Source organism: Mesoplodon bidens, assembly GCF_964165515.1.
Source record: "Mesoplodon bidens genome assembly, chromosome: 2".
Classification (NCBI taxonomy): domain Eukaryota; kingdom Metazoa; phylum Chordata; class Mammalia; order Artiodactyla; family Ziphiidae; genus Mesoplodon; species Mesoplodon bidens.
This window is the reverse complement of record NC_138177.1, coordinates 22,499,674-22,788,031: the sequence shown is the minus strand read 5'-3', so window position 1 is coordinate 22,788,031 and position 288,358 is coordinate 22,499,674. Positions and strand designations below refer to the sequence as shown.

General features: G+C 41.4%; 2 protein-coding genes across 11 annotated transcripts; one reads left to right on the top strand and one right to left on the bottom strand.

Moving 5' to 3' along the window:
• Positions 1–4,064: 4,064 nt before the first annotated feature.
• SRP9 (signal recognition particle 9) lies at positions 4,065–14,271 on the bottom strand. The gene is made up of 3 exons (XM_081224017.1): positions 14,063–14,271; positions 9,267–9,335; positions 4,065–5,280 (listed from the first exon to the last, which is right to left on the bottom strand). Exons 1-3 carry the CDS (start codon positions 14,132–14,134, stop codon positions 5,161–5,163), a joined length of 261 nt encoding a protein of 86 aa, XP_081080143.1. The 5' UTR covers positions 14,135–14,271; the 3' UTR covers positions 4,065–5,160.
• Positions 14,272–111,444: 97,173 nt separating this feature from the next.
• ENAH (ENAH actin regulator) lies at positions 111,445–266,209 on the top strand. Of its 10 annotated transcripts, none has more exons than XM_081221271.1 (16): positions 111,445–111,545; positions 189,570–189,735; positions 198,791–198,968; positions 219,355–219,411; positions 224,265–224,349; positions 239,983–240,287; positions 241,490–242,272; positions 244,460–244,764; positions 245,709–245,854; positions 246,001–246,058; positions 247,327–247,375; positions 250,941–251,007; positions 253,682–253,744; positions 256,952–257,030; positions 260,379–260,436; positions 261,237–266,209. In XM_081221271.1, exons 1-16 carry the CDS (start codon positions 111,541–111,543, stop codon positions 261,272–261,274), a joined length of 2,442 nt encoding a protein of 813 aa, XP_081077397.1. In that variant the 5' UTR covers positions 111,445–111,540; the 3' UTR covers positions 261,275–266,209. The 10 variants fall into 10 exon arrangements, with proteins under 10 accessions (XP_081077397.1, XP_081077402.1, XP_081077399.1 ...); XM_081221276.1 differs by having other exon boundaries at positions 242,162–242,272; positions 261,237–264,249; XM_081221273.1 differs by lacking the exon at positions 219,355–219,411.
• The last annotated feature ends 22,149 nt before the right edge of the window (positions 266,210–288,358 follow it).

Here is a 288,358-nt window from a genome sequence, read left to right as displayed (position 1 = left end):
TTCTTTTTTACACCAAGTCTGCTGGCAATGGATTCTCTTCCTTTTCCTTCATCCAAGAATGGCTTTTTATCACTTTTATTCCTGAAGGATATTTTCTGTGGATATAGAATTCTGGTTGACCATTCTTTCCTTTCAGCAATTTAGAAATTGCCACTTCCTGCTGGCCTCCATAATTTCTGATGAGAAATCCAGTCATTCAAATAATTGTTTCCCTATAGATAATGCTTTTCACTGGCTGCTTTCAAGATCATTGTCCAGTTTCGTTGATTGTGATTGGATTTCCATTATGATATGGATTTTTTTGGCCTTCTTGAATCTATAGGTTTTAAGTTTTTCACCAAATTTGGAGAGTTTTCTATGCCAGGAAATTTTTGATGTATCCTTGACATTTTGAATATTGTTACCAACTCTGGGCCTTGTTTAAATCCTATGGAGAATACAGAGTTTTTGTTTGTTTCAGCAGGTAGTAAACCTGGTAAGGTTTCAGGCAAAGGCTTTTTGTTTTTGTTTCTTTGGGTTACTTTCAGGTGTTCAACACCAGGTAGTTTCTGAAAGGTGAACTGACACTGGAATCATAGCCTACAGAAGACAGGTGCAGCTTTCACAATTTTTGCAGTGCTTTTTGGACCTACTGCGTGTGAATGCCTCCCAACTGCTGGTCTGGGATTTGGGTGGTGGTCTACCTGTTCAGTTTCTAAGTCTTTAACATGCTGAAAAGAATCAGATCCATACACATTAGCAGATTGGGGGCAGACTCAGAACTACACAAACAGCTTTATAAGGTCACTTTTTTGAGTTCCTTCCTTTCTATGATCTCCCTGGTACTTTCTTTTTTTTTTTTTTTTTTTTTTTTTCTTTTTGCGGTATGCGGGCCTCTCACTGTTGTGGCCTCTCCCGTTGCGGAGCACAGGCTCCGGACGCGCAGGCCCATCGGCCATGGCTCACGGGCCCAGCCGCTCCGCGGCATATGGGATCCTCCCAGACCGGGGCACGAACCCGTATCCCCTGCATCGGCAGGCGGACTCTCAACCACTGCGCCACCAGGGAGGCCCTCCCTGGTACTTTCTGATTCCTTCTATTGGTTCTCGGGCCGAAAGAAATCTGGCTTTAGTTACCCTGCGTACTTCTGCCACCATCTTTTGCATCCAGGGCCAAGCAGACAGAGAACGAAGAGAAAAAAAATGAAGGTTGGTGCCACCCTCTTGGAAACACAGCCGTAATGGAAAGGCAGGGCTATCTCCCTGAGTTTTGGCTCCTGGAGGCTCCCACTGCCAGTAGCTGACACTGTCACCACCATGGGATTGCTTGGGGGTGGGCTGTAAGAGAACACAGAAAACGGGGCGGGGAGTAGAAAAAGAAAAAGGATTTCTGCACTCTCTCCAAATATTAGAAGTTACCCTTCTACTTCTTGGGTCAGACCCAAAGGCTTCTGGCACTCCTGGTCTGCACCCCAGTACTCACTTCTAGGTTTCCAATGTGTTGAATTCAGGCTGGGGGATACCAGAGGGAGGAAAATGATAAGACTTATTCATCACTGGTTCAGTGGTACTTCAAATTCTAGTCTTCTTGCCCAACCCACCTGCTATTTTCTTTTCAGAGTCCTCAAACAGCTGCTCTGTGTACTCATAGCTGTATTCAGTGCAAGCGCCATGGTAGGGTGTGCTTCTTCATCTTTATCTGGAACCAGCCCAATCACTACTTTTAATGTAAGAAAGAAGAATGAAATATTTTGACTTTCTTCTCATGCTATCATAAATTTTAACTGTAGAACTAGAAGAATATTTTCTGTTTTAAAAAGAAATAATACTAAATACTATGATATTGCCATTAGCACAACAAGGTATTTTTTACTAAAAAGGGAACAATAAATATTAACTAGGGATTTGGTTTTGTTTCATCTTTAGTAGGCAGAAAGGAGTACCTCTTATCGTCCTTGGGCAATTAATTTCACATTTCACTCATTTTGAATTAGTTTTAGAATACAGCTTACCCTTGAACAATGCAGGGGTTAGGAGTGCTGATGCTCTATGCAGTAGAAAATCCGCATTTAACTTTACAGCCGGCCCTCCATAACTGTAATTCCAACCAATTGCAGATTGTGTATTACTGTATTATGCATTTTTTTAAAAAAATGGCATATAAGTGGATCTGTGCAGCTCAAACCCGTGTTGTTCAAGGGTCAACAGTACTTTCAAGACTATTACCATCATACTGTTGTTAGATTTTTCTAAGGGTAACAGAAGATATCAACTATAAAATGCTGCCAACACTGCCTCTAATCACTGACTTAGAGCTGTGACTAAGAAATTTTATATTTTTAAGACACAAAGTTGGCAGGCTAGGGAGAAAGGAGAAGCCAGCCCTTTCAACAGAGAACATATGTAGCCAACAACGCTTAATGGGCTCTGTGCTCCAAGGAGAGTGGGTCTTTCCAAGAGAAGAACAAAACCGCTAACTGTATGTAGAATCTTAATTACTATGATGACTTCATTTGGATTACCTTAGGGTCAGCAGCATTCGATCAAATACATCACAAAACAGTTTGCTAAAAATTAGTTCATGGGGAATTCCGTGGCGGTCCAGTGGTTCGGACTTGGGGCTCTCACTGCCGGGGCCCGGGGTTCGATCCCTGGTTGGGGCACTAAGATCTCGCAAGCTACACATGCAGCCCCCCCACCAAAAAAAGTCCATGAAAGTGTGATTATAGTATCCAGAAATACTTCCTAATAAAAGAAAAAAATCAAGAGTATACAGCATTGCGATTTTCAGAATACATAATTTGGTGTTTTATTATTTATATGGTCTTTAAGAGATTCAATACTTTCACCACCAATTAGTTCTCTTAGTAATTTAATTTTGTGTAGGTACAAATAAACATGTTTTAGATTTAAGGATTTCAGTTTCCCCCACCACATAAGAACACTCCCCATGGGGACAATCTTGTTTCACTTCACCTGCCAAAAATGGCATTTGATAATAGACATAGCTCGGTAGAAAAGGCAAACGTTACTTATAAGTAACTATTCAATTACAATTATGAGAAAACTTAAGAGCTGGCTACTTATACCCAGTCCCCTGAAAAATAACAATCGTAACAATAATAGTAATAATAGCTACCATTTATTGAGCTTTACTGTGTTCCAGGTACTGTGCTAAGGGCTTAAAGGGGATTTTGCCATTTAATCCTCAAAGCCCTATGAACACTACTGTCAACCCAATTTCCAGAGAAGAAAATGGAGGCTTCGAGAAGTACTGTCTCAAAAGCCACAGAATCGGGGAACACCAGAGCCAAGATTGCAACGCAGGCAGTCTGCCTTGGAACCCCTGCTCTTAATCACTGCTGCAAGTTACAAGGACTCAAAGTACTCAAATAGAAGTCTCCCCCATTCCCGGTTATCTTCATAAAGTAGTGTTAAAAAGTGAAAGATGTAAATGAAAAAGAAAAAGGCCAAAAAAACCTCTGGTTATCCTACTATAGGTGGAAAACACCAAAACCCAAAAAACCCTATACTATTTGATGTTACTTTTCTTAATCAAGAAAACAAAATGCGGGGCTTCCCTGGTGGCGCAGTGGTTGAGAATCTGCCTGCTAATGCAGGGGACACGGGTTCGAGCCCTGGTCCGGGAAGATCCCACATGCCGCGGAGCAACTAAGCCCGTGCGCCACAACTACTGAGCCTGCGCTCTAGAGCCCATGAGCCACAACTACTGAGCGTGCGCGTCTGGAGCCTGTGCTCCGCAACAAGAGAGGCCACGATAGTGAGAGGCCCGTGCACCGCGATGAAGAGTGGTCCCCACTCGCCGCAACTGGAGAAAGCCCTCGCACAGAAACGAAGACCCAACACAGCAAAAATAAATATAAAATAAATTAAAAAAAAAAAAAAAAAGAAAACAAAATGCCATAGCGTACAGCTCAGAGAAAGTCATATAATAAAAGTACCAAGAAGCAAAATAAATAAAAATGTATATATAGCATCATTAGGCTCACTTTAGTCTAAATATAGAATATCCCAGGCAAGAAATAAGTAATTCTTGAGAAGTTAAAAACTTAAAGAGAAACAATATATATTCATGTAATATTTTATTTACTGATCTCTCTGAAACATGCCAAAATTCATATGGCTAATGGAACTTTCCATGTTAAAACGCTGATCAACGCAACAAATTCCTAACAAAAAATATTTTAATGTAAGAATCAACATGTAAGAATCAACATTATATTTAGGTGGTAAAACTCAGGTTACAAATATAAGATAAATATCAAATAATATACTTCTGATTTAATGGAGAACAGTTGTGAGAGTCATGCTTAACACCTTGATTAAGTAATGAGAGAAATGGTTGAGGTGTCATAGAGGTATGCAAAAATTTAACAGTTCAAATAATCCTTAGCCCTTCTGAGAAAATATAGATGGCAAATATGTGGCAAATATTTCTGTAATATGGTGGTTTCGATCCATTAGTGAGCATTCTGTTCATGCATTTAAAGTAACAGCAGATGTTTCTGAGCACTGAAAATTAGATTCAAAGTTAGTCTTTGCTCAACAAGTTAATGATACTATGAATCCCTTATATTTAAAAATATAGTTTAAATTTGTAAAGTTTAAGGTAAAGCATACTTGTTTTCATAGTTATTTTTAGATATAATTGAGACTACACTACCATATATAATCAGCTATACTGCTGTGCACAGTTAATTCTCGTTACCGTATTTTATATTTGCTGGTCATCAACAGCACAAAATTTATGCTCCAAAAGAAATATATGAATCCAGCAAAATGGTTCCATTTAATTTTTCTTTTAAAGACAGATTAACTAAATTTAAGGAAGAACTGGCTTTTCTGATATCTCATTTTCAAATTACCGATACAAACTTACCAGAGAGTAATTATTTATTTTGCCTAACATCAAACAATCTGCAAAAAGTTTCCAAGATAGAGCCATTCCTTGTTCCATTTCCAAAAATAAATAAAGGCTTTCTAACTGAAAGCATTTACAGTCCTAGCTCTCTAAAGTAAACATTAAAAAACAAAGTACAAAAAATGATCTCTTGGCTTCTGAATAGCCCACTTAGTTAAAGTATTTCTTGTCCCAACACTTTCTCAAATTCAAAAGATATTTTTACTTCCTAAGAACATGACAGTCTTCATGTCAAACCATTCAGTCTGTTTCCATGGCAACACTGCGGGATTCCTTGGCCACCATAAGCCGCATTAGTTGACTGTGGAATTTCTCAATCTTCTTTACATCTTGAGCTTGGTCTGTTCTATACACCAGACACTGTCAGAAATTTTAAAAGCACACATTAACTATGTAAAACTGGATTATCAATGACGTAGCAAACACAGGCTTGGATAAAATTTTGAGTCTTTTCCTACCACTGTTTCGCTCTACTTCCTCTGGAGGTCATACTAAAGGAATTACATGCAAGTTTCCAAGTCCCCAACAATTACATTCCTTAAGTTTAGTATTTTATAATATTTCAAATGCCACTGCTGTGGTTAAAAAAACAAACTGAACTCAATTAGAAGCTTCTCAAAAATGACCAGTTGAACAATGTATTCAAATTCTGCCATGGTCTGATGAGAAGACTTCAAGATTGGAATTAGATATTTTCTCCCTGGGATCTGGTCATAAATGATTGAGTTACAGTGGGAAAAGCATATAAATCCTAGGATCCCTTTCTCTATTTGTGAAGTGGGAGGGGGGAGGGTTAATGATAATTTTTTAAAAATCTGGAATCCCTTGCTTACTGCTGGTCACTACCTAAATCAAACAAGATAAATCTATTCAACCTTGATTTTCTGACATTACTTATAATTTTTAAACCAAACCAAATTCTTCCTTGCTATAAATTCAATTCTTCATTAGACAGATACTTAAGATCTGTTTATCATTGGCCATAAAACCATTTGTTCTAGAATCTTCAAAATTATCAAATTTAAGCTGGCAGTCTTTTTTTCATCTTGTAACACTGATCCATTTTTCTTTAGCCCATCTTAGATTCATGTGAGTTTTAAACAATGGGAACTTCATGATCCTACAGTAATATTCATCAGCTTAAGTACTTTGGAGTTCAACCCCATCATGCCCAACTGATCTGAATTCATACAGCCTTTAAATCACTTACTTAAAAAAATTTTACCTACGCATTGTACAAATTTGTCTAACAATTTTGTAAAGCGGCCATAATCATCTCCACCGTTTCAATTTTAGTATATGTTCTGTAGAAGAACAAATACCTTCTCACTACAGTTTAGTGAGAAGAACAAACACCTTCTCACTAAAATACACGGAAAGATTTTAGGTCCACAGAAGACAATATTATAAATCAGTCATGGCGTTGGAAAAAAATGATGCATAAATGCAACTATAAAAAAGACAAAGCTCCATGATGATAATAATGAAGTCTAAGACGAGTTTTGTGAAGGAATTATTAGCCATTAAAATGAATTACTGAAGTATACAAACTTTTCTTTAAGAGTCATTAGAAAACAAATTTTTATGTTGGAGTTGATTCATATATTTACTGTTTAGGAGGATGGGCTTGATTGTATCTTTGGTCCCTTCTAGACATGGACTAGTTCTCAGCAGTTTTAAGAAAGGGAACAAAAAGTATTTTTCATATTTAGGTCTTGCCACAGGAATCATCAATTTTAAATAAAGTTCTTTCCAATAGTGCTTACCATGAATCCTTAACTATATTTAATCATTACCAGAGGCAAAAAGTTATCATCTGGAGATAAAGCCTCCTGTACTGAATTCAATTCTGCATTTTCCTCTATTTTTAAAGCAGGATATACCAATTTCTCTTCAGTAGATATATCTATTCACTCTGCGACAATCATAAGTAAAATTTTTCTCAATGTGAATGCTCGAGATTCAAGTATACATTTACTGAATCTACTAAGTGCAGGCACTAGTGCTAGGCACTTCCACATATTTCATTTACACTCCACAACAACCCAACTGGGTAAGCAGACTATCACCGTGGCACTTCATAGACAAGAAAATTAAGGCCCCAAAAGCCAAAATTTTTGGCCTGAACTTTCCCCAGGATGAAATGCTGGTAGATGGCTAAGCTAGGATTCAGATCTCTTGAATCTAGGTTTAGCACAATGCAGCTCAATTTATTCTTCCTTTTTCACATTTTCACAGTTACTTCACCAAACTCAACTGGTTCTTGCAAGACATGGTAATCATTAAAAGATCTGACTTCACACAACCTCACAATGGAACCCTGAACACAAATATAGTAAAATATATGACCAAACAGTCATTTTTAAAGTCACTATTAAATTTTTAAAAGAATTAATCCATTAAAAAAAAAAGTGTTGGGCTTCCCTGGTGGCGCAGCGGTTCAGAGTCCGCCTGCCGATGCAGGGGACATAGGTTCGTGCCCCGGTCCGGGAAGATCCCACATGCCGCGGAACGGCTGGGCCCGTGAGCCATGGCCACTGAGCCATGGCCACTGAGCCTGTGCGTCCGGAGCCTGTGCTCCGCAACGGGAGAGGCCACAACAGTGAGAGGCTCGCGTACCGCAAAAAAATAAAATAAAATAAAATAAAAATAAAAATAAAGTGTTTGCTAAGTACCCTCTGGGTCAGGACACCATGCTAGTCACTACAAATACTGGTAAGAATATTACTGATCTATCTTTATTTTGAAGCTCACAATCTATTAAAAGTCGAATGTGATAAGACAATTGTGAAACAGCACAAAAAGAGGCAGAAATAAAAGTAAGAGATGAAGCAATCCTTTTGAGCTGGGTTTTGAAAGATAAGCAGCAGGCTTGTCACACTGGGGCAGGGGTGGGATTCAATATTGCAGAGATGGAAACAGACTGTTCAAAAGCTCAGAGGCCTAAGACAGCATGGCATATAAAAGGAGCCCTTAAGTAACATTGAAAAGACGAAGATTAGACAGGATATGAGGGTGGAATTTACATTATGAGTGATAAGAAGCCACTAAAGTTTTTTTTTTGGTCACTAAAGATTTTTAAGCAGGGTAGTGACAACCAAATTTGCATTTTTAGAAATCACTCCGGCAGGGCACCACAGGACGACTAAAGGATGAACTGGAAGCAGGGACACAGTTAGAGCCTATTCTACTAGTCCAGGTGAGTGACGTTGAGCCCTTAAAGTTAAGAGGTTAGCAGTCAAGATGGAGAGTTCATGGCAGAAAATGAGACGAGGGAGCTTGAATCAATAATTCACAAATGCCCAGCAAAATGTATGGAACTTATCGGAGGATCAAAATACAAGTTTTTCAAATGAAGGAATAGTTAACGTGAGAATGAGGGAAAGGAAGGGACCAAAGATGATCCCCAGGTTTCTGAGCAGGTAGACAGACGACAGTGCAACTAACAGAGAAAAAACAGGAAGAGCCAGTTTGATAAGAGATGATGAATTCCATTCTAGACAGGCTAATGTTAACGAGTAGAGGAGGCAGGATGCTCAACTTAGAGCTAGTCAGGAAGCCGAAAGAAAAATATGAGCTAAAGGTACAAAACTGGAAACAGACAGATACAGGCCGTACTGGACTTAATGGGTTGGTCCAGAAGTGGTATGAAAAGATCAAGAACAGAATCCTGGAGAAACCAATATTTATGGGGGCACATCAGTGAAATAATTAGCAAAGAAGAATGAAACAGAAAATGAAAAACAAGATAAAATGGAGCACAGATGCCAAAATAATAATTTCTAAAAGAAGTGGTTTTCTCAGAAGCAGCCAGGAGGTCACATAAAATATGAACTGCTGAGACTACTGGGTTTGACATAAAGGAGCTGCTGCTGAGCTCTCACCAAGAGCAGTCTGAGTGGGAGACTTCATGCAGAAACCAGATGGCAGGGGGGTAAGGAATGAATGGGGTGTGAGGAACAGACAAGAGTGAGCAGACAGGGAAGGTCAGAAATATAATTATAGAGCCTATAACTTGTGTTCAAATACCATTATTTACTTCTCACACACGTATAAAGAAACCTTTACCCCTCATAGCCACTTTTGGTCTCGACGTTCCTCTTGCTTAGGGTCCGAAGAGAGCAGTTATTAAAGTACACTTAACATACTGCATTAATGAAGCAAGTTGAATTACCTTTCCAAGTGCCTATAAAAATAGCTTCCAGACCAAGGTTCTTGACTTGGGAATGAAATGTGAAATAAGCATCCTAATGGGTGACCTGCATAAATTCTATGTAAATAACTTCAAACAAATGATTAACTCAAACAAATCTGAAAGTATGCAACAAATAAAAATGTATACTTACAACTAAATCATCTGTTACTTTAATACACAAACTCCCATCAGAATGCCTATATTTGAGAACCACACGTGCCTGAAATAAAAATACATATTTAGAAACAGTGAAGTCAGAAGACATTTCTCATAAATAATTTAGTCTTCAGGTGGGTTAAAATGGATCCTTTTAGAATTAATAGCCAAAACATCTAAAGGCACCTTTACTGTAAACTTATTATTGAAATGCAGGAAAACAGCATTTTGTTCATTTCTATTGCTGCAATTTTTTTAAGACTTAAAATAGTCAGGTAGGGCTTCCCTGGTGGCGCAGTGGTTGGGAGTCCGCCTGCCGATGCAGGGGACGCGAGTTCGTGCCCCGGTCCGGAAGGATCCCACGTGCCGCGGAGCGGCTGGGCCCGTGAGCCATGGCCGCTGAGCCTGCGCGTGCGGAGACTGTGCTCCGCAACAGGAGAGGCCACAGCAGTGAGAGGCCCACGTACCAAAAAAAAAAAAAAGTCAGGTATTTTATTTTCAGCCACTTTGAAGAGATGTACTGAAAATTCCCAAGACACATCCACATTCAGAGAGCCTGTGAGACTCTTAAGGTGGTTTGGCATATCTTGCCAGTAAGAATAACATACTGAGGGGTATTCACAGCTTGCCACCTCAAAGTATACCACTTAGGCATAAGGAATGTTTTGAGCTGAAGGCGATTAGCTCTCTGCCCTTTCTGGCCAAAAGCAGGACATAAATTAACCTTTGTAAAGGTGACATAAGTTTCCAATTGTAAAGGTGTTTCCCTCTCCCTGGGAAAAGAGAACAAGGTTTGTTCCCTAACAAACCTTACTAAACGACTCTTATTTCCCATACATTTCCTAGTCACCTTCTCACAACTTACCCCCTCCCAGAAGCCCCAAACCTCTTTTCCTTTGTCCAGCCTCTTTCCCACCCTTTGTTAAGATGGCATATAGGTCCCAAATGCCTCAGGTCACATTTCTTTGTGAACTTCTGTGCGATGTATGTTTCTACCTGTTAATTTGCAGAGCCCCAGTCATAACACCTAAGAGTAAAGGAGAAAGTTTTTTGTCCCCTACAATACCAACACACCTAGCCACAGAGGAATGACAGGAAAAGAAGGGGGAAAAAATAGCAGAAATGGCTAGTTCAGTTCAAATCCATTCCCCAGGAAAAGAGCCCTGCAGTCGCAGTTCATACTTTCCATGTTCCCATGGCTCTCAGGAGGTGGACTCAGGCTAAGTTACTCAGCAAAATCACATCTTTATCATGATGGCACAACATGATGTCTCCATCAACAACCTTCTAAATCCAGAATAACTCCTATATTGAGTGCCATGCTACACAGCACTTTTTGTTGTTTGGTATTCTACAGTTAGGAAGTCAAGAAAATGATTTAGGTATTACGATATCCCAATAAAAGAAGACATCTCCCAATAGAGTTTACAACTTCCATGAACATTATTTTTACTACTTAAATGATGGATTCACAAGTGTACTGCAGCAGAGTCAAGTTTCTTGTTAACCAAGATAAATAACTCTTGTTTAATTTTAGCTAGCTGTTTTAAAAAGTGCTAAGTATCTATAAGCCAAAACAGGAACATAATTTTAAAATGGTTACAATGTAGCACAGGACCCTCAAGACAATTCTGGAAACTAGATAAAAAGGGCTATTAGAGCTTTTCCTACAGCTTTTCCCATTATGCTCTCTGCTCTCCTGGGATTGCAAAAAGAAAAGTCATACCACCCTGAGATTTGTCTTGGTGAGGGAGGAAAGGGAACGCACTAAGCACTTGAGTAGGTATAAATAATGACAACTAGGTTAGGTACCTTTAGACTAACTGATTCTATTTATTGAGCTATTAAATTCAGTTTTACGTATTTAAAAAAATTCAGTCCTCCAGAAACAAAAGGAAACTGAACCTAAAAAATATTCTAAGCATGACAACTACGTAAAGTTTTAGCTCTCACTTAAAAGAATTCTCACTGGGGCTTCCCTGGTGGCGCAGTGGTTGAGAGTCCGCCTGCCGATGCAGGGGACACAGGTTCGTGCCCCGGTCCAGGAAGATCCCACATGCCGCGGAGCGGCTGGGCCCGTGAGCCATGGCCGCTGAGCCTGCGTGTCCGGAGCCTGTGCTCTGCAAGGGGAGAGGCCACAAAGTGAGAGGCCCACGTACCGCAAAAAAAAAAAAAAAAAAAAAAAAAAAATACTCACTGGCGGGTAGGAGAAATGAGAGTTAAAAGGTCTGTGGTACTATAAGAGAGTCCATTTTGTAACTTAGGGAGCACCTAAGTTACCATGTCAGATGCCACTAAGAGAGAAAAAGAAATCAAGGTTCTTGCTTTCTTAGGAACTCTGAATTCAACCAAGCAAAATAATCAAAACATAAGACAACATAAATTAAGCCCTACAAAGGCATATACAGGTAAAATGTTAAAAGAGAACACAAGTAATTTAGATTGGGAGAAGGGGAAGTGTAAAAAGGTTTTATGAAGATGGCTTCAGAAATGCTTTTTTTTTTTCTTTTAGGGAAGAAGTTAGGAGAAAAGCTGAAGTGGCAGTCTGAAGATATGATGCATTATGTAGCTTCATGAGACTAGGGCTGAGGATAGTGGAAATGGTGGAAGACAAAGCCACCAAGATTGGAGAGAGGGTCAGAATGGGGACTGGGAGTCCAGATGTCTACCAGCAGTCAATGAAGAACCAGTTTTAAAGCAGGAAACTGAGAATTCAATTTTTGTGTTTTAGAGAGCTGTGGTATGAGAGTGAAGAAGGGATTTTAAAAACAGGCAGACTGTGCATTACATGGTCCAGAAATAATGCCATCTTCAGTTAGAGCGGATGCAACAGAGAATGGTAAAAGGTGATGGATGTAATCAACAGGGAGAGAAGACAGAATTCCGTAAAACAGATCCCAAAGAGTTCTGACAAAATTTCTTTTCTTTTTTAGTCCCAGCAGTATGGACCGGTAGAAATAGCATGAACATGGGGTTTAGAGATGTGGCTTCAAATTTTAGCTTCATTTCTTAGAGACTAAGCAAATCATTTAACGTAACTAAGATTGTTTATTCATCTACCTCAAGGGGCTGTCTTAACTGTCCACATAAATTACACAAATAAATATATATATAAAATGTCTGTCACATACAAGGTACTCAATATAACTGTCAGTCTCTCCCCACTCATCCCCTCACCTTCCAATCAAAAAAATCACTTTTTAACTAGTGCAAGGCTATCATAAGAAGGCACAAGTTTTTAGGCCACTGGAATTTTCTGATTGGGCTCAAAGATTCTCGCTCTCTTGCCTATACTAGACATGTCTTGTTCACAGCAATGCTCTATAATTACCATTTTATTTTCATTTTCCCTATGACCACATTCTTAAAATATGATTACTTTATTTTATTTTATTTTATTTTTTGCTTTATAACAAATTTAATCAGTTATACATATACATATGTTCCCATATCCCCTCCCTTTTGCGTCTCCCTCCCACCGTCCCTATCCCACCCAATATGATTACTCTTGATGTGAATTTGTATATTCTTTACTATCTTTTCAAATATTTTTAGTTTACACTGTGGGTACTTCTGGACAAAAATCCTGTATTGTCCGCATGGTGTACTACTTAAAGAAACAGATGGCCCTACAAACAAAATCTACCAAATGGAGGAGCCAGAAATTGTGTCATAAACAAAGTACTCAATTTCAAAAATATCTAACTCATTTCATAATTTGTTATTATTACATCTTTGTATTGCAAAGAATGAAACTAAGAATGTTTTACAGCTTCTTGTTACTTATCTAGGTCTAAAAAGCTAGCAGGATTTTTTCTTTTTCTGGCTGCATTGGGTCTTCATTGCGGTGTGTGGGCTTCTCATTGCGGTGGCTTCTCATGTTGCGAAGCAGGGCTCTGGGCACGCGGGCTTCAGTAGTTGCAGTACGTGGGCTCAGTAGTTGGGGCTCAGGGGCTTAGTTGCTCCTCGGCATGTGGGATCTTCCCGGACCAGGGATGGAACCCGTGTCCCCTTCATTGGCAGGCAAATTCTTAATCACTGTGCCACCGGGGAAGTCCCACTAGCAAAATTTCTAATTAACAGGGAGCTGCTTCAAATATTATTTAGATGACAATAAAATAAATAAAAACCGGAAAGGAAGAAAAGTCAAGACCCAAATGCTATATCCTCATCCTTGCGACTTCTTTGTTTTTATTATAATTTTTGTGGGGGCCATGAATGAATTACAGGGATCCATGGGCCCTCTAAAATTGTTTACAAACTTCTACGTACAAATGGATTTTTCTGAGAAAAGGGTGCAAGCATCTCACGTTCTCAAAAAGGCACTGACCTCCAAAAGATTAAGAACCACTACGCTAATGGCTGTAGATGCCTCCAAACTGGGGTCTTTCCAAAATTTCTCTGCGGTGGCAGAAAAACATAACCGTTTTATCTTACACGAGGTAGTACGGGACAAGGGCACCAAAACAGCTGAGGGACAGAACGCCGAAACTGCAGCGGGAGGAGCCCTGCCCTTAGAGACACGTAAACCAACGACAGCCATAAGGGATGTTCAGGGATTGGGGGCGGGGGAAGGCTACCTAAGGGCCCTGAAATGACCCCGATCTTGCCCGTTTCAGGGCTTCACTGCGCCGTTAATAAGGGAGGAACAAGCGGACTTGGCGGGGTCCGTCTCTTCTCACTCACAGAACCTACTAGGATGCTGGAGAAGCTTCGGAGGCCGAGCGGACGGCAGAGAAGTTATCCTGACCGGGGGCTGGGACAGAGGAACTGGCCCCTCCAGTGATTTACCTTCATAGGGTCTGCGAGGTAGAGCTTCTCCGCTGCGCGACTGAACTCCTCCCAGGTCTGGTACTGCGGCATCGTGGGCCCGCTGCAGAACAGGAGGGAGGCAAAGCTACGGACCTGAGGCGACGCGACGCAGCCCACCTACTTCTCGCAGCCACCTCCTGCTGCAGAGACCCAGCCGCTCAACGATGGTGGCGCCTCTTCGCACCAACGCCTCGCTCCATTGGACGGCCCGGACCGCCCTCGCCCAATGGGAAGGAGGGATGTTGCCAAGTAGGAGGTGGAGCCCCGAGCGTGTGGCTCTGGGAGCTGGTCCAGAGAAGTGGAGAGCGGGGAAACGATAGAGGTTGCCACAGCGCCCCCTGTAGGACTGGAGGAGGATCTGTCCCTCTGTTCTTTGGGCTGGACTCCAATGGTAAAGCCCAGGTTTCTTCAGCAAACATTGAGCTGCTTAGTGGTAAGTGCTGGAGCTACAAGAATGGAGACATTAGGGTCCAGCTGTTACACCTACAGTTTAGTAAAAGAGAGAGGAGACATAAACACAAGAATGCAACCGAGGGCTTCCCTGGTGGCGCAATGGTTGAGAGTCCACCTGCCGATGCAGGGGACGTGGGTTCATGCCCCGGTCCGGGAGGATCCCACGTGCCGCGGAGTGGCTGGGCCCGTGAGCCATGGCCGCTGGGCCTGCGTGTCCAGAGCCTGTGCTCCGCAGCGGGAGAGGCCCGCGTACCGAAAAAAAAAAAAAAAAAAAGATTTCAGGGGAAACGTGAAGGGGAGGACTAAAGGCACAGATGTATGAAAACAGGAGAAGATTCACCATTGCCTTTGAGGTGGTGGGGAAGGAGGGTAAGGTGGGTAAGGATATAGGTGAATATGTAGATACGAGGACAAGAAGGTAAACTTTCTTTGCCACCTGAGAGGCAAGGCCATCTTCTAAGATAGGAGGGCAAGAGTGGGTTTGGAGCCTTGAGAAGATTTAGAAAAGCCCTTGTGCGAAATGAGTAAGGAAGCACACCAGAAACTTTAAAAGAAATATGTCAAACAGAGTTGAAGGCCCAGCTGAAACTGTAGATCATACCCTGGGAATTGCCCCAATCTGCACATCTGCCCCAGTCTGGATGGTCTCCAGCACCATCCAGAAGCTTGGGTCTTAGAATGGAAAAGGCAGATAGTAGGGACTTGCAGGGTATGCAAGCCAGAAGGACAAGGGGACAAAAATGTTGAAGGCACAGGCAAGAGAGCAGTTGAAGTGATAAATCATGGGATAATTAACTGGGTCAAAAGAGAGCGTTTAAGGGACCAGGTCTCTAGGAAATCTGCAGGTAATATAATAGGAAAGAGGAACTGAAGTTATGGTCAGATGAGATATTGGGGTTTAACATTTTGGAGGAGAATGGCTCCTGGGTTGTCCATACTAGGATCAAAGTCACACATGAGTGAGAAAGGGGATAGGATGAAGGAGAAGGCTGTGAGCCAGCAGCCCAAATCCTCAATTAATGAGAACGGGGTTGGGGGAGCCATATAGAACGAGGCAGAGAGGGCAGAGTCAGAAATAATGACCCTCTGGGAGGAGGGGTTTTTGCCTGAAGGTGAAAACAAGGGGAGTGAAGACAATGCCAACTTTGCCTTCATCACAATGAGGAACATAAGAGATCAATTCAATTCAGCAAAACATATATCAAGTGCCCAGCCTGGGCAAGCACCAGGAGCTGTGCTAGGCACTGGAGACCCGGCAGTGAACAAGAAAGACCTCGTCCCTGTCTCATCGAGATCACAGCTTAGAAGGCAGGGTGACAGTAAAGAAGTGATTTCCATTGTCAGGGTTCCCATGATGACTTGCAGTACCCCCCGAGCTTAGCCCAGCCCAGCCCCTAAAGAGAGAGAGAAATCAAGATGAGGAAGAAGGTAGAGGCCCTTCTTCATTCAAATGTTCCCACAGCCACACTTGGGTGCGTTCTTTAAAGGAGGTTATTCCTTCCAGCTGTGGAGAAATAGCTTCCGAAGGGCTATCAAAGGGTGTCCTTTATAAATTGCTCACCCTTGCACGTCAGAAAAGAAAAATTCCTTTCATTCCCACTCAGGAAGAGCAGGGCCTCTGCACCCTTTGTGGTTATCCTTTTGGCTTCATCTTCACACACGTATCTCATTTGAGCACTGAAACAACCCTGTGAGGGTGGTCCACGAGCCCTTAACATAATTCTGAAAATCGGAAAAGCTCTGAAACACAGAAGTATCTTGATATCTTGGTGGAAAACTTGACCTGACCTCTCATAAGGCTATTTGCAGTCTTTATTTGTCCAAGTTGGTGTATTTGATTATAGGGTGGAGCCTAGGCTCTGCTGTAGGTGTTATGTAATATATGGCACGTGTACCATAGTACCTTTCTAGAATCCAGCAAGCTGTGAATTCCGAAAGATACGTGGCTCCAAGGATTTTAGATAAGGGATTATGGACCTATGCGACGCTCCTTTACAAGTGATGAAGAAACCAAGTCTGAGAAATAAATTATACTAAACAGATTGGCACTGGACTTTGCTCTCCGTTGTTCAGCAGCTGGCAAGCTAGCAGATGTTAATAACAACGGGAAGCGGTATGATTAATTTTGAGTTTTAGAACATGTCACTAGCAAGAGTAGGGAAGCTCGATGGGTGGAGCCCAGCCTGGGTGCAAGGTCAAAACCAAAAGCCTTTGTTCTTTTGCCTGCGTTGGTTGCCTCCTGTGATTGTTTTCTTGTCCTTGCCTCCCATTCAATTCCATTCCCACTACAGTGTCTTCCACTCTGTCCCCACCACACCCCTCAACCGAAGTTGCTTTCACGAGGTCACCAACTGCTCTCAGGGTCACTAGTGACCTTCATATTTCCCAATCCAGCAGACAGCTCTCAATCTTTTCTTTTTTTTTTTCTTTTTTTGCAGTACGCGGGCCTCTCACTGCTGTGGCCTTTCCCGTTGTGGAGCACAGGCTCCAGACGCACAGGCTCAGCGGCCATGGCTCACGGGCCCAGCCGCTCCGTGGCATGTGGGATCTTCCCGGACCGGGGCACGAACCCGTGTCCCCTGCGTCGGCAGGCGGACTCTCAACCACTGCGCCACCAGGGAAGCCCCTGCTTGGCCTTTTTGACTCCATCCTTCCTTGCTCCTCCTTCGACCTTTCTGGCTTTTCCCACTCTGGCTCTGTCTTAGCCTCCTGTGCCCTTTTGGCCCTTCAGCACTTCAGCACTGGGCCCCAAGATACCAGACTTTGATTGCACTCTCTGTAGTTCTTTCTGTAGTTCTTTGGGTTTTCACTTCCACCTCCATGCTGCTCAGTCCAGACTTCTTCCCTGAGCTTCAGATTCATATATCTAAAAGCCTGCCAGACCCCAGGGCTAACCCCGGAGTTTAATTTTGGGAGATGAAAACAATTTTTCAGCAAATTGAAGCAATTTATAAGCCATAAATGTGATGCCTCCTTTTAAACTTATTTTACTATTGCCATTTGGCAAATTATTAGCCATTCATATACTATATTTGACTGCCAGGAATTCAATACCTATGTATTGCAGAACTTTCAAGGGCCAGTGATTGTGTTGGGCAAAATATTTATAAGCTAGTGAGGTCAGGGGCAGAGATAATAAGGCAAATTCACAAATACCTACAATTAAAGACAGAAAATGTGTCACGGTACAGCAGAGAGCAGTCCATTCCACAAGATTTGGCGATACTTGTGTTTACTCTCCTGTTCCTCTCTCTTTCCCCTAAGGAGGAAGATCTGTTGTTGTTTTTAAGTTAGAAATGACTGATTGTTTTCAAATTCTGTCCTTGGAGCTTTTTGTTCTCCTCGGTTGTCTTCTAAAAACTGTCAGCACGGGCCTCCCTGGTGGCGCAGTGGTGGAGAGTCCGCCTGCCGATGCAGGGGATACGGGTTCGTGCCCCGGTCTGGGAGGATCCCATATGCCGCGGAGCGGCTGGGCCCGTGAGCCATGGCCGCTGGGCCTGCGCGTCCGGAGCCTGTGCTCCGCAACGGGAGAGGCCACAACAGTGAGAGGCCCGCATACCGCAAAAAAAAAAAAAAAAAAAAAAAAAAAAACTGTCAGCACCATAGTGGTTGTAGACTACGAATAGAAGTAGGGTCTTAAGTGGCTTCTTATTTAACAATCATAATGACAGTCCACAGTGCTGCTGGCATGCCAGGAACTGCGCGTTACTATGTTGATTTTCATGCAATAAGCATTTTTGGAACCCACGATACACCAGAGCCAAAGAAGCCGCTGTTCCTCTTGTGCCTTCCCAGGTCTCATGGATTCAAGGCAGAGCAGTCAGAGTGTAACAAACCTGGTAAGAGAAGGCAACTGAGAAACCGGTTTGCCCAGGAGTTGCATCCAGAATGGGGAGGGAAGGAAACCTGAGGACATCCTGACGCAGCTGCAGGTCGGGGGCAGCTTCGGCCCAGTGTCCGGCGGAGGGCAGTGGTGTGCAGGCGGTCACGCGGAGACGGGTCCCTGACTGCTGACTTCAGCCTTTTCATGGTCCCCATGCAGCACATACCCCTAGTTGAGCTGAGGAGGTTATTGGTGCGCTTTGTTACCTTTTGCTCAATCTCAACTTTTCCTTTCAAGAGAAAGCCTCAGCTCTTACTTAATTGCCAGGAACTTGCAACCCAGTTTAATTCATTCATTACTTATTGAGCACCTCTTCCCTGTCAGTCACCCTACCAGGTGTTCTACACTGAAAACAAAGATGTGCGTGAACAGCTTGAACGCGAATGAGAGCAGAGCGGGCTGCAGGGATAAGGCAAGTTTATAAATAATCAAAACCGGAGGCAGAAACAAATACTGATGGGGATTCAAGCAGGTCTAAGCATCCCCTGCCCTCCCAGGTGTTTGGCGGGGAGGGGTGGTCAGGAGGTAAAGACAAGAGAGTGACTGTGTGAAGCCCAGAGCTGACCTCCAGGACCCACATCCAGCACTCCCAGATTCTGTGATCAGAAGCCCCCCGGAGCTGCATAGGAACAGTAAGCATCACCTTGAGGCTGGGAGCTCGGGGTGGGAAAGGGAGGGATGGAGGGAGGGACACAGGCCGAGATAGAAGTCACCCTAAGAAACAAAGCCCCTTCCCAGAGCCATGCTCAAAGGGGCTTAGAGACCAAAGGTTGTGCTAACACCCTCATGCCACCCTCACCGACAAAGCCATCCCCCGGGCATGTGGCAGAGTTCCTGGAGGCTGTCTCTAGCTGCCCCAGTTGAACCCCATGCCAAGGATGCTAACATTGCCATACTTTGGGTAGGTAATTCTCCCTTTAAGGTGAAACAGATTTCAAGCAGAATGAACACACCTCAAAAAACAAGGGGGGAAAAGCCTTGTTTTGTCCAAGGGTGTTGAGAGAGAACAGGCTCCCATTGAGCCTTGGGGACCAGAAAGGCCACCCTCAGTGTTGCCTCCTCTGGGGGAAGGTGGGTCAGGCCAGGTCAGATGCTGCCCAACCCTGGCCGCTGTGCTCTGGAGACCGGAGGCCAATGGCAGGGGGCACTGAGATTCCCGAGGCTCCTGCCTTGTCAGTTTCCTCTGAAACTGATTAAAATGAAATGCAAACCCAAGTCGCTGGGGGAGAAAGGTCAGAATTTTACCCCCGCCTGCTCCCCTCCCTCCTCAGCACACTGCGCTCTGGCCTGGGTCCCATCACTGCTCAGATTTCCCCTTCACCCGGGCAGCCCCGCACTGCCCAGAAACCCCAGAGAATGGCCCCATTGTAGATGAGACAAACCAAAATAGCAGCATCTTCTGTTCTCGGCCTTAGGGAGATTCACTTAAAACCCCAAAGTCCCAGATGTGGACGACAATGGAAGTCATTGTTGCAAATTAGTGATCCTGGAACAGATGAGAGGCAGGTAGTCAGCAGCCAGTGTGGTGGGCTGGGCTGCAGGGAGAGGACAATTACGCAGTCACTGCATTAACCCAATTAGCCATCACTGGCAGGAATTCTGTTCATCACCAAAGAAGCACGGTGGGGAAGGTGGGAAAAGGGGACAACCAACTGGTAGGGGGTTATGGGGGCTGCGGTTGGGGAGGGCGGGGATCACTGCTGGAACAAAAGGTCGAGAAATAAAACTTCAGTTATTCCTAGGCTGGTAAATGTTATTTTTATCATGTTTTAAAAATGTTCTGGATTTCTTTTTAGACTGTGCCCTAGAGCATTTGGATGAACAGTGTTTGTGTTAATTAATAACTCAACATATAATTAATAATAAATTGACATATATACACTAATATGTATAAAATGGGTAACTAATAAGAAAAAAAGAAAACCCCTTTGGATTTGAAAGATAATAAGAAAATTAGAGAATAGTCTTAAGTATATAAACTCAGTAAAATTATGACGTGGAAAACAAATCTCAGGACACTAACATACATATTACTTAAGAAATTTTGCAATAAAATAAATCCAAGACAGTTAGGTGATCAAAGTTTTGTTTTGTTTTGTTCTTAAGATAGAGAATTGTGCCTTTTTAAAAACATTTTTATTGGAGTATAGTTGCTTTACAATGGTGTGTTAGTTTCTGCTTTATAACAAAGTGAATCAGTTATACATATACATATATCCCCATATCTTTTCCCTCTTGCGTCTCCCTCCCTCCCACCCTCCCTATGTGCCTTCTTAAGGAAGAGGAAAATAAGTCAGTTTGGCAGAGGGAAGGGAGGTGCAGCTGCCAAAGAAAGCAGAATACTTGATCAAGGATGCTCTGTGAAATGACAAGAAAAGAATATCGATAATACTAACAATAAAATTAACACTAATAACTGCATAAATAAATAAATCAATCGGAGGACATCTCCACTCAGCAGCAGGCTCTGCTGTGGAAACTGTCCGGGTGGCCTGGGAAATGGTGACTGTGGACTCTTGATTGATCACAGCTGTCATGTCCTCAGTCATTCAGTCCAACAAGTCAATCAACATGTCCTTAAATGTCTACCTGGCACTCGCTGGAGTTTTGTGAGGGAGGATGGACACGGCATGAAGAAGGCTACAGCTATAAGGCTAAGCTGTAAGTGTTTACATTCAAGTCACACAATTCTGAGCAGAGAAGGGACAGGTTACTTGGGAATGGGAATCAGGAAAAGCTGCACAGAGGAGCTGGATTTTAAAAATAAAGGTCAGATTACGACAGATGGAATGGGCAGGCTTCAGGATACAGAGAAGGTGTAAGCGAAGGCACAGAGACACACTTTTAAGGAGCGGGTGCAGCGCTTCTCCAGGGGGAGGCTGGGGTACTCAGAATATGGTGTCCTTAGTGGCAGAGGTGACCAGTTGGGAAAGAGGGCATTGGAGTGGCCACTGATGACTGGAAACGCGGTGAGGAAGGTCTTCCCACCCCTTCTGCCTGGATTTTATCTTTTTTAGAGGCCACAGGGTGAGGGACTGACCTGGGATTTTCGTGTGGCCGCCTGGGGCTGCAGGAACCAGGACATTGATAACTACAGCCTTCATCACAGTAAGTAAAGGGAGAAAGGGAAACCTACCAAGTCCGGAGCACTGGCTGACTGTGGGAGGACAGATGGAGAAGATAAGCCCAGCCCCAGGGGAAACAATGACTGATTAGGTGTCTGCCTGTCTCCTTCCCCACTCAGACCTGGGAGCCGCCCTCCCACAGCTCCCTCCCCGAGGCCCACTACCTCTCACTCTATTATCACTCTCTCCACACGCCATTGTGCTCTCACCCAATTTCTCTCCTGCTCTTATTCCCTTCTCACCTTTCCCAGCCTTCCAGCCACTGTGAAAGAGAAAAATGGTAAAACATGCAAAGCTTTGACTTCAGCACAGAGATGAGGTGTTCTGTGTCTCCTGCGTTTGACCCGTTGCAAGCCAGTTGTGTCTGGTTGCTCAAGATCCAGCTAAGCTTTGCTGCCCTTTACAGCCTGTCTTCAGGATGCAGGGGCTGGGAGGGCCCGACTGACCTTTGACCACACAGACAGGAATTATTTGCTGATGGCCAGCATGATGACATGTGGAGAAACTAATCCCCACCAAAGGATTTTAGGAAAACATTCTTTGATCACTGACCGATGGAATTGCTGTATCCGCAGAGGTGTCTCAGGCACAGGTTCTGAGATCTATGGAATTGTTGTGTGCATTGGGGTGACGGCTGGGAAGCATGTCCGTTTTGGCGTCTGGGCCTGCTTTCTTCTGGGTGTGGGTCACCACTCTCCTCATGGACACAGCCTTCCTTCTTCCATTCTGGTTGGGGATCACGCAGGCTCCTGGAAGGCCCTTGCTCCCTCCCCGCTCAAGGCCGGGATGGTGTTTGTATGTGAACTGATGGGTATTCTATACCCGCTCTGTACCCAACCACACAATACCTGCCTGTTCTCAAAGCACCAGCCCAAAGGCACTCCAGCTTCTTCTCAGGTTTCGTGAACTGCACCTGGTCCTTCTTCCCCTGAGGCTGCAGTGTTGGAGGCTGAGTAGATGGCCTCCTGGTGGCTCCCACAAGGCCAGGCCCCCCGAGACGACTGGGGTTTTAGAGGCTGGCTCACTATGGCAAGAGTCAAAGAGAGCCTCGAAGCTCGGGGCATCCTTCAGGAGTGAGCTACCTCTGGCTCCAAGCAGGAGGAGACTAACAGGTCTCAGGCTTGGCAGACACAGGACAGCTACTTTGGAAGTGCAAGGAGGTGCGCACAGGCACTGGTGTGGTGCCTGGAGGGCTTCCCAGTGTCCCCTTGAGAGCCCCTGGCCCACCTCCCAGCTAAGCTCAGCTGGGGGGCTCGGGCTCAGCTCTAAGCAAGCCTGGACAGAAATGGCCGTGAAGCTCACCCTTACCTGGCAGCTCCCACTACCAGCACAAACAAGCCTTTAAACAGCCTCCTCACTTCCCGGGGTGGGTGGGCAGTCAGGGCAAGTGGCTGCTGGTGGCCACTGCATCATTTTCTGGTGCAGTTCCAGGTGGCCGGTGCCACTACTTCTTTTCTGTCCACATGCGGAGGCCAAGGGGTCTCCTGGGAGAGAGCTGCTTTGAAGCTCCTGCGCTAAACTCCCGCACCCTGTCTTGGTGTTGGGAAGCCTTACAGCTGCTCTGCGCTGGCAAAGCCTTCTCTCGCTAACTTGGGGCTTTTTGGATCAGGGTGTTGGTGAAGCAGAGTTTTGGCAAGAACCTTGGCAGCTGCTGCCAAGAGGAGAAAGAAGGGAGATAATTAGACCTGGTAATTGGTTTGCTTTTTACTTTTTTTTACAGGCAACAGTGACTATGGCTGGGAGAAGACACAGAAGAAAGTTGTCCTCCAGGATCAAGGCTAAGCTGTCTTGATTTTAGGGGAAAATGCTGGTCCCCGGCCAGTCCAGTACTTCCTGTCACGTCTTGCCTGGCACATCTGTCTGGCTGTGAAATGATTCTCTGCACCCCATGCTGTCCCCAACACAGCAATGCAGGTTTATGGTACCCAGGTCCATGCTGAGCCCAGGACCAGGCATCTTAGAACCTTGAATCCAAAGGTAACCTTTAGATGGAGTTGCCCAACTCTGACGCCTCCGAGAAGAGATGCTGTGGGGCCTATTGCAAAGGGCTTTATGGAAGCCTTTTGTTTCTGGGCAGAGCTGACTCATCATTTCCCCCAGATAAGTTTGCTCCCTGGGAGGTTTCCAGGCCCCCATCCCTCCAGTTGGCCGTTTCTCCAGACCAGATGGCTCATGTTAGATCTCAATTTGCAACGTGCTACCCTTCACGGGCACATGTTCTGGATTCGTCCCAAACTGAGCAGCTGATTCACTGGGACGTTCTGGGAAGTCCTCGCCATTTGATTCCAACTCAGCACATCAGCATAGAACCTGCGAGTAGGATTTCCAGTTTTTGTGGGGAGCCTATTGATTCTAAGCCCAGACCCAGAAGTGCAGTCCTGGGAGACTGAAGTCGGACCTCAGGCAGGGTGCCCCGGGAGCTCTGCATCCGGTCCTTGGGTTCTGGTGTTGCCCCTGGGAGGGCTGCTTCCTCAAAGTTCATCAGAAGTGGACTCATTGGGGTCAATGACCTGTTTTTGTGGCCATTTAATATCTTGGATAAAAGCAGAGGAAAGAATTCATGGCCAATTTGAGCTCTGAGAGTTTAGGTTTAAACAGGATGGCCTTTCTCCAGCTTCTCTCTTTCCCAGTTACCGACCGTTTATACAGTAGACACTTATTGAGCAAGTACTGTGTGCCAGACATTGTTCTTAGGGCTTGGGGATAAGGATAAAAAGATGATCCTTGGGGGCTTCCCTGGTGGCGCAGTGGTTGACAGTCCGCCTGCCGATGCAGGGGACACGGGTTTGTGCCCCGGTCCGGGAAGATCCCACGTGCCTCGGAGCGGCTGGGCCCGTGAGCCGTGGCCGCTGGGCCTGCACGTCCGGGGCCTGTGCTCTGCAATGGGAGAGGCCACAACAGTGAGAGACCCGCGTACCACAAAAAAAAAAAAAAAAAAAAAAGATGATCCTTGGGCTTCCCTGGTGGCTCAGTGGTTGAGAGTCCGCCTGCCGATGCAGGGGACACGGGTTCGTGCCCCACTCTGGGAAGATCCCACATGCCGCGGAGCGGCTAGGCCCGTGAGCCATGGCCACTGAGCCTGCGCGTCCGGAGCCTGTGCTCCGCAACAGGAGAGGCCACAACAGTGAGAGGCCTGCATACCGCAAAAAAAAAAAAAAAAGATGATCCTTGCCTTCAAGGGACTTAATGAGTGAGAGCTGATGTGACGCAGCGGTCAAGAGCCCAGACTCAGGAGCCAGACCACCTGGCTCAGGTTCCTGCTCTGCCACTTAGAAGCCCGTGACTTTGGACAAATGACTTCACCACTACGTGCACCAGTTTCCTCATCAGTAGAATGAGAATAATAACGATACCTACTTTAGTGTTTTATGAGGATAAATTAGTTACTAGATTTAAAGTGCTTAGAACTGTGCCAGGAATAGTGAGGGTGGTACACATCTGAGATAGGTTAAAGCTGTAGCATCAAGAGGACTAATTGGATGAAGGACGTAAGAGGAAGGAAGAGGTAAGGTATATACCCCAGGATTCTGGGATCTGGACATGTGCAGCCAGGAAAGCTCTTTTGAGTCTAGGGGCCACTACCATATATATATATACCTTATTTTAAATGTAAGTGTAGTTGATTCATAATATTGTGTTAGTTTCAGGTGTACAGCAAAACAATTCAGTTATACATACCTATATGTATATATATACTCTTTTTTCCCTTGATTTTTTTCCATTATATTTTCTTACAAGATATTGACTATAGTTCCCTGTGCTATACAGTAAATCCTTGTTGTTTATCTATTTTATATATGCTCATGTGCATCTTTTAATCCCATACTCCCAGTTTATCCCTCCCCCGCTTCCCATTTGATAACCATAAGTTCGTTTTCTCATTGTGAGTCTGTTTCTGTTTTGTAAATAAGTTCATTTGACTATTTTTTAGATTCCACATATAAGTGCTATCATATAATATTTGTCTTTCTCTGTCTGACTTACTTCACTTAGTGTGATATTATCTAGGTCCATCCACGTTGCTGCAAGTGGCATTATTTCATTCTTTTTTGTGGCTGAGTAATATTCCACTGTGTGTGTGTGTGTGTGTGTGTGTGTGTGTGTGTGTATAGCACACCTTCTTTATCCATTCATCTGTCAGTGGACAGTTAGGTTGCTTCCATGTCTTGGCTATTGTAAATAGTGCTGCTATGAACATTGGGGTACATGTGTCTTTTCGAAATAGACATTTGTCTTTTCTGCGTATATGCCCAGGAGTGGGATTGCAGGATCATATGGTAACTCTATTTTTAGTTTTTTAAGTAACCTCCAGGCTGTTTTCCACAGTGGCTGCACCAGTTTACATTCCACCAACAGTGTAGGAGGGTTCCCTTTTCTCCACACACTCTCCAGCATTTATTATTTGTAGACTTTTTGATGATGACCATTCTGACCAGTGCAAGGTGATACCTCATTGTAGTTTTGATTTGCTTTTCTCTAATAATTAGCGATGTTAATCATCTTTTCATGTGCCTGTTGGCCATCTGTATGTCTTCTTTGGAGAAATGTCTATTTAGATCTTCTGCCCATTTTTTGGTTGGGCTTTTTGTTCTTCTGTTATTGAATTGTATGAGCTGTTTATATATTTTGGAAATTAAGCCCAAATTGTCAGTCACATCATTTGCAAATATTTTCTCCTAGTAGTAGGTTGTCTTTCTGTTTTTGTGTATGGTTTCCTTTGCTGTGTAAAATGTTTTAAGTTCGATTAGGTTCCATTTGTTTCTTTTTGCTTTTATTTCTATTGCCTTGGGAGACTGACCTAAGAAAATACTGCTACAATTTGTGTCAGAGAATGTTTTGCCTATGTTCTCATCTAGGAGTTTTATGGTGTCATGTCATATTTAAGTCTTTAAGCCATTTTGAGTTTATTTTTATCTATGGTGTGAGGGAGTGTTCTAAATTCATTGATTTACATGCAGTTGTCCAGCTTTCCCAACACCCGTTGCTGAAGAGACTGTCTTTTCTCCATTTTATATTCTTGCCTCCTTTGTCAAAGATTAATTGACCCTAGGTGTGTGGGTTTATTTCTGGGCTCTCTATTCTGTTCCATTGATCTATATGTCTGTTTCTGTGCCAACAATACAGTGTTTTGATTACTGTAGCTTTGTAGTATTGTCTGAAGTCTGGAAGGGTTATGCCTCCAGCTTTGTTCTTTTCCCTCAGGATTGCTGTGGCAATTCTGGGTCTTTTGTGCTTCCATAGAGATTTTAGGATTATTTATTCTAGTCTGTGGAAAATGTCATAGGTAATTTGATAGGGATCACATTAAATCTGTAGATTGCTTTGGGTAGTATGGCCATTTTAACTATATTAACTCATCCAATCCAAGAGCATGGGATTTTCCTTGAATCATCTTCAATTTCCTTTATGAATATTTTATAGTTCTCAGCATATAAGTCTTTCACCTCCTTGGTTAGATTTATTCCTAATGAAGGAATTTTTTTATGTGATTTTAAACATGATTTTTTTTTACTTTCTCTTCCTGATATTTCATTGTTAGTGTAATATATATATATATATATATATATATATATATATATATATATATAATCTTGAGTAATTATGGCCTTGGTTTGTTTCTTTGTAGAGTGGGGATAATCATATCTTCCCTTCCAACCTCAGAAAAACCAACATTTGAATCTACTATGTACCAGACAGTTTCATTAGAAGATTGAGATAAATAACATATTCTAAATGTGTTTATTTTAAAAATTGTGCTTTTCTCTCTACCACCGCCTCCCCGACCTCATACCCACCAATAGTCTGGGTAACTGAAAGACGACCAAGCAGGCAGCACTTTGGTCTGACTTTGATAACAGCAGGTAGTTACTGCTGTGGTCCTGTTTTGCCTCCATGCGATTCATCACATTTCCATGCTGTTTAGTTCCTGGTTACTAAAGTCTTGTGACTCCATGGGAGGCTGGTGATTTCTTCAGAAGGAGGGTCTGGGAGCAGTAAGAAGCCTCGTGAGAAGAGCTGGGCTGATCAGAGGTGAAGTTTGCTGGATGATATGATGAGATGGGTTGAGGACACACATTCCCCTGTGCAGACCGGTCCGTCCGGGTCCTGGAGGAGCTTCAAGCTCCTAGGGGCGTGTCTGTGCCGCAGGGCTTCTGTAAGGCAGGCTCTGCACAAAGCATGAGCTTGTGAATGGAGGTGGGTGGGGAGCATTCACATCCTTTGACTGAGGGGAAAGGCCGGACTGGGGGGTGGTAGTGCTGGGAGCGCAGCAGCCTCACTGCTCATTACCGTGAGCTGCCGTCAAGTGTCCTGGAGAGACTTCTTGGCGAGGTTTCAGAGCTTGCCACCAAGATTATGGCCCCGGCTGGCCTGGCAGCCGTGTGAGGGAGGAGGAAGTCTGCAGCAGATGGAGCAGGATTCCCGCCTGTTTGGGAGACTGGCCAACTCTAATGGGATTACCATCCGCTGCCCTGGTATCCGCCAGCAAGTTGTGAAATGAAATCTCAAGGACCCTACCACAGAGAGTGTGTGGGATGACTTGGCTGAAGCAAGAATCCTTGGGGAAATCGGTCCACTTCCCTGGCACTCCATTAGTCTCTTTCCAGAACAGAAGTTCTGCCTCAGAGCCCAGCACTGGGCAGCTGGTCTGTTCTCTGCATGGCAGCCTGTGGCCTTGGGTGGGGATGAGAGAGATGGTACCCTGGCAGGATGCTGGGGGGTGATGCGGTGACATGAAGGAATGCCTGGGCTGACCCCCAGGCACCGGGAAATGATCCCTTGCTCTCTTCTAAGCCTCTCCCAGGCCTCTGACAACCCCACACTGTAAGGTCAACAGGGACTGCCTAGGAGACGGTTATCCAGCCCTCTCGGTGGATGGAGGAAAGCACCCCTGTGCTTGGTGTCCACATTCTGGGTTGCAGGTTCTGCCCAGTCACTTAACCTATCCCTTAACCTATGGGGCCTCATTGTAAACTGCTTATCTTGTGAGGAGCAATGAGGAAATTCTTTGTAAACTGTAAAGGGCTTTAAATGGAAGGAATTGCTCCAGGCACAAAATTCTCTGGGAATTGCACCCAGGATGTCAGAGGAGCTGCGTGGAGCCTTTTGGGCCTGACTAGGTCTTCTCCTGAAGACAAAGAGAAAGGACCTTTCACATGGCCCTTCTTTCTGGCTTCATCTGATATGGGTATCCCTGCTCTCACTGGTGGTCTGGGGTCCTAGCAAATAAGAGTTTCTGTGCCAAGATCACAGAGCTGACTGGTTTTCTTGTGACGACAGGTTTACCTGTGATGCCAAGGTCACTGGTCTTCGGGGCAGCCTAGGGGATCCCCAGCCCAGGAACCAACAGGGGCCCTGTTTTCAGCAGGGTTTGTGTTTATGCACGACAGTGTCTTTACCTTTTATCTAGCAAGAGTGAGTAATCTATTTGGGATATTTATCAAAAACCAGACATGACCTCACTGGTGTCTTATCCAGAGCTGCTCCAGTCTTCCCATTAATTCCAGTAACTCAGGGTCTTTTGCCATGTTGAGCAGTATAGAGAGAAATCCATACTCCTTTTTTCTGAGTAAAGGGATTCACAGAACACACTGTTCTAGTATTTGTATTCAAGCTCTTTCTTTTCCCAGTAAACATCTGTTTTCTATTTTTTTTAATTAATTAATTGATTTATTTATTTATTTTTGACTGCGTTGGGTCTTTGTTGCTGCGCGCAGTCTTTCTCTAGTTGCAGCGAGTGGGGGCTACTCTTCGTTGTGGTGTGCGGGCTTCTCATTGCAGTGGCCTCTCTTGTTGTGCAGCACGGGCTCTAGGCGTGCGGGCTTCAGTAGTTGTGGCGCACGGGCATAGTTGCTCCGCGGCATGTGGGATCTTCCCGGACCAGGGCTCGAACCCGTGTGCCCTGCATGGGCAGGCAGATTCTTAACCACTGCGCCACCAGGGAAGTCCATCTGTTTTCTTTATTCTGAGAACATGGCAGAGGAATTAACCCAGCTCATCCCCCAAACCATCTTGACTCTGGTTGGGTTTCTCTGACTCCCCTCTTCCCTCAGGGATATGAAGAATTTATGTGTGAACTCGCACTGGCCTCACAAGGAAGCACCAGGAAATACTAGCAGCAGGGAGACCACCTTCTCTGAGGCTGATGGCTGTTTTCTAACAGAAATGTCAGAGATAGTGGTTCAAGTCATCATAGGCTTTGTGAGCAGCTGTCAGAGTGCAGACTGACAGCGTCTCATGTCTCGCCAAGGTGTGCAAAGGCCTGTCTGCTTCCTGAAGAAGGACCTGCCATCAGTCATCATGGAACACCCGTGGGTCGTCCTCACATAGGAAGTACAGCCATCATAACCCCAGGCCAGGCAAAGTTACATCCGTGTCTTGCACTAGAAAAATTGAGGCCCAGGGACTTCCCTGGTGGTCCAGTGGTTAAGAATCCGCCTGCCAATGCAGGGGACACAGGCTCGAGCCCTGGTCTGGGAAGATCCCACATGCCACGGAGCAACTAAGCCCGTGTGCCACTGCTGCTGAGCCTGTGCTCTAGAGCCCATGAGCCACAACTACTGAGCCCGCGTGCCACAACTACTGAAGCCTGCATGCCTAGAGCCCATGCTCCCCAACAAGAGAAGCCACCGCAATGAGAAGCCTGCCCACCGCAACGAAGAGTAGCCCCTGCTCGCTGCAACTAGAGAAAGCCCGTGCACAGCAACGAAAACCCAGCACAGCCAAAAATTAAAAACTAAACAAATTTAAAAAAAAATGAGGCCCAATTAAAAACTTCCATGTATCCAAATTCATCATATATTAGGTGATATGAAGGAATAATTGCTAATTTTGATAGGTATCATCATGGCATGACGACAACGTAAGAAAATGTCCATAGTGTTGTAGATGCTTACTGAAAGACATAGCAGTGAAACGACATACCATCTGGGATTTGCTATAAAATATGTTAGCAGAAATATAGGAAAGAAAAAGCAGATAAGATGAGTGACACAAAGCATTGTTAATGGTTGAGTCTGTTCTTTCAGCTTTTGTGGATGATTGGATGTTTTCATAATAAAAAAAATAAAATAAAGGCACTGTGAATAGTGTTAAAAGACAAGACCTACACTGGAGAAGATATTTAGAACACATGCATCTGACAAATGATTCCTATCCAAAATATATAAAGAATTACAAATCAGTTTAAAAAAAATCATCAACCTCGTAGGAAAAAAGGGCATAAATTAGAACAAGCAATTCCATTCCTAGAAGGCGAAGCTTGAATGACCAATGCCCACACTCACCGGTGACCAGAAAAATGCAAATTACAAAACAAGACACCAACTTATGCCATTAGATGAGCAAACATTTTAAAGTCTGGCTATACCAAGTATTAGTGGAGATATAGCATTTAATACATATATTTAGAAAGCAATTTGGCAATATCTGCTAGAAATGTTTATATCCTACAACCTAGGATTCTCCTTCTCAATATATATCCCTCAGAAAGTCTGGGGCAAGTGCATAAGGTATACTTCGAACACATACTTCGATGTTCATTACAGCATTGTTTATAATAGTTAAAACTAGAAAAAAGGGAGAAATAATTCATGACATAGTCATTATAATGGCAGACTACACAGAAGTTAAATGAATGTGTTCCATTATTATATATAATTATACATAATTCATATATATGAGTCATATATATACCCATAATTATATATAATTATGGATGATTTTCCAAAACATGATATGAATATTGAATGAAATGAAAACTGCAAAAGAACATGTATGTTATTACGTCATGTATATAAATAACTTAAAACATCTAACATAATATTTTTGTCTGTCTCCCTATGTCATAAGAGTACAAAAATAATTAGAAGGGCCACAGAGCAATAGGAGAATAGTACTTACCTCCAGGGAAGGAGAGAGGGAGTGAGGATGATCTCAGTTTTATCTATGTTTGGTTTTTCTCTAGGAGAAAAAGTACAAAACGAATCTGAAGCAAATATATCAAAAGACTGACATTTGAAATATCTGGGAGGTAGGTACAAGGTGTGTATTACATTGTTCTCTGTACTATTCTGCATATTTCAAATATTTTCTAATTTAAAAAATGATTTCTTTTTTTCTAAGTTGAAGTATAGTTGATTTCCAATGTTATATTTCTGATACACAGCAAAGAGTGTGTGTGTGTGTGTGTATACACATACACTCTTTCTCAGATTCTTTTCCATTATAGGTTACTACAAGATATTGAATATAGTTCCCTGTGCTATACAGTAGGACCTTGTTATTTATTTTGTTTGTCTATTTTATATATAGCAGTTTGTATTTGCTAACCCAAACTCCTAGTTTATCCCTCCTTCCCCCTTCCCCTCTGGTAACCATAAGTTTGTTTTCTATGTCTGTGAGTCTATTTCTGAAAAAACAATTTCTTAATTGAGGTCCTAAAGTGCCTCCCTTCTAAGTATCACCTTTTCTTTTTCTCCCCCCTCCCCCAATATTTTAACCAAATTATGAGTAATTTAGGCGTTTGTGGACACGTGTGGAACTCCAACCAACATTTATGTGTTTGCCTCTAGGGGACAAAGCCTCCCGGAATTCAAACATGTTTTTCTGGAGCACCTTGTCTCTAAGTAGGGGAGTGTCTACATTCTAAATATCACCTTTTCCTATGACTTCAGAACCCCCTGACTCACCTTGCACCTCTATGAAGATGACTCCCAGATCTGACTGACATCCTTTCTCTCCCCAGCATCATTTCTATGTCTCCAATTCACTTCGTGGCTAGTTTTTCTATTATCTCAAATTTATCCTCCAAATCAATTATCTCTACCACTGCCGTCTCAAAACAGCTCTTTCCTTTAGTTTGCTGTTTCTGTCAATAGTGCACTCAATAAATGTTAGTTTTCAGAAAGAGACTCACAGACACAGAGAACAGACTTGTGGTTGCCAAGGGGGAGGTTGAGTGGGGGAGGGATGGACTGGGAGTCTGGGGTTAGTGGAGGCAAACTATTACATAGAGAATGGATAAACAACAAGGTCCAACTCTATAGCACAGGGAACTATATTCAGTGTCCTGGGATAAACTATAGTGGAAAAGAATATTTTAAAAAATAATGTATATTGGGCTTCCCTGGTGGTGCAGTGGTTGAGAGTCCGCCTGCCAATGCAGGGGACACGGGTTCAAGCCCTGGTCCGGGAAGATCCCACATGCCGCGGAGCAACTAAGCCTGTGTGCCAAAACTGCTGAGCCTCTGCTCTAGAGCCCGCGTGCCACAACTGCTGAAGCCCGCGCGCCTAGAGTCCGTGCTCTGCAACGGGGGAAGCCACTGCAATGAGAAGCCACTGCAACGAAGAGTAGCCCCCGCTCACCACAACTAGAGAAAAGCCCGTGCGCAGCAATGAAGACCCAACGCAGCCATAAATAAATAAATAAATAAATAATAATGTATATATGTGTATAACTGAGTCACTTTGCTGTGCAGCAGAAATTAACACAACATTGTAAATCAACTATATTTCAATAAAAAATTTTTTTTTTAATATTAGTTTTTATTTTCATTAGTCCTTTCAACTTTTACCTTTTCCCATTGAGTTTACTATACACAGAACTGCAAATTTGTCCTCTTGAAATTCTGGTTGTTTTTTTTTCTGAGGTGCTGTTCCCCCGGCACCCCTGTCAAAATGCTATTTTATATCAATTATTCCCGAGCTCAAAAACCTTATGGTGGCCCACTGCCAGCCTAAGAAGGCCCAAAATCCTTAACCGTTTATTTGCATGCCTTCCTCTTTCTCCAGCTTTGTTGCCCACTGTCTGCTGTCACTAAGGAGGTGGCACAAGCCCCCAACCATGCTGCAGGTCTTCCTGTCTTCCTGCATTTTTAGTCTTCAGATGCTTCAAGCTCAGATCAAATGCCTTTTCTACAAAGCTTTCATCCAGTTTTACTGCCGGAACCATTCCCATAGCACAGCCCATGTGCTGCCTTAGGTACAGGCAAATCTTTTTGTACAAAACGGGTCTAGAAGGCACATCCTTCCCCCTCCCCAGATCCCTTCCCATTAATGCCGAGCTCAATTATTTAGCAGACCCAGGAAGCAGAGGTGGGATGAATAGACATGCTTATCCGTACAGGATCTCATCCATATAAACGTTAAATCCATCTTTCCCCCTTCCTTTCCTTCCTCTTAGATTTTCTTCGGTGATATTAACTGTAAAGCAGGCTGGCCTCACATAGGATTTGCAGAGAAGGTAAGGTGCTTTCTCTGACATATGGCAAGAAGCTGATGAAAATGAGATTCCTTTAAGCCTAATATTGTATCAATTCTAAGATGTACATTTTTTCACATGTTAATGTCTCTGAAACCAAGATGCATTTTTCAATCAATAGAAGTTTATTTTTTCTTTCTTGCTGGTATACAAAAATAAAAGTGCGGGCTTCCCTGGTGGCGCAGTGTTTGAGAGTCCGCCTGCCGATGCAGGGGAAACGGGTTTGTGCCCCGGTCCGGGAGGATCCCACATGCCGCGGAGCGGCTGGGCCCGTGAGCCATGGCCGCTGAGCCTGAGCATACGGAGCCTGTGCTCTGCAACGGGAGGGGCCACAACAGTGAGAGGCCCGCGTATAGCAAAAAAATAAAAAAATAAAAAAAAATAAAAGTGTGTCTTCTATTGGTGGTATCTATAATTAGATGAAATAAGGTATATGGGAAGGTATTTAAAATGTCTCTAAATGCAAACAGCTTTTACTATTTGATATGAATATTAACTATCAGTGTTAAAAAGAGACTTTGGAACACTGTTCTAGGGGTGCATATTTTTGCAAAAATGGCTCCAGAGCAGCATTCCAGTTCATTCCCCCACAAAAGCAGCATTGTGTACACGTCTTATCTACTCTGCCTTATCTTGTAAGCTGTTAGAGGGCAGAGACCCAGAGAAGATATACCTTGAAATTCTCTGTGTAACGAGCAATGAAGAGCAGACATAAAGCCCTGCAAGCAAAATTCCTGAACAAAAGGTTTCTATGGAGGAAGCGGCTGACCCGTCCCCAGGTAATATCTGGTGCCCCAGATATTAAGCGGGCAATCAAGAATAGAACCCGCAGTGCTCATGGCCTCGGTCTCAGACTAGACTGCACTCTGACCTCTTTATGCATCCTGCTCTCCAAGAGACCAAGTTTGGGTTCTCAGGAAGCCACTCCAGGCATGTTTTGTGACAACAGAGGTTGCCTGAAGCTTGATCAGGGATTCATTGTTTATACTTTTCTACTTCCCTGGCGTCCCTCCCACCTGCTTTCGTATCACTACCACTGGTAAGTTAGGCAGACCAGACTCTTCCATTGTCCTCTGTCACCCCCTCATACTACTTCTCCCAACCCTTGGTGAAGCCAGGAGCCCCAACTTAGGTCACCTGTCCCTTACTGGTCACCTGTGACTTACTTGCCCATCGGTCCCATTGACTTAGGCAGTAAACTCCCTGGGGTGGTAACAATCTAGGTGGTCCTGGGAGCCTCTGAATGCAGTCTGGTACTCCATCAATTATTAACTGTTGGAATCGTAAAAACAAGGAGCTGTGAGTATCCAGAGAGGGTGGGCAGAGAGGGGTTTGACAACACATGCACCACACACACACACACACACACACACACGTTAACACAAAGTTTTCTCAGTGACTTTGTTATATGGTTTTCTGAGGTTTCTGTTTTGCTTTTTGCTGAACCTAAGTGCTTTTGCAGTCATAAGTAGGGCTGTTGCCAACTTGGTCCCAGGATGCTCGGGCAGGGGATGGGCTGCAGAGAATTTTTCTTGCTTATGGCAGCAGCAACGGAACTGTGGGTTCCATCCAAGGAGCCAGTGTGACTGCAGTGTTGGTGGGAGGCAGCCAAGGTGATGAGAAGGATGTGTTGACGCAGAAAGGTCTGAGGTCGGGGAGCCTCTTTCTGCATGGCAGCCCTTCCACGTGGCATTTCCAGCTCACCCTCGCTCCCTCTCACTGGCATATCCTGGTGAATGGAGGTCAGGGAATACTATTTTCAGTGCTTCGAGAGGGACAGGAGGCTGCTGGATATATCAGCCTGCTTGTGGGAGGACGAAGCAACAAAAGCATCATCAAGGCTGTGCTAAACACAGATGCTGTTCTTTGACCTTCACCCCAGCTGCTACATCACTCCTGCGTATTTTATCTTTGCCAAAACCACAATGGGAGGAAGCTAGTGAGACAAAGAGGTGATCGTGGAGCCAATTTCTATTTCTAGCCTGTGGTTGACCCTGGCAAGTGACCTTGAGCAGGTCATTAACCCCTCTGTAGGGTGATTATATTGGATTCCAACTTATGTCAAGGAACTCCTGTGAAAAGTAATAAGTTGAGATTTTAAAGTGCTTCAAGATCTTAGAAGAGATGAACAAACAATATCGCTGTGTTTGGGACCAGCGTTGTGGGCTGCCCTTGAAATCTAGCTCTCCATGCACTGGCCAGGCTCTCTCCTTCGCTTGGTGACCAAGTGCACAACACATTTAGGACTAGTAACAAAAATAGCTAACATTGATCAAATGTTGACTGTGTGCTGGGCACTTTAGTTTAATGCTCACAGCAACCTCATGAAGTACCAAAAAAAAGTCCAGAGAGGTTAAGTAACTTTCCCAAGGTCACACAGTCCATAAGCCAGAACCAGTATCTGAACTCTGGCCTCCTGAGTCCAGGGTCTGCTTTTATCCATGATGTCGAAGTGTATTTAATTACCAGGTAATTCCTCATTAGTGAGCATTTGCTATATATTCTGTGCGAGTTGGATGGTATGTGGTATGGAACTGTATAAACAGGCAGGAAACACATGAAGGTTGGGTGCTAAGTTGGTGACCCTGAAGTGCTTTTGGAGATCTGGGGAAAGAGGGATCAGTCTGCGCTGAACTTTGAGGGGAAAGTTCATAGAGAGAATGAGGCTTAAACCTTTTTTTGGCTTTCTAAACAGAGTTAGAACATTTAGCCTCTCTGGAATCATAATGTCTAGAAAGATGCTAACATGTACTGGTTGTGGGCAAAGGGGCAGGGAGGAGGGACTATTGCATAGTCAAATCTGGGACCTGCTGCCTTCACCGTGTTGAACTGATTCGTAATGTACTTTGGCTCTTGAAGCCTCTGTGATGCTCAGCAGTAACGGAAACTTACACAACATTATATGTCACTTGCATCTCAATTATGTAAAAAGAAACCTGCATGTCTTCCAAAAGTTTTTGGCCAATAGAACACCTTTTTCATAGAATTTTTGTCACTAACTCATAGACTTTCAAGTTTGGGAACCACTGATGTACACAGGAAAGCCCCTCCTTGGAAACAAAAGTCGTTGACAAGCCCCAACAACTGAAAATCAAACTCCCTGAACATCCAGTGTAACGCTGCCCTTTTCAGGGCTAGCATTCATCACACAGCACTCTGGACATTTGGTTTCTTTCCCTGTGTGTACCGTGTTACTACCCTAAGCCAGACTAAGAATCTCCCAAATGCAAACATTTGGCTGGTGTATCTTTTTATGCCCTGTGGCTCCTAGCCCACCTTGTCTAAAGAAGGTCAATAAACATATGTTGGTTTAAAAACAGAGACAGAGAGCAGAGAGGAGAAAATGAAGAAGGAAAAAAACCCGTACTTGAAATGATAGCAATTATTGGCAATTTACAACTGATTACTTGAGTTAATTGTCATTCATCAATCAGCACTCTTTGAAAGACCAGTAGATTGTTTAAAATGCAAAATAATGCAAATTTTAATCTTGGTCTTGGTCAGAGCTGGATCTGCAGTTGGAGGGAGCCAAATTTGGGACATGACTTCTAAAATGTATCTTCCTTTATTAGCTTTGGCTGCTTTCTGCTGAACTGGGTGTGCCTGCGTGGCTCCAGCCCTTGGAGATTTGATGCCTGGTCCTAGAATCTCATAAAGCCTGAGTACCCCACCGGGGTCAGCATGACTGCAGATGCCAACTGAAGGGCTGCTGGCGATGCCACTGCTTGTGGAACAACTAACCCAAGGCGGGGAGGCCGCAGTTAAAAGAGCAAGTGACACTTTGATCTTAGGCGTGGTCCCTGTCTGAACACACCTTACTGTCCACACCCCTGCTCCCAGCGCCCGGGGTTAAAGAGGGCACCATTCCTGAGGTGTGTGACTTTTAGGCTCTAAAGGCCCATGTCTTTATTTTTTAATTAAAAAATTTTTTTTATTGAATTATAATTGACATACAATATTATATTAGTTTCAGGTATATAACATAGTGATTGGATACATTATGAAATGATCACCAAGGCAAGCCTAGTTATTACAATGTTATTAATATACATTACTCATTAGTCTTAAAGGTTCCTCCCACCCTAACTCCAGTTTTGTTTTTTGTTTTTTTTTTGCTTAATGACATTCCATTTATTTTACTTTATTTTTTATTGAAGTATAGTTGATTAACAATGGTGTGTTAGTTTCAGGTTACAGCAAAGTGATTCAGTTATACATAGACATATATCTATTCTTTTTCAGATGCTTTTCCATTATAGGTTATTACAAGACATTGAATATAGTTCCCTGCGCTATAGCATAGGCCCTTGTTATCCTAACTTGAGTTTCGAAACTAGCTCACCCTGGGAGAAGTAATTCATAAAACATTTGTTGCTGACACCTAGAGGGGTTTCAGTGCAAATGGGCAGGGGCTTCTCTCCTTTTTTTCGGGAGGAAGGGGAAGGGAGAGGGCTCCTAAAGAGGGTGGAGTCCCAGCACAGGATAGAGGTGTCTCTGAACACTGGTATGAAGATTCTGTCTCCTGTGGGAGGAAATTGATCTTGTTTGCTCTTTTTGTTCCCGGTGTGGATCTTGGTGTCAGAACCACCCAGGCTTGGTCCTCACTGGCTCCTACAGATTCCTAGCCAGGGCTGCTGCCAGGCCTGGGTAGCAGGAGCTGGGTGGGAGCTCGGAAAGGTTCCTGCCCTACGTGCTGGGGGCCTGAGGCCACCTCCCCTGTTCATGCAGCTATTTGGAAAAGACTGAAAGGAGAGGGTGGAGACTCAAAGCCTTGAAATCTGATTGTGGTGGTTTTCTGCTAAAAACAAAGGACCCCCACCAGGCTCCTGGCCTGTTGGTGCCCTTTAAGGCAGGGCCACACTGACCCCTGAGGAGCAGCTGCTGGAGGTGAGGCGGGATGAGCACACCCCCACTCCTCCTCCTCTTGGCTTTGGAAGCCCTCATGTACCAGTCCGGAGCCAGCACTGTCCTCCTGTGCTAGCTTGTGTTATGGGGATCAACGTGAGCCCTCTATGGCCAGGGTCGAGCCCTGTCTTAGTTTCCCATTTAACTTCCCACTGGTTCCCACGGGGCCGTGTACACAGAGGGCCTCCAGGGGAAGCTGCTGACAGCATGGCGGAAGAGTTGGGAGTTAGGAGGCCGTTTTGAGGGGTGTGTCAGAATCCTCATCCCTGTCCTTAATTTCTCTGATGCCTGCTAAGGAGCCAGGGTGTGCACCGATCAGTCTCTGTTCCTGGCCCCGTGGCCAACCGTCACACGCGTTGGAGCAAAGAAGAGCTGCCCTCAGCGTGTTGTGTGTGGTTGGCTTGGCCTCTGAGGCTTTGGCTCCACCCACTGAGCCACAGGTTCTCTATCTCGTGACACCCTTCATCACCTGTCCCTCCTGACCAACCGGTTGCCTCCACTTCTCCTGCCTGGATGGGAAACGCTGTGGGGGAGGTGGGTGGGCAGCCTGTCACCTGCATTAAAGCTTGAGGCCAAAGGGCAGGGGAAGCAGGGGGCCTAATTGGCAGGGTTCAAACGGCACCATCAGTGAACTCAAGGGGGCCTGGCTTCCCACCCAGGAGCCCCAGGGTAATGGGACCATACTAAGACAGGCTGGGACCTGGGGCCCTCTGCTGCAGTGCTTGCACCTGGACAAATGTCTCCTCAAGCAACAAACTACAAAGAAACTATGAGGGACTAAAAATAACTGCGTGCATGCAAAGGTAGGGCAAATTATGGACAAGATACAAGAAGCCCATGCACCGCAACAAAGAGTAGCTCCCGCTCGCTGCAACTAGAGATAGTCCACATGCAGCAATGAAGACTCAACACAGCCAAAAATAAATTAATTTAACAAAAATACTTTAAAAAAGTACAGTTTATTGGGTGTTATTTTTTTTTAGAAATTTATTTATTTTTGGCTGTGGTGGGTCTTTGCTGCTGAGCATGGGCTTTCTTCTAGTTGCAGCGAGCGCAGGCTGCTCTTCGTTGTGGTGGGCAGGCTTCTCATTGCAGTGGCTTCTCTTGTTGTGGAGCACGGGCTGTAGGCGCACGGGCTTCAGTAGTTGTGGTGCACAGGGTTAGTTGCTCCGCGGCATGTGGGATCTTCCCGGACCAGGGCTTGAACCCGTGTCCCCTGCATGGGCAGGCGGATTCTTCACCACTGCGCCACCAGGGAAGTCCCCTAAAATTTACTGTTAAGATACAAAAAGACCAAAACCCCAACTGCCACTTCTGAAGAACCGTGAGTGAAAACAGGGTGTAGGGAGAAAAAGCAGGTACTGCTCCGTGCCCCTGCACTCAACACCACCAGAGAGGTGGACAAACCTCCTAAGCCACGCCTCCAGCCCGACCCCTGGACACACCCCTACCCTCACCCCATGTAAGGAACTAGCTCGGCCCCCCACTCAGGGACTGAGCAAGGGAACCTCTTACTTGTTTTCACTCCCTCCTGCTGCAGCAGGAGTCCCAATAAAGCCTTGTCTGAATTTCTTGTCTGGCCTCTTATCAATTTCTATTGATTAAGGAAGGCCAAGAACCCTGGTCCCCGTAACAATACAACTTGCAGTCAGTTCTTGTAGCCAACATGCATCCAGAGACTTTCCAGGCTGAGCAAAAATATTGGACCGCTGCTGCATCTTGGAATTCCAATGGTTTCAGCCTTGATAGTGCAGTTAACTGGATGTCTTTCTCACAATTCCTTTATTCATATTGTGTACAGAGGCCAAAGTTTACTGTGATCTTCCTATGCGCCCAGCACTATGCCAAGTGCTTACAATGTATTATCTCATTTAATCCTCACAACAACTCTACAAGGAAAGTTCAGTTATCACCCCAATTTACTGATGAACCACCTGAGGATAGGGAGGGTCAGTACCTTGTCCAAGATTATATTCCCAATATGCGGTGGAGCTAAAAGTCTGACTGAGGCACCAGTCTTAACCACCAGACTACTATCTCATGTACATGATGATTTTCCTTCGTCCTGGATGAAAGCCTTTACATTTTACCAAATCTAGGTCTTGTGTATATTGATCTAGCATGGGGGTCAGCAAACTAGGCCCTATGGGTCAAATCTAGTCATAGCCTGTTTCTGTAAGGCCTGCACGCTGGGAATGGCTTTTTACTTTTTTTTTTTTTGGCTGTGTTGGGTCTTCGTTGCTGGGCGTGGGCTTTCTCTAGTTGCAGCGAGCGGGGGCTACTCTTTGTTGCGGTGCACGGGCTTCTCATTGCAGTGGCTTCTCTTGTTGCGGAGCATGGGCTCTAGGCATGCGGGCTTCAGTAGTTGTGGCACGTGGGCTCAGTAGTTGTGGCTCGCGGGCTGTAGAGCGCAGGCTCAGTAGTTGCGGCGCACGGGCTTAGTTGGTCCGCAGCATGTGGGATCTTCCCGGGCCAGGGCTTGAACCTGTGTCCCCTGCATTGGCAGGCGGATTCTTAACCACTGCGCCACGAAGGAAGCCCTCTTTTTACATTTTTAAAGGTTGTTAAACACACACGTACATGGGTGCACACGCACGCTAAATTGTGCACTTAGATGGTTAAGATGGTAAAATTTTTTTTTCTGGCTGGGCCTTTAAATTATTTTTTTTTAAAACTGTGGTAAAAAGACATAACATACAATTTACTGTCTTAATCATTTTAAGCTTCCATCTCTTGGCTATTGTGAATAGTGCTGCTATCAACATGGGTGTGCAAATATCTCTTTGAGATCTTGCTTCAATTTTTTTTGGATATATATCCAAAAATGAGATTTCTGGATCTATTTTAAACTTGCGGTATGCGGGCCTCTCACTGCTGTGGCCTCTTCCATTGTGGAGCATAGGCTCTGGACGCGCAAGCTCAGCGGCCATGGCTCACGGGCCCAGCCACTCTGCGGCATGTGGGATCCTGGCGGACTCTCAACCACTGCGCCACCAGGGAAGCCCTTAAACTTTTTTTTTTTTAAACACCACACTGTTTTCCATAGTAGTTACATCTATTTTGCAATCGTTATCAACACAATGGTTGCACAATGGCTCCAGTTTCTCCACCTCCTCACCAACATTTGATATTTTCTGGGGGTTTTTTTGACGGTGACCATCCTAATGAGTGTGAGGTGATATCTCACTGTGGCTTTTATTTCCATTTCTCTGATAATTAGTGATGTTGAACATTTTTTCATATGCTTGTTGGCCACTTATATATCATCTTTGGAGAAATGCCTATTCAAGTCCTTTGCCTATTTTTAATTGGGTTATTTGATTTTTTTTGTTGTTGAATTCTAGCAGCTCTTTATATACCCTGGGTATCAGATGATATGTGACTTGCAAATATTTTCTCCCACTTCATAGGTTGCCTTTTTAATCTGTTGATTGTGTTCTTTGATGTATAAAAGTTTTTAGGTTTGATGTAGTTCCATTTGTGTACTGTTGCTTTTGTTGCCTGTACTTTTGGTGTTATATCCAAGAAATCATCGCAAGTCCAATGTCATGAAGCTTTCCCTTATGTTTTCTTCTAAGGATTTTATAGTTTGGAGTCTTATATTTAGGTTTTTAACCCACTTTGAGTTCATTTTTGTATATGGTGTAAGGGAAGGATCCAACATCATTCTTTTGCATGTGGTTATCAAGTTTTCCCAACATCATTTTTTGAAGAGAGTATCTTTCCCCCTTGAGAAGATGGTGAATTTTATGTTATGTGTATTTTACACAATTTTTTTTGTTAAAAAAAGAAGAATATGCAGCAGAGATAATATTTGGCCCACAAAGGCTAAAATATTTCCTATTTATTATCTGGCTCTTTATAAAAAAGTTTGTTGACCCTAGAGCTAACTCCTACAGCATCCTAATACAGTATACCAGTGTCACATGTGTTGACAGTAAGCCCCAGTGTGATGTCTGTCATTCTCTAATTCTCCGATTCTCTTTGGAATATGCCTCTTCTAAGAGTGCACTTAACAATTAAAAACTCAATGGATTCATTGTGTGCATGACGATGGAGGTGCCAGTGGCTGCGCCTTTGAGTCTGTGTAGATGTGGGCCCGGTTGCCTGGCAAGCCGGCCAGTGGCCTGTTTCTTAACCTTCCTGGTTGTGAAACGAGGATGAGAAATTTTGGCCTTGGAAAGGAGGGACATGAAAGAGGAGAATCTGACCAAGTCTCACTGAAACACTGGCGGGGAGCTCTGAAGGCTTCTTAGAAGGAAGAACCAATGTAAATCATGGGCAGCATTTTTATCCTAGCAAGTCTTTGAGCTCCTGGCCTAAATGTGTAAAATAATCTGCTTAGGCTCAAGAAAATGCCTTTTCTCTTTTCACACTGGATGTATGAACGTATGACCAACAGACTATCTAATTTAATGTCTTTTCCTGTCTCACTTCTCTACCCAGGTGGTGAATTCCCCGAGGCCTGGTCTGGGTCTCAGATTTCACCTGTAGCTCCTCTGACCACTTGGTACCACACTTAGCAGCAAACGGCGACTCTTCTTCTTTGTTTACTGCCTGACTCACGTTCTGAAAAGCCCCTAAACGAAAACAGGCCTCTAGGAAGAGTCTCTAAGGAAATAAGGGCCTTCTGCCTGCCTCTGAGAACAATCTTGAGGCCCAGAGAGCTGGGAGGGCCCTGAGTGCCCAAGTATTCCCTCCCTCACCTTCAGAAGACAAATGCTTCATCACTCCCTGCATCTTCGGCCTTCAACCCACTTCAGTGCTCCAGGAAACATCCTGAGGGTTAATTCTTTCTGAGGGCTGACTCAGACGGCATTTTTCTGCCAAAGGATTCTGTCAGCCAAGCACGGTCCTGCAGTTACCCCTGGTGAGGGAGCCTTTGTGAGTCCCATCAGGGAGGAAGCCCCACTGGCAGGGAGGCCCCAGGCCCTGTCGCTTGGGGTGGAGTCCAGACCTAATTCCCCAGGGTGGGGCTGGTTGCCGGGAAGGGAGATGTCGCTGGGCGAGTGAGGGAGGCCTGTGTGAGAAGCACTCTCACCACCAGCTGCTGCCTTTCAGCCGGTCCCTGTGGGGCTACCGCTTGCCTTTCATTTTGTTGATTGGAGATTGTGTCCCTGAGTGGAGCTTAATGTCCTTTTGAAATTATCTGTTCTTTTTTTCTCTTTTAAAAATTTCTCTCGCATCCTCCATTTGGTTCAGATTGTCTCTGTGTCCCTGACGGCTGAAGGTGGATGATGGGACGTCCGGAGGAGAGGGTTGATTCTCAGACACAAACTGTCTGCCCTATGAGGCCAAACTGGGGGAGGGTGAGTCTCTGGGGGAAGAGGGCCTGGGAACCATTCTTTCTCAGGTCAGTGTAGGATGGGGGGTGAGGGGGGGAAGTCCTGGGAGAGTTGGGGGCAGGGCATCAAAACCAGAGCAGAAGAGGTGGCGAGGCTGTGGAAGCAGGAGAGCTTGGAATGCAGGTCAGAAAAGAATCTGAGGGGGGCTTCCCTGGTGGCACCGTGGTTAAGAATCCACCTGCCAATGCAGGGGACACGGGTTCAAGCCCTGGTCCAGGAAGATCCCACATGCTGCAGAGCAACTAAGCCCGTGCACCACAACTACTGAGCCTGCGCTCTAGAGCCCTCGAGCCACAACTACTGAGCCCACGTGCCACAACTACTGAAGCCTGTGTGCCTAGAGCCCGTGCTCCACAACAACAGAAGCCACTGCGATGAGAAGCCTGTGCACCGCAACGAAGAGTAGCCTCCGCTCGCCACAACTAGAGAAAACCCACACGCATCAATGAAGACCCAATGCAGCCAAAAATAAATAAATAAATAAACAGAAATTTATTTAAAAAAAAAAGAATCTGAGAGATGGGGGTGGCTGGAGCACAGGTAGCAGAAGGGAGATTCAAAGAGGCTGAACTGCGCTTGAGGTGGGGAGGAGACAGAGCGAATGAGGCCAAGGTCTCACTCCACGGGAGCCCTTAGCTTCGACCTGCCCTCTGCCCACGTTGTGTGTAGGAAGATATCCACGTGGCAGCACAATAGCAGTCATCCCCCCAACTGACCCATGCTGTATTTAGGGCTCCTGCTGATGGGCCAAAGCTTTGCCTTCATACAGAAAGACCAGCACTTCCACAAAAGGAACCAGGTGAGGGACTTCCCTAGTGGCGCAGTGGTTAAGAATCCACCTGCCAATGCAGGGGACACGTGTTCAAATCCTGGTCCGGGAAGATCCCACATGCCGCGGAGCAACTAAGCTCGTGCGCCACAACTACTGAGCCTCCGCTCTAGAGCCCGCGAGCCACAACTACTGAGCCTGCGCATCTAGAGCCCATGCTCTGCAAGAAGAGAAGCCACCGCAGTGAGAAGCCCGCGCACTGCAATGAAGAGTAGCCCCCGGCTCGCGGCAACTAGAGAAAGCCCGCACGCAGCAACGAAGACCCAATGCAGCCAAAAATAAAGAAATTAATTAATTTTTTTAAAAAAGGAACTAGGTGAAGGCAGGGCTATTCTTGTGTGAGAAATGGTAATTATACCAGTCAATTCCATCTCCTCTAAGAACCCAAGGCCTGTAGTAAATTACATAGTTACAATTCTACCCTATTCCCAATTTACCCACCAGAAAATAACACAAAATCCGACCCCATGTATTGCAGGAGTCAATAAATATTTATAGAACAGCTTGTACGTAGTACATGCAAGGAAGTATTTAATATGTTATATCATCTGATCTTCTCAATAACCTTGTGATCTATTTACTAATAAACAAATGAAGACTCAGAGAGGCTACAAGGCAGCCAGGAATCACAGGACCAAAGAGATAGTAAACGTAGGCCTGTCAATGCTGAGTAGACAGGCTTTGCATCTAGCGAACGGTGTCTACCAAGCTCTAAGATCAGGGCTTGTACGCTGCTCCATAACCACGTCCAGGGCCCAGAAACTGGGTAGACCAATGCCTACAAATATGCCTCAGGGCTGCTTTTAGAGATTCTATTCTGATCCTCTCTGCTGTGCGCTTTACTCCCCGGCTGCCATCCTGTCCCCCTTCCAGGAAGGCATAGAATGCAGAAGTTGAATTTCATTATTTGACGTCCCAAGTATTTGAGTGCCTCCTGTGGCGCCAAGCATTCTTCTAGTGTCTGGGGTTAAGAAAGTGAACAGGACAGATTAAAACCTCTGCTCTTAGGGAGCTCATGTTCTAGCCAGGGTACAGACATTTCTCTGAGAGATCAGGTTCTAACTGCATGGATCAGGTCCTTGCGTGGATCAGGGAGGATCTGGGGGAGAAATGTAAGTTCTGGGACTCCTAGGCTGCCACGCAGAGACTGAAGCAGAGCCCTGCTGGGTTGTCTGCTGACCTACCTCACCAACTGCGCCCGCTCCCATTGCTGTAGTCCAGGCATGGGCTTTGCAGCTCTGTCTGTGGACCCCTTCCCTGGTTCTCATCCCAGGATGGGCTTCTAAGCCACGCTGACCTAATTAGTGTCATTGCCACAGGATCTGGAATTCAGACTAAAAGGTTCAATCTGGGCTGATCTCTTGAACATGTAAAACACCAGGAGCTAAGGCATGGCCTTTTGGGTATTTTTTATTAACAATATTTATTTTATTTTTTTTTACCATATGGACTGGACGGCATAAAAAGTCCATTACAGAGTAAGAGGACAGAAATGGACTCAGACATAGAGATGCAGCATGGACAGACACCCTGATACCCTCTAGGCCCCGACGTTGGTATTTTCCTGAGGCCCAGCTGCTCTCCTGCTGCGGGCATAAGAAGAAACCTCACCCATTCAATGACTTAGCCTTCTGTGCTTAAGCTGGCTTAAGTTGTTTCTGCTACTCAAGACCCATTCAGTCTCATCTTCAATGTAAACAAAAACTTTGAACTTCTGTTCAGGGCAGAAGCAGCAGACTTAGAATTGGCCTGATAAGATCAGGACTAGGAGTGACAATCAAACTGGTCCCTAGAGACCACGGATCACTTAGGACACTCTCCTGCCTGGCACCACCTCTCCTCCAAGGCCCAGGGCTAAGAGCACACAGGGAACATGCAAGTTGATCTGGATACAGCCAGAGGCTGACCTTCACCCAAATCTACTCTCAGTAAAGGATCAGATTTTTGATCCACATGCATGTTTTCCTTTGCTCTAGGACCTAGAAGGGAGAAAAGATTGTGGTAAAAGGAAAAGAAGGAGGGACTTCCCTGGTGGTCCAGTGGGTAAGACTCCACTCTCCCAATGCAGGGGGCCCGGGTTTGATCACTGGTCGAGGAACTAGATCCCGCATGCAGGCTGCAACTTAGAAGTCCGCATGCCGCAACTAAAAGATCCCGCGTGCCACAACGAAGATCCCCAGTGCAGCCAAAATAAGTAAATAAATAAATATTTTTTAAAAAAAAGAAGAAGGAAAAAGATAAACTACCTTCTAAACTGTGCGTCCAGTAATGGAGTGGCTGTCAGTATTGATCTTTGCAAGATCATTGCAAGCTTAGCAAGAATCAGCTACTGGGTCATAACCTGTTTGGAAAGACAAATGTAGTCCATTAAAAAGGACTGCATATCAGCTACAGAAAGCTCCTTATTTGACTACCTTTACTCTACCCCTGGCTGGTTTCCACGTGCCCTACGAGCCCCAGTTTTCTCTGGGAAGCCTTCCCCAAGGTTAGGTTAGGGACCTCCTCTCTGTTACAGTACTTCCTTAAAGTATAGTCTGTTTAAATTGCCTGTTTAAATTCCTGAGAGTAGAGACCATGTATTTTAGCTCAATACCTGGCAGATGGCAGATATTTGATATAAATTTATTCAACAAAGGACTGAATGCAGGCACTAATTTAGTGCCACCTCAAAAGTCTCCATATCTAAACATCTACAGACAACCACTCTGTGGTCATCAAAGCAAGTGTTCATTTTCTCATGTGAAAGAAGTCCAGAGGAATTCAGTCCTGGGCAGGAATGGTGGATCCAGAAGTTATCAGGAACCCCAAGCTGCTCTGGCTTTCTCTAGCACCATCCTTAGCACTTGCTTCCCCAAGGTCCAAGCAGGCTGTGGCATGTCAGCCATCACATCTGCATTCCAGGCAACAGGACAGAGGGAGAAGGGCAAATGGGCAGCAAAAGGGCATCTTGCCCATCTGAATCTAAGCAGACTTCTTGAAAGTAGCACACATATAACATCCTCTTCTATCTAATTGGTCAGGAAAGCTTAGAAATGTGGACACTAACTGGGCACATTGCTGTCCCAAATAAACTTGGAGTTTTATAATTCAAGGGGAAGAGGAGAACAGAGAGTATGTAGGAACCTGAAGTCTCTGCCCCAGTCCCCAAACAAAACTGTCAGAAAGCCCCCAGCCCCCTTTTAAGATAAGTTAAAATATCAGTAGCTTTATAGGGAGCTCCACTTTGCTCTGTATCTCCATTCCCTTTGATAGATGGGCTAGTAATCCATACTTTTGTCTCTCCATAGAGAACTAAGAGAAGCATGGAAAGGGTCATCTCCTGTGCTCTGGTTCTAGTTTACACCCATCGCTTGCACTCGCCACGGATGGGACCCTACAAAGGGTTCACCACAAACAAGCTGCAGAAAAGCTCTGTAGCAAGTGGGCAACTCACACAGGCCTGGATGACTCAGCCGAAATGGGGATTGCCGATCATGCTGAATGAAACACAGTACACTGGGGGCCCTGCTGTGGGGTTGACGGCCTGGATGCTCTGTGTTTCGGATCCGCAGCTTGCCGGAAGTGCTCTGGCAGCATGCAGGCCTGTGCACTGGGCTCCAGGACAAGAAGGAGGAGGGAAGATGTCCTTCCACCCTCACCCTTCAAGGCAGATGGTCCCCAGTAGCCACCGTTAGAGCATCCTCCCCAGGACACGGGCAGAGGCCCCCACAACCTTGGGCTCTCTAATTAGCACTGTCTCAGACTACAGCTTGATTTTCTCTTAAATTGGAACCATCTGTATGCAGGACAACTATGATAAAGGAAACATGGGAAGTAATAACGAGCTCTGGGGTAGAATCCCGGCCCTGCCCCTTGTTTTCTGGGTTGCTTTGCTGACTTGTTTAACTCCCCCCACCACGAGTCCATTTCCTCAGGTGAAATAGGAGTGGCCACACACCTACCTCACGGGAGCTGCTCAGAGGATTAAACAAGATAATGCTGGTGAATGCATTTAGCACAGTGCCTGGAGTACAATAGGTACTCAATAAAAGATAGTTAAATTTACATCTGAGAATACAGAATGGAGATAGATGGCCAAAGCCATTGTGGAGACTCAACCCCTGAACAAAGCTTCCTCTGAAATTAGAGAAATATGCAACCCTGGTGTCTTGGCTGGAATCCCAGGAAGGGATGGGCACTTAACCATGGCAAGCCAGCTCCAGCCCCAGACACCAGGCTCCAAAGGGCAGGGGCCACTCCCCAGCCAAGGGCAGGGCTCAGGGAATGGATGCACATCTTGTTCTGGGGACACTGCACTTGGAAAAACATTATTGATTCTGTGGTTCAGGTTGCAAAGAGAGGAAGAAAGACTGAATGCCATTACATTATGCGCAGAGGTCCACTGTGCTTTCTACTTAGAGGGGCACTTGGTAATCATTTTCATTAGTGTCTCTTAAAACGATCTCAGAGATAGCTTATTCCCATTTAGGAAGGGCAGAAGGTAGAAGTAACTGGCTGAACATCATGAGGCCAAGCAGCAAAAGTTAAGAGTTCATGACCCCCAGATTTCTAGCACGTTGCTTACTTAACTCAGCAAGCTGCATCAATCCACTCGGTGAGGGCCTGGCAGGGCCTCTGCAGTCGGTGTACTCACCGCTCACATCGGGCGCTCATAATCACGGGAGAAAGGCAGAGGCGGAATTCTAGGGTATGTGACTGTTTTCGCTCACGGCTTAGGACAAGAGGTGAAAAGCGACCCTTCCAACCAAATCACCAGTGGATCTGACTGCCAGCAAGTCCTGGAGCGGGGAGGTTGGAACTCTTCCAGGACAGACGTCACACTATAGAGCTCTGGAGATGCGATGGGCGCGGAGGAGGGGTAAGAGAGCCAGAGGCAGCCCCTGTTTTCAGCACGTGGAAGAAATCACGGCTGGAGTGTGGCCCCCGTGGGGCTGAGGGGGAGGTTGAGGCAAAGCCGGGTGTCACCCTAAAGGCGCACCTACTGTGTGCTGGGCCCTGTCTCATTACCGATATTAGCTCATTCCTGGCTCTGACTCTAGGAAGCAGGTATGATCGTTATCTCCTTTTCACGGAGGCTGGGCCTTGAGCTCAGATAACCTAGCTCCTGATTCTGGAATCTCCACAGTCGTCACTTAAGCTGCCTCTCAGGACAGCACTGAGTGTGAGTCCGCAGAGCTGAGCGTTGGGCTCAGGCTCTGGGGACGTGCGCCCCACAGGGAGGAGGCCTGGCCCGCCCCCCTCACCCGGGGGGACTCATGCCTTTGATCAAGGCAGCGTTATGATACGTCCCTGCCATCACAAGCAGAGACACTCTTGGCACGCGCCCCCCGAGTCGAGTCTGTCTTCGGGGGACAGGATGCTGAGTGCGCTTGTCTTGAGCTGTGCGAAGAGCATGGAAAGCCCACTGGGCCTGATCGGCGAGGGGATCAGGAGCACGACGGCGCCAAGGGCTTCTCCCCCGTTGCCAAAGCCTGGGGGCGCCTGAAATCAGTCCCAAAGCTCAGGCCTGACCCCATGCCTTCTGGGTCCCGGGAACAGAGCTCAAGGATTCCAAAGAACGCATTTCATTTTATTTTGATTCCAATACCAAAGCAGCCCCCTCTGCTCATGGAGGCAGAGCCCTTTCCTCTCTCTTTTCCAGAAAAATCCCGAGCAACAGCTGCTTTGGATTCTTGAGTTGACCCCGCATGGAAGCTGCTCGTGTGGCCCCAGTCTCTAGGGGTTTCAGACAAGGAGAACACCTGATCCGGAGCCTTCGGGAGGATTCTGAGGGGTGACAGGTCTGCCTCTGCTGCGTGTTCATTAACCCCTGGGGTAAAAACTGACGAGTCACAACCATCTGATGCCAGTTGTCAAGACAGGCCTCAGCAAGCAAGCAGCTTGTTAGGAGGCGTCCTGAGTCAGCTGGGAAAGGAAAGCTGCCGGGCCCTCTGACCTAACTCAGGCATGTGTCATACTCTTTCTGTTCTCTGGCATCCTCTGCTTCTTCCTAAGCACTTTTCTCAGCCAGGTGCCTTGTGTGGTGTAGACAGCGAGCAGGACAGGAGGACAGGAGCCGCTGAGCCGAGCGAGCAGTGGTCACTCTCTCCTGTCACACCCACCGGCTTACAAGTCCAGACACAGGTGCCTGCCCCTCCCAGTGGGACACGCCAAATCTTCTGTAACATTTTAAAACGGCCGTGGAAATGCCAGCTGACAAAATTTCCCTTGGAGATTGAGAAATTGCGATCCGGATGATGGCAGAATTCTGGAACTTGTGACAGATTCGCTTCCCAGGGGAGGAGAGGGCGAGGTGAAGGCACCAGGCCCCCATCCCAGGTCAACCAGAGGACCTCATCTCTTCTGTTTTATAGACTGAGGTTGGGCACAGATCTGATCTGAAAGAGTTCCTTTTCTTTAAAAATGTTGATGGAGGGACTTCCCTGGCCAGTGGTTAAGACTCCATGCTCCCAATGCAGGGGGCCCGGGTTCGATCCCTGATTGGGGAACTAAGATCCTGTGTGCTGCATGGTGCAGCCTAAAAAATTTTTTTAAAATATTGACAGAGCCCTGTCCGTTAGTAGCTATGAAGAGTTTTGAAAAAGGAAAAACTAGAGAGGGAGAGGTAGTCACTCCCTGGGTGAGAGGTAAGGCTAAAAATTCATCTGGGCCTCAGCAGGGCACCTGTGAAGGGGTCGCTACACCACCTGCTGGTTCTAAAAGAGGCAGATTCTAGCCTAACAGACTCCCCAAACTCTCTTCTTTGGGAAATCGGAAGATCACAGTTTGAAGTATCAATCTGAGGTAACAATCACATATAGAAGAGTCCTACATAATCCAGAGCTTTAAAAATGTGAAATCAAGTCATGAATGCCTGGCAGCTTCTAGACTCTTCTAGTCCTGAAAGACACCACCCAATGCTGCTTCAGAGTCAAGCCCAAGAGTAGGGCTTCCCTGGTGGCGCAGCGGTTGAGAGTCTGCCTGCTGATGCAGGGGACACGGGTTCGTGCCCCAGTCCAGGAAGATCCCACATGCCACGGAGCGGCTGGGCCCGTGAGCCATGGCCGCTGAGCCTGCACGTCTGGAGCCTGTGCTCCGCAACGGGAGAGGCCACAACAGTGAGAGGCCCGCTTACCACACACACACAAAAAGAGTGGACAGATGCTAATAAGGCTGATTTGTCCTTTTCTCTCTTCTCCTGGGCGTGTGAACCTCTGGATACAGAAAACCAGAAAGGAGCATCTCAACCCATTTCGGTGGTGGCCTCCTTTAGAGTGAAATGTGAGGCCAGGGCTCCAACCTGCTGCTGTCCTAAGAATTCCCAGGAAGGCTTTGTGCTGTGACCTGGATGCCCGTCCAAATTGCCTTGGCTGGGCTCTCCTTCCCTCAGGGTCCTGCTGCTATCAGTTGACTGGTAACGTTTCCTTTCACTGCCTTTTTCAAACTGCTGGGTGAGTGCCAAGCGCTAACTTTGCAGGGTTCATTCACCCAGGGCTGGATCTTTTCAGCAGTGTAGGAAGGTTATGTGTTTGCAAATCAGCATAGTAGGGCAGAGTGATTTGGAAGCCATTTCACTTTTTCACTTCATCAAACTCCTACTCACTGGCAAAACTCTAAAGCAGCGATACGAAACCTTTCTGGAGTTGTGACACCCTATTGTCACTCATTTCATCTCATCAAACACCCACCCCTCTTAAAAATGCCATGAGGCATGTATTTATTTTTAAGATTAAGGTGAATTAAAATTGGAAAATTACCTGAGAATTTTCTGGCACTCTAGCAAAAAAGATTTGCCAGAGGTGTTTAGAAATCAGAACTAGGGATCAGTACTGTACACAAGGAAGACATGTGACCAAATTGAGACGTTGGAGGAATTTTTCTTTGCTGCCTCTCTCCTCCCACCACGCGACTCCGTTCCCCAGTGAACACCGCTTCCCCTGGAACCCAGGCCCTCTTGCTGCCCTGTACATCCCTTCATGGCACTTCAGGCAGGACTGGACCTTCCCTGGACCTGTCTTCTACTCTTTCTGTCAACACTTATCCAGCGCCAACTCCTGCAGGTGGCTCTTGTAGGCTAGTTGTTGGGGGAAAAAAAGCTAATAGCTGCTAAGTTCCCTTCCAGCATGAAATTTTTTTTTTTTTTGCGGTACGCGGGCCTCTCACCGCTGTGGCCTCTCCCGTTGCGGAGCACAGGCTCCGGACGCGCAGGCCCAGTGGCCATGGCTCACAGGCCCAGCCGCTCCGCGGCATGTGGGATTTTCCCGGACCGGGGCACGAACCCGTGTCCCCTGCATCGGCAGGCGGACCCCCAACCACTGCGCCACCAGGGAAGCCCCAGCATGAAAATTTTTGCAGGGTTAATTGTGTTGAAAACGAATCCCTCCCAGGGATATTTGTAATTTAACTAGAGATAATATCATACCCAAAAGAATTAATTTCCAGTGGAATTTCAACAGGTAACAGACATGGCCAGTGGAGAGTTGAGAGATTAGCCCATCCTGCTTTGTGGTAATGCCCATCCTAGCCATGCAAGCCTTTGCTTTGGGATAGTATAAAAGGCACTGAATAAGAGTCAAGGGACCTGAGTCTATTTCTGACTCCACCCTATTCAACCAATACTTACTAAGCACCTACTATCGGCCTGGCACTGGGCTGGGCTCTAGGGATCCAAAGATGAATGAGACAGGGTCCGTGTCCTCAGTGAACTCCGAGTCTGTCAGGAGGCAGCTGTTACCATGATGAGTGTTCCCGCAGCAGTATAGACAAAACGCTATGGGAACACAGAAAAGAGGATAATTAATCCTGCCTGGAGAAAGCCACGGAGAATTAATGTTTGCGTCGGGCCTTTAAGGATGAGCACCAGTGAGAACAGTGGGGGAAAAACACCGGAATGAAGGCACAGGAGGTGGTTGCTGGGGGGTGGGGGGGTCCAGACATATGGGGACACAAGAAGGGAAGGGGCAGGCGTGATGCTGAAAAGCGAGGATGGGGCCAGAGTTTGGAAGGGCTGCCAGTGCCTTACCCAGGAATGGAAACGGTTCCCTGCAGACTGTGTGGAGCCATGAGAATTTTGAACTTTCACGGAAAGACACATTCAGGACACTGCCACCTTCTCGCAGGCAAGAAGTATGGCGGTTTCACCCAAGGCTGTGAGGATGGAGAGGAGGGAAAGAGATGCTCTGAGGGTAGAATGGCTGCATATGATTGACAGCTTAGATGTTGGAGGTCAAGGAGAGGGAGCCGTCACAAGTGACATTTGAGGCCTCCCGCACAGGCTCCTAAGAGGTGGGGAAGCCAGTAAGTGAAGACAGGAGCAGAAGCCCACAGGAAATAAGAATGAGCTTGCTTTGGGGCCTGCTGGGTTAAGAGACCAGGGTGCGGAGTGAAGGTGGCTGTCGGTGTTCCTGCAGAGGATTCTTCTGTTGCTTATGATGTGGGTCTTCTAAGAGGACACCACGTTCTCCTGGTGTCTGTGCCAGCTGCGTGTCCACACACGCTCATCTCTGACCTGGCTCTTCTTCTGATGCCATCGTGTCTTCTGTCAGCCAGCAGGAATTTTGTGTGCTAGAAGGGAACTTCGAAGGTATTAGGTCCTTACCAAAGCGACAACGAGCCTACAGGAGCCACCTGCACAAGGAGTTGGCACTGGATAAGTGTCAATAGGAGTGTTGGAAGGAGACAGGTGCAAAAGTAGACAGGTACAAACAAGAGCCCTGGCACCGCCGCTGCCATTAACCAGAGTCCAGGCCAAATGAAGCTTCTGGAAGCTCAGGTCCTCCTTGAGTACAGATCTGCTTCTTCACTTTCTAGATGCTAATCTACCCTCCCTCCACTTATCTCTTGTTTTCACTTTGTCTTTCTTAAGTAATATCTTTGCCTGGGAACTATCTTTCCAAAGAAAACTTGTGACTTCCTTCTGTTTATTTCAGCATGAGCGCTGCTTAGTGAAAACCAACGTTCGTTTATGAGCTAGAACTCTGTTGTGGAGATAAAGTGGTTTGGGAAGCGTTTGGGCAATTAGAAACGCATCTCAAAACCCCCAAAAAGGGCTTCCCTGGTGGCACAGCGGTTAAGAATCCCCCTGCCAATGCAGGGGACATGGGTTTGAGCCCTGATCCGGGAAGATCCCACATGCCGCGGAGCAACTAAGACCATGCGCCACAACTACTGAGCCTGTGCTCTAGAGCCCGCGAGCCACAACTACTGAGCCCACGTGCCACAACTACTGAAGCCCGTGTGCCTAGAGCCCATGCTCCACAGCAAGAGAAGCCACCACAATGAGAAGCCTGTGCATGGCAACGAAGAGTAGCCCTCCCTCGCCACAACCAGAGAAAAGCCCGCGTGCAGCTACGAAGACCCAACACAGCCAAAAATAAAAAACAAACCAAAACCAAAAAAAAAAAAAACCCCTAAAAATGTGCATGATCTCTGACTTGGTAAACCCACTTTGAACTTACTAGAGTAACAGTGGATGAGTGCACAAGTATGTATGTATAAGGTTGTTTATCATGCTTATTATAGTAAAAAACTAAGATATAACATAAAATTCCAAAAATAAGAGATTAAGTAAATTGATCACAATTATCTATATAATGGAATTTTATAAAAATTAACTCACCAGGCTTCCCTGGTGGCGCAGTGGTTAAGAATCTGCCTGCCAGTGCAGGGGACATGGGTTCGAGTCCTGGTCCGGGAGGATCTTGCATGCCGCAGAGCAACTGAGCATGTGCACCACAGCTACTGAGCTTGCGTGCTGCAACTACTGAAGCCCACGCACCGAGAGCCTGTGCTCCGCAACGGGAGAGACCATCGCAGTGAGAAGCCTGTGCACCTCAACGAAGAGCAGCCCCCACTCAACGCAACTAGAGAAAGACTGCGTGCAGCAACGAAGACCCAATGCAGCCAAAAATAAATAAATAAATTTATTTTTTAAAAAAATTAACTCATTAAAAATGACAATATAGATCAATATTTGCTGACAACTAGAAAGCCAGAAAGATGTTCAATATTTATTCATTGAAAATAATAGATTATATAAATGTATTATGTAAAATTTTTAATAAAAATATCTGGAAACCAAAATCAGCAAAATATAAATAATAATTATCTAGAGCACAGTGGGAGGAATTTCTGTTGGTTTAACTATTTTTCTTCCTGCTTCTCTTTACTTCCTAATCTTCCTACAACTAGTATTGCTGGCATAAATAAATATCTTTATTTCTTTCAAATGTGCAAGGGCCAGTTTATCAGCTGTCTTCCCAGATTGAAGAGCAAATGAAGAACAGAAAAGCTGTTGGAAAAAAAAATCTATTAAAAGAAAAAAAGTGGCTAAATTGGAAATTATGGGCTACAAAGTATATTTTACAAAGGGATCTCCCTTTCCCCTCCCATGCACCCTCTGGGGGATTCTTTGGAACTGGATACTCTCAGGTCATAGTCACATAGAGGATCATATACAGGGTCCTTTTAGACACAGTTCCACTTTTCCCCCCAACTTTTCCTAATATTTTAGCTCTTCCACAGTCTCTCAGATATAAAAACCACTCAAGATCTAATTTCTTACCTTAAAGCTATTATTACTTTTTAATTCTATTTTGCTCTGTGCAGTTTACCTTCTAAACTGGACATGTTGCTGCAGGGGATGAGTATTCGTGAAGAGAGTGGTCAGGTGAGGGTGAACAGGCCTGAGAGTGATAAACATCCACAGAAGCCAAAGGGATGCTGGGAAACAGGCTTGTATAACATGGTCAGCTCTACCTGGTAATCATACGTATGCAAAATAAGATACTATTATTCTCACCTCTGCAACTGAGGAGGGAGAAAAGATAGGATCCAGTGTTGGCAATAATGCAGGGAAACAGATTTCATAGGCTGCTGATGGAAGTGTAACCCACTACAAGCTTTTCTGCAGGGCTTTGGCAATGTGGATTCAAAGCTATCCACAGGTGCATACCTTTTGACCCAGAATTTCTACCTCTAGAAATTCATTTTAAGGAAATAATCAGAGATGTAATTATATGCTTATCTATAAGAATATTCATCAGTTTTATAACAGAAAATTTTAAGAAAGAGTAAGTTTCTATCACACAGATCTGTGCTCAAATCACAACTTACTAGTTGAATGAACCTGGGCAAATTCCTCAACTTTTTTAAGCCTCAGTTTCCTCATCTGTAAAATGGGCACAATAATAGTACCTTCTCCTAACCATTTCCCCAGCCTTGACTCACCATTTCCCTACTTCTCTTGGCAACAAAACTCCTCAAAAGAGTAGGCTATCTGCACTCTCTTTGAAATCGGCTCCCACCAGTTTCTTGCCCTCGCCACTCCAGTGAAACTGATGCTGTCCAGGTCACCAACATTGACTAAATTCAACGAACAATCCTTGGTTCTCATCATAATTGGGCATAATTCAGCACAGTTGGCCCGTCCTTCTGTGACATACTTTTTTCTCTTGGCTTCCAGGACCCTGTACGCTCTAGATTTTCTTCCTACCTCACATTGGTCACCCCTCCATCTCCTTTGCTGTATCTTCCCTTTCCCCTGCCCTCTTAAGGACAGAGCATCTGGGACTCAGTCCTTGGTCTTCTCCATCTACACCCCTTCACCCTCCCTTGATGGTCTCATCCAGTTTCAAGATTTTGAATCATATCTGTATGCAGATGATTCTAATGTATATCTCCATTCCAAACCTCTCCCTGAAATACAGGCTGGTTTTTCCAACTGACTACGCAACATCTTTATTTAGATGTCTAATAGGCATCTCAAAATTAATATACAAAACAAAATTAACATCCTTATCTTCACTCCCCAATTTGCTCCACCCATGGCATTCCTACCTCAATTCCGTTCGTTCGTCAGGTTGTTCAGAACAAAAACCTTAGAGTCATCCCTAATTCTTTTGGTTTTTTTCCCTGTCATACCCTACATCCAATCTCTCAGAAAATCTGTTGACTCTACCTGCAGAATATATCTGGAATCAGATCAGCTTTTACTATACCTTCACCACTACTAGCCTGATCTGAGCCACTATCCCCTCTCACCTGGGTTACTGAAATGGACTCCTAATTAGTGTCCCTGTGACCATCCTTGCCCTCCACCACTCTTTTCTCAAGACAGCAGCCTGAATGATTCTTTTACATTTTAAGTCAGATTATGGCACTTTTCTTATCAAATCCCTGCAACGGTGTCCACTTGGAGTAAAAAGCCAAATCCCAATGAGGGCTTTCAAGGTCCTCCATGATCTGGTTTCCTGATATCATTCTAATCTCATCTTCCTCCACTCTCCCCATTCACTGCCTTCCACTACAGCCACTTTGGCTCTTTTACTGTTTCTTAACCACACAGACATTCCTGCCTTTAGGGCTTTTGGAATAGCCACCCTTTGGCCTGGAATGATCTTCCTTCTTATTCCTTTCAAGTCTGCTCAGATAGCACTGTCACATGATGGGTTCCCCAGAGGGCAGCCTCGGAGCTGGAGATTGGCATGCAGGAATTTTATTTAGGAGTGCTCTTGGGGTCAACTCCCACAGGAGGGAGAGGAAGAAGTGGGGCTGGTCTGTCTCAAGAAAGCTGTAAGCCAACCCCACACGGAGCCCTGAAGCTGGCAGAGTTAGAGTGAGGGGCTAAGACACTCTCTACCTGATTCAACCAGACATTGGATTGAATTGACCATTGGAAGGCAGCTGTAGGGAAGGGATCAGGCGACTGTCTTCAGCAAAGGCAGTTCCAGAGGAAGGCTGACCGCCGAGGGATGTCTGCTGGCCGCACTCCCAACAGATTGGGTGAATAAGGTCATCAGCCCTGATGCGGATCATGGGCAGTGCATTACAGCATCCATTATAATCCACCCCTTCTGTGCTCAGATCTACTACTTGATAGAAATTTGGGGAGCAGCTCCTCCAGAATTCCAGGTGGCTTCTGTCTGAGGGGAAACTTACAAGAGAGAGGTTAAGGGGATGAACCACAGCCCCTGGCATGGCAGATTGTCTTGGGGCAACAGTTGACATTTATTTTCTCTCCTTCCCTGTATTATCCATTCTAGATTCCCCTCACCTGCAAATAGCACCTTTGCTGATCTAGGTGGCTTACCCGGTGGGTGATCCAGACCCTCGTCTCTGATGGTTCTGTTCCCTGTCACCATGCCCTTCTCAGCCATAGCTTCTAGACTTGTCCATCAGCTGTCAAAATTGGGTGAGGAAGTATCAAGAGTCACCCAAATGGACCCCCCGCATGCCACATTGTTCTTCTTGCCCCATGTGTGGAATAGCCATCCTGCCGTCTCTACAGGTCAGGGTCTGTCACTCCTGCCCAGATGGGGACTCTTCCTCTTGACTTCTTGTCATTTGGCACGAAGAACCTGAAGTTCCCAAGAGGCAGCCATAGCTTACAATTCAGTGAGAATTTCTCTGTGTCCCCTAGTGGAAGCATTTCTTCTTTTATAACCGGAATCTCTAACCCTGCAGAGCCCAGAGCTGCAGAGACAGGAAGCGCAAATTCCCCGAGTGGATCATTGAGAGTCACGGTAAAGGGAGTCATTCTTGCTTCCACCTCTTGGCTCCCAGATTGAAAAAGGATGTTGCCATCTTAGCAATGCCTTCCAGCTGATGCTTCAACAGCCTATTCCTTCACTGTCTCTAACTAGATAGTATGATGTATGCCTATGGTCACGGGCCTACCTTCGTACCGCTTTTGCTGCAAAGTGAGTCCCCTGGTTTAATACAATGTTACGTAGGATCTGATGCTGGCAGATTGGAACACTCTAGAAGCACTTGGATAGCGGTACTGGTTGAGGCCCTGCATGGAGAAAAGGCAAAGTCATCAATGGAATATCTAAGTCTTGCAACATTAATCGCAAAAAAAAAAAAAAAGAAAGAAAGAAAGAAAGGAAGGGAAGGAAGGAAGGAAGAAAGAAAACTTTAAAATAGAGCTGTACTTCCTCATGAATGAAATATTATACTTTGTAACTACAGAAAACTATGTTCTAAAAGACTGGTTAGTAACATAATCTGTGCTGTTATGTGAGAAAAGCTGTTCATAAAACAGTTTATACACAAAACAATCAGTACAATTTGATTTTGTAAATCTAGGTGAGCATAGAAAAATATTCAATAAATGGTAGTTGTTATATTCTACATTCATCTACTAGGGTCCCAGCGCTTTTCTTATACATTGAGTAAGCTATACATTAAAGTCATAACACATTAATCATTTATGTGTCATAATTTAATGCAAATATTCTCCATCTTTTATCTCTTTGCACAGAAGTTTTAAATTTTAAAGTATTCAAGTCTGTTCATCTTTTCCTCACTGATAGCTTCTCTTGCTTTAAAGCCATGAAAATTGTCATTCCTGCACAGACCTAATAAGTGTTATATTTTCTGCAAGTTTTTCTATTTATTTATTTATTTTTTATTTATTTTTTTTTTTGCGGTACGCGGGCCTCTCACCGCCGTGGCCTCTCCCGCTGTGGAGCACAGGCTCCGGACACACAGGCTCAGCGGCCATGGCTCACGGGCCCAGCCGCTCCGCGGCATGTGGGATCCTCCCGGACCGGGGCACGAACCCGCGTCCCCTGCATCGGCAGGCGGACCCCCAACCACTGCGCCACCAGGGAAGCCCTCTATTTAAAAAATTTAATTGCTACTCCTTGCAAGGTAGCTGGTTGGTTTCCTCAGGGATGATAGCAAAGAAAAGACTCACAGTTGGTCTCTGTTGCTGGCAGGTTGGACATAGAGCACAGTAGCTAGATCAGCCTTGGTGAGGGGGAGCCCATGCTGCTGGGCTTATGCATAGCCTCTGTCCCTCACAATACGGCTACTCTACTCATGCACCCAGTGCGCCAGCAGATATGACAGAGGTGGGTTGACTTTAACGGGCTGAGTCAGTTTTGCCCACCTCGTTGTTTAATTCTTCTTCTTTGGTAAGTACTATCTCATAGGCATGCTAGCCAACGACCTCTACACTGCATGCCGGCTCCCACATGTCCATCCAAGTGTCTCCACCACAGACTTCCTTATCCTGATCTTCAACTCTTTCTCTTTCAAGGCCACTGACCAAGCCATTCACCACTGCCCATGAGTTTTTATTTATTCCAAAACCCAAGCCACTTCTTTCTTCCACACAAATTGGATGACAGATTCAGTGCCTGAAGGTCTTGCCGTTGAGAGGATTTCTCTTTCCATTGTCTTTCGGATCACCCCAGAATGATACTGTAGTGCAGCTACCCATGCATTTTCAGCTCATACCCACATATCAAGACAACTCATCCATGAACCTCACTAAGGATTTTCCCTCCTCCATTAGCTGGTCATCACCTGGTATCCAGGGATCCACGTGGAACCGTGGGAGTGAGCTGAGGGGGAGGGGCTGGTGCAGCAGTGATGGGTGGCCTGTGGGTCTGGGTCACCAACTTGTGTAGATCACTTATACCCATCAGTCCTGCTCATGGCTGACCCTGGATGCAGCATTTCCATCTTACGATGAACTACTTCTGGGACTGCCTGACCTTATGATTCCAACGGCTCTGACAGAACCCAGCTCATGCTGAGTAGTTCTGGCTTCCTGGCCACTTGTCCCATGGTCAGGTGTCTGTCTCTATTAGGGCCTAAGAGCATGCCAGGAGCTTTCTAGAAAGGTGTTTAATTCTCTACGGCAGATGGCATGGCCTTGCTCCAGAACCCTGGGGATCTGCATTGTGATTCTCCCATCGGGACTTGTCGCCAATTCCACATGACGTCTTTTTCTACCACTGATACCTCTAGGAACATAGGGTCTGCCAGATCATATGGCCCAAGAAGCAGGACTGCTTGCACTGCAGCCTGGACATGCTCTGCAGAGCCCTTTCCTGCTCTTAGCCCCACTTAAAGCTGACAGGCTTTCATGTCACCTGGTATATGGGTTGAAGTGATATTCCCAGGTTTGGAATATGCTGCCTGTGAAACTCAAAGAGGCTTAACAGGTGTTGGATTTCCTTCTTTATGGTGGGAAATGCAAGAGCCACTAATATATCCTTTACTTTGGAGGGGGGATGTCTCAGCATGCCCCAGACCACTAGACCCCTAAAAACATTACTGACATGTGAGACTTCTGAATCTTCGTAAGGTTTTTCTCCCACTCTCTGGAATGCATGTGTTACGAAGGTCTCTAATGAGCTGGTCACTTCTTGCTCATCTGGTGTAATTAGCATGATGTCATCAATATCCAACCAGTCCAGGTCTCTTGGGACTACATAATGCCAAGAGTGGGAGCATTAACATAGCCCTGAGGCAAGACTGTAAATGTAGGAACTTCCCTGGTGGCTAGTGGTTAAGACTCCGTGCTCCCAATGCAGGGGGACCGGGTTCGATCCCTGGTTAGGGAACTAGGTCTCACATGCATGCTGCAACCAGGAGTTAGCATACCACAACTAAAGAGCCAGAGAGTTGCAACTAAGGAGCCCACCTGCTGCAACTAAGACCTGATGCAACCAAATAAATAAATATTTTTTTAAAAAGACTGTAAATGTATATGTTGTCTGTTCCAAGTGAATCAACTGTTCTGATCCTCTTTCTGGTAGGGATAGAAATAAATGCACTCATTAGTTCACTGGACACATATTATGTACCTGAAGATATGATAATTTGCTCTAGCAAAGATATAACATCTGGCACAGCAGCTGCAGATAGGTCTACTTCTTGGTGGACTACAGTAATCTCTTGTCATCCTCCAGGATCTGTCTGACTTTTGCAGTGTGCAGACTAATGATTAAATGGAGACATGTTGGGGACCACCAGCCCTGTATCCCTTAGGACTCTGAATTGCTTTTGTAATTACTTTGTATGAATTGCTATTATCCTCCCTGGGATGCACTATTGTTTTTTATTTACTATCTTGGCTCATGGGGGCAGGAGTGGTGCAAGAAAGGGAGTTTCTAAGGCCTTTCCACTAAATAGCTTTTATTCCACAGGCCAATGAACTAAGATATGTCCATTCAGAGACTAGGGAAGTAACCACCTGGTAGGCCCATGGACCCAGTGTGCACACTGGGGGCCAGACCTGGGCCAGCCTCCACTTACTAACAGGCCCCCATATGCATCCACTCTAACAGGGTTCTCATGATGAAACTTCAGGTCTCAGGGTCTCAACTCAGACCCCATGCCCAACAGCCCTTGAAAGAGTATTCCCTTTTCTCAGTATCTGACTACCCAAACAGGTAGCCACAGTTCCCTTTTGGGAAAGGTTTGGGAAATGCCTCCATGTACATCATCATGGTGTTACAGGGTACTTCCTACTGGGGACCTGACTTTTCTTTCAATCCATGAGTTTTAGGTCTGAAAATTAGTTCCTTTCTGAAAACTGAGCAAGGGATCGTGGCTTCTTTTTTTTTTTTTTTTTCCTGTGGTACACGGCTTTCTCACTGTTGTGGCCTCTCCCGTTGCGGAGCACAGGCTCCGGACGCACAGGCCCAGCAGCCATGGCTCACGGGCCCAGCTGCTCTGCGGCATGTGGGATCTTCCCGGACCAGGGCACAAACCCGTGTCCCCTGCATCGGCAGGCGGACTCTCAACCACTGCACCACCAGGGAAGCCCCACCCCAGGTTTTTAATTGCTGATTAATCCTTCTCAATATTGCAAAGTGTTAATTATTCTAATTCCACTGTCCCAGTAGTTACTATTTCCCCCATATTTCTCAAATGCCTGATACATCACACCCACTAGTGCCATTCCCTTCCACCAGAATACTATCCCAGTTTAACAAATTCACTGCTACCTTACTAGGTAAGGCAGGGTCCTTACTGTCAGCTGGATGATGGGTGATCTAATTCCAAAATCCTATCTTAGCACCTTCTTTCTTCAACCACTGCTGATACCAATAGTGATAGGTTGAATTCACAGGGAAGCAGATCCCAAGGCAGGTATCAACACAGAAGAAGTTATGTTAGGAAGCGCTCTTGATATCAACACCTCTGGATGGGAAGTGAAGGGGGCAGGATTGTATACAGGGAGAAGTTGGTTGGACTACAGTGCCGCCTCAGTGAGGCCTTAGCCAGGCCCATGTGAAGATCTAAAGCTGGACTGACCCTTTGGAGTAGTGTCAAGCTGGGGCAAGGGAGCAGGTCTTTGAATCCTCACATTAACCAATCATTTGGTGTGGGCTGCCCCTGAAGCCAGTGTGATCTTAGGTAAGGTGACTTTCTTCATCAAGGGCAATTTCCAAAAAAGCTGAAGCCTGTCAACACTCCCAGCAGCTGAGGGAAAAGTCTTCAGTCCTGAAGGGGTACTTGGACAGCATCAGAACTTCTACTATAATCCTAATAAATAGATAAATAGACCTAACTATCCTATTTACTTAGTGAGACAACCCATGCCACTTCTTCATAGTCTATCCCCGCATCCTGAGCACATAGATTAGGACCAAATGACCACATGATAGGGGCTGAAAAAATATTTATTGAACAAACGAACAAGAAAATAAATACCTAACTTGTTGGGTCATTGTGAGGATTGAATTGAGTTGATGAATATGAAGTAATTAAACAGGCCAGACACACAGTAACCACCATGTTACCTATTATTATTATAGAGTTTAGAGACTTAGACCAACATGGTAATAGTGATTGTCTCTGACTAGTGGGATTATGGGTAACTTTTATTTTGTTCTTTGGAATTTTTGTATTTCCCAAACTTTCTATGATAAGCACATTTAATTTTGCAATCAGGAAAAAATGGTAAATTATTAAATTAAAAGAAAATTTAGTTGGGAATTTCTGTACAGTAAAGAGCATGAAAATTCTTAATGGACATCATCTCTCTGTATCAAAAAGAACAATTGGGGGGCTTCCCTGTTGGCGCAGTGGTTGAGAGTCCGCCTGCCGATGCAGGGGACACGGGTTCGTGCCCCGGTCTGGGAGGATCCCACATGCCGCGGAGCGGCTGGGCCCGTGAGCCATGGCCGCTGAGCCTGCGCGTCCGGAGCCTGTGCTCCACAACGGGAGAGGCCACAACAGTGAGAGGCCGGCGTACTGCAAAAAAAAAAAAAAGAACAATTGGTTTGACAGCAAATTTCAAAAGGTCCTTTCTTAAGGTTGACCTCTAAGTTTCTGAGTACCTAGAACTGTGCCTGGCACAGAGCAAGCACTCAGTAAATATTTGTTTGAAAATTAACGGAGAAGAACAGAGAAGGAGATTGGCATCATGGGGGTTAGGAGGTATCCGTCCTACTGTTGAAAGCAGCATTGTCAGACTGAGAGTTTTTAAAAATGCATTGTTCTGGGCTTCCCTGGTGGTGCAGTGGTTGAGAGTCCGCCTGCCGATGCAGGGGACATGGGTTTGTGCCCCGGTCCAGGAAGATCCCACATGCTGTGGAGCGGCTAGGCCCGTAAGCCATGGCTGCTGAGCCTGTGTGTCCGGAGCCTGTGCTCCGCAACGGGAGAGGCCACAACAGTGAGAGGCCCGTGTACCGCAAAGAAAAATAAATAAATAAATAAATAAAATAAAATAAAATAAAATGCATTGTTCTGATCTCAGTTTTCCTATATGTCAAGGTGATAATAAATACCTGTGTCCCTCTCTGACCTTTTAGTGACCTCATGAAACTGATTCAAGAATAAATGACTTCAATGCTAGCCCTATCAAAATCCCAGCTGCCTTTTTTGCAGAAATTAACAAACTGATCCCAAAATTCAAATGGAAATTCAAGGGACCCAGAATAGCCAAAACAATCTTGAAAAAGAACAAAGTTGGAGGACTCATACTTCCTGATTTCCAAACTTTTCTACAAAGGTCAAGACAGGTGTGGTACTGGCATAAGGATAGAGATATAGACCAATGGAATAGAATCGAGAGTCCAGAAATACACCCTCACATATGGTTAATTGATTTTTTTTTTTTTTTTTTTTTTTTTTTTGCGGTACGCGGGCCTCTCACTGTTGCGGCCCCTCCCGCTGCGGAGCACAGGCTCCAGATGCGCAGGTGCAGCGGCCATGGCTCACAGGCCCAGCCGCTCCGCGGCATGTGGGATCTTCCCGGACCGGGGCACGAACCCGCGTCCCCTGCATCGGCCAGCAGACTGTCAACCACTGCGCCACCAGGGAAGCCCGGTTAATTGATTTTTAAGAAGGGTGCCAAGAATTCAAGAGGGAAAAAAATAGTATTTCCAACAAATGGTATAGGGACAATTGGATCTCCTCATGCAAAAGAAGGAAGTTGACCTCCTATAACACACCATATGAAAATTAATTCAAAGTGGATCATACATCTAAGTGTAAGAGCTAAATTATAAAACTCTTTGAAGAAAACAAAGAAATAAATCTTCATGACCTTGGATTAGGCAATGGTTTCTTAAATATGACAATACAAGCACAAGTGACAAAGGAAAAAATCGTTAAAAATAAATTGGACCTCATCAAAAGTAAAACCTTTTGTGTTTCAAAGGATGCCATCAAGAAAGGGAAAAGACAGACTGCAGGATGGGCAAAAATATTAACAAATTATATAACTGATAAGGGACTTATATCTAGAATATATAAGGAACACATACAACTTGACATAAAGACAACTCAATTTAAAAATGGGCATAGAGGACTTCTCTGGTGGCGCAGTGGTTAAGAATCCGCCTGCCAATGCAGGGGACACGGGTTCAAGCCCTGGTCCAGGAAGATCCCACATGCTGCGGAGCAACTAAGCCCCTGCGCCACAACTACCGAGCTTTTGCTCTAGAGCCTGTGAGCCACAACTACTGAGCCCACGTGCCACAACTACTGAAGCCCGCGCGCCTAGAGCCCGTGGTCCGCAACAAGAGAAGTCACCGCACTGAGAAGCCCGCGCACCGCAACAAAGAGTAGCCCCCACTCGCCGCAACTAGAGGAAGCCCGCGCCCCGCAACAAAGAGTAGCCCCCACTCGCCGCAACTAGAGAAAGCCCGCGTGCAGCAATGAAGACCAAACGCAGCCAAAAATAAATAAATTAAGTCAAAAAAAAATGGGCATAGGATTTGAATAGACATTACTCCAAAGAAAAAATATATATGGCTGATAAGCACATGAAAAGATGCTCAACGTCATTAGTCATAACGGGGATGCAAATCGAAACCACAACGAGGTATCGCTTCATCACTGGATGAAGCTCTAATAAAAACAAGGAACAAAACCAAGTGTTGGGGAGGATGTGGCAAAATCAGAACCCTGCTACACTGCTGGCGGGGATATAAAATGGGGCAATTGCTTTGGAAAACAATGTGGCAGTTCCTCAGAGAGTTAAACATAGAGCTACCACATGACCCATAAATTCTACTCCTACGTATATACCCAAGATAATTGAAAACCTATGTTTACACAAGAACTGATGCACAAGTGTTCACAGCAGCATTATTCTTAATATTCAAAAGGTAGAAACAACCTAAATGTCTGTCAACGGAAGAATGGATAAACAAAATCCATACAATGGAATATGCTTGAGCCATCAAAAGGAATGAAGTACATATTAAATGAATAGATACTAAAACGTGGATGAGCCTTAAAAATGTGCTATGAAAAGGCCACATATGGTATGACTCCATTTATATGAAATATACAGTAGAGCCACATTTATAGAGAGAAAGCCGATTGGTGGTGGCTAGGGGATGGGGAAAAGGATAAGGGTAGGGGAAGGGGGGATGAGAAGGGACTCCTAATAGGTTCAAGTTTCTTTCAGCAGTGATGAAAATGTTCAAAAAGTAGGTAGTGGTGATGGTTGCACAATTCTGTGAATATACTAAAAACCACTGAATTGTACATTAAAAGGGTGAATTTTATGGTATATGAATTACATCTAAGTTCTTTTATTTTTTTTTAAAGGTAAATGACACAAGGAGCTATCCCTTGAACTAGAGACTTGGAGGCTGGACTAGGGCCAACCTTCAGGAAATGGGAAGTCCCTGTAGAGTCACAGGGCAGCCTGAGCCTCCTCCTTCTTGATCACAGCACAGGTACTCACATACCTGTTCCCTGCAGGACACACCTGGCTCTGTGCCCTCTATCAGGTTGTTAAACGGCTTTCAGAGCCTGAGTTAGCTGGCAGCGTGCGAACTGCCAGCCACACTGAGTGACTCTTCTAAAAGGGCCTGAGATCCATTCAAGTAGCCCATCTAGGAGGCTTTCATTTCCTTGCCCGGAACATCCCTCCCACCTGCCTCCATCCTCAGCCCCTCCTTCTCACGCCGCCTCCACCATAGGACCTTCCGGGTTCCTGCAGGCCTCTTCATCTCCTCCACAATCCCAAAGGTCACCTACTTCACCAGATCTGGTAGATCAAAACACCACCAGGGATGATTTTTTTTTTTAAAGGACAGATTCCTGAGGTTCACCCGGATGAAATTCTGAGTCAGTAGGTTGGGGGCGGTCCGGGAAGTCATGAAGCTGTCCCAGGTGATTGTGCTGATCAGCCTGACTTGGGAACCTTTGATCCAGTTCACCCTCCCACCCAATGCTTCCACATCCCTGCCAAGTGGTTGACTCAGCTTTTCCAAGGAGTTTTCCCTGACTCGACTCTGGAGTCAGGTGCTCCACCCAAGTGCTTCGAAAACGCTGTGCTCATCACTGCCCCTGTCTTAGTGCAAATGATGAATTGTCATCGCCTGTTTAAATGTCTCACTCCCCCACTTGACTAAAAGCTCTTTGAAGAAGGGGACTGTGGCTTGTTTAATGTTTTACACCCAATGCCTGACTCATAGTAAAGATTCAATACATTTATTGAATGAATGAATGAATGAACACCACCAGAAATCTACTAATACAACCATTAGCTAAAGCAATTGGTACAAAGAACTTGACAGTGACAATATTTACTTGGCTATTATAAATAAGGAATTAGAATTTGATGGCTACCTCAGCTCTGAAGATGTGACTGCAAGCTAGCTGCCCTTTGGAGAGAAGTCTCACAAGAGCATCATTTAGGAAGACGAACCATTTACTAGAAGGGTGTGACCTATTCCCTAGGACCAAAAATAAGCATTGAACTACACTCTATTGTCTGTAAGTACTAGAGAAAAGTAAAGTAGGAGCTGATTATTTCTCATCCCGAGAGGATTTAGATACACCCGTTTATCTAGCCAAGGGCAGATTCATCTTTTGAGGGGCCTGAAACAATTTTGGAGGCCCTCTTTAAGGAAGATCTTCTTTCTCTACCACCCACAAACTTCTAGTGCCAGGAGCCTAGGACATGCTCATTTTTGTGACACCACATCTGACCCTGCTCCTTTGTGACATGCCACGTGAGTCTTCAAAGTGGGTGGTGGGAGTATTCCTGGAAGCTGATCCTACACTGGGACAGCTAGCCATAACTCTACACTTAAATAACAGCATACCATATAACTGTGTCCCCCACATCCCATACTAAATGTATTCCTAATGCAACTGCCCCTTAGCTGGATCCCTAAATGCCCATGGCGACTCCACCCTTGACAGGAGGGGAAGGTGATGGAGGGGAAGCTGGAGTAGAGACAGAGGTCTTATCTATTAAATATCTTACTTTTGAAACTTTAATAAAAACACATAACCATGAAAGCACATAGTAGGGCCTCTCCCAGAGCCTTGGAAGGGGCCAGTGCAAATGAGGGGCTTAAGCTTAAACTCCTTTGGCTTCACAGTTCAAGGTGCTTCTGCATACAACACCTGTTTATTGAGAATCTATTACATGCCAGGTACTGTTGCTGGCCCTAGGAATACAGCAATGAACAAAATAATCCCAGTCTCTGACCTGTGGCACTTACACTCTAGTTAAAATAGATGTTTCCCTGGCTTTGGAGTACAGGGGAAATGGATGTGTTGGCCACCACTGCCTCCCAATCAATATTCATGGAATGAATAAATGAATGATGAAATGAATAAAACATTTGAGAACTAAAAACTGTTATGCTACTGAGATTTGGTAACTCAAAAATGAAATTCAAGACAAATTAAAAAGTTGCTCCAAAAGCAAGTGAAAAATTATAGGGATGGGGCTTCCCTGGTGGCGCAGTGGTTGAGAGTCCGCCTGCCGATGCAGGGGACACAGGTTCGTGCCCCGGTCCAGGAGGATCCCACATGCCACTGAGCGGCTGGGCCCGTGAGCCATGGACGCTGAGCCTGCACGTCTGGAGCCTGTGCTCCGCAACGGGAGAGGCCACAACAGTGAGAGGCCCGCGTACCGCAAAAAAAAAAAAAAAAAAAAAAAATTATAGGGATGGTAATGACATGGGCGTTGCCCCATAATTTTCCGGGACCAGGCAGGACTATTGTTCTGACATGTACTAGCACTGGCAGGTAACCAGAGTTTCCTGCCCCTTTCTTTCTACATTGGCACTCCAGCTAGTACACCTCCAAGGTAGCTCCTCCCTCAGGTCTGACAGGTAAAAACAGGGAAGGACAAGTGAGAATCAACCCCCAGTCCTGTGTGGCCCGTCGCCTCTGCTTCTGCTCCCTGGCTGCCAGGAGCTGCTAGAGATGTGGCCCTGTCAGCTGTTTATCTCTCACAACTGTCTCACAACTGCAGGCAACCTCTCCCTCCCCTCTGGCCCTTCCACTGCCCTTCCCCCCACCTCCTAATTCACAGAGATAGAAGACAATGCCCACAGTTTCCTGCCAGCAAACCTGCCTGCATCTGAGTCCATCTTCTCCTCTTCCACTCCTGAGGAGATTAAAGTCCCAGCTCCACAACAGCTCTGTGACACTAATTGAGGCAACTGTGTGGGCCTCAGTTAAAAACTGGTCCCCACTTAAAAATTGGGATAATAATAGTGCCTATTTTATTGGATTGTTGTGGGCATTAAATGAGATAATGGACATAAAAGGCTCAGCAGAAGGCCTCACACAAGAAACTTCCTGTAATTGTGAGCATTAGTCCAAGGCCTTCCTCGGTGTTCTGAGTTCTATCCCATTTTGCCTCCTCAGGAACTCCATTTCTATCAGTTAATTCACTCTCCCTATTTCTTCAACGTTTCTTGTACAGGTTTTTACCCATCAGCATTTTTAAAAATTCAACTTACTCCAATTTTTTAAAATGACAATGAAATTAAAAACGTTCCTTGACCCCATAGCCCCCTCCATCTGTCATTCTATTTTCTCCTCTACTTAACCTTCTTTTTTTTTTTTTAGATTTTTTTTTTTTGGATGTGGACATTTTTTAAGTCTTTATTGAATTTGTTACAATATTGAGTTTTATGTTTGGTTTTTTTGGCTACGAGGCATGTGGGATCTCCCAACCAGGGATCAAACCTGCACCCCCCCACATTGGAAGGTGAAGTCTTAACCACTGGACCTCTAGGGAAGTCCCTAACCTTCTTTAAACAGTGGTCCCCTCTCACTGTCTTTCCATCCTCCCTTTTTTTCTGAATCCACCTACCACTCCTCCAAGCCAGTCTTACCAAGTTCACTAAATCTTCCTATGGCTTTGAGACCCCACAGACAATCTTCAGTCTTTTCTTCCTTGGCTTCTCATCAGCTCCTGACATTGTTAATTGTCCCTTCCTTGAAATGCATTTTCTTCCCTTGACTTCCATAACATCACACTCTTTCATCTTTGCCTCCTACTTTTCCTCCTACTATTTTCCCTCGTCAGTCTCCTGTGTGAGTTCCTCTTCCTCTGTGGGTTCTTCAGCCTCTGCCCGTCCCTAAGTGGTTATGGTCTCTCTTATTCTAGCCTCAGTCTGCTTCTCTTCTTACTCTCCCCAGTCCCTTGGTTCAGCCCAGTGACTCTGTGGCCTCCTTTATCATCCCACGCTGAAGACCAATAATTTAGTGCCTCCAGCTCAGACCTCTCATCTGGCCTCCAGATGCATACACTATACATTGCCTTCTCCACTTACATTTCCCATAGGCCTCTCAAAGACCATATGTTCAAAAATAAGCTTATCATATTTCCCCATAAACTAGCTTTTCTTCCTGTTTCTCTCTTTCAGTGAGTGGCACCTCTCTCTATCCAGTTGCCCAAGCTAGAAACTTGAGAATCTTCCTTCACTTCTCCCTTATCCAATCAATTAACAAGCCTTGTCAATTATTCCTCCTATAAACCCCTCAAATCTACTCACTTCTGTTCATTTCCACTGTCACTACTCTCTAAGCAGGCCTGTTTGTTTCCAAACTTCCTCCCTCCCTGCAGGATAAAACCCTGGAGCATGTTAGGTGGGCCCTGGAGGGACAGGTTGGGCTCCTCCCACCTCCCTGACTGGTCACCTTCTCTTTCCTCCAGGCACACTGCTCCACTTTTAGTTTCCAAAAATGCAGGGCCCTTTCTTGCCTTTGGGCCTTTGATCCTGCCACTCACCATGGCTGGAATAAATCTTCGCAGCCTTTAGTTCTCTCAAGACTGGAGTCATTTCTGCACAGCTCCCGTATCTACCCCTATTGTAATACTCCCTGCACTGTGTCCACGAACTACATATTTGCCTGTCTGTCTCTCCTCCAGTGTACAAACTCCTTGAGAAGAGCATGGAATCTCCTAGTTCACAGCTGAATCTCTAAGGCTTTAAGTAAGACCAGCAGAAGATAGGTGCCAGACACAGACTTGCCGGATAGATTAGTGATCCGCTTGGGTCTGATGCACATCTGTGGCAGCCTGTTAAAGCAGCGTCCTCAGAGTTGCTGAGTACCCTTTTTAAGCACCTCTTTGCTGATATCTCAGCACCTGCTCTGAACATTCTTTCCACTATTATCAAGCCCCAAACTCTGGGATACAGGTGAGAAGAGGTGGGATGCCCTCCCTTGGAGGGAACCTAGATTCTCAATTTTTTAAGAAGGTCAAGTCTGCCAGTTCCTTCCCTCATCCATTTACTTTTCCACCTCTCAGTGTTTCTGTGTCCTCACCCACTTTTCCTTCCCTTCTGTCTCAGAAGAGCAGGGGTCCCTCCTTCTAAACAAGATTAACCCCTCTCTTGAGACACTTGATCCCATGCCTTTCAGGGACGGTAATTCACCAATTCCCCCTTTTCTCTTCACCTACAAATGTTTCCTGTCTGTGGTCTCATTCCTTCCAGCATACAAACAAGCTCAGGTCTCTTTTCTCTTGAAAACCTCCCTCCTTATGGCCTCCTCCAATAGCTTTTGCTGATGAACTCTTCTTAAAAGGGACTTTCATCAAAAGGAAATAACAAGTGTTGGCGAGGATGTGGAAAAATTGGAACCCTTGTGCACTGTTGGTGGGAATGTAAATTGGTATAGCCACCATGTAAAAGAGTATGGAAGTGCCTCAAAAAATTAAAATTTTTGATTTTAATTGATCATGTGATCCAGCAATCCCACTTCTGAGCATTTATCTGAAGAAAATGAAAACACTAATTTGAAAAGATATTTACACCCCCATGTTCACTGCAGCATTATTTACAATAGCCAAAATATGGAAGTAACTGAAGTGTCCATCCATGGACGAATGGATAAAGAACCTGTGGTGTATATATACAATGGAATATTGTTCAGCCGTAAAACAGAATGAATGAAAACTTGACATTAGGGACAACATGAATGGACCTTGAGGGCATTATGTTAGGTGAAACGAGTTAGAGAGACACATACTGTATGCTCTCTCTTACATATGGAATTAAAAAAAAAAAAAACCTCATATAAAAAGAGAACACATTGTGGTTACCAGAGGCAGGGGGAATTGGAGGAAAGTGGTCAAAAGGAAACTTCCAGTTATAAGATAAATAAGTACTATGTAACGTACAACATGATGATTTTAGTTAACACTGTTGTGTGGTATATTTGAAAGTTGCTGAGAGTAGATCCTAAAAGTTCTCATCGCCAGGAAAAAAACAAACAAACCTTTTTTTGTATCCATATGAGATAATGGATAACTAAACTTATTGTGCAATCATTTCATAATATATTAAGTCAAGTCATTATGCTGAACAACTTGAACTTGTACAGTGCTATATGTCAATTATATCTCAATAATAGTGAAAGAAAAAAATAAAGAGGAAGGAGGCAGCAAAAAAGACATAGGAGGGCTTCCCTGGTGGCGCAGTGGTTGAGAGTCTGCCTGCCCCGGTCCGGGAAGATCCCACGTGCCGCGGAGCAGCTGGGCCCGTGAGCCATTGTCGTTGAGCCTGTGCGTCCGGAGCCTGTGCTCCGCAACGGGAGAGGCCACAACAGTGAGAGGCCCGCGTACCGCAAAAAAAAAAAAAAAAGGAAAAAAAAACCTTTCTATTACACTTCTTGCCTCTGTTGTTTTCACCACCCTCTTGCTCCTTCCTCCTTGCCCCCCACTTCAGTTCCCCACTGAAAATGTTCTCTTTAAGGTCACAACGACCTTCTCCAGCCCCAAATCCAGGCTTACCCCTACACTCTACTGACACAGATGTCCCAGGTTTTCTGCCTCACCTTCCTCGTGATCCAACAAGAGTTTATTGAGGACTATTCTGTATGCAGCCTTGTGCCTAGGGATGAGGGGTGACCCAAAGTGTAAGATGGGGTCCTCGAACTTGCAGATGCAATGAAGATAAATACCCCAAAACAGCGTGGAACAGTGGATGGCAGAATATAAATAAATAAGTGCTAAATTTTGTGGCACAGCCTATACTTCCTATCAGGGATGTAGGAGAACAGCGAGGCTCGACAGCCAAGGAAGTAGACCTAGAGTGTGTCACACAGAGTGAAGTCAGTCAGAAAGAGAAAAACAAATATCGCATATTAACGCATATATGTGGAATCCAGAAAAATAGTACAGATGAACCTATTTCCAGGTCAGGAATAGAGATGCAGAGAATCTCTAGAGATCTCTAGAGATATAGAGAATGGATGTTGTGGACACAGCAGGGGAAGGGGAGGGCAGGATGAACTGGGAGATTAGGCTTGACATAAATACACTACCATGTGTAAAATAGATAGCTAGTGGGATAGCTGCCTTATAGCACCGGGAGCTCAGCTCAGTGCTCTGTGATGACCTAAATGGGTGGGATGGGGGGTGGGATTGGGAGGGAGGTCCAAAAGGGAGGGGCTATATGTATACATATAGCTGATTCACTTTGTTGTACAGCAGAAATTTACACAACATTGTAAAGTAATTATACTCCAATAAAAAAATATAATAAATGACTTTGTTCTAAGCCAAAGAAATAAAAAGGAAATGCTAGTCAAGTTTAAGCTGTGAGCAAGGCTACACTGTGTATAATGGGCAGGATTTGCGGGGGGTGGGAGTAAGGTTAGGGAACAAGGGCCTAGTTAGGGTAAGACATGAGCAAAGGGCTCCCATCCAAGCTCCGTTCAGATTTTTTTCTTCACGCTAAAGTGTAAATGACTGACAAGAGCTTAAAATGTAAACTCTAAGTTGTACTTGCATTTTACACTAAAGCCTTCAACTAAGAGGATGCAGCCCTTATGATAGATAGAATTCATCTACCCCTAAGTTGGAACAGAATATTAGAGTAAAAAAACACATACTCATCCCTCGCTCTCTGACTGTTCGGTTTGCCAGTTTTCCTATGTAGGAACTATGCACGAATATGCCAGCTCTGTTGTGCAGATATTTTCCTTGATCTGAGGTCAGAACCCAGTCTCAGCCTGCCTCAGCACACACAGCCTCACATCCTCCCAGTGGGCTGTTTGTTCTCAGTGTTTGATGTCAATCTCTGTTCAGTGTGCTTTTATACCCCAAGTGTTATTTTAATCCAAACCATGTTTTAAAATCCTCTCTTATTTTGGCAAAATGGCTTTCTCATGTATTGCAAGTAATAATAATATCAGATACTCATGTGTCTCCAAATGCTTGGCATACAATTGCTCTGCTTAATCGTTCACAACAACCCTGTTAAGTAGGTTCTGTTGTTATCCCCATTGACACATGAGGAAACTGAGGCACAAATGATGAAAGAATGTGTCCAAGTTAAATAACTTGCTGTGACGTTAGGGAGACAGGGTTTCACTCAGGAGGTGGAGGTGGGGCTGTATGGCTTCCTCTTGCTGGCAATTCGTGCTACTCTGACAGCTTCTGATGGCTGCTGGCAGTGGCTGTGGAGCTCCTGCAGCTTTATATTTTAATTTTAAAAAGTGAAGTATAGTTGATTTACAATGTGTTAGTTTCAGGTGTACAGCAAAGCGATTCAGTTATACATACATACACTTCTTTTTTTTCAGATTCTCTTCCCTTATAATTTTAAAATATCGAGTATAGTTCTCTGTGTTATACAGTAGGTCCTTGTTGGTTATCTATTTTATATATAGTAGTGTGCCAGAAGCTTTAGAAATGCTTGCCTTTCACTAGTGTAATGACAGTTTGTAGTATGTAACCTATAACAGAGCTTCTCAAACCATCTGTGTTGAAGGACTAGCTTTATTTTATTTTTTAAAATTTCCAAACCATTGAGTAACAACACTTTTTAAATTGCTATAAAAGTTTCTAAACACTTTCAATTTCTATATTTGTGGTAGATTAACAAGGAGCAATTTGCAGATTAGCACCAGCTCAAGGACTATATTTTGAGCAGCTCAAGTGCATATCATCACCAAAATCAGTTTCATGATTTTAGAATTTCATTTCTTTCATCAGTAATATTTGTTAAGTGCTTACTACACAGCAGGCAATAAACCAGGTGCAATAAACAAGAACATTAGGGCCTTCTCAAAGCTAACATTCTAGCAGGGGAAGCAGACTTGGAAAAACTCACTGTAAATTAATTAGTTTTTTTTAGATAAATGCTAAGAGGAAGATTAGAGTACTCGGAGTTCATATCAGGGTGCCCCAAGATAGCCTGACAGGTTAAGGAAGGTTTCTCTAGGGAATCTTCAATCTTAGAGCAGAAAGATAAGCAGGGGTGCGAAGCTCATAGTGGGGAAAAAGGTTTCTGGGCAGAAGAAAGGACCTATGCAAGGGCCCTGAGGCAGAGAGACAGATGGGAGGCTGCTGAAATAAAGTCCTGCAGGTCTCTAAAGGTCATGCCAAGGGTTTTACGTTTAATCTTAAGGGCTATGGAAAGCTCTGGAAGAGTTTTAAACAGGGGGGTAAATGGTCAGATTAACCTTTTAAAAAGAACACTTACTTTCCCATTCTTTTTTTTTTTCTTTTTTTTTTTTGCGGTACGCGGGCCTCTCACTGTTGTGGCCTCTCCCGTTGTGGAGCACAGGCTCCGGACACGCAGGCTCAGTGGCCATGGCTCACGGGCCCAGCCGCTCCGCGGCATGTGGGATCTTCCCAGACCGGGGCAGGAACCCGCGTCCCCTGCATCGGCAGGCGGACCCTCAACCACTGCGCCACCAGGGAAGCCCCTCCCATTAATTTAAACACAGTGAGTTTTCATAACAATTGCAATGGGGAATTAACAATCTATTATAGAAATTTTCACATATGAACAAAAAGTTTGGGACTGTTCTCATATAGCAAGGGTTATTGTGATTCCTGTGCCTGGAAGAACACATCACGGGGACAGTCACATCTCCGAAGAGGTCAGTACGTTCTACCTCTGTGCCCTTCCCTCTGCAGTGCCATCCTCTCAGTAGCATCTTAAGGGGAGCAGCTGTGGGAGGTATGTGACTAAACTGCGCCCATTCCTCGCTCTTCTGCACTAACACAACCACACTGTAGCTCAAGTTAGCCGTGCGCCCAGCTAAAACTCATTTTTTTAAGCCTATTGAGAGTGACCACGTGACCCTGTCCTGGCCAATGAGAAGACAGCAGAGATCCGCTTAGCGTTCAGGGAAGCCTTTTGCTTTCCAGGTAAGAGGAGACCACTGTCTGGCTAGTATGGCCCTGTCCCCTTCTTCCTACCTTAAAAATGAGTCCCAGAGGTGCTGCAGCTACCTTGCCACCATGAGACAACAAGCACAAGGAAGAAATCCAACACGGTAAGTTTGGTGGAACAGAAAGGAAAACCTGAGTCTTGCATGACTCGGCCTGGACCGCCCACTTCCGGTCTCCTCGTTCTGGGAGGGAAATAAAGCTCTGTATGTTGAAGCCGCTGTTAAGTCTGGTTTTTTGATATTGGCAGTTGAAAGTAATTGAGCTTTCCAACTGGAAATGGATGGTCCACAGAATTAGATCAAACTGCATAGCACAGTATTCTCCCCCCCCCCCCACCCCGTGACTGTTCCCATCTTTGGACATTTAGATATTTCAAAGGAAAAAGGCTTTTCTTTTCTTTTGACATCTGGTCACCCTTCTCACCGGGAGCTGTAACTGGATAAGTAGCTCTACCTTGTATCCTTTGTTTCCTAAAAGGGGAAGGGCAGGCAGTGAGGCTTCGGGTGGAAAATGCTGATATACTACACCACATCAGAATGTGCTGTTCTCATTTATTTTTTAATACAAACCCATCTTTGCATGTGGGCACTGGCAAAGAATTGATGGTTATGAAATATGGGACGACGGTGGTAATATAGGAGGTAAGTGACACACAGCAAAGGAATCTTGTCTTCAAATTACACAGAGCGCAAACCCATTGTGGTTCATGACATAGCTCCCACGTTTTTTCCATATTTATCCAACAGGGCTCCAGTGAAATAGATGGTGCATTCCATTTGTTAAGTGAACGTGTAAAATTATGGGACGGAATTGTGTAAAGAAGCATGTAAAAGTCATGGGAAGGTACAGCCTCCGGCCTGCTACTGCTGCCTGCGGATCACTTCCTTTGGCCCCACTGAGCTCCGGTGAGGACCAATAAGAATGGTTTATACAACATTCAGGGATGAAGTTCAGGAAGTGGTTGTCACTAATGATGGATGCTACAGTTACTATTTGCGGCACCAAAGGGCTTCATTTATCTTTACAGACATACAGGAGCAGAAAGGGTGCATTCAAAGGTAGTCTTCTGGGCAGGGAAGACATTGTAATTCTAGCCACACACTGTCAAGCAACCCATATGTCTACAATGTAAAGGGATTTTTAAGATTATAAGCTGTCTTTCAAGCAAAACAGCCTCTACTAAAAATAATTCTATTTGATCAAAGTAGGAAGAATGCTACTGGTTGCTATCTCAGGGGCAAAGATAGACTCAAAACAGTGTAATCTCTCATGCCCACAAAAGGACCCCATGAAGGGCTATCTATCAAAGGAGACATGTTTCAAAGGCATACATACACTACTGGGGTGGCTAACTGAAAATATAAAATACTAAAATATGTGTGTAATGAAATCTCCTTGGCTTATAATGAGGGTAAAATCCCCCTGATGGGGTCTCGCTGAAACTCCAAATTAAGAGACTGAAGCTGAAATCCCTATGACCTTGCGGCAGCAGCTGAAGAATTTAATGTATGTTCATTTTCAGTCACTAAATGTTTGTAACATCTGGAGCATGATTAATGCCTAAAAAGGTTGAAGAACTTCTAATGACATTAATAGCCATTGGTTACACTGAAGAGTGGTCCTGCTGCCAGAAAAACAAACGACCAGGCACTTAAAGTCTCTATCAGGGTGGAAAAAGGCATTTTGCCAAATTTAGTCACCTCTTGGAAACTGTGTGGTCAGTTTTCTGAACTATATATGAACTCCAGAAGTCCATAGTTTTTTCCCTGGGTAAAACAGCCTTCCTGGTATTTCAAGGAAATTTAAAAATCTTTGGAAAGTCTGAAAAGTTCCATGATCCCAATTTTGGAAAAGGGGAAATACTATAAATACATGTACAGAAAAACACACTAGAAAAAAATTTTTAAGTAAACAGCAGTTACATGGGGTAGCAGAATTACTATTTGTTAGGCATCTCATATTTCCTGAATTTTCTAATATGAACATACATTATTTTTATAACCAGAAAAGTTTATAAACCATTTTTAAGAAGGAAAAGACTTCTGAAAAAGCAGGTAACCTTCTACGGAGGAGAAAGATGAGTTGATTCTACTTTTGCCACTCATTAGCTGTGTAACCTTGGTACTAGAAGTAACACTTATAAGATTAAGTGAAACGGTATATATAAAGCACCCACAATACTCAGAGGCATATAGCAGATGCTTAATAACTGGCAGTTTGCATCATTATTCTTGTTCAAATCATATTCAGTGTTCAAAACCATATTCAGATAGCACCAGGTATAAAATTCTATTTTGATGGGAATTTACCTGAATTTCGAGGTGAAAGAAAACTGTCCTGAAAACAGGATAAAATAATATTCCTCGTATAGCTCCAAAGCCTGGGATTCCATGGCAAGGAGAGAGGTAACAGGAGGGGGATGTGACGGTGTTGACAGGGTGCCAGTGTTGGGGACCAAAATCAGGCTCCCTTTCACCTCCCACTGGCTTCCAGACAGATAAAAATTGTGAGGCTCTCATGAACATTTGTCAGGGATCCCCGTGCCTGGGGTCAGGTGCAGTGATGTGGGACATAGCAACTGCCATGGCCACAGCTGTTGGCCATCAGCCCTGCCAGGGCTATTTCAGGTTTCTCCAAGTGTTCCTTGCCCCACTAAGCAAAGCTTCCAGAAATGCTTTGAACTATTCAAGGACGAAAAGGCCCTCATGGCCTCCATTCCTAGGAGGCCAGGCTTCTGCTAACTTAGCCACAGTGAGGGTAGGGTTTCTCTCCTGGGTGGGGAGAGACTGTCTATGCCCCTAGGCCAGAGCTTTCGGGGAACAGAACCTTACACATGCTTCCTCCAAGTCCGAGCCCTTTGCGAAGATTTTCTGCTTAAATGTTCCAGTTGTTTCAGCTAAATATATCTAGTATGAACTCTCTCCTTGCTGTGCAGGTAGTGAGGCAGTGTCTCCAAAGCTAAGTAATAATAATACTAATAGTGCACATGGATTACCCCTTACTTTGTGCCTGTGTCATGCTAAGCAGCTTCTATATTGCTGCACTTATTTCTCATAACAACCTTGTGAGGTCAGTACAGTTACTGTTGCTATTTTATAGATCACTGGCCCCAAATTTATGTCAGCCCACAGCTGCTTTGTAATGCATACATGCCTGGGAGCATCCTTGACTTACTTTCTCTGTCTTGTCAAATTTCTCAAATGATTACCAGTTTAAAATGTGCACATTTGGGTCTTTATGGATTCAAAGGAACAATCCTCATTAGATTCTTTTTTTTCTCTACGACCCTGCCCCAATGAGCCTGAGGACTTTTCTCGATGACCCTGCATCCCGGGTTCCGATATGAGTCCTTTATATCATGTCCCTGAAGAGTGAATCTCTAAGTTGTTGGCCTCAATTCTCTTCTAAAAGCTGTAATACTCTTTTTTATGGCCCAGGGAACAAATGTACTTCCATAATGACCAAAAGAGAGCGTGGGATAGAGAACTGGCCAGAACCATATGCAATGAATTTTTTAGTGTAAAAAGAGCCCCGTGGCTCCCATTATTCATTTATCACTCAGGCGTCCACCGGGCAACAGCTGACAAGTGCAAAATGATGCTCTGCCCGTTACCAGACTGTTGGGACACTCAGTGCAGACCGTCCACTGCAGCCCTTCCTCTGTTCTCCCTTCTGCCCCCACCCCTCAAAGGCTGTTCTTGGCAAAACATATGGGAGCCATTCGGGCTTACTCCTTTCTTTCTGACGTCCAAGTCACGTTGACAACAGGGGATTTACCACTGCCCCAAATGGAGCATTTTGCTCTCTTTTGGATTATTCCAAGTTTGGGGCCTGTTAAAAGTTTTGTAACTATATAAATATTTATCCGGCGTTTTGGTTACTATATAAACTTAACAAACATGACACTGGACCCAAACGCTGTAAGTCACATGAAAGTCTTCCAATCAAGAAAGGGAGATACTAAAAAAGGACTTTGGACTTGATTATTTTTATCACGAAATATTCTTACTGCTATTTTTATGCTGGGCTTTTAAAGTACCAAAATGTGTTCATCCTTGACTCTACATAAATATTCAGACCTCACTCACTGTTCATCAGCCAACTTGCTGAAACGTGCTCCTGGATCACAGAGACCTGGGGGAGAACATGCATGGTGCAGTGCAAGGCTTCACCCTTATTTTATTACTTATTTATTTTGGGGGAGCCGTGCGGCTTGCGGGATGTTAGTTCCCGGACCAGGGATTGAACCCACGCCCTCGACAGTGAAAGCGGAGAGTCCTAACCACTGGACTGCCAAGGAATTCCCAAGGCTTCACCTTTATAAATGAACTGGCTAACGGTGGGAAGCTGAGGGCGAAAAATACTACTCTGAGCTTTGTCACCTGTGAGGGCAAGAGATATGATATGACTTTGTGTTCAAATGTCATATGTTTACATTTGTTAGTGGGTTCTTTTTTTTTTTAATGTATGTATGTATGTATTTTTTTTTTTGGCTGCATTGGGTCTTCGTTGCTGTGCGCGGGCTTTCTTTAGTTGTGAGCGGGGGCTGCTCTTGGTTGTGGTGCACGGACTTCTCACTGCGGTGGCTTCTCTTTTTGCAGAGCTCGGGCTCTAGATGTGCGGGCTCAGTAGTTGTGGCACTGCAGGCTCAGTAGTTGTGGCTCGCGGGCTCTAGAGCGCAGGCTCAGTAGTTGTAGCGCACGGGCTTTGTTGCTCCGCGGCACGTGGGATCTTCCCGGACCAGGGCTCGAACCCGTGTCCCCTGCATTGGCAGGAGGATTCTTAACCACTGCGCCACCAGGGAAGCCCTGTTTGTGCGTTCTGGTTGACACTTATGGATGCCAGGTAGAAAGAGCTGAGACGTTTAATGCCCCAGATAGTGATTATTAAGGGTAGGCACTAAAGTACTCAGACCTAGGATGGGACATGTCGCTCATGAAAAATGTGAGGGGAAATATTGTGCATTCTTTTCCTAACCCTCTGTTTGCCGTGAAGTTAACCCACCACATGCAAGGGGTGCAGTTTGTGTTCTATGTTCTTCAGAGCTGTGGTCTCTGGAGGGAGGTCTCTGGCAGGGCTCCCCGCTCCTCTGTAGAAACTAGTTGGTCTCGGGAGAGGGTAATCAGCTTGGGTTAGAGCCTGCTTCCTCCACCCTGGCCTGAATCCATCTCCTCCACCTTTCTTCAGCTCCCTGTCACCACATCCTGTGGACCAAGCAAGGAAGGACACTCTTTATTGCTTTGCAGATGATGGGACTGGAACCAGTTTTTCTGAGTTTGATATTACATCATTAAAGGAAGCTTCAGCTGTAGCTTCAGCTGGAGGTGAAATGGGGCAGGTTTGCTGGCTTCATAAACTCTGGAACAATCTTATTTACTGCCCCAAGAAGGAGATAACAGAGCAAGCCCTGGAAATTTTGTAGAACGCTGCTCTGGTAAAGCTTACAGTCGCTCTGCTGGGGCTTCATTTCTTTAAGGGACTGAGTTAGTGGGCAACTGCTGTTCTTGGAATGTTATTATCCCCATTCTGTACATAAGTAAATGTTGACAGCAAGTGGTTTAATGACTTGCTCCAAATTTTATAGCACGCCAAGATTATAGTTAGAGAAAAACTAGCTGGAATTTCTGACTGTCAAACCCATACTTTAGCCAGGAGATTCAGCTCTAAATAGACATGCTTTAAATGCACACTAGCAAAATCTGAGAGAAACAATGTTGCAGAATCTAGCATCCTTCAGAACTTTTGGATGGAAGTTATCAAAGCTCACTGCTAACATCCTAACTCCCTCACCTCTGCATGGACCTCTTAAGAGGTGATGAATCATTTTTCCTTTCCCCCTCTGAGGACCTGTCAGGCAGAGGGGTTAAGCAACTTAGCTAAGGACACAATTTTAGAGGTAGAACCATGACCAGACTCATCTCCTGACTCTAGATAAGAACTTTCCCAATGATGCTAGAAACTGACCAGATGAGTTCAGAGAGACTATTGCATATCTGTGATGATTCTGTACTGTATTGTGTCTACTTGGTTTAGCTGGAATGGTTTCCCAGAATCCCCTTCTCTGTATGGTTCTGGGTTAGAGTTGGCCCAAACAGAAATGGGGGCGAGATTTGGAAGGTGGAAGTAAAGCAACAGCCACTGCTTTGTGCAGGTCATTGTGGTTTCATGTGGTGACAGACAGATGGAAAAGTGCTGGTGGGTTCCAGTGTGTCCTTGCTCCTTCCCATTCCATACCCAGCAACTCTCTCCTTCTGTCTTCCTTTCTTTCCTTCTTTTTTCCACCACTTTATTGAGGTATGATTGACATACAAAAATCTTTACATAGTTAATGTATACTACTTGATGAGTGTAGAGATAAGTATATACCCATGAAACCATCACCATAATCTATGTCATAAACATGTCTGTTACCTCCAAAGTTTCTTCACACCCTTTTTATTTTATTATTATTGACATTACTGTTGTTGTTTTGTGTGATATTTGGTATTATTAGAACATTAAACTAAGATCTACCTTCTTAGCCAGTTTCTAAGTATACAATACAGTATTGGTAATAGCAGGCACGTTGCTGTATAGGAGACCTCTAGGACTTACTCATCTTGTATAATGAAACTTTGTACCTTTTGACTAATGTCTGCCCCCAGCCCCTGGCAACCACCGTTAGACTCTCTCCAGCAATTCTTTCTGACGGTTGATCCAGTGGCCCCAGGCCCAACCACCAGATGCAAAGGCAATAATTCTCCATGGGCTTCTCTACCAGCTCTGCTTTCACAGTTCTACTCCAGCAGCTGCATGTGCCTGGCTGCCCCTATTCCTGGCAAACTTTGACTGGTCCATTCACACCAGTGCTTCAGGAGAGCCGGTTAGGCACCAGTCCTCCAGTTCCCCATTAGGTATCCCTACTTCCCCAGCTTCTCCCATAATTGCCCAATACATCCTGTGATACTCACCAGTGGTTCTGCTTTCCCCACTGAAATCTGACTGATGGAAAATCAACATGGTGCCCCACGGGAGCTGCAGAGGAATATGAGGAAGTCCCTGCCCTCAAGGGACTTCCAGCTCAACGGGGAGGTGGAACACTTTAACACAGCCAGTTGGGGACTTGTGGCAGCTCACAGATCAAGTGACAAATGCATGATGTGGTCGTTGCCTTGAAGTCCTTGCAGCCTGAGGTGTCCAGTGTCTTTTAGTGCCAGGCATGAGGAGCTGATTGGGAATGGACACGGTCAGCGTTCTTCATGACCGGTGGCCACATTCAGTCTGGTGGATACAGACCTTTTCCTCTGTTCCCTCCAGACTGTAGGCTCCTTATCAACATAAAAATGGAAAGAAAGTTACTTACATACTGGGTGAAAATGTTGAGTACAGTTGAACACGAATGCTGACACTGAAGATTTCCCATCCAACCAACAGAAATTCCCCTGGCTTGCCACACTTGGGTAACTTGAGTTCTGGAATTCCAGCCTCGGTTAACCCATATCCACAAATTTGCTGGAGTTACGAAACTTAGTGAGAGTACTGTTTTTCTCTTATTCATTCCCAATATGTTGTGTCCTGAGCCGACACCACTGAATTTACTTCCCCCACATGTTTAACCCTCTGCATGTTGACCACCTTTTGGTATCAGCCAAAAGAAAAACAGATCAAAGCATGTGTTCCTGGTTTTTACACAAAATAAATTTTATTTCTAACTTGTCTGGAAACTTCCCCACTCACTCGGTCTGTTGTCTCTTTTTGCTGGACCTCAGTTTCCTTCTGTTAAAAGCAGTTACGAATACCTCCTTGGGGAGGTATGAGCACCAATGCTGGGCTACAAATCTAGGTAAGACCCCTGGGTGAAAGGTGATAGGGAAGCACAGCAGCAATCTGGATGAGTAGCCCCTGGAAAAGTCCAGTCCTCAGCTCAAAGCAATACCACAAGCTTCCGGAAGCTGCTTGTGAGCTGAGGTTTTATTTTGCAAATGTGTATCTACATGCCTGTGTGTCTGGAGTGTCGACTTCAAAGACCTAAGAATACAGTAAATGTCATCATAGGTAGCTCTGAAAACGGAGCACTTATTTTTAGCTCTGACCCTTGTCTGTTAAATGATTTGATTTAGAAAGAAGGAGGGGCTTCCCAGGAGGCGCAGTGGTTAAGAATCCGCTGGCCAGTGCAGGAGACACGGGTTTGAGCCCTGGTCCGGAAGATCCCACATGCCGCGGAGCAACTAAGCCGGTGCGCCACAACTACTGAGCCTGCGCTCTAGAGCCCGTGAGCCACAACTACTGAAGCCCGCGCACCTAGAGCCCGTGCTCCGCAGTAAGAGAAGCCACCGCAGTGAGAAGCCCGCGCACCGCAATGAAGAGTAGCCCCCGCTCGCGGCAACTAGAGAAAGCCCGCGCACAGCAACGAAGACCCAATGCAACCAAAAATAAATAAATTAATTAATTAATTTAAATAAAAAAAAAGAAGGAGGAAAGGGGTGAAGAGAATGAAATCTAGGAAGCAATGAAAGAATGTGGAACTCCTGCTGGATCTTAAAAAGCACCAACGTGAAACTCAAGTACAGCTTTCCTATTTCTTTTGTTTTAAAATTTTATTTATTTATTTATTTTTGGCTGTGTTGGGTCTTCGTTGCTGTGCACGGGCTTTCTCTAGTTGAGGCGAGCGAGGGCTACTCTTTGTTGCAGTGTAAGGGCTTCTCATTGCGGTGGCTTCTCTGTTGCGGAGCACGGGCTCTAGGCACGCAGGCTTCAGTAGTTGTGGCTCACGGGCTTCAACAGTTGCGGCGCACGGGCTCTAAAGCACAGGCTCAGTAGTTGTGGCGCACGGGCCTAGTTGCTCCATGGCATGTGGGATCTTCCCGGACCAAGGCACGAACCCGTGTCCCCTGCATTGGCAGGCAGATTCTTAGCCAGTGTGCCACCGGGGAAACCCCTTCCTATTTCTTTTCAACCAGAAAGGTGGTCACAAGAAAAATGGATGAACAGTGGAGGGTGTGCCCTCTTAGGAGAATTTGTTGCCTTCCCTGCAGTCATTCATTTTGAGACCCTGGTTCCAAGTATCTACAGTGGAGGTGGTGGTCTTTTTCAGAAATCCAGCCTTTAGCTTGTCACTCATTTATCCCTGGATGTTATACGATTGTACTTCCAAGCAATCTGTCCTGTTTGTCTTGGCGTCTTATGGGCTGTCTGTCACCCAAAGGGTTCCCGCCCACTTTCTGTTTCCATGTTCTGCTGACATGGGGCAAAGAAGGAAAAGAAGCCAAGGAGTACGATCAGACAGAAAGCTGGGTCTGCTCAGTAAAGAGAGGGAAATTGTGGCGATGCTGAAAGATGAAGAAAATGGACTCTCACATAAGGGCAAGGCTCAAGCGAAGAGACTCGGGAAGGAAAGCAGGAATCTGAACAGTGGCACGAGGACAAGAAGCGAAGATCAAGAGACATAATGCAGTGGAAGCACAGAGTCTTAACCTCTGGACTGCCAGGGCAGTCTCCGTAACTCTTCATTTCTATTGTAAAATGTGATCAAACATTTTGATCCTTTCTATCTGCTGTTTTATCTTCCTCCAGAGTTGTCCTTGTCTGCACGTGGGGTGCAGGGTCGCCATCATATTTGCCCTCAGCTTGTGGGAGAGGGGAAGAGTGAAAGAAAAGCCCTGGATAAGCAGTTTCTTTTTAAGCAAGTGATGTGGGAATTACACACATCACTGGTACTCACAGTCGAGAACGTGGCCACGGAGCCACATTGAACCGTGGGGGGCTGGGAAATGAAACCCCTGGCTGGGTGGGGATGTGTGGGTCGCAACTCCATCACCAGGGGAGAAGGGGGCACACAGATCTGGGAAGACAAGGGCAGTCTGCTACAATAAGGAACCAGAAGGCCATATCAGCCGGGACAGGGGAAATTATAGACCCTTGACCAGCCATTAGAAATATCATGGGAAGGGGAAAGCAGAAAGGTTCCTTAGGAACTGCATGTCCATTTGAAGGAAAAGACACCATCAGCAAATACCAGCCTGCCCTTCTTCTTTGGCTACAGCCCACTGTTCTAAGGACCTTTGCCTCCAGGTGAACCGCAGTGATTTCCAAACTTTTAAAAAAGCAGCTTCGTTTATAAATACATTCTTACATGGGATTCTAGTTATAAATAAGAAAACAAAAGGGCTGCTCTGGCTGAAACAGAGGAGAGGGCCCAGAGCTCCAGCTACCTGCTCTGGTTGTCATGGCACATTAGAGGCCAACACCCAAGGGGTATGATGTCCACTTGAAGGTTTTCCCCCAGAACAGTGAGGCTCCAAGAAACCCAGTTTGAGGACCCCTGAGCTGTGGGAAGCAGGGCCTAAAGCTACTAGCCAGGATAATTTCATCAAAGCCAAACTAGGACCACTCTGAACCTTGTAACAATGAAGTCATGCTCCAGATCCTAGAAGTGGCAAATCTGAGCTTCACTCATTTTCTGAGTAAGGTCTTCTGTAAACCCTATTCTGTGGTAGCAGTGACTCATTTCATTTATTATTACAGAGGCTTGTGTATTTTGGGGGGTTTTGTTTTTGTGATATTGGGGTGGCTATATTTATGATTGATTTAGTTAACAACACAACCCCCCCAACTATAACATGGTTACCATGGGAAAATATCATCTACTCTATGAAGTGGTTCCATGGACTGCACTGCGACAAAAGCCCTTGTGGGACAAGGTCCACCCTGACCCAGAGGCAGGCGCAGATCCAGGCAAAGGGCACGAGCTTGCTGGTCGGAGCACCGTTATTACCAGCACCCAGTGCCCAGCGATTCTCTCACCTCTTATGGTGAAATATCAAGGAAGAGAGGGGTGTGTGAAAGAGAAGATCCAGAAGTTCGACTTAGGACTAAATTATGGATGACATCAAAAGAAGCCTCGAGAATGTACAGGAGCCCATAATCCCAGTGCCCAGTCAGCAGAGGCGCAAGCTGTTCAGTTGGGGAAGAAGACAAATGTGGTAGGGAAGGGGGAAGTGGTCTGGCTTCCTCAAGCCGTGTCAGTGAGGAATGACACCTCCCACTGCAAATGTCCCCAGCAGCTATCATGCGTTAAGAAAGGGGCGGGGGGAAAGGGCCTGAACCTAGCTAAGAGAGCAGAGTATTCCTGACAAGAGTAAATAGAAGGGCTCGGTAGTAAACCAGAAATGAGGTCCCAGTTTTCCTCTTACACCTCCTTCATACCAGATCAAGTTCTTTGGCTCCCAATCCATCCCCAAAGGAATAATCTTCCCACTTAAGCCCTGTGTTAAATGAGCAAAACGTCATAGAGTGTTGCAAATTGTTTGACACCTTGTAAAAAACCCAACAGAGGGCTTCCCTGGTGGCGCAGTGGTTGAGAGTCTGTCTGCCGATGCAGGGGACACGGGTTCGTGCCCCTGTCCAGGAAGATCCCACATGCCGCTGAGTGGCTAGACCCGTGAGCCATGGCCGCTGAGCCTGCGCATCCAGAGCCTGTGCTCCACAACAGGAGAGGCCACAACAGTGAGAGGCCTGCATACAGCAAAAAAAAAAAAAAAAAAAAAAAAAAACCCAACAGAAAGACGGGCAAAAGACGTGAACAGGCAATTTGCTGAGACTGTGAAGATACAATCAAAAAGAAGTCCAAGCTAATTATTCCTCAGAGAACTGCAAATGCAGACCTCAGTGAGACACCTACACCTACCAGGTTAGCAAGAATTAAGAACACTGACAACACCAGGTGTGGGCGAGGAGGTAAAGCTACAGGAATTCTTTCACATTCCTAGTGGGAATGTAAATTGGTATAATGACTTTGGAAACCCATTTGGCATTTTGTTGTAAAGTTCAACATGCATGTAACTAGGACTTTGCAGTTTCGCCCTGGGTATATATTCTACATCAGATTTTTTTCCCAAACAGGCTCCCTTAGCAGGTCATGAACCTAGTTGAGTGGTACACAACCAACATTTTTTTTTTTTTTTTTTTTTTGCAGTAGGCCGGCCTCTCACTGTTGTGGCCTCTCCCGTTGTGGAGCACAGGCTCCGGACACACAGGCTCAGTGGCCATGGCTCACGGGCCCAGCCGTTCCGCGGCATGTGGGATCTTCCCGGACTGGGGCACGAACCCATGTCCCCTGCATCAGGAGGCGGACTCTCAACTGCTGCACCACCAGGGAAGCCCACACAACCAACATTTTTAACAAACAAAATAGAATACAATAGAGTAGAAAAACTTAGAGGACACTGTCTGTAGTATGGGTAAGTTTTGTTTCATAAATTGTTTCACATATATGTGTGCATCCATGTGTGTGTGAGTTGCGACGTGATTTTCATGGTTGATAAATGAACCAGGCAAGACACCTGTTGAGGAGCAGAATGTTTTCTCCTGGGATCAGCCTTTGAATGCTAAAGCAGAAAAGGTTTCCAGAATAAGTTCACCCAAGTTAGTAACAGGTCATGTTCCCTGTCTACATTTCTTGACTAAAATAGATTATTTTCTTCAAACTGTATTTTTGCACAAACCCATTTTTACCAGTGGCAGTACAGCATGTGCCACCTGGACCAGGCTCTTCTGTGGACACAATTCATTAGCTGCCCTCACTCTCACAATGCAAATGAAATGGATGCATCCTTTAAACTGAATATAAGCAATGGCTTCCAGGCATGCGTTTGACTCAATAATTCATGAAGTACTCATGATTACTTATTACTGAGAATAAAGTAAATTTAGCCACATAGAAGCCCAGGAAATGTATCTGCCATAAAGTATTAAGTGTCTCTACAGTACAGCAAACTTTACTGTCTTGAAAACCATTCCTAGTCCCAAGGACTTACTGGAATAAAAGCATCAATTGTAAACTATTCGGCTTGCAAAGGTGGAACAAACTTTCATATCTTTGTGTTATGGGTTGAATTGTTTCCCCTCAAAATTTATGAGTTAACCCCTACTACCTCAGAATATGAGCTTATTTGGAAATAGAGTCACTGTAGATGTAATTTGTTAAGACAAAGTCATACTGGAGTCGGTGGGTCCTTAATCCAATATGACTGGTGTCCTTCTATAAAGGGGAAATTTGGACACAGACATGCACACAGGGAGAATGCCATGTGAACATGAAGGCAGAGATCGGAGTGATGCAGCAGAAACCAAGGAATGCTAAAAACTGCCAGAAAACCACCAGAAGCTAAGCAAGAGGCATGGAATAGATTCTCCCTAACAGCCCTCAGAAGAAGTCAACCCTATTGATATCTCAGTTTTGGATTTCTAGTCTCCAGAACTATAAGACAATGATTTCTGTTACTCTAAACCACCCAATTTGCAGTACTTTGTTACAGTAGTCATAGCAAGCTAATACTTTGGATCATTAAGATTTAGGCAAATGCTTTATCTCCTATTTAAATACTAAATATTATAATTACAACTCTGTAGGTTTATAGTCAACATTTGAAATCAGGAGACCTGGAATAAAGATTCTACTTTTAGGCCTCCCTGGTGGCGCAGTGGTTGAGAGTCCGCCTGCCGATGCAGGGGATACGGGTTCGTGCCCCGGTCTGGGAGGATCCCGTATGCCGCGGAGCGGCTGGGCCCGTGGGCCATGGCCGCTGGGCCTGCGCGTCCGGAGCCTGTGCTCCGCAACGGGAGAGGCCGCAGCAGTGAGAGGCCCGCATACCGCAAAAAGAAAAAAAAAAAAAAAAAAAAAAAAGATTCTACTTTTAGTTGGCTGTTTAACCAATCAGTATCAGCTGCTTCAGTGTGATGAAGATTTCTTTGCATTAAAAATAGGCATAGGGCCGCCAGTTTAGAACTCAGATAAAGGACCTCAATTTTTTGTTTTTTTGGCTGCACCGCATGTGAGATCTTAGTTCCCTGACCAGGGATCAAACCTGTGCCCCTTGTGTTGGAAGCGTGGAGTCTTAACCACTGGACTGCCAGGGAAGTCCCCAAAGACCTCAATTTGGAACTGGCTTCCTGATCCTGGGTGGTCCACGTTGAATTAATCTAGATCCACTTTCATACCCCCTACCTGTTCCCAGTCTTCCTTACCCCCAAAAGGCTAGTGTCTTGTTTTCAAAAGCTACTTGGAAGAACTGGTAATTCTCTCCTGGTGCAATCACAAGCGAATGAATGGTTCATTGTTAAAGAAGTCATTCAGCTGAATAAGGCAATCTCTCCTTCAAACAAAGTTAGGGGTGTTGGAACAAACGTTATAATTAAGTATTTGTCTAGTTTCTTGTTATGCAGCTCAATGTATATAGGCGTTTCAAATAACTGAATTTTGGGGTTCCATCAATGTTATTTACTTATTAAGACGAATGAATTTATAGATGAGTATGTAGTAAAGTACAATGATACTATCTTACTTTTTAAAAGGGTTCAAAGACATCTGAGATGTTTGAAAACTTAGACATTTTACAGAGGGTAGGAAAAGCAGCTAGCAATTTCCTGAATTGCTAAGAGCATCTTCTAGAGTTAAGTTACCAGTACAATTATACTTTTACTAGATGCCCAAATCCTACTTATCCGCTTATAATTTCTGTTGATTTGTGAGTGAGAAATAAAGATATAACTTACTGGCTAAGCCAGTCCTATAATGAGTGGAACAAAACAGGATATGCTTGAGAAGTAATAAGCACTTGTCTTTGATTTCCAACACTCTGGTCAGGAAATCTGAACTGCTCGTGATTTAGATCTTTTGGAAAAGAAAAAAAAAAGTGTTGTTAGGGTTTCCTAAACTTTCTGCTGGGAGATGTTAGTTTATTTGTTTGTTTGTTTTATTGTGGTGAAATATACATAAAAATTACCATCTCAACCATTTTTAAGTGACAGTTCAGCAGCATTAAATACATTCATTCACATTACTATGCAACTATCACCACCAGCCATCTACAGAACTTTTTCATCTTGCGAAACTGAAACTCCCTACCCATTAACAATAACTCCTCATTCCCTCCTTCCCCTAGCCCTAGTAACCTCTATTCTATGTTCTATGTCTGTGAATTTGACGACTCTAGGTACCTCATAAGTGGAATCATACAATATTTGTCCTTTTGTGACTGGCTTATTTCACTTAGCATAATGCTTTCGAGTTTCACTCATGCTGTATGTGTCAGAATTCCCTTCCTTTTTAAGGCTGAGTAATATTTCACTGCATCCAGATATCATATTTTGCTTATCCATTCATCTGTCAGTGGACACTTGGGTTGCTTCCGCCAGAGTTGTTACTTTTCATACCTTGTCATTTTCTGACATCTCCCGTCTTTGGATCACTAAAGAAAGTCAGACACAGCTGGAGAGGGGGCAGGTGATGGGTTGAAAGTGAGGCAGGTGAGGGGGAAAGATGAGGCAGGGTGGGCAGCCAAAGGGCCTGTGCAGAGGGAGGTAGAGGGCCAGGCCGGCTTCCCCAGAGGCCAGTCAGACAGCAGCACCATCTGCCTGAAAAGCTGTACCAGCAGCGGTTCTTCTTAGTTTCAGGTGTCCTTTGACCCCTGTGTTTAGAACCCCTGGTCAGGTACAGCCTCTGGTAGGTGACTCTAGAATGACACTCACATTTCTAAATCAACGTTCCCTGAAGCCCATCAGAAAGACCTTTACCAGAACTAAGCAAGCCAATGAGAGCATTTTGAACTAGTCCAGATGACTAGTCAGGAAGAGTGAGCTCCAAACCCCCTATTAACTCTAAACACCACGCTTTTAAACCCAGGTTTTCAATTTGACTGAAATGGGATCGTGTTACAAGCTCTTCCTGAATTTACAAAAAAAAAAAAAAAAAGGAGGTATCCGGTCTTGGGCAAATTAGGCTGTAAGACATTTTCTGTAAGTAAAAATATTGATAATTTCAGTACTTCGACACATTCAACATTGATATTTAAAAGTCAATTTAGGGCTTCCCTGGTGGCGCAGTGGTTGAGAGTCCGCCTGCCGATGCAGGGGACACGGGTTCGTGCCCTGGTCTGGGAAGATCCCACATGCCGCGGAGTGGCTGGGCCTGTGAGCCATGGCCGCTGAGCCTGCGCGTCCGGAGCGCCTGTGCTCCGCAACGGGAGAGGCCACAATAGTGAGAAGCCAGCGTACCACAAACAAAAACAAAAACAACAAGTTAAGCAGGTGTGTCTCACTTTGCACAGCAGCTGTGATAATAAAAATCATATTATAAATGTAGTATAGAGGAGCTAGCTATTTAAAAGAAGCCTGTAATCGGGACTTCCCTGGTGGTCCAGTGGTTAAGAATCCATCTTGCAATGCAAGGGATGCCAGTTCGATTCCTGGTCAGGGAACTAAGATCCCACATGCCGTGAGGCAACTAAGCCCTCGTGCCGCAACTAAAGAGAAGCCCACGCACCGCAATGAAGAGCCTGCATGCCGCAATGAAAGATCCCGTGTGCCATACCTAAGACCCGACACAGCCAATAAGTAAATAAATAATTTTAAAAAGAAGCCTATAATCAGTTATTTTAAGTTTTGTTTTGTTTTTTTGCTGCTTTGGGTCTTCATTGCTGCGCGGGCTTTTCTCTAGTTGCAGCAAGTGGGGGCTACTCTTTGTTGTGGTCCGTGGGCTTCTCATTGCGATGGCTTCTCTTGTTGCGGAGCACTGGCTCTAGTCACGTGGGCTTCAATAGTTGTGGCTCATGGGCTCTAGAGTGCAGGCTCAGTAGTTGTGGCTCACGGGCTTAGTTGCCCCGCTGCATGTGGGATCTTAGTTCCCTGACCAGGGATCGAATGGGCATCCCTTGCATTGCAAGATGGATTCTTAACCACTGGACCACCAGGGAAGTCCTGATTATAGGCTTCTTTTAAATAGCAGAATGTGGGATCTTCCCGGACCAGGGATTGAATCTGTGTCCCCTGCATTGGCAGGCTGATTCTTACCCACTGCACCACCAGGGAAGTCCTAAAAGATCTTTTCAAAAATAACTTTTTATTATAAAATAATATATTCACTGTAGAAAATCTAGAAATTATAGAAAAGTGAATAAAAGAAAATAATGCCACTGTCTAGAGATAACTTAACATTTGTGTTCATATCCCCCCATTTTATACACTTCCCCACCACAAATACATATTTATATATGTATATATTATGTATATGTATATTGTATATATAAATATATAATATATATATTTCCTGTCATTTTTCTTCCCTATCATTTCTCCCCTGACCCCCAAACCCCTCATAAACTTACACCTTAGACTGTTGACCACTCTCTCATCCTGCCTTACGTGCTCATGGATTTGTGACTTATCCACTCTTATTTTTAAAAAATCGGCCTTATTCCATTCTTACAGTTTGGTAGCCTGGTTTTCTCACTTCATAATATGTTAAGAGGGCTTCCCTGGTGGCGCAGTGGTTAAGAATCTGCCTGCCAATGCAGGAGACACGGGTTCGAGCCCTGGTCCATGAAGATCCCACATGCCGCAGAGCAACTAAGCCTGTGCGCCACAACTACTGAGCCTGTGCTCTAGAGTCCACGTGCCACAACTACTGAGCCCACATGCCACAACTACTGAAGCCCACGCACCTAGAGCCCGTGCTCCATAGTAAGAGAAGCCACCGCAATGAGAAGCCTGCGCACCGCAATGAAGAGTAGCCCCCGCGGTCCAGGAAGATCCCACATGCCGCGGAGCGGCTGGGCCCGTGAGCCACGGCCGCCGAGCCTGCATGTCCGGAGGCTGTGCTCCACAACGGGAGAGGCCACAACAGTGAGAGGCCCGCGTACCGCAAAAAAAAAAAAAAAAAAAAATAGTAGCCCCCGCACGCCGGAACCAGAGAAAGCCTGCGCACAGCAACAAAGACCCAACGCAGCCAAAAATAAAAATAAATTTAAAAAATAAATTTATTAAAAAAATATGTTAAGAGCATTTTCCCATGTCATCATATTTTAAAATAATCTTCAGATACATACTTTTTAATAGCTGTACAGTAAGAATCCTTAAAAAATAATCACCTCTTATTATCTTTTTGGGAAGTATTCATGTTCTGGACTTTCTCAGGGATACTGTAGAGTTTTAAGAAAATAATTAAACCTGTTTTTACAGGCGCCCCACTGGGTAGACTCTTTCCTAAGACTGTTACTCCCATTTTATAGATGGTGAAAGACAGACACGCAGAGAGTTATTTCTGGTCTGGTATTTTTTTCTAAATGGCAGGAATATTGATCTGTTACATATGGGAAAGAGACATGCAGAACAGGCCAATTCAACGTGGCATTCAAACTGTCAGAGGAGGAAGAAAATCCCTAATTTGGACAAAGACTCCTAAAAAATATGAAGACGCCCTGGAAGATTATTATGTAAAAATTCCATGAGCAGCTTTTGCTTCAGAGTTAATTGACAGTTAATAATCGTAATGATGCTTTGGCATCATCAGACCTTTGGGGCTCATGCCTTCATGTGTGTCTTTTTATAGAGCAATTAATAAGTGTTGGCAGTGTACTTGTGATCCTTCTGAAATGCTTGGGAAGGATATTGTTGCTGCTGTAGCTTTGAGTATTTTGGGTCTTACAAATGATTTACCACTTACTAAATTCAAAATCCAAATTGTGGATTTGGCTCTCACTGTTGCCAGCTAACAAATGCTATAATACTGGGAAGAAGTTAAGAAGCTATTATAGACTGCTTCAGGGTAATCATGTGGAAGAGAAACTTCTCTTAGCAGGTTTGAGCCCTGCTCTGGGAAGATCCCACATGCCGCGGAGCAACTAAGCCCATGCGCCACAACTACTGAGCCTGAGCTCTAGAGCCCATGAGCTGCAACTACTGAAGCCCGCGCGCCTGGAGCCTGTACTCCGCAACAAGAGAGGCCACCGCAATGAGAAGCCCGTGCACTGCAACAAAGAGTAGCCCCCACTCGCCACAACTAGAGAGAGTTCATGCACTGCAACGAAGACCCAACGCAGCCAAATAAATAAATAAATAAATAAATAAATAAATAATAATAAAGCAGTATGTGCACTTAAAAAAAAAAGGTAGATAATTTGTATTATTTAAAACAATAATTGTCATATTCCCATATGGAAAAAATTTCTTCATTGTGTATTTTTAACATGATATACTTCAGTAAACAACATTTTTTAAAAGGTTATAAATACTGCAAGTTACAATTTAAGTAATAATTACTAGATTGTTTTAATTGTGACTATACAGCTAAATAGTAGACTATATTTTCCTAAGTATTATCATTCTTCTTCCTTTTGCCTTCCCTCAAACTGTAAAAGAAGAAAAAAAAACACAACATACAGAAACATCAAGGCACAAATTTACAGGAAAATGTGAGAATGTACTGTTGCTGCTGCATTGTAGATTTAGACTAAAATGGTGCAATTTTTCATGATCACATCTGCTAGCAAAGTTAATTGTGAAGAATCCCACTATTTTCCTCCTATCACTTCATAGTGAATAAGATGCTGCTTCTTAAGCATCAAAGTCAGTGACAATCCACCATTATCTAATTAGTACCACTTCATCCATCATCCAGTTTGGAATATGTTGAAATATACTGTTTTGCTGGATATTAAATGATAAATATAGAATTTTAAAAACATTAGAACTGGAAAGATGTTATATATCAGTTATTCTTACTTTCTCAATTTACAGGTAAGGAAACGGAGGGGGTAAACAGAGACGGTAAACAACTGCCTAAAGGCAGATTTTTTTTTCATTTATTCACCCAGTCATTTATCCACACATTCAAGCAACCATGGTTAGCAAGCAGGAGTTAATGTGAGGCCCTCCGAATGCAAAAAAGAGTGTAAGACACCAACACTGTCCTTAAGGAATTAAGGAGAGGAGAGGCTGGCAGCCCCACAGCTAGTCACTACAGCAGACTGTGGTGAGGACCTTGATGGCAGCATGGGCTAAGTGCTACCAAAGCACAAAGATAATTGTTAATTCTACCTGAGGAGGTGAGGAAATCTTCCCAGAAGAGGATACTTTTGAGCTGGGCCTTGAGGAATGAGCATTTCTTGTATTCATGTAGAGAAGAGCAAAGGGCAACCCAAGTAGAATACACAACATGAGCAAAGCTACAAACTCATGAGCATCTGTGACAGGATTAGGGAATGGTCAACAGTGTAAGGTGCAAGTGTGCAGGGAGAAAAGATAGGGGAGAAGAATAGCAGGAAATTGGTCTTAAAGAGTCTCATGTGGCTAAATTGGTAAAAACTTTGAATGTCATGCTAAGTGTGAATTCTATTCCAAGAAAATATGGGTCTGTGGAAGGCTTATAAATAGGGCTGGGATATGATCAGACCTCGGTTTGCACTGGAGATGAGTTAGAAATTTACATTCTAAACAGGAGATGATGAGAGCCTGAATGTGGAAGAGTGGCAATGAGGAACAAAGAAGATATATGAATGGCCAATAAGCAAATGAAAAGATACTCAGCTTATTAGTCATCAGGGAAATACAAATTAAAATCACAATGAGGTAACACTACATATCCACTAGATGGTTTAACTTACAAAGGCTGACCATACTAAGTGTTGGCAGGGATGTGGAGCAACTGGAATTCTCATATACTGCTAGAAGGAATGTAAAATGGTACAATTAAGTTAAATATACACTAACCATATGATCCAGCCCTTCCAAATCCAATTATTTACCAAAGAAAAATGAAAACATCGTCATTTCAGTATTTAAAGTCCACAAAGTCCATACAGAGACTTGTCCATGAATGTCCATATCAGTTGTATGCATCGTAGCCTAAATACTGGAAACAACCCTAATGTGTATCAATGGATAAATGGCATTAAAATGGATACTCAGCAATAAAAAGGAATTATCTATTGATACACATAACAACATGGAGGAATCACAAATGTGTTCTGTTGAGTAAAAGAAGTCAACACAAGAGTACATACTGCGGGCTTCCGGCACAGTGGTTGAGAGTCCGCCTGCTGATGCAGGAAACACAGGTTTGTGCCCTGGTCCCGGAAGAGCCCACATGCCGCGGAGCGGCTGGGCCCATGAGCCATGGCCGCTGAGCCTGCGCGTTCGGAGCCTGTGCTCCGCAACGGGAGAGGCCACAACAGTGAGAGGCCCGCGTACCGCAAAAAAAAAAAAAAAAAAAGAGTACATACTGCATGATTACACTTATGTGAGACTCTGGAAGAGAAAACTCTAATCTATAATGACACAGAGAAGACCAGTGGTTGCCTGGGGCAGAGGGTGAGGGAAGGATTGACTAGGAAGAATCACAAGGGAAGTTTTTGGAGTGATAGGGTTGTTCTATACCTCGATTGTGATGGCAGTCGCAAGGGCATATAAATTTGGCAAAACTCAATAAAATGCAGATGCATTTTATTACATATAAATTATACTACATTTCATTTAAAATAATAAATTGAACTTAGATGGTAAAATAAACTAAAAACATGGCAGCTGATCTGATTTGCAGGTTTTTCCATTGGTTCTATTTAATTATGAATTGATGTCTTAAAATAATAAAGAAGACACAGACAGAAACAAATATAGAAAGGATCTCCCATTCCATTCCATTCAGCCAACCAAAGGGAGAGACTTATACAATAAAATTCAGTAGCCAGTATAATACAGAGCCCCAGTTCCACACGTTAGCAAAAAGCAACTCAAGTAGATGTTAGTGTGGTATTAATAAACTCCACTAGATTGGAAATAATTTATGTTAAGGATTCATGCATCATCTTTCACCCATTTGAAAAGTTATTTTTATATTTTTCTATATTTTAAATGTGTCTCTGCTCTATGTAGTTAAGTTTCATAAAACAGTTATCTTTAATAATGCTGGTCTTAGACATTTCTTTTCTTTTCTTTTTTTTTTTTGTGGTACGCGGGCCTCTCACTGCTGTGGCCTCTCCCGTTGCGGAGCACAGGCTCCGCACGCGCAGGCTCAGCGGCCATGACTCACGGGCCCAGCCGCTCCGCGGCATGTGGGATCCTCCCGGACCAGGGCACGAACCCGTATCCCCTGCATCGGCAGGCAGACTCTCAACTGCTGCGCCACCAGGGAAGCCCTTAGACATTTCTTTATTCCTTTGTATTTTCATTTTTATCTTATTTTCACATTTTTAGTATACATCCAGAAGAAAAGAAATGTGGAAAAGTAAAATATGATGGAGGATAAAGTGAAAGAGAGAGACATTGCCCAGAACTCATTCTATAGCTGCTCTGCCATCATTTAGACTTTATTGTTTTCCATGTTACTCTTTAAAGGAGTGATCCCCTGGGAAGGAGCAGAACTTGGTCAGAAAGCCAGAAGAATTGAGACCTGCTTTATCTCTGTCTTCAGGGGAAATTCCCTTCCTTCTTTTCAGGAACCTCTCTTCCTCCCTCCAGAGGTGTGGTTCTAGGAGGGCCCTCAAGCTAGGCAAGGACCCAAGCTGGACCAATCAGAGTACTCATCCCCTGGCCAGTGTTAGGGTCAGGTAGGCACACAGGACCCAAGCAAGTCAATCACAATCTATCTCCATTTCCCTCATGTACAATTTATTGGGGCAGAGCATGTCCCTCCCTGATAGCCAAGTAAGAGGTGAGCCAAGAGCTCTGGCAGCTGTGTTATAGCTTTGTGAATAAGCCAATCTGAGAGAAAGAAGCTAATACTCAGAGAGAAGTAGAAACAAGACAGAGAAAAAGTCTTGACCATTTGGCACACTGGTCATCCCTGTCTTTCCTGAGATTTTATGACATGAGAAATAATTCCCTCAGTTCAAGCTGGTTTTCTGTCTATTACAACCTTTTAAAAGGAGTGATTAACATAGGTCTCTTGTCCTCTGGCAATGGACTACAATGCAATCAACATTTCCAGGGCATCAGAGAGTGGTTGGGGGCTCTAAAGAAAAAAAAAAAATTCAGGGGTCCTCTAATAAGGGCATATGTATACTGATATGCAACTTGTTGGTTTCCAGGACCCCTTCCAGATCACTGCACCCCAGATATTTCTAAAGGGCCTCCCCTCCCACTCCCATCCATTCCTCCCCCTTCCTGACCGAGATTACCATTTCCATTCAGACCTAAGTGTCTTGAGCTCTAAGTTCCCTTCTTAGAGCCTTCTTGGATCTATCAGATGCTCTTGCTTCACTGCAGTCATTTCACTGGGCTGCTGCCTATAAGTCTGGAGGCCAAGATCTAAAATATTGCTCTGAGACCTCCAGGAATATCTGCTTCATCCTTTCTTCCCTCCATTGAGAGAAACCGCCTTCTTGAACTCTTCTGAAGAATGACCTCAATGTCTTTTTCAAGTTGGAGAGAAACATGGGTTTCATCCCAACTCATGCCTGGCTCCTTAGCCATGATATATAGACAATGGTCCCTCACTGGGAACTTTGCCAAGAACTGAGTAGGAGCTGATTCCTAAGAGTTTGGTGGATTAGGGGGGAGTTTATTCCTCATATTTACCTCTTCCACCAAACTGATGGCCTGAGAGGGATGCTCTCCCCCATAGGAACTTGCACATGAACAAAAACTTTGAATAACTTGTGGACCAACTGAGAGCAGTTTGGAGCATTCAAACAAGATTTTTGCTAAAGATTTCTGGATAACAAAAGGAAAATAAGCAGAGAGGGAAACAAGAATCTAGATCACCTGGTACATAAATTACAGTTCTTGCTTGTGACCTCAAGAGCTCCTGTCTTATCTGCTTGTAATTTGGTGACCTAAGAGGTCCTGCCTTTTTATCATTCTGTGCATTCTTCCCCATCTTGCAGGTTCTGCCTTCTTCTGGAGGAAGAACTTCAAAGTATAATAACCACCCAACCAATGAAGAGTTTTGGTGTCTAAAGGCACATAGACTCTGAGAAGTCTTCAGAGCATCCCTTGGTAAGAGAACCTGGGCACAAGTGAACATCCTTCAACTAGAGCAAGAGCTTTAGTCACACATTTCCCTCTCAGTGCAGCAGACATTGCTCTACTCAAAGAATGTGGGAACTGCTTGAAGAAGAAAAAGTTGTAATAGTTAATTTTGCTGTGTAACAAACTATCCCATAACTTTAGCGGCCTTAAAACAATAACCATTATTTCTCATGATTTTGTGGGTTGACTGGGCAGTTATTTTGGTCTGGATCTGCTCAGCTGGGGTTGGATGGTCTGGAACTTTCTCTTTTTTTTTTTCTTTTAATATTTATTTATTTATTTAGGCTGCACCAGGGCCTAATTGCGGCTTGTGGGATCTTCATTGCAGCATGTGGGATCTTTTATTTTTAAGCTGCGGCATGTGAATTTCTTAGTTGCAGCATGCAAACTGTTAGTTGCGGCATGCGTGTGGGATCTAGTTCCCCAACCAGGGATCGAACCTGGGTCCCCTGCAGTGGGAGCACATAGTCTTACCCACTGGACCACCAGGGAAGTCCCTGGAACTTTCATTCACAATCTGCAGGTTGACAGGCTGTTGATCTAGGATCTCAACTTGGACAACTCCCTTTCATCCATGTGGATAAACCAGCCCAGGCTTCTTCATATGGCCATCTCATTTTTGGTTTCCAAAGAGCAGCCAGCAAGGGCAGGCAGCCTTTACAAGTCTCTGCTTGTGTCACATTTGCTATTGTCTCCCTGGCCAAAACAAGTTACATGACCAAGCTCAGAGTAGGTATGGGAGAGTCCAACCCAAAGCCATGGATACTGAGAGAATATTTATAATGGCCATTTTGCAAAAAATCTGACCACAGGGCCCACAAGTTGGTCCTGCCTAATTAAAGAACCTCTTCACCCTGCCCATAGTGGCTCAGGATGGTGCGGTGGCTCAAGCTGGACAATCAGAGTCCCTGCTGCTTGGATGGACTGTCCAGCTTTGGGATCACAGTGCTGATAGGATGTGAAATTGTCGGTAATATAGTAGGAGAGAATAGGTCAAAACACAATAGTCAGGGCTTCCCTGGTGGCGCAGTGGTTGAGAGTCCGCCTGCCGATGCAGGGAACACGGGTTCGTGCCCTGGTCCGGGAAGATCCCACATGCCGCAGAGAGGCTAGGCCTGTGAGCCATGGCCGCTGAGCCTGCGCGTCTGGAGCCTGTGCTCCGCAACGGGAGAGGCCACAACAGTGAGAGGCCCGCGTACCGCAAAAACAAACAAACAAACAAAAAAAACCACAATAGTCAGAACAAAAAGGCAAAGATAAGCAGAACTATGAGATGAAGATGGTGACGTTGTTTGAGCCCCTGAATCTAGCTAGCCTGAAGATCATACTTGAAATATACAGATACTTTTTTCTTTTTTTTTTCTTAAGCTACTTTGAATTGGATTTCTGTCAGCTGCCATCAGAAACCTAACAAAAAGACCTGAATAGAAGGTCAAGGGGGATAAGTTCCTTTTATTTGATAGATTAAAAAATTTTTTTAAATTTTATATTGGAGTATAGTTGATTAACAATGTTGTATTAGTTTCAGGTGTACAGCAAAGTGATTCAGTTTCACATATACATGCATCTATTCTTTTTCAAATTCTTTTCCCATTTAGGTTATTACAGAGTATTGAGTGGAGTTCCACGTGCTATACAGTAAGTCCTTGTTGATTATCTATTTTAAATATAGTTCTTTGATAGGTTGATGGTAATGGTGGGAGTAGTTACATATGGTAGATGTAGCATCAGGGCCTCTTGTTACTATACTCCACTTAGTGTCCTCTTACTAGAAACCCCATCATTAGGAGAGGGTTAAATGCCTTATAGTCTATGGGTTGATGTCAACTGAGCAGGAGTTAACCAAGACAGCAAATTGCTGCATGTCAATAACTTTTATGCATTTTTGCTCATCACCTAGACTGCTTTAATTCTTCCTTCCCTACTTGTATCACCCCAACCAGGTTTAGAACAGAGTTATTCTGGAAAGGACTCACTGAGTCAAACCTGATATAAACTATGAACTTAGCTAGTTACATCAACTTTCAAAATCAAACAGACCGTCCAGAGCTTGGGATACCAGAAGAACATGAAGAATCACAGGCCAGCTTTCTTAGGAATTGTTTCTTAACTTAATTTGGGCATCATTCAGTAGGAAAGGAATGCCAAACCAGACCTGATATTAAACAGAAGTCTGAAGATATAAATAACTCAAATAGCAAATCAAAATCACTGTTTCATTAGTAATAGGACAGAAAATAAAGTGAAAAATAAGAAGTGGGGGTTTCGCTGGTGGCGCAGTGGTTAAGAGTCCGCCTGCCGATGCAGGGGACACGGGTTCGTGCCCCGGTCCGGGAGGGTCCCACATGCCACGGAGCGGCTGGGCCCGTGAGCCATGGCCGCTGAGCCTGCGCGTGCGGAGCCTGTGCTCCGCAACGGGAGAGGCCACAGCAGTGAAAGGACCGCGTACCGAAAACAAAAATAGTAATAATATGAAGGAAAAGACCAGACTGTGAACTTTTGAAGGGAAATATTTGCAAGCGAGAGACACTGAATAAAATGAAAAGCAATGAGATGCTCAGTGAAGGCAGCATTACAAAAAAACTCACGGGCTTCCCTGGTGGCGCAGTGGTTGAGAGTCCGCCTGGCGATGCAGGGGACACGGGTTCGTGCCCCGGTCCGGGAAGATGCCGCGGAGCGGCTGGGCCTGTGAGCCATGGCCGCTGAGTCTGCGCGTCTGGGGCCTGTGCTCCGCAACGGGAGAGGCCACAACAGTGAGAGGCCCACGTACTGCAAAAAAAGAAAAAAAAAACACCTCACATAAAACAGGAGCTATTTAAAGAAAAATTAATTATGAGATGCTTGACAGATATAAAATGCCACCTAAGTTAGATAAGAAAGCCTGAACAGGAAGCTAAGATAGCAGGGTTCTATTCAAGGCCTTTCCCTAAAATATTGTAGCCAATATGTATTGGTGATAAATTTTCAATGAGTACTTAAGTCCTAAAAAGGTCTGTCACAAGAAGATAAATGAAAAAATAGATGATCCATTTTCAAAGACTTTATTAAGTCTCATCCTAGACTAAGACTTTTATAGCCAATTGCTTTGCAAACAACCATAGCTAAAGATAGCACATGGTCACCTAGGGGGTATGGTATTCCCTATCTAGTCTCTCTGATATTAGTTAGAATATTAATAAAGAGTATGTAGACACTTCTCTAAACACCTTGAAAAACACTTAGGCTTGGCTTCATTTCGTTTATTGCCCTGTATTCAACAAAAAATGTTAGCCAATATACTCTAAGCATTTCTATATGAGTTTCTGGTTCACCAAATTGATTTAAGGAAACTTGACCTTTGTAAGCTCTGTTAACCTCTGGTAGCTGTATGGCTGGAATATCTAAGGGAAGGAGTGGTGAATGAGTGAATTACCACTGGTCACTTCTCAGTAGCATTATCATTCTGGAAAAAAATATTAATTGGAGTTCCCTAATTTGAAGACTCATTTAACTCATTTATTGAGCCCCTGCATTGCACAAGGTACAAGCCTGGGCACTTGGGATAAAAATCCCTGCCTAGGGGAGACATTTATTTATAGTTTGGGTAACCCAAATGTCATGATTTACTAGACGGGCTATTGCTGTAGCAGAATCAGGAATTAAGTGACTTGTGTTTTGTTTGTTTTGTTTTTAACTATGCTAGTTCTATTTCCTAAGTAGAACCTGAGTCGTCTTCTTTTTTTTTTTTAATTAGAGAAGTAAAGTGAAATAGAAGAAGCCACCTGGTGCAGAGCTTGAGTGTGGCTTGTGGAACAGGACTTTCTGGCTTTCCCTTTCCTAAGCTGTGTGGTTTGGGTTATTCTCTGCACCTTTCTGTACCTGACATTCATGAGCTACATGTATGGCAAGGATGACTGTAATGGTACCCAGTTTCTAGGAATGTTGTGAGAATTGACTGAATTAATGTATGTAAGTGCCTAGCAGGTTAGCAAACATCATTATTGGCTAGCCAGTCACTTATCTATGTTCATCTCTTACATTCCTGTGACTCAAAGAACACTTCTTCCTTCAAATGTAAAGCCTATCTCTGTTGGTTTCCATCTATAGCAGGCATTAATACAGATAGAAGAGGGGAATGAGAGTAAATTTGGCCATTAATTGCCTTCATTGTTGATTTGCAATTCGATTCATTTACCACTAGAATATTTAGCCACTGGCTACTTTGGTCAAAGGACTCGACTTCTTAACACACAAAATAAGTACAATATCGCCATTTTATTTCACCATAAGTTGGTAGCAATGAGAAATGAATTAAGAGCATTAGAATGTTAGGTCAAATGAGAGTATTAATGATTAGGGACATAAATTATTTTTCTAATAATTGCTGCTTTTCTTCTGACTTCAGGAAAACTTGACTAGAGATTGAATTTTGACATTAAACCCAAGAAAATTAAGTTTTGAAGATAATTTCTCAAACTAGAATTTGGCCATGTTACCATGCTGAGCAACAGTTTCAAAGAGAAAGATAATTGGGATTTTTAATGAGCTTTGAAACTTACCAGAAAGATGGGATAAAAGCTATAAAAGATGTGGTATTAGGCAGCGTGACTTTAGATACCTCTTACAGTATACAGCCTAGTGGTAATATCTTTCTTCTCTACTGTGATTAGCCAGAAAATAATCTTTTCCTTATTAGCTTTTCTCCTCATCTCCTTTGAGGAAATACTCCAAGGTCAGTTGTCACCCAGTCATAATGTCCCTAGGATATTGACTGATATTCTCAAATTTGATTAAGTCAATGGGACAAGTAAGTCAATTCAATACAAGAAACAGGGCAACCACTCATTTTTTTCTTGCCAAGCTATCAGCTAGATTTTATAAAATAAGAGATAAGAGTTCAGAATTGGGTTATGGTGATGCTTCTTTTCAATCCAGTTCTTAAAGCACCATGATTTGATTGTTATCTAGAAATGGAGCCCACCTGCCATATTCATTAGATGGCAACCATAGCTGAATTTTGTGGAAATAATGCCTTGCACTTTATAGAATATGGCCTCTACCAATTGTTATTCCAATACTGTTCAGGCTTTAGGAATCTCCTGCCAAGTTTAAACACTGTGGCACTAAGAAAAGAAAGAGACTCTGGGGAAGAGGAAATGAAATTAGCTTAATAAATCCTAATTTGGAAGGGAGAAAAATGACAAATAGAAGAAAAATGCAAATGGCAGAGAGGCAAATAGTTTCCTCTAATGTCTGTCTCCTGATAATATTTTAGAACCGAGATTATATATGGACAACTAAAGCTGAAAGATGAGTAATAAAAATATCTTGGGGCTTCCCTGGTGGCGCAGTGGTTGAGAGTCCGCCTGCCGATGCAGGGGACACGGGTTCGTGCCCCGGTCTGGGAAGATCCCACATGCCGCAGAGCGGCTAGGCCCGTGAGCCATGGCTGCTGAGCCTGCGCGTCCGGAGCCTGTGCTCTGCAAGGGGAGAGGCCACAACAGTGAGAGGCCCGCCTACCGCAAAAAAAAAAAAAAAAAATATCTTGAATTCTACTGGAATATTATGTTCTACATTATTTTTTCCCATTCTTGGGAAAACGAACAAAAATTACACTAATTGCCACAAAAGAAAACTCAATACTGTTACATATAAGTAGAAAGTATACAATCACATTCACTCCAAACTATCTCCTTGTCCTCACCCATCCCTAAGTAACTCCTGAATTTTCAGGGTAGAACCCTTTTTTGGGTGATGGAGGAGACTGTGCCTACAATCCTTAGCAATGATTTCCTGACTGTTGAGCAACATTAGTCATGCATCCTCCTCATGCCCATAAATGGAGGACAAGCCTACACTGATGCTCTCAGATGAATTTAAACAAGGCCTGTTCTGAGAGAACCCTCAGAGCCAGACTGACAACACTCCTGCAGCAAACCCATCTTCAACAGAAGCATGTTTTGTTTCATCGTACGCACGCTAATAGAGGTGTAGAACAACTTGGGATCGCTCTGCACACCTAGGGCTTGGAGCAGGCCTCCCATTGTGGTGTTAAGCTGGGGTGTTGCTCTGCGAGCCAAAGTTGAGGTCCACATACTCAGTGTTAAGAGGTGACTGTATTTTCTTTTTTTTTTTTTTTTTTTTTTTTTTTTTTTTTTTTGCGGTAGGCGGGCCTCTCACTGTTGCGGCCTCTCCCCTTGCAGAGCACAGGCTCCGGACGCGCAGGCTCAGCAGCCATGGCTCACGGGCCCAGCCGCTCTGCGGCATGTGGGATCTTCCCAGACCGGGGCACGAACCCGTGTCCCCTGCATCGGCAGGCGGACTCTCAACCACTGCGCCACCAGGGAAGCCCTGTATTTTCTTTTTTTAGTTAATTAACTAATTTATTTATTTTTGGCTGTGTTGGGTCTTCATTGCTGCACATGGGCTTTCTCTAATTGTGGCGAGTGGGGGCCCACTCTTGGTTGCGGTGCTCAGCTCAGGCTTCTCATCGCGTTGGCTTCTCCTGTTGCAGAGCACTGGCTCTAGGGCGTGTGGGCTTCAGTAGTTGTGGCACGTGGGCTCAGTAGTTGTGGCTCGCAGGCTCTAGAGCGCAGGCTCAGTAGTTGTGGCGCACGGGCTTAGTTGCTCTGTGGCATGTGGGATCTTCCTGGGCCAGGGCTTGAACCCGTGTCCCCTGAATTGGCAGGCGGATTCTTAACCACTGTGCCACCAGGGAAGTCCCTAGACTATTTCTTTTGATGAAGAGTTTCCTCTTCGATTAGAGCAGTCATTCATTCATTCATTCGTTTATCCATTCATTTACTTCCAAACATCCGGGTGCCTACCTGAGGGCCTGGTATTGGGCTTCAGGCTGGGTAGCCCTTGTGAGAGAAAAATTCAAGTGATTTTCACCATTCAGCCAAGCCAACACAATCTCGGCTAATTTTAGAGCAGGGTTTATGAGAAGAGAATCCGCTTTAATTCTTACTGTCTAACCCACTTACTTATACCATAGGAAGGCAGTATGACGTGGTGGAAGGAGCAATGGACCCATAATTATAAATCCTGGGTTTAAGTTCCAGTTCCACCAAAAAGAGACTGTGTGACTGTGGGCAATTTACTTAACCTCTCTGGGCCTCACTTTCCTTTTTTGAAAAATGAGTGGGTTGGACTTAAGATTCCTTCCATCTCTAAAATTCTTTTATTCTATATGGTAACACATTCCACAAAGTTTCCTTTGTGACCAGAATTAGTTGGTGATTTCTTAGCTCAAGTTTCCCTTTGCCCTCTTTTATTGTTAAACCAAATATGAACAAGAAGCAATAACATTTTGTCACAGCCAACAAATTGCCCTTCCACTGAATGACCTTTGGAGGTCAGGCCACCCATTGCAATATCTAAATCCAAAGGCAATGGTATGACCAACTTGTGAGCTGGCGGGCTGCCATCCAAAAGGATGGAAATGGTTGTAGGCGGCCAAAATTCTTGGCTGGTACATTTTAATAAACATAGAGAATAAGAACAGCATTTTCCACTTGGATTGCTTAATTTGGTGCCCATACCATCAGAACATTTGCTGTAAGGATAAAGATGATGTGATATATCACTTATTTAGTGCAGGATGAACTTTCACAAATGAGAACTAGGTTATGGAGTCATCTGTAAAGCATTTTTATCCTTGCCTCTTGTCTCTGGCAAGAGGAGATAGTTTGAGTCACTACAGCAACATCTCCACCCCTTTTGGCCCTTTGTAAGAGTTTTCCCTGAAACATAAGCTCTGCTGGATTTACTGTATTGCTATGAATGAACTAAGGCAAATTGGTGTGGATTCTTTGTGGTCAAATATGTCTTAATACTTTTCCAAGATGGTTTGATTAAGTCTTATTATAACTTTTCCAAGAAAAAAGCCTCCACAGCAAATATTCTTTGGCTAATTTGGAGAATATTTGAGGTGTATGTGTTTTAATTACATAAATGACAGTATTTATGATAAGGCAATGAACCTCATAGTTAGTAGCTATGGTTTTTAATTGTGCCTATTGCACAAACTCATCTGGTTCTTGGGTTCTCTATTTCCCTGTCTCTACTTGTAATATGGCAACAAGGGCATTTGACTGGCAAGGCTGTTTTCTCTCCAGTGCTTGGAGATCCTTGAATAAAATGCTCTTCTGTGATGGTAAGCTGTAATTAGACATGTGGGTGGACATTAGTGTTCAAGTACACCATGTTTAAGCAGAGGCACCGTACCTTTTGACTACTTGAGGCCACTCTGGTCCTGTGCCATAGGTCCAGATCACTGAGTATATAAGGCTGTTGGTTTGAGGCTGCAGGTTCCAAAAAGAAAATAACCTGGTATTGAGTCTGAAATGGGGAAGCTTTTTATAGTTAAAACTGGGCCACACAGTTCTATTATAGACAAGTCAGACATTCACCAAGTATGACTATAACTTGTTCACTTTTCTTTCGGAAGTGTAAATGATCTCAACTATCAAAACTGTAATTTGAATTGTGCCTCCATCTTAAAATAAAACACCAAAACTTTTGAATAGGTTCCTGGAGTCATGGCAGGTCTTCCATTTTGGATTAGATCCATCCTAGTCATCTTAAAAAATACACACTCCTCCTCGGGACTACAAGAGGCCTGCAATTTGTCCAGTTTAAGTTTTCATTTGATTTTTGGATTTGCTTTTCGATACCTAAAAACTCCCACAACTATAAATCCTGGCTTCCTGGATGGACTCCCCCCCCTCCCCATGCCATTGACTTTAAATGTTTTCTTCGCCAGCATTTTACGTTTACCTTTTCAAGGTGACTTCAAGACCAAACGAATGACGAAAAATTTAAAACTATCATTATTTGACATCACTCCCAGGCCCCCCCGCCCCTCTCTCCCCGCCTCCCGCGGCCGGAATTCCCTTTTTGCTAATGACGATAGAAAGCGGTTTCACGGGCTGCGTTTCTCTTCTTCCATTCCCGCTGCTGCACACGATGCCGCGCGCGTCTCCCGGCGACTGCGTTTCCCCGCGAGTTGGCTGCGTTCTTTCGGGGATGAAGTCATCCCTATACTTGGTGTGTGCATATCAGCTCGTTAAATCGGTACAACACACTGGGATTCCTCGGGAAGAAAAGGAGCGAAGCGAACAATGATGACCATATTTTACATTTATACGCCACCCCCTCCCCCCACCCCGGAGGACTCGCGGGGAGCGGCGCGCGGCGGGGGCGGGCCGTGGGGCTGGCCGGGATGCCCATCGACTGGCAGGTCCCGGTCCTGAGATAGCAACAGGACGAGCTGAAGACAAACCCCGCACGAGGGCACCCGGACGGGCAGATCCGGAGTCCCCCGGCCCGGCGCCCAGTCACGCATCCTGGTTGCCGCCTCCTGGCTTCCCAAGCCGGTGGCCGCAGGTCCCGCGCCGGGAGGTCCCGGCGCCCCAGTCTCCGCATTCCGGCGCGGGGGAGGCCCGGGAGCTCCCCCAGTCTCAGGGGAGCGGTAGGCGACCGGGGGGGGGACGACGGCCAAGGACAACCCCGGGGGAGGAACCCTAGCCGGCTGCGGGCGGGGGGTGAGCAGCCCCGATCCCAGGGGGCTGGGGAGGCAGGGTGGGAAAGCAACAAAGAGCCTTTGCTAACCCGTAGTCGCCGAGCCCGCTCCCGCCCCTCCCCGCTCTCCGCAGTCCCGCGGGGGGTCCGGCCGGCGGCAGGGGAGCGCCCGGCCCCCCGCCTCCCCTCCCCCCTCACCGCCCCCTCGCCCCCGGGGGAAGGGAGGAGGAGGGCGGCGCCTGCGTGTTCCTCCGCCGCGCGCCCCGCCTCCTCCCGGGCTTCTCGAGGCGATCCCGACTCTCCTCCCGCGGCTGCCGCAGCTGCCGGTTGCACACGGCCTCGGCGGCGGGCGCGGCGAGCGCGGGCCTGTGGAGCTGCGGCCGGGCGCGCGGCCCCGGCGGGCACCCCTCCGAGGGCGGCCGAGGAAGCTCCCGGGGGAGGAGGAGGAGGAGGAGGAGGAGGAGGTGGGGGGCTGTGGCGGCCGCGGGACCCGCTTGGCGCCTCGGCCTCTCCGCCCCCTCCCCAGCTTTTCTTTCGCCCTCTTCTCTCCCACTCCGGGCCGGCGCCTCGGCTTTGTGCGAGGAGATGGTGTAGCCCCGCGGCCGCCCGAAGGAGAAGCTGGACACTTGTCTTCCGGCCCCGAGCTGCGTTCCCGCCCCTGGAGAAGAGACCCCCCTCGGCTCGGCGCCTCCCGCGTCTCCCGGCTGCTGGGGAAGCCTCGGCGCGGCCGACACCATGAGGTGAGGGGCGCGCGGGGCGGGGGCCGGCGGGCCATTGTGCCGCGGGAGCCGCGACCCCGCTCTCCCCGGACCCCGCCTTCCCTCTCCCGGCCCGGCGAGTCTCCCCGGTCTCTGGTCTCTTTCTCCCCCCTCCCCCTTTGTCCCTTCTCATTTCTCTTTCTTTCTTGTAATCCTCCCCAACCCTCTTATGGGGGGGGTCCTCTTTTCGACGTTGTCCTGTTTTTCCTCAAATGCTCCTCTTTCGCCCAGGATTTCCCTTCCTAAATTTAATTTGCTCCTGGCTCCCTCCCCCCACCAGCCTTGCAAGCCAAACCTGGGAGATGGGGAGGGGTTCGAGAATCGAAGCGTGCATGTTGCTGGGAAACAGGTATTTTTCCGTCTGTATGTAAAAATTCCGTGCACTTTTATAACAAAACTCTCGTGTTTAATTAAAAAAGGGAGAAAAGTTTGAAAGATCTGAAATTCCTGCGGGGAATAAAGTGCTCTGGTAGCGATAGGTGAAAGCTCTGAAAGGTGAAATTTCACGATGGTGGGGGAAGGGAAAGAATTTATTAGGTTTATATTTGGGGAGACACAGTGAAAGACTGGGATAAGTAAGTTGTTTGGGGTGTGTAAACGGGGGCGGGAGAGGGATTTGTTTGGAAAACCGTTTTCTCTCCTTCCTCTGTAGCAGCCTGTGTTGCATTGCAGCAGCTGCTTTTTCCTTTTACTCTGTAATCAGTAAAACAGAAGCTAAATTATTTTTTCAGCCCCAAAGAATTGAAGGTACGGTCGTAAAATATTTTAATTGATACGATGAAACATATGGTGTGATATTTTTCGGTTTTGTTTCTCCAATTGTGTAAGAGAATAAACCATGATGTGGTGTGTCATTCATTGGAGATTTTTTTCAGTCTTTTCTAAGCCTGTTTTGTGTCCCTAACCTTCTCTTTTCGGATTGGTGCAAGACTTCGTGAGAAATGGGACTTGGTAGACTGAAGGCTGATCCATTCTGCGTTATCATCCTTACGGCCTTCCTTTTAGGTTAAACAGTTGTGGATAAAGTAAATTACTCCATTTCTGTCTTCTGGAAGAGATAGTCTTACAGTTCATTTGGATTTGAATCTCCTTTGTGTTAAAAGATTAATGGCTAACCGTTGCCAAGACCTTTATAATGTAATACAATGAGATTTGAATGATATAATCTACACATTCCTGCGCTTTGGCAAGAAAATGTCATGTCATTGGAATTCTTTCTCAATTTAAGTAGTTTTCATTTTAAACTTTTTTTTTCTGTCAAGGTTGAACACTACCACTTTGTTTATATGTATATGTTTTTTGTGGTATAAGCTGTGTTGAGTTTTCACTTCAGCTTACTGTGAATTTGAATTATGTTTTTCTTTAATTCCAAGTTATAGACCTTTATTTGAAGGCTTTAAAAATTGTTTTTAATGCTGTGTTTCTAAGTGACCCTTTTCCTTAGTGATTTCACATGCAAGTTATTTTCAAATATAATGGATCAGTTCAAAATGTAATTATGACATACAAACCAAAAAACATAATCTTCATAAAATGTGGCTTGAAAAATGCGAGTCATGCATTTGAACGTGGTTTTTTTAATCAAGTTACTGATGTCCTTGAAGACTCAGGAACTATAATAAAACATCCGTAATGTTAACATCGTGTAATACAACATATTGTTGATTTCTGCTTTAAAGATTTAATGCTTATGGGGTCCTGCAGACAAGAATTTATCAAATTTTTCCAAACTTTGGGTAAAATTTTCTCAACATTGAGAAATGTAAAACAATGAAAGTGGGATATTTTAAAATAAAATGATCGTAAAATTGTCATACTCAGAGATTGTGAACCAAAAAAAAAAAGTTAGAAGTATTCAGTGAAGTTTGATCACTATCATGTATAGTTGTGAGTCTGTCAACAGTAAATTATGTCTTCACTTAAAAGTTCCTTTTCTTATAAAAAGTAACTTGTAATTTTTAAGCTGTTTTCCTGCTCTATTATTAAATGTAGAGAGGAACGAATCACACTGATTCTTTCCAGTGGCATAAATATAGAACATGGTACACAGGTCAGAAAAGTTTGTTCAGGTAGTCTACAGTAATTCTTTGTAGACTAATTGTGAATAATTTAAGAGCAGAAAAGAGGATCAGCTTTTCACTTTGGAAGGCATTGGATTATTTGGTAGGTGGTTTGTACAACTCATATATACACATTTCCTTCGATACCTGTAAAAGCAGGATGGTGTGGTATGAAAGTAAAAGGTTCTTGTGCTGGCTGCAAAAAACTCTGGGATATTTTGGTGTTTAAGAAAGGGCTCTTCAGGTTATATTCGTATTTGACTTAGTCCAAATGATGCTTTCAAGTATGGTAGGACATAAATGTTATGCTATTAAGTCGAGTCTCTCTTATTTATATTAAGGAGTAGTGCTGATGTTTTAAAGGCCATCCGGAAATAGGAGTGCATGAGTAGGAATTTCCATTTAAGTTGGTCAGAATTCTGAAGAGAGGATATGCTAAATATGTTGGCGGTTTAGGCATTTGTGATAAGATCTTTCAAATGACTGTAATTTCAGGAATAGCACGCTCATTGTGGTATTCCTATAAGAAGGAAACAATAATACTGTACATTTCTGAAACAATCTTAACGGCATTCTGTACTTGTAAAAAGCTGTATATAGAATTACTTGTTAATGTTTTGCTTACAGGTAAGAATTTAAGAAATGAGAAAGTGTATTTCTTACATAAGACAGTGAAAGGGTTGAGACCCAAAAAACTGGTACTTTTGTTAGTGTAACACCCAACTTTTTGGTTCTGTTCTTATTGTTAATTTATGTAATGTTTCAAAAGTATAAGATTTATGATTGAGGTAGGTGTATATATGTAATATTAATATAGTGTATGCCTTTTAAATGATTACATTTTTACTTAGTTGGTTAGTTACTCAAGATCTTATTTTGGTAGAAAGAGGAGCTTGTCTGATCTAAAATAGTTGCATGTAGCCTAGTGGCTAAGAAGAGCTCAGAAGATTTTGGATTGACATTCTTAGGTCCATATTAAATAGTCCAGGCTTCCACTCACTATTCTGTGACTTTCTCATGGAAAAAGGTGTTGTGGAGTTGTGAGGATTCATCCAAGCCACTTATTAGCTGGATGACCTTGAGCTGATCACATTATTTCACTCATCTGTATTTTAAAATATGTAAAAATAGGAATAATTCTTTACTGGGTATTAAGGATCAAATGATAATGGAAGAGAGTGTGTATTGTGTACTTGTAAGCATTATACAATTATATTACTTCTCTTGTTTTAGGGCTTAGTTCTGTTTTAGACTAGTTATATAAATCTTTTGGGTAGTTAGCTTCACCTCATCCAGTTCAAGTGTGGCAAGAAGGTTTTTTTTTTTAAATAAATTTATTTATTTACTTATTTTTGGCTGCGTTGGGTCTTTGTTACCACGCTGGCTTTCTCTAGCTGCGGTGCGGTGCGTGTGCTTCTCATTGCAGTGGCTTCTCTTGCTGTGGAGCATGGACTTTAGGCGCGCGAGCTCAGTAGTTGTGGCTCGCCGGCTCTAGAGTGCAGGCTCAGTAGTCGAGGTGTATGGGCTTAGTTGCTCCGTGGCATGTGGGATCTTTCCGGACCAGGGCTTGAACCTGTGTCCCCTGCGTTGGCAGGCGGATTCTTAACTGCTGTGCCAGCAAGAAAGTCCCACAAGCAGGTTATGTTTTGCTTATCTACTCCCAATTGGTAGTGGCTGCCATGTTGATAAGGACATAGCTGCATTTCTGGGTTTGGTGAGAAAGTGCCATGATTAGTAATGTTTAATTGGGATGAGGGTCCCAGAGAGTGGCAATAGAGTGTTTCCTGGAATGCTCATTATTTAACCATCTGTGATCTAGTCCACCCTTCTTATTTTATAGGTGAGGAAACCGATCTTTAAGTTTCCTTCCTGTGTGTATATTTAGTCTTTGAAGTAGTTATTGTGATTTTGTTACCTTCATTTAAATTTAATATACATTTTAGAGTGTGGCACAATCAAAGCTCAGAAGATCCAGGGTTTATATGCTGACTTGTTAATGGAGAAAACAGATAAAAATGGAGATAATTCTATTATTTCAAGGATTGTTGTGTCAGATGTCAAGTGAGATACCCATGAAAGGATATAAATAGTCTCTATGCCCACGGATCTTCCTTTATGCTTGTAGCTTTTGGATGTGTGACTTTCTCACAAATGTTAATTTTAGGGGCAGGAGCCAAATTTGTATTTTTTGGCATGTTAGTGCATTGTATTTAGGCATTGTTTTGCCTTGTAGGTATTAAGTGAACACTTCTTGAATAAGAATGTGGATTAATGAAGAAAATTTACCGGTTTTTACAGTAGTCAAGGTTTTGGATACCTTTTTAGCCCAGTTGGAATAAGCAAAATAAGTGGCAGGCCCATTTGGCTGGTATAGAAGAAATTACATACTGGACTGACAGTTTTGGTTACTTATCCTACACACAGCTTAACTCTGGGGTGACTGTATAACTTGTAAAACACCCAGTCTTTATCATAGGTGTAAGAAGGATTTGGAAAAATGTGATTTCAATTTTTATGCAGTTGTTGGGGAGGAAAAGGATACTTAGTCTCTTCCTGTGCCACTCTCCCCCTTCTTTGAAACTGACAGATGGAACTGAGTGGAAGTAAAAGTTAAAAGGGAGAATCTGAGCTGAGGCTGTACCTCAGTGAATGATTCCCCTAATAAGGGCTTATGAAGTTTTCTAGAATAGAAATCAGGAAGGGAATTCCTTGTCAGACCTTCTGGGAAGTAGTCCTTGATTTATCTGCCTCCCAGCTCTCCCTTTGTGTTACTATGTACTTTGCATGTTTTTTGGCCATTGCATTTATTACATTGTTTTATAATGATCTGGGTCTATCTGTCCCTCTTCATTGTAGGCTCCTTGAGGGTAGGACAGCGTTTTTATATTCACGGTACCAGCAAAATAGTAGGCAAATAGTGGGTGCTCATGTAAATGCTTAACTTTGAGGTGTCCTTTTCCAGAATCTATGTACTAACAATAACCACCACCATTTTTGGAGCACCTGTAGTGTTCTAGAAGCTTGCTGGTTATTATAGGATGTAAAATAGTATTTGGCATATAGTAAATGTTAATAAAGTTATTTAATGGAAAGAAACAAACAAAAACAAGCATCCTGACCACAGGAATAGTGTTCAGAAACAAATAGAGTATGTTTCTCACTCAAACACAAAGCTCAGAAGTGGCCAAAAAGAGTCAAACTCAGGTTTGTCTAACTCCAAAGCCCTTTTGGAGGATACTGGGTTTCCTTGACTTTCTCATTAAATTCTCCATTAACAGAATGACCATCATTCTGTTTTTTAGTCTCTTTGATCATGGGACTTGCAGATATTTTTGAGCAACAAGCTTATGCATGTCTATTGGTTTACCTTATTTCTGCTCTACTTAATGACTGCTTTGTTTTGATCCTTAGTAGTGCTTAAATACCAATAATTGGATAGTTTGTGATATTTATGAAGGAAGATGTATTAGCTTAGGGTGCTGTAACAAAATCCCACAGGAATTTATTTTCTTAAAGTTCTGGAGGCTGGAAATCTTGAGATCAGGGTGCCATTATGACCAGGTTCTGGTAAGGCTCTCTTTACTGGCTTGCAGACTGCCATCTCCTTGGGCACCTTCTACTATGTCCTCACATGGCAGAGAGCGAGAGCGAGAGCGAGAGCGAGAGCGAGAGCGAGAGCGAGAGAGAGAGAGAGAGAGAGAGAGAGAGCGAGCGAGCGCGCGCGCTCTCTCTCTTCTTATAAGGTCACTGATCCTATTGGATTTGGGCCCCACCCTTATGAACTCATTTAACCTTAATTACCTTCTAAAAGCCCTGTCTCCGAATATTGTCACATTGGGGGTTAGGGCTTCAACATATGGATTTTTTGGGGGGAAATAATTCAGCCCACAGTAGAAGATACCCAGATTTTTTTTGTCAGTGGATATAACTGATGGAAGAAATGAATCTGTATAATGCTTAGATGATTTATAGATTGGTTTTATTAAGTAAGTCTACATGAAGAAATCATTTACTAACAGGGAATGATTTACACAAGAGACCTCTTATATTTTCTAGAAATTTCTGTACGCTGGAAGCTTCTGTTTTATAATGATTCTAATAAACTTAGTTAACATGTACTTTCCGAAAGAATCCTTTTGGTGTAAAGCAGTCAGTGTGCGTATATTTCAGTGCAGAGGTTGCATGGAAGAGGGTAAAGAGGACAGGCTTTGAAGTCAACCTGAGTTCAAATTCTATTTTGACGTTTATGAACTAAGTGATTTTTGAGTAGGTTACAAACAGTTTTTGAGATATGAATTCCTTCTGTAAAATGGAGATGCTTTTTGCATTACAGAGTTGTTAGGAAAATTAAGTCAGAAATTATATAAAACCCTGGCATAGCATTTGGCATGTAAAATGGGTTTGAGAAGAGTAAATCCCCTACTTCTATGAAAGTCTGACATCTCTTAAGTTTATGTTAAGAATGTGAAAAACGATGTAAAATGGTGCAGCTGCTTTAGAATCAGTGTGGTAGTTCCTCAAATGCTAAACATAGAGTTACTAGATGACCCAGCATTTCCACTTGTCGGTATACACCCAAGAGAAATAAAAACATATATTCGTGCAAACTGTACACAAATGTTCATGGCAGCATTACTCATAATAGCCAAAAGGAACATGGATGGAAACGTGCTAAGTGAACGAAGTCAGACAGAAAAAGCCACTTATTTTATGATTCCATTGATACGATATGTCCATAATGGGCATATCTATAGAGACAGGAAGTAGATTAATAGTTGCTACGGTCTTGGGATAGTGAAGGAGGAGTGGGAAGTGAGTGTGTGCAAAAGGGTTCCCTGACCCCATTCTACTCTGTGTGTGTGTGTGTGTCGGGGCGGGGGGAGGTTGGGGGCTTCCCGAAACCAACAGGCAATTCCCAGATGCCATCAGGGTGTCTGAGAATTCATCTCAACTCTGACACTGTCTGCCTGGAGATAGAATGAGATTCCAAGGGTAAAGGGCTCAGTCCCACAAGACCCACCCTCCACTTCAGAGGTGAGTTGCAAGTCCAGGTTGTCACCTGTACTTCTGACCAACTGGCTGTGAATCAGAGGGTCCCCACAGCTCCCTCCTCAGGTGTGGTTAATTGGCTAGAACAGCTCACAGAACTCAGGAAAACTTGTTTACTCACTAGATTACTGATTTATTATGAAAAGATTATATTAAAGAGTAGGAGCCAGATGAAGAGCTGCTAGACAGGGTGAGTTCCTGAACAAGGGAGCTTCTGTCCTCGTGGAGCTTCTGTCCTCGTGGAGCTTGGGGCCGGCACAGTGGCACATGGAAGTGTTCTGGTTCCCCAGTGTGGAAGCTTTCAAAAAAGAGAGCCTAAAAGGCTGTTCTTTTGTTTTTTGTGGAGGCTTCTTTACATAGTCATGATTGACTGAATCATTGGCCAGTGGTGATTGATTCAACTTCCAGCCCCTCTCTTCATCCCTGGGGACAGGGTGGGGTAGGGGCTGGGACTGAAAGTTCCAACCCTCTAATCACTTGGTTGATTCTCCTGGCACTAGCTCCCATCCTTAGGTGCTTCTGAAAGTTACCTCATTCACATAACCAAAAGACACCTTTATCACTCTCTACACATAGGAAATTCCAAGGGTTTTGGGAGCTGTGAACCTGGAACTGTGGAGGAAGACCAAATATATATATATCTGAATGACCAAACATATATCTTACAAATCACAGTGTGTATGGGGTTTCTTTCTGGGGCGATGGGAAATGTTCTAGAATTAAACAATGATGATAGTTGCACAACCTTGTAAATACACTAAAAGTCACTGAATTGTATACTTTAAAATGGTGAATTTTATGGTATGTGAATTATGTCTCAACCTCCACTCCCCATCCTTGGATTATTATTTTCACTTATGCACTAGAGTAAATAATACCGGAAGATGGTCTTGTTTGCTTTACATTGTTTCTGACATTTTTGTTACTTTGGACTAATATTTTAAATTGACATCTTCATGTTTTCTAAAGAAGAGATATTGAAGGTAGAACCGTTGGGCTTTTCTCTTTAGGGAACCAGGCAGGTAGGAGTGCTGAAGTGGAAACATTAATTAGTGGTGCCTTTGAGAGGCCTGAACAAATTTTGGAGTCATATCTTTGTGCTCAGGTAGCAGCCATCTCTCTGGTAGCCCTGTTATAAGCAAGAATGACGAAGGTCACTGATTATATCAGTGAAGCAAATCCATCAGAATCTTCAGAAAACTGTTCAAACCAGGTAGTGTTTTTTTTTGGGGGGGGGGTCTGTTTACAATAATCTCAAATACCAAAGAAAGTTTTTGTCTTTGGGAAATGAAGCAACCTTGATGACATTTTTCTGCCCTTCTAGAACATCTGGTTTTGGCAACCAGTACATCTGATGATAATGAAGTCAAAATGACTAACTGTGCTTCAGAGGTCCTCAATCTATCCTTTTTGGTATCTGTTATTGTATGTGTCAACTTGGTAGGGAAGAAGATTCATAAAGAACCTCAGAACATAAAGTGAAATAAAATGAATAGCTCTTTAGGTCAAATCTCAAGGGAGTCCAAATTGCTTGTCTAACAGTGCAGTGAAGGGATCTTTCTGTGCAGGTTTTGTAATGATAAAATTGGTTACATTTGAGTGTCTGCTTTGCTCTGAGATGTCCCTTCCTCTCCTCTCCCAAATTCTCGTCTCACATTCAACTAGTATCACAAGCAAATTGTTCATTTTTTAACAATTTAAGATTTACAAATCATAAGTTTTCATTTCAGTTATTTTGATCTCTTTTTAGTCTCTTTAATCTTTTATTTACAGTATTTTAAGAAAATGAACCAGTTTACTATTATCCAAATAAATGTCTGGTCAGTGTTGTTTTATAGAATTACTTTTTTTCTTTCACTATAGAGCAGTACAGGTTTTGCATAGATTTTAGAAAGTATGGAAAGTATAAAGATTTTAATAACTTAAGTCCAAAGCATCTAGAATTTTGATATTTTGATGTATAGCTTTCTAGACTTTCTGTAATGCACATAGGCAGCCATAAATGTGCTTGTGTGTGTATGAGTATGTTTTAAGTAAGTGAGATCATACTATTTAGAAGTGAAATTATGTTATGTATTTTGTAACTGGCCCCTTTCCACATCTTGTCACTAAATAGAAATCTAAATAATTTTAAGTGACTGCACAGTGTTCTCACTATGCTTGGAGTGACCTTAATCTCTTAGGGATAGACTTTTAGATTTTTTTTCATTATTTTTGTTATTATAAAAAACACTGCCATGAACATCTTTGGGTATATATCTTTGTACACCTGTGTATCATATTTTATATCTGCACAGATACTTATATTTTAGCATACATTCCTGGAATTAAAATTGAGGACTAGTATTTATTTTTCCCCTTTCTTTTACTTTTTTCTGTCAGCAGGTCCCATCACGTCACCCTCCCTTTGCTTCTCTCCATCTCACTGACACTGCTCAAATCCAGGCCACTGTTAACGCTCACTGGAACAATCAGTGTCTCCTCACTTGCATTCTTGTCCCCCATTCTCTATACATCAGTTAAACTGATCTTAAAGTGGAAATCCGATACTGTTCTTCGCTTGCTAAAGCCTTCAATGCCATCTTAGTGCTCTTAGGATAAAACCCAAATTAATAATAAAAGCAAAATTATTAGTAGGTCCTGCCTGATCTGACTATATTCTAGTTCCCAGCATAGGCCTCTGAGTATGCAATAAGTATTTGAGTGAATAATAAATGAAATTACCAGACCAGAGGGAATTTTATCAGTTTTTGACACACATTACCAAATTAACAACATGGATGAGAGTGCCAGTTTCACCACATTGTGATCAACTCAAGCCATTATTGGCCTTTTTAATCTTTGCCAATCTGATGGCAAAAGGTGTTATCTCATTGTTTTAATTTGTATTTCTTTGATACTAGAGTTGGACATTTCTTCATGTGTTTACTGGACATCTCTGTTTTTGTGTGAATTGTCTATATCCTTTGCCTATTTTCCCATTGGGATGTTTAGTTGTTCCTGTAATGATTTATACCATCTTTAATAAGTAACCCTTTATGGTGTAGATATATTGATATCACACCAGTTACCTAATGTGGTATTACAAACCGCCTCAAAACCTAGTAAAACATGTGTGAGTTGGCTGGGCAGTTCTGCTGGTCTCACCTGGATTCACTCATCTTTTCATTCCCTGACTGGGTTTACGTGGTGTGTCTGTTTGTCTCTCACTTAGTAATAGCAGCCTTCCATTAGATCATGCCCCAGTGTTCAAGCTTTTATCAAACTTCTGCCTGCATCCTGTTCCCTTAATCTTCTTGGCCAAAGCCAGTTACATGGTCAAGCTCAGAGTCAGGGTGGGAGAAGAAGACACAAGGGTGAATCAAGAGGTGTGACTGTTGGGTGCTGTGATGTAAAATCAACAGACGTATCTTATGAAGAAATTTATCACTTGTCTTTTAATTTTGCTTTGGTAAAGAAACATCAAAATTTCATGTCAGATCTGTTAGTTTTACCTTTATAGTTTCTGCCTTTGGTGTCATGCCTTTCCCAAGCTAAAATTATATTAGTGTTTACCTACATTTTTTTCTATTACTTTTTGGTTTATGGTTTCATTTATGTTTAAATTTAAGCCATCTGAAATTTGTTTTGATGTAAGATGGGAGGTTAGTATTTGACAAAATATCAAATATTTAGTCCTTTGTCATTTGTTGAATAATCTGTCTTTTCCCATTGATTTGAAATGCCACACTCATTCTATGCTGAATTCCCATAAATACTTGGTTCTTTTTGGGCTCGTTAGTTACTTGTCTAATTCTTTGTTACTACCTCACTGTCTTAATTACTTTGAGTCTGTGGTATATTTTAATTTCTAGGAAGGAAAGTTACTGTTCATTTTCTTGTTTTTCAAAACTTTATTTGCTATTCTACTTACTACATTCTTTTAGATTAGTTTTGGAATCATTTCATCAATTAAAACGAAAATGAAATAAAAAAGAAAAATTGCACCCCGAAACCTGTTGGAGTTTTGATTAGAACTGTGTAAAATTAATGGATTAATAGGGGTAGGGGAGAGAATTGTCCCCTTTATAATACTGAGTTTTTCATTCTTTTTTCTCCTCCATATATTCAGATTTTTAATTTCATCTTTAGTAAAGTGCATCAACACTTCAGTTTGTAGTTTAGTAGGTTTGATATGGTACCTTTAAAAAGTTCTTACATATTTAGAAATTAAACTTTCAGCTTATTTTTACTCTAAGTATATCTGTTCTCATTTTTGTCTTAATTTTATTTAAAATGTTTACTTGTATTTAAACATAAAGCCTGTGATTTAAAAAAAGTTTTTTCCTTCTCCAATAACTCAGTTCCAATGTTGGCATTTATGTTCCTCATTTTTCTTAGGTTTTGGAATGTAATAGCTAATGGTTACTGAGTACTTACTGCCTGCAATATCAATACTTCCCATATTAACCATTTAATATTCCTCTTATAACTTAATAAGGTAGGAACAGTTGTTATTCCCCTTTTATAGATGAGAAAGCTGAGTCGCAGAGGGTTAAGTAACTTGCCCAGGGTCACGCACTGGTAAACAGCAAACTGGGATTCCATCCCAGGCAGTCTGATTCCAGAGCCCATGCTTTTAACCAGTATGCTTGGGTCTCTCATTCAGACATGAACTGAGGTCTGTGTTTGAATTTTTTAAGTGTTGATGTGTGAATGAATAATTTACTTTTTCTTTGTGATTTCATCATATAAGGAAGGGTTTTTTATTTTCTGAAAATAATTGGTACAAGAACAAGGCCATGTAGGATGAATTGACCTAGAATAGGAGTAACATTTCAGAGATAGCAGGGGTGGGGAGAAAAGACTTTACTTGGGTTTAATCTTGAAAAATGAAACAAAATTATGGAAACATTCATGTTATAGTTGCTACGATGTGTTAAATTCTTAAAATGGAGGAAGAATGAATCAAGTGTTGGTTGCTTGTTTCGCATAATTTTTCTTTAAAAATTGCAAGATCGCATGAAACTATATACTTCGTGTAATGATGGACTTTTCTAGTATGATCCTAAAGAAATCCATTTTTGCCAAAATATTCAAAGGCTTCATTATCAAAGCCCACTTCTATTTTCATATTATTTTCGTTTGCCCTCCTATTATCTCATCTTCATTAGCTTTCTCCAATTACTTGCTCATGTTATCTGTTCAAATGCTTTCAGGGGCAAGTAGCAGACTTAAAGTACTTAAACGTTAAGAACATTTACTATTTCATATAATTGGAAGTCCCGATCAAGAGTGGGCTCCAGGGCCACTACACTCAGTGGCTCGTGGATGTCTCTGCGAATCCAGGTACATTTTGCCATCTTGAGTATCCATTTCATCTTCACACGGGTAGCAAGCAGGCCATGGGATTTCTAGGCTTCACATTCAGAACTAGCAACTCTTACAGGAAAGAGGACCATCTCTTCTTTTGTTCCTTTTTCCCCCTCTTAAGGTATAATTTACATACAGCTACATGTATTGATCATAAATATATCTACAGGTTGATGGATATTTACGACATATACACATCTGTGTAGCTACCAACCAGGTCAGGATACAGAACATATCCAGTACTTTTCATCCCATTAAGTGCCCTTACGTTCCTTCCCAGTCAGTGTCCCTCTCCAATTTTCATTTCTGCCAGTGGCTTTGCCAATAGTTGGAAACAGTTCTCATCACTTTTAGTGACTTTGTAAAGCCCTGCATCTTTTGGAACGTTTGCACTTCTACTTTGTACCTGATACTCATTGTGTTGCTTTGTCGTTGAAATACCTGCCATCTTTGAGAGACTGACAGGGCAAAGGTGAGGTGGACTGACAGAGGCTCCTGTTACCGTAGGACAGATGTTTGACAGGGATGAAATTTTTTTTTTTTTTTTTTTTTTTTTTTTTTTTGCAGTATGCGGGCCTCTCACTGTTGTGGCCTCTCCCGTTGCGGAGCACAGGCTCCGGACGCGCAGGCTCAGCGGCCACGGCTCACGGGCCCAGCCGCTCCGCGGCATATGGGATCTTCCCGGACCGGGGCACGAACCCGTGTCCCCTACATCGGCAGGCGGACTCTCAACCACTGCGCCACCAGGGAGGCCCGACAGGGATGAATTTTATAAGTTGTCAGTTCATTAGTTTTTCTGGTGTGTGTGTGTTAGGATGACTTTGCTTCCCTGGGCGACCTGGCAAGTTGTGGGAGTCTGGCAATGAATCATATTAAGACCCCTGAACCTATTTTGGCCTATGTTACATTTTTACATATGTGTTGCTGTATTTTCTAATTTTTTGCATTGGCGTGTTACCCCATCCAGTATGTGATCTATGCAGCAGTCAGGTCTTTCTGAAATTCAGATTTTATCAGCTCAGTCTTATCTCTAAAACACTTCAGTGGCTTCCCATCGCTCTTAGAACTAATACCAAACTCTTCATTATCATGGCCTACGTCCCACATGGTTCCTCTTGCTCTGTGATTCCAAAGTTAGTAAAATGGCCCAGTAAGGTGAATCCTCAAAAACCAGTTACAGGGAATTCCCTGGCGGTCCAGTGGTTGGGAGTCTGCATTTTCACTGCTGTGGGCCTGGGTTTGATCCCTGGTCGGGAAACTAGGATCCAGCAGGCAGTGCAGCGCGGCCAAAAAAAAAAAAAAGGAAAAGAGAAAAAAAAACCCAGTTATAAAAAAGTCAAGATGTGCATGGACATACCCATTCCCTTATGCTTACAGTTTAGTGGGGGAGGAGGCATTAATCAGTTTGGTACATGGTATTGTGAGGGTAGAGGCTTTCATATATTTTTGTTTGATTCCTTTTTAAATAATGTCATGTGCAAATAATATTTTAAAATTTTGTCTAGTATGTATGCCTTTTAATTACAGCAGGTTGCCAGTGTTATTTTATATTGCTTTAGTATTTTGTTATACCCATTTATTATTTTTTTCAAAGCATCTACTTTAAGGGAAATTCCTCCATCATCTTTTTATATTCCTCTGGATATGGAAGTTTTTCAAGGTGGTTTCATTTGGGGAGGAAATAGGTCTATTAGAATCATCATTGGCTTCAAAGCTTTTCTGCTCTTTACTGACTGTGAGACCTTGGCTGTGCCCAATCTCAATTTCTGTTGCTGCCAAATGGAATTAATAATCCATTGCCCTGTTTTGTGGTTTGCCATAATGTATTTAGAGGATTTATGGATTTAGTGTATTCTAGCTATGGTTTTCTTTGTGTTGCACCATAACTTTCTTTAAAAAATGAAGTTCAAGCTCCTGAATGTTCTTTTGCCTTTTTCTTTAACTTTTAATGTGAAAGACTTCTTATTTTAGGCACTCTAAAAGCAAGGAGCTAGTTAAATTCTTAAAGAACCTATATTTTAAAATGTTTTAAACTTTGTTAAAATGAATCTTTTTCCCCCTGAACTGTGGAACCGTTATTTGTATCACTAGAAACCAGCCCCCTTTCTCGCGCAGTGGCCACCTCAAGTCTCTCACTCTACCTTCCTTTCATATGCTTGGTTCCTACTTTGTCAGCTATTCTTCCCAAACTTCCTCCTAAAAAACCTTCACCTGCACTCTGTAGCACACAGATGTCTCAACCTGGCATTCAGGGTCCTCTGCAAAACATTCCAGCCATGCCTGTCCATACACCCCACATGAATTCATTTCACAGTGGTCTGCTGCTTGTTCCCCAAAGGTTCTGGTGGAATTTTGGTCTCATTACTTTTGTTCTATCTTCTGGAAAGCTGCCTTCTCTGTGCTCACTCAGACTCACTCTTGCTTCAGTTTCCTCTGCTAGTTTATGTCTTTAGTGATTACTCCAGGCTAAGTCTCTCTTATTGAACTCAGATCATCTGTTGACTGTTCAGCTCACTTGGTACTTCAGACCTAAAATTTTCCCTCAAAAAATCAAGCGTGAGCTCCCTTTACTCATGGCACATTTCCCTAAGCACTTTGTAGCATGCTGGGTACAATCAGGGACTTCCAGTAACTTTAAAAAAAGAAATATAAAAATTAAACTCATGATTATTGAGTGTTTTAGGCCTTCTCATTTTAATTCTCTAGATAAATCATCTGATTTTCAAAGGTATTAGGTAGTAGTTCGCACAACTTAATATTAAACACAGTATATTTTTATACTCCTTTAATAAAGCTATGTAAAGGTATGGATAAGTGGTGGTAATGATATTTGGATTAAAAAATTTAATATTTACTTGAAAGCATAAGGACCAACACATCAAATATGTGTGTGTGTGTATATATATGTGTATATGTATATATATACTTTTTCCTACCTGGAAATCTTTTTTTTTTTTTTTTTTTTTTTTGCGGTACGCGGGCCTCTCACTGCTGTGGCCTCTCCCGCTGCGGAGCACAGGCTCCGGACGCGCAGGCCCAGCGGCCATGGCTCACGGGCCCAGCCGCTCCGCGGCATGTGGGATCCTCCCGGACCGGGGCACGAACCCGTGTCCCCTGCATCGGCAGGCGGACCCTCAACCACTGCACCACCAGGGAAGCCCTGGAAATCTTATACAAATAAGAATTCTGTCATCCAGTCAGCAAGCCTGTTTCCCTTCAAAAGATTAACTGTTGTAGTTCTTTCTATCTGAGTATGTAAAAAGTACTAAACTTAGAAACTAATTCAGTAAGGTTTTTATACAGATCATGGATACAGTGATGAACTAGGCAGTTTATTTTTTGTGACCTCCAGATCTAATCTTTCCCTTCCCCCATTTTCCTAAATGTTCCCATAATTTCTGTATCAATCAAGATTCTCTAGAGAAAAGAACCAATATTCATTCATTCATTCATTTAAAGAAACTGACTTACATGATGTGGGGGCTGATTAATCTGAAATTTGTTATGCAGGCTGGCACACTGGAAACTCAGACAGGAGTTGATGTTGTACCTTGAATCTGAAATTTGTAGGGCAGGCCAGTAGGCTGGAAACTCAGAATTTTTATGTTACAGTCTTGAGGCAGAATTCCTTCCTTGCCTCTTCTAGCTTCTGGTGTGTGCTGGCAATCCTTGGCATTTCTTGGCTTACAGATGCACCACTCTAGTCTCTGCTTCTGTGGTCATAGGTCTGTCTTTTCCCTGTGTGTCTCTGTCTTCACATGACGTTTTTCCTCTTTTAAGGAGACTAGTCATACTGGATTAAGGGCCCAGCCTACTCCAGTGTGATCTCATTGTAACTAATTACATCTGCCATGATCCTGTTTCTATTCTAAGTAAGATCACATTCTGAGGTACTGGGGGTTAGTACTTCAACACACCAACTCTAGCCTGAGTTTCCCATTTGGGTATGGACCACGACTTTGGTCTCATTCACCTCTCACTTTAATCAGTTGAGCTAACTGCCCCAGATGACAGATACAGAGGGTGACATGCATACATTAAATATAAGTACATGCAAAATATCCACAGTAAAGCTACTAGAACTAATGAATGTATTCAGTAAAATTGCAGGGTACAAGATCAACGTGCAAAAATCAGTTGTTTCTATACACCAGCAATGAGCAGTCTGAAAAGGAAATTAAGAAAGCAATTTCATTTACTATAGTATCGAAAAGAATAAAATACCTAGGAGTAAATTTAACCAATGAGGTGAAAGACTTGTATACTGAATATTACAAAACATTGCTGAAAGAAATTAATGAAGACCTCAGTAAATGAAAAGACCTTCTGTGTTCATGGATTGAAAGATTTAATATTGTTAAGGTGATAGTAGTACCCAGAGTGATCTACAGATTCTGTACAATCTCTGTCAAAATCCCAGTGGTGTATTTTTGCAGAAACAGAAAAACCCATCCTAAAGTTCATACGGAATTTCAAGGGACCCGGAATAGCCAAAACAGTCTTGAAAAAGAACAGAACAGAGTTGGAGGACTCATATTTCGTGATTTCAAAACTTAATACAAAGCTGTAGTAATCAAAACAGTGTGGTACCAGCATAAATTAGCCCTGTAGATGGATGGAGCAGAATAGAGAGCCCAGAGGTGAACTCACATTTATGGTCAGTTGATTTTTGGACAAGGTTGCAAAGACCATTCAATGGGGAAAGGATAACCTTTTCAACAAATGATGCTGAGAAATCTGTATATTCGTAGTTCTTTTGAAAGAGTTTAGTATTTTTTTCCTATAATATGAATGCCTACATCTAAATCAGGGTTTCTCAGCCTTGGCATTATTGATATTTGAGGCCAGGTAATTCTGTGTTGTGGGCGCCATCTTGTGCATGGTAGGGTGTTTAGTAGTATCCCTGCCTCTACCCACCAGATGCCTGTAGCTCACCGCTAACTTCTCTTCCTAGTGAAATTTTGCATGGGGGAGAAATCACCCCAGTTGAGAATTATTACTACTCTAAATTCTAAAATGTCAGGAATTATTATATAACTTTTAAACGTTTTAAAAATATGTTCAGTTTATTTATTTATTTATTGGCTGTGCCGCACAGCTTGTGGGATCTTAGTTCCCCGACCGGGGATTGAACCCACGCCCTCAGCAGTGAAAGTGTGGAGTCCTAACCACTGGACCGCCAGGGAATTCCCTTAAATGTTTTATGTTTATTTTTAAAATAAATTTATTTAGTTATTTATTTTTGGCTGCGTTGGGTCTTTGTCGCTGCACGCAGGCTTTCTCTAGTTGCGGCGAGTGGGGGCTACTCTTTGTTGCAGTGTGTGGGCTTCTCATTGCGGTGGCTTCTCTTGTTGTGGGGTACAGGCTCTAGTTGCACAGCCTTCAGTAGTTGTGGCTCGCGGGCTCAGTAGTTGTGGCTTGCGGGCTCTAGAGCGCAGGCTCAGTAGTTGTGGCGCACAGGCTTGGTTGCTCCACGACATGTGGGACCTTCCTGGACCAGGGATGGAACCCGTGTCCCTGTCCCCTGCATTGGCAGGTGGATTCTTAACTGCTGCGCCACCAGGGGAGTCCCTGTTGTATATTTAAATGAAAAAAAAGTGACTTTTGCTGTTTCTTTTTTTTTTTTTTTTTTACATCTTTAATAGAGTATAATTGCTTTACAATGGTGTGTTAGTTTCTGCTTTATAACAAAGTGAATCAGTTATACATATACATAGGTTCCCATATCTCTTCCCTCTTGCGTCTCCCTCCCTCCCACCCTCCCTATCCCACCTCTCCAGGCGGTCACAAAGCACCGAGCTGATCTCCCTGTGCTATGTGGCTGCTTCCCACTAGCTATCTACCTTACGTTTGGTAGTGTATATGTGTCCATGCCTCTCTCTCGCTTTGTCACAGCTTACCCTTCCCCCTCCCCTGCAGTTTTACATTGGAGGAAACCAATGCTTAAGTGACTTAGCTAAAGTCACCTGGTCTAAATGACACCTGAGATTCAAATCAAAATCCTGCATAAATCCAAAGACCTTGCTGTTAATACTTTGGCCTCTAACTGTTCTACCTTTCAGTGCTGCTTCTCAGATTTCACTTTCCATCCTTAAGATCACATCCAATAGTGTCTCAACTTTCATCTTGGAGTTTGTATAGGAAGGAAGTGATGGGAAATGCAGCAGATTGGACTGGATTATAAAATCCAGTAAGGCTTTGAATAACAGGAAAGGAATGAAACTAATATGCCTCGTATTTCTATACACTTTTTCTTCTAGTCCTTACAGCTACTCCCTAGGGTAGGTATCACCCTCATTAACGCCCTTGGCTGAGAGTACATGGCTAATAAGTGGTGGAACCTGTCCGTGAACCCAGCTTTGTCTCACTTCCATACCTGTATGCATTTTACCCTATGTCTTCAAAATGGTTTGAACTTTTCTGGTGGATTAGTGACTTCTAATTTGTGGGCTCTGGGGGCAGCTGTGGGATTATTTTAGGGAGATAACTTGAACCCCTGTGCGCACCAAGCTTTGTAACCCAAAGATGCCTGCCTTCATATATGTTATATTTCAAGTATGTAGGCGCTTTTATAATAAGATACAGATTTATTTAAAAAATAGTAAATTTTAAGTACTTTTTTTTTTTTTTTGCGGTACGCGGGCCTCTCACTGCTGTGGCCTCTCCCGTTGCGGAGCACAGGCTCCGGACACGCAGGCTCAGCGGCCATGGCTCACGGGCCCAGCCGCTCTGTGGCATGTGGGATCTTCCCAGACCGGGGCACGAACCTGTGTCCCCTGCATCGGCAGGTGGACTCTCAACCACTGCGCCACCAGGGAAGCCCTCTAAGTACTTTTAAATCACATTTTCTCAGTCAACCTGTATTAAAGGTAGAATTTATGAATTTAAAGGGCCTTCCTATCTTAAAAAAGGCTGAGAACCACTGTTGTAAATTGATTTTATGTGTATTTGATCTGTTTCTTAGGTGGGGCTTGGCAGCCATTTAACTTTCTCAAAAGAAGGGGATATCCCAATTAACTTTCTCAAAAGAAGGGGATATCCCAAAACAATGCAAGTATTAAAGATACGGCAAGGATAACTGCAAACTTTAAATTTTTGTTCTTTAGATGAAGACTTCTGTTAAAAAAAAAAAAAAGTTACTTGTTACCTATATAGGCAAATCCATAAAAATAGTTCAAATAAATTTTAAGTAGGAGAAAATTTAAATTGTTAGGAAATTATAGCCCTTGCTCTTATAAATTAGGATTTTTTGAAAATAAACTGAAAGGATCAAATTACTTCTTTTAAATTATGAAACAAAAGGTATGTGGTATGCTATTACATAGGATTTTAAAAAAACAACTCTTACAGATGATGGTTTTAAAAGAGAAGTTCAAATTTAAGTAGCAGTTTTATTCTAGCACATAGAGAAACATTGAGAGTGAAGGCATACCAATACATTCAAGTTGTAAATAGGCTGGAATTTGATTCTGTAGTTTTAGAATTTATATCATTAGGCTTCTGATGTTGGTAGTAGTCTCTGCAAATTTGTTTTTGCATGTTTTCTCAGCCTCTATGGGGTTAACTGTGGCTTGGCAAGCCAAGAAAAGGAGTTCTGTGCTGTTTTCAGACTGCAGGATCTTGTTGCTATGCAACAAACGTTGTCAGTCAGCATAAGGTATAGTAAATTGGTATTCTCTGTCCCTTTTCACCACATGCTCATTTTGTAATCTGAGAGAAGTGGTTTCGGGCTATTTTGCAAGGTTTTATTTTAAAACAGGCATTTAAAGACTTTTGTTGCTTTTTGTAATTGGGTACATTTAAGGTCTGTGAAGTTTTTCTGTTCTTCTGTAGTAGATACACTAAAATGCTTGTGTTCAAAGAAAGGGTTTTATAGATCTGTTTCTGAGTAGTTTCAGGTTAGAGCAGTATTTTTGTTCTGGTACTGTAAGAGGGATGATACTGCTACTTCCAATGAGTAAATTTTTGCTTGAAAATTCAAGTTAAATAATTTGAACATCAGAGCTTTACCATAGCACAACATATTATTTTATAATTTATTTTTGAAAAGTATGGACCCTGAAGTTGGTATCGGCATCCCTTAATTGATAAAGTATTTTTATAGGAATCCTAAACTTGTATAAAATCTCCTGTAGAATCTGATAGTTTATATTCTTCCAGGGGAAATTAAAATGTTTCAATAGCAAATGGGTAATTGATAATAGCCTTTTCCTAAAAAAGGGGGTAAAGAATACAAAACATAAAATTCACTATATTAATCATTTTTAAGTGTACAGTTTCATGGCATTAGGTACATTCACATAGTTGTACAAACCATCATGTCTCCATTTCTGGAACTGAATAATAGCCTTTTGCATCCATTTAGTAACTTAATCCAGGCCCTCTTCTAAATGCTTTAGATAAATTAACTCATTTAATCTTTATAACAACCCTATAAAGGAAGTATATTTTTTATGTTCCAGATGAGAAGACTGAGGCACAGAGAAGAGCACACACTAGGCATGAGTGGAGCTGGAATTCAGATCCCAGCAGTCTAGCTCTTCTGTGCTCTCAGCCACTATGCTGTGTTGTCCTCTTTTGGAATTACTTTCATTTCTGTTTAGTGGTAGGAGTAATGATTTTTTTTTTTTTTTTTTGCAGTACGCGGGCCTCTCACTGTTGTGGCCTCTCCCGTTGCGGAGCACAGGCTCCGGACGCGCAGGCTCAGCGGCCATGGCTCACGGGCCCAGCCGCTCCGTGGCATGTGGGATCTTCCCGGACCGGGGCACGAACCCGTGTCCCCTGCATCAGCAGGCGGACTCTCAACCACTGCGCCACCAGGGAAGCCCGAGCAATGATTTTTTTTTAAAAATTACTTTTTGTAGTTTATTCAAGTAAAGTTAACATACTTTAACAGCGTTACGGACTATTAATTTAGTTTGGCCATATTTTAGGCTTTTTTCCTAAATATTTAAAAAGGATGTAGTTTGTATTGTATTATGGTTAATTGCATATAAAATTATGTATGTTTTGGTTAATCATATAGAAAAGATTTAATTCCCCTTTTCAGCTTGTTTCTGGACCATTTACCATGCTGTTCCTTCCAGTAGAGTGTAAGGAGTATGCAGATTATTTTCTGATAGTTTAATACTAACATAAAGGAAGGTACATTGTTACTAAAGAATTCTAATGTGATGCCATTTAAAACCTAAAGCCAGTTGGTGTTGGATCATCTGCTTCTTAGTATTTTCTAAATTCATGCTGTTTATATTTCATGGATAATCTGGAGTTAATTATGTATTGGCAGAGTAAAGAGCAATGGGCAAGAGTGAAAAGGGAGAAAAGCAGTGCAAGGTGTCATTTGAACTTCTGGTTGATGCAAAGGGATGGAATTTTTTGAACTCCACTGCTTTCTGCTTGGTGCTCTATGTCTATTTTCATTCTTTAACTGAAGAACTTAACTTTCCCCTCTGACCCCGCACTACCCCCCTCCCCCGTTCCAGTAGATCTTCTGCCTTGAGAACCCTTGACCTTGATCTTCCCTGATTTATATTTCATCCTGCTCTAACAGATTTACTCTATAATCAGTTTTCTTTTCATTTCTCTTCACAGTTGCACCATCTTTAAAAAAATTTTTCCTCCTTTTATTTTTGTGCATTTCTATATATGTTTGATTATGCATTTTTTAATTTGTTCACTTGATATGTTTTGCATCCTCTATGCTTTTTAAAAACTCAGAATTTTATTAGTTGCGTATTTCACTGTAATTTACCTATTTCCTTTTTTGTTTTTAATTTATTTATTTTATTTATTTTTGGCTGCACGCAGGCTTTCTCTAGTTGTGGCGAGCAGGGGCTACTCTTTGTTGCGGTGCAAGGGCTTCTCATTGCAGTGGCTTCTCGTTGCGGAGCACAGGCTCTAGGCGTGCAGGCTTCAGTGGCAGGTGGGCTTAGTAGTTGTGGCTCACGGGCTTAGTTGCTCTGCAGCATGTGGGATCTTCCTGGACCAGGGCTGGAACCCATGTCCCCTGCGTTGGCAGGCGGATTCTTAACCACTGTGCGTGCCACCAGGGAAGCCCTACCTGTTTCCTTTTAAATGGCTGTTTGTATGGTTTAAAGTGATTTTGTATAATGAATAATGCTTTCATGAACTCAGAGGGGTTTTTTTCCCTCCTAATTACAGACTAATTCCTTAAGATAGATTTCCAGAAATAGTATTAGATCTCTGAATAAATAGAAACAGTTTTAAAAGCTCTTGAATCATATTGCCAAATGCTTTCCAAAAGTGTTGTGCCAGTTTTCATGCCAGCCTGCAAATATATGGAGTGTCCATTTCACCACAACCAGCAGCAGCAGAAAATGTTTTGATGCTGACCTTTAAATCTAAGAAGAATTGACTTACAGCTCGGCTGGGCCTTTATCCTAAATTACACCTAGAATTATAATTGTGGTGGAATTGGATTTGAGAGAAGTAAGGCCTGGCTACCAGTTTCTGCTCCTTAGACTGCTTTTTAAGTTCTGTTTTGATGCAGTCACTGCCCAGTTAAGGTTTCATTTAACGCTGTATGCTTTTGGATGTGTGAAGTGACTGGTTTTTTTCTGCTTTTCAATCCCTTAATTATTTTGATATGTTGGATGGTATGGGACAAAGTGGTGTGTGTTTCAGATGACATTTCCCTTTGGAGCCAGGGCAGGAATAGGTTTGGCTCTCTCCTTCGCCCTTCAGGGGGCTCTGGTGGCAGCAGAAGCACCTGAGATCAGGTTCAGTGGCCACCTTGTCCAGGGCGTGCTTCTTGGATATAGCCTGAGTTACTGTTACTTGTTTAGCCAGAAAATAATTAACAACTCTGGAGTTAAAGTGGCTTTTCCCTAAAAATTTGTTATAGAATTCAGAAAAATTAAGTACTGTTAGAATGTTTTCCCTGAGTAGAAGAAAGTTCAAGGGAAAAGCATTCCTGAAAGTTGATAAAGTAGAAGCCGCCTCTGGCCTCGTAACAGCATTCAGCACAGTTGACCATCCTGGCCTTGAACCACTTTGACTTCGGTGACTTTCAGTTCTCTTGGTTCTCTCCTTATCTCATTGGCTGCATCTCTTGGTCCTCTTTCTCCCTTTCTCTTCTCACCCTGGACTTCCATTCCTCCGCAGTCTTATTCAGCCCCTGGACTTTACCCTGTGTTTGCTGATTCCCAGATTCAAGTTTCTGGCTGGCTCTCTCTTGTGAGTTCCAGATAAGAAGCTCACAAGTAGTTCATTTTGTATAACTAATAGGCACCTTAAACATCACGCGTCCAAATCAGAGTGTGTGATATGTACATACAAATTTTCACTTACTGATAAATAGGTATTTCAGTGACAGTTTTCCCTCAGACTTTCAATCATAACAATAACATAAGGGGCTAAATTATAAATAACATCAATATAAGACTTGTAATATTGAAATGAATGCCTTCCACACTGATTTTGTAAGCTTTAGATCCCATGATTTTTTTTCTGGTAAGCCAGAAGAAAGCTTACCTATTTTCTTCTGAATGTGTGAACAAAGAAAGGTATTTATTAAAGGATTTTTCTTTTGTGAGCTTTTATATGCTATGTACCTGTACCATTAAACACCATTCCTTTTTCTCAGTTTAATATTTCATATGTCAAGCTGACAAACAATAATTTGAACTGTTGTATTGTGGTACAACTTGCATACTCAACAGTTCAATTTTGTCGGTATCAGTGCCTTTGTAGATTATTGTTATGCATTTATTTATTGTATTTTTATATGCATTTATTTATTGTCCTATTATTTTTTGCCCTCATGAAAATGAGAGGTGGGGCTTCCCTGGTGGTGCAGTGGTTGAGAATCCGCCTGCCAGTATAGGGGACATGGGTTCAAGCCCTGGTCTGGGAAGTTCCCACATGCCACGAAGCAACTAAGCCCGTGTGCCACAAATACTGAGCCTGCGCTCTAGAGCCCGCGAGCCACAACTACTGAGCCTGCGTGCCACAGCTACTGAAGCCCTCATGCCTAGAGCCCATGCTCCACAACAAAAGAACCCACCGCAATGAGAAGCCTGCTCACCGTAACTAGAGAAAGACCACACGCAGCAACAAAGACCCAACACAGCCAAAAATAAATAAATAAAATAAGTAAATTCATTAAAAAAAAATGAGGGGGGAAGTAGAAAAAACAAAATGTTAGTAACACCACTGAGATAAATATGGAAGTCACTAGGTATTCCAAAAGTGATAATTCTTCAGCCTCAATGGGACTGGTCCCTATTTATACTTAAGCTGGTTGTCTGCGTCTGTATATCGTACATGGTAATTTTGACACTGATGGAAACTCAAGTTAGCTGAAGAAGGACCCTAGTATAGCTTACAGCATCAAAGTGAGAATGGCTGGAGCCAGGGCCGCTCTCAGACCTCAGGGATGAGAACAGAGCTAGCAATTTTGGTTGACTAGGAGTTACTTGCTCTCTTTGCTAGGCTTTATTCTTTGCCCCTGTAGTCTTTCTTCACATGGTTTCTCCAGATTCCCATATTCCATCCAGCTTTTGTAAATTGAAGTCAAAGAATGTTTCTTGTAATCTTTAGGTAGAAAAATCCTGAAGACTGGTGACAAGCCCTGTCTAGGTCGCTGTCCTGTCTTCTCTAGTAGGGGTTGGGATGCTGTGATGAGCACCAGTGGTAGTGGGGAATGAGCTTTTCTAAAGTGAGAGAAGGAATCCTGGCAACAGATATCCATTATGATATTCAACTAAGAAAAAGACAATGGCAAAATTCAGTTATATATAAAAAACACGGAAACATGTCTCAAAGGTGAAGTCTTAGGCGATGGAAGAAATTGGAGATTAATGTTAGTGATCTGTTAGATATACAGGGTTATAGAGCTTTTTGAAGAATGTGGCTTGCAACACTCTTTTTCCTTTATAATAAAAGGAAGTTGGTGGGGGGGACTTCCCTGCTGGTCCAGTGGTTAAGACTCCACACTTGCAATGCAGGGGACACAGGTTTGATCCCTGGTCGGGAAACTAAGATCCCACCAAAAAAAAAAAAAAAAGAAAAAGAAAAAGAAAAAAAAAACAGGGAAGGGTTTCCTAAGACAAAGTTTAAAGAAAATTGGTTAGATAACATTTCATTTCTTTTTTTAAAAAATATTTACTCATTTATTTTATTTGTTTTGACTGTGTTGGGTCTTAGTTGTGGCACGAGGGATCTTTCATTGCGGTGTGTGGGCTTCTCTCTAGTTGTAGTGCGGGCTCTAGAGTGTGCGGGCTCAGTAGTTGCGGCACGCGGTCTCTGTAGTTGTGGCATGTGGGCTCTGTAGTTGCGGCATGCAGGCTTAGATGCTCCGCAGCATGTGGGATCTTAGCTCCATGACCAGGCATCGAACCCATGTCACCTGCGTTGGAAGGTGGATTCTTAACCACGGGACCACCAGGGAAGTCCCAACATCTCATTTCTTATAAAGTCCCTGAGTAACTGGCCACTTCTGTCTACTAAATACTGCTTTAGGTAAGCCAAGAAACCAGAAATTTGAGGTGAGAATTATTTAGACAATTAATTTTATCTATATTTTTTATTCATTTAAGTGATTGCTTGTGCCTTAGTTTTTAAAACTAAACATTCATCTGCTAACTAGGGATTTCCTATCTTTCGACTCTTGGAATGAAAACTCATTTTAAAACTAAGACTATTGCTTAGCTCTTAGACATCCTGCTTTCAGGAATGGGTGATGTCTGAGAGAGTAGGGATACTGGAATTCCATGTCTGAGTGTTCCATGTCCACTTTGTTGACCCTGGTACTCCACCATAAGAAAGCAGACTCAGGGAGGAGGCACTTCACATCCCAGCAGGTCAGGGTGGTCCTTACTCCTTAGCTTTCCCATTTATTTGTATCCACCATGTAAGACTGTGGCCCAGAAAGAACTCACCCTGTGACGGGTATAAGGATCAGCATCCTGGGGTATTTCCCCTCCAGGGGATCTTGATCTTGGCTTCTTCTTCCCCTTTAGCTAGAGTCCAGATGTTGAGGAAAACAGATCATCCTTTCATTGTCTAGAACAGATTGTCTAACCTCCACTAAATCATGAAGCTTTTAACATTTAAAGCTTGTCTGTTTTCCAAGAGATTTGTTAATGGAAGTATCATGGTACTTTGGATTTATAAGTGACATATTATGGGTTTTTGATTGCAGATAAAAAGACTTGTTAGTTATTTCCTTTCTTTTTTTCTCAGTCACCAGGTGTTTTTTAAGAAAAGCACCAACACAAAAGAGTTAACCTCTAATCTCAGAGCCCTTGGGGAAGTATTTTACTAATATTAAGCAAAACAGAAGAATTGGGGGAAAATAGTTTAGAAAACAAATCAAAGGGACTAATTTGCTAATTAATAGATATAATGCAAAGAACAGAACAACAGAATATAAAAGCTAAGCATAAGAAGCATGTATCCTTAAAAACAAATAGTAAAAAAAAAAAAACCCTGTTTGTTTCATCTTGTTCCTTTCTCTAAGCCTGTTTTTTTCAGAAATATCTTAAGTCCATGGTAAGAACTCTAGTGTCTTGGAAGTTCCTGGCTGCCTTTCTTTGGGATCTTAGTGTAATCCAGAATCTTTTCTGCAATACAAAAGTTTTTCTACTTCTGGAACTTTAACTTGAAAGTTTTTTGCTTCAAGTTGAGAAGTCTTCTGTAAACCGGCTGGCCACGTGTGTGGGGTTTCTCTTTAGAAGCGTATCTCTCCCCCGCCCCGCCCACCGTTTGTAGTTTCTTCCTTTTGCAATTCACCCTTTGAGTGACTTTACGAAACATATAGGGTCCCCCACCCTTCAGCCTTTTCCTATAAGCTATCTTTACGTGTATAAAGCTTGCAGTTCTGTCATTCTGCCATAGTTTCATAAATGTTTAATACAACTTAGACATTTTAACAGCTTTGTTGAGGTATAATTGACATAAACTAAATGTCACATTTAAAATGTACACCTGGGTAAGTTTTCATATGTCTCTACCCATGAAACCATCACCACAGTCAACTTAGTGAACCTGTCCATCCCCCCAGTTTAAAAGGTAATATAAGCATGTCAACAAAAATTTGGAGAATAGGGGAAAAAGAGGGAAGTCACTCATAAACCCAGCACTTAATTTGCATGACCTTTGGTGTCTTTTTTTTCATTTACCACAGTATCGATAACACTTTTCCCCTTTGTTACCTGGTCTTAATAGTGGCAAGACTTTAAAGAGTTGGCCAGTGACGTGTTAAAACACCCTCTTTACACATCTGACACCATAGTACACAGAATGTTTCATGTTGGGGGTAGAGACAGATTTTCAGCTGCTTTTGGAGTAAGAGATACCAAGAAGGAGGCAAAGAGAGTAAAAGAGCAAAAGCAGATCTGCTGGTCCCCTCTCTTCCTTCCAAAGTGAGTACTCTTGTCTCCAAGGGGTGTGAGAGGTACAGGTATGCTACAGAGAGCTTGTATGTTTTAACTAAATGAAACTGAAGCTGTGGGCTGAGGCAGGTGGTAAATGAGAGTGCCTAGTTGGGATGTATTCAGTTGTTAAAGGCCCATGAAGCACATGGCAAGAATTAGAATTTGAAATATTTAATTTAGGGAAAACCCGCAAAGAATTTGGTAGGTGGAATGACAGGATCCTCATGGTGTGAATGTAAAATAATATTAATGGTTAATTAAGAGGTAGGTTTGTTTCTTTATTTACACACGTTCATTTCTTCTTTTCCCCAGCTATGTATGTTGAGATGACATGTAACATTGTTGACGTATAGCATATGTAAATTTAAGGTGATATATGTATATGTTATGAAATGAATACCAATAAGGTTAGCTCACACCTCCATCCCCTCACATAATTAATTTTTTTGTGTATGGTGAGAATAAGATCTATTTTCTTAACAACTGTCAAGTACAGTTGACCGTTGAACAATGTGGGTTTGAACTTTGAGGGTCCACTTATATACAGATACTTTCGAGTAGTAAATACTACAGTACCACATGGTCCCTGGTTGGTTGAATCTGGATGCGGAGGAACCTTGGATACAAAGGGGCACCTCTAGATTATACTCGGATTAACCGCCGCCTTGTTCAAGGGTCAACTGTATATGTACAGTACTGTTAATATAGCCACTCTGCTGTACATTAGATCTCCAGAATTTATTCATTTTGTAACTGGAGGTTTGTACCGATATCTCCCCATTTCCCCCACCCCCAGCCCTTGGCACCCATCAATCTGTTCTTTGTTTTATGAGTTTGGCTTTTTTTATTTTTGTCTTTTTTTGGGGGGGGGCAGTACGCGGGCCTCTCCCTGCTGTGGCTTCTCCCATTGCGGAGCACAGGCTCCGGACGCGCAGGCTCAGCGGCCATGGCTCACAGGCCCAGCCGCTTCACGGCATGTGGGATCCTCCTGGACCAGGGCATGAACCTGCGTCCCCCGCATCGGCAGGTGGACTCCCAACCACTGCGCCACCAGGGAAGCCCTCGGGTTTTTTTAGATTCCACATATAAGCAAGAATATACAGTATTTGTCTTTCTCTGGCTTACTCGTTTAGCACAATGCCAAGAGGTAGGTTTAAAGAGATAATTCTCACGGCCCTACTGAGTGGGTCAGGAGGGTGATAATGTTACCAAACCAAGCTTGAGTCCGCTCGCTGCTCCGTAAAGGCAATCTGCTGACACCAGGTTGTGGTGAAGAAAAGCGCACTGTTTACTGTAAGGTGCCATACAGGTAGTCCGGGATAGCTAGCGCTCAAAAAGCCCAGGCTCCCCGATGGGTTCCCCCCACTCCTCCCCCATGGGTTTCAGGAAAGCATTTTTAAAGGCCAGGTGGAGGATTCCCTGGCAGTTCAGTGGTTACGACTCTGTACTTTCACTGCTGTAGGCCTGGGTTCTATCCCTGGTCAGGAACTAAGCCACAAAGCCACGAGGTACGGTCAAAAAAAAAAAAAAGGGCCAGGTGAGGGAGGAGGGGGTCAAAGGGTATGTGTCAGCTCAGGTGCAGTTCTCTGATTTGTTAATGGTGAGGTAATGGTGGTGTCACAGGGGTTAACAGTTATCAGTCCTTAGGCTCCACTAGGCCTGGGGGCTTCCTGCTCATGGTCATCATGTAGTTAACATCTTCCATTTGGTGGGGGTTTTAGCATCTGTAAAACAACTCAGGAAATGTGCATCACATACTGTTATCTAGGTACTTCAGAAAGGAGCTAAAGCAGAGGATATGGGGGAGGGGGCTGTCCCCTGAAGGCCCCATAGGGTCCTGCTCAGTTACAGTAAGTATCAATATGATGAGAATGGTTGCTGGGACAACTTTAGATTATTGGTAGGAATAAGAAGGAATGTTTGGAAAAATTTTTCTTGTGGATAAAATAGCATTAATATACCAACGACTCCAGTGAGATAAAGATCGTGAGGTCTGAAAGGATAGCCAGTGTTCTGGAATTCGGTAATAGGTAGGATGATAGCATTGTCACTCCTCAAAAGATTTTAGGCAAGTTGAAATCAGGCAAGGATTTTCTGGAGAAGATTTGTTGTAATTCAGGACATATTTTATTGTTTTGATAGTACAAGACTGTGCAAAGAAGTGGATTTTTAAAGATTAAAAAGGATTGTCTCTACCATTAAGGAGCTTATGATCTATTGGTTTGAACTGAACATACTTTCAGAAAATAAATCAGATAGGGCTGATAGAAGTGGTGGGCAGAGGTTGAGGCTCCAGATTTGGTAATTGTGTGAAAACAAGAATGAACCATGGGAAAGTACTAGGCTTTTAATAGAGGAGAAACCAGTAATGGTCATATTGGAAAACCATTCAGAGGGACTTCCCCGGTGATCCAGTGGTTAAGAATCTGCCTTCCAATGTAGGGGATGCAGGTTCGATCCCTGGTTGGGGAACTAAGATCCCACATGCCACGGGGCAACTAAGCCTGCGTGCTCTAGAGCCCGCCCGCTGCAATGAAAGATCCTGGGTGCCTCAACTAAGACCCGATGCAGCCAAATAATAAATAGATAAATATTAAAATATATATATATAAAGCATTCAGAGCTATTAAATCACATCACAGCTTAATATCAGATAGTCTCAGCTTTTGAAATCAATTGGTAGGAATTTAGCACATGTCTTTCTGTGGAAACTGTTGTAATGAGGGGTGATTAGGTCCTTAATCCTCAGGCCGTTTAATTCATCATGTCTTTGATGTATTACACTATTAGGTCAAGAAGTGTCAGATATTGGCAATTGAATATGGTTCAACCCAGTACATTTCATTATCACCAGACATTTTTGATGTCTGTAATTTATTTATTTGACAAACCCTGGGACTACAAAATTGACCTGACAGACATGTCTTAAAACATCTCTCTGGGACCATCCATTCAGAGTTTCAAATTGAGATGCCCAAGATCGAAGGTTCCCCACTCCCCTTGATGTTGCTCCCTCTCTGTCTGGGAACAGGGATTCTCCTTGGTCTTGAGGTTCTCATGGGTCTTCTCTCCAGTAGTCATCTTCTCTTTCTCTGTCCCTAAAATAAGATGAGGGCGTGGGAAGGGAAGAGTGGTAAGAGGGGAGTGTTTTAGGATGCTGATCTTCAAACTGGGTGTTTTAACGGTATTTATCAAAATTGAAAGAATAGAAAATAGCAGCATACATTGCATATGGTAATGGCAAGTATTATTCCATGAAAATGTTTCAGTTCTCTTTGTATGTATGTACTAGGTCGTAGTATGTACTGTGTATTTATCACCGGCTTCAAAAATTTGATGCTGTTTTGGGAGATGAATCGCTATGGGTTGGGCATCTCGGGGTTTCAGGTTCACCATTGTAGGGTCCTGGGACTTCCTTAACTTCCTTTCTACTGTGGGCTTAAATGATAGGCCTTCTTTCCTTTCGCTGGGTACCATCAAGCTCCTCTAAACTCCGGCTCATGTCCTTTTCTTTACCTGCTACGTAATGAAATAGTCTTATACAGGGTGGAATCCTTTGGGAGTCTTTTTTTTTTAAGGGGCTTCCTAGTAGTTGCTGGTATAAAGGTAGTTAAAAGCAGAAAGCCTAAGGCACAGAGGTGCCTTTCTCCTTTTTCATTTCAGTGTTGTAAGTAGAATGTAAAACTTCCTAGTTGAGGGACTTCGCTGGTGGTCCAGTGGTTAAGATTCTGTGCTTCCACTGCAGGGGGCATGGGTTGGATCCCTAGTCGGGGTAAGATCCCATGTGGCGTGGGCAAAAACAAAAAAACAAAAAACCTTCCTAGTTGAGTTCTGAACAGAAATCACTAAGGATTCATCTGTGATTCAGAGGAAAACAAGATAGAATAGGGCATTTAGGAGGCACTCAAAAAATATTTGTAGACTGGTTGAGTGATTGGAGAGAGTCTGAGCACTTGTCTGGCATCATTGAACTACTTATTAGTGAATGATGAAGCACAAATGAACAGAGGCGATTATCTTTCCCTTATTTTTATGCTCTACTCTGAAGGAGAGAGATAAGGAGAAAGAAATCCCAAATGGGCAACTGGTTGGTTAAAAGCAGTCCCTGTGGCCAGTTTTGTATCTGGATGGCCATTCTTTTTTTAAGAGAGATGGATAAACCATTCATACAAAGAGCTGCTGGTGGTTTTAGTTTTGAGGGATATTGGCCCACGGTTCACTTTTTCTTTCTCCCCAGTTATTGGAAAAGTTGATTGTTAGGAAGGCTGATTGCTTTCAGGGAGTTGTCATTTTCCTCCAGGGGAATGTTTGAATGAGAATGGAGGGACTGCTTTGGCAAGGGCAACAGCTGCTAAACAGTCTGTTTGGGGATTAGGTGCAAGTTGGTATATAGTTGAAATCTGCCTCCTGGTTCCTGAAATTATGTTCCTTTGCTTCAAGGATAACTGTTTTTCTGCTTACTCCAGTTAGATTCATTTAGTTCTGGCTGGTAATGTTTCCAACTGATAACCTTTCTCTTTAAGGGAGCTTCCTTGATGCAGTATTTGACAGCTACTTACTATGAAGGAATTAAAAATGTTGCTTCTGTCTTCCCTTAGTTTTTGCTCAGAATTTAATCACAAGTTGGCGGTAGCAGAATGTTGAATTAAAAAATTAGCTGTATATTACTTGACCATTTTGGTAATGGTAGAGACTTGAGGTGCCTTTTGATCCTGTGGATGTCAGTATCAAACAAAATTTACCCATATTTTGTGTTGGAATTTAAATTCTAATAACCTTTAAAAGCGTTAGTAATAGAATTTACTTAGGTGGTTGAATCTGAAGCTTGCTAGTAAGTTGGGGTTGCATACATGGGGCATATTTCTGACCAGTTCTCATGGTACTAATTATGTCAAGAGTTTACAAAAGAGGCTAAATTAATTGCCAGCCTGTTGCCCATTGCTCATTTAGCACTGTTCTGTTAAGATCCTTTTGATTATCTGAGTAAATACGTTTTTAATACTGTAGAGATAAGAATCCCTGTAGGTGCATTAATTGGGGTGTATGCTGACTTCTATATATCAAACAATGTGTCTGAATATCCTGAGCCAGTGTCTTAATAACCCCGGTCTCTGTTTAGGCCGGGCCTACAAGTTGTCAGTCAGTAAGCTGGAAAGTCTTTTGTGGTATCTCTGAGCCTGGAAAGGTAAGATACAAGGATTTGGAGGTATATTTGCATATTTGCGTATTTAGTTTGGTTGTATCTTTGTGAGTAGAACTTAATTCACTTTTTTAGGATTGATGGTACAGTTGTCAGTGGACAGGTAAATTTTATCTAACTTCAGAATGAGAGGTGGAAATGTCCTTTTCATTCTGATGTCTAAGGTTGCATTTGTTAGCCTGAGCTCAGCAGATTTTCAGGACTTAAGCCTGGTGTCTTCAAACCTTGATTTAGTGTGTGGACTCAGTTTTCTAATCACTAGTAGAAACTCAGTGACAGTAAATTTTGAATGCTTGTATTTTATTGGAGTCTGGAATTACTCTCTCTAAAGGGTGGTTTCACTTTGATTCTTGAACATCTCAACTAGCTTTTCTCTTCAAAAAAGGATATTTTTCTCTTCAATTTTTATATATGGATACAATATAAATATAGTTGCAAATACTACATATAGTTGAGTTCTTGTGAAACTGCATTTCAACTACAGATCATTACTACAGAAGAATAAATGTAGTTAGGCTGTTTTTCTAGTATATTTTAATTTGAAATTCACTTATATGAGTAAAAGTAAATTTATTTAATTTTTTTCTCAACATTATTTAATATTGGCATATTGGCTCCAGTGAGTTCTGAAATAATTCTCATGCCTCAGATGTGACTCTATTAAAATATTACTCAGAGGGTTTGTGTGTGTGTGGGGGGGGCAGGCATTGGGATGGTGGGCATAAGATTGGTGTTGGGGGAAAGGTTATTATAAGTACCTTATGGAATCAGAGATTTGAGGTAGGTCTCTAAATTTCTGAAAATTGGTCAGATATGCTATGGAGTGTACTACAGCATTATCCTTTATTAGGAAGAATATATAATTAGTGATTTTGTTGTTATGACTGAAAACTAGACCCTTGCCTTGTCCTTAGGGAATATCCACAAAGTTATGTTTTCTTTCGCTTGGTAAGTGTTATTTGCCCACTGAAGTGTTTTTTTTTTTTTTTTTTTTTTTTTGCGGTATGCGGGCCTCTCACTGTTGTGGCCTCTCCCGTTGCGGAGCGCAGGCTCTGGATGCGCAGGCTCAGCGGCCATGGCTCACGGGCCCAGCCACTCCGCGGCATGTGGGATCTTCCCGGACCGGGGCACGAACCCGTGTCCCCTGCATCAGCAGGCGGACTCTCAACCACTGTGCCACCAGGGAAGCCCCCCACTGAAGTATTTTATATTTAAAAATAAGGTTAAAGGGAATTCCCTGGCAGTCCAGTGGTTAGTACTCCGCGCTTTCACTGCCGAGGGCCCAGGTTCTATCCCTCGTTGGGGAAATAAAATCCCACAAGCTGTGCCACCTGGCCAAAAACCACCAGCAAAACAAAACAAAAGATTAAAAATATAAAAACAGTATGTGGTATTACAGAAAATCAACAAAGTATGGAAAAGAACAGGTTAATCAGTCAACTAATATTATTGATTAGCTTCACAAATATTCATTATTACTGTCAGGTTCAGTTCTCTGGCCTGGAGATATCTAGTTAAATAAGATAAGAGTCCCAAGGAGTCTCTCAGGATGGCAGAGTGGAAGGACCTTGAGCTTACCTTCTCTCACGAACACACCAAAATCACAACTAACGTCTGAACAACCATCGATAAAAAAGACTGGGACCTACAGAAGAAGATCTTCTACATCTAAAGGCATAAAGAAGAAAGCACAGTGAGACGGTAGGAGGGGTGCACTCGAAATATAATCAAATCCTTATCCTCCACCCCCCCACTCCCACCCTCTGCCTTGGGTGACCTTGCAGAGGCTGTGCCACAGGAGTGAGAGTTCTGAGGCCCACATCAGGCTTCCCAGCCCGGGGGTCTGGCATCGGGAAGAGGTGCCCCCCCCAGAGCATTTGGATTTGAAGGCCAGTGGGGCTTAATTGCAGGAGCTGCACAGGACTCGGGGAAACAGAGACTTAACTCTTAAAGGGATTGCACAAAATCTCAAGTGCATCGGGACCAAGGGCAAAAGCAGTAACCTCATAGGAGCCTGGGCCAGACCCACTTGCTGGTCTTGGATAGTCTCCTGGGGAGGCGGGGTGGGGGAGTGGCTGTGGATCCTGCTGGGGCCATAAAAGCTGGTGGCAGATATACTGGGGATTATTCATCTGCATGAACTCTCCTTGAGGCAGACATCTTGCTTGGGTCATTAGCACCAAGACCTGCCGGGCCCCACCCAACAGCCTATAGGCTTCAGTGCCGGATGCCTCAGGCCAAACACCTAACCCGGTGGGAGTACAGGTGGGAGTACGGCCCCATAGCCCCACGCGTTAGCAGACAGGTTGCCTAAAGACTTCTTGATCACACAGCCCTGCCCACCAGAGGGCCAGGACGCAGCTCCACCCACCAGTGGGCAGGCATCATCCCTTCCTGCCAGGAAGCCTACACAGGCTTCTAGACCAGCCTCACCCACCAGGGGGCCAGAAATCAGAAGGAAGAAAACTATGATCCAGTATCCTGTAGTCTGCAAACGTAGGCCAGACACTACCCTGGGACCGCTGGCCCCTGGCCCTTGGGTGAGTGCACTGCTGGGACCCATAGGACATCTCCTACAGAAGGCTCCTTCTCCAAAGTTGAGAAACATAATTAACCCCAAATGAGGTGGCAGAGGAATGTGTTTCAGATGAAGGAACAAGATAAAACTCCAGAAGAGCTAAGTGATGTGGAGATAGGCAATCTACCCGAGAAAGAGTTCAGAGTAACGATTGAAAAGGTGATCCGAGAACTCGGGAGAAAAATGGATAAGTTAGAAGGATTTTTAAACAGAGAAAATATAAAGAACAACCAAACAGAGTTGAACAATACAATAACCGAAGTGAAAAACAGACTGGAAAGAATCAATAGTAGAGTAAATGAAGCAGAATGGATCAGTGAGCTGGAAGACAGAGTAGGGGAAGTCACTACTGTGGAGCAGAACAAAGAAAAAAGAATGAAAAGAAATGAGGACAGTGCAAGAGACCTCTGGAACAACATTAAGCGCACTAACATTCACAGTATAGGGGTCCCAGACGAAGAGAGAGAGAAAGGGCCTGAGAACATATTTGAAGAGATAATAGCTGAAAACTTCCCTAACCTGGGAAAGGAAACAATCATCCAAGTCCAGGAAGCATGGAGAGTTCCATACAGGTTAAACCCACAGAGGAATATACCACGACACATTGTAATCAAAATGACAAAAATTAAAGATAAAGAGAAAATATTAAAAGCAGCAAGAGAAAAGCAACGAATAACATACAAGGGAACTCCCGTAAGGTTATCAGCTGATTTTTCAGCAGGAACTCTGCAGACCAGAAGGGAGTGGCATGATACATTTAAAATAATAAGGTAAGAGTCCCTGTACTCAGGGGGCCTACATTCTAATAGGGGATGGAGGAGAAAGATGAATATACCAATAAATCAGTTATTCTCATGTCATAATAAGTGCAAAGAGGAAGATAAAATGTGGTGGGAAAAGGCGGGGGGAAGAGGCTGCACGAAGGCTTGACTTGATTGGAGTGGTTAGGGAAGGCCCTTCTTAGGGGGTGAAGTTTGAGTTGACTTGAAAGACGAGGGAGACAGTCGTGTGGAGATCAGGAGGAGGAGCCTTCTAAACGGAAGATAGAGTAGGTCCAAAGGCCTTGAGATGAGAATAAGCTTGCTTTGTTCCTAGGGGCAGAAAGTAGAAAGAAAATAGTGTCCCTAGCAAACCCATAGTAAACATCCTTTGAGTCTTTTTTGTTGTATAGTTTGGCTTGTATTTGTAGAATTTGTAGTCTGCTTTTATCACATTTATTTGCTTCATAATATAACATTCCCCCATTTCACAGTGAATGCTTTTAGTCAACGTTTTTAGTTTTGGCATAACTAATTTTGTAGATGCATCATGATTTTCTTACCTATTCCCTGATAATTGGACATTTAGATTTCTTTTCTTCCCTCCCAACCTCCCTCCCTCCCTTCCTTCCCTCCCTTTTTTCTTTCTTTCTGTCTGTCACTATTATAAATGTTACATGAGTGCTTTTGGATTGAAAGCTTTTTTGTTTCTTAGGATTGGTTCTCAGAAGGAGAAACATGAACTGGGGCAAAGATATGAATTACTTATTGCCAAAATACTTTGCAGTTACCATTGTATGAGAGTTCTTAACTATATCCTGGCTTGCATTATTATCTTTTTTTTTAATTAAAAAATTTTGATTATGTATTTATAGCATAAAATTTACCACAGTAACCATTTTAAAGTTACAGTTCATTGGCATTGAGTACATTCACCATGTTGTACAACTAGTACTACTGTTTAGTTTCAGAACTTTTTCATCACCCTAAATGGAAGCCCTGTACCCACTGAGATTGAGCAGTCACTTTCCAACACTACGCCCCCAGTCCCTGACAACCACTAATATGCTTTCTGTCTCTATGGATTTGCTTATTCTGGGCATTTCATATAAATGAAGTCATAGAATATGTGGCCTTTTGTGTCTGGCTTCTTTTATTTAGCTGAGGTTTCAAGGTTTATTATGCCATAGCAAGTGTTAGTGCTTTATTCCTTTTTATTCCCTTGTTTGGTACGTGTTTGGGTATGTGTTTGGATATACTGCATTTTGATTCTCCATTCATCTGTAAATAGACAATTGGGTTATTTCTACCTTACCGCTATTGTGAGTAGGTAGAGTTGCTATGAACGTTCATGTACAAGTATTTGTTTGAGTATCCATTTTCAGTTTCTTTGGGCATATACCTAGGAGTGGAATTGCTGGGTTGAATGGTAATTCCACTTTTAATCTAATGAGGGTCAGCCAAACTGGTTTCCACAGCTGTACCATGTTACATTCCCACCAGCAGTGTATGAAGGTTCCACTTTTTCCACATCCTCTGCCAACACTTGATATTTTTGCTTTTTATTATGGCCGTCCTAGTGAGTGTGAGTGAAGTGGTATCTTACTGTGATTTTTGATTTGTGTTTCCCTAATGACTAATGATGTTGACTATCTTCTCATGTGCTTGTTGGCCATTGAAAATTTTCAATTTAAAATTTTTATTGATGTATAACACATACAGAAGTATACCTATCATTAGTGTTGTCCATGTAACCAACACCCAGATCAAGAAACAGCTCCCCTCGGGCCCTCTTACAGTTAAAATGTCTTCCCAAAGGGTAACCACTCTGACCTGTAACAACGTAGATTAGTTTTGCCTGTTTCTGTACTTCCATAAATGGAATCATACAGTATGTATTCTGTGTCTGTCTTCTTTGGCTTAACTTTGTTTGACCCATTCATCCATATTGTTCATTTTATTCCACTGTGTGAAATACTAGTTTGTTTATCCATTCTACTGTTGATGAACATTTGCATTTATAGTTTCTAGTTTTGTGATATTATAATGTTCTGAGCATTCTAGTATTTGTTTTTTTTCTTGAGCCTGTGTGTGCTGAGTATATTTGGCTTCTATAGCGGTTGCACTAGCTTCAGGTTTAGTATTATTTTTGCAGTGTTGCCATTGGTATAAGTATTTCCTCTACTTTGTTGGTTGGCTTTTTTTGGTTTAATTTTAGTTCTTTTTTGGACATAGGGAAGTTTTTAGTGGTTTCCTTTTTTCATTTCTTTGGTTAATTTTAAATTTAGAAAGTGACAACTCCATCTAGAGTTTTGATATGCAGAGTCAGCTCTGAGTCAGATAATCTTGGTATGAAGTTGAAGACGGATCAGATGTAAGCATACTTGGAAAAAAAAAAAGAATATTTTCTGACCTGGGGACCTGGCATTGTTTTGTTTTCTTATTAGATTTTGAGTGTCCTCCAGTACTTTTTACAGTAATTATAAAAAACACATTTATTTTTAACCCCACAGTGGGATCTAAGTGACTTATTGAGGCAGGAATAAATATTACTGTAATTCTTTGTTCTTTGAGCTCTATTAACCTTCTACTCCTTAAAAGTACTTTATTTTAAAATTACAAAATAATGCATATGTGATATAGAAAACTTGAAAAATACAGAAAAGCTTTCATAAAATGAAAGTAATACCACTACTCTAGAAAAAAAACACTTTTGGTGTGTATACGTCCTACTATTTTAATGCAATATTAGTTTTCTGTTGAACATAATGTTCTATAATGTGATTTCTCCCTTAATAATGTACTGTGAATACTTTGCTCTGTAATTAAATATTATTCTTTTTTTAACATTTTGGTCATGAGTATTTTTATTTTTTTGAATTTTATTTTATTTTTTTATATAGCAGGTTCTTATTAGTTATCCATTTTATACGTATCAGTGTATATATGTCAATCCCAATCTCCCAATTCATCCCCCACCCCCCCGGGCCACTTTCCCCCCTTGGTGTCCATACGTTTGTTCTCTACATCTGTGTCTCAATTTCTGCCTGCAAACCGGTTCATCTGTACCACTTTTCTATGTTCCACATATATGCGTTAATATACGATATTTGTTTTTCTCTTTCTGACTTACTTCACTCTGTATGACAGTTTCTAGATCCATCCATGTCTCTACAAATGACCCAATTTTGTTCCTTTTTATGGCTGAGTAATACTCCATTGTATATATGTACCACATCTTCTTTAACCATTCATCTGTCGATGGGCACTTGGGTTGCTTCCATGGCCTGGCTATTGTAAATAGTGCTGCAATGAACATTGGGGTGCATGTGTCTTTTTGAATTATGGTTTTCTCTGGGTATATGCCCAGGAGTGGGATTGCTGGGTCATATGGTAATTCTATTTTTAGTTTTTTAAGGAACTGCCGTGCTGTTCTCCATAGTGGCTGTATCAATTTACATTCCCACCAACAATGCAGGAGGGTTCCCTTTTCTCCACACCCTCTCCAGCATTTGTTGTTTGTAGATTTTCTGATGATGCCCATTCTAACTGGTGTGAGGTGATACCTCATTGTAGTTTTGATTTGCATTTCTCTAATAATTAGTGATGTTAAGCAGCTTTTCATGTGCTTCTTGGCCATCTGTATGTCTTCTTTGGAGACAAGTCTATTTAGGTCTTCTGCCCAGTTCTGGATTGGGTTGTTTGTTTTTTTAATATTGAGCTGCATGAGCTGTTTATATATTTTGGAGATTAATCCTTTGTTGATTCGTTTGCAAATATTTCCTCCCATTCTGCGGGTTGTCTTTTTGTCCTGTTTACAGTTTCCTTTGCTTTGCAAAAGCTTTTAAGTTTCATTAGGTCCCATTTTTTAAATTTTTATTTCCATTACTCTAGGAGGTGGATCAAAAAAGATCTTGCTGTGATTTATGTCAAAGAATGTTCTTCCTATGTTTTCCTCTAAGAGTTTTATAGTGTCCAGTCTTACATTTAGGTCTTTAATCCATTTTGAGTTTATTTTTGTGTGTGGTGTTAGGGAGTGTTCTAATTTCATTCTTTCACATGTAGCTGTCCAGTTTTCCCAGCACCACTTATTGAAGAGGCTGTCTTTTCTCCATTGTATATCCTTGCCTCCTTTGTCATAGATTAGTTGACCATAGGTGCATGGGTTTATCTCTGTGCTTAAATATTATTCTAAATGATGATTTTAAAAAATAAAAGCATGATATAAAGTTTAGTTTTTATCAAAGTAGTACATACGGTCAAATAGTTCTTCAAGGCTTAGACTTGGTAGGGGGGAGTAGTCCCTAGCTTTTTTTTTTCCCCTCTGGAATCCAGCTCTCCAGAGGAACGACTGCTGTCTTTTACTTGTTTCTTCTACAGTTTTTTGGTATTTCCAGATAACATGCTTAAACCAACATTTCTTAACTTGCTCCAGTTTTAGAATTTATTTCTTGTCTTCCCACTGTGGAAGATAGGAGTTTAGTTTTTAAACATTGCCTCCCTCCCCACGATGTGTACTTCCCATATTCTAGATATGGTTATATGACAAATTTTGGTTAACTAAGTTTGCTTTATTATGATCACATAATATTTACATCTGTGCCATGTTTTGTATGCTCTGGTTACATTTTCTTTTGAAGCAACGTTTTGTTTTATCCAGATTTAATGAATCTTTGTGTTCATTTACTTAGTTTTACATGCATTCATCACTTATTCAGCTCCAAACTCTCCTTCTGATGTTTAACTCTCCTTTCAATATAATCAAGCACATCAGGTAATGTTTCATTGTTTCTAAGTTTTTTTCTTGGATACCTTTAACCTTCTGTTCCAATTTGGACTGGCTGCTTCCTTGGCTGGCTTCTTGTAGTGGAACTTTTCTTCACCATCATCATGGGAATTCTCTTTGCCTTTCTTCTGTGTGCTTATTACTACTAGTAGCTCCCTCATTATTGAAGCATGGGAAGCAAATTCTTTTAGACCTGGACTATTTAAGAATATGTTTTTTAGAGCCTCTTCTGACCAATAATTTGGCTGTAGTTAGAAGTCAAAGTTGGAAATTATTTTTCCTCAGAATTTTGAAGGCATTGCTCAAAGTGTCTTCTAGTTTCCAGTTTTGCTGTGAAAAATCTGATGTCATTCGGATTCCCAGTCCTTTGTCAGAAACCTGCTTTTTCTTTCTGGGAGCCTTTAGTATCTTCTCTTTATTCCCGATGCTCTGAAACTTTTTAGTGATGAGTCTTAGTGTGATTCTGTTAAAAAAAAACCCAAAAAACTCATTGTGCTAGACCTTTTAAATCTAGAAACATATTTGCTTCAATGCTAAGAAATTTATTATTTCTTTGGTAGTGGGCTCTGAAAAGGAAGAACTCCTGTTATGGGGTTTTTGGGCCTTCTGAACCAATTCTTTTTTTCTTTTTTTTTTTTTTAACCTCTTTTTTGTTCCGTTTACTGTCTTTGTTGTTGCTGTTCTTTTCTTTATATTCCAACTCTTACTGAATTTAAAATTTTTAGCGTCTTTTTTTAATTTCAAAAGTTTTTTTGGTTTGTTTTATGAATGTTCCTTTTAATAACATTCTTTTTTAAAATATTTATTTATTTATTTATTGCTACGTTGGGTCTGTTGCTGCACGCAGGCTTTCTCTAGTTGCAGCGAGCGGGGACTACTCTTCGTTGCAGTGCATGGGCTTCTCACTGCGGTGGCTCCTCTTGTTGTGGAGCATGGGCTCTAGGCGTGCGGGCTTCAGAAATTGTGGCACGAGGGCTCAGTAGTTGTGGCTCGCAGGCTCTAGAGCACAGGCTCAGTAGCTGTGGCGCTTGGGCTTAGTTCTTCCGCAGTATGTGGGATCTTCCTGGACCAGGGCTCAAACCTGTGTCCCCTGCATTGGCAGGCGGATTCTTAACCACCGCACCACCAGGGAAGTCCCAATAACATCCGTATTTCACCAATGAATATGTTTTTCTCCGTCTGAGGATATTAATCTCACATAGTTTGAAATTTTTCCTGTTCCCTGCTTTAATGTATTTGTTTTTGTATTAAAATTTCTTTTCCTCTCCTTCTGTTTTTTTTTTTTTTTTTTTTTTTGCGGTACGCGGGCCTCTCACTGTTGTGGCCTCTCCCGTTGCGGAGCACAGGCTCCGGATGCGCAGGCTCAGCGGCCATGGCTCACAGGCTCAGCCGCTCCGCGGCATGTGGGATCTTCCCGGACCGGGGCACGAACCCGTGTCCCCTGCATTGGCAGGCGGACTCTCAACTACTGTGCCACCAGGGAAGCCCTCTCCTTCTGTTTTGTATGAAATTAAAGACTATGTTTGTTAAAGTGCCTGGACATATAGTTGCCTCTCAAATATTCGCTATTGGTCTTTCTTCTTTCCTAAAATACTGTGTTTTGTGTATCCTTTTTTTTCTTCTCCTTCTTATTTTTTTTTTTTTTTTTTTTTGCGGTACGCGGGCCTCTCACTGTTGTGGCCTCTCCCGTTGCGGAGCACAGGCTCCGGATGCGCAGGCTCAGCAGCCATGGCTCATGGGCCTAGCCGCTCCGTGGCATGTGGGATCTTCCCAGACTGGGGCACAAACCCGTGTCCCCTGCATTGGCAGGCAGACTCTCAACCACTGTGCCACCAGGGAAGCCCTTTTTTTCTTATTTAATATCAAGAAATGTCAATTTCAAATATAGACATATATTATTTTTCAAATTACCCTATGCTTTTCTATTCACAAGTGATTTTCAACACTGGCAGTTTCATAAGGTTCAACCTAAAAATGTATTTACCCAGTCTGTCCCTTGGTGAAATTTCCCATCATCACAAGTTGTTGGTTTAGCATTCTTATACATACCTAATACACTTACTTAAGTGAAACCTACGGAAATGTAATCTGCTTGATTAGTGCATATCTACATTTCAAAGACTTTTGATGTTTAAGGACAAACAGCTTTTCAAAATGCTTATTTCACCTTTATCAACAAGCTATGATCATGCCCTTTTTCCATTCTGACATTATCGAAGTTTGAAAGGATATCTTGTTTTAACTTGCGTTTCTTTGTCTAGTGAGCCTCAGTATTTTCCGTATCTTTATCAGCCTTCTCTAAATGTTTTGTGAATTGTCCGTTTTTATATTGGGGTATTTGGGTTCTTATTTTTTAAAGATATCTTTTCCATTGCTTCTAGATTTGTCTTGTGTAAATGAAAATTCTGTTATTGTTTTTCCATTTGTTAATTAAACTAAAGAGAATAGAACCTTTTATCTCCTGGATGAAGAAGCTGAAACCTAAAAGACCACATCCATACACACTTGGTAGTTAAGGGAAGGATCCTCTGTTCAGATTGCTCAAGTTTGACCCCTGATTTTATGGTTTAGTACCTTTATAATCTTAGGCAAACTCTTTAACTTCTAAGCCTCAATTTCTTCACCTGCAAAATGGGAATAACAACAGTATATATTTCATGATTGTTGCGAGAATTAAATGAGACAGTGGTTGCTAAGCTCCTGTCCAGTGCAGGTCACATAGTAAGTAAGTACTATGTGGAGTGTTAGCTGTGAGCGATAAGATTAGTTAATGGTTGTGGGAGTAGAATTCTTGATTCCAGTGCCCTTTGTTTATTGGCATTCCTAACCTTTTCACTAGAAACCCCCTCAGCGTTTAATACAGAGTAGTATTTATTTTAAATAGTATTTATCATTTTTCATCTCAAGACAGAGTTTGTTACCAGCTAATTGTAGTTAGTCTTAAAACAATTTCTTGAATACATCTATTTAGTTTCTTTTGCTTTTTCTAATTTTGTGATCATAGTTTAAAAACAGAATAAAACTAACACGACATTGTAACTCAATATTTTAATAAAAATAAAAACAAAATACACCATATTTAAGAGGGATTCCTATTGTAACTCACCATTGGTTTTTAGTAGCAGTCAATAAGTGACCCATGGGGGCTTCCCTGGTGGCGCAGTGGTTGAGAGTCCGCCTGCCGACGCAGGGAACACGGGTTCGTGTCCCGGTCCGGGAAGATCCCACATGCCGCGGAGCGGCTGGGCCCGTGAGCCATGGCCGCTGAGCCTGCGCGTCCAGAGCCTGTGCTCCGCAACGGGAGAGGCCACAACAGTGAGAGGCCCGCGTACCGCAAAAAGAAAAAAAAAAAAAAAATAAGTGACCCATGTTTATGATGGTTTTGCTTTGGACCTGGTTTTGTTACAACACAGGCTCACAGGCACAGCAGGCACACCCTGGATGTATCTTGATTGTTGGGAAAGTTAAGGCTTGCACATTACAGGAACTGTGAGGAAAGGCTGGTAGATCTTGCTTGGTTAAATACTAAGAAAAACTGATGACTTTTCTTTTTTTTCCCAGTAAAATTTAAAAGTTAGATCTTTGTATCCAGTCTGTTTTAAAATTAGATTATAATTTATTCACTGTTTAGCCATCATTAGTAGTACTTTTTGTGGTATAGCAGGACTGTTTGAAGAGCAGATGTAACACTTTGTTTTACATTTCAAGCTTTATTTTGTAATGTTCTTACTGTCTTTTCAAAGTAATAAGTTGCGCTATTTACAAGTTGTGTGTGTGTGTTTTAGATTTTTAATTTAGTATTTCCTATTTGCATTTCGGAGATTAACAAGCAGTTTGACTACTCCAGGTTCATGTTTCTGGAATTGTTTTTCTGTTGTTCAGATTTTCTTTCATTAGCCCTGTGAGCAATGAACACTATATACTGACATCATCCCTATTGTGTATAAACTGTTTAACCCTTCACAGTCCCTACTGTGATGTCTAGTTAATGTTGATTAAAGTATATGCTTGCAGCCATTTTGTAATCTTTTCCCTTAGGGCTTATCTAAATAATGCAAATTATGCTTATTTTCAAATCTTGGTTTTTCTCCATTTACAAGTATTTGTTGCTTTTTTGTGCTAATTAGCTGAATAAAAAAAAGGATTTATACTGTTTGGTCTATTATATTCTGTTATTACTATATTCCAGTGTTCTATGTTAACGCATATAATTTATTTTGGTTGTTGTTTGTTTTTCTTTTTTATTGAAATATAGTTGATTTACAAAGTTGTGATAGTTTCAAGTGTACAGCAAAGTGATTCAGTTATACATATCTATCTGTTCTTTTTCAGATTCTTTTCCATTATAGGTTATACAAGATATTGAATATAGTTCCCTGTGCTATACAGTAAATCTTTTTGCTTATCTGTTTTATATGTAGTAGTGTGTATCTGTTAATCCCAAACTCCTCTAATTTATCCCCCTCTCTTTTCCCCTTTGGTAACCATAAGTTTGTTTTCTAACACATACAATTTTTTTTTTTTTTTTTTTTTTTTTTGCGGTACGTGGGCCTCTCACTGCTGTGGCCTCTCCCGTTGCGGAGCACAGGCTCCGGACGCGCAGGCCCAGCGGCCATGGCTCACGGGCCCAGCCGCTCCGCGGCATGTGGGATCTTCCCGGACCGGGGCATGAACCTGTGTCTCCTGCATCGGCAGGCAGACTCTCAACCACTGCGCCACCAGGGAAGCCCTAACACATACAATTTTTAAACATTGGTATTTATTGCTTGTGGAGAATTCGCTTGGTAAGCAGCCTTCCTTTGTTTAATAGCCATCCAGTGCACCCCCCCCCCCACCTTGTATTAAGCCTTATTTCCCAATTCTCTTACTTGCCCATTCTCTCACAAGTTACTGACATTATCCAAAGAAAAAAGTAACAGTAGTAATTTCACTGGCCAAAAATGGTGAAAGAGTGTGGACTTTAATTAGGCCTGGATTGCCCCCTAAGAGTTGGGTGTTTTCAAAATGGAAGAGACAAGGAATTCTGGTTTTCATGTCTACCACTAAAAATAGCTTAAGTTTCTGTTTATTTAGTGTAACGATAGTGTTATTATTTTTACTCATACTGTGTACTGTTACTTAAGATTTTTTGACATATACGCAAGTTTTTGCTTATTAGAAGTTTCTAACAGAAACTAACAGTACCCACAAAAAGTTTTACATTGTATTGTATGTAGTTGAATAAATAAGATTTAGAATAAGGTTGACCCCTTAAAACCTGATATTTTAAAGGCTATTGGGTAGTACTTTCATGTTTTACATAATAAATTTCTGATTTTTACAGTCTTTTTCTTTACAGTCCTAAGTGATCAGCATTTTTAATTTTGACTGTTTAAACCCATAGCTATATGCTACTTAAATTTGTGAAATTTTAAGTTAAGTGATTAAGTGTTAAGTGATTTGTTTTACCATTTTGCATATTGGCTAATACTCTAAGTTTTAAAACTTTACATTTGGAAAATACTAATGTTTTTCTTAATGTACTTTTTCACAGTCCTTCTGATTGATATTCCCTGAGTGTTGTCTTTGAAAAATAAACATGACTCATAGCACTTAAGTAGCCAGGCATGCCTATAATGAATGCCTCTGTGTACATTTTGAGGCTGAGGTAGAATAAACATAGCAAGCAACCCCTTTTCTTTTTGAAAGTGAACTTGATAGTAGTGTTAAATTTAAAGGTAAACAGAATTTCAGTTTTGGAGAAAGAGAAAAGCAAAGGTTTATATTAGAAGACATACTTTTTTCAATATTCTCTAATTTAATATAGAATATTCATGTATAATTAAAAATAATTTTGTAAGAGCTGAAGATTGCCATCTCTTAAGTAACTCATTTCAGGGGTTATTCTTCACTAGCTCTTAAACATGTACTTTGAACTCTAATAAAGAGGTGTATATGTAGTTTAAAAAATCCTTTAGAAGTTTTAATGAGTTTCATATCTAATTTTAAATGTTTGTTTTGTCAAATTTTTAATTTATTTTTACTTCGAGAAAATGACTCTTAAGGTAGAGTCCTCATTTTGGATGGTCAAGAGCCATTGATTAAACAGTCCATTTTTTGGGCCATTGATTTGTGGTGCCCTTTTACCCTTTATTAAATTGTCATTTAATTTTTGGTGTCATGGAGTAAGTTCTTATTCAGTTCTGTTTGGCCATTTATTCTTGTGCTCATACCTTAATGTTCTTAATATTGTGGCTGTAACTTACAGTTTATCTTAATGTCTGATCCTGCAAGCTTATTTTTTTAAAAGTTGATGTAGTTGTTGGTTAACCATTTATTTTTGTATAGACCTTTTAGGTTAAGTTTTGAGTTCCTTAAGGAATCTAACTAGAATTTTAGATTGCATTAAATTTATAGATTAATTTTGTAGAGAAATGATGTTCTGATATTTGTGGATTATATTGGTTCTTTTAGATAGGTGATGTCACTGACAACAGTGCCAGTTTCCTCTCTTCCCTTCTAAAAGTTACCTTTTCTTTTTCCTTTCTCTCAGTGTTGGTCAGGGCCTTCAGCACTGTGCAGTCAGCATGGTAGTATCTTTTGACTTAAGGGAAATGCATATGAAGTTTGTTTTATATTTGTTATAGTATTTGGTATATATAACCTTTACCAGTTAAGGAAACTTTCTTCTATACCTGGTTTGCTAAGATAAAAATTATTAAACAGATGCTGATTTCTTGAAGTTTTTCTGCTTCTGTTGAGATAATCATATATTTTTTCTTTCCGCTTTTAATATGAAGAATCTTGTTTTTTTAAAGTACACTATTGGATTTGGTTAGTCAATATTTTATTTAGGATTTTTTTACACCTACTTTTGTAAGTGAATTGGCCTGTAACTTTATAGTGTTATCTGGTTTTGGAATCAAGATTACCAGCCTGATAAAATGAGTGAGGCAGCTTTTGCTCTTCTTTACTTTCTGAAAAAACTTACTTTAGATGAGGATAAACTGTTTCTTAAAATTTACCTATTAAAAAAACCTCAACCAGAAATTTTTTTGGAGAGGAGCATTGCCATTTTAATTACCTTAATCTTTTAAAAAATATATTTATTTATTTTATTTTTAAAATTTATTTGGTTGTGCCAGATCTTCGTTGCTGCTTGCGGTATCTTTTAGTTGTGGCACGCCAGATCTAGTTCCCTGACCAGGGGTCGAACCCATGCCCCCTGCATTGGGAGCCTGGGGTCTTAACCACTGGACTACCAGGGAAGTCCCAGTTTCCTTAATCTTTTTTTTTTTAATGAATTAATTAATTTTGACTTTTGGCTGCGTTGGGTCTTCACTGCTGTGCGCAGGCTTTCTGCAGTTGTGGCGAGCAGGGGCTACCTTTCGCTGTGCTGCGCGGGTTTCTCACTACAGTGGCTTCTCTTGCTGTGGAGCACAGGCTCTAGGCGCGCAGGCTTCAGTAGTTGTGGCTCGGGAGCTCTACAGCGCAGGCTCAGTAGTTGTAGTACATGGACTTAGTTGCCCCGAGGCATGTGAGATCTTCCCTGAACAGGGCTCGAACCCATGTCCCCCGCATTGGCAGGCAGATTCTTAACCACTGCGCCACCAGGGAAGCCCTCCTTAATCGTTTGATCTGTTTTTCAATCTGTTTTTCTTCCAGTCTGTTCAGATTCTCTGTTTTCCTGTGATAATTTTGGCATTTCATTTAGATTACACATTCATCAGGGTTTAGTTACCCTTGTTAGAAAACGTCTGTCTAGTTTAGTTATTTCCCTTCTCTTGGGTCTTCTTTTTCTTGATCAGTTTTACTAGAGTTTTTATCTGGGTTATTAATATTTACCAAAACAGCTTTTGGTTTTGTTAATCTTCTCAGTTGTTCTTTTGGTCTAGATTTTCATTGATTTTTGCCCTTGTCTTTGATAGTTCCTTCCTTTTTATTCTTTTGGCTTTTCTCTGTTGGTTTTAAAATTTGTAACCTTTTCTATATCCTGATAAATGTGTTTAAAGCTATGTATTTTTCTATTAAGTTCTGCCTTTGCCTTTGTTATATATAGAAAAACATTTTCTAAATGTTACTTAATTTTTATTGATTTCCTTTTTAACATAAAGTATTTAATTATACATTAGGAGTTTCTTATTGTTATTTTCTACTTTCTGCTTTCTCATTTTATTGCAATTATTATTGGAACATAACCATAAGATAGATTCTTTGGAATTTAATGAGGCTTCCTTTACTCCCAATACATGGTTATTTATATAAATGTTTTAGATATGCTAGGAAAAATACATGCTTTCTCTTACATTGGGGCAGAGTTCTGTGTATTTCTAATTTGAGCCTTCTAATTAGATTGTTTAGGACTTCAGTATTTTTGCTTATATTTTGTCTGCTTGATCTATCAGTTCTGAACAGAGTAGATTAAATAATAATTGATTTTTCTCCTACAGTTCTGTTAGTTGTTAGATATATTTTGAGGCATATATATGAATGAGTTTCGTTATGGTGGTTAGATTTTATTCTCTTGTTTTCTTAGTGTGTAACTTCTTTATATATTTTAAAATTCCTTTCAATTTACTTTTTTGGGAAAAATTTCATACCTTTAGGAAAGTTACAAGAATATTACAAAGAAAATTAATGTATTTTTCATGTAGATTCACCAGTTAATATTTTTTCATATTTGCTTTCTTACTAATTTTTCTTTGTATATTCATGTATTTGGTGCACTGTATGAGATTCTCACACAACACTTTACCCCTGAATATAAGCATGGGCACTCTCCTATGAAATCACAATACAGTTACCTTGTTCTAGGTGCTTAGCATCGATAACCATAGTATTATCTGATACACTGTCTACCCTCAGGTTTTCTTAAATTGCCCAGTAATGTTCTTTATTGTTCTTCTCCCCTTCTCTCCATTCATCAGTTACATTTAATAAAACTGTCTCTTTAGTCTCCTTTGATCTAGATTCTAGAACATTTCTTCAGCCTTTTTTTATCTTGATATTGCCATTTTGAGGAGGCCAAGTCAGTTGCTTTGTAAAATATCCATTATTTTGATTATGTTTGTTTCTTCGTGAGTATATTCAGGCTAAACATTTTCGTACAGGAGTATTATATTACATAGTGAGGTTGTATTCTTTTCAGTCCATCATCTGGAGGCCCATGATGGCAGTTTTCCTGGATACTGGGATGTTAAGTTTGATTGCTTTGTTAAGATGGTGTCCACCAGATCTCTCCATTTTAAAGGCATCCTTGTCTCTTTATAATTATTAAATGATCTGCAGGGTGAGACTTTGAGACTGAGTGAATATCCAACCACTTCTGCTCCAGTGCTTAGCATCCATAATATTGATTTTTGCTTGAATCAAATATTATTATAGTAGTTTAAAATGGTGATTTTCCTGTTTCTATTATTCTGTTAACTGTCATTCCTCTATAATTTTGCCTTTTGATTGGGTATTAATATTGCTCTTCCATTGTAAAGCAACTATACTCCAATAAAAATTAAAAAACAAAACACACAAAAACAAAAAAAAAAGCAAAAAAGATTGCTCTTCCAGCTTTCTTATGTCTTTATATCTTTTACTATCCTTTTATTCTTCCTTACCTCTTCCTGCTTTCCACTGGATAGATGGAATTTTCTTTTCTTTTTTAATTTTATTTATTTATTTTTGGCTGCGTTGGGTCTTCATTGCTGTGCGCAGGCTTTCTCTAGTTGCGGCGAGCGGGGGCTACTCTTCGTTGCAGTGAGCGTGCTTCTCATTGCGGTGGCTTCTCATTGTGGAACACGGGCTCTAGGCACTTGGGCTTCAGTAGTTGTAGCACGTGGGCTCAGTAGTCGTGGCTCATGGACTCTAGAGCGCAGGCTCAGTAGTTGTGGCACACGGGCTTAGTTGCTCCACGGCATGTGGGATCTTCCCGGACCAGGGATTGAACCCGTGTCCCCTGCATTGGCAGGCGGATTCTCAACCACTGTGCCACCAGGGAAGCCCTGAAATTTTCTTTTGTTGGTTTAAAAGGTATATTTTCATTTTGTGTATGTGTCTTAACCATTTGCTCTTAACTTAAAACATAGTTCTGTTTATATACTTTTTTTTTTTTTTTTTTTTTTTTGGCTGCATTGGGTCTTCATTGCTGTGCACGGGCTTTCTCTCTAGTCACGGCAGGCAGGGGCTACTCCTTGTTGCGGTGCACAGGCTTCTCATTGCAGTGGCTTCTTGTTGCAGAGCACGAGCTCTAGGCATGTGGGCTTCAGTAGTTGCAGCACACAGCCTCAGTAGTTGTGGCACGTGGGCCCTAGAGCATGAGGGCTTCAGTAGTTGAGGTGTACAGGCTCTAGGGCACATGGGCTTCCATAGCTGTGGCACACGTGCTCAGTAGTTGTGGCTCGTGGGCTCTAGAGCGCAGGCTCAGTAGTTGTGGCGCACTGGCTTAGTTGCTCTGCGGCATGTGGGATATTCCCGGACCAGGGATCGAACCCGTGTCCGCTTCATTGGCCAGTGGATTGTTAACCACTGCGCGCTACCAGGGAAGTCCCTGTTTATTTACTTCTGTTGGTTTCTTAAAAATTACCAATGTCTGTATCTTCTCTAATAAGACAAGTATTTTAATACACTTTCATGTTCTTGGGTGAGGTTTACCCTCACCCAATTAAGTGGATATTATTTAGGATTTTTAGTTCTTATAATTATGAGTATACTTTGTCTTTCTCTTTCTTTTTCTTTTTTTCCTTTTTCTTTCTCCCTCCTTTTCTTCCTTCATTTCTTTCTTCTCTCTTGCTTGTTCAAGTTTTGAAACTCGTATGTAAAAGTATACGAATACTCTTGTATGTGGAACAACTCCATTCTCTTTTAACTTTACCACATGAGATGTTACTGTGTTAAATAAACATCTTTGTAAAGGGGCTTTTGGTCCTACTGGGTGCTCTGAGGCAGGTTCCTTCAGTTCTTTGCAGCTGTTACCTTATCTTTAAAAAGGAATTAAGAATACTGACCTTGCAGAGGTTTTGTGAAGATTGAGGTCATATAGAAGCATATAACTAAATAATAATATTAATAATTGTAAAAAAAACAGTAAGCAGAGGTAAACTCTTAATACCACTGATTAAGAAGCAAAGATATAAATTAAAAAGTTAAACAGGTTGATTTCAGATTTGGATCTCTTTAGAATGTGATATTAGAATATACCTAGTAGGACTCATGCATTATTTTTTCATATTTTGTTCAGTTTTAGTATAGCAAAAGAAAACAAAGAAGTGTATTTTCTTCTGGTTCAGGATTCAGTTCAGATGGCATGTTGGGTTTGGTTGTCATGTCTCTTTTAATATGGAATGTTCTTCAGTCTTTCTTAAGCTTGACCTTTTTGATGAGTAAAGGTTATTTGTATAATGTCCTCTAATTTTGGTTATTTTTTGTTTCAGTATCTACGTTGTTCCAAAGCACTACCATTACAAAACCTGGAGTCCCTATGGGTAATGATTTAACATGGTTTTAATGTTTAAATTGTTATCCTTCACCACTGGTAGAATATTCATTTCTTGGCAGAACAGAAACATAAATAATGGGTTACTTTGGGTATATGTCCCGCATATAGGAATGGTGTCCACTACTTGACTGGAGAGCTTTTATTGTCTTTTTCAAGAGAGTCTGAGAAAGGAGGGGAGAGATGAGAGGGGGATTTAATTAAGTCTTTTGACCTAGACGTCTCATCAGAATGAGAGAAACAGTGCAGCTAGCAGCTGTGGCCACTTGTTCAACTTAGGTACCATATTTATGTCACTGGTCAAATGTTTTATTTTAATTTTCATTTAAATATCTAGAGAAGAACTGAAGGCTTAAGGTGGCAGCTGTGTGTGAGGAATAGCCTATGGAACTGCAAAATAAACAGTAATTTTTAACCCTTTGCTGCCCAATTTACATCTGTATTACCTGATTATGATGTGATTTTTATCACCTCATTTTATCACCTGTGATTTGTATCACCTCATTTTATTCTTTAACTTTTGAAATGAAATGGTTATCTGTATGATCAAGTTTTCAACTGTTTCCCTAGACCAAATAAGTCAAATTTCCTAGAAACTGTTAAAACTGATTTAGAGCAGTAAACATAAGCTAAATCTCTCCTTTTAGGCTTAATAATTAGAGAATAATTGTGGTCTTTTTTTTTTGTTATTGTATATTTTAAGTGTTATTTGATCAATAGTTAAACTTTTTGAAAAGTACTTTCTGAAGCCAGCCCTCCCCTGCACCCCAACCCAAGCTTCACCAAAGCTATACGTGGTCTTCCTAGTTTTGTAATATGGCTTGGGTAATTTCAGGGACGATTTTACTTTAGAGATCAGGAAATTGAAGATCCAGGAGGGCTGAACTCAGCTTGAGTCCTCCAGACTCTGCTGACCAGGTGCCAGGTCTGACTGGCAGAGGGATCAGCTAGGTGGGTTTCCCTGGCATGCTCAGCATACGTTAAGTCCCTATTGTGATTGTTGCTAAGGGAAGAAAAGTATCTGAAAATTGGGTTTTCCAGTGAGGAGTACTTTGTGCTAGACATAGCTGTCTGTCTCACTAGCACTGGGACTTCTGGAAAAGCGTATTAAAAGATAGCATGAGCCTTTTGCAGCTAAGTGGCTTATGAGGTCAGTCAAGGAAAGACAAAATAAGCCAGCTTCAAAAAAGTCTTTTTCAATTAAACTTGTGGGAGGGAATAAGGACTGTGTCAAGATACTGAGAAAACTATAGTTCTCTAAATTTTTAGCCAAATAGAATATCCTCTTTAGTAGTAGGGAAATAATAATAAAAAGAATACTTGAAGTTTAGTTGCAGGCATTACATATCTTGAGGAAAAAAGAGGACACTTCTAAAATTAAAATGTAGCCCATAAACATTTTTAATTTTTGTGAATTGGATTACTCATCGTTTTGAATGTTGCCTTCTGCTAAATTACTCCTTTAACATGAATTGAGTTTGACTGTTTTGTTCAGTCATTCCTAAATGTTAGATGAAATTCATTTAATGTTTTGAACTTTATATTTTTAGATGTACTCTAAGAATTACACAGCTGTTGCTTGGAGAGATGTATGTGAATTACTGTGAGAAATAGGATCATGATTTAGGTCCTATGCCAGCTGATAGTCAGCTGCCACAAAATTAAAAGATTAAGTTAACACATGAGAATATGGGTATAAAATCGTGCTTTAGAATGTTCTGAATATGCCTACCTTGTTTTAGATACCTAGTAGTCATGACAAAGTCATGCATTTCGTGATTGGAACACTGGCTTTAGGTTTTCTATTCAAAAGCTGGGAGTATTTCCCCCTCATTTTGTTAAGAATTAGAGTTAAGTGTGACCAGCTAACTACTCATGTCAAGATATATTTCATTAAGTCAACTTCAGTTTTGGACTTCATCCGATTAAAATTAATTGATTAGGAGAAATATTTAGTTTGAATCTTTTGCCATGATTAATTTGGTGGTTTTAAGATTGAGTTGCTCCCAAGGTTCAATTAAATAGATCTGACACTGTATGTTGTTTCCTAGATGCCCATTTTTCCTCAACTGTATCAATTCCATATGTTTATCTAGTGCATAAGTAAATATGTATACAGAATTTAGAAGGTTAGGTTGTAACCTTCACTGACTATGCTTTAGCAAAGGTGTCTATAAAGTAAGAGAAGTTTACCATTTACTTCAAATACAAAATTGCATATTACTTCTTTGGGAGATGATCGCTAATAAAAAAAACGTTTAAAATAGTGGTTGTCCGTGTTTCATGCTGGGCAATGTAATCCGTTTGCTCACTTGACATTCAGGAAATACTTGAATGTACTTCAGGTATTAACACTGTAGATAGAGGTGGTGCTGTTCTCTATACCAGGATGTGTCCTGCCTAATGAATTGTTATAATACAGTAAGAATCATGCTGTGATAGGAGGACTCCTGGAGTTCTGTGGTGCTTGCAGACTTACTTGAGGTGTGGTGTGGAAAGGGGCCAGTCCAAGAAGAATACTTCGATGTGACCTGTAAGGTATGGATTGAGCAGTAACAATTAACTAACAAGATGGTGAGGGCAAAGAAGGCTTTTGAACATTCAGGAATAACCTGATTAAAGGAATGGAGAGAAGAGAGACGGTGCCCCGGTGGAGCAGCAAGAGCTAGGAGATTGTAATGATGTCGTTTCACTGAAGCAATCCCAGAAACAGACTTTGCACTGCTTGAAGATGTCCTCACTCAAATTGGAAAAAATTAAAAATATTGCATGTGCTTATGACTTTGCACAACCATTTAAGAACAAATGCCCTTGAAGTCTGAATCTAGCAACGTTCCAGTGAAGCCCTGTAGTTGGTTCCCAAGATAAAATAATCTCTGCATTTCTAGCCTCACCTCAACATTTATTGCATGCACATTCATTTCAGCTGCTTCTTATGGTAGACTGAAAAGAGAATTTTACAGCTGATACTATGTAAGAATAGCAGGTATTCTCAAGGCACATTAGTTTGGCTACTTCTTCAGCAGGTTCCAACGGACAGTCTTCCCTGCAAGCAGCTATTGATTGTTATTAACTCTACTTTGTTGGTATTATTAGAAAAGCACAGCACTAAGGCCTTCTTGTCCAGCAACTTAAAAAAAAAGTAGCCGTTACCATTACACCTTGTTTGAACATTTTGTAGAAGTACAGAACAAGAAACTCAAAATTTCTTCAATGTCATGCAGTTTGTATTTGACTGAAGACCAGTGATAGAAGTGGGGCTGCTGTTTTTCAGATTACGGCCAGTCATTCTCTTTGATCACGCTGTGCTATAATTACTTTCAGAACACACTTGACAGAGTGTGTGACAGAACATCATATGCTAGTGATTCCTAACTCCCTCTTAGCTTTTATCATGTTTATTCTGTTGTCAGTGTCAATCTCGTGACTCCTGACTTTCCATCTGTGTGTCTTCCTCCACTTCCCAGCGCCTGCATGAAGTTTTGGTATTCACCTTGCAGTTCAGGCTTCCTCTTGTAGCGCTGACAGCACTCTTTGGTACTTCCATCTTCTCACACTGCTGGGTTACTTGTCTCCCTCCCCGGGACATGCTGCAGTGTGCTAGTGTATGGAGCGGACCGTAAGACAAACATGGGCTCTCTACCGGGAGCGTCAATTTTGCTGAAAGATTTTTGTGGAGAACATCCTATTGAAATAGGCTCTGTAGTAGAGTGAATTGCAAAATAGTCACTATATTTTAGTTTGAAACTTGCAAGAAATTTGTTTGCTGTAGGCTCTGCAGGGCTCCTAGACTTCTTTAGGGTATGTGTGTTGAAAGCCTACCGTGTGCCATCTCCTGTAATCTTCAGATACTTTTTCTGGAATATTTGTTTTATGATAGTCATCATAGTCTAGTCCTCAGAACTAAAGTGTGCTGACCTTGTTTGATTTAGCTAATATGTGCCAAGGGTGATATGGCATGTCATTTAGGGGCTGAATTCCTTGTCTGTGTGGAAGAACTATATATGGAGAAAGAGGAGAGAAGTATGCTTTCCTAGCTGTAGTGGACAGACTGTTTTTCAGGGCAGAATTTCACCACTTATAAAAAGTAGCTTTGAGCAACATTTGGCAGCTGGTGAGTGTTGAATGTGTTTGCCAAATTATATAAATATCTGGTCTGGAACCATGAATGTCCAAGAAATACTCTTGGGAAATTAAGGGTTTCCTTAGGGTAATAGGAAAACCAGGCACGCTTCCTTAGGTGGTTATTCTTAAGCCTGAGAAGCATTGTTTATAATTGACTTAGTGTGACTAAGTATCCTATGTACCTGAATATCATATTCATATTTGTCTTATTTTAAGTTGACTTGTAAATCAAATATTAAATATTAACAAAAAGCAACTTCTTATGACTTGAAGAGTCCATAATCCTTATTAAGTCACATGCAGTAGCAGTTAAATTGAAACATGAAGCTAGAATTATATTGCAGTCCCATAGAGGTGTGCTAAGCAACAGCCATTTGCAGCAGTATACTTGTGACATTTCAAGGCTATTATGAACTCCCAGATCCATAAATAACCACTGTAGCCTGTAATAGCCACCAAATTAAATAGGTACCCAAGGATGGGTAGAAATGAAGAAAGCCCCATTGGCATGCAGGTGATAGAAAGTTCATCAAGCTCACTGTCCGTGCACCAGACTGGCAGAGTGGGAAGTTTCGATTCTTGTATTGCTTGAAGGATGACTCCATGCATGCCATGGATCTTTAGGTTTGTTTGTCAGCACATAAAATGTTAAGGGTGCACTGTAGTTCTTTGGTGGTGTTGCCATCACTTGTGATCCTGGAATCCCATTTATTTGCTGTCCTCATTTACCGAAATGCTGTTGCTGCTGATACAAATAATGGCTGACATTATTGAGTGTCCATCATGTGCCAGATACTGGAAGTGCTTTATGTACACGGTTTTATTCTCACGGCAGTTCTATGATATAGGAACTCTTACATTCCACTTTAGAAATCAGGAGGCTTAGGCTAAATAGCAACTTGTTTGAGGTCACATATATGTGTGCACGGAAATGTCAGAGCTGAAATTGAAATTGATTCAGGTTCAACTCCAGATTCTCTGCTCTTAACTCCCATGCTCCAGCACTTTTAAAAATACCCACTCTGTGCCCTGTAGAATCTAGTACTGATGACATAGATCTTGGAAAGAAATTTGAAACCTTGTTGAAGTACAGGCTGTTTAGGGGGGAGGGAGGGAAGTATAGCCCATGTATCAATGATTTTGATAATTTGTATATGCTTAGCAACAGTTCTGTGGTGAGATCTAAGATCATCACTGTCACCTGGTCTTAACTATAAAAGTGATGTGGTAATGTGAATAAACTGTCTTTATCAGTTTACGCTGAAAATGAGATTAGTGGAGCCATCAGAAATGTAAGGCTATTTTGTAAAAAGTCCTAATTAAAATATTCTTAACTGGAGTCTCTTATGAAGAAATAGTAGGGCATCATATTTTCTAGGTAGTATTAAGATGCTTATCTCTGTTCAGAAAGCGCTGATTATCCGGCTTCTACCCGCAGAGGGTGTAGGTAGGAATGCTATTTTGGAGGGCCCTGTAGTAATTCAGGAAATAATGCATTAAAGCAGTGACAGTGGGACAGATGGAGGGGGTATTAGTAGAGACTTAGAGGGTGGAGTTGACAGGGCTTGGTGGCTGATGTGGGGTTGATAGCCGAGGAGCAGTCTGGAGTGGCACTTGGGTTTCTAGCTGGGACCAGACAGTAGGGCTTTTGGTATTCTTCACCTGGGATTGGAAATAGGAGAGCAGATAGGGTGAGGGAGGAAAGTAGGTTGCATTTTGAGGTTTGCTTGTGGTATGTAGATAGAAATACATACTAGGCAGTTGTCTATATAGGTTTAGAGCTTAGAAGAGAAGTATCGGCTGGAAATAACTTTTTTGGCACTTTTTAACAGGTATTAGTTGAAACTGTGAGTGTGGACTCTGATCTAAGCCGTGGTAGTGTGGTGGTTGTGTGTGTGTATTTTGAGTGAGGGGGGAGGGGATTAGTCACTAGATTACTTGCCAAACTTGATTATTTTCATCTACACATTGTTTTTCAACCCATTCAATTAAAAAATTTTAGAGTTTTTACTTGAATGAACATGGAGAATTCTATAAAACATGCCAGTCTTTTGTCTTTCCTTTTTATTACTGAAAATAAAAAATGTACTGTATTACGTAATCATAATTTTTATTATAGGTATTGAGTCTGTGCATAACTAGCTCCTTTACAGAGAAGACTACACAGGAATGAACGTTTGGTTAATTTACCCCCCAACCCCTAATAGTTTATTATGAAAAATCGTAAACACACAGAACAATTGAAACGGTGAAAATCTACATGCCCACCATCTAGATTCTACCATTAATATTTTACAATACTTTATCACTTATCCATCTAGCCATATATATGTGTGTGTGTATATATATATATATATATATATATATAAAACTTTTATGAATTTCAAAAAAGAGTCATCAGTGTACTATTTCCTAAGTATTTCAGTATGTATATCATTAACTAGGATTCCATAATACAACTTTTTTCCTTTTGTGGTAAAATATATACAGTTAAATGCACAGACCGTTGGGTGAGTTTTGATAGATGCACGCACCTGTGTAACCCAATCTTTCTCAGAACATCCTGGGGTGATGGCAGAGTTCCCTAAAGCCCCTTCGCATGTCATCCTCATTTTCACTGCCCCCCCCCAACGACCGCTGTTCTGATTTATTTCCACTGTAGATTAGTATTTCCTGATCTTGAACTTCATCTATTAGGAATCATAAAATACACATTCTTGTGTAAGGTTTCCCTCACAGTATGTTTTTGCTATTCATCTGTGTTATTGCATGTATCTGTTGTTTGTTTTTCTTGCTTTGTCGTATACCATTGTGTAAATATACAACAATTCATCCATTCTATTTGTGGGTACCTGGGCTGTTTCTAGTTTTTGGCAATATCTAGCATTGCAATTGAAGGGTCAGAGGGTAAGTTCTCTATAAAAAAAGTACTAAATCATCTTTGAAAGTTGTTTAACAATTTTACATTTCCGTTAGCAGTGTATGGGAGTTACAGTTGCACCACATTCCAACTCCTCTGTTGGATGGGTAGTGACATTTCATTGTGATTTTAATTTGTATTTCCCTGATGGTTAATGGTGTTTAGCACTTTTACATGGATTTACTGACCGTTTGTATATCACATTTTGTGACATTTGTTCACATTGTTTGCCCATTATTTTATTGGTTGTCTTTTAATTGTTTAGTTGAGTTTTAAAAATGCATCCTGGATACCTTTCAGATTTATGTTTTGCAAGTATTTTTTTCTCATTTGTGCCTTGCCTATATGGAAATTCCCTCTTGGCCTTAATTCCCTCCTTCCCTACTTTCCTTCCTTTCTATAGCAGCTTTAAGATATAATTCATATACCATACATACGCAGTTTTTTAAAGGTCATTTTTAATGAGAAAATTTTAACCTTCGTACTTTTTTCTTCTATGATTATTGCTGAAACCTTTGCCTACCCTCAACTCATGAAGGTATTCTCCTATGTTTCCTTCTAAAAGTTTTGAGTCTAGCTTTTATGTTTAAGTCTGTGATAATCTTGAATTAATTTTTTTGTATGGTGTGAGGTCTGGGTTGAGATTTATATATTCAGTTGTTCTAGTACTGCTTACTGAAAAGACTGTCTTTTCTCCACTAATATGCCTTTGTAACTTTGTAAAAAAAAAAAAATCAGTCCGTATTTCTGGACTCTATTTTGTTTCATTGATATATTTGTCTGTCTTGAAGCCAATACCATACTCTCTTGTTTGCTGTAGCTTTGTGTCTTGAAATCAGATTGTGTTAGCCTTCTAACATTATTCTTCTTTTTCAGAGTTGTTTTGGATATTCTGTGTTCTTTGTGTTTCCATATGAATTTTAGACTCAGTTAATTTCTACAAAAATGCTTCCTGGGATTTTCATTGGAATTGCATTTAATCCATAGATTAATTTGAGGGAGCCTTTATATCATAACAATATTGAGTCTTCCCATATATGAACATGGTATATCTTTTTATTTAGGTTGTTTTTAATTTCTCTTACCAATGTTTTATAATGTTCAGTGTAGAGATTTTGCACATCTGATATTAAATTTATTCCTATGTCAAATACTTGAATCCTGCAAACTTGCTAAATTCACTTATTAGTTACAGTAGCTGCTTTGTGGATTTGCTAGGATTTTTTTCTTTTTTAATTAATTTATTTTTATTTTTGGCTACCTTGGGTCTTTGTTGATGAGCGTGGGCTTTTCTCTAGTTGCGGCGAGCGGAGGCTACTCTTTGTTGCAGTGCGCGGGCTTCTCATTGGGTGGCTTCTCTTGTTGCGGAGCACATGCTCTAGGCGTGCAGGCTTCAGTAGTTGTGGCTCGCGGGCTTAGTTGCTCCGCAGCATGTGGGATCTTCCCTGAGCAGGGCTCGAACCCATGTCTCCTGCACTGGCAGGCATATTCTTAACCACTGTGCCACCAGGGAAGCCCTCTAGGATTTTTTATATAAATATTTGTTATCTGCAATTAAAGGGCATCACTTTTTCTGATCTTTTATTTATTTATTTGCCTTGGTGCAAAGGCTGGGAGTGCCGCTATAGTGTTGAACAGAAATGGTGGTGAGAAGGGCATTCTTGCCTTGTTCCTGATCTCAGGGGGAAGGAGTTCAGTATTTTACAATTAAGTATAATGTTAGTTATAGCTATTTCTGTAGATGCTCTTGATCACATGAAGGAAATTCCCTTCTGTTCCTAGTTTGCTGAGAGCTCTTGTTATGACAGATAATGCATTTTATCCAGTGCTTTTTCTGCATCTTTTGCAATGCACAGTTTTTCTCCTTTATTCTGTTAATGTAGTGAATTACTTTGGCTTTCAAATGTTAAATCAACCTTGCATTCCTGGGTTAAACAATATTTAATTATTCTTTAAATATATTGCTAATTTTGATTTGATAATATTTTGTTAATTTTCACATCTGTATTATGGAAGGACAATGTCATTTTATTTGTAATGTCTGTCCGGTTTTGGTATTAGAGTCATGCTGACATCATCAAACAAACTGGAAATGATTTCTGTTTTCTGAGAGTCTATAAAGTTGATGCTATGTTTTCCTTAGATATTTGATACACTTCACTAGAGCAACCATGTGTGTGGAGTTTTATTTGTGGTAAGCTCTATAATTTCTTTAATAGATAAAGTAATTTAGATTTTTTCTCATGTCAGTTTGCTTTTCAGGAATTTTTCCAGTTTCATCTAATTTGTCAGATTTGGTGGCATAATGCTGTTCATCAAATTCCCATAGTATTATTTTTAACATTTGTAGAATCTGTAGTGATAAGGACTCTTTCATTTCTGATAATAGGTAATTTGTGCTCTCTCCTTTTCTTGATCAGTTTAGCTAGAAATTTTAATTTTTCTTACTGTTTTCTGTTTCACTGGTTTCTTTATTATTTTCTTTCACCTACTTCCTTTGGGTTTTCTTTGTTCGGTTCTAACTTTTTAAGAGAGGGAAACTTAGATATTTGGTTTTAGACCTTTCTTTTCTAATATAAGCATTTACAACTCTAACCACTAAGCACTGCTTCAGCTGCATCTCATGATTTTTGTCATATTTTCATAATGATTTAATTTGAAATATTTTCTGATTTTCTAGTGTTTTCTTCTCTGACCCATGAATCACTTAGAAGTGTGTTTTAGCACCCCACCCCCCAAATTTTTTTTAGGTATCCTAGTATGGTTAACTTCCAATTTAATTCCATTTTGGTCAGAGGACATCATTTGCGTGCTTTCAGTTATTTTGAATTTATTGAGAATTTTTTTAATGGTCTAGTATATCATCTGTGTTAGTGATCATACCGTGTGTACTTGAAAAGAATGTATATTCTGCAGTTGTTGGGTGTAATGCTTTTTAAATATCAGTTAAGTCATAGTAGTTAATAGTTTTCAGATTTTCTGTGTGTTCAGTATTTTTTTTTTAAATAAATTTATTTATTTTTGGCTGCGTTGGGTCTTCGTTGCTGCACGCGGGCTTTCTCTAGTTGTGGCGAGCGGAGGCTACTCTTCGTTGCGGTGCGCGGGCTTCTCATTGTGGTGGCTTCTCTTGTTGCGGAGCACAGGCTCTAGGAGCACAGGCTCTAGGTGCGTGGGCTTCAGTAGTTGTGGCGAGCGGGCTCTAGAGTGCAGGCTCAGTAGTTGTGGCGCATGGGCTTAGTTGCTCCGGGGCATGTGGGATCTTCCCGGACCACGGCTCGAACCCGTTTCCCCTGCATTGGCAGGCGGATTCTTAGCCACTGTGCCATCAGGGAAGCCCAGGTGTTCAGTATTTTTTAATGTACTTTATAAATTACTGTCTAGTTTTATCAGTTACCGTCTAGTTTTATCAGTTAATTGAGAGGTGGTGTTAAAATTTGCAGCTAATGTTGTGGAAACGTTGTTCTCTCTTTAATTCTGTCAGTTTTTTCCCCAGCTTTATTGAGATAAACTTGACATATAATATTGTGGAAGGGGCTTCCCTGGTGGCACAGTGGTTAAGAATCCACCTGCCAATTCAGGGGACACGGGTTCGAGCTTGGTCCGGGAAGATCCCACATGCCGTGGAGCAACTAAGCCCGCGAGCCACAACTACTGAGCCCTTGTGTCACAACTACTGAAGCCTGCGCGCCTAGAGCCCATGCTCCGCAACAAAAGCCACGACAATGAGAAGCCCATGCACTGCAACGAAGAGTAGCCCCTGCTCACCGCAACTAGAGAAAGCCTGCACACAACAACGAAGACCCAACACAGCCCCCCCAAATAATATTAATTAATTAATTAATTAATTTTTTAAAAAGATTGTGGAAGTGTAAGGTGATTTGATACAGTGATATATTGCAAAATAATAATTCAGTTTTTGCTTCATGTGTTTGAAACTAATTAGATACATGCACATTTATGATTGTTGTATCTTTCTGGTGAATCGAACCTTTTATAGTTTTTACAACCTGATGAAAATAATGTGAGGCAGAAAACTTCAGGAAACGGGTGAAATCTCTAATCAGTTGCTTCAATTCTTGTTAATGGGGGGATTTGCTAGGTTAGGGAAGGTATGTGTTGCCAAGTGAAGTGTTTACCCGTATTTTTCCTTCTGTCACTGACCATTTCTAAATATACTTACTTTTGTGAGCTATCATGCTGTTAATGAGGGTTTAGGTTTGCTGATGCTCTGGGAGTTAATCTTTGAAAACTTCAGATCAATTAAAGAAAAAGATAAGTGTGTAGATACAAGATATGAGCCTGTTGATTGTGTGCTGTTGATTGTGTGCTAAGTGCTATGTGGCATGTGAAATAGAGGTTGTCTTGGCTTTTAAGTTTACATAAAACACTGTATTGTATATTTGAGGGTCGCTGAGAGAGATCTTAAAAGTTCTCATCACAAGAAAAAAAATTGTAACTGTGTGGTGATGGACTTACTGTGGTGTTCATCTTGCTATACACACACACACACACACACACACACAAATATCAAATCATTATGTTGTATACCTGGAACTAACATACTGGTGGAAGAAAGAAATTTAAGATCTTGGGGGACAGGCAAGAGGATGTGTGGAGGTGCTGTATTGGTTATTTATGGCAACACAATAAAATTACAGCAGTATTTAGTGGCTTAAAACAACACACATTTATTATCACACAGTTTCTGTAGATTAGGAATTTGAGTACAGCTTAACTGCGTCCTCTGGCTCAGGGTTTCTCAACAATTGCTGTCAAGATGTTGGCCAGGGCTGCAGTCTTAACCAAAGTCATCACGGGGTGGCGGGGGAGGATCTTCTAAGCTCATTTACATAGTTATTGATTGAATTCAGTTGCAGGCGGTTGGACTGAGGGCCTCAGTTCCTCCCCATAGTTGGCCTGTCACGCCAGCCTTTCCCACAGGATAGAAGCCACAGTCTTTTTGTAAATGAACCCTAGAACTGACATTCCATAACTTTTGCCATAGAATAGAAGCAAGTTGATGGGTGTAGCCCACACACAGTGGAAGGAGATTACACAAGGGCATGAATACTAGGTGGTGGAGATCATTGGGAACCATCTTTTTTGTTGTGGTTGGGAGGAAGGAAGAAGATGCAAATTATTTCTTATAATTATACTTGTAATAAGAGCCAGAAACAGCAGGGAGAAATTATAAACCAAAGTTTATAACTAGGAAGCTAATGGTTGTCAGTGCAGCCCAAAGAGTTGTCTTATAAAAAGAAATAAGAGTAGCAAAGCATCTCAAATGACAAGACATAACAAAACTTTAAATATTCGTTGTAACGCGTTGGATTAATTCTAGACAATGTTATTGTTTGTGTTTTCTTTATTAACATAAAAATTTTGACTTGTATTAAGACATAACCTTTAACCAAATGCAAGTGGGATTAATAAATAGTCTTATTCCTTGACAGACAAAAATACTTTTTTACATTTTCATGTTTTCTTAATATTTAAAGCTATTATATATTTTAAAAATTGTGGTAAAATATATAATACAAAGTTTATATATTTTCACCATTTGTAATCACAGTTTGGTGGCCTTAAGTACATTCACATTGTTGTGTAACTATCACCACCAACCATCTCTAGAACTTTTTAATCTTCCCAAACTGAAACTGTACCCGTTAAATAGTCACTCCCCCTCCTCCCCTCCCCACAGCCCGTGAAAACCACCATTCTACCTTCTGTCTCTATTAGTTTGACTACTGTATGTCCTTTGTATAAGTGGAATCATACAGTATTTGTCCTTTTGTGTCTGGCTTATTTTAACTTAGCATTATGTCTTCAGGGTTCATCGTGTTATAGCACTTGTCAGGATTTTTTCCTTTCTAAGTCTGAATAATATTTTATTGTATATATATACCACATTTTATTTATCCATTAACCTGTTGATGGACATTGGTGTTCCACCTTTTAGCTGAATAGTGCTGCTGTGAATATTCATAGTACAAATATCTGGTCAAGTCTCTGCTTTGGGGGCTGTCTCAGAAGCTGCCTAGCACAGGTGGGCATGGAAAGGAATTAGCTTTAAGTTTAATTCTGATGAAAAAGAGATCTATAGCAGACAAGAGAGGTTTCTACTAGTTAAAAAATACAAGTGATAGATACCTAAGTAAGTTGTTTCATTAAACTTTACCAAGTCACAAATGGTGTTAACAGGCCTTTTTGTGAAAGACTGAGCTTTTCATAGAAAGTTTTCATAAAAAGTTTCACCAAAAAAATCAAAAACAAAACCGTTTCATAAAAGTTTCATTTTGGGGACTTCCCTGGTGGTGCAGTGGTTAAGAATCCGCCTGCCAATGCAGGGGACACGGGTTGGATCCCTGGTCTGGGAAGATCCCACATGCCGAGGAGCAACTAAGCCCGTGCGCCACTACTGAGCCTGAGCTCTAGAGCCCTCGAGCCACAACTACTGAGCCCGAGTGCCACAACTACTGAAGCCCGAGCGCCTAGAGCCCGTGCTCCGCAGCAAGAGAAGCCACAACAATGAGAAGCTGCACACTGCAACGAAGAGTAGCCCCCACTCGCCGCTACTAGAGAAAGCCAGCGTGCAGCAACGAAGACCCAACACAGCCAAAAATAAATAAAAAATAAATAAATTTATTTTTTAAAAAAAGAAAAAGTTTCATTTTGTTTTAATGACTGGTTTAAAGAATAATTAACTCTATGCACTTACTGTAATTTAAGATGATGATGTTTATGGTATTTTAGAAAATAAACTACCACACCAGATGTCACTGGGTCTGCTGACCATTCACATTTTCTACAATAATTTTGGATTCAGATTATAGTTCAGGTGTGCCCAATTTTAGGAAAGTCAGTGACAGTAAATTAGCCACTTACCTAAGGTGAGATTTCTGGCAACTTTAACCGTCTAGAACTCAGCCATAAAATGGATCTTTCTTATATTGTACTTTTTTTTTCTTTAATTATCACTTCATCCTGCACCAAGTCTTTGATTCAGCAGAAATTTAGTGAGCTCCTAAGTAGGGACTAAACACCAGCTACTGTTAAATATATCAGTAAAACACAGTCCCTCCCCTCCCAATCTAGTTGGGAAGACATTAGTAAATGATTATAATGTTACCCCTAGTTCAGTGTGTATTCACAGTCAATCCTCTTCTTTGTTTTCATTTATCTGAAAGCATCTTTGTAGTTTTAGGTTGAAATTTTATCTGAATTTTCTAGTCAGTACTATACTAACTTGGATGAAAATAACTAAAGTTTCTTGTATTATTTCATTTTACCTATTCTTTTTGAAAAATGAGAGTGATACTCCTCATATTAGCTAGTATATTTTAGAGTTCATGTACTCTAATGCTAAATTGTTACACTGTATAGTAACAAAATCAGGGTAGTTAAAAATAATGGAATGGTGGGTGCTGTTCTACCATATGACTTGTTTTAAAAATCATATTTATATATTCTTCATTTGTGTGCATGTGTGTGTGTGTGTGTCTGTGTGTTGTGTGTGTGTCTAGTTTGATGTCTAAAGGCTTCCCACAGATTTTGCCTTCATGTAATTCTTTGAAGAATGTTGAGGTTCAGTTTGAAGGAAACTTCCCCTGAAGTATTAATTTTATGCATATGTTTTGTACTATCTTTAAAAAAAAGTCTGTGATAGTCTAGATACGTTTTCGTAATAGTATAAGGTATAATTTTCTCTAATGAAGTCTTCAAAGGAATCCTGGTTTATTTTTACAAGAACATCAATTTCAGCAAATATACAAATTCCCTTCCCTTAGCTTCAACAAATATAACATGAAGTATAATGCAGAAATGATAGAAAACTTCTGAGGAGTTAATTTTATTGAACTAATATAATTGGTAGTTACGCAAACTCTAGCTCTCTTATTCAAGTAGAGTGATCGTAAAGTCCAGACTCTGAAGCAGACTGGCTGCTTTGAATCCCATTTCTGTCACTTCGTACAGTATGTTGTTTGGTCAAATTAATTCACTTCTCTGTCTCAATTTCCTATCTGTAGAATGGGAATATTAACAAGTATCTACCAAATAAAGTTGTTGAATAAATAAATGAATTAATAAAGGCAAAGCACATAGAACAGTGTGTGGATCTTCTTAAGTATTATGTTCATATTAGTATTTGTTTTTACTATTAGTATCATTATTATCATCACAACCCTGGCTCAGTAATTAATTATATATGTCACTTATTTGTCTCTGGGTTTTAGGTCTTTATTAATGTAAGGAGATTTCTTTACGACTACAACTGGGGATATGTCAGTCTATACTAAATACTGTAGATAGTCAAAAATTAATAGATTTTCCCTCATTGATTTTGTTATGATTTTTGTGCTTGCAGTTAAGCAATACTTTGAAACATAGGCTCCGAAAATATTTATCTATGGATAGTTGTAGAGTACGGTCTCCTGAAACAGTTGGTTTTAATTTTTTAAAAATAGTGTTTGCTTTTTTTTTGGTTAACTAGTCTTCTGTATCACAGGAAGGGCAGGAGGGCTTGATTTACCTGGGCTTCTTCTCGGCAGCAGGCCAGGGCTCCTTCAGTACGTGCCCAGCCAGTTGCATGCAGAGGCAGGTTTCCATCCAAGATTTTCTGTCTTAGTAGTTTCTTAATTCTCTTTTTACTTCCTGCCCAATAGGATTTCATTTTCTTTTCTCTCTACAAACCCTTATAAATTCCATCCTTGTGTTCTCCTCTCTCGTGGTTCTAAGAATATCAAAATAGTCGCATTTTCATTTTCTGTATTATTCCTCTCTCTCCAGGTATATTGTTGGCAGAGGCAGATTCTTTTTGTTGGCCACGTCACATTTATAGAGTTTTTCATGCTCTATACTTAATCAAATAAGAGATATTCATAATTAAAGTCAAATAGTACCATAAAGATTTTTTTAAAGGCTTACACTTATTCCTAAACATGCATAACTGCATGTAGGAAGTGCCTCCTTTCAGGTACTTTTTCTACATAGTATTTTACCTAATGATTTCTCCTTTTTTTTCTTTTTTTTTTTTGCGGTACGCGGGCCTCTCACTGTTGTGGCCTCTCCCGTTGCGGAGCACAGGCTCCGGACCTGCAGGCTCAGCGGCCATGGCTCACGGGCCCAGCTGCTCCGCAGCATGTGGGATCTTCCCGGACCGGGGCACGAACCCGTGTCCCCTGCATCGGCAGGCGGACTCTCAACCACTGCGCCACCAGGGAAACCCTCCTTTTTTTTTAAGAGACTTTTTCATCCTATGGGATAACCCAACAGATTTGCTGAAATGTTTTCTAAAACATGCTATCTTGCTTTAGATATATTGGTCATTTTCTGTGGTGACTGTGGATCTGTTATATGTTAGATTACAGTTGTACTTTGCATGTGAATATAGATGTTATGGGATGAAGAGTTAAGTAGTGACATTGATTTTTTCACCTTTTTAAAAAACCTTTTAGAGGTAGACATAGAGAATGGACTTGGTGACATGGGGTGGGAGGGCGAAGCTGGGGCGAAGTGAGAGAGCATCAACATACACACACTACCGAATGTAAAATAGTTGGCTGGTGGGAAGCAGCCGCATAGCACAGGGAGATCAGCTCCGTGCTTTGCGCGGCGACCTAGAGGGGTGGGATAGGGAGGGTGGGAGGGAGACGCAAGAGGGAGGGGATATGAGGACACGTGTATGCATATGGCTGATTCGCTTTGTTGTACAACAGAAACGAACACAGTATTGTGAAGCAATTATACTCCAATAAAGAGCTATTAAAAAAACCCAACCTTTCATTATTTCTTGGATGGTATACAACTCTGTGGTCTTCAGTGGACATTTTGCCTTTCTACGTTATTGGAGCTACTGCGTCACAGATGGTTTTCTTGCCTTGCAGAAAATAAGTTTGTTTGCTGCCTTATTTGTATCTGCTGTTTGTCAGTGGCATTCACAGAGTTTTCCCGTGTCCTTCAATCAGGCAGCCAGGACAGCAGCACCTAGCTGTTCTAGCAAGCAGCACCCGCCCCCCGCCCCCCCGCCATTCTTAGCAAGTTTTTTGGTTTATGGATGGAATATGAAAGGAGAAAAGCTAGTTAGTATTTCACAAATGTAGCGTATAGTAGAAGCTTTTGTATGTAATGTGGTCTGTACGAGTGATGATGGTTGGTTAATTGATCTCAAGCTTGCTATCCTTAAAAATGACATGTACCTTAGAGCATTTATGTTCATTCTGTGACTTTTTTTTGGTAAAGCTTTTAGTGTTAGTCTGGTGATGAGAAGTCTACATTATTTTTCTTTCCTAAAGCATGCCCATGTTTTATCTTCAGAGTTTCAGCTTTGGTTTCTTTAAAGTGGAGAGAGAACTTAAGATATATGCAAAGCATTCTCAGTATAGCGGTCTGCTAGACTTGTGTGATTCCCCCGTCTTTTATGTACATCTTACAATTTTTTAGTGACTCATCTTGATAGGAACTTAATTTTCATAGAATTTCTATATATTCACATTGTATCCCTTTATATAATATTTAAATTGCATAATTACAGTACAAGTACAATTGGAATGAATATATTTGGTCACAAACACAGCTGACTTCTTAATAAGTATACAGCCTAACTGGGAGCAGGAGAGTGCGGGGTGATTAGAATAGTTTACTAGCTCAGAGCTGAGTGTTTTGAGTGCTAATGGTATGTTTTATAGATGGAAAGGAGAAGGTCTGAGATTGTCCATTTGGGCATTGGAAGTCAGAAAAGCGAGCTTTCACTGGCATGTTTTGGGGCTCTTCCTCAAAGCTCATGGATTTTTACTTTTTACAGTTAATATTGCTCACTACTTTCCAAGTTAGTACTTCAACAAGTCTTAATTAGGAGAGATGAAAAGATACAATGCCGACCCTTCAGGGATTTAATATGATGTTGTTGGAGACATGATATGCATAGTGTATTGTGAGAACCCGGAGAGTGAGTTCCTATTATATATTGAGGGAGAAGGGAAAAGCTTTCAAGAGGATGTGACACTTGTGTCTAAATTCTGCAGAACTGTCAGTATTAGGCGAGGAGGAAACGTGCAGGTAGGTTAGGTACAGGGCATGTGCAAAGGTGTAGATATATGGACGAATACGGCCTAATTGTTACTGCTGTAGTGAATACTGATGTGCCCCCAGTGGTGGGACGTGCCACCAGCAGCAGGATGGTAGAATGGTGTCTTGTACACATTTCATGCTGCGAGTATTTGAAAGAAAGTATGAATGTTGAGAAAGAGGCCAGATCACAGTAGACCCCTTGTGCCATGCTATGAAGCCAAAGTTTATCCTGAAACGAGTCTTTAGAGGGTCTTAAGCAGAACAGTGATGTGATGAGATTTGCTTTAGAAAAATTTCCCTCTGGAAGCACTGGGAAGAAGGAGGAAAATTGCGGTCAGGGATGCCAGTTAGGAGACTTGAAATAATCCAGATGAGCAACTAGGGACGGCCCACATTAAAGCTTTTGAGCATTGTGAGCAAAGGGAGCTAATGAATTTAGGAGTTTTTAGGAAGTAGAATTGACAGGCCTCGGTGACAGAGTGCCTGGCAGGGTGAAGGGCAGGGAGGATGCTGGTGTGACCCCTAGGTTTGCAGGATGGCTAGAGTCTAGAGTGGTGAACTGAGAGAAAAAGCCTTCTGTTTGTGACTCCTCTAGGGCTTAACACCATACAGGGCATGCTGTTTATTGCTTACTTTCCTATTTGAAGAAAATACATGCTTATTAGTCCCGATTTGAGTGCATAATCTTTTATAACTCTAGGAGGCCATGGAATGCAGGTGTGACAAATAATTGTGGAATTGAATTGGAATCAAATTATGTTTAAGCCTCTTTAATGCTTGAAATGTTATAAAATTACAAACTTGAGCAAAATAGACATCAGAGAATAAGATGGAAATAGTGTCTTTAAAATTACCAACTTTTTTTTTTTAATTAATTTTATTTATTTATTTTTGGCTGCCTTGGGTCTTCGTTGCTGCGTGCGGTCTTTCTCTAGTTGCGGCCAGCTGGGGCTACTCTTCGTTGCGGTGCGCGGGCTTCTTGCTGGGGTGGCTTCTCTTGTTGCTGAGCACGGGCTCTAGGCGCGCAGGCTCAGTAGTTGTGGCGCACGGGCTTAGTTGCTCTGGGGCATGTGGGATCTTCCTGGGCCAGGGCTCGAACCCGTGTCCCCTTGCATTGGCAGGCGGATTCTTACCACCGCGCCACCAGGGAAGCCCTAAAATTCCCAACTTCTTTGTGTAATTTCTTTCTTAATATTTTATCTTCTGAATAACTGACATCTTGATTCACAGAGTGACTCAGTATCATAACAGACAAGATGCTAATTATCTTTCGTAGGGTAAACTCTCTAAGTCATTGGTAGTATAGCAGAGGTTATTGTATAGACCTTGATAACTTACTGCAGACTAGGCTCTGTCATTCGAAGATAAATGACATTCTCCTTTTCAAAGATGATGAATACATTTTTATATGTATGTAAAAATAAATTAATTGGGACCATGACTTCCGGTAGTGACATCTTTTATAGCATGTCACATACTACTTTGGGAGTATCAGTAAAATGCTAGGTGACATAATTTTTCTCTTGCCTTTGGTTGTCCCCTCCTTCCCCTTCTCCTTCGTCTTACCTACTAGCAAATCCTGTCTCCTGTGCTTCTGACATATATATCCCATATGCTTCCCTCTCCTTTATTTCTAGTCTGGTCCAAATCTCACCATACACACGTCTCTCACTGGTCTTCATGCGTGCATTCTTGAATCCCTTCTCTTTATAGTAGCCGGAGTCCTCTTTTAAAAGTGTAAGTCATGTTCTGCTTAAAGCCCTCTAGTGGCTTCCCAAGCACTTGGAGTAAAATCCTAACTCCTTCCTGTGGCTCAGATATTGCCTCCGCAGAGTCCTCCTGGTGGAAAAATTAATGAATGCTATGGGAGGAGGGAGCAATTAATTCTGGCTCTGGGGACTCCAGAGAGGCTTAACAGAAGGAATGGTATTTGATCCAGGTCTTGATGATCCAATTCTTGAGTAGGATTTTGTTAAATGAAATTATGTACTGAATGAGAATTTAAACAATGCCTACTCTGTGCCTAGGCACTGCATATTCATACTTTCTTTGACAAGTAATGGTTACTTTGAAAGGAAGTTTCTATTTTCAAAAACTTGGCTTTATTGCAATCTCAGTAAACAGCATAGACAAGAATAGCCAAGGGATCCTTACTCTGCTTAAATACCAGGAACCATTTCATTCACAGGTAACCTATAAAAATAAAATTGGGCCAGCATTTTCTACCATCATATATACCTGTTCAGGAAATTTGACTATATTCAGAAATGAATTTTTACAAAGCCACAAAATTGGATTGTAGTGTCACGGTTTTTATACTTTTTAAAAAAAAAACAGCTGTCTTTAGCCTTCTAATGCCATATTTCATTTTTTAAAAAACCAAAATTAACATCAGGAAAATGAGGTATAATCAATTACATATACCATTTGCATTTGGTCATAAAATTAAATTTTTGTTTATAACTAATTTACTGCCTGATCTTCACAAAAGTACAGCTCAGTAATTTACTAATTTAATCTTTTATGTACTTCCTTTACTGGCTCAGAATGTTGAAGGCTTTGACTAGGTACTCATTTTGAGCCTTGTTATAATTCAGATAGAATGATAATATAAAGATTATAAAATTTTTGTCTTTTTTGCTGTGCTTGTTTAGATCTTTATTTTCTTTATTTTTTTCCCCTTTTTGACTCTTCAGTAGCTGTAGTTCTTAAATCTTGCCTTCCTTCCATGTTACTTTTCCCTGAAAAACTGCACGTATGTGAATTTATGAAATTTCATCATTTCAGAAATTCACTCATTGACTTTCTCATCTAAAAATCCTCCTAGATAAAGTTGGAAATTCTTACCAGAAGAACCTCTAAGCTGTCCTGTCACTGCTCTAGTGCTTGTAAATACACCAATGTACAGGCAGTTCTGTTGTGACTCAGGCCAGTCATATAGTCATACATATAAAGCAGGCAGGCTTATAAGTATTTCACTGGGCCAGGGAGAAATGGGGAAAAAAAAAAGTGGGGGCTTCCCTGGTGGCGCAGTGGTTGAGAGTCCGCCTGCCGATGCAGGGGACACAGGTTCGTGCCAGTCCGGGAAGATCCCACATGCCGGGGAGCGGCTGGGCCCGTGAGCCATGGCCACTGAGCCTGCGCCTCCGGAGCCTGTGCTCCGCAACGGGAGAGGCCACAGCGGTGAGAGGCCCGCGTACCGCAAAAAAAAAAAAAAAAAAAAAAAAAAAAGTGGGCAATGTAGAGAATTGTATGGAAAGCTAATTATTATATTTATAGTATATTACATTGTATTTATTTTGAGATTTTTATGTTCCAAAATATCTTCATTTTAGTAAGTTATGGTGGTCCCCTACCTTACCCTGAAATCTCCTACCTGGCAAGTAGGCCAAAATACTGTCAATCCTGTTCTGTATTGATTCATCCAGTCGGTTTTTGAAGTTTATGGGTTTGTGAAATCCAAAACTGGGTACCACTAGCTTATTTTGTGCGTACCTGTAATTTGGAGTTGGTATATTGAGTGGGAGTTTTCTTCTCAAATCAACAGTCTGTTCTCTTATTTTTTTGGTACAAACTGGGTGTCCAGCAATTCAACTGAATTCAAACACTGACTTTCTGGAATTAGTACAAGATGCCATAGGTTGAGGGCTCAGTCCCACAAGACTGCTCCCACTTAGACCTGGCTGCTGTCAACTGAAAAACCAAAAAAGTACAACGTGACAGTAGTGAGTGAAGTAGTGAGTAAGTTTTATCTGGGGCCAAATGGGAACTATAGCCTGGGAGACAGTTTCTCAGAAAGCTCTGGGGAACTGTTCCTAAAAGATAAGGGGGAGGTCAGTATCTTATGTGATTTTGGCGAAGGAGGATCAATCAAGCACACATCTTGGCAGAAGGTTGCAGCTAGTCACGAGGAGCAGATGTCTCTGTTAATGATTTTCGTGCTTTTCTAGATGTGAGAAGATGCAAGAAATTGGGCTCATAAAGTCTTCTGAAAATACCTAACTATCTGAAGGCCTGTTCTGCCAGTTTTTCCTAGAGCACAGAGTGCCTCATTCCTGATCTCCGCCCCAAACTCCTTTCAGGGGGTGTTGAAGGTCAGCGACTCCAGTGGCTTCATGTTTGTAGAACCAGATGGCAAGTGACAATTTTTAGTTGGCACTGCCAGTGGGGTACTTAGGTTACCCACACTTAGGCCCGGCTGACTACAAATTCGGGGGTTCCCAAGACTCCCCTTCGGGCTCAATAATTTGTTTAAATGACTCCCAGAGCTCAGGAAAGTGTTTTACTTACCATTACTGGTTTATCATAAAGGATACAACTCAGAAACAGCCAGGTGGAAGAGATGTATAGGGCAAGGAATAGAGAGCTTCTAGGCCCCTCTCTAGGCATGCCACCCAACCAGCACCTGGATGTGAGCTCGATTGGGTGTTTTTACGGAGATTTCATCATGTAGGCATGATTGATTAAATCATTGGCCATTGTGAGTGAGACTGGTCTCCGGCCCTTCTCTCCTCCCCAGAGGTGGGGAAGGGGTGAGACTGAGCATTTCTACCCTCTGATCTTGGCTTTGATTTTCTGGTACCCAGCCCCCATATGGAAGCCTAGAGTCATCTCATTAGCATACCAAAGACACTCTTACTGCTCAGGAGATGCCAAGGGTTTTAGGAGCTCTGTTCCAGGAACCTGACAAAGACCCAATATTTTTTGTTATACCATAGGATGTGTGTCTCTAGTTGAGGAGAGGTCCTCAGGTGTGTGGAAAGGAATGGAAAGACTTGGCTTGGTCTCTAAGAGCCCACTGGACAGTGCCGTTCCTTCCTGGCTGGGCCTTGATTTGGCTTCTCTGAGTGCCGGATGCCTTGTAGAACTACAGGGTTGTTTGGGGCTTAGCTTGTATCTTCACCGCTTGCCGCATAACCCGCGTGGCTCTGACTATACCTCCAGTAACACTTCAGCTCTTACCCACATCTTATTTTTTTCTCCCCTTTAACCTTGGCTTCTCTTGGTGCTTCTTGGTTTTGTTTAAAGTTAGATTTGTATCCTTAACATCTCAGTTTGAAGATATCTTTTCATCTTCATTAGAAAACTAATCAACCAGTTTTTGTATTTTTGGCGTTTCTTGGCTACTTTGATACGTTCATTTAGAGATGTCTTTGTTTCTGTGGTTATAGGGAAATTGAAGCGACCAGACATTTGCTTGCTGACTAAGTGGTTTATATATATCTTGAATAATTAAGCATTAGTCAGAACTATTCAGTTAACTCGGTGCTTCAGGAATTTGGAATGTCTCCGGCATCCCACTGTAGAGCAATGAGGAAGAAAAAGATGGAGGAGAAAGTTGGGACATTTTATTTAACTCTCCCGGTTTTAGATTTCCTATGTACCGTTTGTAACTTTTTTTTTTTTTTTGAGGCATGGAATGACCTGATTTACAAAATAGGGGTTCAACTATTGCTTTAGCTTCTATGATCCCAGTGGAACTTCTTGAAGAGACATTATTTCTTGAACCTTGGGGAAACATCGTGTATGTCCAAAAACATTCGTTTTGGAACTGGAAAATACTGTTCTGTATTAATTTACAGATTTGTTTATTGAGTTGTTATTTACAGTTAGTTAGTAAATTTGTTTCTTGGATTGTATGCTGTAAGAGGCACTTTGCCTTAGCTTGTTTCTTTCTATAGGGTTATGTAAATTTTGTCCCTTAACAAGTATTTTTGTTGTGAGCGATGAAGAGATTTCAACTGCTGTGCTGACAAAGGCTCTTTAATCAAGCTTTTAAAAATAATTCAAGCTTTAGTCATTGCCTCATTTTTACTCCCAGAGCTAATTTACTAAAAAAAAATTCGGTGCAGCATAAAAATTTAGACAGTACCACTGGGTTTATTTCAGTGTTTGTGCTGCACAGGTATTGTTACAAGTTTTTGTAAGATTTAGCTAATGGAAAATTACAAGCATTTATAACCCCACTGTTCTGGGTGGTTTTATTGCTTGGTGCTGTGACCTCTTTAGGTCTCCCATGATCTTCTGTCATCAAGTCACACAACAAGTCTAGTAAAGCACATACATATACTGTTGAGAGATGGGCCAGAAGTGTGGGTAAGAAGGGAGGGCATGAAAGCGACTGTTTCCCAGGATGTTGGGGAAGAACCCACATGATTTACTGTTTAAAATCTTGAAGGCTAAAATTGGTGGAATGAGCAGTGCTTTCATTAAAAAATGGGGTTGGATGAGCTACTTAGCATCTCCATTAACAGCTGCTTAAGCAAGCGTCAGGATAAGTCTTCTATATGGAGATTGAGTCATTTTAATTCGGTTAATAGCATGGAGTTAATATATCTGTTCTGAAGTTCACTTTTGGTATTTCATTTTTAAAAAATAACATATGGTATAAAATAAAGTAAAATTCCAATCAGTCTTTTTTGCCCAGCATTATTTTGGAATATATTTGAAAGATGAAACTATTGCTTAATATAGAATTAAGATCATCTCTACATTTTATTTATTCATGTATCTCAGTTTCACTTGGTAACAAATAATTAAGATGAAGCTGAGATTTAAAGATTCTATCATGCAGTTGGTCTTCTTTTCTTCAATATTTATTTGTGAAGCTTAGAATTTAACATCTAGAAGAATCCTTAGGAATCATCTTATTTTACTTTTTCATTTTTAAGTGAAGAAATTTGAAACGTAAGATGTTATTATCTTGCCTGAGTGGAGTCAGGGACTACTCAGTCACGGGGCTGTCCATTGATTGCTAGTGGCCACTGCATAGCTCAAGGGGCAGAAGAGCCTAGCAGAATTGGTTACATAGACCTTGAAGCAAGCCTGATGATAAAAGTAATTTTACCAGTAAAGAGAGGTAATCACAAACAGTTCACCAATATTATAAACAGATGTATACAGTTAAATAATGATTAATTTATATTTGTAGTTATATTCAGTTTAATGAACGTATTAGATCCTCAGATTTAGAAGAAAATGTTTCTTATATCTAAGTGCTCTTTGTGGATCCTGATCTCTTTCTGGTCCCTCATTACAGTTCATTTTTGGGTCTGTCTTCCCCATCAGACTCTACCCATAAGAGCAGGAAGCCTCTGTCTTGTTCATTGTTGCTGTTTCTAGCACCCAGTAAAGCACTAATTGTTGACCAACTGTTCGGTTAGCTAACTCTGGTTTATATGGCTATGTGGGAAGCTTAGCATATTTTAAGTATCTTAAAAGTTTGCTTTTCTTCCCCCTCCCACCCCAGTGAACAGAGTATCTGTCAGGCAAGAGCTGCTGTGATGGTTTACGATGATGCCAATAAAAAGTGGGTGCCAGCTGGTGGTTCAACCGGGTTCAGCAGAGTTCATATATATCATCATACAGGCAACAACACATTCAGAGTGGTGGGCAGGAAGATTCAGGACCATCAGGTAAGGGTCTATTAAATTCTTAACGTTATCTAGTATTACACAAGGACTTGATACATTCAGTAAAATAAAGAAGTACTTTAAAATTATAGACAAAAGAGTCTCTGGGAAAAAGGATATAGGTTTGCCTTCCCGCCCTCTCCACCTTTTATAAAGCCTGAATTTAGATGAGGATTTAGAACTAATTGTTCAAGAATATAAATCTGAGTTTTTCAGTTATGAATATTCTTTAGATGCTTTGGCCTTCAAACTAGCTAGGTTTTGGAATCTAAAGTAAATTTAAGACAAACTAAAATGTGAAATACACTTAAATAGCAGAGTGTGTTTAAGGAATTCATTTCCCACCAAAGGTATGGGGTGTGGGATTATAGGAAAGAGTTCAAAATGGAAGTAGTTTCATAAAATATCGTTAAATTCATATACGATAGAAAAATTGTAGGTATTAAGGTTGCCGGAATAGTTAGGCTTTTGTAATTCATGTCTGCCATGACAACTAAGCTTTTACTGATTCCCTGCTCTGGATTTCTTAGAAAGGTGACTGGATTATCTGATTACTTGAGTTCTTGGGCCTTAACAGATCAGGAGCAGTAGATAGAGGAAAATACAAATAGGGTCTTGCTAGCATTAAGTATATGCTAATAGCAGTGAGGACTTTTATAAAGAACAGATTTACAAAATACTTTTTTTTGGCTCTGGTAAGATGGTAAAATCAACCAGTATTAAACATATGCAGGGAAAATGTAACACATTTCCAGCTGAGTTCTTACTAAAGAAAGGTAGGTCCCTGCATTTCCACTAGGAGACAGGGTGGTGTAGTGTGGGGTGGCCAGATGCTGCAGCAGCCCTGTGTTTTGGGATGGAGATTATGAACTGGTAGTATCCAGGGACTTAGATTTTGTGGCCTGTGAGAGGCTGGGCCTTGAAACCAGTATCTCTACATAAAGCTGAGCCTCTTCAAGGGGCTGCACACCATAAAAAGAGGACTTAGAAAAATCCTCCTAATCAGCACAGGTAGGCAAAGGAGTTTGTTTCTGTCTGAGCTGGTTTAGGAGCTCCTCTTAAAAATGGGAACCTCCAACTTCACTTACACAACTCCAGTCAAGAAATTAACCGATACTGGTTGCAGGCCAGTGAAACTCCTAGGGCACCTGGCAAAAACAAATGCATTGCTCCCCTGGAGAGGAACTTCTAAAGACCTGAATCAGTTTGCTGAAAGGCAGGTCACTGAATTTAGCAAGTTTAACCGTTAGTACTAACTGTCCCAGCCTGCCCTCTGTCCTCTCAGGCTCCCTTCTCTTTCCCGTGCCCTCGCCCCCTACCCTGTTCTTCCTCCTCCCTAGCCTCCCTCCTTTTGCTCTCTGTGCCTGTTGCTCAGCCCTTCTCTGGTCTCCAGTCTCTGTACCAAGAACCCTCTCTCCCTGGGGGGGGGGTATCCAGGTCATTCTGAGTACTTTCTCTCCCCTTTGTCTTTCCTCCAGCAAAGTGAGTTAGGCCAGAGACAAATTGAATACTTCCTAAGATGCTACTATAGAGAAAAACTGGAAACTGGACAACTAGAACTTTGTAGAAATTATTGAACATTTTAAACACAACATTCCAAACTAGTAGCTGTAAAATAAATTTTTGGTAAATTCAGTGAATTGGTCATTTGATAACACTGATGAACAAACCTAAAAGTATCTAAATATTGGCAAAAAAGAAAATGAATATTTAAAAATAATTGGGTCAAATCATTATTTATAAACTTGAATATAATTATACGTCAGTTATACCTCAGCTGAAAAAAAATTAGAAATCTGTGTAAGTCAGCAAATTTCCACATGAAATACTGAAATTTTTATTCATAAGAGAAGTAAACTATCCTATGACTTCCAGTTTTGACAAATGGAGTGTTTCTTAAAATACTGGAAATTTAAAAACACACTTCTAAATAATTTGTGACACTAAGATGAAACCATTATGAAGATTAGAAAATGTTTAAAAATTTAAAAAAACCAACCTGGATCTGAGTGACAAGATATTACATATAGAAACCTGTGGGATGTCTAAGTTGTCCTTAGATGGACCACCCACCCCCTGTCCCCCCGTTTATTCTCATATCTGCAAATCTGTTTCTGTTTTGTCATGTTTGTTCATTTGTTTTGTTTTTTAGATGCCTCATGTAAGTGAAATCATAGCGTATTTGTCTTTCTTTGTCTGACTTTTTCAGCATGATACCCTCTAGGTAGGTGGACAAATCTTAATGGCATATAATAAGCAAACCCAAAAAAGCAGAAGGAAATACTAAAAATAAAAGAAAAAAATAACTAAATAATAAATAGAAATTATTAACACAAAAGCTGCTTCCCTGAATAAATTGACAGATTCAAACAAAAAAATTAAAAGTTAAATAAACAGTATTAGGGTTGGAAAGAGATATCACTATAGTTATAGTAAGGAAATAAATTATAATATTATGAACAGCTTTACACTAATAAATGGACCATTTTGTAGAAAAATATAATTTACAACACCTGGCAGAAAAGTATAGAAACATAATAGACCTCAATCATAAAATGTATCAGTAGTTAATAATCTACCCCAAAAAAATTTTTAAAAAGGGCATCCAGAGCATTTATAAACAAAATCTAAAAACCTTCAAGCTATTACCTGTTTTATGCAAACGGTTCTAAAGAAGAGTGTTTTATGAGGCTAGTATAATTTTGATATCTGAGACATAGAAGAGCCATTTGAGAGAGGAAAACGTATAAGCATGTTTCACTTAAGAACATTGATATAGATATAAAACTCCTCAATAAGATATTAGCTGACCAAATGCAACAATGTATATGGGGAAAAAAAAGACCACCACTTGACCAAATAGGATTTTTCTCTTTATCTCAGTAATGTAAAGGTAGTTTAACATTAGATAACCTATTAATTTGCTAGGAGAAAACCTATAAGAAACAAGAGTCTCAGGAAAAACATTGATAAAATTAAAATCCATACATAATAATTCTCAGCATGTTTGGCATAAAAATGAGTTTTCTTAAGCTGATATGGATGAATAATATAAACATATAGGAAACATCTTACAAGATAGTTCAATGTTGGAAGGATTTCCATTAAACTCAGGAATAAGTTTGAGGATTTCAGCTTTAATCATCTTCATTTAGTATTGCAGAAGAGGCAACCTAGTAATATGAAGAAATGGAAGCAATAAGGATTGAAAAGGAAGAAACAGAACTGACCTTATTCGCTGATGATATAATTGTCTACATAAAAAATTCCCAAGAGTATCTGCAGATAAAATACTAGAACTAATAAGATTGTTCAGGAAGGTTGCTGGATATAACATCAGTATATAAAAATCAGTAGCATTTGGGCCTCCCTGGTGGCGCAGTGGTTGAGAGTCTGCCTGCCAATGCAGGAGACCACGGGTTCGAGCCCTGGTACGGGAAGATCCCACATGCCGCAGAGCGACTGGGCCCGTGAGCCACAGCTACTGAGCCTGTGCGTCTGGAACCTGTGCTCTGCAACAAGAGAGGCCACGATAGTGAGAGGCCCGCGCACCGCGATGAAGAGTGGCCCCTGCTTGCTGCAACTAGAGAAAGCCGTCGCGCAGAAACGAAGACCCAACGCAGCCGAAAATAAATAAATAATTTTAAAAATCAGTAGCATTTTTGGAGAACTAACGATAAGCAAATTGAAAATATAATTTTATATAGATACTGCTTAAAGTAACAAAAATGATAAAGTACCTAAGAATAAATCTAATAAATAATTGGTTTCTTTTCATTCCAGAGTACCTTTTTTCATTTCTTAATGGTTATCAGTCTGTTCTAAGTAGAAACATATTAGTATAATTTATTAAACAACATCTAAACTTTCTGTACTAAGAGCCATTAAAAAAAATGACCCACCATTTATTTGTAAAATTGAGTATGTACAAATTATATACATATATATGAAAAGCTACCCTTTTTCTCCGTAATACTTGAGTGCTTATTATGTTCTAGGCATTATAGTTAGGTTTTATATAGATAATAATTCCTGACCTTGAAGAACAATGCAGTAAAGAATGGGATATTATGCATGTAAGGAAAACAGCACAGTTAGTTGTTTCATTTATGACAAATCATTGCACAGCGAGGGCATAAAAGAATGATCACCTTGTTGAGAAGATGGGGAAGAGGGTTGTGGATGACTTCAGAGACAAGATAAGCTATTGAGCCACGTCAGAAGGAAGTGTAGATGTTTAACTGCACGGTTTAATCTGTTATGATCAGGCTAAAAATGGATGGGTGTGCGCAGGATGGAAATCACTAATCTAGATGCAAGCTCATTGGGTTTGAAGTATTAGGATTATGAAGAAGTCCAAACCTGATAACATCCTTAGTGAATATCCAATAAACAGTTATTATTAAATGAAGGTATGTGCATGCCCCTTGACTTTGAAAGCTTTTTGAGATTATACAGCTTTTGTGTGTGTGTGTGTGTGGTATCAGGCCTCTCACTGTTGTGGCCTCTCCCGTTGCGGAGCACAGGCTCCGGACGCGCAGGCTCAGCGGCCATGGCTCACGGGTCTAGCTGCTCCGCGGCATGTGGGATCTTTCCGGACCGGGGCACGAACCCGTGTCCCCTGCATTGGCAGGCAGACTCTCAACCACTGCACCACCAGGGAAGCCCCGAGATTATACAGCTTTGTCAATTCTTGAAAGTTAGAATCGAATGAAATAATTTGTTCACATTTTAAAATTTCTATATTGGAAAAAGTGAACTAATGATTTAGATAAAATTCTGTTTTGATTCCAGTAATATTTTCCTCAACTTTTTCTAATATTCCATCACTGAACAAGTTGAAAAAGTGAACATAACTATCTTTTTTGCCTGCCCTTTTAACCTATTTGCCAAGCAGGGATATATATAGATTTGCCTTAAAATTTGGTTTATAATTTTCTGGTAATGTTACATTCTAGCTTTGGGTTTCTAGTAGCTAAGGATTTGTGACCTCCCTACCCCCCAGCCCGATATGTATAGAAATCATATGGTAAGAGGCGATCATATCTTTTTAATTGTAGTAAAAATAACAAAATTTACTATTTTAACCATTCTAAATGCACAGTTCAGTGGCATTAAATACATTCATATAGTTGTGCTGCAACCATCACTGCTGTTCATCTCCAGAACTTTTTCATCCTCCCAAACTGAAACTCTGAACCCTTTAAACAATAATTTTCCATTTCCTTCTACCCATAACCCCTGGCAACCTCCATTCTCCATTCTATTTTTATGAATTTTACTATTCTAGGCATTTCAAATAATTGGAATCATACAGTATTTGACCTTTTATATCTGGCTTATTTCACTTAGCATAACATCTTTAAGTGGTCATATTTTAAAAATTACTGTCAAGTTTGGAAATTGATGGATGAGGTAATTTAGACAGAGGCTCTCTCTGTGAACCAAAACAATTGGACAGAATATTTAAAAGAAAAAAGTCTATTTGGAGAGCTTACGTGGCAGTGAAGAATTATGGGTCCATGACCTAAAAGCAGAAAGAACCAGAGAAGTGAGCCCAGCTTGGGACGTATGTTTACCTGGAAGCACATATCAGTTTTGAAAGAGGGGACTGAGTAGCTGAACAGAGCTTTTGGCAGACTCCTGAGACTAGTAGAACAAAAATTGTAAGTTAGGGCCTGCTAATGAGGGGAGGGTTGTCTTGGTAATCCCTCAGGCCATGATTTGGGACCCAGAAGCCCCATACCCTGGGGAAGAAGTTAGACTCATAAGTAGACTGGAATTTATAGGAACTGATACTCAGCCTCTAATGACATTTTAAACACTTTTGGATTAAGGTAATTTGAGATTGTTAGTTTCCCTAGCTGCTTGTCAGAAACAAATGTAAATCTTCCCTGGAAAAATATAACATCATTGTAGGCCTCAAAATTTCCATATAGTTGTCCATAGACAATGTCTGGCATTCAGTCAGAATAACCAGAATGCTACCAGACAAGAGGAACACTAATAGAACAGACCCACTGGGAATCCAGTTAATGGGATTACCAGAAATTGACTTTAAAATAACTGTGCTTAATATATTCAAGGAAATAAAAGATAAGATTGAGAATTTCAGTAGAGAACTGGAAACTTTTGAAAAAAGGGCCAAATGGAAATGTTGGAATTGAAAAATAAAATAACTGCTATTAACAACTCAGTGATGGGTTCTACAACAAATTAGAAACCACTAAAAAGAATTAGTAAACTGGAATATGTCAGAAGGAAATATTCAGTCCGAAGCTGTGATGTTCTGAGAGAGAAAAATATGGACATATGAAAAAGCTTAAGAGACATAGGAAATACAGTAAAAAAGTATAAGGTATACACATACGTTATTGGAGTCCCAGAGGAGAGGAGAATGGGGCAGGAGCAGTAATTGAAGACATAATAGTGAACAAGAATTTTCAGAAGTGATGAAAGGACATCAACTTAGAAATGCTGTAAATCTTAAATGGGATAAATACAAAGAAAACCACATATAAACCCATCATATTAAAATCACTGTAAACTAAATTCAAGGTGAAACTCTTTAAAGCAATCAGTGAAAAAAGGACAACTTTAAAGAAGCAACAATAAACTGTCAGCTGACTTCTCAGTAGAAACAACAAAAACTTAAGAGGCAGATTGCAAAGAACTAAAAATAAGTGGCCACTTAAAGTTCCAAACCTGATACAAATAGTCTTCAAAAATCAAGGTGAAACAAAGATATTTTCTTACAAACCAAAATGGAGATAATTCATCACCAGGAGATCTGCTTTGAATGAAATTCTAAAGGTGTTCTTCAAGATCAGAAATGGTCCAAACAGAAGCTTGGAGAGGGCAGAAGGAATAAAAAGCAATAGAAAATGTAACTATTGGGTAAATCTTAAATGATCATCTACCGTATAAGACTACTAATAATGTTTTATGGGGTTTAAAATGTCAGTGGAATTAAAACACCTGATAAAACTAGTGTAGGACTCCTAGGATGGGCATTGGAAGAAAGGGAATGTTATTGGAGATAAAATAAGTCCTTGTATTGTTGAGGTAAAGATAAAAATACTAGTTTTTATTTGTCTTTGATAAGTTTAAGGTACCTGTTGTAATCTCTAGGGCAACCACTAAAACAACAGTGAAAACATGTATAACTAGCAAGCTAATAGAGGGGACAATAATAAACAACTCTAAAAGAAGGTATGATAGATTCAGACCCAAAATTATATATAATTTACATTAAATGTAAATGGACTGAACACTACAATTAAAAGAGACTGGCAGATTGGATAAATAACACAAAATTGATAGTATAAAATTATAGCTGCACACAAAGGACTGAGAACAGCCAAGGCAATACTGAGGAGAACAATAAAGTAGGAGGACATGCTCTAGTGTCTATCAAGACTTACTATAAAGCTGCAATAATTAAGACACTGATGTTGGCTCAAAGATAGGCATATTGGCTAGTAGAACAAAATAGAGCCATTTAGTCACTTCATTTATGAAAAAGGTAAACCTGCAGCAAGTTAATAGTGCTGCATCAACTGGACAGCCATATTGAAACGAAAAGGAAACTTGAACCTTATATCATACCATAGGCATAAATCAATTCCAGTTGGATTGGAGATATAAATATGAAAGTTAATACAATAAAGCTTCTATAAAATAATAGGGGGATGATATTTTCATGACTTGGGATTGAGAAACATTTCTTAAACAGGTTACAAAAAAGCATTAACTATAAAGAAAAAGATTGTGAATTTGGACTGAATAAAAGTTAAGAACTCCTGTTCATCAAAAGACACCATTCAGAGAGTGAAAAGGCAAGTCACAAAATGGAAGAAGTATTTGTAACACATAACTGATGATCCCAACAGTGAGATCATCCAGAGTATGTAAAGGACTCTTAGAAATCAATAAAGAAAAAGATGGACAACTCAGTAGGAAAATGGGCAAGAGATTTAATTTAAGCAGGTATTCATAAAAGAAGATCTCTAGATGGCCATTAAAACGTGAAAAGGTGCTAAATCTCAATCTTAATCAGGGAAATGCTAACTAGAACCTCAACGATGTAGTATTAATACCCAGCAGAATTGCTGAAGTGAAGACTGACTATGCAAATTACAATGTGTACTGTATGTGCAGGTGTGCAAGCTCTTGTATACTGCTGGGGGAGTGAAAATTGATAAGACCGATTTGGAAAGCTACTTTGAGTTTTCTACTGAAGTTGAACATATGTATGGCTTGTAACAGTTCCACTCCTGGGTATGTGCCCAACAGAAATGTGTGCTCATTTGGTGGACATTTGGTAGGATGTTTATAACATTGTTATTTTTAGTAACACCAAGCTGGAAATAATCCAGATGTTCATTAATGGGAAAATGGGTGAATAAACATGATTTGTACAATGGGATACCATAGAGCAATGAAAAAGAATAAACCACAAGTACATGCAACAAATAGATACCTCTCATAAATAATTTTGAGGGAAAGATGGCAGATAAATTACAATATGTATTGTGTAACTCCATTTATATAAAATCCCAAAACCTACAAAACTGATCTTTGATGTTAGAGGTAGGACTAATACCTTTTGGGAGGCAGGAGGAGTTGAGGAGGAGGTTTCTGATGTTAACGTCCTATTTCTTGATTAGGGTTTTGGCTACATGGGAGCAATCACTGAGATACATGCTTATGTTTTATACACTTTCTGAATTTATAATACCTCAGTAAACATGTTCAAATATATATAATGAGGGATATAGATTTTCTTTCATTTTGCTGATTTACTCTTTTAAGGCCAGACCTTTGTAACTATCAGACAGCCTAACGTCCATCAGAATGTTACTTCTGCAGACTAATTTTACCCTAGATGATTGTTTTAACCATTTTTTGCCAAGGTGTGTCAGGAGCAGGTTTGAATGAATATGTCCAATCAGGCTTTGTTGACGTTGATTTTGCCAGTTGTTTGCCAAATATTTTGCCAAATATTTTATATTTGCCAGTTATTAGCTTGACTATAAAAAGAATTACTGTCTTTTAGGTCGTGATAAATTGTGCCATTCCTAAAGGGTTGAAGTACAATCAAGCTACACAGACCTTCCACCAATGGCGGGATGCTAGACAGGTGTATGGTCTTAACTTTGGCAGCAAAGAAGATGCCAATGTCTTCGCAAGTGCCATGATGCATGCCTTAGAAGTGTTGAATTCACAGGAAACAGGTAGGGTGTCCTCTGGTTACTTGTTTTCTTGAACTGAAGTGTCATGTATATGTTAAACCAAATCTTTTCTGACCAACTTTTAAATCATGTATGTATTTGAAGTGATTATTGAATTCCTCTTGTTTTCTACAAAAATGTGAACTTTTGGTTGTTGATGATAAACATATACTATAAAAGGATAATCTTATGAGACTGTTAGTAGTTAGTAATTTTTTAACCTTCTCATTTGAAGTTATTTAGTTTGTTTATTCCGATCTAGAACCTCAACTTTCATTGCAAGGACAGGAGACCCAGAGAATATACAGTGGATTGAATATGCATATTTGTCATCATCTTATTTTTTATGAAAAAACACATGTTTTCTCAAACATGTTTTTTAAGCCACTACTGAACTTCAAGTAGGACTGTCTACTTCCTAGTAGATAAAAATTCCATTCTAAAAGTTGTTTAAAGATTTTTTGGAGTGCCCTCAGGTGGTACAAGCCATGAATTGCATGTCCTCTGACACCATCGTGGTCAGAAAGATGTGTAGAATTAATTCACATTATTTAAAAAAAATACAGGATTTAAAACTGTGTATGTATCAGAGGTGAGCTCTGTTTTTATTTTGGCTTAAAAAAATAGGAAAAACTATACCAATTTGTGGTTCTCTCTTTGGGGAGATAGATTTTATAATCAGAAAATTAAGGTTATAATAAAACAACACATATGATTACTCTTGCCTTTGTGTATTTAGTAGCAATCTTATTGATATAAGCATGCCATAAATAAAATTTATTTATATATTTTAAGAGGAAGGACTTATATAGTTACATTAAAATTTGGTATTTTGTTGAAGGTATAGAATTTCAAAACCTGTTATAGATACTTTAAATTTTATACCTTGCCCTATTCTAAAAAGGATTGAAACATCTAGCCCATGTGTTAGTCTATTTCACATCTGAATTTCAAAGTAAGAAAGCCCTTTTGAATCTTGCTAAAACTACATTATGCCTATAGGTGGTTTATATTAGATTTTCTTTTGAGGAAATTAGTATCTCTATAAATAATTTGTACATAATTCTCATATCTTATCTATTTTGAGAAAATAAATCACTGGAACTTCTTTTGGTTTGTCAGTAAGTCCAGAAAATAGCATAGAAAAGTCTGCTCTTATGTACAGTCTTGTATGTAGATCATCTAAGTCACTGTACTTTTCTTTCAGGCATCAGTATTTTATCAACATTCTCCTGTAGGTATAGAATTGCTTTTCTGTTGCCATAGTTTTACCATAAGGAAGCAACTCTAATTGTGGTTCTTAATATCTTAATTAAATAGATCAACTACATAATAAATAAAGGATCAAAGTTTAGATCTAAGAGCATATGTATGACAATGACGTTTGGCTTCTCCATGTTTGGAACAATGTAACATTACTTTTATTTCTGAACCTTCAGAAGAGTATCCATGGATATTGGGAATTAAATGTTACTAATTTAAAGTGGTTAAAATTATTATTGTTCATCTTGTCATCAGTTTTTTTAACCAATTGGAAAAGATTGTTTTTATCGGTGTATAGTCATATAATTTGTTTTCAAAATGCAAATGCTAACTAATGTTTTTTCCTTCTGATCTTGATCTTTTGAAATTAATGAGTCTTAATGTGGAGAGACTCAATTACATTCTCTATTGTAATTTCCACATTATAGAAAGTTTAGTAAATGGGGAGATCGCCCATCATCTCATTAGCTACACAAGCATTTTGGTAAGGCAGAAAAATTGAATAGATTCTTCTCAGATAATTTTGAAGCTTTATTCTCTTCTCTGTCACAGTCTCAACTTATCATGGGCTGAGGAAAGAGAGAGAATGGTGGAAGAAGTTGGTCCATCCTAGCCATCTCCTTGCATCATGGCCCCAGTCACTGGCAAAGGAACTTTTGGTTCTGTAGCTTTTTCATCAGAGAAGACAAAGAAAACATATAAAATGGCTGATGTTCTTTATAATCTGATTTCTTTAGGAAATGACTGTTTTTGTAAATTACTGTAGTTAAACACTGTCTCTGATTTTTGATAGCATAATTGGCTTGGCAGTGGAGGCATAGGAGGGTTTAGATGATATGAATCAGAAGTGTCCTCGGGAAAGGGTATAAACTTTTCTATAGACCTCTGAAGTAGGATAGGAATGTACCCCACCCCAGAGTTATTTAGTGGGCCCCTCCTATCCACCTAAACAAACATACCCAATAATGTCACCTCTCATCTTGAACATCTTTTCCCCTTCCACAGCTGTTTGCTTTGGGTTCATAGCCAATTTCTTGCTAAAACCATCTATTCTCTTCTTGCCAAAACCAAGTTGGGAAAGCTTAACTCTTGCATGTCCCTCCCTAAGCAAACAGTGTACCCCATAAATCTCTGATCAGAAGTGAAAGAAACAAACTTATTCATAAAGGTAAAGTAACTACAGCTGTTAGTCTTTTTTACTTAGTGTTTTATCACTTTTTAAAAACAGTTTTCCATATTGAATGCTTCTGGCTTTTTTGTTTACTAGGTGTTAATGTATTATTCGTTGAATATTGGTTAGTCCTTCTTTAGTGGTGTTCAGGCATTTTTAAGTTATGGACACCCTTGTTCAAACAAAATATTTTTCAGATGCTCAGTTCATATACAGACCCCTCCCCACAAAACAGAGCTTCTCTGATTAATGTGGGAGTTGGAAGCCCATAACCACTGGGGCACCCATGTACCCTAGAGCAGGATTTGGAAATTACTAACCCATCTTCTCTGCCAAAATCAAAAATCACACAATTCTCCCTTCCTCTTTCCCTTGACCCCCACGTCTCTAAATCCTCAAGCAAAATTTTTAAATTAAGAAAAAACAGCTTTTTCTGTAGCTAGTCATACTGACCTTTAAAAGGTGCTCTGTGTACATGTTTAATATTGCCATTTCTTTTATGAAAAGGGTGGGTGGCAGGAATGTTTTCCTTTATTTTGTTTTTAACTTGATGTGCAAGTATCTAATATACTGGAAGGTACAGGAGGTGCTAAATACAGTGAGTTATATTTGGAATTTTAAAAACGCAAGTCAAATGTTCTAACATTTTTGAAGAAGAGTTGAATTAGTGCTTTCTTTTATACCAAAAGCTGCAGTTTATCAGTTTCCTTTGTCTAATGGAAATGGACTCAAATAAGTACATTCACAATGCGTTAGCCCGCCTGATATTTTTGATTTCTGTATTATTTATCAAGTACATTTATAGCAGTTTTGCAGATAATAGTTATGGATTATGTAAAATGTAAAATCAGTCCTTTTCGTGATTAATGGATGTGAACTTGCACAATCTATTTCATTTTGAAAAAGGTTTAAGTCATTTGAAAAGGAGATAATTTTTAAATTCCATTTTTTAAAAAGGAAAATCGTATTAGAGTTCAGTAAGATTATTCTACTATTGTTCTACTGAACCAAGATTAAGCATACCTTTATAAGAGGAAAACCTTAGAATATTTTACCATTAACTAAGACTGCTTTTGCTGGATTCTGTTTTTTTTTTTTTTTTTTTTTTTTTTTTTTTTTTAATTTTATTTATTTATTTATCTTTGCTGTGTTGGGTCTTCGTTTCTGTGTGAGGGCTTTCTGTAGTTGCGGTGAGCAGGGGCCACTCTTCATCGCAGTGCGCTGGCCTCTCACTATCGCAGCCTCTCTTGTTGCGGAGCACAGGCTTCAGATGCGCAGGCTCAGTAGTTGTGGCTCACGGGCCCAGTTGCTCCGTGGCATGTGGGATCTTCCCAGACCAGGGCTCGAACCCGTGTCCCCTGCATTGGCAGGCAGATTCTCAACCACTGCACCACCAGGGAAGCCCTGGATTCTGTTTTATATCTATTGAAAGCAAGATATCCTCCTGTTGGAAATTTTCTTTAGACTTGGTAATTAAATATTTATAAAGACTGAGATTCCATTCATTTTTTTAACTGTTAATTTGGCCTGATAAACCTTTCACTGTGTGCATTTGTATGAGTTTTATCTTAGCATTTTTTAATCTTTTTGAGATATGTTTTGGAATTAAATGGATTTAAAATATCTCAAAAAGTTTCTAGAAATACTTTATATGTTTTATAGTGACAGTTATTTTTCATTCTTCCAGAGTGCCGGTATTCATAGGAGCAATATTAAGGTTATATCACAGAAACCATCAAACAGGTTTTGAGCGTAGGTCCTGTGCTAAGCACTGGGAATAAAGCTAACATGATAAGGCCTATCCCTTGCCTTCCAGGATTTCACAGCAAGATTAGAATTCGGTTTGTAAAATGTTGTGAATGAAGTATGCAGAAGAAAATTCTAGGGTAAAGGGAAGTTTTGAAGAGAAGGTGATGCTATGTTTTGTTTGTTTGTTTGTTTTTTTGCGGTACGCGGGCCTCTCACTGCTGTGGCCTCTCCCGTTGCGGAGCACAGGCTCCGGACGCGCAGGCTCAGCGGCCATGGCTCACGGGCCCAGCTGCTCCGCGGCATGTGGGATCTTCCCGGACCGGGGCACGAACCTGTGTCCCCTGCATCGGCAGGCGGACGGACTCTCAGCCACTGCACCACCAGGGAAGCCCATTGAGCTATGTTTTAAAGAATGAGTAGGTGATAGAAGAACATTCTGGATTGGCTTGGAGGCATGAGAGCCTGGAGCAGTTGGGAAACAAGCAGGTGATGTTATAGTTTGGGCAAGAGAGTTTCTATTGGGGGAGGGAAGTCACAAGAGATAAGACGGGAAGGGCCTTGTATTCTTGCTGAGGGGTGTGCAACTCATGATGTCGTCTGCAGTACAGTCTTTGAAGGGTGCTGAATAAATGTTTGATGTGATCAGGTTTGTGCTTCAGGACAAAAGTGATGGATTGGTGAGCGTGTGGTTGCAGGCATGGAGATGGGTTTCGGACGCCGCTGTGATAATATCAGTGAGAAGGATGAGGCCTGAAATGACACAGTATAAAGAGGAAAGGAGCAGAGTGAAGAGGAGGTGACAGGCTTTATTCAGTGCCTACCGTGCCTGTGAAGACATTGTTCTAGGCCTTCTACTTATGTCCTCATATAGTCGTTGAAGCAGTTTTGAGGCAAGAATAATAATCTGTTTATTAGGCACCAGCTGTGTAGCAGGTCCTAATTGGGCACGTTTATTACTGATAAACTTTATAACAACACTGCAAAGTTGGTGGCATTATCCTTGCTTTAGAGATGATGTTGGAGCTTTCAGAAGGTCACTGGCCTGGCCCAAGGGCCCACAGCTAGACAGTGGCGTAAGTGGCATTTGTACCCAGATTTAATTTTAGCATTCAGCCTCTTTCCACTATATCTGTGAGATGTAACGGACAGGTCAGGGAGGGGAGGGTGGTGTTCTAAGACAATTTACCAGATGTGTCAGTTTGGGCAACTGGTGAAGATGGATTCTAAAGCTGGTCTTGGATAATAGTTTTCACTTCTAGCTTTCCTTAATCAACAATCTTACTGGAGAAGTAACACTGAAACAGATAAAGCGTTAGCTGCTCATCAGGATTAAATGAGAAACAAGTTTGGGGGTTGGGTGGGTGGGACAAATTTTTTTTGTGGGTGCTGCCATGTACTGCTTCCTTCTCTAACTGACCTCTTCACACCCTTCCCCATTTATAAATTCAGTCTCCACAATAATGTGAGGTTAATCTGTCACCCCCAATTTCCAGTTAAGAAGACTGATATGGAGAGGTGGGACTTCCCTGAGGTCACATATACCTAGAAAGGGAGGCACAACTGGGATTGGGTTTTCCGACCTCCGGGCCATTTCTTTTTATTGCATTCCTCTGCTTTTCAATTCAAGATCTTCAAAGCATATTTTAAAAGGCTTTTGAGGGAAGTCAGTTTCAGGTGAGAAAACAGGAAAGAGAAGAACTTTCGTTTACTTTTTGTTTTATGGTTTTTAGTAAAATTTTGTGGTCTTTCATTTTGATTTGGTGGAAAGAACTTAAAATTGGAGGTAAAAGACTCCAGTGTTGACTCTCCCTCTGGTGGCAGGTTGCCTTCTCTGAAGCTGTTTCCTTATACTATATAAAAGGATCATGAGAATACCTGTGTTAGGATATCATGGGAATTAAATGAGATAAAGACATTAATATTTTTAAACTATACAGTAGAATGTTATTTTTTAGTGCTAACGTTTAAAAATACACAGAAAATTCTACCATGTGGATTAATTTACTTAGAGGAATAAAAGTGGTAGAGAGACTTTGAAGTTTTCTCCAACCTCTTCTTTGTCTTTACTGCCTGGTACAGATATACCATGTTATGTTCCTCCTCCCCTGTAGAAAGTTAATTAATTTATCCATCCTTGGATACATGCAAGGGGAAATAAGACTCAAATCTTTCCCTCAAGGATTCTTCTACTCTTGTAGAGGAGATAAGACACAGTCATAATCCAAAAGAGGAAGTCATATCTGAGGTACAGATAAAATCCTGTGTGAGTATGAGAAGGGGAATGAGATTTCTTTTCACTGGAACAGTTGGGGCAAGTGTTAATGATGAGATGGCTTTTTGAACTGATTTTGAAAGATGGATAAAATGTAGGCATAGGGACATGACCAGGGGAAAGGCATATCCAGCCTAGGAAATAGCGTAGGAGTACAAAAGTGGAAATAATGAGCTTGTTTGTAGACCAGGAGTTGTTTGATTGGCCTGGTGGGGATTAAAGTCAGAAAGGCAGGTCTGATCAAGAAGGTCCTTTGAGAGCTGTGGGTGATAGAGATTTAGTACGTTTTTGAACAAGTGGAATGACATGAACAAAGCCGTACTTGAGAAGGCCAGCAGTGGTTTGAAAAGGGAGCTGCTGGAGGCCGTGAGACAAGCCTTAAGTTTCTGAGTGGAGGCAGAAATAGTAAGAATAGAGAAGAAAATTCAAATAGGAGAGGGATTACAGTGGTAGAATCAGGTGCATTTAAACAGGAAATCACTGTTGTACGACTGCTTCATCCCCTTAGGTAAATTTTTCTTTAAAAAAGAATTCTGGCTGCCCATTTTCACATGACAACAATAGAGATCTCTGGGAGAGTATCATATCTGTTTGCAGATAATGTGGGACCTAAAATTATTTCTGGTATGTGAAGAAAACCAGTAGTTTGGGAGAAAGAGGTGAAAAATGAAAATGTAGTTCAGCATAAGTTTGAATTTTTCCTGTGAACCTGAGTCCAGGTTTTAGAAAGAATGGTACATGGGCACAGTCTTTGTCTGTAAATAGCTTTTAGAGAACAAATATGTTAAGCCCACAGTTTAGTAATTTATTAACAGAGTTAGCATACACATTATATATGAATGTCCTTTTCCTTGGGAGATAACTCTGCTTGGGTTAGAGCAATGATTTTCAACTTATTACCCACAAAGCTACTACAGAACAACTGATAGAGTTCTGAGATAATTTTCAGTGTTTTGGAAAGCTAAATAAACGATGTACATCATACATTGCAGTGATAGGGTTGTACCTCCTAACTCAGATATTAAGCTTCTTTGTTTGAGACTAAATTTGCCAGCTCTGTGGAGATGCTTATTTATCTAAAACCAGTAAGTTCTAATTAACTACTGTTGACCCTTTGAAGATCTTGTGACTGTGCCAAGATACTGGTAAGAAGAGTTGCAATAGTCCCAGTGCCTGAACTGAACACGACCATTTATATATCTTTGCTTACTTATGGAAGAACAAAGATTAATGATAAATACAGTTCCTTTGGACAAGCTCACCCTAAACATGGAGTCCAAGGGGGTTAGTTAAAATAATAAATGGGTTTCTAGTTGTTGAAAAGGTTGGGAACTACTGAGTTAGGCTTCTGGTTCCTGTGCCCTACCCATCATATCTTATAACCTCTCTCCCAGCCTTTCTCAGCCAGCGTTACGTAAGAGAGCTAAGTGCTTATTATGCAAAGTGATTTGGGTGACTGTTCTAACATATGAATTATTATATATATTCATATGTGAATTTTAATTTGTAATAAAAGAATTTTAAAGTATTTACTTCATGACTTTTAAGCTTCTAGTCACTAACTGTTTGGGAAAGCTGCTTTGGCTTGACCATACCTCAAGTCTGATATTGCATTTGTCATAAGCACAGCTTTAGTCTTATGTTGTGGGACTTACGATATTGTCCTGCTCCAAAGTGGGATTGATTAAATAGCTAAAAGAAACATGGTTTTTTTGATAAATCTGTATTTCATAATCATATAGAAAGTTATTTTAGCCTGAAGTTTGTTGTCAGACAGACACTATTCTGTCTCTCATTCTTGTTTCTCTGCTTCTCTGGTAGTTGGGCATCTTATTAATGTATTGTCTGTTACAGGTCTAGCTGGTAACTTCAGTTCTTCAGGCTTATTTTACAGTAAGTTTGAAATTTAATTAATGGTGCTGCAGTGAATTGAGGATGTCATCCGTGATTATTTACGTGTTTTCCTGTGTGAGAATAGTAATTTGTATACAGTTACTTTACTTGTATTCCTGAATTTTAATCATATTTGTTGCCCATAAATTGGAGAAGCATTTGCTGGCTGTTAAACAGTCGAAAATTCTGATACCTTTCTGTTGGACTTTTTCATCTTTACACGGGGATGCAGGGAGAAGCTTTGATAGAATAGAATCTGACTTGTCCATTGATGACAAGACATGAATTGCAGGAACCACTTCTACTCTCGTGAGACCAATCACAACACACAGTGGCAGCCAGATCTGTGGCCCAATTTTTACAGCTTAATTTTTTTCCAATTGAAGTATAGTATATTACAATATTGTATTAGTTTTAGGATTACAGCTTAATTTTGGACATGCTTTCCTCAGTCTGTAAGTGATAGTGTGTACCGTTGGGTTGTCCATGTTTGTATTTAGCAGAGAGCAGATGCACATTGGTTCAGTGCCTCTGAATTAACATTGGGCATTCCTGTTTTTATGATCTAGGCAAGATAGAAAAATTCTAATTAATCTTTTGAAGATGGTATTAAATAGGGATATTTTGACATCACCTTTTTATATATAAAGAATATTGTGACATTGTTTTATTAACCCATTAAAAATTCCTAAGAGGTAGATGATCTCATCTAAAAGAGGAAAAGCCACAGTAAACTGAATTACTTGTACTCCTAATAAAGGTACTGTGTTACATGATACTAGGGAAACAAAAATGAGAGATTCGACATTGCTGAGCTTAAGGAGCAGTTGTGTAGAGAAGATACGCCACGGTCAGAAATATCTGCAAGGCAGTGTCAGTACCGTGCATGGTACAGAGCGGTAATTAGGAACTGGTATAGGCAAACATAGCATGCTACTCACGTAAAGATACCAGAAATAACTCCTTTAAGGTAGACCTGCTATTTCTATAGGCTTTTGCAATTTCTGAGATGATTCACGTGAGGAGACAAATGACTGCTGTTTTCTGGAAATTTTCTGTGATATTAGGCTATGAAAATGCCATTCATGTAGGAAGAAATGTATTTTTATTGAGGAGTTTCCTATGCAAATATTGTCCTGATCTTTACTGTGATAATACTATTCAATATACTAAAAACAAAGAATTACTTTTTTCTTATTCAGATTTAAAGTCACTGGTCTCCATGGATTTAACATTTTCTTTAAGTCTTAGAATCATACATCCCCAATTTGAAGATATTGACTGGATGGGTGATGTTAATTCCCGGGAAACAGGTCTCTAGTGTCTTCCGCAGATAATACTAGAGAATGACCTTATGTCCATGGGAGGTAGGGTGGATTTTTGCATACCTCTGTTGTGTGTACCAACTAATCTTGCAATGGCTTTCCATCGCTCTTAGAATAGAGTACAGGCTTCTTAACGGGACTCTGGGTTCCTTCATGAGCTGGCCCCTCTTGACTCTGCATTAACTAAACGCAGTCTCCCCTGCTTCAGGTCCTTGCACTTTCTGTTCCTTCTTTCACCACAATGGGACTTACTGTTTTCAAAAACACTTTAAAATGATTATTTCTGGACTGTATAAATAAATTTGGCAGAGCCAAAGTTAGTGACAATCCTAATACAGTGACATTTACTAGCAATTTTATTTGCACATAAAGATCAAATTATTCAAAGTGTCTCCTTTTGCCAAAGGCCAAAAGATATATGCATACATACATTTAAAAATGTACCCTACAATCTAATTAATCTGGACTAAGATACATAAACAGCCCTCAAGTATAGTTAATACAGTAGTAGTAATTTATAGTATTATTTACATGAATAGATGTTTGAGTCTCTAGAGTTTTGTTCTTAGGAAGCTATAACTGTTTTTTTGCTCCAAAGGGATACTATTCTTTTGGGAAATCAGCTTGAATTATATCTTTTCCCTCTTAAGTAGGTACTTTGGCCTCAGTTTGGGTAGTACAGTTTTATTTTCAAGTATCATAACCCAGATAAGAGCTAGGTTTTCAGGACTCTCTGATATTTCCACATTGTCGATTAGTCCAGCAGTTATTTATTTCTCTGCCAATATTTATTTACCCTTTTATTCATTAAAGTATGAATTTGAACAACTGTCACTTAAAACTTCCCATAAGTATTTCTTGTGCATTTTATCTTCCTGTGAATAGTGATGCTATGGTCCCTGCAGCCAGCCTGTGGAGTTTAGACTTGCTTAAAAACAAATTCAGCATAAGGTCGTTGCCGGAAGAGACATAATCAGATTGCCTTTCTAAAGACACCTCCCTGTTTTCTAGAGTTACCCCTCCCTTTAACAGTTCTCTTGTGCCCTGCCTTCTGATGCTTTTTGGTCATGAGGCTTGGGGAAATAACTTACCTTCACCTGAATTTCTTCACACTGGGAATTGGCTATGGACCAGGCTTTTTCCTTGCTTTTTTTTTTTTTTTTTTAAATTTGATTTTTGGCTGCATTGGGTCTTCGTTGCTGCACGCGATCTTTCTCTGGTTGTGGCGAGGGGGGCTGCTCTTCGTTGTGGAGCATGGACTCTAGGAGCGCAGGTTTCAGTAGTTGCGGCGTGTGGGCTCAGTAGTTGTGGCTCGCAGGCTCAGTAATTGTGGTGCACGGGCTTAGTTGCTCCGCGGTATGTGGGAATCTTCCCGGACCAGGGCTCGAACCCGTGTCCTCTGTATTAGCAAGCAGATTCTTTTTTTTTTTTTTTTTTTTTTTTTTTGTCGTATGCGGGCCTCTCACTGTTGTGCCCTCTCCCATTGCGGAGCACAGGCTCCGGACGTGCAGGCTCAGCGGCCAGGGCTCATGGGCCCATCCGCTCTGCGGTACATGGGATTTTCCTGGACCGGGGCACGAACCCATGTCCCCTGCATCAGCAGGCGGACTCTCAATCACTGCGCCACCAGGGAAGCCCCGGCAAGCGGATTCTTAACGACTGTGCTACCAGAGAAGTCCCTTCTTTGCTTTTTAAAGAGTTGATTTTTTTTTTTTTCCAGGAAACTTGTGGGATCCCAACCTTATAGTCCATTAAAAACTTCAGATATAGATTTCCTGGGTGTTCTGGGATTTCTTTATATTATGCTGAACAAGACTATAGGAACCCCCACTTACCCATCCACATAAAGGTGGTTTTGTAGTTGAAGACGGTTTTATTTCCCTTTCGTTTAAATATTCCTGGTCTTGTATATATCTCCTGCTTCTTTATTATAAAATTATATACAGATTCATTCATTCTCATATTTATTCTCTCCTATTTGCATTATTTAGATGGATTGCTCTATGTAAAGGTACTTATAACACATAGTAGACCTTTAGCGAGTTCTGATTAAGTTACATTGATTCTGTAAAACTCCTATTTAGTTAAATAATCAGTCACCTGCAATGTGCCAAGTACCATACTGGTTGCTGGTAATGGGAAGCTGAGTATGACACAGATACTACCTTTGAGTATCTTGAAGTCTAGTGAGGCAGACAGCTGACTCTAACACAATATAAAGTAGTAACTCACAATAAATTGGAAGGATCTTAGGCTCGACCAGTTTTGGTATTTTACAGTGTGTTTCCTTCTGAGCTCTAGCTGGTATTGAAGTTTTCTTTTTCCCCTCCCCCTGTTTTGTTTTTAAATAACAATATATCACTGCTGCTTTTGTAGTTCATTTTTAGAGAATGAGTAGTAAAAGACTAAGATTTAATGTGGAAAATGTCTAATGAAGAAAGTAAAATGACATAAGATACAGGTTGAACTAAAATATTACTAAGAATATCATTTAAAATACGATAATAAGTATTTTGTGCACAGTTTTCCAGAAGAAGTTGTTCTTTATCGGGTAACATCCATGGATTCTTAAGAGTGGTAATATGGCATCCCTAATTTAAAGTTTCCTTAATTTTTATAAGTTTGACCACATAGCTGATGGCTTTTTTCATTTTCTTTGTTTGTCTGAATATTTGATGTTTCCTCTAAATAACACACCCTCACGTTTGAATTGTCATATCAAATTTAGACCTACTAATTATGAGTCATATTTTTTAAACAGTAGTGAAATACAGATACATATTGCTATGGATATAATTGCATTTCAGAGACTGAAGTTAATGATGTTTAGTTTGTAGGACAAGTTTATTTTTATGTACTTGCTGACAGCCCACACCAATAACTTTATTTATATTTAATTCTATTTCATAAACCCCATGTGAGGTAAACAAACCCAGTTTATCTAATTTATTATATATTCATCAAAACTATTCTTTTAATAAAATTTTACTTATTTTTGAGTTTCCAAAAGTAAATGTGGACATCTTTGTCATTTAAGTGTTAGGGCTGTCTGGGGTTGTTTTAGATAGAAGTTGCTTCTTGGTTTCGTTGATGAAGTATCACGAATTATTGTCCAGAGAAAATGAGAAGGGCAAGGGCGGTAGGGTTCCCAGGGGGAAGTAGACAGCTGTCCTGGTTAACTAGGACAGGCCTGGTTTTCAGTGAACCATCCTGAATGGATATGTATTCAGAGTCATGACCTAAGAAATGGCTTTGATTTTTGATTCCTCCTGAAAAATAATATGATGGCAGAGGAACCTTCCCAGACCAGCTCTAGTGTTTGGAAGGGACATCCAGGTGCTGGCTCTGCAGTCCTTCCAGACACTTGGGGTCATGCTGGTACTATTAATTGAGTCACTTCTTTCATTGTGTACATCCAATTCTCTCGTCAGAACGTAGAGCCGGTTGCAGCTCCACCCGACAGGAACTGCTCTGGGCAGTAGAACTCGGATTTCCAGCACAGCATTTTGTTTTTCTAGCAAAAAAGTTTTTTCTGATTAAAAAGTTGTGTGCTTCTTATAAAAGCTTAAGCAGTACAGAAAATCATAATGAAGAAAGTAAAAATATCTAAAGTTCCACCATCCATGCAATAGTTAAGAATCCACCTGCCAATGCAGGGGACATGGGTTCAAGCCCTGGTCCCGGAAGATCCCACATGCTGTGGAGCGACTAAGCCTGTGCACCACAACTACTGAGCCTGTGTGCCACAACTACTGAAGCCCGCATGCCTAGAGCCCGTGATCTGCAGCAAGAGAAACCGCTGCAATGAGAAGTGTGCACACCACAAGGAAGAGTTGCTCCCGCTCGCCACAACTAGAGAAAGCCCATGCGCAGCAACAAAGACCCAACATGGCCAAAAATAAATAAATAACTTAATAAATAAATAAGTTTTTTTAAATGTTTAAAGAAAATCCCACCATCCAGAGGTAATCACCTTTAATATTTTCCATAATAGAAAAGTAATAGGCACTGGGATATTTTTCAACTTTATGTTATAAACAATTCCAAGATGAAGAATACAAGCATGACATGGCACTTTTTCTTTTCCTTAATAGCTTTACTGTACCATACAGTTTACCCATTTAAAGTATACAATTCAGTGGTTCTTAGTGTATCTATAGAATTGGGCAGCTATCCCCACAATCAGTTTTAAGAACATCTTCATCACATGGGGAAAAAACCCTGTGCCCCTAAGTTACTATCACCACCCCTACTCTTACCCCACTCTCATTCCTTCATACCTCCCAGCTCCTGGCAGCCACTAATCTGCTTTCTGTCTCTATGTATTTGCCTGTTCTATACATTTCATATAAATGGAATCATACAATATGTGATCTTTGATGACTGGCTTCTTAGCGTAATTTTTTCAAGGTTCATGTATTTTGTAGCAGGTATCATGTATGGCAGTTTGAAAAGTAAGTCATTATAAGAAAGCATGTGATCATGTATCTAGGCATACTCTCTAAGTTTTAACAATTGACTTTCTTATTTTCACAATTGATGTTTGTGTGTTAAAGTTATAGGAGTATGGTATACAGTGAAAGTAATGACTAATACTTAATATTTTTTTTAAATAAGGAGGTTACAACCAAAGCAGAAAGGCTTCCTCATATTCTTTAGTTTAAAAAACTCAACATTTAAAAACTTGGTAAATTGTGCAAGTAGAATTGTGTAGTAGTTTTCTTTGCCAAATTGAATGTAAATAGAGATGAATGCTTGGCCATTTGTGAAATCTCTGAAGTTTATTCTCTTGGTCCCCAGCCTCAGTTTTCTTGCCCAGCATTGTCCTTCCTTCACTTTTTTCCCACATCCAAGAGCATTACCTTAGAACTGCATACTTTTTTGGTTCTATTAATTCTTTTTCTCTTACAAAAGTAGGAAAGAACAGACATGGTCTTTGAAATTTTCTGTATTATACTTTTAGAATGAAAACACTTTTTTCTTGGTTAAAAGAATTTCAGCTCTTTACATGTGGATGAGGAAGCAAAATTGCATGCGTTTCCTTAAAAATGATCTGAGGTGGTCTCATCTCATTGGATTGCCCACCACCCCCAAATGAGCCTGGCCCATGGAATTGGGTGTCTTTATCATCCCCCCCACCCCGAACTTTCATTTTGTAGGATGTCACACATCTATTTTCTCTCTGTCTCCCACTTTCTTTCTTGTCTGAATATAAGTTTGTACCACTTTGCGTAATTTTAATGTATGTAAACTTTTCTCCTAAGTGTTTAGACAGATTCTTCATATTTCTTAGAAAATTTGGTATTACCCAATTTTATACTTATGCTTATTATCTCCTTTCAAATTTTTTGAAGTGGATAACTGGGAAAAAACATATATAATTAGAAAACTAGAAATAGGAAATAAGAATTCTGAGTGAAGGAGGGAGAAATAATTACATTAGTTGTCTGGGGGCTAATGGTAACTCCAATTGAGTGTTGACTGCCAGAAAGTTCTAATTAGTACAAAAAGGAAAAGCATGCTAGCTGACCAAGAAAAGAACATCACAGGCAGAAGGCATGTGGCATGTGTAAAAAAGGGCCCTGCAGTGGGAGGAGCATATAGCTTATTTGAAAATTTGGAAGAGCAATGTACCTGGAGTGTAGAGAGAAACAAAGTATGAATGGGATGAGTTAGGCCACAGCCACGTCATGGGGAGAAAGCACTGGAGTTTGGTATTTATCTTAAGATCAGTGGGAAGATATTGAAGAGATTTTACTAAGGGAGATGCTTTGATCTGGTTTAGTTATTAAAGTATCACTGGCTGCTGTGGGGAATGGGAGAGGTACAGCATCAGAATGGACAATTTATTTAATAGTCTAGGCTGGTGGTCCCTTAATTTTTGAGCTTATCTCCTAATGCACGTGTATTTATAGCTTAGGTATATGTTTGACGTTGACATATTGCATACATTGTAAAACATGAAAAAGTAGAACTGTAAAAAGGATGAGAAAAAAATTAACAGAAATGGAAGTACTACTATGCTCTTTCCTACCCTAGGGTATGTTTAGCATTCTGGGATATATGAATCCCACTTTGAAAACCAAGAGATCATGGAACATGAAGAGTGACAGTGGAGGTAGTTTGGAGAACAATGAGGAGATTGCATTAACAGGACTTGGAAATAGGTTAAATAGTAATGGAAGGGCCCTAGATATCTGGTTTGCATAACTGAATAGATAACAGCGCTGGTTAGAGAGTTAACAGATACTCTAGTAATAAGCTAATCATCTTTGTTAAAGTGCATTCTACCTGAATGTGGTGTTTTCTCTGAGCATGTATGTACTTAATAGTGCCTTAATAACGAAATAGAAGGGGGTGGGGATGGTGAGGGGATTTGATCTCTGCTCATGAGGAAGAAGCAGAGAAATGAATGTGGGACATGGATTACTCTTACCTTTAGAAGTGTTAGGATATGACAGGATTGGTAAATTATAAACCCCTCAACTTCTAGTTGACTCTCTCAGTTTCTTTAGCTGGAGACAGTCACTCATTCCACATCTAAAAATAAATGGCTTACAAAACAGATGTTGGACTGATGCTATTGCCAGTCAAGCCTAATCAATTATCAGCAATTTATCAACTGTTAGCAGCCATTTTCATTCTTGCTTAGAAGGGAATAAAATGCATTTGAAGCCCTAAGTTGGGGGAGAACTAAAGAAATGAAGAGGGGCGGGGAAACCCAGTCATATAAATAGCTTTGCTTAAGATTCAGTAATGAAAAAAAAAAAAAGAGCAGTTCTATATGATGGTATTTTTTTCACATGTGGCTATAGATGCATGATACCTAATTTTTTGAGATATATAACGATTTTCCTTTATTAAAAACTGCATATATTTTAAAACAAAATTTGAAATTCTTTTGAAAATGATTTAAAATGCCACTTTAAAATTATCATCACTTTGAATAAAATTTACTGTTTGTTAATTCTCATGTCTTTTAGCACAGTGCCCTGCAAATATGGTACCTTTTTCCTCCCAGTTTTATTGAGGTATAATTGACAAAATGGTAAGATGTTTAAAGTGTACACGATGATGATTTGATACACATATAAATTTTGACAGGATTTCTTCCATCTGGTTAATTAACACATCTATCACATATTTATCTTTTTTGTTTGGTTGATCGGTTGTTTTGTTTTGGTGAGAACATTTATGTTCTGTTCTCTTAGCATATTTCAGTAATACAGTGCAGTGTTACCAACTATGTTGTCAACCGTGTTTTACATTAGATCTTCAGTCTTTATTCATTTTGTAACTGAAAATGTGTACCCTTTTACCAGCCTCTCTCTATTTCCCTCACCCCCCAGCCCCTGGCAACCACTTTTCTGTGAGTTTAGCTTTTTTAGGTTCCACATCCAGGTGATTCCATGCAGTCTTTGTTTTTTCTCTGTCTGGCTTATTTCATTTAGCATAATGCCCTCAAGGTCCATCCATATTGCTGCTAACAGTATTTCCTTTTTCCTATGGCTGAATAATATTGCAGTGTGTGTGTGTGTATGTGTATATATATATATATATATATATATATATATATATATATATACTGCATCTTCTTTATCTGTTGATGGACACTTAGGTTGTTTCATATCTTGACTATTGTGAATAATGCTGCACTGAACATGGGAATGCAGGTATTTCTTCAGTATCCTGTTCTCAATTTCTTTGGGTATATACCCAGAAGTGGGATTGATGGATCATATGGTAGTTCTATTTTTGATTTTTTGAGGAGTCTCTGTACTGTTTTCCATAGTGGCTCTACCAGTTTATACCCCATGGTACCTATTTTTGAACACAGGCAACCATACCACTGCAGTGTCTTCTTCCATTCTGTTCTATATACCTTAGAACAAGCACAAACACATTTGCTTTCATGCCCTCTCAAAAATGGTTATAGTAGAACTTTGCGATCATGAGGATAATGCCTGGGGCCCTAATGATGGTCAGAAGTATGATCACTGCTAATTTGCCTGCTATGCTGTGCTCGCTCAACGGACCAGCTTTCCAGAGAGTACAAATCAAATTAAAACCAGCTGTAAGCAAACATTATCTCATTTAATCCTCAGGAAAAATGCTGAGCTGGGTAGTTTCCTCATTACAAATTTCTTTGAGATTAACTCCTGATCGTGGAGACCTCTAATGTTAAAAATGTGAATGCTAAGGGTCTACTATAGTAATTATATATTGCAATAAAATACAGTAATACCGATCAAATGACAGCCTGTCATTTTCTCCTACTAATATCTCACCCAAGGTTTGTGTATTTCCCTGCTTGTACAAAATACCTAATGCTAAAGGATGTTAAAAGATGGGGGAAAGCCTGAGGGATAGCTGTTTTACAAACTATCTTAGAAATAAATGAACAACCATGACAAGGCTATTTCAAGGTCAGAGTAGCTCATAGAGATGGTCTTTCTTCTTTTCTAGACGTCTAATATAGATGTTAAGTTTTGCTTTTTTGATGCATCTTAACTGCTTTAGTTAACCTCTTTAGTTCATGCTTTCCTTTAGGGTGCATCCTTATTTCTCCCAGCCGTAAGCCTATTTTAATACACTGATTTAAAGAGAAGTGTCTTTTTTTTTTTTTAACTGAATTTACTCAATCTGTACACTGAACATTCTTTTCCCATATTCCACCCTCCTCCCTCAACTGAGTGAAGAAAGAGTTAACAGCATCAGTATTAAGCAGGAAGTGCTGTTAGCCTTATGCATATGATGGAATGAATAATTTAGTATCTTCGGGAAATGCAAACTGCAGTAGAACTCAAGCAACCGTATCAGAATTTAGATGAGTATTTTACGGGATGGTATGAAGTAAAAGTCAGTAGAAAGAATATGTTTAAAGATACCAAGTGCAAGAATGTTGCATAATAGTTTACACTGACAAGATTGGGGATTTTGGGTCTTACGTGGCAGTAATGTTTTACCTGAATTCTGACGATTGTCAGATGACTTTTTACCAAAGTGATCGGTAATGGAATGTGGCAGTTTCTTTGCTGTCAGAGACGAGATAATTTCTCAGGTTTTTCCTGTAAGTTTTAAATATTTTCCTTATTTTATTTCCTCCTTTAAATATGAATGAAAGGAACTGAAGGGTAAAACCTGAAGACTAGACATGTTTATTTAATAAAGGCTTTATAGAAGTAGTCATTTACAAACATCGGTAAGACAGATTTTTTAAAAAGTTTAAACAAAATATAGTTATTGAAAATCTTCCAAATGGTTTATCGTCTTTGGCATTATCTGATTAGGCTAGTAGACATTTTATATGTGGTCTTTTTTATGTCATTACTGTAAATATTGTGCATGCAACTTTAATAATAATTGATTAAATGGGTGGAAGTACTTAGGAAAGGTGACATTCAACAATCTTATTTATTTTGTGTTTGAAAATATCTGCTATATTTAATATCTTTAAAACAAGACTTAAACGTAATTGGATTGTATTAAATCTAATTTCTAAAAAACAATAAAAAATTCTCTTATTTAAGATTTATTACCATTTTCAGGTGTGCATTCTTTAAATATAAATTGGTTTGGTTTTGATTCTATGCAAACTTTTAGTTAGCATAAATTGTATTATTTAAAGAATACAGTTTTAAGGGAAATCTGAATTACTGTCTTGTTTGCCTTTATGTAGTCTTTCTTAAGTCAATATATTTTTAACTTGTTTATTGTTTCTTGATTAATACTAATGGAAAGAGAAAATCTTTCCTATGCTGAAAAGAATTTCTGTAGTATTTTATTTATAGAAAAGTATTGATGTAAAGTTTTGAATGTCACTAATGTAAAACTAAAAGAAATTTAATTTTTGTTTTTCCCACCCCAGTTTTGAGTGTCACCTTGCTTTTGTAAAAGCCTTTCCCCTTTTCATAAATTATCATCTCCTTCTCATTGAATTTTTTCACTTAAAGAGAATTTACCTCATTAATACTTAAGGTAAATTTTAGTATAGGCAACCTAAATATTAAATGGCTTTTTGAGGTGGCCACGCATTTTTTAACAAGATTTTGTCAAATTCATATGCATATATACATATTGAAGAAAAAAGGAAAATAAAATGTGGCTTGATAAAACAATGAATAGTTTTGCTGTTTTTCAAAGATGAAAAATGAAGATATTCTTATTTGACATCAGTGAATATATAACACTTTAATTGCTGGAGCCTGTGTAAAATGGCTTTGGTCTTCAACTAGTAGACATGAGTTCATCTCATGTTAAGCTTATCTTAAGCATTTCCCTTAAATTTTTTTCAGCTGCAAATTCTTTTAAATGAGCAATACTAAAAGAGGGTAGCTATCATAGAATTAACTAATGGCCATAGATCTGACTTCCTGTATCTCAGGTCCACTTACTTTTTAAGATAATTGTAAAATGCAAATCGATTGCATTCTCTGATTGTATAACTCAGGAAATAATTAAGCTATAAGTGCATCATTTGGTCTGTGGCTTATTATAGGGTTTTTTCCACAAATAAGATTACACATAAAAATTTTTAACAAGTTAATGTTAAAGAGGATACGTTTTTATTAAATTACAGAGTATCCAGAATGAGGATCTAGCTAGGACGTATGTGTAATACTTTTGAACCTTTCAAAGCACCTTTTAGTTTATGTGAAGTTCTTCAGATGGCCCCGTTGTCCTTTGAAGCTTCTAACACCAAGGTGTCTGTTGCAGCCCAGAGCAAAGTTACTGCTACCCAGGACAGCACTAATTTGCGATGTATTTTCTGTGGTAAGCAACATTATGTTTACATTACTTTTTCAAGCTGTGGTACATACTCCTTGCGCATTTCCATAACTTTTGTTTCCTTAGGCCATGGTCTGGTTTGTGGTATTTGGGATACACAGCAAGCTACTGTTTTATGTTGTGATATTTGTTGTGGTTCATGTAGGTGATTTGGTCAGCTTTTGAGTTGGCTTCTTAGAAAGGATTTAGTTAGAATTAGGATCTCAGAACTAATTCTTGTTCACTTCTTCCAACATGAATGAGAAGGGTTTTTGTTTGTTTGTTCGTTTTTGTTTTTAACTATTTTGTTTGAGAGCAGTCTTTTAAATTAGAATTTAAGGGGAAAAGTTATATTCATCTTAATATGATTTGGGGAATATAAATGTGATTTATTGGAAGGGAGCTTTTGCTTAACTTGAATTAATTTTCAGGTGTACATGTTGTAAGGTAGATGTGAGCTCTTATTAATAGGTTGATTTCTGATTGACAGCCTCCTTTATTCAGTAGGTTAGATATCTGTGGCTTAGGAGTGAATTTAGGCTTATTAGAGTGTTTTCTTTCACTCTCACGCTCATATACACACGTGTGCACATATATGTGTTGTCTGCATGGACAAACCGGTTATGTCACTTAACCATTCCACATTACAGTTAATCAGGTATATGCATTATATGCATATCCTTCTCCTTACACTAGGATGTATCTATATGTGTACACATATACACAACACACACACGTCTGAATTCTTTTTATTCTCATTTGATCCTAAACCTTTCTGATTTGAAAACCCAAGTTCAAAAAGTGACTTTTAAATCTTAGACCCGTTTTTTTTTTTTTTTTTTAATTCGTATATACGTTTTTGACTACTGTATACCTTGGCTGGCCAGATTATTTTATGAGAGATAAAATGATATATACTACTAAAATTTTATATAAACAATTCAGCTGTGTATATGTACTTTATCCATGTGAATCAGAGTTTTTGATATGATCCTTCAGTATTACTTATATTGTTTCTTGCCCTATAAAGAGAATTGCTTTAAGATTGATATACTTGCTGGTTTAGGCAAAGAAGCATGTGTTATAAATTTCCAAAAATGAAAATTCTAATGCATTTCTTAATCACCTGAGGTTTTATTTTACGATCTCTCCAGGTGACAGTTACAGCAGTGAGCCTGTTGTGCGGCTCCTTATAAACTCTCCACTCCTTCTCAGGTTCCTTAATTAATCATTACAGATTAAGTGATTAATTAGTGACTTCTAGTTCTCATTTTTCTGCCTCCTCCTGGGGGTTCTTCCAGGCGGTCTTTTGAACTAGCCATGGGTGATTGTTTGTGTTTGTGTTATCAGGACTCTTTTTAGCTCTTTTTGAAAACCTACTTGATGTTCTATACTTCGCTACTTAATATGTGTAGTTCACATGCAGAATAATAGTTTACCCAACTGCAGAGAAAAGATTGATTTGGCCTTCATAAAGGTGAACTTTTTAAGTTGTAAAATAATGTGTTAAAAAGCAGTTTCCCCCAGTAGTATGTTTAATTGATTTAACTGTGTACAAACAATATAATTACCACATTGCTAAGTTTAAACTTGATTGTATTGTGTATAATAACACCTATTTGTCTTTTAGTCCTGTGTTTTAAATAGTCTGTGGCTAAGTGTGAAACTAGGTCTGTGAAAATTAAAATGTGACAATAAGTGAAATACGCTTTAGCCAAAACTCAGTATTGAAGTCAAGACTGAAATGCCATTCATTCTTGGTTTAGAGAGACATTCTATTCTGATTTCCATCATTTATAAGATACCATATCAGTGACATGGACACATTTTCTTTATTAGAAACATGTGATTTGCATACTTTGCTATATGAATTCTAGCCAGGACAAATTAAGACCAACCATTGTCTTTGGCTGTGGTAACAGAACAGAGAAAACTAACCCTCACGTAGCTACTGTTCTTTATGATACAATAGTAGGAACAAAGCAGGTTCACTTGTCCCTTCTCCTTTTTTCCCCCAAAAGAGCTGTTAACCACCCTGTGATGCTCATAAAATATTGTTACTTACCCACTGGTTAGGAAAGTACCTTTTTTGCATTCTGTGAGAACACAAATACTCATGTAGGCATATGACCTATGTGAAGTAACTAATAGTTATATTCTAGAAAATACAGTGGCAGCTGACAGCCTTGCCTAATCTTAATTGCTGCTTCATGTTGTGTGTGGTGCCTTTGGTATAATTTAACAATTGTGTAACCCAGTAGAATGTTTGACAAGAATGAAGAATATAATTGAGTACCTGAAGTTCATAATTTACCTAAGACTCTTATTTAATGCTCACAGTATATTTATATTATTTCTTAAATGCACATGAATTTCAATGTGCTTGTTATTGTTAGTTGACAATATTGATGAAGAAGAAACAAACGAAATGACCAGGTTAAATATGGATGTGAGAAAATGCCAGGGGGAAGGCATCCTCTCTTCTGCCCCCCAGTTAAAGGTGTTTGGGAAGACAAATAACCCACTATCACCAAGAACCATGTAGAAAAGAATTTTAAGAGTTGTTCAGTTGTTCTTGGATTCCTCCCCTTTTAAAAGGATCTTCCTTGTAGTAAACTATTTTTATAATTAATAATATCAGCCAGAAAATATTGCCCACATTTTTAAAACCTCCTTTTAAAACCAGCTTGCTCAGTAAACTTTTAAATTAAAAAAACAATCCAAAATAGTTTTTATAAATTGCTCAAAGAAACCTTTCTCACATTCAGACATTTTTGTGAGTTGTATCAAACTTTGGACAGTTTAATTTTTAAAAAAACCTTTAAATAAAATCAGTAGGATTGAGTTGAAATTTTGACATCTTTCACTTGAATTTATGTATTTGAGTTAAAACTTACATCAAGAGATTTTAATTGGTGAATCTAATCTGTTAATATTATTGTTGAGCTACAGTGCCTGATGTAGATGTGGATTAGTAGGATCGAACTCTTTGCGACTGATGCCAAACAAATCTACCTACTGACATTCACTGCTTAATTATTCGAGTTGCATGAAGTTTTAACTTAAATACACAAACATTGTTTTTAAAACTAGTTAAACCATGGTGGTCTTGTGAGTTGCCCATGCTGAATGCTCACATTTAACATTTTTGGATAAATATAACTTTGGAAAATACTCCCCCAAATTGTTTATATTTTCTCACACTTACCCTCCCACCTTGTATCTCCCCCTCCTCTGCCAGAAGAGACGAGTAAAGTACTAAACATTAGGGTATGGCTTAATATGACAGTCTATTTTTATATCATTATGTTAATATCCGAAAGAAGGAAAGAATTCCAGTCTGTCTCCTAGACACATTACATATTTTCATTTATGCAAACATTTAAGTGCATTTTTAATTTTAAAAGCTTTATTTTATTTTATTTTTTTGCTGTTACTGATTACATGGGATTAATATATTTTTATATTTCCTCTATGTGGCTCTTAAAATAGCAGACTCTTTTAGGAAATCTAATGAAATATCACTGCAGTTGTCATCTAATTTGTCTTTAGAGGACAAATTAAATGATTAATCTAAAAACATGTGTAAAGAGATGAGGAGAAAAATTAGTAGGTAAGTTCAGATCAAATTATTTGTTTTTCTGCACTTGGGATATAAAAGTACTGTATTATATTCTAATGGGCCTTATCCTTCTCTTTGTGAAATCTTCTCCACTAGTATAAAATAGATACTTTGTGCTTTTAACTCACAGATTACAAGAGTGTGCTTTAGCACATAGAAGCATTTATTTATTAACTGTTTTTTATACTAGTGGTCTACGAAACACTTTCAAACTATCTGTTAGGGGCCTTTGCTGGCACACTAGAATTCACAAATATGTGCAGCATATCATTACTCATATATTTCTCTCCAAGAGTGGAAGATAACTACTGTTTCTTTATTCTCTTGTTTACTGGATTAGATTTCAAGATTGTTCTATTGTAACCATAGGCATTGTATATTAGGTCCAGTCTTTTATTTATCTCATTTTATGACACATAATTTTTATATCCAGTGACATTAAAATGCCCCATTATTTAGTGGCCTTCTTTATGAGATGCTAAAAATGGGTCTGCAATTTTATATGATGTGGGAATGAATGGTCATTAGTTTCTCATGACAGAACCATGTTGGTTTGAATGCCAGGTTTTTTTTGTTTTGTTTTGTTTTTACCCCAAATGAAAAGTTATTATGATTACCTGTGTTACATTAAAAATTCAGAGAAGTAGGTTAATTATATATGGAAGTTTAGCAAATGTTTGTTTTCACCAGTGCTGGAAATGCCAGGCCATTAAATAAGAATGGCAACTTAAAGTGGGCAAATTTGATAAATGCATTAGCATGCATCAGTCTAGTAATAAGGTTCTCATGCTCTCTCTCTCCTGTTTTTCATTTCCAGTGTTCTATTTAGGTGAGTTTTTGAATTCTGATTTTTCATTTAAGTTCTCCCTCTCCACTTCATGAATAAGTACCCCAAAGAGAATGTCTCATTGTCTTAGAAACGTCAAGCTTAGGTGCCTATTAAGATGCTCATTGAACACTTGTTTTACTCAAGCTCTTCATATATAAATGTTTATTTTTCTTTTATCGTTGATGTTTTCCATTTGTTTCAAGTAAGCCTTCTGGAGATAATGACAGTATTATGTTGCAGTCTTTCATTTGCTGTGTGTTATATGAAGCTTATATTTTATTTTGCTAAACAAAAAGAAGATACATTTGTAAATATGTTATGGTTTTATGTTATTCTCGTGATTTTATCTCCTCTATCCAGTGCAATATAAAGATAATGTTCATCTATAATGTTTCCCTCCCTTTTTAGGGCCGACATTGCCTAGACAAAATTCACAACTCCCTGCCCAAGTTCAGAATGGCCCATCACAAGAAGAATTGGAAATTCAAAGAAGGTAAATTCACAAGTTATTTGCACCTTTTCTTTCTACTACAGAAGACCAATCTGTGAACATCTGATATTGAAAGTAGATGATGTCTCATCAGCCATTTGGAAGTCTGAGCTTCTATTGTTATATTAAGTTTTAGAATCACTGTTAATAATCAAGCAGGTTCTTAATTGGCTGGACAAAAGATGTTATAAAATTTCATATATGCTTTTTTGGTAAAAATCATACTCATGAATTTAAAATATTTTAAATACTCTTAACAGCATATAAAATGTCTTTATACTTCAAGCAGTCTTATTTTTATAGCAGTTATAAATTAATCTGTGATCATTATGCCTGTCATATGACTGGGAAGTTGAAATAGTGTTGGCTGTTTGTATAAGGCATTGAATATTGAACAGGAATAGTAATGGAATACAGAATCATTCTGTTTATGATTCACCTGTGATTGAATGAAATCAATAATGTCTTCATTATCTCAATGCAGTTTAGAAATACATTTGAAATTATAATACAGCCTCATTTAGGGGTAGTTTTTCTGAATTAACCCAGAGTCTCTAAATTAGAGGCTACATTACAACAAAATAGTTTTGTAAAATTCAGTCACATTCAGTAACTAAAATTGAGCTAGTCAAACCAGGTGCCCCATTTTAAACAAATTAAACCTTTTTAGAGATGTTGCTACTGCTTTTTGTTACTAGGAGGGCACCCCTGTTTTGTTCTGGGGAATTGATAACCATCTTATAGATGGGATTTTCCAATTGAGAGGCATTTGCTCCATGGCAAGCCAGCAATTTTTCTTGTCACTTTTGATTTGGACCTCATATTTGAAATGTTCTTCATATTCTTTATGTTGTCTTAATATATGTGTCACGTTTCCCTGACAGACCGTCAGAGGCATCTCTTGCTGTGGTTCTGTGTTGTTGCTTTATGTGTAACTCCTTAGCTCTTGAGGAACGCCCTCCAGGATCTCTTAAAGTGAACTTCGTTTTTGCCACAGTCTATATATTTCGTTAGATCACTCTGGAACTAGCCTCCAAATTGGGTGAAACTCTTTTTCTGCTCTTTAGAGTGATGCTGCAACAGATATAAATAGGATTAAGTTTCTGTAGAAATAAGGGAAGTTTAAGGAATATAATCATGTATTTGAGTTCCATATTGAAAGTTCTAAACATACTAGAATACTTCCAAGAGTTAGAAATTGTATGCTCTCTCTCACACACCAAACGGAAAAGTAATTAATAAAACATGATCGTAGTTTTATTGAGAGTAACACATTTGTAGAAAACTAGGAAGAACCAGGAGAAAATCCTGAACATAATAGATCATCTCCGGTAATACAGAGTAGGCAAGCAAGTAATCCCAGACACAGTTGCTGGAGTCCAGGACGGCACAGAATACAAACAGAAGTCTTCTGCTGGTACTGCTGCTTTGTCAAGGGTCACAGGTGGGTCATCTGCTTCACAGAGGGTTGCCAAGAACTTGCAGCAGGCAGTTTTAGTTGAAAACGAGTATTGAGTGAATGTTTAGTAATTGTTATGAGAACGCCATGCCCTCATGTATATCCTTTCTCATTTCAAAGCGTTCATCTGGACTTGAGGTTTTTCTCTTTGTATGTAAGTAGATACTTAAGGGTTTGAAAATTGAAGGTGTTTATATTACTTATTTGTTTAGTTGAAGGCTTTAACTCAGTCATTTTGAAGAGTGGAATCCGAATTTCTGAAAAATTGGTATGAATTTTAAATTATTTTCTGTCCATACTCATGCACAAACTCTTCTTTCTTCTTCTACTTGACACCAACCAATTTCCTTCTCTCTCATTATTAATTTCATCTCTATTCCTTTTCTTTACTCTTCACCCCATTTCCTTTTTTTATGTTTTTTTGTTGTTGTTTTATGGGGGTTTTTTGGCTGCATTAGGTCTTTGTTGCTGCGTGCGGGCTTTCTCTAGTTGTGTTGAATGGGGGCTCCTCTTCGTTGCGGTGTGCGGGCTTCTCATTGTGGTGGCTTCTCTTGTTGCGGAGCACGGGCTCTAGGCACGTGGGCTTCAGTAGTTGTGGCATGCGGGCTCAGCAGTTGTGGCTCGTGGGCTCTAGAGCGCAGGCTCAGTAGTTGTGGCACATGGGCTTAGTTGCTTCACAGCATGTGGGATCTTCCCAGACCAGGGCTCGAACCCATGTCCCCTGTGGCAGGGGGATTCTTAACCACTGTGCCACCAGGGAAGTCCCACCCCTTTTCCATTTTAATCTCATGAAATCTGCTTTGTGTTCACAAATCTACTGGATGTGCTGCTTCCATCATTGACTTATTCTAGTTTAAATGTCTTCTCTTGGTCTACATATTCCACTTCTCTCTCTTCCTTTTGATGCTTTAGAGTATCTTTTTTGCTAACTCTTCTCCTTTTCTGTACCTCTTCCTTTTCTTATATAAGGCTTTACACTTAGCTATCTCTTTTTTATTTCTGCACACAGGATAACCTTTGAAAAGTTGATGATTTGGTTGGATCTTATAGTTTTCTTTTAACTTCTGTGCTGATGGCTTCAAAATCTACAGCTCCTAATTATCCAATGGAGAGCCAGACCCATATTTCCAGATAAATGGAGTAGTGTCATGGGTCCTTTTGAGAATTTGATAGAAGCAGTGAACTACTGCCCTCTTCCATCCAGTCCTCCCACCCCACCCAACCTAACCCTTCAGATATGTGCATGTGATTTTGCACATGTGCACGCATGTGTGCCCTTACATGGTCCAGAGGATCACAGACCCCCTTAATTCCAACAGTGGATCCTCAATGAGAATTCCTATTTTAGAGCTCATCCATTTAGGTATCCTACTGATGCCTCAGTTTAAACCCTTATGATTTCATTTTTAATGTACATTCCTTCTCTCTAATATTTCTCCCAAAATTTCAGCTTAGAAAGTCTATAATTATCTTCATTCACAATATCTATTCAAGTACATTTTGTTATTTCTTTCTCTAAAAGCCTGTTGGATTTACTCTCCTGACATTCTCATTACTAATAGCTTTCTCCAGTTATTTATTCTCTTGTATACTGCTATAGTTTTCTGACTTCCTAGTTTTTCTGTCTTTAAGCTAGATCCTTTTCACTTATTCCTACTTTATTACTGCCAGATTATTTTTTCTTAAACTTTTTTGCACAAACAGTGCAGGAGGGTCTAAAAGCGGGGGAGGGTGATCTGCTGCACACTTGTGCCCTCCCCTCATATTAATCATGAGACTTAATCACTTTTAATCATTTCTACTTTTAGTACTTTTGATGAGTTCTCCTATAGTAATATATAATGTGTTTATATTTCTGTTTCTTGATTAGTCACATTACAGATAGTACCTGTTGACTCTACACTATGAAAAAATGAAGAATTCTTCACTTCCCCTGCCAATCATGAGTAGTTATTATTTTTAGTACTTCTAACCTTAGTGTCTCTTAACTCTTCACTCTGTAAGAGGAATGCAGTAATTCTGCACATCTCTCTATCCCTTTTCTTCCATTCTACCACCTAGTTTTGATAGACACATCATTTTTTAATTTAATTTTTTTATTTTTTATTTTCATGGTTTATATATTTGCAGTCTTTCTATTACTGTCATTAAATCTTTGTCTTTATGTTAGTAGGTGATCTTTTTTCCCCCTTCCTAGAATCCTTTTAAACCTTCTTACTAACCATGGTAGTCTGAGTTTTCACAAAGATGTGATATGTTTTTGGTTTTGGGGTCCCCCCCCATTTATTAAACTTAGTACTTAATGGACTGTTTCCATTTGAAGACTTATTCACAACTCCTGGATTTTTTTTTTTTATTTTATTTCTTTAGCCATTTCCTTCTCTGTTTCTTCTGTTCTCTTTTTGGGGAGCTCCTACTTGATGAAATGCTGGGCCTCCTGGGTTATTTCCTTATGATGCTTATCTTTTCTCATTTTCTGCCTCTGTTTCTGTGTTCTGTATTCTTTTTTTTTTTTTTTTTTTTTTTTGCGGTACGCGGGCCTCTCACTGCCACGCCTCTCCCGTTGCGGAGCACAGGCTCCGGACGCGCAGGCCCAGCGGCCATGGCTCATGGGCCCAGCTGCTCCACGGCACGCGGGATCCTCCCAGACCGGGTCACAAACCTCTGTCCCCTGCATCGGCAGGCGGACTCCCAACCACTGCACCACCAGGGAAGCCCCTGTGTTCTGTATTCTTGATGATATTTTTAACCATATGTTCTAGACCAGCGTTACCTAGTAGAAATATAAACTACATAATTAATTAAAATTTTTCTAGTAGCCATACTAGCAAAAGTAAAAAGAAACAGGTGAAATTAATTTTAGTAACATAAAATATGTTGTTAAATAAAATATTTAACCCATTATAACGGAAATATTATCATTTCAAAAAGAAATAAGTATAGAAATTAAGATATTTTACATTCTGTTTGTCATACTGAGTCTTCCAAGTTCAGTATGTATTTCTTACACTTACAGCACGTTTCTGTTCAGGCTGCCCACAGTATGAGTGCTCGAGAGCCACATATGGCTCATGGCCACCTAATTGGACAGCACAGTAGTTGATCTCCTAAAATTTAATTTTATTCTCCAAGAGCCTTTTGCAGGGCAGAGGCGGGGGGAGCGATTATTCCTTTTTCAAAACAGCCTGTTCTAAATTCATGATTGTATCTTAAGTCCCTCTTTTTTCTCATCCTTCGTTTGAATTATCTCCTTCCTATAGAGTAGTATTGTTTGCCTTATTGGTTTTACCCAAATATCTAGTAATCTTTGGTGGTCTCTTTATTTCTAAAAAAAGAATTAGGCTGAATGACGTCAGTACTTGGCTTGGCTTTCCTCTTCCATTATGAGGTTTGGGTGTCTATGGACAGCATTCTTCCCTGACCGAGGGCTGCCAAGGGGGTCTGTGCAAGTGGCCAAGCAGACAGACGGACAGGCTCTCCTTTGGGGTACAAGAGTGGGGAGCAGACAGGCCTCAGCCCCTCAAAGCTGAGCCACCTCTAGTTCTACCAGACACCCTAGCTCATCTGAGGCAGCTTGTCCACTTTGTTTAGAGGACAGTCTTCTGTGATAAATGCCATTCAAGTAGAGGTGCTGACTACTAGGCAGTTGGATGTACTAGTACATAGGAACTGGGAGAGAATTCTAGACATGTAACTCCTCCCTAACCCTTTTTGTCTTCCAGAAATTTGATGATACATTTGGTCTACTAAAGACCACTCAGCTCAATTGTCTACTTTGTAGTGGGTTTATTTATACACATTTCTGTTATTTTTCTGGAATTCCAGTAGAATCTTGGAGCGGGGGAAGACAGTTTGACTGCTCAAATGTACCAACTTGAGTAAGAAGAGTCCAGGAGCTCATGTCACTTCCCTGCTCGCAGTACGGGTGGCCAGCTCTCCTCGCATCCAGTTTAATTCTTTGGCCTGACACTTAAGAGCCCACCCCATGTATCTCTTTCCTCCCTTATGACTGTCTGTACACCATACTCGGTTTCTCCCTCTGTGCTTCTCTGTAGCATTTACCTCTGTGTCCTGCCCTTCTCGTCCTTTCTGTCTTGTCCTTTTCTGTAGACTGTTTTCCAGGTATATTAATGGTTTTCGTTTCTGAACTCCTGTAACTTAACCACACACTCTTTTATTGTTTACTTTACATATGAGTCCTATCTCCACAGTGAACATTGTAGGCTACTTGAGAGTAGGGACCTGAATAAAGTTTTGAGTAAAAAGCCAAGAAGTTCAGTGGTACTGAATTCATTTATAGGTAGGTGTTGGGGCATAACAGGCAGGCAACATGAGTTCATGAGGTTGTTGGGACCATTAAATAAGATAATACACACTCTTTTCATGCTGCCTGAGCTTTTCTGTCTGTGCTGTTTGGGAGACGGTGGGAGCCGTTCCTGAGGAGATGCTCTTTGAGCTGTGCCTTGAAGGGGAAGTGAACTAGGAGTTTCCAATCATAGAATGGAAAAGCATTCTAGGCGGTAAGAGTCTATGTGTAAGAGCCAAGGGAGTGCACACCACCTGTGTGACGTGAGTACTGCCCCTCTCCCCCCGCTCCAGGACTGATGGTGCTATTAAATTAGTACGTAAAGGGCCTTTATGCCATGCTAAGGCATTGCTTTTTAATATTCTTTCCCTGTTTGTCATATAATAAAAAGGCATCTTGCTTTGTCAAACTTTAGTATTTTCAAGTTATAAGAAAAGTATATGCCATTTTCTTTTGACCTACATGCCAAACAATCTGTTTTTGCTTATGGTTGAAAGATACTTGGGAAAAGGTACTACAAAACCCAAAAATATCTGCTAAATTTTATATAGACAGTGCTGGTCTTCACTTTATCTCAGCCAGCAGCTGTGCATGGCTGGATCTCGTTTTGTAGATTAAAAAACACAGTGACAGAGGGATGTACAGCACACTCTAGTGAGACGTTTGGTTCCCAACAGAAATTATATTTTCAAAATTTATTTTGGGTAGTTATTTATATAAAAATAAATTTTCTTGTGCTTGATTTTATTTTCAGAGGCATGATAAAATACTCTTGGGACAAGTTTTATTTCATAAGTTAAAAAAAGTAACTTTATCCTGTTACTTTGGCTATTTAACTGGATCTTTCTACGCCGTTAACTGGAAAATGTAGTAGAAGAGAATATTAATTTGCATCATAACATTCACCTGCAATTTTAGTAGTTACATTTTCAGTATCAAGTTCATATTATAATAAACATTACATTTCTGTTACTACTCTTAGGTAAGCTGTTAGTGGGTATCAGTAATTGATTTTTGAAGACTGGTAAATGGTTCGTATTTGGTGAGCTAATAATAATGGATGGGGTAGGAGGAAAATGACGTGAGTAGTATGCTCCTTGGGTGTATGTGTGCATGTGTATGTGTGGTGTGCATAACAAACTTGATAGGGTTTTTGCTCAGAACCATAAATTATAAATGGATTATTTTAATCAATAGCTAAAAATTCTTATTCTTCAAGTTATTTTTCTTGGCTTCTGACTGTTACAAAAAGGAAATGAATTGCTTAAAGAAAAGTTTAACAACATATTTAGAATCTGGTTTTGTTTGGGACTGTCCATTGCACTTTGAGGAACATCAGTTGCCCTTTAGGGACATCAGTTGTCCAATGTGAAGACAAGAAATGGCCGTCTACTTGCTGGTTTCTAAAATTTTGTTGATGAGTGGTGTTACAGATTGAATAGTGTCTCCCAAGAAAGATACTTGAAGAAGTCCTGGGACTTCCCTGGTGGTCCAGTGGTTAAGACTCCACACTCCCATTGCAGGGGGCATGGGTTTGATCCCTGGTCGGAGAACTAAGGTCCCGCATGCCGCATGGCACGGCCAAAGGAAAAAAAAGAGAAGAAAGATATATTCTAATCTCCACTACCTCAAAATGTAACCTTTTGGAAATAGAGTTGTTAGTTAAGATGAGGTCATACTGGAGTGAGACGGACCCCTTTATCCAACACGACTGATGTCCTTGTAAGAAGAGGAGGAAGTTACAGAAGCAAGATGGCCATGTGAAGACACAGAGACACAGAGAGAACACCATGTAAAGATGGAGGCAGAGATTATAGTGATGCTTCTACAAACCAAGGAATACCAAGAATTACCAGCCTTCTTGAGAAGGAAGACCAAGGCATGGAACAGATTCTTCCTTAGAGCCCTTAGAAGAAACCAACACTGCCAACACCTTGATTTCAGATTTGTCACCTCCCATACTGAGAGAATAAATTTCCATTGTTTTAAGCCACCTAGTGTATGGTTCTTTATTATGGCAACCACAAAAACTAATACAGGTGGTAACTAGCTTAGTAGACCAGCAAAAGCTAAACTAAGCCAGGACAGAGAAGAGAAGGGTTGAGTTGCTGTGGTGCCTCTCAGTGGCAAGCCGTTTCATCACGCTACACGTAGGAGGGTTAGGTAAGTCTTTATAAGGAGGGTTTAGCTACCCAGATTTTCCCCACAACACCCAAACAGGAGACTAGAGATTTATTATCTTCTAGAGATGCTCTAGACCAGTGCTGTTCAATGGAAATATAATGCAAACTACATGTCATTTTAAAGTCTTCTAGTGACCATTTTTGAAAATTTTAAAGAAACCAGTGAGATTAATTTTATTAGTATATTTAACCCTATACATCTAAAATATTATTTCAATAGATAATTGATACAAAATTTTAGGGATGTTTTACACTCTTTTTTTTCATACTAGGTATGAAAAATCTGGTATGTGTTCCAAAATCTGGTATGTGTTTTTATATTAAAAGCATATCCCAATTCAAACTAGGAGCATTTGAAGTGCTCAATTTGCAACATACAGCTAATACCTACCGTTTTGGACAGCATTGCAGTGTAGGCTAGGAGTTGGCAAACTAGCTCACGGGCCATGTCCAGCCCTTTAGGCTGTTTTTGCATAGCTGAGAGCTAAGGAGGGCTTGTACATTTTTGCAGAGTTGTTTTTTTAAAAAGAAAGAAAAAAGAATATGGACAGAGATACTCTCTGGCCCTTTTCAGCAGGTTTGCTGACTCCTGGTAAAGCCTGAGGTATAGGAGGCACAGCTGTGAAGGTGTGGGTGAGAGGCCATACTGAAGAGAGATGAGTGAAAGTCAGCCAACTTGGTCTCTTTCCTTTGCTCAGCTCCCAGTCATTGGCAGCCAGACCTGTAGAACTCAGGTAAGGAACTTGAAGAGTCCTCCTCCGGAAACTTGGCTCGGCCAAGAGAAAAGACAAAGATATTGACACCCAAGGTCCCTCCCAATTGAAGCTCATTTATTTAAGGGCTTCTGATCAGCTTCAGTACCACTTATAAACATGAATGGACAACCAAGGATCATCATACCTTTAAGGACAGCTTTTATAACATGAAGACAGATCAAAACAAACAGAAAAAATTGAAATTGGAGGAAACACGTCATAACAGGGAACAGAAGAAAACCTAAAAAATATTATAAATAAGCTTCAGAGAACTAAGAATATATTTTATTCATAAAGCAAATGTTTGTAGTTATTTAAAAAGAATCAAAGTGTAAGAAAATGTACTTAGAATTTTTTAAAAGCATTAATTTTAATGCTAGGAGGTTTGAGAAATAAGGTTGAGAAAATTGCCCTGAAAATAGCTGTAAAAGATAGAGATAGTATATGAGAAAAAAAATAAAAGAAGATCAGATTAGGAGGTCCAACATCTAAATATTAGGAATTTTAGGGGGACAAAACAAAAATGTGAGGAAGTGGAATCTGCAAATAAATAAGATAAGAAAATTTCCTGGAACTCAGTGACTTGATTGTGGTCAGAGGTGCCGACTTTTTCTGAAAAGGGCCAGAGGGTAAAGGTCTTAGACTTTGTGGGCCAGAGGTCTCTGTGACATTTGTTCAGCTCTTCCTCTGTAGCTTTGCCACAGACAATGCGGAAATGATGGGTGTGGCCAGATTTGGGGCATGGACTATAGTTTGCCAGGTTCCCTGGTCCAGATTGAAAAGATTCACCAAGTGTTCAGCCCAATAAGTAGGAAAACATAAAAAGATCTACCACCAAGGCATATCACTGGAATTTTAGAATATTAGAATAGAAGATTTTAAAATGGGGGGAGCTTCAAATTGCTGAGAAGTTACTTCCAATCTAAAATTTCCTCCTCTGCACAGTTTCCTAGGAAGCTACGGGAAGATGTATTCTATTAAAATGAGAGAGTAAACCAAGAATGATGATACCATGGGAGGAGCCAGGAAACAAGGAATCCAGTGTAGGAAAGAGATAAGGGAATTCCCAGCTTGACTAAGGCGAAAGCAAAACCTAGGGACCCAGCAGGTCTGAAAGTTATAGAAGGGGAATAATAATCCCAGCACCGAAGCGGGGTGTTGGAGCGTTGAAAGTGTGTAGCCCTACAGTTAACCTTCAGAGGCAGGATGGACCAAAAGTTCCTGGGGGGAAAGAAAAACAATAAGCAAACAAAAAATAGATCACCTGATATACTTGACCCTATTGAGAGGGTTTACAGTTCTGATGGAGAGTTAGGGGTCGGTACAGAGAAAAAGAATCGAATGTAAAAGGTAGCCATTTGTAACACCAGGGTTAAGAAAGGGATTGTTCTGGAAAGTAAATATTGTCAGCCATGAGTAAGTTAGATGGATGCTGATGTATCCAAAGTACTATCATGATTTTATTGGGAGAATGAAGAAGGAAAGATTTTAGGGTGTTAGAGGGTGTAGGAATTAAATCATTTGTGTAGTATGAAGTCAGTAGATAACTTCTGAATCTGAAAGACTAAGAAGTATTAGTTCTAAACAGATTAATGTATTTAGTTAGAAATGTGAGATAAGTATCAAAGTGTTGAAAGTAGTTGCTTCTGGGGAGAGAAATCAGAAGTGGTAAGGGTTGAGAAGAGGATTAGTATTTTGTTATAAATTTTGTAACACTCTTTGACCTTTTAAACTATACGTATTTTACAAGTTTAATTTTTAAATTTTAATGAGGATAAAATTGAGTTGATAAAGCAAATGTTTACTTTAAATGTTAAATCTTATTAGTCCAATACTTTTACTATAGTAACACGATGATAGTGTAGTTTAGTTTTCTATTCATATGTTGTGTAGCATTTGTTAATATCAGTTTTTGGTTCTTACTCATATCATTAATTTGGCTTCCTTGGCTGACTGATGAAAAAACATATTCTAAGAAACATGAGTCAGTCCTGTGTCGGTCTCAACATGGAACTTAATGTAGTTAATATCTATAAATAGTTTGCAAATCACCACTATTGCCTGAAAGTTATAAAAGGGGAATAATAACCCCAGCACAGAAGCATTGAGTTGGAACAATGAGAATGTACAGCCCTCCAATTAGCCTTCAGAGGCAGGATGGACCAAGAGTTGACCGCCTTCTCTTGTAAGTATTGTCTCTTGTCTCAGGAGCTTTGTAATATTAAAACTTAATTATCTTGTTTAGTTTTATCCATTTTTCGTTTGTTTACTGATAGAGAAGTGAAATGCCCACATTTTATTTATGCAGTTTTATTTTCTGACAGACGTCGGTAGCATTAGTGTTACTAAATGTTATCAGCCCAGAACATTTTTCCTAATCTGCCCTCCTACTTCATTATGTCAAATGTAAATCACTCTTCATTTACCTAACACTATTTTTTTGTTATACATAAGTCTGAATGAAATGTGTTTCAAATTTTTGTTATACAGGTTTTGCTTGCTTTAAGAAAAGTAAGTCTTTGAGTTAAGATAAACTAAATGTGTGTTCAAATATATAAAAAAGCTATTAATCTCATGGATGGCTGGTGCTTCGTGCGTCTCTTTGCATTTGGGGGATAGCTCTTTTGGGTGAGAAATTCAATAGGTATTTTGGTGGTGGGAAGAATTTTTCCTGATATTTTTTAAATGCTCTTGGTTGCTATGATATTAGTCATTTGCACTATATTGTTTTCTGAAAAAATGTATTTTCTCAGAAGGTTTCAAATTATTGTAAAATGCATATCCTAACTTAAAAGAAAAATTAGTCTTCCAGAATTTTTCCATAATTCAGAATTAGGGCCCTTGTACTTTGAAAAAAATCTTCAGATGAAAACAGTCATTTGTAGACAGAACTCTAGGAAGAATAGTCATGTGCATTTTCCAGTATGTGAGTTGGCAGTGGTGTTCTAAGAAAAGTAGAATTTATACATTTGGAAACTGTCCCCCTAAAAAGATATACAGATGTCTTGCTTTAGAAGTCAAAACATGAAAGTCAGAAGATTTATATATACCATCCAATTTAGGTGGAATTATTCATTCCGCTAAAGATTTGTAAGCCTGAGATTTTCTGTTTGACACACAACGTTGGGAAATATGTTTAGATGTGCTTCTTTTCAGTAAACAGGCTAAAAATTATATAGAGACTTTGAACAGTTTCCTTTCTTGCATCTTTCTTACTTTCAAATCAAGAAAATACACAGTCATCAGACTCTTCTACAGCTGTATGAACTGCCTACTTCAATCATCTATCAATGAACTTGGGAGATCTCTCTGGCACTGTGCTCTTTCCCTACATCAGTAGATACTCTTTTATTTATAGACTGAAAACCCAGAATATTATGACGTATGGAACAATCTAGGACAACTAGGACACCCTAGTTGTAAATGCTGTTATTTAATAATTCTTTCAGATTCACTTTACTCGTACCTGGCCTTCTACTTGTGCTTTAAGCTTACTTTTTGTGTTAAAAGCATTATATGGTGTAGAGAAGCAGCCATTAACTTGGGGGTAAAAAAACTAAGAACTTGGACAAGAAATGAGATGTAGTCTTAGAGTACTGTGTGGTTCAGCTGGGAACAGTGTTTACATTATCATATTAATAATGTAAACTCTGAATATTGATTTAACCAGAAATCAGTATTCTCCCATGACTATACTGGGAAAAGCCTGTGTGTGGTGAGGGAGTTATAAGAGATATCTTAAAAGCCAGTAGACATGTATAAAGTTAAAATAATCAGAAGAATTGACATATCTAAAGAAACAGCCAAAAGAATTGGTAGTAATTATCTCTGATATATTGGGAACTGGGGTGGGAGGGTTGGAACAATGAGCTGCTATTTTTTTCTTACAAACTTAAAAACTATGTGCTTGTATTATTTTGATAAAATAAAATGAAAGAGGTGGCACAGGAATGTAACAGGACCTAATAAATTGGATTTTTTAATCATAGATCTTGGTGCAGCTACATTAAAAGTTAAATACTTTCCCTTAGCTTCTGTTTTCAAATATATTCTAATTAGAATAATATGGGTATATCTTTTGTCTTCTGGACCCAAGAGATTGCTTAGAGTATTATTACATTTCACGTGCTCTTATTTTTTGATGCATGTTGTGTATTTCAAATGTAATATAAGCCCTAGCTGAGTTTATTCATTAGATGCAGGTTATTCAATAATAATAACTTCATCTAATTTATTATTAACAACATTCTTCTGAATATACCTAATTTCTTGCCCTCATCCCTACAGTGATATTATCCCTCAGAAACTTTGACCCCTAATTTATCAAGTGATATAATGAAGTCAGTACTGTACCATAAAAATCAGATTTTATTATTTAGTTGTCAGTATTTTAAGCAACTGTTGGGTTGGCCAAAAAGTTCATTTGGGTTTTTCGGTAACATCTTACAGAAAAACCCGAGGGAACTTTGTGGCCAGCCCATAATCAGCACTACCATAGGTGTCTTCTGTTTTCCTCTTGCACCGATGAAGTACAATGATCTGTCCAGAGAGAAGCTTTGTGTTGTTGTCCCAGGAGTGGGATTGGACTTCTCCTTTGTTTTATAGTCAGTTCAGGAACCATGAAGGGGAGGGATTTCTGGAAAGGTCTTACTGGCTTATTGGTAGTGTTGGGAGGAGCAAAGGGCAGCATGCGCATCCTGTCATGAAGCTCAGCCTCCACTCACAATCCAGCCAGTTTATTAGCCAGTCCAGGGAAAGTATCAGTTTGAAACCTCCAAATAAATATTACTATAGCTCCCATTTATTGAGTTCTTATGCTTCAGGTACTTAGTAAAGAGCTGTCGCGGTATTATCTCATTTAATCTTCCCCACAATGCTGTGAAATACTTTATGCGTAAGATGAGTGTAACTTTTTTTAAATCTTAGGGCGAGTTAATTTTTTTTAATTAATTAATTTATTTATTGGCTGTATTGGGTCTTCGTTGCTGTGCGCGGGCTTTCTCTAGTTGCATTGAGCGGGGGCTACTCTTCGTTGCGGTGCGCTGGCCTCTCATTGCAGTGGCTTCTCTTGTTGTAGAGCACAGGCTCTAGGCGTGCACGCCTCAGCAGTTGTGGCACGCAGGCTCTAAAGCACAGGCTCAGTAGTTGTGGCACACGGGCTTAGTTGCTCTGCGGCATGTGGGATCTTCCCGGATGTAGGTCACTACTTCACATGTCAAGCCCAAGATGAGTTTCCTATGAACTAAGGATTTTATTGTAAAAAATAAAAGTATGAAAAGAAAGTGTTAATAATTATATAATCTTGCTGTGGGACAGGACTGCCTAAGAAGGATATCAAAAGCAGATCACATAAAGGAATAATATTACTAGATTTTCTAGGTAAAATTAAAAGCCATATTACAAAACAAAACTTTAAAAATCAAAGACATAAAAAAAACGTGATAAAAGTTAGTGCATATGACTAACGTGTGACAAAGGGTTATTATCTTTAATATAGAAAAGAACTCTTTCTGGGCTTCCCTGGTGGCGCAGTGGTTGAGAGTCCGCCTGTCGATGCAGGGGACACGGGTTTGTGCTCCAGTCCGGGAAGATCCCACATGCTGCGGAGCGGCTGGGCCCGTGAGCCATGGCCGTTGGGCCTGCGCGTCCGGAGCCTGTGCTCCGCAATGGGAGAGGCCACAACAGTGAGAGGCCCACATATCGCAAAAAAAAAAAAAGAAAAGAAAAGAACTCTTTCAAATGAATATGGAATATTAACTATCTCCAGAGAAAACTGGTCAAAGAACATGTGCAGTTAATACTAACACAAAAATCAGTAAGCAGATTGCAAAGTACTTAACCTCAGAAGTAATCAAATAAATGAAAATTGTTATATGAGATCAGTCATATTAGCAAAGATTAAGAGCAATGATGGTGTTCAGTATTAGTGAGGGGAAAGGAAGGTGGGCGTTCTCATATACTGTTGGGCTTCTGTTCCTGAAGACAGTTTGGAACCATGTGTCCAAAATCTTGATATTTGTATCTTTTCATTTAGCAAATCTGTGCCTCTGGTGATGATCCTTAAGAAGCAGGTAGAAAACGGTTCAAAGATACATGAAGATAAATGTTTATTGTAGTATCAGTAATAGTATTAGGCAAACTTATATAGTACCATAGGAGACTGCTTAAACTATGGACACCTAAACAATGGAATACTACTCAGTCGTGAAAAGTAAAGGTGCAAAACTGTACTTAGTGCCTTAGAATACCTTTTATAATAAATTAAGTGGGAGAGAAGAAAACAGATTTCAGAGTGGTAGGGACATATTCTAATTTATTTGGTTTTTAAGGTTTATATGCATATTTTTACATGAGGAAAAGTCTGGAAGTATGAATGCCAAAATGTTAATTATACTGACCTCTGGATGTGAGACTTAATATGATTTAAAGTTTATTTCTTCTTAAGTCTGTTTTTTTTTCCCATTCACCAAACATTTATTGAGGTAGTGCTGTGACTAGCCATTGCATTTTCTAAAATGATAAAATATAATTTATACAGTAAAAATTTGATGTTTTAGGGAGGTAGTTACAATTTAGAGATATTTCCATTAAATGATTGAAATAATGTCTTGGTCATTAAAGTGGTATGTTCAGTTATTCATTTATTTGCAGCACTTTATTCATGAAAAGTACAGAATAAAATGAGACATTAGTGTAATGTGCTGAAGCAGCCCAAAATGATCCTAATAAGAGAAATTATTTTCATTCGTATGAAACATAAGCCATCTCTGTCTAACGTAGTCTTTCTTCACGTGGAAAGAGAGATGTTGATTGCATGGTCTACACTGCTTTGTATTTAAATCAGAAATAAGGTTCTCATAGGTTCACTGTGAAAAGAATGGGTTTTTAATGGTGAGTAGCCACAGTTGCATATTTTTAATTTCTTAATTTCAGGCAACTACAAGAACAGCAACGACAAAAGGAGCTGGAGCGGGAAAGGCTGGAGAGAGAAAGAATGGAAAGGGAGAGATTGGAGAGGGAGAGGTTAGAAAGGGAAAGGCTGGAGAGGGAGCGACTAGAACAGGAGCAGCTGGAGAGAGAGAGACAAGAAAGGGAACGTCAGGATCGTCTGGAGCGAGAGAGACAAGAGCGGGAGAGGCTGGAGAGACTGGACCGGGAAAGGCAAGAACGAGAGCGGCAAGAGCAGCTAGAAAGGGAGCAGCTGGAATGGGAGCGAGAGCGAAGAATGGCAAACGCCGGTAAGAAGTTTCCCGATTGTTCCGTGTTCCTGATGTCTGAGCTTGGATGGCAGTGGCATTTTGTGTATTCGTGTATTGGAATATTTCACATTTGAGGTGCTTGGGATTAAGCAATACGATTTGAAGTTAGAACAAATATGTGGCTATTGCTGCTTTAACATTTTCTTTTTTTATTTCTATTGCTTTTATTGCTTGGAGACTTAAAGAAAGCTCCAGGAAATTTTTATTCTGGCTTTCTAATTCTTGGAACTCCCTATAAATTGGCTATAAAGTGTAAGTGTGTTTTTATGGGAAATTTTTATATTAGATGTATTCCAAATACATTTCCCTTCTGAGAGTGCTTAAATTGTCTTGAATACCGTAGCATTCCAGAAATTTGTTTGATTGTATTCTAAAGTTTTTGAAGGAGGCATTAAAAACAGTAGGCTAGAAGTATCCTCTCTAGAGCTGACTAGTAATTTAAATATATGCAAGTATTGTGAAAAATTAGTAAAAGTTACTAAATCTGATGGAATTTTATTGAAAGACATAAGGGTTAAGATATGACTGAAAATTTGAGGTATTTTGACATTTCATTAAAATTAACATTTATTATAGGATTTAAGAATTATTATTTTATTCCATATGGCCTATATCTAAAGTTTCAACGTGGGTTGATTAAATACTGTTTGATTGGTTTGTTGTTTGAGTTCATTCATTTGCTTTTGATTGCCTAATTGTTTTCTGGAGTTATAGCCAACAAAACAAAACTTTTCCACAAATAAGCATTGAATTTGGGGGTTTCTAAGCCCTTTATGATAAACTTTTTGCTAGTTTCTCTCTTTATTATTTAAAACAAAACAAGTAAGCTTACTCTTCTTTGTGGTCTTATTCATGTAATGTTAATGTCCTTTTAGTGGACGAAATAATGAAAATTAAGACTACGATATTTTTCTTGTAAAGAATAAGCTAATCAGTTTAATTTATCAGTCAACTTGTTAGAGTAAAAGAAAACTTGTCCTCTTTCGGATCTCAAAATGTATTTATAAGTTAAGACATGTTGGGGTGAAATTAGTTATTTGCCCATGTGCTTATTCTCTGGTACTAACTGTAGTCTACATTTGTACATTTTGTCTGAATGCTGGTTTTGTGGCTTTACTAGCTCCCTTTTTCTCTCTCCTTTTTTATCCTGTCTTTCGCTGCTGCTTTCCACCTCTGTCCAGCTCCATCCTCCGACAGCTCCCTGTATCATGCTCCACTTCCTGAGTATGCCAGTTGCCAGCCTCCTTCAGCACCTCCTCCATCATATGCTAAAGTCATCTCAGCTCCAGTGTCAGAGGCCACTCCTGATTACGCTGTAGTGACCGCTTTGCCACCCACTTCCACACCCCCTACACCACCACTTCGACACCCCGCGACACGTTTTGCAACATCTCTAGGTTCAGCCTTCCACCCTGTTCTTCCCCATTATGCTACAGTTCCTCGTCCTCTGAACAAAAACTCTCGACCTTCTTCTCCTGTGAACACACCCTCTCCTCAACCTCCAGCTGCGAAGCCCTGTGCCTGGTCTACTTCCAGTTTCTCGCCCCTCCCTCCGTCTCCTCCAGTAATGATTAGCAGCCCCCCAGGCAGAGCTACTGGTCCAAGGCCTGTCCTCCCCGGTTGTGTTTCTTCTCCTGTGCCCCAGAGGCCTCCATCACCGGCGGCCCCCAGCGGGCTGCTCGACTCTGTCCCGTGTCCAGTGTCTCCACCGCCTACCTCAGGGCCAGCAGCGCTGCCACCGCCTTCCCTCGCACCACTCTCACACTGTGGATCTCAAGCCTCTCCTCCTCCAAGCACCCCTGTTGCCTCAACTCCCTCATCCAAGCCTAGTGTTCTCCCTTCTCCCTCTGCAGCTGCCCCTGCCTCTGTGGAGACTCCTCTAACCTCTGTGCTGGGAGACTCCTCTGCTTCTGAGCCAGGCTTGCAGGCAGCCTCTCAGCCGGCCGAGACTCCAGCCCAGCAGGGTAAGGCTTCCGTTATTGCGACTAACAGCTAATCACTTGGAAATGTTACACATCCACAGCTTTAATTGCCTAGAAGAATGGGGAGGATGGTTTTTGAAAAAAGGCGAAGGTGGGTTCTTTTCTGTTGGATTAATTGCATTTGGAGGATCAGTATGAGGGATTTCCATATTGAACTAGATGTGGATATCTTCTGCAGTGTCATAGTCAGAAGTGTTATTCAGTATTTAAGGGCCTCTGTATGTTTCTTTTCATTTTCACTAGGAAAACATGACTTGATACATTAGTCCACACAATAAATATATTGATATAATCAAACTTGTCTTCCTTTAATTTCTGGGAAACAGAGAGATTATATTTAGTGCCCAACTGTAGTCGTTAGATGTGTCATCCAGGAGTCTCCTCTGGGACAGTTCTGATCTTGGACCCTATTTCGTTTTGGCCTCTCCTGTACGTATTGGGCTTCTCATATCAGACTTCCAGGGATGGGTGCCACCCTAAGCCCTGGGGAGCAGCCCAACTTTGCACAGAGGGTGGAGAGGATAGCAGGCTTGATATGTGCCCCAAAGGGTTCCATGGTCCAAAATTCCAAGAAGTAGCAGGCTGAAGGGATAGTTGGGAGAGGATAGTATCCTCTACAGTTACCCCCCCAGTCCCCATGACGGGGGGGGGTGTGATCTAAGTATGGATTATTTGTAAGCAGAGAAGGACCTGGTTCTATAAGTAAATAAGAATATGCTTAACCTGCTCCCTTTTAAAATAGGATTTAGGGAGGATTACAGGAAGGAATATGACAACAAATTTGTATTTACAAAGGAACGGTGTTATGGTCTGGATTTAAAACATTTATTTAAAAACAAATCTTAGTTCTTAAGGGCTTGTTATTGCTGTGTGTATATTTTTCATGTTGACTTACTGAATTTGCTTAAAGGTTGAGTCACAACGCTAGTAGGTGCAGTTCAGTATCATTGTGAAAGTGATTCTGGAACAAGAGAGACACAGTTAGCCTGACAGAGTCCAAAGGCCCACTTCCTGTATCCTCAGAGCTCTGATGACCCCTCATGCAGCTCATCACTATATTCTTCCAGCAATTTATGACTCCAGCTTGTGTAACTGTTCAAAGTTAGCAGTTTCAAAAAACTTACCACCCAGTTTGCAAAGACCATTTTTTTTTTTTTTTTTTTTTTTTTTTTTTTTTTTGTGGTATGCGGGCCTCTCACTGTTGTGGCCTCTCCTGTTGCGGAGCACAGGCTCCAGACGCACAGGCTCAGCGGCCATGGCTCACGGGCCCAGCCACTCCACAGCATGTGGGATCTTCCCGGACCAGGGCACGAACCCGTGTCCCCTGCATCGGCAGGCGGACTCCCAACCACTGCGCCACCAGGGAAGCCCTGCAAAGACCATTTTATTTGTCCTAAAATACCCCTTTAAGCCTTAAGGAAGGGGGAGGACCTACAGGGCCAGTCTCCTGGTTCCTGTTCTTGTCCACTCCTTTGTGATTTTACAAGATCTGGACATTTCTCTCTTAAACCTCTGTCTTCTGTACTTCCAATTCTATGTCTCCTAATTATTTCTGATAGTTGTTTTGAGGTTTTACTTTGTTCTAGTAGATTCCTTTACTTCAGTGATTCTCCATTCTCTTTATACATTGCTTTTAAATGTGGAATGTTTTTGAGATATTGAAGCCTGGGACCCACCCTTCTTTCATGTTCTCAGTTCAGCCACTTTGGAAAGCAAGTAACTATATGCTTTCGCTGTTGTAGACTTTATTGTCTCAGCCCTTACGGTTTACCCAGATGGTTTTGGTCCGTCGTTTTGAACAGCACTAACTGCCATCCTGTACGTTCATTTGTCTTTTCAGCGATGCGGCCTCTGTCCCACATTTTATAAGCATTTATTTTGTTTATTTACCAAATGCCCGTGAGCAAAGGAAAAAAAAAATAATTTAGACTATCTGTTGCAAAGTTCTATTAATGAAGCTCTAACAGTAAAGGGAGTAGTTATACACTTTGGCCGTAATTGTTAGTATTTTTTTAATACTGATTTGGACTTTCAATGTTATGATAAATTGAACTCATTAATTTGTACTAAATGTTCAAGTTCATTGAGCATGTCATTCTACATGCTTTTCCTCCTGAGATAGTGTCACTTAGCTCTGTTGTTGACGGTCTTAACATTTCTTTCTCTCAGGCATTGTCTTGGGACCACCTGCACCTCCACCCCCTCCTCCACTCCCGCCAGGTCCTGCCCAGGCATCAGCCGGACTTCCTCCTCCCCCAGGACCCCCTCCACCCCCTCCACTTCCGTCCTCAGGGCCCCCGCCTCCGCCTCCTCCGCCGCCTCTTCCTAATCAAGTACCCCCTCCTCCCCCCCCACCTCCTGCTCCTCCCCTCCCTGCATCTGGATTCTTTTCGGGATCCATGTCTGAAGACAATCGCCCTTTAACTGGACTTGCAGCTGCAATTGCTGGAGCAAAACTTCGAAAAGTGTCACGGGTAAATGCATCTCCTCATTAATTGTATTTTTTATGTTATGTCTTATTCTGTCTCAGTATCTAAAACATCGAATTTATTGTATTCTGATTTTACGAACCCTATGTTATTAACTTCATTGACTAAAAAACATGGGAAATAACTTAAACTTAATTAAAGTTGCAAGAATCAGAGTTTCTGTAACATTCACCACTTAACATTTTACCACATTTGCTTTATTATTCTTTGTGTATGTTTCCTTCTGCATAAACAGACACACACACTCTCTTTTTGTCTGAATTGAGAATAAATCAGAGACACCTTGCCCCATTTCCCTAAATACTTACCTCTGTATTTTGTAAGGACAAGGACATTCACCTACATGACCACAGCATGATTATCAAAATCAGGAAATTCAATTGATACAATACTATAATCTACAAATCTATGCAAGTTTCATCTATTGTCCAATAATGTCTTTTATGGCACTTCTTTTTCTACTCCAAGATCACCTGTTATATTTTGTTGTAATGTCTCTTTACTTTTAATCTGTAACATTTCCTCAATCTCCTCTTTCATGATATTGACAATTTTGAGGACAACAATATAATTATTTTGTAGATCGTCCTTCAGTTTGGTTTATCTGATATTTTCCTAAGATTTGATTCGAGTTATGCATTTTTGGGGTCAGGTTTTACATTTTTTACTACCAACGTAATATATCCTTTTCAATGTATTACACAAGGGGACATGTGATAGCATTTTATCCCATTATTGGTGATGTTAGCTTTGATAAAACTTCACTGATACATAAAATTACTCCATTGTTCCTTAAAGTTTAAAAAATCATATCTAGGTGTTTTTATTGAAATGAATGCTGATATATCCTTCTGTTTTGAATGTAATATATTAATAAACATAGGATTGTCCCACATAGGAGTTTATTATGTATGTATATTCTCATTAAGATGGAGGATGCCTCTTTCCCAAGTGGAGGGAATACCATTGGTGTGAATTCGGCCTCATCTAAAACAGATACGGGTCGTGGAAATGGACCCCTTCCATTAGGGGGCAGTGGTTTAATGGAAGAAATGAGTGCCCTGCTGGCCAGGAGGTGAGTGAGAAATTATATGGATGTGTCCAGAATAGAGAGGATTTTGTTACTTTTATTATAAGTATAATTTAACTAGATGCAGTTCTTCCCTTTTGGCATAGTTTTACACTAAGTTTTTTTTAAAAATTGATTTACCTTCTTTCTAGGAGAAGAATTGCTGAAAAGGGATCAACAATAGAAACAGAACAAAAAGAGGACAAAAATGTAAGTTAATAAAAATAGCCTACTACATGGAGACTTCTCTGGCGGTCTAGTGGTTAAGACTTTGCGCTTCTACTGCCGGGCCGCGGGTTCGATCCCTGGTTGGGGAACTAAGATCCCACATGCCGCGTGGTGCAGGCAAAAAATAAATAAGTAAAAATAAAAATAGTCTACTACACCTGAAAATGTGAAATTCAAGTATAGATCATTCAGGAAATTGTGTCAAAGATTAGTTTGAACTTAATTAATTTCAACTAACAGTTGTTTCTTTTTAACTCTTCAGATACTAAAAATGGTATTATTTATAAATTTTTAATGGCATTCTTACTTAGTAAAATGGGTTGAATGTGTGGAGTTGGGGGAAAAGCACTGAAATTCTCACCTTTAGAGTTTAATTCTGTACCCAAGCCTACCATTGAAGGAGTGAATGACCTTTTACTAGGTTTTTTTAAATCTCTTAAAGTCTCAGCTTCCTTGCATTTATAAATTTATTTATTTATTTTATTATTTATCTTGGGCTGCGTTGGGTCTTTGTTGCAGCGCGTGGGCTTTCTCTAGTTAGTTGAGGCGAGCGGGGGCTACTCTTCATTGTGGTGTGCGGGCTTCTCATTGTGGTGGCTTCCCTTGTTGCGGAGCACGGTAGCGCGTGGGCTTCAGTAGTTGCGGCTCGCAGGCTCTAGAACACAGGCTCAGTAGTTGTGGCGCACGGGCTTAGTGCTCCACGGCATGTGGGATCTTCCCCAGCCAGGGCTGGAATCTCTGTCCCCTGCATTAGCAGGCGGATTCTTAACCATTACATCACCCGGGAAGTCCAGTTTCCTTGCATTTAAAATGAAGGAATTAGACTAAATCACGGTTTTCAAATGTTTCCCCTAGGAGCCCTGTGGTTATTAGCTGTGCCCCCCTCTCTAGTTCAGGAGGGCAGACTCTGCTTTATTTGTTTTATATATTAGTGTTTAACAGTATAATTGTTTTCCCTGCTGCATCTGGCCTTCTTTGATGCCATTCAAATCTCTCTCTCATATCTGGCTTGATCACATTGGCGAGCACAGCTGTCAATGAGGTCGCCTGAGGAAAGGAGCCATGGGGAGCGGCAGGGGGTGGCAGCGGGGTGGAGGTGCTAGGATAAGAAAAAGGTCTAAACTAGTGTAGAAGGGAGAAAAGATTGATGAAGGGAAAAGTGGGAAATGGCAGAACGTATGAAACACCAAATGTCTACAACAGGTTTCTAGAAGATGTGGTATTATTAATATGTATTTCTGTACATTTAGGAAGATTCAGAGCCTGTAAGTTCTAAGGCCTCTTCAACAAGTACACCTGGTAAGTTCGAGATATATTTTAATCTTTATGAACTTTCTGTAAGTATCAACATTCCTCAACTAAAAATTCCCCATTTCCCTATGTTTGGATAAAGTGACTGCTTAGTTACTAAAACGTTCAAGTTCTTTGTTCACACTTGAGAGCACTGACTTTTTCCTCTACCTTTTGTGACCCCAGAAGCAGCTGTTAATTTCTTTCTGATATTGGGAGATCTATTAAAATCCAAAGTTTTTTTCTGATGACTCTTTCTCTGAAAAATCATGATTTTTGCATATCCTGTGTATATTATTGTTAATGACTTGAAGTTATTCACTTATACAAGGAAAAATATGTTATCCATATGAAAGGGAAATATTTTTAGTCATTGATTCTTAAAGGTAAGGATTATGTGAGCATGTAGCTAGCCTTGAAGTCTATCTCAAAACATTCTCCCATTGAATCGTCATTTTAGCCATTCATTTGCATAACATTGATAAGGAAATAAAGCTTCTAATTTGTAAGGTTGAAAAAATTTGAAACAACAAGGATTTACTGTACAGCACAGGGAACTCTACTGTAATAATCTATAATGGAAAGGAATATATCTGTGTGTGTGTATAGCCGAGTCACTTTGCTGTACACCTGAAACTAACACAATATTATAAATCAACTATATACTTCCATTAAAAAAATACTATAAAAAATCTCCTTAAAACTTTCGGGAAATGTTCTTGAATTGAGTAAAATTTCTGACATTGAGAAGTCTTGGGCATAGAATATATTACTTAGAATATTAACAAAATACATTTCACTGGAGGTACTTAATGATGACTGCATCCATATTTAGAATATGAGATTGTTACAGCGTACGTGTCATTTCTTCATATGTGACTAAAGGCTAAGCACTAGACTGTTGACTCATCTCCTTACCTAATTTGGAAGGAAGTGACATAAGTGAATTTGATGAGTTGGATGAATTAATATCTAGCATGAGCCATAAGAATCCAGTATAGGGAATTGTCTATAGCCATTCCTTCTCATCATTGAATAGTGACTGTTCAGCAGTCTGACTGCTGTATTATAATTAATACTGTGACTGTGAATAAGGTTTCCTCTGAAGAGGACTCAAATCAGTTTATGTTATCTTCATTAAAAATTCTCTGGTTTGTGACTTATTTTACCTGTATCTTCCATAAGCCAAAATCAAAATACATGCTGTTATTAAAACCATAGATGTTTTAGAATTCAACTATAATTTGGGGTCACAGAAACTTTTAGAATTTGAAAAGAGCTATGAACCCTCTCCCAGGGAGGGAAAAATCATATTTCTATACAAAATTGGTCACATTGCAAAATATTGGTGAATTCCCTGAGGGTTAATCTATGGACTCCAGTTAAGAACTCCTTATCTAATATATATCCCCTTATTTAAAATGTGAAAACTGAAGCATGGATTTTGCATGTGTTTTTGTGTGTATGTTTGCACATGTGTGCCGTGTTTATAAAATTAAGGATTCATTCAGAAGGTCTAGAGGCTTCTTTTTCACTTGTTTCAGTCAAAAAAATTTTTTTCCCCTAATTGCCACATGTCAGACATTTGACAGGCCAAAAAGAAGCGAAAGATAAAGTCACCCTAAGCACAAGAAATCCATGGTTCAGCTGGGATGATGAGATACACACAAGTGAAAAGTTCATCTTTTACAACCACATGTTGAATATTAAATAATGTGTCAAAGAGGGAGGAGATTGTATAGTTTGGAGTCACCTGGGTCGTCTTAGTAGGAAAAAAAGGACATTTTACCCTGCCTTAAAGAGTATTTACCTTAGCTGAAAGTAGAGGAAGGGGTGCTGTTTCAGGAAGTGGGTACGTCATGGGCAAAGATGGGGAGTTGGAGCTGGAAGAGACTAGGAAATATGAGGTAGACTTGCCTGACTAGGATAGAGAGTTCTTTTTGGGGAGTATTGGGGGAGAAAGTTTGGAAAAGCAAGTTAGAAGTAAAATGTTGAAAGCTTTTTATGAAAAGATCAGGAGTTTAGACTTCATCCTGCAAAGAACTGAGTTGACAATCAACTGAAACTGTTCTAGGAACATTAAAATTGCAGTTGTGAGCAGAGTGACGTAGAAATCAGGGAGGACCAAGATAGGGAAACTGGTGCCAGTAAGGATTTGGTGTGTTTCCAAAGACCCGATGAAGGCAACCTAGCCTCTGTCCTTCCTCCTGAAACCGACCTGGAGCCCCTCAGAGAGAACACGGCCTCACTATCTGCAGAGCCAAACTGAACTGCTCTTCCTCAAAACCAGATGCGCTCTCTGAAGATTAAAGGATAGTTCTGGTTTGGCTGATTGAGAAAGGACGTCAGCCAACTGTTAAATGGTAGCAATTGCTGCATCGTATCATGTTGGAATTATTTCTTCATCTCTTTGCCTGCCTCTTCTTTAGTGACAGTGTCCTAATGGCTCTTCTCTGCCTGTCCAGTTGTCCTTCAGGATTTCCCTCTTTTCCCCTCCTCTGGCAGATGCCTCTTGGATGTGTTTCTGGTTCTGTCTGTCGTGGACCTCCTCATCTGATTATCTGATGTCCCCTGGCTCACTCTGTGGTGGTCAATGAGAGAGTGTGTTAGCTGTTAGAATACAGATGAAGGAGTAACCATTGATTGATTGACAGGGAGTAAAGCAAGATGAAAGATGACTTTTGTTTCACACCGAGGTGACTGAATGCAACAGAAATCCAGAACAAAAGCAGTGTTTCAGAGTTTGAGTAGAGAGTTTAAGTTTAGTTTTGCATATGTGCAGTTTGAAAAGAGGACAAGCTACCTCAGTAAGAATGTGCATAGGCCAGTTGAGGGGCTACATTGGAACTCAGACCAGTTTTTTTAGCTAAAACTCTGTGCAACTTGTATGTAGACTTGATTCTCATGCAGCCCAGATTCATCCTTCCATGACAAGCTTCCACTCCAGATTTCACGCAGTCATCCAGTGAGGCCAGTGATGGCATCAGCGAGGCAGCCCAGGTTAGAAAAACAGTTCAAAGCACAATCAACTAAAAGCTCAGAGGGAACTTTATTTAACTGGAGTTGTCTGCTAAGTCCCAAGAATTGGATTGGTTGTTTGACAATCAAGGAAGTACAATACAGTTGGATGATTCTGAAATATATTTTGAGTTTGAATTTTTTCCCAAGAGGACTGTTTTGAGTTTAGATTAACTATTGAAGTACATGAACACATTAAAGATTCCTTTTATTCGTTTTACCATTGGCACTAAAAAGAGTTTAAAAGAGTATAGTTAATACTGTCCCATTCAAACTATCCTTATTAATTTAAAATAATTTTCACAATTCCATTCTAATTAATTAAAATTATCCTACTCTTAATCTTATTATCCTATCTTTATTAGAGAAACTTCTTACCATCTGGTGTTTAAAATCATTGTATTTTAGATTTAACAGTCTAAGTTCTTCCTAGGGAAACTTGTCATTCTTGCTTATTAATTTCATCTCATTTTGGGGTCTGAAATGGTACAAATTAGAATCCTAACTCTGGGAGCGTATCGGATATTTAATAACTTACGTTCTTTTATTTTTAAAGAACCGACAAGAAAACCCTGGGAAAGAGCAAGTACAATGAATGGCAGCAAGTCACCTGTTATTTCCAGGTATCAATTTTTTTCCTGAGTTTTATTTTAGAATTGTACCTGAAAAGAAATCTGCATTTTTATTGTAGAAAAAATTCGAATGGTAGATCTGAAATTGTACAAAGGAGCAACTAAAACATCTATAATCCTACTGCTGTTGGACAGCTAAGCCCCAAAGCCCCACTGTATTTTTATTAGTAATTGTCTAAATTCTACCCTATGCTTATTATTGTCACCCAGGTTGTCTGAACTTTTAAGATAGCTTTATTCCTCCCAATTTTTTTATTTTGAAAAAATTCAGAACTGCAGAAAAGTTGAAAGAATAGTATAGCAAACGTCCGTGTATCCATCACTTAGATTCACCAGTTATTAACATTTTGCCAGCATTGGCTTGAACTCATATCTACACATCCACACTTTATTCTCTCTGAATAGGTGGAAGGCAGTTTGCAAATATGTTCTGCTTCAGCTTGAATACTTTAGCATTTTTATTAAGAAACAGGACATTCTCCTGTATAACCTCAATACCATTATCCCTGTCAATAAACAACATTGAACTTTTGAAAGAAACTTATGTTTTGAACTGAAAGGCAGCTGGAGAGAAAAAGCTACAATGTTTAAGAGAGAGTAAAATAAAATCTAAAATTTTGAATTTATAAAGTAGAAAGATTTATTTTTCAGTTGAAACTTCTGATTATAATCGAGTTAGAAAAGATAATGCTCAGAAACAAGACTGGTTAATTCGTGTTTCTACAAGTGGCTTTGTGTGCATGGTCAAGCAAATTCAGTATTTCTTAGCCAGGCATACTTTACTATCATAACTAACTTTATATCATAGGTCTTTAAACATAGATGAAACTTTTTCTTGGTTTATGAGACAGTTTAAAGGACTCATATTTTTTCCAGAGAAAGGTATGTATCTAGAGACTAAAAAGTTTTTTTGCCTTTTCTTTCTGAGCTATTTGTCTTATTTTTGCCTCATAAAAAGTAAACTTGAGTCTAATTATAGAAACCTAATAAAGAAAAATGCAAGAATAAATCTTATATTGTCACAAGTCTGTTGTGTGTTAGCTTCAATCTAAGTTTGGATTTGCTTTTTGTGTGGTTCTTTCTGTTGGTGGGAAGATTTGGTGATGACATAGTTATTTAAGCTCCGCAAAGAAACTGGGCCTTTTTTGAATGTATAGAAGCTTTCAGTTTCTAAGTGACTGAAAGATGAATATATTTGATTTTAGGAGAAAATGGCAGAATTGCTTTTGGTGAACATGTTTTTTCAGTAGAGTAGAAAAATTGCACATTTATGTTCTCAGGTACCTAATTGATGTGGCCTTCTAATGCATCTCCAGTAGTTGTTACAGATTTTCTTCAGTAGCACATTACGAAGCCTGGTTTATCAAGTGCATATCAGAACAGAACTGTGATGTGCCATTTGTCCTTTGTCACTACTTTCATCCCTTCCTCATTGATAGGGATTCTGTAGTGAGCTTGGCTAAAGCTAAACTTAAATTCATGGCAAAAGTCCTGTCTTAGAAGGGACATGGAAAAGCTTCTCCAGGTGGAATGTATGTGTTCCTTGATGTGGGTGGGTTCATTTAATGAAGGAAAGAATTTTATTTCAGAGATTTTTCAGACTTCTAAAGGAAGTTTAAGTAAGTGCTCTAAACATCACCATTTAAAAAATATTTTGTCAAATATGGGTTCTTATATCTAGTAGTGTATTGTAATGATGTTCTAGCTCTGGTAGATAGTTTTCCTCTCTCTTCCCAAAATAGACGTTCCGCTTATTTCCTGAGCACTCATACCCGTTTTGATAGATTTGATCCAACCACTGATATGTATGTCTTAAAATTTCACTGCAAGCAGTTTTAAACCATAAAAGATTTTAAAAATATGTTTAAAAGACTAATAACTGTATTGCTTTTCTTCCTAAATTATTTACCCCGTTCCTTCTGAAAGCAAGTATATTGGCCATTTTTTGTTTTTATTTGAGCACACTTTATTCTTGCACAGTACTGAAAGTACCCATTTCTCTTCTGAATATCCATGTCAAAATTATGTTAGTGATAAGATGGATTAATATCCTATAATATACATGAGATATTGCATTATGCTGTATTTATTAAGTGAAGATGTCAGACAGAATAAAAGCAAGAGTGTTGAAGTTAAAAATGCTCTAGATCATGACTGGAACATAACATTGGAAAGTTTGTGAATTCTTCCTGTGGCTTTTATTAAGAGCTTACAGATCTTGTATTCAAGATGGAAAAAGAGTTCTTTATGTGCCTCCTGAGAAGAGTTAATTATGTATACTCCAAGCTGTAGTGATTTTTATTGTGTTTTTTATTTGAGCCTGTAGTTTTATTTATATTCACTCTAATAGAAATGTCTTTGGTTGTGTTCTGATACTTGGTGAATCTTTGTATAGGTAGATTTTACTATGTCTGCAGTCTGTAAAAGTAGCCATTGCATAATGATTTTTAAAAATTCTCTATAATTGTCAAGTAAACAGTGTCCTCACATAACTAGACTCAGTCTCCAAATAATTTTTTTTAATTGGAAAAAATTATTTTAAAGTTAATGGACTCCTTTAGTTCTTCTTCTGTTTGCTATAACTAAAAACCTATAAAACAGTAACATAATGAGAATTTTTTAAGTTCTATTGTATACCCCTTTAAATGGTTTTTCCCCTTCATAGACGGGATTCTTCAAGGAAAAATCAGATTGTTTTTGACAACAGGTCCTATGATTCATTACACAGGTATCATCCTGATGTGACTTTGTGATTTGAGACTTTGAAATAATATGTTATAGGGCTGAGCTTTTTCTACATGGATTGGTCATCACCACAGGGAGAGATGTAGGCAGATCGAGCCTTTCATATTTAGCTGTATTTAGAACATTTTTTTAAAAAATTCTGAGCGATTTGAATGAGAAAAATTAATAGATTAATAGTATTCATTTCCCCGCCATCAGTTTATATTTGGATTATGATACATATAAATGATAAACATATCAGAAATACTAATATAAATTATAAACATATCAGAAATACTAGCGTGGGAATCTAAGGCCTCATATATCTAGAGTGTTTGTGGCTTTTGCATTTTATTTTAAAGGCCGTTCTCTTTATAAGACAAGGCTTTAAAAAGTTGAATAGAAGATCCTGTACTGTTTGTCACTGGAACACAGGACAGTATTATAGCCACAATTGTGAGTAATTTATTATTTGAGGAAAATCTCTATTTCCTACATACTTTGCAGTATATTGAGTATCTTTAACAACCTAACATCCTTGAGATTATTTCTTTTCTAGGATGAGTCTTATTATACCATTTTTTAATTAAGAAAACTTAGTATATGAGCCATGTATTTCTTTCTTAATTAAAAAAATTGACAATTTCTTAAAATCCTCAAGTGCTTAAGCCATATTTAGAATTAATTTGGCAGAATAGAGACTTAAACAGCTGTAGTACAGTTATTTTATAGGCAGGTATCTAGAGGTAACACTCTCATTATAAAGTAATAAAAACCTCTGAGAATCCCCCTTTTTTGTTATCAGTTATGGTAAAAACCCTTATGTTAGAAATAACTGAGACATACCCGTGTTATTATATACATCTAGTTTTAAAAATACACATCAAGTCTACTAGGAGCATGAATTAAATAGTATATGGAGGGGGTGTCTATGGCAGTGAGTAAGGAGTTCTGTAATCAGACTCTGTGTGGCCAAATTGTTATTAGCTACAGTTATTTTCATGCCGTAGATGATTAAAATATTTGGTAAGTTCATTTTGTCAGCCAGTTAAATCTGCATAAAGTGTTCATAATACAATAGTGAAACAGTTTCTCCTGCTTTTTTTGAGGTGGTTTAATTGTTTTGACCAAAAGACTTATTTAGAAAATTTGCTAGCACATAGAAAAGTAGCATTTAACAACGAGATTTTCTGTTGTAAATCTTCTCAGTTACCTTGCTGCTTTCATACGTAGTGCCCCCTGGGATAATGTTGATAAGCCTTTTTTGAGAAGTGGTGATTACGTCTTTCCTTCAGTATGAAAAGTTCCCCCCTTTAGTTAATTATCACGGTGGTGGTGGTGGTGGTGGTGGTGGTGGAGGTGGTGGTGGTGGTGGAGGTGGTGGAGGTGGAGGTGGATTGCATGTTAGCATGAGTTAAAGTTTTTAAAAATTGCATGTTTCCACAATTTTCTGTCATATAACAATAATTTTTTGCATTGTTTATTAAATATGTATATATTCATAACATACTGCCTGGTTAAGTAGCAGACCGTAGTTATTCACATGAATTTCAGGGATAGTCTGTAACATCTTACAAAAAACCTGACGGAAAAACTCGAACGAACTCTTTGGCCAGCCCAGTATAAGTTTAGGAGAAAACAGTTAGCTAGTTTGTACCAGTTAAATGTGAAATGTAAAAGAAAAGCAGAATAAATAATAATGTACTTCTGGAGAGCAGGAATGGACACTATGGGCGAATGAAATGCACAGTATGTCAACCTTTATGAATATTTACTATATAGACCAGACTCTCCAGAGCACTGTGACTTGCACACTGTGGGTCTCAATACGTCTTAGTTGACTATAGAATTAAGTAGTCTCAGCAAAGTGAAAAAGGTGTATTGTCTCAAGAGGGAAGGAAGTATGTCATATAAATCTTCTTATCCAACCCAGGGCCTAGCTCAGTGCCTCTTGAATGAGGTTTTCTGAAAGTTATTATTTTTCTTGTTCATATAAACATAGCAGCAGATATATAGTAAAATTGGTTGTCTTCCTTCACAACAATCTTTTCAGTTGTCATATGATTGATGTTAAAGCAGATTAACTCAATATTTCATCTTCACAGACAGTGCCTATGGGTTTGAAGTATAAATATGCCTCATAACAATTATAAGTTTGAAAAAGTTATTATACCTATTGAATCTTGGTTCAAATTTCTAACATTGGTACTCTGCAAAGTTGGAAATATATGACCTGGCTAATGTTTTTATTTGCATTGATACGTGACCCTTAAAGAGTGGCCACTTAGTATATACTAAACCTGAAAATAAAGGACCATCTAATTAAAATTCTAGATTTTCCACTTAGTATTTTCTCTCATTGCCAGAATTGGAGAGGGAGCCATGACTGACTGACTTGATAAAAATATACCTAATACTTAAGACTTATTTCTTCACGTAAAATTTTTAACAGAAGCTAAACTTTTGAAAGTGCAATAGTAATTGACCATCTGTTTCTGTGTGGCATTCTGCTCCCTTTTCCTTGTAGAAAAATAAAATAAGTTTATGGAAGTAGTTAGATGACAATTCAGATGACATCTTCTTAAAAACTTCATTGGGAAATAGCCACATAGCCAATTGGATATGAATATACCTTTAATTTAATAATCATTTTTCCAATATCCTTATTTGTTTTGATGCTTACAACGGAATAAAACACATACAAAGAAATCATACTCATTAAATATTTTTCCCCCTGCATAGAATTTGTAAATTGATTTATATAGAGTGAAATATTCAAGTCTTTATAATTTCCTGTTCATTGGTTTGCCAGATATTTAGTAGATAATGTACAGTTTCAAAAGGAGAAAACATGATGGTTTTACTTGGGCTGGGGTGCTGCAGCTGGCCTCCCGTCTGTCCTGATCACCATGCCACACGTCACCCAGTTACCCTCCTCATGCCCAAAGTGTGTTGTCCTCTACTGGAGAAGTCTCGTCATCTTATCACCTTTTTCTGATTTCTTTACAAATAACTGATAATACTGAGAAAAGTGAGAAATACTTTCATATGTTCTTATCAGTTCTGCAACTATTAGGACAATTAACTTTTTAACTCGTGTTTTAAGAAATGTACTTTAATCTGGTGTTGGGTTGGTAAGTTTGCAATGACTAATGAACTCATTAAATATCCTAAGCGTTATTTACCTGTCCTGAAAATGTCATTTGTACAGACCAAAATCTGCGCCCTCGTCACAGCCCAGTGCCAACGGAGTCCAGACGGAGGGACTGGATTATGACAGGCTGAAGCAGGTGGGCGACCAGTGGCAGCTTCCCTTTATTTGTTCTTGTTCTTTTTAAAAAATATCCCATGCGCATATACTTGACAGGTTGCAAATGTGTTTGAAAAGAATGTAGAGTTAGATATTTTTTTACTCAAGTTAAACAGTGGCATTTAGTACTCTGTTATTTTTTTCAAATCCTCATGTTTTGGTTCATAAGTTTGCATAAAGTGCCAGCAGTGGTGGAAGGTAGGGGCAGTGGTTTAATGGTATATTATAAACTTTAAATGTGAGTGAATGGTGTACAATTGCTTAAAAAAAAATGGGCTTGCACTTTTCACTTATCATTAGCCAAAATGGACCCACCAAGTCTGGTTTTGGCAAGAATGTGAGGAAAGTGGGCACTCTCACCTCACATACTTCTGCTTTCTAGGAAGCAGTTTGGGAAAACAAACCAAAAGCCTTAAAAATAAATGATTTACCTTTGAACCCAGCAACTCCACTTTGAAGAATTTATGCTAAGAAAATAGAAGTATGTAACTATATAGTATGGAGGAGGGCTCTGCAGCTATTAAGGAACCATAACTGAGAATATTGAACAATGAATTGTGAACACTTGCCCACATTAGGTGAAACAGACAGGTAACCGAACAGTATGAACAGTTAATGTCGATTTTATAAGAAAAAGATATTGTTCATATTTTGGATACATATGCATTATATTTAATACCTGTATACACAGGAAAAAAATGGAAGGAGTAATAGGTGATTTTGGAACCTTGAACTATCTTATTTCTAGAAGAGGTAAATAATTTTTTTTAATGGTGGTGTTTAAAAGATTTGAAATGGAAGGCAGGACATCTTAGTAAAAAAAACTATCAGTTTTGCAGACCTGAGTACAGATATGCCTGTAGTGAAAAATGTAATCTTTGTCTTCTTACCCTGCACTTCACGGTAGCCTCTGAAGATAACAGTTGTACAGATCACTGTAGCAGGCATTTATTGACTGTCTGGCGGACTTCAGTGCTACGCATTTGCTAAGTTATTAGCGTGACATTGTCTCCTAATCTTCATAGTAGTCAGATAACATAGTGTTTGTACTCAAGTTGTGCACATCTGAGGTTCAGAGAAGTTAAATTTACTCAGTCCCACAGTCAGGATCAGAACCCAGTCTAAAGACACAGACCTACTAGAGAATGGACTTGAGGATATGGGAAGGGGGAAGGGTAAGCTGTGACAAAGTAAGAGAGTGGCATGGACATACACTACCAAACGTAAAACAGATAGCTAGCGGGAAGCAGCCGCATAGCACAGGGAGATCAGCTTGATGGTTTGTGACCACTTAGAGGGGTGGGATAGGGAGGGTGGGAGGGAGGGAGATGCAAGAGGGAAGAGATATAGGAACATATGTATATGTATAGCTGATTCACTTTGTTATAAAGCAGAGACTAACACACTTAAATTATTTCAAAAAAAAAAAAAAAAAAAAGAACCCAGTCTTTCTTCGGAGTCCGCTTTCCCCATTCTATCACTCATTTTTTAAAATGCCAACAAAGTTTGAGTGGGGCTTAAAAAGGGACCAATAATGTTGCAATAATGAGTTCAAAGTAAAAGTTAAATAGGAATTAAAGAGACAAATACTAACAATTTCAGATCAACCTTATTTTTATACTGCAAAGCTGTTTGAACAGTTCAGTTGAGTTATGTAATTTGAAAAGCATGTGGTCATTGATAATCAAGCCCTTGTTTCCTGTGTGTTAAACATGGCTTTCTTTTCTTGAAAAGCATTTTAAAATGGAGCACTTGCACACATTTAAAATATGGTAAGTTCTTGGCAATCTGAAGTAGGGGACTAGAAGAGAGGATAGATTTGATTTTAGGACTGATTTTAAGTTAATTTGAAAAAGGATATCTGCTAGTCCATATAATAACTTCTGTGCCTCACTTTCCTCATTGGAAAATGAAGGAATTAAACTAATTGATAGTTTTCAACCTTATTTTAAGCATGAAAAGCTTTTTTAAAAAATGAACCTTAAACGCAGAGCAATTTAATGTTAACCTGAGGTGTGTGCAGTATTAAAGAAAGTCAAATAACTTGAAATTAATCCTTCCAAAGGATAGCTATTTTTCACCCATTAAAATTGTGTCAACTTGGGCTTCCCTGGTGGCGCAGTGCTTGAGAGTCCGCCTGCTGATGCAGGGGACACAGGTTCGAGCCCCGGTCCAGGAAGATCCCACATGCCGCGGAGCAGCTGGGCCCGTGAACCATGGCTGCTGAGCCTGCGCATTCGGAGCCTGTGCTCCGCAACGGGAGAGGTCACAGGGGTGAGAGGCCCGCATACCACCAAAAAAAAAAAAAAAAAAAAAAATTGTGTCACCTTATTAGCCCTTTTAGCTTTCATATTACACAGTCTTCAGTTTTTAACTAGGAGATATCCATTATTTCAAATTGAACTTTATAAAAAGAGATTTTGTAAAATATGTAAAGATGGATTGGTTTTCATAGAGGAAGGAGGGTCCAGAACATCACTATTAACTAGACATGTAACAAGGGCCACACAGTACTTTAAATTTTTAGTAGCCGCCTTAAATACAGAGAAACAGGTGGTATTCACTTTAATATATTTTATTTAACCTAATATAGCCAAAATAATATTTCAATATATAATCAGTATTTTAAAATTACTAATGAGTTATTGTACATTACTTGCTTCATACTAAATCTTTGAAATCTGGTGTCTGTTTTACATTTACAATGCATCTCGCTTCAGACTAGCCACGTTTCAGGTGCTCAGTAGCTATATGTGGCTGGTCCCTGTCTTCTTGGACTGTGCACATCCAGCGGAGTCCAATCCTCTTCCTTCCCCACCTATTAGGGCAGCCCCTGAGGGCCCTCCAGGGGAATCCTAGATTCCTTGAAACTTAGTTTAGCAGCTCTGGTGATTCCTAAGGAGTCCCCATACTTCAGACCAGATGACAGATTTGCCAAGCGCTGATTGTCCAGTTCACGTGTCTTCTTCCTTGAAACTTCTTTATGTATTACCTCTTAGACAGCTCCCAGAAGAACTAGATTAAAAGCAGAACCATTACGTTTTCTAGAAATTATCTGAATCATACCTTTCACTGGATGACCAAGTAATTATTTTAGTTTTAGAAAACATTCTGCTGCACATTTTGCTAAGCTAGAATAAGCAAAGATTGGGAAGCAAAGACTCTTAAAACAAAATTTACCAAGGTTAATCTTCTAAGACATAAATTGTGACTCTGGAAACAAAAAGCATATGTAATATTTCATACATTCTTAAAATTTTATGTGAGCAAGAATCTTTTTAACAGTTTTTTTTTCTGTATTTCTGATGTTTTTCTCTTAACATTTTAGGACATTTTAGATGAAATGAGAAAAGAATTAACTAAGCTAAAAGAAGAGCTCATTGATGGTGAGTGTCTAAACAAATTTGCTACCCTTATAGAGTAATGATCAAGAATAGCCATTTTAGGGCTTCCCTGGTGGCGCAGTGGTTGAGAGTCCGCCTGCCAGTGCAGGGGACACGGGTTCGTGCCCCGGTCCGGGAAGATCCCACATGCCGCAGGGCGGCTGGGTCCGTGAGCCATGGCCGCTGAGCCTGCGCGTCCGGAGCCTGTGCTCCGCAACGGGAGAGGCCACAACAGTGAGAGGCCCGCGTACCGCAAAAAAAAAAAAAAAAAAAAAGAAAGAATAGCCATTTTAAAGAAAATGCAAATAAAGAAGTCCACAGTTTATTACTTGAGAGCATAAAACACTTACTTTTCCATATTATCCTGCCCTTTACTTGGTTTAGGATGTCAGGGAGGAGCTCTGTCTCCGTCATATAATGGAAATTAGTTTTGAAAATAGGGGTAAGCAAGATTCCTAAGTTTCCGGTGTTGAGGAGTATTAGATGGAAAACTAGGTGAACAAGTCTTTCTCTAGGTTACTTCTATTCATCCATCCCATCCCACTGACCTCTTGTTTTAAGCCCCAAAAATCGGTGTTTTCATTTTGTGTACAAAATGGAGAGAATATATAAATATATAGAAATTAGTGTGGTCTTCATAAAAATAAGAAAACAAAGATTTCTGCAATGAAAGATGCAAGATCAGTGTTTCTTTTATTACTGTGAGTTTGAATACAGTCGTTAAGATTTCTTAAGAATGAATCACCCATTTATTTTACCGTATCGTTATATTTGCTTTTAATATTTTTCCTTTTCCTACCCAGCAATCAGGCAGGAACTGAGCAAGTCAAATACTGCATAGAGAATCAAACTAAGGAGAGATAGGACTTTAATCTGGAGAAAGGAAAAGAAAAAAAAACCTACAAAGAACAGCTGTGTTAACAACAACAAAACCCTTACATCTTGTGAGCTGTAAGAAGAAAATGGAGACAAACAGTCGGAAGGAGGGAAAAACCAACATACTTTGAAAGCCTTCAGACATTACTACTCTGGCGATAAGCTGTTTCCCTCACAGTTTTCTGCTTTTCTCTGACCGCTACAACGGGATGGAGGAGAGTCATATAGGAGTTCCTGTATCAGTTATGCAGAAAATACTGAATCCGTCAGGCAAGATCACCGTGCATTGAAATACTTTCATGTCAAGAGAAAATCGCACGTTTTCCACAATCCATTGCTAAAATAAAGAGGAGAAAGGCTTGAGAATTTTTTTTCAGAGAATGGTGATGAGGAATTTAGCAAGTTATGCTATTGTATTGTAAATGTTTCTCTCAGGTTTGTCTTCCTATCATATTTGATATTCCATGAATAATTGAGCTCAGCCCTATGTAGGTTAAGATCATAAAATGTGGAACAAATGGAATTGTATGTGCTTTCAAAGGGTGATATTTATAAGAAAGTGTCCTAAAAATGATTTGTTCGGAGTGAGGAATTTTAGAATGATAGGAAGTTTCTCGAGTTTAGCCTTCATGCAATTTTGTAGATTCAAACATAAAATTTGTCCAGAATTTAAAGATTTAGATGCCTTCCTAAATTGTTACAATGCTTTACCAAATCTGTGACTCCTACATAACACAAACCAGTGGTCAAATGTAAAACAGTATATTGTAGATTCACTGTAGGTTTTCAACCTTTTTTAGATTTATGCACGTGGACATTTTTATAATGTAATTACAACCACCACAAAATTAGCTTTTTAAATTGCAGACAGTAATGCATGTCAAACTAATATGTAGTGGCCTTTTCAAGGCCTAGTCCCAGGGAAAACATTTTGTAGAGTATAGGGGAGCGGGAGGAAGGGAAGGAATAATTTTTTATTTAAAGTTAACTTCTGCACTATCTTTGTTCTCAGTTACCTGCATGAATAATAATGAGGACTATTTTGTGACTTTAATTGGTAAATATGTTAACAGCACCAAGTACTTGATCTTTTACATCATGTCTTCAGCTATTTGTATTTTAACTTGAGTAAGTTCAGTGGTCTGAAACATGATTCTGAGCTTCACATGAATTACATCTTAGTGTGGAACTCAAAAGTTCCGTCCCTGAATTTGGCAGTTGTTATTACCTAGGCGCCCTGCAGTTATACAGGTATTCAGGTACACATTCCTGACTACAAAGCTGCTTTTGAACCTTGTTATGTTGAAATACTAGAAAAGTAACAATGACAGCAGCAATTAAGGTCACAGAAATCATTAGATAAAGGGAAAACAACGAGGGGGGGTCCTGCATAATTTTCTTTTAATAAATAAAGTGAGACTTAGGTGGTGGGAAGAAGGAACTAGATACTCTACTTACCACCATGTGTGTGCGTGCGTGCGTGTTTGTGTGGGCACTCACGTGTGTGTATGTTATCCACTCCCTTTTCTTTGAAACTTCTAAGATTAAAATAGAGGAGAAATCCTGTATGTTGCAATGATAGAATTTTTTGAAATTTTAGGAAATCACAATTCTCCAGGCTCTCCATCTTGATTTATGCTTGAGTTATTATGTGCCATATTTGCTTTGAAACCTTTGATTATCAGTAGTTTTACTAAAATTTTGAAGAAATAATCCACTTTCATCTGCTTTCTAGATTTTCTTAATCTAAGTTCATAAGACAGAACTTGTTGATAGCATAGTTTTCTAAGCGCTGCAAGTTTGCAGCCATTACCACTTCAAAGAGGTTTGAATGAGGGAATTTTTTTCCCTTGTTAAAATAGTTCCTGTTTCTGTAGAAACTTCATTTTTAGATCTGTGATGGATGAGCTATCATAATTCAAGTATACAGTTCTTTTTTTCTATCAACTCTTCATTGTCATCCAATAGTGAAGACATTAAAGATGCAGCAAGCTTATGAAGTACTACTTTCTAAAAGAAATAGGAGGCATTTTCATCTTTATTATTGTACTTTTGGTTATGCAAACACTATGATGATACCAATGTGTATGTCCCCCATAAATCTGGTCAGAAATCACTTTTGATTTTGTTGATTAAGTTAAACAGTCTATAGTAGGATAGAGTACTGGGTACAAGTGGTCCAAAGTAAAATAAAAGACTACGGTAAAAATGCTAGATCTTAAAAAAGAAACCGGTTTATGCACTAAACGTTTTGTGCCTTGGTCTAATATTAACATGAGGTCTGTGTAAAATGACAAAAAGAACCAGTGTTGAATCACGTTTTATTTCCTGTCGTTCTGCATTATCCCAGATTGCTAAATGTGTTCTTTCCAAGAAGTTTGATTGAATTACTGTATACATTTGCTGTCCTATGTGACAGTTTTGTCATTGTTAGAGATTTCAGTAATTAAAATGGGCAACAGAAGCTTAGGTTGTTTTCCTTATCAAAACTATGTTCCTTGGAGCCACAATATTATGATGGTTTTCGTGCTCTTGTACACTGGATGTCTTAAGCTGAACGCAGTTTAGGCGATCCTGTCTAATTACAGGAAGGTACTTCTTTCCTTCAACACTGTGATCTGACCTGTGACAAATCTGTACTATACACTATGTAAATGGCTAACAAGTCAACTGCAAACCAACTGAATGTACAAATCTTAGTGCTGGTGCTGAAATCTCTTCAGAATAGTCATCATGATCTCAAAGTTTGTTTCAAAATTTGCAAGCATCAAGTGTCAATCGAAACTGAAGATGAAACACTAATGAATGTTGAATTCTCATGCTTTAGGTGTACTTCCTTATTAGAGTTTTTGGTTCTCTGCTATTTTTACCGTACTGTTTCATTTAAATTTCCTACATGCTAACTTCGTTTGTGCGATTGAAATAAAATTGCAGTATATACGTGTTGCTTGTTCGTGACACTTAGATAATCTTCTGACATAATCTTTTGGTTCTAAAATAAGTTGTATTGAATGTAAAAAACACTCTTTCAAGTCCATGACTTCACTACTTAAAGTTTACATACCAACACTACAAAGATTTCATAAGTCATAAATACTAAGTAATGTATACAAAGGGAATATGTGATCATGTATCTATCTACTTTTTGCTTGAAATAGCTGTTGGGTGTTCCCTGTGTGTTCTTATTTTCTCTCGGCCCAGCTTGGTACAGTGTCTTACAGTCAAGAGAGTGATAAATGTTTAAGTTTACTCCATTTTGTTCTACAGCATAGATACATTAAACTCATTTATGCAGTTAAAATTTTCCTTTATATAGTTTGCAGTGTAAAGGATATTGTAAGGGCCTTACCAAGTACTGAGTTTTAAATATAGTGAAATCTCTATCTATAGTGTTTGTTTATACAGTAGTGTTTGTTTATATGTAGTTCTTGAAACCCACATATAAGCAGCAGTATGTTTTATCTGACTCTTACGAAGTACTGATTTTGAGTTCGCTTTAAAATTCTAATGTCTTCATTAGAAATACAACAGTCTGTCTTCTTTCTCCTACCAGACCCCAACTTTTCCCTCCCTCATGCTCTCCGCTTCTCGTGGACCCCATGTTCCTGCCACTCACTGACGTTTGCAGTCATTACCCAGTCCACAGGTATAAACATATTAACTGATTTTTTTCTCTCTGTCCCGTCTCGGGGTTCTGGCTTCCCTTCATGTATAAATCAGAATGTTTGTCTACAAACTAAGAGTCACTTCCCATTCAAAAATGAATGAAGTAACAGGTGGTAACCTTTAAAATTTGCCTAGATACAACTTTGTCTCCTAAATTTGTATATACTTCCAGTGCCCTTGTGAAGAATTGGCCTTTAAGTTCTAAGTGGTGTTAACCTTTGAAGCACAGTTTACAAAGGTATGCTACAGGATCTCTGATTCCTTTCTGTAGGCATCCTAACTTTATATATAACCCTATTACCCTTTCAGTTATATCGATTAAGCATAAGAATGACATCATATAAAGCATACTGTGTGAAAGAACTCTCTAGGGGCTCTTAATTCCTTTATGAAGCTATTGCATAATCTGCTTTCCTGAAGACATTTACTCCAGCATTCACATTAAAACTCTACACGTGTTCCTGGTAGTACCGTTTTTTTTTTTTTTAATAGATGAATTCGTATCTGTACATCTCCTCAAAGCTCTAAGGGATGAGAAAGGGATCCCAAGAGTATAATGAAATTAGTGATGCTAATACCTCAGACTTTTCACTGAAAAGCCATTTCATATTTAGACTTAGGTGTTTCTGAAGTATGCATAAGGAATCTTTCTCGATCTGGGTGAATAGAATTATCCCAGGTATCTTTGGCTACAAAAAGACACAGTGGAGAACATTTATTTTTAAGAGTAGTTTTCTCTCAAAATAAGCACATTTGCCTAAGAAGCTAAAGTTGGTAACCCCTCAAGAAATGACTGTTGAGCCAAGTACTGTTGAGGGTCTAGAATGCAGATTTTCTCTGTTCCAAACTTCCAAATAGGCTGTGGATTATGTTTGTTTCCTTTATGTTGTCTCTAGATAATTTTTGAGGCTCAGTAGGTTTTTATATCTGTTCATAATACTTTAAAAGTGAAACCTTCAAATTTTCAAAAAGTCTAAAATTGATTAGAAAAGAAAAAATATTACTAGAGTAAATTTAGGAGGGTTAGGGATATGCAGCATCAACTTAAATGGAGGTCTAGGATATCTCCCTTGTTGATACCAATGGTGAATTCACAGAGAAGCAAATTGAATCAGTAAGGAGATACAACTGAAAGCTCCTAATGTTATGAACTATGTAAATTTATCTCTAAAGAGCTTTTTTTTTTTAAAGTAACAGTCCCTGTGAGAGGGTAAATAAATGATTGTCATAATGACTTAGGATGTTGAAAGAATTACTGCCACATTTATTGGTTATTTTTGTTAAATCTGATGAAATCAATATATCTGAAGGTCAAGAAAGGAAAAAAAGGACTTTTCAGTTATTATAGATTCATCTGTTGCACATAAACTCTCTAAGCTGAAATGTTAGTATCAGTTAAGGCATGTAGTAGGCTTCAAATACTTGCTGATTAATTTAACATGAAGAATAAATAAAGCTGAATCCTCAATTTTAAGTGTTTGAGCCAAAAGGTCACCGTCACTGAGATGTACCCCACTTCTCTGAAGCATGTTGTATACTTGGAGAAGTTGAGCAGAGAGCAGAGCCCCTGGAAGCTTCTGGTATAGGGCTGTGGGATTCCTAGATAGAGGGAAGAAATCAGGGCCTCAGGGAGGCAGCTGAGGGTAGGGAGGACATATGCATCATCTAAAGAGTGTTCTTTTACATCACTTTTTCATATGACTCTAACTGAAAACTCAAATACGACCTTTTCTCAACAGTTCTGAGACAAGACAGCTTTCATTTCAATAGAACTTATTAGAAAAGCTTATATATTTCATTAGAGGACTAAGTGCATTTGTTCCATAAGTGTAAAAATCTATACAAATCACAGCTTCATAGTTTATCATGTTTAAATTTGATTTAACTTTTTTCCCCTTTGGCTCCAAGACTGATTTCTTTAGCAATAGATAACAGAATTTTAAAAATATATAAAAAATTGCTAATGTAGGCAGTGAATAACGTTATATGGGTGCATTTGGTTTTTAGTTAATGGTTGTTCTTCCAAGAAGACTTAGAATATATTAAAAAGCATGCAGTTAGTTGGTCCCTTGGATTACACAGGAAATGGCATTTAAGAAATTTACATTGAAGAAGTGTATATTGATAGGTGTTTACATTGAAGGATATTTAATTCTCTGTCAGGTCCCAAAGTTTCAAATCTATAGAAAATGAGAAAATAGGTTCTTGGCTTACACTTAAAATACAAGCTATTTTAATCATACAAAAGAAGTTGCCACAGAAAGCTTTTTAAGATTATGGTTCATTCATGCCCTTAGTCGCGTCCATGGAACCTTAGTCTGAGTCCCTTTTTTAAAGATTAAAGGCATTTTTAGAGACGTTTTTCAATTTGCTTCATTTAAATTTTAGGTGAGAAATACCGATTTGGAATTTTATTGTCATTAACCATGTTGAACTCAGGTGTAAACTCGGTTTGTTCTGCCTGCCGTGGCATTGGGTGTTTTACATGTTTCGGAGTTTCCCTAGATGCTCGTATTCTCAAGTCTGAGGTCTGTCTGTTCTTGGTGGTGGACTAACTTAGCGCTGTCACCCAGGCCCCGTGTGACCTCGGATGCTGCCAGACTGCCTGGCAGTGGTGGTTGGGCAAGTGGAAGCTGGGCGCGATGAACTTACATGTAGACCTAAGTTAGTTCTGCGCCTTGAAGGATTGGTGGTAGGCGCTGACTTTGTCACTAAAATGTCCAGGGAGAATCATTTCCCCCTGAGAAAAGTATTGGGAGGATTTAGATATTCAGAAGAGAGGCGTATTAAAATCTGGCTTCATTTTCTTTTCTACCTACTTATTACCAAGGGGAATGGGAGTTTCAGGCCTGAGCCAAGGAGTTTACAATTTGGTTTCCTTACCATAGACACCTCATCATTATAGGTTTCAGTTGCTGAAATTGAATTTTAGGGGGTAGTATTTGGTCCTCACATAAAATAGCCTTGTTTCTGAAAGTAAACATCGTTAAAAGATTCTTATTTTAACCCACTTTTTTGCCCCTTTCTTAGGCTGGACACTTCGTGTTTCTCCCACTTTGCCGTCTCACTCCTCCCTTTGTATGTGGGAAGTGGACCGGTCATTGGCCTGGACTCCAGCCAGCTTGACTAGCTGTCAGGCTGCAGGGCTAGTCCAGGCCGTGTCTCTGAGGTTGCCCCTCCCTTTAACACTTAGTTCTGTGTGTCATCATCCCGTGTGTACTCTGCAGCCACTGATTTGCTTTATTTCTTCCTTTTGATCCAAGAGAAGGGGAAAAGGGCCTGAGTTTCGCTCTCTGATCCTAAGTGCCACTTTTAATTGTTTCAAAATCTTAGACCCTATTCACTGGAAAACATGCATCCTAGGTGTGAACACTAAGGTAAAATCGATGAAATGATGATTTTGCAGTCGTGCCGCGTGTAGTGTTAGTGCTGTGTTACCTGCTGCCCCAAGGCCCTCTGCTCACCCGTGAGATTTCACAGATTGGGTTACAGGTGTCTGCGTTCTCCCGGCCACGGCCTCAGCCTGGAAGCACAGGCATCCATCCATTCCCACAGACCAAGAGTGATACCATGTGGGATCATGTGAGACGTGAAACCGTGCTCCGGTTATGATTAGATCAGTGACAAAGCCCTTTTGATTCTTTTTCTGGCCCAGTAGCTTTTTTTTAAGTAAACACTGCAGAGCTGGATGGAGTGAAGCAGCCCTTCTTTGTTTCTTGGGGAGGAATGCACTTCAGCAGCTCTCATATCCCCTGAGCCTGCTGTACCGTGGTTCCTTCTATCTCTGTCATCCACGGGGGGGAATAATGCCCTCCCCCCTCTGCCCTTCTTATATATGAGTGTACAAGCTGCCATTCCTTCCCAGGTCCTTGTTGTTAATCCAAAAGACTCATGGCAGTTTCTTGGCCAACGAGGTGACCCTTCCGCACCATTTGGGTGAATGTTGTTCTTAGTCCTTGCTTGATCTTAAGGAGAAAATAATTGGCACAAAGTCAGAGGCTGAATGGGATTAGAGAAGATGAGTCCTGTTTTGCAGATGTTCTTTTCCTTCTGTTCTTGGTGGGCATGTGTGTGTTTTGGAATTCACTTTTTTTTAGCAATAAGACACGCTTTTCATACTGTGTGTTTTTTTCTTTTGGGGGAAAATGAAGTGTTTCTAACAAAAGTGAATGAGCTAGAAAGAAGATTCTATCTTGAGACATCTGTAGTTGGTGCAAATTATTCAAAACTCAATTACAGTATTTACAGATTTTCACAGACATTCTTTTTTTGGTTTGCTTGATAAGACTGAATGAGGAAGCAACCCTGCAGTCTGTGGTTATAGCAGCATTGCAAGTCTGGTCTGTAGCTGGGGTAGAGAGAGTGAGGGAGTTAGGGCTAGTCCCATCTGTGCTTGAGCAGAGTGGGACTTCAGGCAGAGGTCGATCCAGGTAAGTTCCAGTTCAGAGCGTTCTGTTGCCTTGCCTGTGGGAGGAGTTTTCAAAACCTTTTACTTGGCCTGAACGAAAATCAGTTCCATTGTGCTTTCTGCTGACCTCTGGGGAGTTGGGATGACCATAGGAGTGAATGACAGGAAGGCTTTTTTGGTGCTTTTTATCTTACTTTTGAGAAGGGGGGGAGTCAGGGATGAACCTTTCTGGTTGGAGAGCAACATATACCGTTGCCATTATGAGAATGTTAAATACATTCTCCTTTTCAGACCTACCTAGTTGATAGGACAACAGTATCCTGTAGAAGAGCCCAGTTGGTAAAATTTAAAGGTGAATTTCTTGTGGTCCAAATGGACCTGCTTTGCTACAAAATTTTAAAACTAGAAATGTGCACTTAGGTCCTTAAAGCTTATGCAGAGTGGTTTTCTTTGCTAAGGATGTGAGTACATGCAGCCCATTAATCTAGGGCTTTATAATCTGGGAGTGAGCCCCTTAAGGCAGTATGGACTGAACTAACACTTTAAAGTTAAGGTTGATTTAAACATAGCCAAGGCCATATTTGAATTGGAATTAGAAATTATTTAATGTGTATACAGAACCTCGTGTATCTTATCTCATGGAATTTCTGAGTTACTGGCCTTGCTGAATTTCAGGAGTAAAAGAAACTGGTAGCAACTTGTTTTCAAGCAACAAATTGTAAATTGCTGCTTGACTGAGAAATCATTTGTAAATCCAAATAAAGGGGGATCTTACTGTCAGGAAACATTACCTTCCAAGTTTGGAGCCTACCTTTAAGAAAGAGAAGTGGAGGAGAGGGTGAGACAAGAAACCAAAATGGTTGGCAGGGTAGGTGGGATTAGTCGGCACCAGGGTTTTGCACCAAAGTTTCAAATATGAATAAATAAAAAGGAGGACCACTTGCAAGACAACTTAGGAAGGACTTGCCAGAAAGTAGCAGCTCCTGCTGCACAACAGTGCCTTCAAAATGATTCTCTGTGTGAATTGCATGCAATTTCATGTAACCGTAAAGTGTAACCTGTATGTGCATGACGTGTCTAGAATGTGTAAAGTTAAGTTCAGCAGAAAAGGGGCGTAGCCCTGCCACTGATGGGTCAGCGAGCCTGCTGAAGTCCTTGGACTTAACGTGTGACTTCTTAGAGCCCTGTGTTTGCATTAAGCAACCATATTGAAATCGGATCCATTTCTTCCTTTGTACTTTCTTTCCTACTTTGCAGCTTTGCTGGTTTTAACTGTTTCACTCTTCTGCTTCTTGGTATCCTTTCTTGTTTTGAAATAAAAAGATGAAATACTTAAGTCAAAGAAGACTTGTTTTTATTTTACCAGTGCTCTTAATTTATCAAAAAATATATGATGTGAAAAAGAGTGTTCCACTTTCTTGGTTGTGATTCTGACCTCGAAATATGCTCAGTTCTAAAAGCTTGAAGAGCGTTTTCTGGGCCTCCTCCTGCATTTCACCCCATCACTAAGGAGGGTGTCAAGCAACCTGCCTTCATCCCTGCATGTTGCTTCCACTTCTGTCTAATGGTGTCCACAGAAAATAGTGCCGTCCTCACTGGAGCCACCCAAGGCCGCTGCCCAGACTCAACCAGCAGCCTGATGGACAAATGAATGGCTGCCTCTGGGCTACCAAATACCCTGTGCTTTTCAGTATCAACTGTGTTGTGTCTGTAACCCAGGAATAGTGCTACCACAAAATCACTGCATGCGGATGCTGGGAGTGCTTTGGAGTTCTAGAGAATGGAGGGCACCTGAGACTGCACGTTCTTGTCTTGTGACCATCCCATTGTCTCTGGATTTCCTAGAGGCCGGTTACCTTTCAGCCAAGAATATCTGCGAGCCTGTGGTTTGTAAGGAGCTTGCTGGTACATTCCTGTAGACTATGTGACCATTTAATGGCCTCACTTTAACTTCTGCCTTTTTTTCCCCATACTCTGAAGTCAGGAAAGCGGAAAGAAGGCTCTTCATAGCCTGAACTAGAGCAACTTGAGTGCTTTCCTTTTTCACTAGCCTTATTTCTAGCTGAATTTCTTTTCCTCTCCTCCCCTTTTCAGATATCTGAGAAGCCCCCGAGGTTCACAGGAAAGGAGTCGGGGAGGGTGCACCGCTTGTCGGAGTCCCTCGCTCCTGGATACTGATGGTTTTCATCCCAGGCGCAATCCCATTATCTATAGCGGAAGAGGTTATCCTCTAAGAGACTCGATGATAAAAAGACTTGCCAGCTTCCTCAGATCCAAGTAAGATGTTCTCTTGGAGCTTATTATCATGAGGTGTGATATCCTAAGATGCTGCATTAGCAATTGTATGCCAGCAAGAAGTGCAGAGGGGTAGGCAGCCCCTGGCAGGGTGGTCCAAGCATTGGGGTTTGGTGCTTCTGTTCTCTCAGCTGGAAAGGTAAGTGTCTGGGTTTTCCGACATCATTCCAGCTCAAGCTTTGTGGGTTTTATACCCGGCTGCAGGCCGCTGAGGGTCCCCACCACAGATGGGCCAGTCTGACAGAGACATTCAGTATCACAGAACTGGAGACTGCCCCCCAGACTTTGCCGGCAGTGGCAGACTGGTGGAGGTCGTGGAGGTCACGTTCACGGCTCCTCCATGGACCAGGTGCAGAGAGCCACTATCCTGCCATTTCTCTCTGTTCACAGGGTCTGTCCTAGCAAAGGCTGAGAGGTATTGTAATGCTAAACTGATGTTAATTAACATTTGTAAAGCTACCCCGTGGGGAGGAGAACTTGCAGCTCTAGTCTTCAAAACTCTTTGATTTAAACGTCACCTGGGACATGACAGTGACTTCTATTATTCTTGGATGATTATGGCTATGTATATCATCACTCCCGACCCCCAGAACAAAAATTTGTATGGAAAGCCTGGACGCTGGAAATGTAATGCATGGTACAGAGCTGTGCCTTTCCTGTCTCTGCTCCTGAGACTGAGTGGAGTTCTGGGACCCTGCAGACAGGTAGTGTCAGCCCAGGAAAGGGCACCCCGTCCCTGCAGTGGGGCCTGATCCCCGAGGTGAGAGCAGAGACCACCTCTCAGGAGCCAACCAAGCCCGCACCAGGGCTACCGTCAGGAGTCCTCGCAGCTAGCATCCAAACACCCACCCCCCATATTTTGCCTCTTTTTCTTTTTCTTAAATGAAGTAAAACACAGAAAAGTGCACTTACGTGTACAAGTCACTGACTTGAAGCTGTAAATGCACCCATTGGACCAGCACCCAGATCAGGAAGTGACATTGCCATGACCCCAGAGCCCTCTCGCGTTCCCTTCCGTCCACACCCAGGAGAAACACCCTCCTGACTTCTAACCCTGTAGATTAGTTTTGGCTGTTTCTGTGCTTTATTTAAATATACTGGTGGGACTTGCCTAGGGGTCCAGTGGCTAAGACTCTGTGCTCCCAATGCAGGCGGCCCCAGTTCAATCCCTGGTCAGGGAACTAGATCCCACATGCTGCAACTAAGAGTTCTCGTGCTGCAACTAAAGATCCTGCATGCCACAACGAAGATCCAGCACAACCAACCAACCAACCAAATAAATAAATAGGACGGGTGCCTTTTTTCTTTCTTTTTTTTTTTTTTTGGCTGCGTTAGGTCTTCGTTGCTGCGCGGGCTTTCTCTAGTTGCGGCGAGCGGGAGCTACTCTTTATTGCGGTGCATGGGCTTCTCATTGTGGTGGCTTCTCTTGTTGCGGAGCACGGGCTCTAGGCGCGCGGGCTTCAGTAGTTGTGTCTCACGGGCTCTAGAGTGCAGGCTCAGTAGTTGTGGCACATGGGCTTAGTTGCTCCGCGGCATGTGGGATCTTCCCAGACCAAGGCTCGAACCCATGTCCCCTGCATTGGCAGGTGGATTCTTAACCACTGCGCCACCAGGGGAGTCCCATGGGTGGGTGCATTTTCTGTGTCTCAATACTGTACATGAGTTTCATTTATAATGTGTGTGGTGGTTGGTTGTCCATTCTTACTGTGATAGAACAGCTCTCAGCTCAGGACCACCGGGGCTAGCAGTGCCATGAAGGTCCATCCCAGTACTTGTCTTTGGTGACCATAGGCATATGCTTCTTGTGGGCATGTACCTGGGTCATAGCCCATGCCTGTGTCCAACTTCAGCAGAGACTGATCCACTTTTCAAGACACTCATGACAGTGACGGAGACACTGTTACACATGCGGGCATGTCCACTGGAAGGGCCAGTGCACCTCCATTCCATCATGCTCCCCTCTGTGAACGGCCCACCGTCCACAGGGAAGGTCAAGGGGAAGAACCAAGCCTGTCTCCGTGAGATTCCCTAACTGGAGTCTGATCCTGTGTCCCTGAAACACGGAATCAAGGACTTTCTCACACAAATTCCTCTCCCTCTTACTCACCAAGAACACAATTCATGTCTACACTTACTGTGAGGAATTTGCTCAGAAGATAAGCTTCCTTTTTTCCCCCTCCAGTTCAGTTGTTTGTACTCAATGAAATTGTTTTTTAAATTTATTTCATTTAAAATGTCCACCTAACAAAGCACAGACTGATGGAGCAGTTGTTTGTGGCCTGCAGATTACAGAAATGTCTCTCAGGGCAAAGGAAGTGAGGTACATGCCCAGTAACCTAGAAAGTAGCTGCCTTTTGTTCTGTTTTTGTTTTTTGTTTTTTCCTAAAAAATGCACCCTCTAGGGGGAGTTCACATGCTTCGTGATGGCATGGGAATTTGCTTGATTTGAGGAAGTAATCCCACCTGCTGTGTGGTAACCCAAAGATTTAGGGCCTGAAGAGGATGTTAAGATACAAATCTCCAGTGTTACGTTCCAAAACTTTTTGCCCATATGATGATTTTTTTTTTTTTTTTTTTTTTTTTTTTTTTGCGTTACACGGGCCTCTCACTGTTGTGGCCTCTCCCATTGAGGAGCACAGGCTCCAGACGCACAGGCTCAGCGGCCATGGCTCACGGGCCCAGCCGCTCCGCGGCATGTGGGATCTTCCCGGACTGGGTCTCGAACCCGTGTCCCCTGCATCGGCAGGCGGACTCTCAACAACTGCGCCACCAGGGAAGCCCTGAATTATTATTTCTTAACTGGGAGCTATTCAAAATCCCAAACTCCTTTCCTCTCCTAAATTTTCAAAAAGGGAAAAGACTTTTCCCCCTTAATATCATCCGAGAAAATATCAAATTCTCTTGTTAATATTGAGATACGTTGGTAAACAAGGTCCAGAAGGTTCAGATTTGGGCAGCAGATGGACCCAGAAGTGAGATTTTTTTCCTTGTAGATCCCTTGCTTTACCAACCACTTCATGGCAGAGCATCTCAGATGCCGCTTGCAACCTGGTGATGCGAGCAAAGGATCCAGAGAGCTATTCAGAATGCCTCCAAGTTAACAAAAGGCCAAGAAGAGTTGATGTTCTGGATTTTCAGGCATTTTTTTCTGGAATCCTCGTGGATTAATTTAGCAGGAATGGATGTTGAACAGCAGGGATAGGATTGGGTCTATAAACTCAAAAAGCATGATTACCAAGAGGGGTATGCCAAAGGGCTTAAGATCCAAGAAAAACTGTCTATTAGAGTTTAGAACTGAGGGTAACCAGCCCTGCCAGACAGTGAGGCACCACAAGGCAGCTTGTCATTGGTGGAGCCAGTGCCTTCCAGCAAGCTGCATCTCAGGCCTCAGAGGGAGCTGTAAGGGGTTGGGGTGGGGGATGTAATTGGAATTCAGCCAGGAGTCAGGTACAATTAGTTTGTAAATAATGTGAATAAGCTTGAAAAGATCATTTTTCCCAAGATGGCTCAGTTTAAAGTTCTCTCTTCACAATAAACTCCATCACAAATACAAAAGAGCCTCAACACCCAAATAAGAATGGAATGATATAAGTCACAGGGCCAAATTTCCGGAGGTGGCTAACTCTGGATGCTTTTTACCCTTTTTTCTCTAGAACTGTAAGGTGGGGAAGAGGGAGAAGCGTGTATTACTTGCCTCTAAAGAGTGGCCCCTACCCTTGCGCGGGGTAAGGGGAGGAGATGTGTGAACTATTTGGGCTGAAGTTAGTTTACAAAACCAAAGTCACAAGGCATGGGTAACAAGTTGTATATAATGACACAGACACAAATGAAGAAAGAATACATTCATTCTTTCTGCGTGGGGTTGATGGGAAAGTCCATTCGCCCCACATCCAGATGGGCTCCAAGGAGCAAGTGTTGCCAGGAGACAGTGGGGAAAGGGTTTCCAGCAGAGCCATCAGCCAGGCTTGGGGGTGTGAGTGCAGGCCTGCTCTGCAGACTGGCAGGACTGGAGGTGAGAGATGGGCGTGGTGGGAGGTGGAGTCTCAGGGGTGGGAAAGAACTGGAGATATTGGGCACTTTCCCTTTGAAATCCCAGCACGTGCCACACCAGACTCCGTGGTTTCTGGAGAGGTTCAGAGGTCCTCATGAGAGAAATTGATTCTGATTTTAAAAAAGAAGAAAAAGGCCTTAAGGTTCTAGGACTGTGTGAAGTTTGCAGAAGATATAAAACTGTGTGACACAGTCCCTGCTTGCAGAGCCCACAGTGGTACCTGTGTTAACATTCTTCTGCATGTTTAGACCCTCTGTGGAAAATATAACCATTTCAAATGCCTTCTATCTGAACAGACTGGTGGTTGCCAAGGGGTAGGGGTTTGGGGAGGGATGGAGTGGGAGGCTGGGGTTAGCTGATGGAAGCTTTTATATATAAATGGATAAACAACAAGGTCCTACTGTATAGCACAGAGAACTGTATTCAGTACCCTATGATAAGCCATAATGGAAAAGAATATGAAAAAAGAATGTATATATATATATATATATATATATATATAACTGAAACAGTTTGCTGTACAGCAGAAATTAACAAAACATTGTAAATCAACTATACTTCAATTCTTTTTTATAAATTTCTTTATTTATTTATATTTCATTTTTGGCTGCGTTGGGTCTTTGTTGCTGCGCGTGGGCTTTCTCTAGTTGTGGCGAGCAGGGGCTACTCTTCGTTGCGGCACGTGGGCTTCTCGTTGCGGTGGCTTCTCTTGTTGCAGAGCACGGGCTCTAGGCACGCAGGCTTCAGTAGTTGTGGCATGCGGTCTCTAAAGCGCAGGCTCAATAGTTGTGGCGCACGGGCTTAGCTGCTCCGTGGCATGTGGGATCTTCCCAGACTAGGGCTCGAACCCATGTCCCATGCATTGGCAGGTGGATTCTTAACCACTGCGCCGCCAGGGAAGTCCCTATACTTCAATTTTAAAATATCAGAGACTAAACTAAACGAAAACGCCTTCTATCTAAATTGTTTTAGGTGTTTAGAGGAAAAGTAAAGAGTATCAGTCCCTTCAGGAAACAAGATGCCTCTCATCTCCTGGATGACGTATTGCTGTGGTGATGTGGGTGTTGCTTGGATTCCCGCATGTGCTGCCAGGCCATCGGGGAAAGTGACCTGTGATACAGGAAAGAGTAAGTGCATTGGCCTAGAGCTTTCCTGAGGCTGTTATGAGAGAGTTAGTGGGAGACATTGGAGCCAGGGGTCACTGGGTGTTCTCGGGATGCCTGGGCTAACCTGACAGGATGCTTCCAGCCATAAGTAACAGAACAGCCACGTTAAAAGCAGCTCAAATAACAGGAGTTTCGTTGGTGTATGTTGGTGAGGGAGGGATGCACACCCAGGGGTGTGGGGATGGCTGAACACACCACGCTCGCCCCTGGACAGAGGAGTTTGGCATCAGTTATGGGTCACCTGTACTCACTGCTCAGGGGAGGATGCTGCACACCACGCACACTGCACACCACACACGCTGCACGGGGTCACAGTCAGGATCAGAGAGAACAGCGGGGGCTGGGCGGCGGGGGTTGGGGAGTGGTTAGTGATCCCAGTAGTGCGAGGAGTCCCACGGTTCGCGCAGCAGGATGTGACTGGCAGGGAAGTGACACCTGCCACTCGGGGACCAGCAGGGTGCTGGGCAGGGGAAACCGAGATGTCCTCCTGAATCTCCTTATGCGCACGAGACACCCTCACCACACGCAGCTGGTTCCCGAGGACAGACTCCGGAGAGGAAATGTTGACTCAACAGATTTGCTCATGTACAGTATTCCTCCATATGCTCAAAGGACTTGTCTTTGCCAATGTGGGAGGAGAGAATATAGTGTTGCTCTTTTGATTAGGATATTGCATTAGTTAGAGCTCTCCAGGGAAATAGCGCCAATAGGATCTGTGTATATTCACATATATATCATAAGGAATATCATATAGCATATCTATATATGCATGTGGAATTGCTTATGTGATTGCAGAAGCTGCCAAGCCTCCAAATCTGCACTCAACAGGCTGGAGACCCGTGCCTGTTGTACAGTAGTCCCCCCTTATCTGCGGTTTCACTTTCCACGACTTCAGTTACCTATGATCAAGTGGGGTCCAAAAATATTAAATGGAAAATTCCAGAAATAAACAATTCATAAGTTGTGCACCGCTCTGAGTAGTGTGATGAGATCTCAAGATCTCCTGCTCTGTCCCTCTTGGGTGGCCCAACTGTCAACATCGTCTGCCTCTGTTACTCAGCACTCAGCCATTTGACATCATCATGGTTCAATGATCCAAGGTCACCCAAAGCAGATGGTACCAGAAGGTCAGTGGTAGCCTAACATTATGTCACAACGCCTACGGCATTCACCTCACTCCTTCTCATCAGGTAGGCTTTTTATCATCTCACATCATCACAAGAAGGGTGAGTACAGTACAATAAGATATTTTGAGAGAGAGAGTCCACATTTACTTAACTATTATTAATGTTTTTTTGTTTGTTTGTTTGTTTGCGATACGCGGTCCTCTCACTGTTGTGGCCTCTCCCGTTGCGGAGCACAGGCTCCAGACACGCAGGCTCAGCGGCCATGGCTCACGGGCCCAGCCGCTCCACGGCACGTGGGATCTTCCCGGACCGGGGCACGAACCCGTGTCCCCTGCATCGGCAGGCGGACTCTCAACCACTGCGCCACCAGGGAAGCCCCTACAGTGTATTTTTATAATTGTTTTTTTTTTTTTTTTTTGGCTGTGCCGAGTGGCTTGCAGGGATATTAGTTCCCCGATCAGGGGTTGAACCTGTGCCCTCAGCAATGAAAGTGTGGAGTCCTAACCACTGGACCGTCAGGGAATTCCCTATAATTTTTCTATTTTATTATTAGTTATAGCTGTTAATCTCTTACTGTGCCTAATTTATAAACTAAACTTTATCAATAGGTATGTATGTAGAGGAAAAAACATAGTTATATGGGGCTTCCCTGGGGGCTTCCCTGGTGGTGCAGTGGTTGAGAATCTGCCTGCCAGTGCAGGTTCGAGCCCTGGTCTGGGAAGATCCCACATGCCACAGAGCAACTGGGCCCATGAGCCACAACTGCTGAGCCTGCGTGTCTGGAGCCTGTGCTCCGCAACAGGGGAGGGGCCACGGCGGTGAGAGGCCCGCACACCACAATGAAGAGTGGCCCCCGCTCGCCGCAACTGGAGAGAGACCTTGCACAGAAACGAAGACCCAACACAGCCAAAAATAAATAAATAAATAAATTTATTTTTAAAACCCCAAAAAACAAACATAGTTATAAACATAGTTCATTGGTATGACCTGCAGTTTCAGGCATCCACTGGACACCTTGGAATAAATCTCCAGTGGATAAGGCAGGATACTGTCGTTCTGGCCTGAAGGCAGGCAGGCTCCAGGCCCAGGAAGCGCTGATGATTCAGGTCAAGTCTGAAGACAGGAAAAAGCTGATGTCCCAGCTCGAGAGCAGTCAGGCAGGAGTTCCCTCTTACCCTGCGGGCCTCAGCCTTTTTGTTCCATTGAGGCCATCAACTGATTGAGTCAGGACCACCCACACTGGGGAGGGCAATCTGCTTTACTCAGTCTACTGATTCAAATGTTAATCTCATTCAAAAACACCCTCATAGACACACCCAGAATAACATTTGACCACATGTCTGGGCACCCCATAACCCAGTCAACTCCAACATATAAAATTAACCGTCATAGATATGTCCTCTTGATCTTCCCTTGGCTGCCAAAGACCTAGCAGACACTCTGGAAACAGGACTTTTCTCCACTTAGGCCAGATCCAAACGCTTCCTCCTACGCTAAGAGTAAGGGAAACTTTATGCCCTTTCCCACCTGTGACCAGAAAGAGGTTTTGCCCCCATTTCATTGCCAATGGGAAGAAGTTGAATGCAAAGATCTGCTTCTGTATTCCATTTGTGATTCCCCAGATCTTTCTAATTTACCGACCTGGGCCAGCCTGTCCTGGTGACCCCTGGGGGGTGCTCCACCAAGGAGACCCTGTCCTGGGAGTCTGTAGGCTCCTGGTGGGGACAGGGGGCATTGGTGAAAGGGGGACAACACCTAAACACAGTGAATGCACCCCATGCAATGTGGAGGGATATAAGGGGGGTGGTCAGGGGGAGGGTGTGACAACCTGGGGCCACTGCAGGTGACGGCAGGGGGCTGTTGGAGAGCAGAGTTGGACTCAGCCCTATAATATTCTTGGATGTGGTGGGGCTCACGGAGGGGGGGTATTGTGCTTCTCCGCGGAGTGTTATTTCCATTCTTTCAAAGGCTTTGCATCACTCCCTGTTACACCATCCACGCGATTCCCATCAGACCCTCGCTCCCGTTCACACCTGCTCCCCGGCCACAGCATCCGCGGTTTGGGTCCGCATCCGGGTGAGAGGGGTTGCAGCGAACTACTGACAGTCTTGCAGGAAGGCAAGGTGAGGCGCCGGGATGGAGCCGCCAGGCCTGCCGGGGTCTTCCTGGCCCGTGGAGCTGGGTGGCGGCGCTCGGGCGACCCCTGGCGATCGCGTTCGACAGTGACACCTCCCCACCCAGCCCAAAGCGGGTGTGCAGCGCCCCCTTCCGGCCAACAGCCGTTATTTTATTTTCCTCGAATTTTGCCTTGGGATTGGGAAGTGCTGTTACTATTCCCATTTTACAGTTAAGAAAAGTGAGAAACAGAGAAATTAAGTAATTTATCCAAAGTGAGACTGACTGAGAAGGGATGTGAATCCGGGCATTTTGAATGCAGCATCTGCGTTAAGACCAAGATAACTAATATGACCTCAATTTATGTCCACAAAAATGTGTGCACAGAGCCTTCCCCCGGGCCCAGCGAATCTGACCACTCCTGGGGGCTGTGTTGAGCCCTGGGTATCCCACACGCGGAAAGCCATCGGCGGCAAACCGCAACACGGCCAGGTTGAATGGCCAGAATGGTGAGAGGACTGAAAGTCCAGTCATGTGAGGAAAGATGGAAAGAATGGGGGGTTTCAGCCCGGAGAAGGGACTTAGGGAACACGAGGGGACTCCACACACCCGAAGGGCTGCGTGGGGAGGAGGGTCGGAGCGCGCCGGGGTTCCACGGTGGGGACCGTGGACAGGCCGATTTCTGCCGTCCAGAGCCTTCTGCCAGCCGGGCTGCCTCCAAAGGAAGGAAGTGCCCAGCGAGGTGGACACGGCCGCTCACTGACCCTTGCAGGCCAGGGTGGAGGGATGTGGACAGACGTGAGGGGCCCGTCAGGGCGCTTACAGCTTCTTGGGGGATGCAGGGCAGTGGGCGTTAGCAAAAGGGCAGGAGGCCCGGCCAGCGCTGGGGAGGGCTGGAGGCCATCTGCTCTCCTCTATGGGGGTGGGGGGGGGTGGCTCACGAGGTTCGGGGGTTTCGGGGGTGGACGCACCGCAGGGCCTGGCTCCGTCGGGGCACAAGACACGTCTTACTCGCCAGCCTCTGACAGGCCGAGCTCCCTGCACCTGGGGCGTGGGTGCTGCACGGGGACTGGGGGGGCGGGTCATCCTGCCCCTCGCCAGGGGTGAAGCCGAGGCACAGATACTGCCCGGTGAAGTGGAAACTGAGGCAGAGGGTGTAGAAGAGGTGCCGCGGGTGAGGTTGTTCAGGAGGCCAGCACTGAGCCAGATTAGGGGCACAAAAGATTTACAGGGGAGCAATACCAACGGAGAAAATGGGTAGGAAGAGCTGCCAAAGTGCCACTTGGATCTGCTACACTTGTCTCCGCAGCCCAGTGGATGCTGGGAGCCCATCAGAGGAGCCAGCGGAGGACGGAAATGGCCAGGCCCACGTGCCCTCACCTCGCTCAGTCACTGGCTGAAGGGGTTGAGAGGAAGGTGACCTTGACCTTGACTCAAAACCTGAGGCTGACCCCGTCCTCAGGGTAGCCATCAGCTCACCACCCTCCTTGCTGCTCCTTCTGAGAGGCCCATCTGGGAGTCGCCTGACCCCCGCCAGTGGTGCAGGGTAGCGAGGGGGTGAGGAGGGTTGGTGGGGGGTGCTGAAGCCAGGTCTGGTGCCCCATAACCCAGGGCTTCCCCCTAGGGGCCACACTGCTACTGACCCAGCCTCCTGCATGGGTCAGCCCCACCCGGAGAACAGGAGGTTCACTGCATGGCCCTCCCAGTTATCCAGTGAAGAGAGGTGGTCCCCCAACTCTCTGGACTCCCTGGACCCCCAATAAAGACTGGGGTTGACTTCTTAAGGCAGGCCCATCCCTCACAACTCACCTCTGCAAAGGTGGCTTGAATAGGGGCCTCAGCACAGCGTGTGTTCAGGCAAAGTTGGGAGTGGAAGTGGCCGGACAGAAAGGCCACCACCTTCTTCAGGGCAACAGTGTTGGACCCCAGCTTCTCACTCACTTCCACCCTGTCCTCTCCCCAGCCTGGCCGAGTGTGCTGGTCGCCTACCGACTCTGGGGTCTCTCTGCCCCCACTGGTGTCTGTCTACTCTTTCCTTTTATGCCAGCAATGATGGTGAGTCACAGTCTTGGGGCCCTGGGACCTCCCCTCAGGATGCCCAGCCCCTCCCACCAGGTGCAGAGCTCCAGACCCTCTCACCCTTCTGCTCTCATCCCCATTTTCCTCTGGCCCAGGGGTCCCCAGGCAGGTGCAAGGTGACAGTCACTCAAAACTGGCATTCATCTCCCTAATACACAATAAATAAGCCAAGCATTCTCCTGTGTTAGTCGATAAGGGTTGCTGTAGCAAAATACTACAGTCTGGAGGGCTCAAAAAAATTTTATTTTTCACAGTTCTGGAGGCTGGAAGTCCAAGACCAAGGCTTGGCAGATTCAGTGTTTGGTGAGGGACTGCTTCCTGGTTCATAGATGACCATCTTCTCACTGTGTCCTCACTCAACAGAAGGAGTGATGGAGCTCTCTGGGGCCTCTTTTATAAGGGCACTAATCCCCTTCATGAGGGCTCCACCCTCATGACTTAATCACCTCCCAAAGGCCCCACCTCCTCATATCATCACATTGGGGGTTAGGTTTCAACCCAGGGATTTTGAGGGGACACATTCAGTCCACAACAGCTCCACGTGATTCCACACCCTTGAAACCCTGATGGGGTTGCTAGTGGTGGGAGTGGGCGTGTCTTCCCCGATTCTTCACTCCAGCCTCTGAAAGCTTTGACCTCTCAAGGTAGAACTTTAGAACAACCCAGGCAGTTAGAAAGTGTCCACCCGGCTGCAAGGTGCAGAGATGGGAGAGGTCCTGGGGAGCAGCTGGGTAGGTGAGAACAGCCTGGCCTCCTCCCTGCCAGCTCCCTGATGCCAGTGCCTCCCCACCGTTAGCTCTGGTGAGGCCTATTAGTAGCAGGCACCATCCGCCTAGCCCAAAACCAGGAAGGATTCTTGGGGCTGGAGGCTGCCCTGTCAGGTACTGAGGCTCCCAGTTTTACAGAGACACGGAGTCCCAGAGCACGGGGGTGAGAGTTGTCTGAGGTCACCCAGCATTGGATATCTGCTCCAGAACTGGGAGCAGATCAAATTGCCCACCACCAAGTGGACTGCTCCCCAGCTTGCTGAATTATTTCCTTTCTCTGCTGCTTGGAGTAAGATGTTTATGTTTTATTGTAGAAAGTGCTGACACTTACTGAGCACCTACTGTGTACTTGCTGCTGTGCTGGGTGCTGGGAACACAAAGAGAAGTAAAACACAGTCCTTGCCACTGGTGAGTGTGTTGCCTCATTGAGGTTTGTCCTGAGAGCACAGACCAGCTCTGGACACCAGAAAGTCGATCTCCATGTTGCTTTATTTATGTGCCCAAAAGCCGTTTCCAACTCTGGCTGGTCTGAATTTCTTTCCTTCGGCTGTAAGACCTGACAGTCTTATTCTTGGCTCCTAGTGAAGTGTTTGCAGCCACTGCCCAAGTTTCCCCAGCAAAACTTTTATACAAGCAGGCATGCTCCCCACGTGGAGGTTGGCCACCAGAGCTGAGACCCCAACCTGGGGGCCACCAAATGGCCTTCCTGAGCCAAGCCTGTTGCTCGGACAAAAGTTAAGGGATCCAAGAAGCCCAGGGTGATCTGAGGCTTCACCACAAACTTGTCCTGTGGAGACCCCCACCTGGGTGGATAGAGGGATGGGAGGTGCCAGGGCAGAGACGGTAGAGTCAGCCCCGGACTCTGAGACCGGCACCCTGCATTAGTTTGCCAGGGCTGCCGTAACCAAGTGCCACAGACTGGGGAGCTTCACCAGCTGAAATGTGTCATTTCACAGCTCTGGAGGCTTAAGAGTCCAAGATCAAGGAGTCAGCAGGTGGGTTCCTTCTGAGGGCTGGGAGGGAGAATCTGTCCCAGGTCTCTCTCCTTGGCTTGTACATGGCTGTCTTTTCCCTGTGTCTTCTTATGGTCTTGCTTCCCTACATGTCTGTGTCCAAAGTTCGCCTCATAAGGACACCATAATAATCTCGTTACCTCTTGATTACCTCTGTAAAGACCCTATCTCCAAATAAGGTCACATTCTGGGGCATTGGGGGTTAGGACATCAACATACCAACTGGGGGCGGGGCACAGTTCAACTCCTAACTCACCCCAACCACAGGTTGTCATGGTTACTGGTGTGCAGGTCAGGGAGCTCATTGTCTATTTCTGAGCCTCCCCTGTGGTGTCTGTTTCCTATGGCAGGGGCTCCCTGTCCCTTTGGGGCTCAGAGCAGGATGCCCCAAGATGTATCACAGTGGCATATTATCTGAATTAAAGTTATTTGAGAAACAGCCAGTGGGAAAAAAATGACATACAAAAACACTCTGACTCCCCTCTTTCCCAGTGAAAGTGGTAAATAAATCTCCCATGTGAAGGTATCCTCCCTATACAGAAAGGATAGAAAGCATCCTTATCACCAGAGTCAGGGAATTCAAGGCTAAGAAAGCTGTATAAACAAACTTCGTTACTTCTTCATTAGTCTGCAGACCCAAGCACTGCGGCCCTTTGTTAAAGCTTCACAAATAATTATTTCTTTGTCTAAAACTGATATATAAACATCCTGATTTGGTCACCTTGGGAGTCCCATTTCTATAAGACCTTTGTGCATACAAATTAAATTGTTTTTCCTCCTGTTAATCTGTCTTGTATCAATTTCATTATTAGAGCAACCAAAAGAACCCATGGGGGTTGGGGGGAAATCCCCCCTTCCTGACTCTTGCATGGAGCACTTACCTGAGTACAGTGTACCAGGCCTGTCTAGAGAGTCCATTGCAGTGTGTGATCACCTGGGGACTCAGGCAGAACACCTGAGCATTTGGGGCAGGAAGCAGGGCCAAGGAGGAGAATATGGGAGAAGAAAGCACTTAGGTTTAATTCCTGGCCTGGAAGTTCCTACACACGCCTCTTCAGATACGCAGGATGGCCCCAGAAGAGGATTTGCCTTCTTTTTATGGCAGGGCTGTGCAGGAGTGGCAGCTGCAGCCTGTTTGCTGCTCCTGGAAACTTCAACTACCAAACGGCCCTACTCTCAGGGGGTTGCGGGTGCAGAGTCCTCCTGACTCAAGATTGGCGTATTTAGCAAATAAAAATACAGGATGCTCAGTTCAATTTCAGTTTTAGGTTCACAACAAATATTTTTTTAGTACAAGTATTTCCCAAGCATTGCAACAGGAGGTCAGGAAAGAACTCTCTGAGGGACATTCGGGAAGAGACCTGAATGACATGGAGGGAGAACTGTGCAGATCTGGGGCAATGGTAGAGGCAAGCAGGCGAAGCTGTGGTTGAGGAACTGCATAAAGGCCGGTGTGGTGTGTCTCAGATTTTAGTGCGAGCTGGTGAACATGCAGATCCTGCGCCCTACCTCTCATTTAGTAGGTGTAGGCAGGAACAGGGCTCCCCTCCCTTTGCGGTACGCGGGCCTCTCACCGTTGCGGTCTCTCCCGCTGCGGAGCACAGGCTCCAAGGCTATGGCTCACGAGCCCAGCCGCTCCGCGGCATGTGGGATCTTCCCGGACCGGGGCACGAACCCGTGTCCCCTGCATCGGCAGGCGGATTCCCAACCACTGCGCCACCAGGGAAGCCCGAAGCCCCCCAGGGCTCCCTTTTAAACAAGCCCTCCTGGAGTCTGTCTGTCTCCCTCCCCCTCCTTGCATTTCCTGCACACAGTCCAGGGGGTTCAACTCAAGCTCTGGGGGTCAGAAGTGGGAAGCCCCCTCAGGGATCACATGGTGCAAGCCCCTCCGGCTCCTGGCGAAGGAACGGTCCCAGGGGTCTCTAAAGACCTCATCCACGGGGCTGAAGGGGAGCGCGTGGCTCTTCCGTGCCTGGGCACACGCTCCCTGGTGACCAGAAAGCTCCTTATCCTTCTCTTCTCCAAGCAGGATGTCTGTCAATCGCGGGCCTGTGACCCTTCCCGAGAGGCCTGGCCCTCCAGCCCCCAGGGCCCCTGAGAGCCTCACGGGCCTCTCTGCCCGCACCTCCATTCAGGAGCCGCCTCGGCGAAGGGAAGCCAAGGGGTCAGAACTGCCCCCGCAGTACCCCCCCGTCACCTACTGCCCCCGGAGGGCGGGGCGAGCCGCTTCTCCGCAGCCCCGCCCCGCCCTGGCCACACCCATCCTCTGTGGAAGGAAGCGCGTCCCCGCCCCACCCCCGCCCTCCCCGCAACCTGGAGACAGAGAACCGAGACAGGAAATGAGCTCAATAGCTCTAGCCACAGAAAGGGCGGCTCCCGCAGGCGGGTGCTGCAGGTGGATCCAAGTTCCCTAAGCGCGGAGACCTCACTGCGGCCCCCCCACCCACCCCCGCTCCTCTCCTGTAGCGTCAGGACCTGGAGAGCTTGAACACACCACTTGGTCGGAAAGCCTTGCCCACAGTCTGTCTTTGCTGCACCAACGGAGCCAGCAGCCCCCCCTGCGCTTGCCAAGGCTGAGGTGAGGAAAAAACACCCCCAAGACCCTGGACGGGCCCCAGCTCTCAGCAGCTGCAGTGGCTCCAGGCCCGTCACTTCGTTGCTGGGTCTCCGTTTCCTCAGGGAGTTGTGGTGAGGCTGAGATGAAAACACGTGTGACGTGTCGTGTAAACTGGTGGATGACAATAACCCGTCCGTCCGCCTTCTTCCTGCCTGTCCTCCCTGGTGCCTTGTCAAGATATCGGGAGGGGGCTAGCCAGGGGTAGAAGACGCATCTAGGGTGCTCATCCAGTTCATGATGCCCCTTGTTTCTCTGGAGAATATGTCCCTCCATGTCCTGGCTGTGTGACCTTCAGCAAATGACTCAACTTCTCTGTGCCTCAATCAGACATTGGCTAAATGGGAGTAATATCATTAATACCTACCTCATGAGGTTGTCATGAGGATTAAACAACGCATGTAAAGTACTCCATTCTGTAAGTGCCTGGCACATAGTAAGTGCTCAACAGGAGGCAGCTCTGGGTATGCCCCACCCCTGGGGGAAAAGAAGCAGAGGCCAGCAAAGGGGCATGGCTGATTCTCGTTGGCGTGCCAGTGCCGGGACACTGTTCTGTACCTCCATCTTTAGGTCCCCGCTGCTTCCTCATCCTCTCTCCACTGAATCACCTTTTTTTGGGTAAAAGTTAGGATCTCTGTTACTCCCGACTGAACCTTAACACTGGAATGTAAAAGAAACAACAAACATCATTTTCCTAAACTAAATTAATCTCACCTCAAGCTTGTATCTCCCTGAGGGGGATCGTCCACTTTTTATTTCCGGAGAACCCCTCCCCCCAACTCCATGGGCTCATCAGGGGTCCCGAGGATTTCAGGGGAACAGGAACACGAGAAGGGGCCTGGGCCACAGTCCTGGGTGGTCATCGCTGCCTCTCCTGTTCCTGAGCACTGCCTCCACCTCCAGAGGCTCTGAGATGTCCCCCACAGGGTCTTCCTGGGTGGCCACGGGCACGCACAGGGATCCCCCCTTGCCCTGCTCTTGAGACTGGGGAGCTCTGTGGACTTGTGCAGGGCACCTGCCATGTCGCCTGGGCAGTCTGACCTTCCCACTGGAGGAGTCCAAGGCCTAGGCTCTGTCCCGGCCGGGCCTTGGGCAACCCGAGTGGATTTTCTTGGGCCTCAGCAGCCCCTGAAGCAACAACAATCAGTCGGCCTTCTGTTCCCATCTCTCCTTTTCTCTGAGAGCCTGGCTGAGGAACGTGAGGTCTGTCTGTCTTTCCAGATTGAGGAAGTGAACATTCCTCCTGTTTCATTCCTCATGCGCAGACAGTTTATTTCACAGCCATCCTGCACACTTGCAGCCAAAGATGTGTGATCAAAGAACAAAGAGTGTGGCTCACCACCCAGTTCTACAAGGGTTAAGTCTTAACCCACTGCAGTCCCACCAACAGTGCACCCTGAGAGGAATTCAGGATAAAAAACAGGATGAGACACCCTGTGCTTTGGATAAATGGGCCCCTAGATGGTTAGATGTATATCTCAGGAAGAATTTCCATGACCCTATATTTTTGCATCTTCCCATACATAAGAAAGCACTAAAATCATTAACTTGAGATATCTGTTCTTTGTGACTAGCAGTAATCTTTTACCAAGATGTATGCTTGATTGCAAGTATTTCCTAGCCAAAAATCATATATAAACTGGCTTTTCCCCACTTTCTTCAGAGCAGTTTCCTCTGAGCTGCTGAGTGGCGTCTCCGGGCTATAGTCCTCAGCAGGACCCTGGATAAAACTTAAACTCACAACTCTT

Excerpts from the sequence above, each read along its gene's own strand:
- SRP9 (XM_081224017.1), bottom strand. The coding sequence starts at position 14,134 with ATGCCGCAGTACCAGACCTGGGAGGAGTTCAGTCGCGCAGCGGAGAAG. Across the intron at positions 9,336-14,062 it reads ACCTCGCAGACCCTATGAAG|GCACGTGTGGTTCTCAAATA; the intron begins GTAAATCACTGG and ends TTTTTATTTCAG. Across the intron at positions 5,281-9,266 it reads AAGTAACAGATGATTTAGTT|TGTCTGGTGTATAGAACAGA; the intron begins GTAAGTATACAT and ends AATTTCTGACAG.
- ENAH (XM_081221271.1), top strand. Across the intron at positions 242,273-244,459 it reads CGAGACTCCAGCCCAGCAGG|GCATTGTCTTGGGACCACCT; the intron begins GTAAGGCTTCCG and ends TCTTTCTCTCAG. Across the intron at positions 251,008-253,681 it reads AAGTCACCTGTTATTTCCAG|ACGGGATTCTTCAAGGAAAA; the intron begins GTATCAATTTTT and ends TCCCCTTCATAG.